General features: G+C 42.0%; 2 protein-coding genes, 3 long non-coding RNA genes and 1 other non-coding gene across 20 annotated transcripts; 5 read left to right on the top strand and 1 right to left on the bottom strand.

Annotated features, from left to right (window-relative positions):
- Window positions 1–15,545: 15,545 nt before the first annotated feature.
- LOC115489052 lies at window positions 15,546–15,686 on the top strand. Its single transcript, XR_003952944.1, has one exon. It is a non-coding gene; the product is annotated as a small nucleolar RNA SNORA48 (small nucleolar RNA).
- A 47,325-nt stretch (window positions 15,687–63,011) lies between these two features.
- Window positions 63,012–67,885, top strand: Ppp1r3c (protein phosphatase 1, regulatory subunit 3C). The gene is made up of 2 exons (NM_016854.2): window positions 63,012–63,063; window positions 65,262–67,885. Exons 1-2 carry the CDS (start codon window positions 63,050–63,052, stop codon window positions 66,199–66,201), a joined length of 954 nt encoding a protein of 317 aa, NP_058550.1. The 5' UTR covers window positions 63,012–63,049; the 3' UTR covers window positions 66,202–67,885.
- A 42,251-nt stretch (window positions 67,886–110,136) lies between these two features.
- Hectd2os (Hectd2, opposite strand) lies at window positions 110,137–180,198 on the top strand. The gene is made up of 5 exons (NR_033510.1): window positions 110,137–110,377; window positions 113,949–114,089; window positions 153,851–153,932; window positions 174,271–174,393; window positions 178,124–180,198. It is a non-coding gene; the product is annotated as a Hectd2, opposite strand (long non-coding RNA).
- Hectd2 (HECT domain E3 ubiquitin protein ligase 2) lies at window positions 178,481–245,490 on the bottom strand. 13 transcript variants are annotated; one of them, NM_001163471.1, is made up of 21 exons: window positions 244,701–244,977; window positions 230,114–230,243; window positions 215,542–215,680; window positions 214,618–214,720; window positions 214,083–214,172; window positions 212,186–212,250; window positions 204,362–204,407; window positions 202,430–202,539; window positions 200,581–200,729; window positions 199,897–200,020; window positions 198,088–198,187; window positions 195,259–195,366; window positions 194,316–194,448; window positions 193,142–193,230; window positions 190,193–190,351; window positions 188,178–188,252; window positions 187,385–187,472; window positions 187,193–187,299; window positions 185,153–185,268; window positions 183,973–184,116; window positions 178,481–180,892 (listed from the first exon to the last, which is right to left on the bottom strand). In NM_001163471.1, exons 1-21 carry the CDS (start codon window positions 244,830–244,832, stop codon window positions 180,772–180,774), a joined length of 2,328 nt encoding a protein of 775 aa, NP_001156943.1. In that variant the 5' UTR covers window positions 244,833–244,977; the 3' UTR covers window positions 178,481–180,771. The 13 variants fall into 13 exon arrangements, 6 of the variants coding, with proteins under 6 accessions (NP_001156943.1, NP_766225.2, XP_030106755.1 ...); NM_172637.3 differs by having other exon boundaries at window positions 198,088–198,184; XR_003952783.1 differs by having other exon boundaries at window positions 178,487–180,892; window positions 190,193–190,360; window positions 244,701–245,014.
- An 86-nt stretch (window positions 245,491–245,576) lies between these two features.
- Gm41838 lies at window positions 245,577–246,691 on the top strand. Its single transcript, XR_877830.3, has 2 exons — window positions 245,577–245,764; window positions 245,882–246,691. It is a non-coding gene; the product is annotated as a predicted gene, 41838 (long non-coding RNA).
- A 14,123-nt stretch (window positions 246,692–260,814) lies between these two features.
- On the top strand, window positions 260,815–265,693 carry Gm32143. 3 transcript variants are annotated; one of them, XR_386676.3, is made up of 3 exons: window positions 260,815–261,245; window positions 262,206–262,473; window positions 265,516–265,693. It is a non-coding gene; the product is annotated as a predicted gene, 32143 (long non-coding RNA). The 3 variants fall into 3 exon arrangements; XR_877832.2 differs by lacking the exon at window positions 260,815–261,245 and adding an exon at window positions 261,263–261,489; XR_877831.2 differs by lacking the exon at window positions 260,815–261,245 and having other exon boundaries at window positions 261,785–262,473.
- The last annotated feature ends 22,665 nt before the right edge of the window (window positions 265,694–288,358 follow it).

The raw sequence follows: 288,358 nt of genomic DNA, 5'->3' as shown, positions 1-288,358 counted from the left end.
CTGAATACAGGCGACTGTGGTCCACGGAGGGCCCAAAGTCCTCTAGGGAGGTTTCTAAAAGAGCCAAGTGACAGTGACCATGTGGGGATCCTTCATGAGGGGCAGCATTTATCAGTGAGGGGTGCTGAGTGTCACTACTGACACACCTTGTCACTGAGGTGGCTAAAATGATATCCTAGCATAGATGGTTTTTCTTTCTGTTCCCATATTTTTGTTTTCTATAAAGAACAATTGTCCCCAAGGGTAGCTAAATGGAACTGGAGAAAAAAAATATCTGTGAAGGACAAAGACACTACCAGTTTCACCTCTAGCCTATGTTGGATTATGACTTAAAACAGACCCCTGCCCCTCCTGTCACCCTGCGCCCCCGCGCCGCTCCCCCACCCCCGCTTTCATTCAGGGTGTCCCGTGCTCTGGCATCTGTCTTTGTTTGCTCAGCATCAGTGACAATTGTAGATCAGACAGATTTAGAATCCTTTTAACATTTCAAGTAGTTTGTCACAACTTCCGTAAGACATAGTTTAAAAAGGCACACTGTGAAGGAAGTGAAAATTTTGGCAAATTATATTAAGCATCAGGTAATAGAATTATTCAAAGGAAAATAGTTTGGAAAGTCACAGCTGTCAGTTTTAGATAATGTTAACTTAAATAATGGCATTTAAAAAATTCCTGAAAAGGGAGAGCATATGCCATATGTATATACATTTTCTTTAAAAATCTATACCCCCCCTTTTTAGCAGGAACAGAAAGGTCACAATCAAGTGGAAAGTCACTGTATATTTTTGGCTGGGAAAAGCAGGAAGGAAATTTTCATCCTCCCATTGCCAAAGACTACATTTGGGCTAATTGTCCCTCTCCTGGGTAATTTGATTGCCCAATCTGAAGAGCTTGTTAGAAAAATTGATACACAACAACCTCAGTCTTTGGTATGCTTGGGGAAGTAACACATGGTCTCAGCATGTATTTCTGGCTGTCTTGGAAATCACTCTGTAGACCAGGCTGTTTTCAAACTCAAAGACATGTCTGCATCTGCATCCCAAATATGAATATTAAAGGCACATATCTCTCTATCCAGGTTGTCCAGCTATTTTGAACTAATTTCAGTCAAAGAATTGCATGAAGATATCCAGTCAATACACTATTTCTAAAACCAAGTTGGGTTCTTGGTTTTGTTTTTTGTCCTACTCTTCTTTGTATCCCAGGTTAGCCTCAAATTCATTTTGTAGCCAAGATGAGTCTGAACTTCAGACCCTACTGCCTCCATCTCATGAATGCTGAATTAAAATCATGTTCCAACACAACCAGAAAAAAAAAAAAAAGAAAAATTGATACATAGTTTTTGTCATCTGGAAGCTGATGTCACAGAGCATAAAGCAAAACACGAACTTGAAGATAATGCATAAACTTTCTTCTTTTTAAGACATTGTCTCACAATCTGACTGAGACTGGCTTTGAATTCTTTATTTGGCTCTTTATTAACTCTTTATTCGGTTGATCACAAATTCTTCATAATCCTGAGTGCTGGCATTACAGGCATGTACCACAACACTTGGCAATTTATAAATGTTTAATATTTAAACATTCATATGATAAACACTATTTTTAATATTTTATTATGAAGGCTTTAAAAAAGTATATATAAAAGCTAAAAGAATTGGTTCGAGTCTCTTAGTACATTTCAACTGTGCTTCAAAAAAAAGCTAAAATAATTGTATAATGAACATTTATGTACTGACCACTTATTTACACCAGATGTTGGCAGACAGGGGCCAGATCTAATTGCTGGGTCTCTTTTGTAAATAACGTTCTATTGGAACACATCCCTGTCATGATGTATCTGTTCCTCTGGGCATGACAGAGAAGCTGTGGTGGCCTGCAGAAGACCCTCAGCCATAGTCATGGCAATGAGCTGAGAAGCACAATGATAAGCCAGGAGCTAGGTCCGGGACATTAGTGGCAATGAGATGGTTGGTGCGGTTTGCAGGATGCCAGAATGTGGAGGAGGGAGTTGGACTTCTTGGTGGTGCAGTTGCCCAGAAGTTGCCCAAAGGACTCCCCAGTGGTACAGCTGTCTGTGAGTGGCCTGCGCTCCTCTAAATACCACTAATAAATTCATCCGTCTGACTATTTATGTGATACAATAACAAATCCGAGTGGTTCAAACAGAAAATGTAAATCCTAAAGTCCATGCTATGTACATTTACATATCCAGTCATCAACCCACTATAGACTTGAGAGTGGATTTCAGGGTCATATTTACCCACATAACTCCCAAAAGCTCATACCAAGAGATAACATTGAAACAAGTAACCGCTTAGCTAATATCAAACTCTGTAGTGGCTCTTCTGGACACAGGGCATGTGACATTCCAGTAAGGGAGGGGGTGGGCCAAGATTTCCAGAGGGAGAGTGAGCAGAGCAGATGGAGAATCATTAATCCACAAATCCGCGATCAGCAAGCTGAAAGATTCTAAAGCATGTTTACCATGATCAAGTAGATAAAAGGGAGCCCTGTGACCACTCAGGCGGAACATCAAAGCAACCATCACAGCCTTGCGCCCAGGTGGGGTGCCTTCCTCTGAAGGTGAGTCTTACCCACGTGACTCTTCACACAAGTCGTGTATTCAAGCTGAGTGCTGATTCGCTAAAGGTGCAGCCCTTTGAGGATTCGGGAGAGAGACAGAAACAGAGAGAGAGAGAGAGAGAGAGAGAGAGAGAGAGAGGCTGTTCATTCTTTTTTTTCTGGCTGTCCTGGAACTCACTTTGTAGACCAGGCTGGCCTCGAACTCAGAAATCCGCCTGCCTCTGCCTCCCGAGTGCTGGGCTTAAAGGCGTGCGCCACCACGCCGTGGAGGCTGTTCATTCTTATAGACTCCTTCACAAGGGATCACTTGCCTTTTCAAAAGGCATTGAAGGGGGGCACGTGACTACAGTTTAAGCTCTCTGCAAAGGCCATCTTTATCTAATAGACAGCAATGCGGTCTAACCCTCAATTCTTCAGTGCTTTAGACTGGAACACTTGAAATGTTTAGGCAAATCCCCACATGCAGAATGCCATTCCCTAATGGAGCTTGACTTTGGAAGATTTTTATTTGTGGAGATAGGTGGGGTATTACCATAAGCAACCCTGTCCTCAGGGGCTGGGGTATAGTCCTGGAGACACTGCGTTCCTTTTGTCCAATGGTATCAGTTCCTTGCCCTTGGCGAGCCTCACACTTCTCCAAGTAAAACTTAAGGGGCTCTCTGAAGAATACAAAATATCTACTTGGAAAAACTTCAGGTCTAGTTAACAGGACAAGAGCTACCTAGGCATGAAATGTAACAAAATGACAAACTGGAAAAAAAGTGAGCTTATCAAAACCATTTGTCAGTCGTTAAAGCATTTTTCCCCCCTTGGTTACACTGGCGATTTGTTCATGGAGTCCATCAGCTGTGCCCTGGTGGTCCAGATTCCATGCCGATTGTACTGTGATTGGTCCAGATAGAAAAGATGTGATGTGAACAAGAAAAGCACCTAAGTACTAACAGGATGAAGAGGTATGGGGTGGAGACGAAGAAAGAAAGATGAGGCAGTTGCTGTTTTAAGTAGGAGAGTTGACAGGAAAGATCTGAAGAGAGGGAAGGAGGCAGTGAGTGCCTGAGCAAAGCATGTTCCAGACAGAGAACCTCAGAGGACAAGATCTGGGTACAGGAATCTCTGGTGGCTTAAAGAGCACCAGAGAATACAGAAGAACTCTCCCCTCCCCTCCTGCAGCCCGCTGCCGAGGCGACCGCCCTCTCTCCTCTCAGTCATCTCTGTGATCTCCCTCCGGTCTCTGATCCATAGGCTCACGCAGCTCCATCTTGACCACTCTGCTTTGCGTGGGACCCGTCAATCTCCTGTGTCAGATAAGGATTCGGCTTACACGTTGTGCCTCCTCTCCTTATCCCTCCCAGTGTCCGTTACACAGGAGTTTTAGTCACGGCCCCAGCTAGCAGTGTATATGCACCACGTGAGACTCTTGTTTCTAGGTCTATCAATTTTGTGAAGAAAGATTTGTTGGGGCAGTGCAGACAGATCACAAGGCCAGGCAAAGGGTAGAAGTCTGGATGTGGCACAAAGTCCAGAGGTTTTGAAAGGTGCAGAGTTTAAAGCTGATTTGTTTAGGCCAGCCTCCCTGGGCAGAGATGATGAAATGCCCATTCTAGTGCCAGAAGTGTAAATAGAGATTAAGATGTCAGTGCACATGGGTCTGGCCTGGTGTGGCAGAGCTGCTCTTGGGAAGACTAGAGAGTTTAAAGACATTACATTTGAACAGTTAGAGGGTCTGAGGTGCTAGGTTCTTTCTCATGGGCAGAGAAAGAATAGCTTCTCCTTCTTAGGCACAGTTCTACTCATTGCTGGGATACTGTGTCATATATTTGCCCGAGTGCTGTGAGACCCAATACCCATCCCCTCCTCTTCAGCTATCAAGGGGCTGCCTCAGACATCTTTCCAAGCTTCTTTGGCATCATCTGGCTTCTAGTCTCATTTCACCCCTGGGTGCCTGTAGAGGGTACATCTTGTGTATTGCCTGGATGTATCACCTGTCAATTAAAAAAACAAACAAACAAACTATGGCTTACAGGAAAGGGTAGAATCCATGAGGCAGAAAGGATTCTGGGATAGATCGAGGCATGGGAGATTTGCTCAGGAAGATGTGAAGAGACAGATGCATGGTCTCTGAGCACAGGTAACCAGCATGTGGCAAATGTAGATTAAAATAAATGAGTTATTTTAAATTATGATCGAGTCAGAGAAGAGCCAAGCTATATGGCCAAGGTATTTGTAAATATATTTAGACTCTGAGTCTTATTTCTGGGAGCACGGGGCTGGGAGGAAGACCAGACCTGACTTTTGCAGGTGCTCAGAAGGGAGGTTGATATTTTGTCTCCCATTTCTCTGCTATAGGAGGTCTCTTAAGTTTCCAGCCCCACTCTGATACCCTGGCTTTTGGGTTTTACTAAGGTGGTCGTAGCTAGCAACTTGTGACCATGTTCACCCTTGTATCCAGGACCTCAGTATCCAGTGTTTATTCTAAGTTCTCCAACACTAAGACTGGTTCCCTACATGAATTCATACGCATTTGACCATTGGATAGAGGCTATGTTTTCTCTAATGCACGTGATCAATGCATGTTTTCAAACTGAAGTCATAAACCAATCGGTTCCTAACCAGTGAATGAAAATAGTACTGGACTTGAGACAGCTTTCACATTATTGTTTGTATTTTTAAGTCCTAAAACTTGTTTTTGCTCCCTTTCAGTGCCAAAAGTTCTTTTCTGCATCTAGAATGTTCTCACAAATGTGACCGTATCATGTGAGAATGCTTCAAGGACGGCTGTTTCCTTGAGTACACAGTTATTACCTCTGCAGGCCACTCAAGTCCTTCCCCCTTTGCCATAGGCTCTTCTGCAAGCTTGTCTCCAAGTGCTGTCCCACCCAACCTGCCCTTGTGCCATACTGAGCTCTCATCGCCCCTCAGCTTCTTGCACTGTGTGTAAGCATGCACACCGCCCTTTGTGCATAAACTGCTTTCCCTTCTTTACCCTCTCAATTGGCCTGACTCAGTTTATTTTATTTTATGTGTTTTGGTGTTTTGATTGCATGTGTTTTCTGTGTACCATGTATATATGCCTGATGTCTTTGGAGGCCATGAGAGGCCATAGGAGCCCCTGGAACTGGAGTTACAGACAGTTGTGGACCACCATGGGCATGCTGGGAATTGAACTGAGGTCGTCTGGGAGAACAGCCAGTGCTCTTTACTGCTGAGCCATCTCTCCAGCCCTCCCACTCAGTTTTCAAGCCTGGCCCAACTTTAGATTACCTACCCCATGTTTCTCACACCCTCAGTCTCTTTGGGGTTAAGTACTGCTGGGTCTGTCTAGCTCTGTCATAAGAGATGAGGTCACACTCTTGGACAATGGGAAACTCTGTATTTTGTGTATACAAAAAGTAGCCTTTGAAAACAATGGTAGGAAGCAGGCGCCTGCCCTCTGAATTGGAATGGCTGAGATTGTTTATAAGAAATTTGGCCTAAAAATCAGGCCTTAAACATTTTTTTTCAAATAAAAAAAATTTGAGACATGGTCTCACTATGTTGCCCTGGCTGGTTTAGAACTTGCTATGTAGAGCAGGCTAGTCTCACACTCCCAGAGTGCTGTGATCAAAGGTGTGTCTACCTTGTCCAGATGGCTTTAAATGCTTAAAAAATCACATTTATTTATTTATGTATGTATTTATTTATTTATTTATTAATTATTCACGGGTGTACATGTGCCACATTATGTTTGCAAAGATCAGAGACTTGAGAGACTTGATCCAAGAGATTGAACTCATGCTATCTGGCTTGGTGGCAAACAGCTTTATATTCTAACCCATCTTGTTGACCCCTAACGTCAGGTCTTAAAGGATATCTTAGTGGGGTTTAGTGGCAAGCAAATGTAGTCCCAGGTCTCCAGGGAAGCCCCTCAAGATTGGGAAGTTGCTTGAGCTTAGGAGTTTGAAGTCAGCCGGGAAAGCTAGTGACATATTAGCAGGAGCAGGGGCAGGGGCAGGGGCAGGGGCAGGGGCAGGGGCAGGGGCAGGGGCAGGGGCAGGGGCAGGGGCAGGGGCAGGGGCAGGAGCAGCTGTAATAAAGAGTACAGGGTACATGAGTACCAGAACAGTGAAAGACAACGACCAGACGGAAAACAAGTTGGTTTTTGTCTTTAACAGTTTTTCAAAGTGCATCATACACTCTCTTAGGCATGGCTTGGTGCTTGGTTAATACTCTGCGCAGTAGCAGCAAAGGCTGAAATGACTCACCACCAGGAATGGAGGAACTTGGGGAAGAAGGTCCAGCACGTAGGCGTGGAGGGCGTGGTTTTTACTCTGAACCCAAGAGAAGGAGGTGGCTATTGCTCTGGTGCAGCTAGTGAGAGATGGAGTGCGAAGCTTTAGATGGGGGACCATGGGACCAGTATAACTTAGGAACTAGAGTTTAATTCTCTCACTTGTCGGAACAGTTTATGACACAGTGCAATTAACGCACAGCATTAGTTAAGTCTGGGTCTGTGTTTCCTGTATCACAGGAATGCTAGAATCTGTCTTGCTTACTTCTCAAAAGTCTATCAAAGGAGGAAAACCTTTATAAAAGAGCTTTGAAAACCATGAAGTCTGAGCACAAGGCATGTGTTGGTGAGGGGGGCCTGCCCTGGAAGGGCGGGCACTGGGAATGTGGCCTTCTTGGGCCTGTAGCGGCAGGCAGGGAAGGGTTGCTCCCGGACAGAGCGAGGAGGTGGGCAGATTCAGGTAAAGATAGCCTCAAAATGATCTAATGAGGCTGGAAGTGGTCCATGGGGAACCAAGCGATGAAGGGAGGGGGGCAGGCTCTGAGAACAGAGACACCAAAGAGGGACTATTTGCTCCCGAGTGAGCGGACAGCGGAGGCAGGTGAATGAATTCAGAGGATGTTGTTTAAACACAACAAGGCAGAATGAAGTAATAAGTAAAATAAGTGAAATTGAAGGATATGGTTACTCGTGGACTGGAATGTACATATTTGTCTGAGCAGGTCTTGGTGCCCATGTATGTGTACGCATGTGGATGCCAGAGGATACCAGTTTTTTTTGTTTTGTTTTGTTTTTGTTGTTTTTGTTTTGAGACAGTGTTTCTCAGTGTCTGGGAACACACCAAGTAGTCTAGGCTGGCAGGCCAGGGAGTCCAAGGGATCCTGTATTTACCTCTCTGGTATGAGGGTCACAATGTATCCACACCTGGCTTCTTCAAATGGGTTCTGGTGATACAAATTAGGTCCTTGTACTCCCAAACAAGTGATTTACCAATGTAGCCTTCTCTTCAGCCCTGAAATTAACTTATTTATTTATTTATTTAAGCAGCTTTGAGGACATTTGGAGTAAACCATCACCATGGAGTAAGCAGTGCAAAGAGTTTCTGAGTTCTTCCAAAATAAACCCACTCAGGAGAATGGGCTAGATAGTGCCTAAGAGAGAGAACTAAGTGGGGAAGCGGGAGAAACCTTTCTTTTCTCTATTGACAGGGCCGTTCTGTAATGTCCATCCAGCGTTATCTGTAGTCCATGCTATGGTGACTATAATCCCTGCTGTGTGGGAAGCTGTGTGAGAACAGAGATTAACTGGCTTCATTGATAGCTGGGCCCTAGTGCCTGGCATAGTTTCTGGGAGATACTAGCCTTGTGTTAATTGAATGTTGAACGATGTTTGTCAAAGAGTAGGTAATGGGTGGGGGTGGGGGTGGGGGCTCTTCTTGACCAATAGTCCTCACACAGAGGTAGAAAATAAGTCCTCTGGTGTTCTTTCTGGTGAGAACACGAATTTCACCATGGGGTGCCCACCTTCATGAAATCCTCCAGGGGTTCTCAGCCAAGGGTCATGACTCCTTGGTGGGAGTGTGTGTCCAGTGACTTTTTTTTTTTTACAGGGCTCCTATATCAGAATCCTGCATATAAGATTCATATCTGATTATGATTCATAACAGTAGCAAAATTACAGTTATGAAGTAGCAATGAAAATAAGTTAATGGTTGGGGGGGGTCATCACAACATGAGGAAGTGTATTAAAGGGTCACAGCACTAGGAGGGAGGTTGAGAAGCACTGCTTTAACCCTAATGGCCTCTCAAAGGCTCCATTTCTAAATATTACATTGAGGTTAAAGTTTCAATATAAGTTTGATGTTCAAGCCATGGCAACACAGTCCATAACGTGGGCGGCCTGCTTCCTTGGGACTCTCTTTTAGTCATTGTATGTCTCATGCTCGGTTAGATAGCATAAGCCCTAAGAACCAGGCATCAACCCCAGGATTGGAGGTCTTGTCTTCTCTTTGGCCTTGGGGAGCAAATGGGTTGGAGCCAGCTGGGCATTTTCTTTAGTATTTATGACCCCGGGGTATCTGAGTAGCAAGGCGGGGGGTGGGGGATGGGCGGGGGGTGGGGAGGAACAGAACTCAAATCAGTCCTGAATCCTTTGCCTAAGGAAAAGAGCTGTTTCAGAACGGCGCGGCAGCGAAGCTTCTGGAACTGACGTGTGTCCTGGGTCAGGCCGCTTGCCCTTGCAGCCCAGCTGCTACTTACAGCCCCCGTGAGAGCTAGAAATCACTGTGCACCTTCAGGCCACCACTGGCTTGAGGGTAGAATGTTTTAGCATCCTCCTCTACAGAGCCAGGAAGTTGGATATTGTTTCTCTCCTGTAGGGAACCTCACAGGGGTGAAAGCTATGAGGGACAGCCAGTCAATATGTCTTCCACATTGAGTGTAGCTGGGGTTGGTCTCAGCCTAGCCAAATCGCCGCGGGGTGCTTGAGTCTAACTCACAGCATATGGCTTGGTTCAAGCAAAACCATCCCCCTTTTAGTTCTGGGAGCACTTGACAGACCTTTCTGAGGTGGGCTGCTGTGTATCCCGCAGTCTCTGGGGGGAAACAAGGCTGGCAGCTGTTTTCTTCCGGTCTCTCACTCATGCGGAGCTTTCTGGCCCTAAGCAGCCTGCAGACTTGGCTTGGGGCCTAGTTACTCACATGGATTTATTTCTGAGACGTGAGGAAACTTTATGGCCTGAGGCTTCACTAAGTTTTATCTCCAAGGATGTGAGTGGGAGGAGACCCTTTCAGAGAACACAGAGAGCAGCCCAGCAGTGCCTTTGGCCTCTGTATCTGCCCACATGGTGACAGCCTGTGGAGGTTGAATAACCTCCAGAACTAGAAAGAGAACATTTAGCAAACACTTCCTTCTGCTATGCAGCAGGGTTTCTTATACTTAGCGTTCTACAGTAGGCAGTAGGATGCTCCATTTTAGAGGAGAGAAAACTGAGGCACAGAGTAGCCAAGTAACTGTTCAGGGGAACCAGGGCATCTCCTGGTCTTCACCACTGTGGCACACGTCCTGGTAGAGTTGCACTCTGGCTCTTTCTTCTCCCTCTTTATTGGGTCAATTGTCTTGGGCATAACCACTGTCTTTCTCAGTTGGGGTTTCATTGCTGTGAAGAGACACCATGACTATGGCAACTCTTAGAAAGGAAAACCTTTAACTGGTCTACAGTTCCAGAGGTTTAGCCCATTATCATCATGGTAGAAAACATGGCAGTGTGCAGGCAGTGATGTTCTGGAGGAGCCAAGAGTTCCATCTATATCTTGATTGGCAGGCAGAAGGAGACTGTGTCACTGGACGTAGCCTGAGCATCGAAGATCTCAAAGACCACACCCACTCCAAGAAGGCCACACCTACTCCAAGAAGGCCACTCCTCTAATAGTGACACTCACTCCCTATGAGCCAAGCATTCAGTCTGTGGAGTCCATCCCTATTCAAACCACCACAACCACTTTTACAAGAACTCAGAAAGGTCTTCATTTAAGCAGGACTGGACTGGGCTCCTGGTATATACCTTTTCCTTCAGAGGATGATGGACTGTCAGGCTGTGAGCTGGGCTGTAGCTGTTGGGACCCTTGACCATCCTACTTTAATGCTGAACTAGCTCAAGGCTGACAAGAATTCTTCACCTTATTGAGTGTGTGGCATCTGAGGTGTCAAAGGTGCCTGTTCACAGCCTGTTTGTGAACATTAGTCCAGGCTCAAATTTGCTTCCACCTGTAGAACGGCAGGATTTTAGACCTGTTTCAGGTGGTGATGGATGTCAAGTCCAGGGCCTCTTGCATGTTAGGGAAGTTCTCTACCCACTGAACTGTCCCCAGCCCTGGGTGTGAACATTTTTAACAAGTCTTGTTATATCTTGCCCGATTTCCTAGCAGAAGAGGTCTAGCTTCTTGCCAGTGGTATATGAGAGTAACCTCTCTTACTAAGTACTTTTCTAGGACACAATGTATGGGGATCTCTGCAGATGCCAGGGACAGTAAGTTGATAATCCTTAAAAGGCGAGAAGGAAAGCTACTCAACACTACTCAGTAGCTGGTGCTGGTTCAAACTTCTAGAGTCTGACCCTGGGGTAGTTTATTTTAAGACATATTTAAGTACAGCACAACTTTGGAAAAGACTTTCTTGGTGACAATGACCACAATCAAGCTTAAGACATAACTACATGAAAACTCTTTTGCAAAGTACATGTGCTTTCTTCCTTAAGCATGGGTTCTACAGCTTAAGTGCCTGGAGGATCTGGACACGTGACATCTCCCCTGAGGATGAATTTTATTGACTGTGAAACAGTGCTCATGATAAGGGTCTTGGGAGGAAGAGTCTGGGATAAGCATAGTAGTGTGGGGTGCTTGGGTCTGGCCTGGCCCTGCAGAGAGCACAGATTATCAGGCTGTAAACTACACCATTCCCAGATTTCTGGGCAGAAACAAGTTTACATCTCTTCCCTTGATGAGACAAGGCTGCGTGTTTATTGTTCCTGGTTTCCCTAGCGCTTATCTGAGAGCTCAAGGCTCCCATGTTTCTTACAACAATGATGTGGTTTTACTGTTAGCAAATATTTTGATTCACATCTCATAACTTGTATCTTCCTATATTGACTTTTTTTTTCCCGAGACAGGGTTTCTCTGTGTAGCCCTGGCTGCCTGGAACTCACTTTGTAGACCAGGCTGGCCTCGAACTCAGAAATCCACCTGCCTCTGCCTCCCAAGTGCTGGGATTAAAGGTGTGCGCCACCACCACCTGGCTTCTATTTATTGTTATAGCTATATAATTATATAAACCATCTTCCATTTAGCAATATAATAACATTTTATTCATATTAAGTTGCTTTTGGTGCTATTCTTTTTAAAAAATTTTATCTATCTATCTATCTATCTATCTATCTATCTATCTATCTATCTATCTATCTATTTTAAGTATTGAGTACACTGTCTCTGTCTTCAGACACACCAGAAGAGGGCATCAGATTCCATTACAGATGGTTGTGAGCCACTATGTGGTTGCTGGGAATTGAACTCAGGACCTCTGGAAGAGCAGACAGTGCTCTTAACTGCTGAGCCATCTCTCCAGCCCCTCCATGTTACTCTTAAACACATAATATATTATCTGTTCATGAACTAAGATTCTAAGTCAACTTTTACCCAAATAGTTTTTTGAATGTTATGGACTTATTAGTTATTTTTAGATTTAGCTTTGATTTAAATTATGTGTATCTGAGTGTGTCATGTGTGGGTCTGTGAACTTGTGAGTGTAGGAGCCTGTGAATCCCAGAAGAGAGTCTCTGATCGCCTGATATTGGGGTGATTATGAACCATTCACTATGGGTGCTTGGAACCAAACTCAGGTCCTTTGGAACAGCAGCAAATGTTTTTAACTGCTGATCCATCTTTCCAGCTCCCTGTTATGTACTGAAATAAAAACTTCTTCCTATTAGTTTGTCATAATTTCTTTTTTGTATATCAAACTAGACATTGGTGTATGTAACATATATAATGATGTATTTTGATGGTTTAATTGAGCTCTGATACCTCTCATGACTGGCATGTTAACATGATTATGTCAGCTTCATACTATGTTTGCATGACTAGGAAGGCAAGACCTCTTTGAATACTTCTATCTTAAAATGAAAAGTATTTAAAACAAAGTATTTATTTTTAAATGTATATATGTGTATGGGTGTTTTGTTTGCATGTATGCCTGTGTACTAGGTACATGCCTGGTGTCCACAGAGTCCAGAAGAGGGCATCGGATTCCCTGAGAGGGGAATTATAGACATTTGGAAGCCATCTTGTGGGCTCTGTGAAAAAAAAACCCAGGTCATTTAAATGAGCAGCTAGTGCTCTTAACTGTTGAGTCATCTCTGGTGCCCACTTTAAAAGTTTTGAAGCTTATTTTGCCTGTCTATAATTCTGTGTCTGCCTTAAATATATTTGTCAAGAATAAAATATGTTTTAATTGCAAATAGGAAAGGAACTTGGGTCTCTATAGTAACCAGGAATAGTGTACATTTCAAAACTCAGTTGTTTAACATGTCAGTTAATGGTTTATATTTACAAAGTTTGTGCACAAGAAGCAATGATTTGGCTTCCTGAATTTATAAATGGAGTTGGAGACAAATGTTTCATTGACTATAAGAAACTGCTTGGAGAACGAGATCCTATGATGCATCTCACTTTCTTTTTAAGAGAAGGCTAGGCGCTTCCTCTCCCACTGAGGCCACACAAGGCAGCCCAGCTAGAAGAACATAGCCCATTTACAGGCAACAGCTTTTGGAATAGCCCCTGCTCCAGTTGTTTGGGATCCATATGAAGACCAAGCTGCACATCTGCTTCATATGTGTGGGGAGGCCTAGGTCCAGCCCGTGTATGTTCTTTGGATGGTGGTTCAGTCTCTGAGACCCCTAATGGTCCAGGTTAGTTGACTCTGTTGCTCCTCCTGTAGAGTTTCTATTCCCTTTGGGGCCCATAATCCTTCCTCCTGTTCTTCCATAAGAGTCACCAAGTTCCATTCACTGTTTGGCTGTGGGTGTCTGCATCTGTTCTTAGTCAGCTGCTGGATCTCTGTCCTCTTCAGAGGACAGCCATGCTAGACTCCTGTCTGCAAGCGTAACAGAGAATCATTAATGGTGTCAGGAAATGGTGGTCCATGGGCTGGGTCTCAAGTTGGGCTCGTTATTGGCTGGCCATTCCATCAGTCTCTGCTCTATCCCCCAACCCCTATATTTCTTGTAGACAGGATACATTTTGGGTTGAAAGTTTTATGGGTGGGTTGGTGTCTCTATTGGTCTACTGGGGTTCCTGCCTAGCTACAGGAGGTGGCCTCTTAGGTTCCATATCCCCAGTGCTGTGAGTCACAGCTAAGGTTACCCCCATTGATTCTTGGGTACCTCCCTTATCTTCTGTCTCTTCCCGGAGATGTCTCCCACCTCATTACCCCCATCAGTTGCAGGTTTCCATTCATTCTCATGGCCGTCTAGCCATTCCTCCTGTCCCTCTCCATACCTGATCCTAACCTTCTCCCCCACCCCCAACTCCCCTTCCTATCTGCTCTCCCACCCATTTTCCTGCCTTCATCTGCCTTTTATGACTATTTTATTCTTCCTTCTAAGTGAGATTCAAGCAACATTTCTTGTGCCTTCTAAGAGGGTCTGTGGAATGTAGCCTGGGTATCCTGTATCTTTACCAACCCTACATCTGACAGAGGGCTAATATTCAAAATTTATAAAGAACTCAACAAATTAGACATCAACAACACAAATAATCTAATTAAAAAATGAGGTACAGAGATAAGCAGAGAATTCTCAACAGAGGAATCTCACATGGCTGAGAAGCACTTAAAGAAATGTTCAAAGTCCTTAGTCATCAGGGAAATGCAAATCAAAACAACCCTGAGATTCCATCTTACACAGTCAGAATGGCTAAGATCAAAATCCCGAGTGACAACACATTCTGGGGAGGATGTGGGAGCAAGGGGAACACTCCTCCATCGCTGGTGGGAGTGCAAACTTGTATAACTGCTTTGTAAATCAATCTTGAGGTATTTCAGAAAAATGGGGATTGTTCTACCTCAAGACTCAAGCTATACCACTCCTGGACATATACCCAAAAGATGCTCCAACATACCACAAGAACACATGCTCTACTATGTTCATAGCAGCTTTATTCGTGACAGCCAGAAACTGAAAACAACCTAGATGTCTCTCAACTGAAGAATGGATTAAGAAAATGTGGTACAACTACACAATGGAACACTATTCTATTAAAAACAAAGACACCATGAATTTTACAGGCAATTGGATGGATCTTGAGAATATCTTCCTGAGTAAGGATCTCACTTTCCTTATGCACTTACCTTTCCAGAATTTTTTCACTGGCCTGTAACTTGCTCTGTTTGCTTACGACTCCCGAGATTAGCATTCTGTAGCTCATTTCCTATCGTCTCAGACCCCAGTTCCCGAAATGTTCCTGGCTTTCCCAATCCCAGTGCAGAATACTCTCCCAATTGTGTTTGTAGCTCTCAAGTTTGATTATACATTCATGAACTATCTTGGGTAATGTTTTTTTTCAAGCTTAACCAGGTTTTGAAGTCATCCAGTACATTTTGTTATGTGGACACTCAGGCACTGTGCTCTGAACTCACACATATGCATGAATAGAGTCACCTGAACCGACACCAAGTGGGAGTTGTGATTCTGACCTTTTGGAATTGATGTCTCATTGTCGACTTTTCAATTTATCCCATTGCCTTGGCATCCAAAAGAGATAACAGGTATTCGCTATTCACAGCCTTTGTGGAATCCTAGATGTGTAACAGGTAGTTCACAAGTGTGAACATCTAATTATTTAACCAGCCGAACAATGCGTTATGAGGTGTGAGGATGCAGGGAGATGGATCTTGGCTAAGGCAGTGAGTTAGTCACTTTGCATCACTCCTGAAAGCACCTGAGACAGGTGCCTTAAGGGAGAAGAGATGTACTTGGGCCCATGACTTGGGGGGTTTTTGTTTATTGAAGGCTTTACTCCATTGTGGTGTAACTGGAGTGAGGCATAGCACCACGGTGATGGAAGGACCTGGTGCAGCCGAATTGCTTATGCCCTGGTAACCAGGAAGCAGAGAAAGCTGAAAAGTCTCAAAACAAGATACTTCCAGCATCCTGGCAATGGGTAAGAGACACCTTGTTGGTGGTGTTCTTATATAAGTCAGGGGCAGAGTGGATGGCAGTCTTTTGTTCATCCTAGCTTGATCTCTGGGATGGTGGCCAAAGCTGTTTTATGCCTAGCATATAAAAAAGAAAAAAAAATTAAGTCACTTCCAGGCAGCAGAGCATGGGAGGAGAAAGACAGACAGAGACCTGTTGACTGCCCATGTCACCCACAGACCTACACAGGAGAGCTGTAGACACCTGCTTGCCAGAGGATGTCACCCAGGGGCTCACCAACTTCATGCCTGCAGTAGGAGCCACCACAATGTGCAATAAGCGGGAGCCACCAAAATGTGCAATATATGGTAGACAAATGCAAGAGAAAGAGAAGTGGAGACTCGAGGGTGGAGAGGAGTAACCTGTTATGAGTGGCCAGACCCCGACCTGGGCCATGGTGAGGCCCCAGCCTGAGTTGCCACTGGGTGCCATGTCTCATATTACCACTAGAGAACATGGGGACATCCCTGGTTGGGGCAGCTGCCGTGGACCAGGTGGGTGTCCAGGGGCTGTGCAGAAGAGTTGAAGAGTTGGCTCCACCTCTCACAGGTGACACTGGGCTCTGCACCTCACCCAGACAGCACAGTGGTGGAGGTGTGGGTCAAGTGTCTCCCCTCCCCCCATGAGTGTGGGAGAGCTGGTCCTGGGGTCATGAGAGTGGGTGAGCTGGCCTTACACCTCGCCTGTGCAGCACAGTAGAGCTGCTTGCCCTAGTGGAGGGGGCGCAGGTGAGCTGGATGAGAGTGAAGGAGAGCTGGCCCTGCCACTCGTCTGCCGTGAGATGGCGTGGGTTGGTGGGTGATGTTACCTGTCCCTCACCCCTCACCCCCTGAGGCAGTTGGGAGAGCTAGCCCTGGGATCATGAGGGTGGGTGAGTTGGCTCTTTCCCTCACTGGCAGAAGCACTTGGGAGAGAGGTCCCCACACCTTGACTGGGCAGCACAGTGAAGCTGACTCTGGAGGCATGAGTTCAGGTGAGTTTGTCTGGAGGTTATGAGAACAGGAGAGCTAACCCTGCATGGGTAGAGTTGGGTGGCCTAGCTGGGCTAGAGCTGGAGATCTTGTCCTGCTGGTGCTGATAAGGGAGAGCTGGCGTTCTGACCCCTGAGCTACCACCCAGGCCCAGATCCAGAGCTCTGAGCTGACTCACCCCCAAATCTATTATCTGCGGATGGCTGGGATACATGAAAGGGTCAGAGCTGCTGATCCAAAGCTGCCAGATCTCCATGACAACAACAGGATAACTGGGAGGAGTCCCAGTGAGGATCCAATATGGATGGTGGCACAGGAGCCAGAGATCTCTAACCAGACCAATGACTCACTGAAATGTACAGAGGGATATACTCTGGGATGCTCTCCAGCTTCCACAACGAGATGTTTTCTATGCTTTGGGTTTTTTTCCTTGTTTGTTATTTATTTGTTTGTGCATTTCCAATTTTGGGGTGGGAAGGTTGCAAGGGTGAAGGGTGGATATGAAGAGATGGGGAGATGAGTGGGACTGGGGTGCATAATGTGAAACTCACAAAGAATCAATACAAAGTTTATAAAAAAAGAAGAGATAACTCCCAAATTGATGCTCCCAGCCACCTACAGGCCTCGCCTAAAAGCCAGATGAGGTTAACACACCCAAGATTCAATCATCTTCCAATAGCACCCTCAACTGTGAGCCAAGCCTTCTATAGGGGAGCCTTTTTTTTGTGTGTGTGTGTGGGTAATGCCCCACACATGGCCAATCATAAGAGCAGAAGAAAAGCCCTGTTAGACAGTAAGAGAGCCCAGTGATCTTGGATTACTTCCAAACAGGGTGATGCAGCAGTTACACGGAAGAGGTGACAGCAGTGTTGAGACTCATTGATGAGGATTCAGAAGAGCAGCAGGAACAGAGCCTGGTGTGATCTGGTTAGACCAACGGGAGGTGGGAAATAAACCTGGGAAGAGGGCAAGTTGATAGGCTGACGGGCAAAGTCTAAGTAAAAGCTCAGACTTGGCTTTAGTCTTTGCCTCAAACACCTGACAATGCAGAGATGTATTTGTTATGTCTGAAAGTCGTCAGAAGGTCAGGACAGGGGGCCATGTCTAAATCTTTCTTGAGCTGTTTCAAGGAGAGCCGGCTCTCTGCTTCTATGTCCACGAGTGGTGAATACTGGATATGTTATCTAAGCTACTTGCAAACAAAAAGCAAGGAGCTGTTGAAATCTTTGTCCAAACAAAGAAAACTGAAAATAATGCCAAAGGAAGTGGAAAAGCTGTGGTGATCTATGATTTGTCCTTAGATTGGGATAGCCCAATCGTATGTAATGGTTTGTCCTTTAGATTGGGATAGCCCAGTGGTATGTTACTTGAATGACCCGAGGATAGAGACCAGAGCCATTCACAAGCTATGGCTTTCTTAACCAAATACTATATTGAAAACAGTGGTTAATGGCAACTCACTAGGATGGCTTTGTACACACAGTTTTTATGTCATCATTTTATTCTGGAGAGTTACATGACATTTTTAAGCTCTCTGTTTTCAATTTAATCTTAAATTCTCTGGAATTGCTAGGAAGAGTGAGCAAAGATAATGAAAAAATTCTGAGAAATAAGGACATAATAGAAGTGGAGAAAATAAGTCAAACTTGGTGAGCAGGCTAGGCTGTTTGTCTAACCGTTGAGTCAAAGGATTGATTAGGTCAGATGAGAAATGCTAGAAAGACAGGGGAAAAAATTCCTGGAAGATTTGAAGGACTTTGGAGTTTCTGTGATTACCGTAATTATTTATGTTAAAACATGAGATAATCGTCCCTTATATTAAACACTGCAGTGCTCCAAGGGGTGGTGATGAATAGGCTTCATGCTTTGTCACTTAATGTTCATTTCTTCTTGGGAACTATAAAGGGGAGTTCATTTTTACAGTCTTGTCATTTGCTTTTTTCCCCTCTTGTAGCTAGATGAAAACATCACAGAAAACAACAATAGATCACTTGGCACATATATTTATTTATTCGTTAATTGCATGCATGATTATTGTGCACTGACATTAATGGTATGTCTGTTAGACTATAGTATGAGATGCAGGTTCACATGGCTGAAGAGACCTGGAGAGCACAGATCCTCCAGTAAAGGTAAGTAAGGAGATAAATCAATATATAACTCATGAATCCTTTTATGTCATGAAGAATGGGTTGCTTCATCTGAAGCAGGAGAGATCAGAAAACGAATGGACATCCGGGAAGGTCCATCGAGGCAGAACAGGCAACTTAGTCTATAGCTTGTGTCTGCTTTAATGTACACTCTGCTTTCTATAAGGATATAGGGTGATTTCTTGGTTGATTTCTAATTTCCTTGGGAAAGGAAATTCACTGGATAGAAGTGTTTTGTGTGCTAAGGTCTCAGAAAAACAGAAAAAGGACCCAATGACCTTTTAGAGGTCATTGTCCCATCCTAGGGAAGATCTATAGTGTGATGCAATCTTTAGCAACAGAACATGTGTGTGAGGGTATAGAAGGTGAGGTGGAGCTGGTGATTTTTTTTTTTTTTGCTTCCTCCCAGGAATCCCTGTGAGAGCCCCTCTTGGTTTAGACAAGGCTTTTTGTCAGCCTTTTAATCAGGCAAAGGCAAGCATTATTATAAATGGAAGGGCCGACTATTGAGAAATTTCACAACTCTGTACAGAAAATGAAGTTGTGTTCTCTAACAGCTGGAGCTTCTACTAATGAACGTGGTGACTCTGCAAAAAGATGATTTTAAAAAACACAGGGACTTAATCTAGCTCTTGGTTTATAGCCCAAGCACACAATAAACAAAAGCTCAAAGTTCTTAAGTCTGTACCGATGTACCCATCAGGAAACAGGACGCAACACTCTTTGCTTTAGATTGTGTCCCCAGCATTCCATAAACACATATTCTTGTTTTTAACAGGCATAAGCACTATGTTAAAGACTTCAATAAAAATCTTCTTGCCTTGGCTATGGAGAGATAGGCGAGGTCTTTGATTTTCTGCTTTTTCTCTGTCCTTGTGGATACTTGCAGCCAGATCTGATCACAGCTAATAAACCACAGATGAACTGGAATTACCTTTAAACCAAACACAGCTCTTTATGTTAGGCAATCTATTATGGAGGTGACTTTTTAAGTGCGTGAACAACTGTAGCATGGCTAAAGTTCGAGTGAGATTCCAAACTCATTAGTTGTATCTTAAACATGGTACAGATGAACATAATTCAATTTTTAAAACATTTGTCATGATAACAGTAGCAACTATTTTTCTAAGGAAGGCACTGGAAATGAGTAGAGTAAGACGTATTCTGCTTCTGAGCCAGAGGTCAGAGAAAATAGGGATTTTAGTCTCTACATATTTCTAAACCTTTCAAGACAAAACTAATCTACCCATTTTGTGGAAGTAGAGCCACGATCTGGGATTAATAAAAATTAGACTTATGTACTCTCTGGGATTCCAACATGTCATGAGAGCAGAATCAGCAGGTTTGAGCAAGGCACTCAATCTCTGAAGCGCTACATTTGGTCAGCCGGGTTAGTCCTGATTTCCTTCCCGTGTCCTGATTGGTTATGTTCTATCTCCAGTGCTCTGTCCTGTGGCCTTGTTGACATTGTGAGAGACGGTGAATTCCTGCTTCATTGTTGCTGGCTTTGCTGTGTGACTTGTCTTGAACAGTGACATGTTTTTGTAGAGACAGAAGATCAAAAATGAAAGCAAAATCTCCTTACTTTAACAACTAGGTCATGACTTATTGTATACCAGCATCTGGAGCATAGCTACTAAGGACCTGTGGTCTCAAGAAAGACATGCAGTGTGCTGTTGACTACTTAATGAGATAGTGAGATGCCTGCCTACCTATCCAGATATGAATCTTTGAGCAAATGGCCCAAAAGATAAAACCAAGTATCTTCTTGACTTTAATGGTCCTGCTTCTTCTCAGTGGTGTCATCCCTCCCTGGGGTTTGGCTTTTGCCTTTTACAATGAATTCCAACAAACTCTTTATCATCTCATGCCCATGTTGCCATCTATGTCTTTGTCCTTACATATGTTCAGGGACATAAGAATCTAGAAATCCCAGTGGGTGTCCTTCTTACTGCAATATACTTGTAGCTAATAGTCAAGTAGATATTAGGGTAGATGATAAATGGTACTGAAGAGGATTAAAGATACATCAAGGTAATACTGGCTCCAGATCTGCAGCATTCCAACTCTCCACGCTCAGGAAGTTCTATTAACCAACCAGTTTGAGTGTCTGTAGAATCTTAAAGTGTTTTTTCTTCTTTTTATTTTATGTGTCTGAACGTATGCTTGTGCATCACTTGCCAAGGCCAGAAGACGGTGTTGGAGCCCAAAGAATTAGAGTTATAGACGGTTGTGAGCTGCTGTGTAGGTGCTGAACACTGAGTCTGGGTCCTCTGCTCTTAACTAAGATAAGGCCATGTCAGTCTTATCTTAGAATCTGTGTCATAGATGTATTAGTTGCTTTTCTTGTAGCTATAACAAAATACTTGACAAAAACAACTTAAGGATAAGGGAGTTTATTTTCCATTCATGGCTGGCCATTGTTGGGTTAGTTGGACTGTAAGCCCCTCCATCTTCCATCTCTGTCTGTCTCTGTCTGTCTGTCTCTCTGTCTTTCTCATTCATTCCTTAAGCTCTGTAACTCTAGAGAACCCTGAAGTTGCTTTTCTTTGGAAAGCCAGTTGCATCAGATGGTGTTTTGCTGGGGCAAACACATGAAGGAGTGTTTTTCTGAAGCAGACACAGTTGAAAGGATGTTCTGCTAAAGCAAGCATGTGAAAGGACATGTGATGAAGGATTCCTTGCTAATGACATCCATGCATTAGTCTGTCTTACATGGCGTCGTTGAGCCTCTTTTGTTGGGATGCTATAGAGAGAAATGCACCAAAAAATCTTCTGGTGGTGTGCTGCAGTTCCTTGCTGCTTCCGCAGATTCAGGCCGACTGGCAGAGTGATGTCAACGGATACAGATTTACATGGAGTTCTGCTAAGACAGACTCACGTGCTGAGGCAAAACCCATGGAGGACATGTGATGTTTGGAAGAAGGATAAATAGGACTCAAGGGACTATGAGGGGCCTGCTGGTAAAGCTAGCTATGCAGTGCTTCTTCTTCTTCTTCTTCTTTTTTTTTTTTTTTCACCTGCCTCAGAGCTCACAGGCCAGACACAAGCTAACGCCTCCCTTTTATTTTGGTTTGTTATGAGCTCAGCTGAGGCTCAAAATTTCATGTTTAAGTAAAATTAGTCATAACAATATAACACACACACACACATATCCCAGAATGCCAGTCAACCTTAATTTTTTCCTAAATAAGGAATTTTTACAAATTATATGTATGTTCTATGCAACAACTGGACTGTTGGTTTGCTCTTATTTATACAGGAGTCACTCTTCCTTGGTAGCTTGTAATTTTCTCTGCTAGTTCTGGAACTACATGCAGACTGAGCCCCCAATTCTTTCCATCCACGTTCTGTCATATTACATAATCTCATTTTTTTCTTTAATATTTTTTATTACATATTTTCCTCAATTACATTTCCAATGCTATCCCAAAAGTCCCCCATATCCTCCCCCCCACTTCCCTACCCACCCATTCCCATTTTTTTGGCCCTGGCGTTCCCCTGTACTGGAGCATATACAGTTTGCATGTCCAATGGGCCTCTCTTTCCAGTGATGGCTGACTAGGCCATCTTTTGATACATATTATGCAGTGCTTCTTGGTCTTCATGGAGAGAGGCAAGGCAAAGAACTCGAGGCATCTCTGCCGGTCCTAATCCTCCTGCTGACTTGTGCCAACTCAGTTGAGGCCTGGCTGTTCCTGCTAGGTCGCGCCACCACTGCTGCTATCCTGACACTACTGAACTGGACTTCTGCTATATCCCTGAAGTGCTTTCCAGTGGATTGAGCTGCCGCTGCTGACCTGTGAACTGAACTGCTAACTTCCTGACAATCAATGCAGATGAGATTTGCTCCAAGGAATCATTTCTAGACAGTTCGATTTCCCCCATATTCTTTCTTTCCCACTGCCTCTGATGGATGATGGGCTAGATGGGAGGTTAAAGCATTTAAGAACCATCATTAAAAGTAGGCTTTGAAGCTGTAAGCAATAGGGTTCCTATGGATAATGCTGAATAGTGGTTGCGTTTGTTGAAGGAGTTGGCGTTTGTTGAAAGAAGGATGGCAGTGGATTGGCTGGCATCTGGGGCCTGCCTTGACTCCCGTGTTCCTGCAGCTGGCTTGTCCTTTGTCCAGCTCCCTTGGATTCACTAAGACAACATAACTGTCCTTATTGGCTGGCTGCAGATGGTAGCTCCTCAAACTCCCTGTGTAAAGTATAAGCTTGTCCTAAGGCTCCCACTGCATCAGTCCATGGTGTGGCCTGCTTTACCAGCCACACTGTACTGCTGGGTGGAACTGCAGGGTGCTTGTGGGTGTTGGCTGCTCCCATGCTGGGCTTTGATGTATCTGAGTCACCTCCTTTCCCACAGTTCCTGTCATGATGCCTTCCCCATGGAAGGTGGTTTTATATTTCTATTAGTATTAGTTGATCCCTTCAACATTTCCACTCACGTGTATGATCTATTTTGAGTGTATCCACCCTTCAGTTACCCTCTATTCTCTCCCTTCCCACCCTGTTTCTTTTTGGTCTCTTCTTCTACCCCAGAGAGTTTACTATCTTTTTTTTTCCATGACTTTAAAAAAACAAAAACAAAACCCCAACCAACTAGATTCTCCAAATGAAAGAATGCACGCAGCCGTGTGTTTCTGAGTCTGCTTGTTTTGCTTAACACGGTGATCTTCAGTTCCATCTATTTTCCTACAAATCCCACAGTTTCATTTCTCTGTACAGCTGAATTATGCTCCACAGTGTTACATATTATGCAGCCTTTGTCTGTTATTAGACACTTAAGCTGATTCCATGGCTGACCAATGAGAACAGAGCCACATATCACGTGGGTGTTGAATGCTGCTTTTAATTCTCATGGATATATATCCAGCTGGACCATATAGTAATTACAGTTTTAGATTTTTGAGGAACCTCCACATAGTGGCTAAACTAATGTATATTAATGTATAATATACCATAGTAGGTGTGTTTTGAGCAAAAAATTCTGTCCATATATCTAACGTCACTTGTACACAATGTTCCCCTCTGCCACACTTGGGATCCTATTTCTAATAGACTTTCCTATTTGATCGCCAGCTCTTAAGATTCTTCTTTTCATTTTATAGGTCAGTTAGTGCTGACATTGGGCAACATCTCCCAGTGCCTTGGCAGGTGCGGGTGCCTGGCACTGCCCCGTGCCACCTCTCCATTGGCAGGCCTTCCGGCCTCAGTTGTCAGGAAGCTCACTTGCTCCTTGAGAAACTTGAGATGTGGGCCAGACACGGTCAGTGAGACATGGTCAGTGTTTCTGCAGTCCAGAGTAGACTCGCTCACAGTGTCCCAAAATCCTCATCCCTAGACCAGCGGTTCTTATGAGAAAGAAAGGCAGAGTCTAGTTTCCCTCGGGGAATATTAAAGAAAGGCTTTGGGCTGGAGAGATGGTTCAGTGATTAAGAGCACTATCTATTCTTCCAGAGGATTCAGGTTTAATTCCCAGCACCCACATGGCAGTTCACTACTGTCTGTAATACTACTTCCAGGGGACCTGACATCACTGTGCAGACATACATGCAGGCAAAACACCAAGGCATGTAAAATACAAAAAAACAAGTCATTAGAAGAATAAAAAAGAAAGATTTTTGAAGATTTTGATCCTGTGTTAGTTTGTAAAATTGCAATTTTTTTTTTTTTTTTTTTTTGGTTTTTCGAGACAGGGTTTCTCTGTGTAGCCTTGGCTGTCCTGGAACTCACTCTGTAGACCAGGCTGGCCTCGAACTCAGAAATCCACCTGCTTCTGCCTCCCAAGTGCAGGGATTAAAGGCATGTGCCACCACGCCCGGCTCGTGTTTGGTTTTTTATTAATTTATTGTTTACAAAAACAATTACTGCATAGCATGTAGCTAAGTCTGTACCTAGACACTTGGGTTCAAATCCTGGTCCAGGCTTAGTCAGTTGCGTGATCTTTGATGGCTACACATGCTTCTGTGCTTCGGTTTCTAATCAATAAAATGGGCACCATGGTACTTCCTCATTGGATTTTGTGAAATTAAATATATCTCAAGAAAGAGCGTTGATTCTTAGAGCATTGTGATGGTTTGTATAAGCTTGGCCCAGAGAGTGGCACTATTAGAAGGTGTGGCCCTTTTGGAATAGGTGTGGTACTGTGGGTGTGGGCTTTAAGACCCTCACCTTCATCCTAGCTGCCTGGAAGCCAGCAATCTCTTAGCAGCTTTCAGATGAGGATGTAGAGCTCTCAGCTTTTCTTGTACCATGCCTGCCTGGATGCTGCCATGTTCCTGCCTTGAGTATAATGGACTGAACCTGTGACCTTGTAAGCCAGCCTCAATGAAATGTTGTCCTTTATAAGACTTGCCTTGGTCATGGTGTCTGTTCACAGCAGTAAAACCTTATGACAAGCATCGTTCACCATGCAAGAGTCACTACTCTCTCACCTCTGTGACTCTTTTCAGTGGGCTCCAAGTGCTCCTCTGCTGGTAGTGTGGGGCTTATTTAAGTTTTGATCTTGAATGTCACATGTCTTACCCGTGTCAGCTATATACGAGGCTTCTTCTGCAGATAACTAAACATTTCTAACTAAAAGGACCTGCCAACTCATGGCCAGACCAGATGGTGCCTTGGCAGTCTCTGTGAGACAGTATGTCTCCACTGAAAACCTTCTGCCCACAGGAGAGGCTCTTCCTAGCACCCAGTGTCCCACACTCAGCTTCAGGACTAGGTTGGTGCCTCAGCTTCCATGCTGATAACCGAGTGAGCTTCAGACACACAGGATGCTATCTATCTCTAATCAATGAGCCATTTGACTGACCAAGAGCCATTTGGCTGACCAAGGGCTTAGCTTTCCCTTTCTCTTTAAATTTCAGATTATGTTTCCCTATGTGACTGTGTTTTCAGCTGGCATGGCACACGTTGCCAATAGTTTCCTTCTCCCTGGCACAATGACATGAACCTATGTACCAGCACTCACCGTACCCATGGAGGGTTGTGCTAATCTCGCTCCTAAATATAGTTGTGAGTGTCACCACCCAATCTGTGGGTGATGTGCGCTTACCACCTGCATACCTTACCAACTTCACGTGTCATCTAATACTTCCCTGCTGCTGCCCTAGCAAGACCTTGGGGTTTAGGATGAATGGCCTAAAAGTGCCATGGGAGCTGGATATCTAGAAGCCAGGGTGCAGGCAGGTAGGATGTCCTGCTTTGAAGCCACAGGGAGCTTTGTGGGAGCCTTGCCTGTTACCCTGGGCCAGAATTCAGATAATGGTACCAAATGTCTTGATATTAGAAACTCATTTTGCATCCTACCCAATGTTGGCCTTATTTTAGGGCCACTAATTGTCTCTTGCCCAGCAATGGTGAGGTGGCAGACACAACATACAGGTGCGGGAACAGTCACTCGGTGCTTCTGGGCTTGTGCTGCTTTGTAGCATGACTGCAAAGTCTCTGCCTTGTCTGCACCTAGCAGCAGAGGAAGCAGCACCCAGCACCTTGTGTGGCTTCTAGGCATGATTCGCAAACGGGAGGAGGAGGCTTGTTTTCAGCAAAACATCAAGTCATTATGATGACTATGAGGAGATCTTTATCAAAGCATTCTGGGGGCACCGGTGTGCATCATTGAGTGCACACTATTTATATCTGGTGGGGTTGGGCATAGGATGCTCACTGACTGAGTTATTTCCAGGGCAATTGTTTTTCTAGTTTCTCTTCCTGCAAGAAGAAGTTACCCTTGCCAGTTGCTTGTTTAAGCACTCAATGTATCTAATTTTCTTGTGTGTGTGTGGGGGGGGGTGAGGAAATGGGGGTGCATGCATACATATGTGTCCATGTGAAGGACAAAGGACAACCTTGGCTATTGTATCTCAGCAGCCATTCACCTTGTTGTCTAGTTTGTTTAACTTTTTTTTTTTAATCACCAGTGAACCCTGGGAATTCACCTGTGCCTGCCTCTCAAGTGCTGGGATTACAAGGCTATGTCACTATGCCCGAGTTTTCACTTGGATTCTGGGGATCAGAATAAGGTCCTCTGCTTACTTGGCAAGCACCATACTAACTAAGTTACCCCTTGAATCAGTGTCTTGTCTTGTTTTAGTCTTTGACCTTCTAAGACAAGATTTCACAATGGAGGCCCTGCCTGACCTGGAATGCCTCTGTAGTTCAGGTTAGCCTCAGCTTGTGGTGACTTCAGAGTGCTCTCTCATCATGCCTGGATTTCTTGTGTCTTAGATTAGACAATGAACCTGACTTTCCATTGGATGGGAAAGAAAGGAAGGGATGAAAGTTATTCAACTCTGGGCACCCAGGCTGGTGGGCACAGGCTATTGGCTTTGAAATTCTCAAATTTTATCAGAGAGGGATAAAAATATTTAACAATTTTATTAAGAATTTTGGTAAAGACTTAAATTATTATTGCATCTATCTATCTATCTATCTATCTATCTATCTATCTATCTATCTAGTGTGTGTGTCTGTGTGTGTCTGTGTGTATTTGTATGCGTGAGTGAGCACACATGGCAAGGAACTATCAGAGGCCAGAGGAAAACTTTGTAGGTGTAAATTCTACCTTTCTTTATTGCGGGTCCTGGGGCTCTAGCTCAGGTTGGTGGCAGATGCCTTTACCAGATGAGCCTTCTTGCTCTTTGTAAAATTAAATTTTTGTATATAGTTGTTTTGTCAACCTGTGTGCACTATGTGTGTACCTGATGCCAACAGAGATCAGAAGCTGCTGTCAGATCCCCTGGACCTAGAATAATAAGTAGTTGTGAGCTACCATGTGGGTGTAGGGAACTTAACCCCAGTCTTCTAGAAGAACATCCAGTGCTCCTAAGCATTGAGCTATCTCTCTAGTCCCATAAATGACCTTTTAAGTAATTCTACTCTGTCAAGGTCCAGGGCTTGACACCCAGGTCCTGAGGTGGGGCACAGAGTCCAGGAAGGCAAGAAGCTGATGGCTTCTGGCTATTGGATTCTCTTTTGCTATTCTGAGGCCAAAAGCTGGTGGCTCATGGAACTTGACTCCTCTTGATAGCAGCAGGGATGAAGAAAAGAAACTTAGTTATGTGGGCTCTTTACTCTTTAACTCAGGGCTAGCAAGGTAAGTGGCTCATACAGGAGAGAAGCTCAGAGTTTGTTAACTGTGAGTCAGAGAGAAAAGAAAAGAAAGTCAGACACACACACACACACACACACACACACACACACACACACACACACACACTACACTGGCTGAAGCAGTGCCACTTTATTATTGTTTTCAGTGTTTATACCTTTGCAGATAAAGATTACGTCATAGCATTTATCAGGTAGAACTCTTACAGCAGGATCATTGGTTACATGGTTTTCTAAACACTTTTACATCCCGTAAGTTCATAGTAAGTTTAAAGCAATAGTTCACGTCATAGGCTGGTAAGGTTTAAGGAGTTACAGCAGAAATTGTTTACATGTCTTTTCATGAAGACCAGTACCAGTTTAAATATTCCTTATCTATTTCCTAGCTCCACAAGTTCATTATAAGTTTAAAGCAATAGTTTATGTCATAAGTTAGCAAGGTTTTGTCAAGAGACAATGATCGGCCTTACGTCTTATTTTGAAGTCTTGTAAAGATAAACTAGTGAATCACTTATTTTCTGTCTTTTCACCTACAATAAGGTGTCCATCCCCAGTTTATGACCCAGTTTATGAGATTGGTGGCCTTATTCCTAACCCAGAAGGAGTGTTTCCCTTGATTGTAAATTTTTCCAAACCTGTATTCTTTTCCTAGAGCAGACACAGAACTTGTTTTTGCAGTTTTTTATTCTACATGGGGCTTAAAATTACTTGAATAAATTCAGGAGTTCTATAAATCATTATCAGGAATTATAAAATCACTAATTCATCTAAACTGTATTATTACATGAAAGTATAACTTCATATTGATCCTCAGGAAATTTGCCCAATAGGGTGGGCAGATGCCCAGGAATCATTAGGCTGTAATAATGGCAGGAGAGGCAGAGCAACAGCAAGAAGCCATCTTGGCATGAAGTCTCTGGGATCCATCCCTCTCAGAGTGCACCCACTGAAGCCATGCAAAACTGTGGGTCATCTCTAGAAACATCACTTGCTTGTCATAGCCTTTCCTACATGGCTCTTGTCATGACTCCATACACAATTCTAAAAAAAAAATTGCAACCCCATAGGAAGAACAACAATGTCAATCAACCAGAACCCCCAGAGCTCCCAGGGACTAAACCATCAAGCAAAGAGTACACATGGTGGGATCCATGGCTTCAGCTGCATATGTAGCAGAGGATGGCCTTGTTGGGCATCAATGGGAGGTCTTGTGAAGGCTCTATGCCCCAGTGTAGGGGAATGCCAGGTCGAAAAGGTGGGAGTGGGTGGGTGGGTCGGGGAACACTCTTACAGAAGCAGGGGAAGGGGGAATAGAAGGTTTGGGTTGGGGGAACCGGGAAAGGGGATAACATTTGAAATGTAAATAAAGAAAATATCCAACAAAAAGGGGAAAAATATTGAAAACATGATTTCCAAACAATAGTTTTTAAACGAAGGAACTTTATCCCCCCCATAAGAAATCTTATACTAGACATCAGTTAGTAAGTCTGAAATGACAACACTTCTCAAGAGCATGAGTGAACCACTCTTCCCGACACGACCTTTGTTCAATGGACCACCTATTCCATTTAAGGTGGCCCTTAATGTTTCTAGAAGTATTTCCAAACCATGATAAATGACTAGGAAGCCAAGCAATCCGCCTTGGAGGAGTGATATGCTTGAACATCCACTTAAAACACTGCAACTTTTATGATATGGAAATTCATTTGTTCCTAGGAGTCTGTGCATTCTTATTTCTTACCCTGAGTAGGGTCCTCATCTAAAGCAAGAGTCCACAGAGTATGGCCTCTGGCTCTAGCATCCATGAGTGCTTTGTACAGATCTTCAGATCTAGGCACATGGAAGTGCACTGGGGGTTTTGATGGTTTCTAGAACAGACTGCTGTAAGTGAAAGTTTCAGAACTGTGAGTTTACACCATAATTTTCTTGCCAAGTAGATCTTCATTCCCATGAGGTGTTTTCAATAATTTCTTTCTTTTTAATAAAAAAAAAAAAGACCTTCCTGTTTAATGCTATATACCACAAAGGGAACGTATGAAAAAACTGTTACCTTTAGGTTGTAAGTGAGTCTGATACTACATTTCTTACTAGTTTTTAAAAGAAGATTGATGTGTATGTGTGTGTGTGCTTGATGTATGTATGTGTACCATGTGAATGCAGGCATCCAGGAGAACTCTTGAACTGGAGATTACAGGAGCTTGTGAGTTGTGCCCAATGTGGGTGCCGAACTGAAGCTCAAGAGCAGCTGCAAGAACAGCGTGCGTCCTTAACCTCCGTGCCATCTCTCCAGTCTTTTGCCAGCTTTCACGTGAGTAACAGTGAGAGAAGGAGAGTTTAGAAACAGTATTAAGATGCGAGGGGTTGGAGTCTGTTCTCTGGAGGATGGTGGTGATCAATAGGATCCTGTGTATCTGAACCTGACCTAGAACTCACTATGTAGTAAAGGATGCCCTTGAACGTGGGGTCCTTCTGCTGCATCTCCATAATGCCAGAATTACAGTCCGGTGTCTGGTTTATAGGAAACTGGGGATCGAACCCAGAGCTTCAGGCATGCTTGGCGAGCATCCGACCACCTGATCACGTTTTCATGGCTCATTGGCTGCTGAGGTCCATCTCTTGGCTTCCTGAAATCCTCTTGGAAGCAGCTCTGCTGGAATCAGCCAATCTGCCCACACTGCATTTGTTGACTCTGTGATTGCCTGGCCTTGCTGCTGGCTGCAGGCAGCTTTGGCTCCATGTCCTCTCCCCCTACACCCGAGTGGCATGCCTTACTGACCTAGACAGGTGTTCCCACTTCCCTAGTCTGAGTCTATGTGAGGACTCTCATGCTGTAAGTCCTCTCCATACCCCTAATCCTCTAAATGTGCACTCTACATTACAAACCCCCAACTCAATTCTTCTCTCCAGGCACAGACTCCACAGTCCCATGGCTGAGATCCATGCATGGTAACACAGTCAACCAACAGCAGTAGAGAAATGCTTGATTCTGTCCATCACTAAATGCGGGCTTAGAACCCTTGGAAGATTCTAGGCATGCCAACAGTGGGCTGTGTTCCTCTCTTGTGGGCCAACATTCCTCAACTCCATGCTGGGGACTGCAGAACTCTGAGTGACTTTGAGGTTCTTTTTTTTTCCCTTCTGGATAAAACAATAGAAATCAATTTTCTTGTAGTTCTGGGTTCTGGAAGTTCCTCGGTTCATCTGCCACTGGGTGCTGGATTCTGGAGAGTCCTTTCTTCCAGTCTTCCAGATAAGATTGCTGTCTTTTTGCCAAGTCCTGCACAGTCTCTGCTCTGTGTACACTTGTGGGGAAAACTGACATTCTAATATCTTTTCCTTATTATTTCTTTTTAACTGTTCATTTTAAATTGAGAAGTAAAAACTGCACAGTTATATATTTATCTCGGACAACATGATGTTTCGAAATATTTATATACTATGCGATGGCGACATTGACCTAGTTCAAGCATGTGTTAAGTCACACACTTAAATCTGCTGAGGTAAGAGTTCTCCTTCCTGAATCTGTCTTATCCTTCAGTCCAGTGTTGCAGCATTTCCCCTCAAGTTTCTTAACCGCTGACCGGAAAGCGATGGCTCCCATCCTCCTCTCCTGTCAACAGGCCCTTTCATCTTTTGGGGCAGGGATTAGGTATCGTGGGTGGGGTAGGGGTGATATATTAGTGGATCTGAAAACTGATGCCTGCCCCATCCATCTCTTGCATGATTTGGCACCGATGTGTACAGCATCATATATAGTTTATAAAACACCTTCAGATTTCATCCTTCAAAGCTCCCCAGCCAGTCTGAGAAAGGGGTTCTCATTACTGCTGTGTTACTAATAAAATAACAGATCTGCAAGCTGGACATCTTCCCATAGGTTGCTGAAAGAATGAAAGGCAAAGTGGGACCTATCCGGGCTTATGTTGGCTTTGCTTGTGCTTTACCAAGTCTCTTTTGCTACAGGAATGTAGTCTCATGACATCCAGCCTAAAGCTCAGTGGCTTTATTCAGTGAAGAGTCAGCTTCAAATCGGTATTGACTTTACAGGTAGCACTTCAACTCATTACGTTTGTGGAAACTTTTACTAGTCTTGTTCTACAAATGAGAAAACACAGTTTGGATAGAGTGAGTAACTTCGTCAAGGTAATATGGGTGGTGTAGCTGATTGCCCTTGGGTTCTGTGATGGAACCCGTTTCTTATGCGCAGCTCCTCTCCACTGTAAGAAAAGATACGAACCAAGTCAGGTGGGGGATTATCAAGCCTTTCCTACTGAGAACCACGGACACTTGGGATGTGGGCGAGGACTCTGGAGATTCGTCCACGTGGCTGACGCTTGGGAACTGCTGCATCGGGGCAAGATGTGTGAGGGTATTCAAAATTCTTTCTTTTAGGTTTTTAAAATTTTGAAATGTAAATAAAGAAAATATCTAATAAAATATGGTGCAATATTATTTGGGGCTCATTTCTTTTTAATGGGTGTTTTGGGTGCGCTTTTGAATAGGAGGTCAGCCAGTGCAAGAACCTTGACCACCAGGATTTTTATTTAATTAACCAGCTAATTTATTTTGATGTATGTGTGTGTGTGTTGTAAGGGATTGAGCCAAGGCACTTGAGTATTCCAGGCAATTACTTTACTATGCTTCTGGCCCTTTATTCTTTATGTACAATTTTCTATGGGAGTTCTGGCTTTCTGTATAACAACTCTTATTAAGTTTCACAGAGTGAAATAATGCTGACCTGATTAGGGAGAGCTTAGGTTCAAATTTCATCCTCTAAGGGCTAGCCATGTCTTCCCTCCTGCAAATACCACTTTTCCATGCCATAACCCTTCCAAAAATAGATATCAGTTATTAAATCACTCCTCAGATAGCCTCTGTCAAGAACTGTGGGTATCAGAGGACTTGAGGGCTTTCACTCAGGACCAGCTGCACCTGGGAGTTTCTTAGTGTTGTGGAGTGTCCTCCAGAGAACACTGCTTGAACATGGGCTTATATCAATAGGAAGCTGACCTGTGGCTACCCTGGGTGTTCAGGATCCCAGTGTAACCCTGAGCCATTTCTAGCTGCAACTAAAAGCTATGGAAGCACACCTCATAAAAAAGAGACAGGACAGGGTTTTCAAGCCTGACCAGATATTTAGTGCTTATTGGCCAATAGAGCTGAGGTTAAAAAAAAGGTAAGGTTCAGCTCTTGTCCTTTTGCTATCAAGTAAAGCCCTGAATTTTTTCTTTTCTATTTTTTATTAGATATTTTCTTTATTAATATTTCAAATGTTATCCCCTTTCCTGGTTTCCCCCCTGAAAAACCCCTCTACCCCCTCCCCTTCCCTCTGCTAACCAACCCACCTACTTCTGCTTCCTGGCCCTGGCATTCCCCTTCACTGCGGCATACAGCCTTCACAGGACCAAGGGCATTTCCTCCCATTGATGACCCACTAGGCCATCCTCTGCTACATGTACAGCTGGAGTCATGGGTCTGACCATGTGTACTTTTTGGTTGTTGGTTTAGTCTCAGGGAGCTCTGGGGTACTGGTTAGTTCATATTGTTGTTCCTCCTATGGGGCTGCAAACCCCTTCAGCTCCTTGGGTACTTTCTCTAGCTCCTCCATTGGGAGCCCTGTGCTCCGACCAATGGTTGGCTGCGAGCATCCATCTCTGTATTTGTCAGGCACTGATAGAGCCTCTCAGGGGATAGCTATAACAGGCTTCTGTCAGCAAGCACTTGTTGGCATCCACAATAGTGTCTGAATTTGGTGACTGTATATAGGATGGATCCCCAAGTAGGGCAGTCTCTGGATGGTCTGGATGGTCTCTGCTCCACATTTTGTCTCTGTAACTCCTTCCATGGGTATTTTGTTCCCCCTTCTAAGGCAGACCAAGATTCCATCTCACACTAGTCAGAATGGCTAAGATCAAAAACTCAGGTGACAGCAGATGCTGGTGAGGATGTGTAGAAAGAGGAACACTCCTCTATTGCTAGTGGGATTGCAGGCTGGTACAACCACCCTGGAAATCAGTTTGGCAGTTCCTCAGAAAATTGGACATAGTACTCCCTGAGGACCCAGCAATACCACTCCTGGGCATATACCCAGAAGATGCTCCAGTATGTAATAAGGACACATGCTCCACTATGTTCATAGCAGCCTTATTTATAGCAGCCAGAAGCTGGAAAGAACCCAGATGTCCCTCAACAGAGGAATGGATACAGAAAATGTGGTACATTTACACAATGGAGTACTACTCAGCTATTAAAAACAATGAATTCATGAAATTCGTAGGCAAATGGACGGATCTGGAGGATATCATCCTGAGTGAGGTAACCCAATCACAAAAGAACACACATGGTATGCACTCACTGATAAGTGGATATTAGCTTAGAAGCTCAGAATATCCAAGATACAAGTCACAAACCACATGAAACTCAAGATGAAGGAAGACCAAAGTGTGGATACTTCGGTCCCTTTTTTTTTTTTTTTTTTTGACAGGGTTTCTCTGTGTAGCCCTGGCTGTCCTGGAACTCACTCTGTAGACCAGGCTGGCCTTGAATTCAGAAATCTGCCTGCCGCTGCCTCCCAAGTGCTGGGATTAAAGACATGCACCACTACTGCTTGCAAGCCCCGAATTTTTAAGCACAAGAATGATGTCTTGGGTTGATATACTTTAGTTAAGAAGGACAGTTAGCAAGATGTGCTACAGAAGCCAAAAAAAAAAAAAAAAAGTCATAGCATATTTAGAGACTTTTCTAGAACTTTGGACTTTGATAGATTAGGCCTTTGTTTTAGTATTGGCAGGTAGTGCTATCAACATGCTGAGTTTTACAACCTGCATAGTACTTCTATCATGGAGTCAGTTGTGCTAATGTCTGGGACCCTGTCACAGTTAGAAAAACAGACTCAGGCAGCCTGACACAGAATATGCCTTTGATGAGATTCCAAGGTAATGCACATGTGTGTTAACATTTGGAAGCATGGACGGGGGACACAGTGTGTTTTACTAACTCTGATAGCCTTTTGTGTACAGATGTAGCCAGCCTCATGAAAATCCTTACTCTTCATCTATACCAAATGTTTTGAGACCATCCTTCTTGTTACTACTCCCTAAAGAAGGCAAAAAGCCCAACCACCTACGTAGCTTTTAGATTGCGTAAGCCCACATATTTCCTAGGCTTGCTCTTCACTGATTTCAGTGCTTTCTAAACATCACGTCCTTAGAGAGATCTTCACTAGCTCCTCATAAAACTGGCAAAGAGAAACTTTCTCCCAAGTCCTTACGGTTTGCTAAGCAGTCTTCACCCTCACCAGAATGTTCTAACAAACAAACAGTCATATTTATCATCCCTCTGGCCCCTGTCTTCTTTGAGGACCAAGACTCCATACTCTTAAGTCCCCATCCTATCTCCAGTACCCAGAAAGATAGCCAAAACATAACAGATAGTCTTTAGATATTGGTGAAATAATTGGATCAGGAAATACAACATCTTTATATCATTCAAACCAAGAATTCTATGATTTTTCATGTGTGAGGTGGCTTTAGACATCACCATTAAAGATGGTGGAATGTGTGGTTCAGATAATCTCTACCTGGGAGTCTCAACTATTAGCTGCCAGGCAGCCACTTCTAGCTTGCAACTAAAAGGTATTAAAACACACCTCATAAACAAGAGACAAGAGGGCAGCGTTTCCAGACCTGGCCAGATAATTAATGTTTATTGTCTAACAGATCTAAGGTTAAAAAAAAAAGGAGAGGTTCAGCTAACAACCTTTTGCTGTCAAGAAAAGTTTTCACAAGTTCTTTGCTATCTACAAGAGTAACAATGAGAAGAGGTAACAATGAGAGTAACAGCGAGAGAAAACAATGGCAGTTTTCTACTTGGGAAGCACCGGTCAGGCAAAGCTGAACTTTTATTGCTACCCAATTAAGTATTAAACAAACAAACAAACAGGACCCAGATGCAGCTGTCTCTTGTGAGACTATGCCGGGGGCCTAGCAAACACAGAAGTGGATGCTCACAGTCAGCTAGTGGATGGATCACAAGGCTCCCAATGGAGGAACTAGAGAAATTACCCAAGGAGCTAAAGGGATCTGCAACCCTATAGGTGGAACAACAATATGAACTAACCAGTACCCTGGAGCTCGTGTCTCTAGCTGCATATGTATCACAAGATGGTCTAGTTGGCCATCACTGCAAAGAGAGGCCCATTGGACTTGCAAACTTTATATGCCCCAGTACAGGGGAACACCAGGGCCAAATAGGGGGAGTGGGTGGATAGGGGACTGGGGGGGTGGGTATGGGGGACCTTTGGGATAGCATTGAAAATGTAAACGAGGAAAATACCTAATAAAAAAGAAACAAACAAACAAACAAACCCCAAAACATAAAATGGTAGGAGAGAAAAAAAATACTCCACAAGTCCCAAACCAAATGGCATTTCTAGATATAAAAAATTTGATACCTATGAAATTCCTAAGCAAATGGATGGACCTGGAGGGCATCATCCTGAGTGAGGTAACCCAATCACAAAGGAACTCACACAATATGTACTCACTGATAAGTGGATATTAGCCCAGAAACTTAGGATACCCAAGATATAAGATACAATTTGCTAAACGCATGAAACTCAAGAAGAATGAAGACCAAAGTGTGGACACTGTGCCCCTTCTTAGGATTGGGAACAAAACACCCATGGAAGGAGTTACAGAGACAAAGTTTGGAGCTGTGACGAAAGGATGGACCATCTAGAGACTGCCATATCCAGGAATCCATCCCATAATCAGCCTCCAAATGTGACACCATTGCATACACTAGCAAGATTTTGCTGAAAGGACCCAGATATAGCTGTCTCATGTGAGACTATGCCGGGGCCTAGCAAACACAGAAGTGGATGCTCACAGTCAGCTAGTGGATGGATCACAGGGCCCCCAATGGAGGAGCTAGAGAAAGTACCCAAGGAGCTAAAGGGATCTGCAACCCTATAGGTGGAACAACATTATGAACTAAGCAGTACCCCGGAGCTCTTGACTCTAGCTGCATATGTACCAAAAGATGGCCTAGTCGGCCATCACTGGAAAGAGAGGCCCACTGGACTTGCAAACTTTATATGCCCCAGTACAGGGGAATGCCAGGGACAAAAAAATGGGAATGGGTGGGTAGGGGATTGGTGGGGAGGGTATGGGGGACTTTTGGGATAGCATTGGAAATGTAATTGAGGAAAATATGTAATAAAAATATTTAAAAAAAATTTGATACCTGAAATGAGAAAAGTCACTAAGTGGAGTTCACTCACTAAATACCCAAGAAGGAAGGAGGACAGGCAGTGATTGATACATTGTAGACTTTATGACGTAGGCCGAAGTGAAAATGATCCGTATAGCAGACAATTATACTGTAAAGAATGGGAGAGAGGAGCAGAGATACAGTTTGAAGCATTCTTATGAGTGATGTGATGTTACTTAAAAATATATTATAGTCCGGGAAAGATGCATACTCCAAACCCCAGGGCAACTTCTAAAATGTGGAAAATTAGCCTGTGATGAAACTCCTTGTAGTGGCCATGGCAATGATGTCAACGTATTGTAGTCAATGAGTTTGCCTGAAATGGAAAAAATCACTAAATGGAGTTCACTCAAATTTAACCCTGAGTGACACAGTTTTTTTTCCCCAGCAAATTCACACCTCCTAATCCTCCCCAAACACCCATCAACAGGAAACCAAGTATTGGAATGTAAGTCTCTAGGAGGCCATTATTATTCAAGCCACCACAGTTTTGTTCCCACCAATGATCACAGCAGGTTTCAATAGATGACCCAGGCTACAATAGATATATTCCAAAACAAAACAAAATTAAATGGTTAAACATTGAAGAAGGAAAGAAGAAGAAAAGGCAAACAACAACATCAAAACAAGCTACAAAAAAACCCTTCAAAAACAGACAAATAGAAAATAAACGGCAAGACTTAAAGCCAACAATCTTGGTAACAGCATTAATGAAAAGATATAAGTACTTCAATTAGAGCATGAGGATGTCAGATGTGATGCAAACCAAGCCAAAAATAAAAACAAACATGCAAGTACACACTCTCTACATATAAGAAGGCAGGGAAATTAGGTCATGGGGAAACTGAACCAAAGAGCTTGCTGGGGGTGGCTTACTAGTGGAATATGTGCTTAGTTCTCATGAGGACCCAGTTTCAAACCCCAGCACTCCAAAACAATAGGTAAAAATAAAATAAGATAAAATAAAAATTCTTCAGTGGGTATATTAGTATCAGACAAAGCAGATGTCTGATAAGAACATGGAGTCTACAAAACTCAGCCAATGTGCCCAGTGATGTGTAGGGGTGACTATTCCTGCCTGCTTTTGTTTCTGTGCAGACAAATAAAGACCCGCTTTTTAGTTTTCTGTGCTTTTGCCTTTCCCTCTCTTTCTGGAAGATTCCATGTGCTCACATGTGGCTTCCATGTGCTCACAGTCAGTAGTCAACGTGATGGGTGAGCTGTGAGACCTTTAAATTCTGATTGGCCTAAGAAGGGAACATCAGGAATCAGGCCCTTTGTAAAGAGGCTTTGGGAAGCATTTTGTTGTCACGTGGAGATACACCATTTCTCCCCTCCAGGAGATGCGACAGGGAAGTGCTATTGTAGAGACCGGCAGCCTTACATAGACCTAGAACTGTGGGGAAGTAAACGTCCAACCAGTCTTAGGTATTGTGTTATAGAAATATAGACAAGGAAGGCAGAGAGTCCCGGGTATCTTATAGCATTTACAGGGACATCTCATTGGCTCACAGTACGTTGAGGCTCATAAACCCTACCTTCAGCTGTGGCTTGCACCTGATCTTACCTGCTCCTGGCCTGATCCCTGCCCTGCTGGATCCACGCTGTCTCTCTTGTCTGCTTCCTGCTACCTGGCTCTGGAAGCTTCAGGAGCTACACTCTTGGTACTCCGCTCTGCTCACTCTTTCCCTCTCTGCCCTCTGACTGAGGCGCTTGCCATTTCCCTCAAAGGCGACTGGGCTGGGAGAGAACTTGACTGGACTTAGGCTTTTCTCAAGGGTCTCTTGGAAAGGCAGCTTGGTGTCACAGCTCTTTCCTGGTTACACACTTCATCTAGGGCACAGCGCTGAGGAGGCATGGTTTCAAATGGCAGCTTCCTTGCTGCCGTTGAAACTGCTTCCTAGGGGCTGGAGACTTGGTTCAGTGGTGAAGAGCCCTGGCTGCTCAATTCCCAGCAACCACATGCTGGCTTACAACCATCTGTAATGGGATTTGATTCCTTCTTCTGGTGTGCATGAAGACCACACACACACACACACACACACACACACACACACACACGATAAATAATTTTTTTTTTTTTTTTTTTTTTTTTAGTTTTTCGAGACAGGGTTTCTCTGTGTACCCCTGGCTGTCCTGGAACTCACTTTGTAGACCAGGCTGGCCTCGAACTCAGAAATCCACCTGCCTCTGCCTCCCAAGTGCTGGGATTAAAGGCACGCGCCACCATGCCCGGCATAACTCTTTTTTAAAAAGGAAACTTTCTTCCACTCTTCCCTATTGCCAGTAGACCTTATGAAGTCAGACTTCTTTTCTTATGGTGGATTTTATCCACAATTCCTCACTCCCCCTTTGGCTGGTTATTGTGGGGCTATTCACCACCATACCCACAGTCTACGTGTTCCCCAGGGTTTTCCTTGTCCCCATTGTTGGATGCTATTTTTCTGCAGGTCCTGCTGACTTTCATTGAAGAAGAGACCGTGAGGAAGCATCCCACACTCCCAGTTTTCATCTAACATTTTAGAACCTTCTGACTTAGTCACTGAGCTAACCGAGCCAACGTCATGGATTGTGCCATGATATAGTCTACACATATGTTTTCAACAGCTTGGGAGAGTGGACCCTGTTTAGAATTTATGGAGATAAATCACAAAATAAGAAGTGTGAAAAATTAGTTAACATACTTCTTGTTGCTCATTTGAAACTAGAAACCTTCAAAAATGGAAAATCAGAGTGTGAAATGCCATCCAATAGCCTGGGTTTCTTTAAAGAGTGTGGTTGTGAAAACTAGTTATAACCAGTTCTGACTTCAAACTGCCTTTTGATCCACCTATTTCCTTAGGTAAGGAGGTCATTGGATGGTAATGCCCTTGATGCTCTCACTTAGCCAGCCTGGAATGAGGATGTGGGGATATTGGTTGATGTTGAAGAGAAATGACATCCCAAAGCTAGCCACCTAGAGGCTATGGCCTCTTTTTCATAAGTGCAAATCTTATTACTTATTGAGTAAAATAATATTCCTTCCACCTTCCTAGATCTCAAAGAAATGGCCAAGAAATTATTCTCTATAAAATAGCTTTAATGTTTACTTTGAGATTTGGCTTCTTGTCTTTGATGTTGTCACCATATCACTGCATCATCACAAGGTTCCTTGGCATGGGGATTAGGACCATGTGCTGTTTGCAGAACAGGGTTATGACAGTGTGTGCCCAGAGGGTTATGGGAAGGATGAAGTGAGCTAATGTATATGTCTAATGCTCCCTGTTCATGCCTTCAAAGGCTGCTGTTGTCTAAAGTAGAAACTTCAAATTTCATATATGACTTTTTTATTAGATATTTTCTTTATTGACATTTCAAATGTTATCTCCTTTCCTAGTATCACCTCTGAAAATCCCCAGTCCCCTCTCTCCTCCCACTGCTCACCAACCCATATACTCTCGATTCCTGGCCCTGGCATTCCCCTATACTGGGGCATAGAACCTTCACAGGGCTAAGGGCCTCTCCTCTCATTGATGGCCAACTAGATCATTCTCTGCTACATATGCAGCTAGAGCCATGAGTTCTATCATGTGTTTTCTTTGGTTGTTAGTTTAGTCCCAGGGAGCTCTGGAGATACTGCTTAGTTCATATTGCTGTTCCTCCTATGGGGCTGCAAACCCCTTCAGCTCCTTGGGTACTTTCTCTAGCTCCTTCTTTGGGCACCCTGTGCTCAGTCCAATGGATGTCTATGACCATTCACTTCTGTATTTGTAAGGCACTGGTAGAGCCTCTTAGGAGACAGCTATATCAGGCTCCTGTCAGCAAGCTCTTGTTGGCATCCACAATAGTGTCTGGTTTCATATATGACTTTTAAAGATCCTTGGCACTCTGGCTTCACCCCACTTTCCTCGCTTCTCATCTTAAGTGAGTGACTTAATGTGAGCGCTCTACATTGCTCCACTTTTGTTCCTTGACTCACTCTGGCCTCTGACTGAAGATTCTAGTTTCTCATCTTCCCAGTCCTATTCCTCCCTTGGTGCATACATTTGGAAGGGCTTTTCCACTGTCTGAAAGGAAAACAGCTCTTCTTTGTGTGTTTGGACCACTCTATCTGAACTTTATAGAAACACTACTTCTTAATTTTGTTTTACTAATTTACGTATCATCTCTGTATGTTCTAAAGGACAGGCCTGGGGCTGTTTCACTTTGAATATTCAGTCACACAGCATATTTTATGAATGAATGGATCAAAACTGAGAATTTTTATTTGGTAAAGTTTAGGGGCTTGTGGGGGTCACTTATCTACACTGTATAGAATTATATTCTTTTGTGTACTGACTAAGGAGTGTGAAATTGCTCTCCTAATTAAAGGTATTTGATTAGAACACCTCATGGCTCTCACTCAACTTTAGAAACTTGTGAGTTCATTATCTGGAGAGATGCCAAGATGGCAGCCCTGAATCCTCTATGTAGAGTTTCAGAGATGGGTGTCTACTGGAATGTAGGTAGAACTGAGTCACTGCAGCTGATAGATTAGTTTGCTCTCTAGAATTAATGACCTGGTGTTCAGACTCCTTGAATCCTTTGTTATCCAACTTTCCAATGTGTATTTGGGTTCTGGATAGAGTCTTATTCCTTGAGTGAGACTTTCTTGTCTTGGAGGCTGGCTCCTCACAAAGCCTTTTCATTTCTGTTACAGTTCACAGGTTTTGCCTGAGCAAGTCTGTATCCATCACTTCTGCATTACTCTGATTAAATTACCTGAATGAGATAAGAGAAAAGCTTTATTTTGATATCAGCATTTCAGAGAGTTTACATCCATTAAAATGGGGATGGCACAGCAGAGGGCTCTATCACTCTGTGTGTGTGTGTGTGTGTGTGTGTGTGTGTGTGTGTGTGTATGTGTGGGTGTGTTTGTGAAGGTAAAGGCTGTTCACAGTGTGAGAGTACAGAAAACAGACTAGAGACCAAGGGGTCTTCAAAGGTCCACCCCTGTTGATTTCTTCCAGCTAGGCCACATCTCTGGAAGTTTCCAGAGACAATGACACTAGCTGGGGACACTTCAGATTCATATTGTGACTAAATCTAACGAGCACATTCTCCCTGGCTTTCTAGTTTACTGCTGGACAGCCTAGGTGTTTAAAAGGCTTCTCTTGTATTGAATCAAAATTTGTGTCCTGGGCTGGTGAGAAAAGGCGCTTGCCATCAAGCCTCATAGCCTGAGTTCAATACCTGGAACCCACATGGTGGAAGGAGAGAAACTATTTGTACACCTCTGACCTTTACACACATGATGTGGCACGTGTGTGTATACACACACACATGTGCACATGTACACACACATGTATGTGCACTCACACACATTAAACAAACAAGCAAACAAACATAAATAAACATAAAAATTATCTTTATCACTTTTCTCACTGGTTCTATTTTATCTTTGGAGCCAAGGAGAAGTTTTCTCTCTCTTCCATACCTAAACTCTACATATCCGTAAACATATACACTGAGGTTTGATAGGCCAAGCTTCTGTGACGGAGTGTATAATAATCCTTTTGGCCTCTTTTTGGATTTTCTGTTTGTTAATGATTTTCCTAAGATCATTACCATGGTCACCTCTAGTTGCAACCGTGTTTACATCCAGGCATCTTTCTACCAATGCTTTTCAAATACCATCTCACTTTATGCTCTACACAACTGGATGTGGGTAGTTCTCACTACTTTTGTTTTCAAGATGAGAAATCAATAGCTTAAGGCATTGATGGACTCAAGGATTCACAGCAGTAGAGAATAAACAAGTGTGCACGGTGACTTTTTTAAAGCTGACTACTCTCCATCCCATGATTGCACACAATACTGAACAACTTAACTGTATTAAATCTAGTCCTTTAAATACAGTCCCTAGATTTGAATTGAATGCAGAAAGTGCATCGGCTGAGAGAGCACTCTGCCCTGGCTGGAGGGCCCAGCCTGAACAAATGCCAAATGACACTCTGTCATTCCTCATTGCTAAGAGACTTCCTTGATGGCAGGTTGTAGGCTCCTGGTGCTCATCCACTGAGACATTGCAAGTCATCACTTGCAGCAAATGACTGTATGGAATGGCTGGGCAGAAAGAGCAGGCAGGTGATTTGTCTGAATGGATTGTACATTAGAACAGGTTGGCCTCCTTGTCTGTTATAAAATGAAGATTCCGGCTACCGAGCCCTGGTGTGAAGTAGAGGGCAGTGATGTGGCTGGAAATGCCCTGCAATGTCCTTTAAGTGGAAGGAGGAATTCTTTTTAAAAAATGTGGGAAATCTAGTAAAGTTTTCATGCTTTTTTTTTATTCTTGTTCCTATCTCTAAAGATGGTATTTCAATTCACCCTCCTCATATAAAAGTTTTATGAAAATCAAATAAAGAAATTCAAGGGTGTTAAGTACAGCCTGCCATTCAGTGAGTCATTGCTGAGGTTAACTACTTATTATTGGAGAAGCAGCATTAGATCAGGGTCTGTTTCAGCATTCTGAAGTCATCCAGGCCTGGGTTTGAATCCAACCTGGTATAGTTATAATTATTTAATCTTTCTGCTCTTTAGATCATCAACTGTAGAATGGAGTGGTGTTGGTATAATGTTATCGTGCATTGCACAATATGTAATATAGCATTATTATCATATTATTCAAAAGCCGATTTTTGTGGCTCCATATCTGGTTGCAATCTGAATATGGCATTGTAATGCTTATTCTAAGAACCTCTGGTCTCAGTGTTGTGTAAACATTGCTCTCCAATTATCTCTGATTGTAAATAAAAAGTTAATCAGCCAATGACTGGGCAGAAGAGCTGGACTCCTGGTTTCAGCAGAGGGAGAGGTAGAGAGGAGAAGAAGAGATCATTCACCATGAAAAGAAGGACCAGGAGCCACCATGAGAACACATGGAGCAGAGAGAGCCAGATCAATACTGAAATGCAAGTATCTCAAGGAGTTTGGCTGGGAAGTAGCTAGATTAGCTTAGAGGATTAGCATAAGTGAACATCTGCTCAGTTATTGTGCCTTAAAGGTTGCGAAATAAATCTAATAGTCCCTGTCTCAATGGTTTGGGAGCTAGATGGGTTAAAGAAAAAATTGTCACTTTTAAATTTGCACCAACAGAGTAGATGATAACACTGTTTAAATAGGTAGATTATATGAGCTGATACGTAAATGGTATTGAAATAGGAGGTGTGGTGGATACAGGAACTGATTTAACTATCTTTTCACAAAAATCTTAGAACTTAGAATGGCCACTTTAAAAGGTTTATTCCCAGTGTCTAGAAATTGGAAAGTTATCTCAGATAAAACAAAGTGTGAGGTGGGTTAAATATGTGGGACGGAAGATCAAATGGGAAAGTTAAGGCCTTATGTGGCTGACATACCCATAAATATACAGGGAAAGGATCTTTTTACAATAGTGGGGTGCTCAGATTAGTATTCCTGAAATCCCAGACACAGACCATGATGAAATAATGGTGAAATGGTAGATGCTCCTGGAGAAGGTATTCATATATCTCATCAACAGCAACTCCAGGCTGTGCCAATGGTCTAAACCCCAGGGTATAACAGCAATTGAGTTTCCAAATTTATATGCAGGGCCACTGCTGAAGTACCAATAGTCCTACCCTTTAAATGGTTAACTGACAAGCCTACAGATAGAGAAGTGGCCTTACACTAAGGAAAAATTACAGGCACATGAGCAGCTGGTGTAAGAGCAGCTGAAGGATCACCATATAAGAGTCCACCAGCCCATGGGATTCCTCTGTATTTGCTATAAAAACAAAATCAGGAAAATGGAGGATGTTAACAGATTTGAGAATAATGAATAGGGTAATTCAACTAATGGCTCAGTTACAGCCTGGAATTCCTTTACAATCTTTATTACCTAAGTCATGGCCTATGATAGTAATTGATTTAAGAGATTGCCTTTTCTCAATCCCCTTGCATGAGCAGGATAGGAAAAGGTTAGCTTTCTTAGTCATTTTATAATGTTATTTCTCATTATAATGGTGGACCAGCCAAGAGATATCAGTGGAAGGTTCTTCCACAGGGAATATTAAATAGTTAAGTCAATATGTTATGCAACAACCACTAGAAATAATTCATAGGCAATTTCCTCAATTCATCATTTATTATTATATGAATGATATTTTGTTTGATTCTGACACAGATTCTTTAGAGAAAATGTTTAAGGAAACAGAAAGAATTCAGCCATGCTGAAGGATACAGATTGCTCTTGAAAAACTATAGAAAGGAAATTCTACTTACTATTTGGGTTATAAAATAAGTCAACAAAAATTCGACCACAAAAGGAACAGATCAGAAGAGATCAGTTGTAAACTCTTAATGATTTTCAAAAATTGGTGGGAGATAGTAATTGGCTATAGCCTACCACTGGATTAACTACTCAAGAGTTAAGTAATTTGTTTAAAATGTTACAAGGATATCAAGGATATTTGGACTTAAACAGTTCAAGATGGTTAACAGGAGAGAGAGAGAGAGAGAGAGAGAGAGAGAGAGAGAGAGAGAGAGAGAGAGAGAGAGAGAGAGAGAGAGAGAAACACTCTGACACTGTGGTAGAACAGAGACTACAAGATCCCAAACTTGATTGTTATTTTGGTTATTTTGTCTTCAATTCATTCTCCTATAGGACAATTGTACAATCCTATATAATGTCCAGCTCATTATACAAAGGCTGTATAATACAAAGTACCACAGAATGGATTTTCTTAGTACACAAAGTAAAAAATTAAAGGCCTACGTAGAAAGAATTTCTGATTTAATCATAAAAGGTAGAATAAGATTATGTCAATTATCTGGAATGGACCAAGCATACATCATAGTAGCTTATACTAATGCCGAGATTATGTCATTATAGCTAATCAATGAACATTGTCAAAGAACTTGTAGCAAATATTTGGGAGAAATTGATAACAAATATCCTAAAAGTAAGCATCTTTATTTTATAAAAAGAACTAATTGGATTATCCCATGTGTTATAAAAGGAAGGCCTATTCCTGAAGCACCTATACTGGTGCAAATAAATTAGGGATGGCTGGTTAAAAGTCAAACAAAAGAAGCAAAGTAATTCAAAGTCGTATGCAATTCTTATGGTATTATTAGATTTCCCTGAACCTCTTAATATAATTATTGTCTTTCAACATGCAGAAAGAGTTGTTTTGGATATCAACACTGCTGAATTTATTCCTGACAATTCAGAATTAACCTTGTTTTTATACAACTGCAGCAGGCAGTCAGAAATAGAAACTATCCATCATAAATTACCTATATTTGGTCTCATACAGGATTTCCAGGTCCATTAGCACAAGGAAATGAAGACACTGATCAGTTATTAGAAAATATTAATAGGAAATATGTTAGAAGTCCCGAATTTTCATGAAAAACACAGTGTTAAAAGTAAAGCTTAAAGAAAAAAATATCACCTGGAAACAAGTTGAGGAAATTATAAATAAATGTCCTATTTGTTCGAACTCCATTAACTACTGGAAATGACCCTGAGGTTATCGAAAGAAGTGAAATATAGCAGATGGATGCATTTCATTTTGTAGAAATTGGAAAACTAAAGTTTGTACATCATACCATTGATACACACTCTGGGTTTCAATGGGCAACTGCTTTGAGTTCTAAAAGGCTGATTCTGCAATTACACATTTATTGGAAGTAATGGCTACTATGGGGATACCTGCACAAATTAAGACTGACAATGCCCTTGCATATGTCTCCAGTAAGATGAAGCAATTCTTTGCATATTATAATGTAAAGCACATTACAGGTATAATCCTACAGGGCAAGCGGTTGTAGAAAGATCTAATTGCACCTTAAAAGAAATATTTATAAAACAAAAGGAAGAATAAGGACCCCCCCAGGGGTAGACTAAATGGTAGTTTGTTAACTTTAAATTTTCTGAATGTTAATGAGAAAGGAACAGCAGCAGCAGAGAGATCCTGGGTTATAGAAAAAAAAACCGTGGGATTAAATCAGCTTATATACCATAAGGATGTGTTAGCATAGAATGGGAGCCTGCAGAAATTTTATGTTGGGGATGTGGATTTGTTTAAGTTGTTACAGGGAATGAAAAGCTGTGGATACCATCAAAACTGATAAAGATTAGAATTGAGCAGGATAGGACTCCTGAACTCCTTGGCCACTGACTCAAAAAGTACTTATTTTTATAACTGTATACCCAGAACTCAGTGGACCACAGGAGAACATGCATTGAAGAACTAAATCAAATCAAGGGAAAAGCAGCATACATAGAACTAGAAATCCTTTATGGCACAGAGGTAATAAGAAGGACTGAAACACAGACCCTGGAGGTGGGTACCACAATAACAAAGAAACCCTCGCTGTGGAACTCAACAACACATTCAATTGGTCAAAAGTAATTCAGTTGAAGATATATTTGAAATTGACCAGGTTTCTTTTCTTTTCTCTTTAAAAAAAAAAGGATGGAAAAAATACAAAACAAAACAAAACAAAACAAAAGAAAAAAAAAACAAACAAACCAGCCAACCAACCAACCAACCCCATCTCTCTCCCAATAATGTACACACTATGCTACCCCAAGTATCTCACTGAACAGACACATGATAGAAGGAAAAAGCAAATTGCTTGTGTTTGCAGATGGCATGATCTTGTTGTTATAAAATAACTACACTTACTAACTAACTAACTAAAAATATTCGCTTAGAAATTTAAGTGTATTCAATAAGGATGCTGGGTATAAGATCTTAAGAAGATTAGTTGTATTTGGCCTATCTAAAAGAAGAAATTAAGATGCTTCATGTATTTTAATATTGTAAAGAATAAAATATTTTGGATTTTTTTTCAAGACAGGGTTTCTCTGTGTAGCCTTGGCTGTCCTGGAACTCTCTCTGTAGACCAGGCTGACCTTGAACTCAGAAATCTATCTGCCTCTGCCTCCCAAGTGCTGGGATTAAAGGCGTGTGTCACCACTGCCTGGCTGGAATATTTTTTTTAAAAAAGCACTTATTTTACTGTAAATGCATCTGTCTATAGTTTCCTGTTACACACAGCACAATTAATGGTTTAAAACAGAAAGGTAAATGTGATAATTTTGACATTTTGTTTTCTTTTAAAAATAAAGAAATATTATAAGTGTATGTTTTTGTTTTAATCCAGGTGTGGGATACGGGGATGTTTCAGACTGTCCACAGCGGCTGACTATGATTTGTCTTGTGCTCTAGCAGGGGCATGATTTTGCTAGCTGCAGATAGTTTCTGTGATAGTGTGATGTTTGGAATTCTGCAGGCTTTTCAGAGGGTATATAAATGCTGGGGCCCTGAGAAGCACGGTGGGTTGTTGGTTATTGCTGGTTGCTGTTTTTAAGTAGTGCACCAAGAAGAAGCAAGAAAAAGAAGAAATTAGATATCCTGACAGTGAAGATCAAACTTGCCCTAAGGAACTCAACACCCCTAATCGGCAGGAGTAGTCTAACAATAATGTCATCGCCTTTCCAACTGCTCACTTTCTTCAGGGATTTCTTTCCTCTCTATCCTTTTCTTTCTTAACTAGTGTTCAGTGGTTGAAAGGATGGAAGAAAGAGGAGCCCACAAAGCATTAAAGACCAGGTACAGAGCAGCTGTTGCAGAGACTGTGGGGCTGCTCCTTAGTAAAGATCCTCTGATGGAAGTCATGACCTTGAGTAGAAGGGAGAAGTCAGCCTGTCAACATGGAAGCTGGTGAATAGATCCTTCAATTTTACTCTCCTTCTCACCCTCTGCGCTTAGGCCATTGACCAAACTCAACCAGAAACCAAAGGTTAGAGACACCTATGGACAAAGTCTGTTTAAGTGAGGCTCCCTAGGCAGGAAGTACACTGTATAAATGGAGCATTTGGAGTACCACTTGGAAGTTTAGGTCAGACCTTGCATGGCTCTTCCAAGTCACCTTGCCTTTCAAGTGCAGTATTCCCTTTGGTCTTGCATCCTTGCCCCTTCCTGGCTGATGCTCTCTCTTCATCTAATTTCAGCCTGAGCATCAAGTACTCGTGCAAGGAGCCTTCTCTAATTTTCCTCTGTCTGTGTCATGTTCCTCAGGACACCCTGTAGTTGTCTTCTGATCCATGTATAGCAATTTTATATTAATTAACAGTATAACTATTTGCTTAACAATAGTCTTATATTAAGACTAAAAATAGTCTCTCTTTTAGAGAGAACAGTAAACAATAAGAATAAAGGATGCATATTTGCATATATACCCATTGTGTGCATGTTCATGTGGAAGCCAGAGGGAGACATTGGATATCATTCTCCAGGTGAACTGGCCAAGAAGGCTAGGCTGGTTTGCCAATGAGTGTCAGAGATGTACCTGACAGTGTCCCCCTAGTTATGGCATTCTCCAGGCATGCTACCAGGCCTGGGCTTTCCTAGTGATTAAACTCAGATATTCATGCTTATAAGGAAAACAGTTTACCAACTGAGATATTTCTTAGACCTTTTTATTCTCTCCTCCTACCACCTTCTACTTCTTTTCTTCTGAGACAGGGTCTTACTCTGTACTCCAGATTGGCCCAGAATTAATAGGGAAGACCTTAACCTTCCAAGTGCTGAGATTACAAGCATGGGCCACTGTGCTTTGGGTTAGAATACAAGATATCTAAGCAAGTCTCTTCTGAGTGTCTCCAATACTGTGGCATTGTGAAGTGTAAGGAATGTGGAAATGGGTGATATTTGGTACCTGTCCTCAAGAGTTCATAGTTTAATAGAGGAGACAGTTAAACAAATAAAAGAAAATCACTGAGTGCTACAAGAGCTGTTCTAGTTGTCTAAATAAATTCATCTCTAAAGTACAGAGAAGAGAACAGGGCATTCTGTCTCTGTTACTTGGAACTGGGGACAGTTAACAAGGGACATTTGAGCTGGACCTGGAAGGGTAGATAAGGTAAAGGGCTTCCCAAGAGAGGGAATAGTAGAAACAGAAAAGAGACCATAGCACATCAAGGCCAGTACTCATTTGACCTATGTACTTTCTACAATTAGAGCTGTGCATTGTGTGGGCTTGAAAGTTAATGGTGATCTTGCACAAACATTGAGATGAAGGTGCAAATGAAGATGCTGGAAGGAAGAAGAGGAAAGAGATTTGGAAGCCAATGAAGAAAAGGAGAAGTTGGACAACAGACAGAAGCAGCAAAAAACCATCAGAGGATGAGAAGGGCTGTTAAATATACTAGGAGGATTCCCAATAAGTTATTGCTTAGAGAAACCCAAGTCTCCACTGGTCCTGGTGCTGGGGACTGGCTTGTGACCTGAAAACAAATCTGCCATGTTCCAGGACAGCTTGTACTTTTGCTGGGGCTTCCAAGTCTGGTTCATTGGGTGGTTCCATTGGCACTGCTTTGTGGTACTTTTGAAATAACCTTTCCTCTTGCTTGCCAAACTAATGGTACACTATCTTTATTTAGGATTTTTTTTTGGGGGGGAGGGGAGAATGCTCCCCATTCCTCTCTAGACTTTCTCAAATCATCTTTGACAACTCATGTTCTTTCCTCCTGCCAATGTACAACATTGATCTCAGTTCAATATCATCTTCTCAGCTACCTAGGAAGGATCGGGAAGCCAGCACCCATAGAACAGTCAATGCATCCAGCTCACCCAGTGGGCTTGTATACTACATAGACATGGCGTCAGGTACTGGAGATGAATAAGGCATTGCCCGTGCTCTCAGGGAGCATACAGTCTAGCAGGGGAGACAAACACAGGCAGATTTTTTGTCAAAGTTGATGCTACATAACAGGATAAGAAATTCCGAAGGATCTTACGGAAAACACAGAAAATGTCACTGAGGTCAGGGAGGGCATAGAGGGCTTCCTGAAGAAATGACTTCTAAGGTGGACCTCAGAAAAGTGAATGGAGAGAGGACTCTCCAGGTGAGGGACAGTATCATGTGATTCCTTGTCTAGTTTTGGTAGGTTTAGTTTGGGGTCGTTACGATTGGATTTTTTTGGTCAGAGCTTTTTGTTGGTTGTGACTCTGTTTAAGAGAGATGGGGAAGAGCAAGGAAGTAAAAGCAGGCAGACTTACAGACAGAGTGAATATGAAAGACAAGTGGACAGCAGACTGTTCACACTCTGTCCTAGCACAATATCTGTGAACCACTCAGCTAATGAACATGTGAGGTTGGGTAGTGACTCCAAAAGTTGATTCTGTCCATGTAATTCCTGGAACTCTCTTCACAGTGATTCAGTTTGACTGAGATTCATTTTCCCCATCAACAGAATGGAATCAAGAGTGGATTCACAGGGTTTTAATGAAGACTAAGCAGAATAAAGGTGGTAAGGACACTTGTCACACTGATGGGGCCAATCACACATAAAATGTCATTGCTCAAGTGCTGACTCTGGCTCCTACTAATCGAACCTTGCTTTTCTGTTTGGATTTTGCAAAATGATAACCTCTTTCAATATCAATTATGGAGAATACTTGCTCAGTAAATAATACTCAAACTTCTAATTTGGGGATGGGGCATGGTGGAAGCAAGACAAGAAAAGGTGATAGTATGTCATCTTCATTTCTGCATTAAGCAACAGCCTCTTTTTCTTGTCAACTTAACGGTATTTTATTATTTTATTTTTTTCAGTCTGACTTATTTTTTAAACTATCTTTAGTTTTCATGCAAAATAATGGCTTTCATTATTGTCAGAAATAAAATCTGTTCGTTTGTTTTTCAAATGTACCTTGAGACAGCTTAGGCCCAGCTAGCAAATGAACAGAAGATACCAGACCCCTGCTAAATCCTGCTAGTGTAGCTGTCAGCCCAACCCAAAAGCCTACCCACAAACTTGAAATTGAGAGTAGCAGGATACTAATGCGCCTAACAGCCAAGCTTGCCTGCAAGGTCGTGTCTCTGACAGAGATGAATCCACCCATGGTTTTTGTTGAGAAAAAAGATAAAAAATGTAAGAGGGGAAGATACGATGAAGATGACATGTAAGATTATACTTTCCTAACTAGCAATGAGAAAAGAGGAAGAGACTTGCCTGTGTGGAGTTTAAAATCTGTCTTTGTACCCAGTCAGCTGTGCATGTCACACTGGGCTGATACCCTGTTTGCAAGATCATAAAATTAACTGCTTCAATTTCACTACTCTGAGTACTACTCTGATGCTTTTATACTGAAGTGAGGGTTGTTTGTTGAAATCATCTGGCACTCTTATTCTGAAGTGAGGGTTGTTTGTTGAAATCATCTGGCACTCTTATTCTGAAGTGAGGGTTGCTGTCTCTCACAATCATCACATCTTCATACACAAGCCAAGCCCTCTTCTCCCACATCCCCTAACCCCAGCCACTTTTTCTTTCTCCTGCTTTCTTGTTATATGAATCCCATTGTCCTCTCTTAATTCCCTCTCTTAAGATCTGGTCCCAACTTCAAAGGATCCCCCTTTTAGTCTCATGACCCACAAATGTACATGTATGTGGATAGAGATAAATACGTGCATATAGATACACATATATAATTTAAAATTCAGATTCCACATATGAGACGAAATAGACACTGTCTGTCTTTCTGAGTCTAGCTTATTTTAATTAATATAATGATCTCCAGTTCCATCCGTTTTCCTAGAGATGTCATGATTTCATTTTCTCTGTGGCTACATAAAGTTCTAGTGTGCATATGTACCGGCTTTTCTTCATACAATCATCTGCTTATGCCATCTAGCTAATTTCATTTCCTGGGTATACTGGCTGCTTTTGTGTTGTCAACTTGACAGAAGCTAGAGACATCAGAGAAGAAGTAGCCTCAGTTGAGGAAATGCCATCATGAGATCCAGCTGTAATGCATTTTCTCAATTAGTGATCAACCTGCTTATTGTAGGAGGTGCCATCCTTGGGCTGGTGATCCTGGGTTCTACAAGAAAGCAGGCTGAGTAACCCAGGAGAAGCAAGCCAGTAAGCAGTACCCTTCAGAGGCCCCTGCATCAGCTCCCACCTCCAGGTTCCTACCTTGCTAGAGTTCCTGTCCTGACTTCCTTTTGTGATGGATAGCAGTGTGGGAGTGTAAGCCGAATAAACAAACCCTTTCCTTCCCAACTTGCCTTTTGGCCCTAGTGTTTTATCACAGAGTTGAAGCGCTAAGACACAGGGTATTGTGAATAGTGCAATTACAAACATGAATGTGCAAATATCTCTGTGATACGATGACTGTTAGTAAGGGTTTCCATTGCTGGGAAGAGACACCATGACCAAAGCAACTCTTATAAAGGACAACATTTAATTGGAGCTGACTTCCAGGCTCAGAGGTTCAGTCCATTATCATCAAGGCAGGAACATGGCAGTGTCTAGGCAGATGTTCTACATCTTGATTCAAAGACAGACAGGAGAAAACTAAATCCTCAGGCCACTAAGAGGAGGGTATCAAAGCCTACTTCTTCCAACAAGGACACACCTACTCCAACAAGGCCAGTCTTCCTAATAATGTTACTCCCTGGGCTAAGCATATTCAAACCACTACACTGACTTAGAGGTTTTTGGGTAAATTCCCAAGAGTAATCCCGTTTAATTCGAAATTAGCATTACAGCCAGGCAGGGTGGCACATGCCTGTAAACCCAGCACTTGTGAGGAAGAGACAGGATCAGGAGTTCAAGGTCATCTTCAGCTGTATGGCAAATTCTCGGCCAATCTGGGATACTCGAGACCCTGCCTCAGAAGCTAAACAAATAAATAAGGCCAAATTAATTAAAAATGAACATTATATTATAATTATATTATAACTACCAGGGCTATCATTAGATGTGTAAAAGGATCTAGCATGCTGGATACATAATTTGTTCTTGGTAGAGTGAATGTTCTTCCTTTTGTTCTTTTTCATAACGAAAATCTTTTCAACTACCAATGGTCTGAGCTCGAAAAAGCTCAACCACACACCCAGGAAAGCCAGACCAAGTGCTCTGCTGTGCAACAGTGTCACTTGTCACTCCAGGAGGTGACTGACCTGTTTTGACTGGGGAAGTGTCAGCAACTGGTGGCTCTCAGATCACGCCTAACTTTACTAAGTGATTTAAAAGTTTAAGAGTTGCCGGGCGGTGGTGCCTTTAATCCCAGCACTTGGGAGGCAGAGGCAGGCGGATATCTGAGTTTGAGGTCAGCCTGGTCTACAAAGTGAGTTCCAGAACAGCCAGGACTATACAGAGAAACCCTGTCTTAAACAAACAAAGAAAGAAACAAACAAACCAAAACCAAAACAAAAAACAAAAGTGTAAGAGTTGCAGCAGGGTGTGGTGACATGGGCCTTTAATCCCAGCACTAGGGAGGCAGAGGCACGTGGATCTCTGTGAGTTTGAGGCCAACCTGGTCTACATAGTGAGATCAGGCCAGCCAAGGCTACACAGAGAAACCTTGTTTCAGAAAAAACAAACCATCAAACAAACACCACCTCAACAAACAAACAAAACAAAACAAAAAACAAAACAAAACAAGCCAATGCTTAGCTAATGGAGTACACTTGAAGAAAGTTGGCTTTGAGGAGTTTTTAAAGTTCAGGGTGACATTCTAGAAGAGTCACTGCACTTTAAACAAATATTAAAGCCCTACTGCAAATTGTTGACTCTTTTGGGAATCTGGAAAGATGCTTGCAAGTCCCAGGCTCCTGCGCTGGAACTTTCCATCACATCCTTGGTGTGGAGTAGCCAAGTAGAAATAGTTTTCTGACATGGCTCTGGCCCAGACTAGGTCCACTTTTTCTTCCCAAGGTTTATGGAGACAATGCCCAGCTCTAGTTACAAGGGGGGTAGGACAGTGTGTTGTTTCTGAGTATGAAGGGGCAGCTGGTTAGGTGAGTTTTGTCATATTTAGAGGACCTGTGGTACCTTATGAGTGGGTGGGCTTGCGTCTGCTGAAGGTGCTTTGAAACCCTTCCTGTAAGTTCAGAGCTGAGTCCAGATGTCAGGCTAGAAAACAGAAAGCCTGTGTACTGGACAATATGGGCCTGGTAAGTAAAGTGGCCTGGTAACAAAGACAGCTGCCACATCCCATGGACCATTCATATTTAAAGCAAAGCAGCAGAATTTGATGTCCTAGGACATAAAGACTTAGTGAAACATGTGACCAAACCAGAAGTGTGACCAGCTGCCTAGACACGGTAAAGGCAGTGTAGACAGCTTTGGCCGGCTAAGCACAATCAACCCTGAAGGCCTTTGTCTGGCTCAGAGGGGAGGAAATGGAGATTCACTGAGGCTCCTACTGTACCAAACAGAGCCAGTCTTGGTTCTAATACCTTTTTTAACCTTTAAAAAATATGATTATGGGTTTCATAAATATGTTTTTATTCAAACATATCATGTACTTTGATCATATTAACTCACACACACTCTTCTTTCTACCTATCCTCAGAGAGAACTTCTTTTTAATTAAAAAATTTAATTCATTATATTTTGATCATGTTTCAACCTCTCTCAACTCTTCTCAGGCCCTCCCTGCCCAACTTTATGCTCTTTCTCTCTCTCTTCCAAAAAAACCAAAACCAAAACCAAGCAACAAAAAGAAATACCACATGAAAACAGAATAAAAATCAAAACAAATGAAAAAACCCATAAGACAAAACAAACAAACAAAAAAACCAACCAACCAAACAAAACCCTATAAAATTGATTTCCTTTTGTGTTGCCCACCTACTCCGGGGCATGATATACCTATACCCAGTGAAACTCCATTGTAGAAAACTAATTTTCCTTTTGCTGGTGGGTATTGATTGCAAATAGCTTCTTGGTTACGGTATGTGTGGTGATTTGAGTGAGAATCGGAATAGGCTCGTATGTTTGAAAGTCTGGTTCCTAGCTGGTGGACAGTTTAGGAAGCATTAGTGGGTATGGCCTTTTGGCATGGGTATGTCACTAGGAGCAGACCTGGAAGTTTTAATAGGCTGTGTCATGCACTTTCTGCCTGTGACTTGCAGGTCAGATATGAACTCTCAGTTACTGCTCCAGCACCATGCCTGCCTGCCACCATGCTTCCTGCCATGACGTTCATGGACGAATCCTCTGGAACTATAAGCAATCCTCTAGTTAAATACTTTCTTTTATAAGTTGCCTTGGTCATGATGTCTCCTCACAGCAGTAGAGCAGTAACTAGGACATTTTGTGACCCTATGTTCATTTTCCTCTCTCAATGCTGGGGCTTCATCTGGCTTGAACCTGTGCAGGCCCTGTGCATGCCACCACAGTCTCTGTGAGTTCATACCTGTGTCAGTCCTGTTACATCTGGAAGAGACTATTTCCTTGGTGCCATACAACTCCTCTGGCTCTTAAAATCTTTCTGTGTCCTCTTCCACATAGATCCCTGAGCCCTTCTAGGAGAGGTTTGATGAAGACACCCCATTTAGGACTGAGTGTTCTAAAGTCTCTCACTCTCTGTCCACTGGCTGGTTTCAGGGCTCTGTGTTAACTCTCATTTGCTGCAGGAAGAAATGTCTCTGATGAGCACTGAGTGAGGCATTCACGTAGGATTTTTTTTCCTTCTTTTCTGCTTTTTTGAGACAATGTGTCACTATGTAGCCCTGGATGTCCTGGAACTCACTCTGTAGACCAGGCTGGCCTTGAACTCACAGAGATCTGCCTGCCTCTGCCTCCTGAGTGCTGGGATTAAAGGTGTGTGCCATTACACCTGGTTGGAACTTTTTTTTTTCTTTAAAAGAAAGAAATAAAAAATTTTAATTACAGATTTAAATAAAACCTAATTAAAAACAATTAGAATCCCTAGACAGATGTGTGTGTCAAACTCATATGGAAATGTGTCAGATCCTTTAAGAGCTTAATCCTCTGAAGAGACTGATGCTAAGCTGATCTCTAGAAGCAGGGTAGATTTTTTTAAAAAGAGTGGATTAGTTCTTGGCAGAGCTGGTTATATAAGAGAGAAGCTTATCTCTCCCATTCCCCTCTGTCTCTTGTCCTCCCTTGCTGTGTGATCTGTTGCTTCTGCATGCTCCTGCTGTTTGGCCTCAACTATGCTCCTTCATGGAACACCCTCTGCTGTGTTGTAACACAGTTGGCCTTTGCCAGAGTCCTGTACCATTCTATTTGAGTTTTCTGGCTACCAGAATTAAGAGCCAAGTAAATTTCTTTATATATTACACATTTATTTATTACAAATATATTATATATCTGGCAATTTGTTATAGTAACACAGAACAGACTTAAGACATTCCTACTGACATGTCTTATTTATACATGTTTCTATGCCATCAAACCATTTTGGCTCCTCTCCACAGAGAATGAAAGCCATTTATTGTATACATCTTTCTAATATCCATTCCAAGGCTAGTCAGATGCCCATTTTTTGAACAATCCCCTCTCTCCTTATTAGAAATGTCCTCTTGAAGCATATAGGAAATTCTAATATGTAAGTATGTACATTTATGTATTCTTTTCTCTCACTGCTAATTCTGTATTTGGGTACCAATATTCATTTTGTAAAACTCTATAGTACAATTTAAGCTGATAGAGCTAAAGTACCTTCTTTTTCAGAATATTATTTTGAATATTTTAGAAAATCACTTTGATTTTTCTTCTGATATTTCCTGTGAATCCAGGTATATTTTTTCTAATTTCTGTTCTTCTTTTTTTTTTTTTAAGATTTATTTATTTATTATATGTAAGTACGCTGTAGTAGTTGTCTTCAGACACACCAGAAGAGGGCATCAGATCTCATTACAGATGGTTGTGAGCCACCCTGTGGTTGCTGGGATTTGATCTGTTCTTTTTCTTGAAGAACTCTTTCCCTCTTCATCTCCCAGGTGGTCACATTAAAATCTTTAAAGGGCAGGCAAGATGGTTCAGTGGGTAAAGCACCTGCTTCCAGGCCCGAGGCCATGAGTTTGATTCTTACAACCTAAATAGCAGAGGACCAACTCCTGCATGTATCCTCTGACCTCTACTCAGGTGTCAGGTTGTACACACACACACACACACACACACACACACACAGAGTCACAATGCAGTCATACACACAGAGTCACACAGTTACACACACTCATATACACAGAGTCATACACAGTCACACACACACAGTCACATACTAACACAGACAGTCACATACATAGTCACACACACTCATATGCACATATACACACACTCACACACCCAGAGCCACACACACACACACACACACACACACACACCACACAGAGTCACACACACATACAAAGTCACACACAGTAACACACACAGTCACACAGGCAGTCACAGGGACAGTTACACACATTCACACACATATGCACACACACACACAGAGTCACACACCCAGAGTCACACCCACACCCACATGCACATACACACAGTCATAGACACAGAGTCATACACACAGTCACACACACACAGACAGTTACACACATAGTCACACACAGTCATACATAGTCACACTCATATGCACACGTGTACATGTATACTCATGCTCACATATGTGCACTCACATATACACACATGGACTCACTCACTTGTAGTGACATTTAAATGTTGTAGTGACATTTAAACGTCCTTCAGCATGATTCAGCTGTTACTTTTCAGGCCCCCTGTAACTCAACACTTTTATCCACCTTCAGCCTTCCGTGACTACAGAGACACCATCAAGAAGAGTAAATGACCCCTTTTGTAATGGTCATTCCTGGTTGTCAACTTGATTATATCTGGAATGAACTACAGTCCAGAATCGGAGGGCTCACCTGCGAGATCTCTGAGTCAACCTGGGACAAAGCAAGTCCCAGGTCAAGATGTGGTGGTACACGTCTGGGCCACATCTTCTGCTGGAGGCCTACATAAGGACATTGGAAGAAGGAAGACTCACTCTTATTCACCTGCTTGCTCTTACTTGCCAGGACATCTGTTGGAACCTACTTACTCAGGATTCCAGCCTCTACAGAAGACCAGCTGAAACAACTAGCCTCGTGGGACTGAGCAACTACTAGATTCTTGGACTTCCCGTCCACAGCTGCCCATTGTTGGGGAGTTGTCCTGCAGCACATCTGTTGGAACATCTGTGGGAAATGTTCGTGGGACATTTACATCTACATGTATACTCTTACACACGTGCACAAACGTGAACATGTACACACACATACATATCACACACATGTGTGAAAATGCTTATGTACACAGGAAGAAAGAAAGTAACAAAGAAAGAAAGAAAAAGAAAATGAGTTGGTAACTGGGGGACCCCAGGGTGAATTTCCCACAAAAGGAGTCCAGCCTCCAGGTGAGATACTGAGCAAATGCTTGGACAACCCCACTGTGTAAACCACACAGCCAGCAGCCCCTCATCTGTGGGGTACTTTTTGAGCCTAAAATAAAAGAAATATCTAGAATAGTCTCAAGGGTAAAGGGCTATGGCTTATGACTCCAGGTAACCTCAAGCATGATGCTGGACACCATGCACCAATTAACGAGCCCTGGTTGATAGATTTATTATGGGAAGACGAGTAAGACAAAGCAACGTTTGAGTGCTGCCAAGCCACACTTGGATAGAGCCCACAAACAATAAAATTCTTCATAACTTCTGGTTTAGTCCATCTTCATTGACGCAACACCCAAGGAAAAAACACTGATTCCTTTCCAGTACCTTCAATCCTGTAATGAAAGGCAGTAAAAACCAGCTAGGAGCCTGAAGGAGAGGCTTGGACTATTAAGCTTACAGGTTACCTTGACTTCTTGTAGGAAAGAATACTGTTTTCTGTTTAAAAAGTCCTCTTGAAGTTGAAATAGAAATCTGTTTTGGCAGCATTAATCAACACCAGGGGGCAGGAGCGTAAGCAGAGTCAATACAGCTTTTCTAGGACGGTGGTGGGGCTGGGATGGGGAGGGGTGGGGGCAGCCTGAGAACATTTAAAAAGCTTCCAACGTGGTTCTTGGCACCCAGCTAAGAGTCTCTCTGAATTACTTGAATCTGAAAGCTTGAAAACCTTTTCAAATTTATTTGTTAATTACAGAAGCCTTCTGTGTTCATTGTGTGTGTGTGTGTGTGTGTGGAACCCAAAAAACCAAACCAAAACGAACCAAAACAACAACAACAACAATCTCCAAAAACCACGAAGAAGCAAAACAAAAACATTTTACCACGAGTACTGTCACCATCCCCTAGTAAGCACTAACATTTTGGTGAAGAATATTCTAGAGCCTGTCCCTGCATATCTTTCCCTCCTAAGTAGAATCAAACTGCATTGTTCTTACAGTGTGCTGTTTCATAGCTTTAGCTGGTAATAGTCACCCTTTATCTCAGCATATACGGTTTGCGTAGAGAAAAGGCCTATCCAAGATTCTAGTTTTGGCTCTGACCTAACCAGCCCTTGGCTACCAGCTCTGCTTCCTCCTCGGGGTTTAGATTTATCAACTGTGAAACACAAAGTGTTTGAAGCCAACAATACACAAGGCGCCTCCTGTCTTTATCCTTGTAACTGACCATTAATGAAAGGAAGCCAGAATGGGGCAGACGGCAGTTATCCTGCATGCAGGTTCTGATCCCAGAGAGCCACAACTCTACTTGGAAGGTCCCGGCCAGGTTTCTTGATCTCCTAATGGTTTTCCTTTATCTAAGATGGTATTTATGACAGGCAGTTCCATGTAGGATGCTGTAAGTATTTAACAGATGACATGGTGCGCATGCTTGGCCCATGATAAGACTCAATGAGCCATGCATGGTGGTGACTGCTGCTTCTCTCAGGTACTAACTTTGCTGAGGTGAGAGTAGAAATGAGCACAGGAGGATCGAGTATTGAACTGAGCTCTAACGTGGGATGTTGCTGATACACACAAGTTTATTCCTCAAAGCAAATTTACCATCTCCATATTGCACAACAGGAATCTGAGGCTAGAACTTGCCTGGGTTCAGGTGAGGATTAAAACCCTAAACATTGGCCTTTCACGTGGTCTTGGCCATCTTGAGAGGGGCGTTAGTTCTGCTGTTGGTCAGGTGCTTTATTCAGAAGTAAAGCCCAAGAGAGAGAGAGGGAGAGAGAGGGATGGTCCAGCGGCTAAGAGCACTTGTTACCCTTGGTAGAGGACCAGGGTTTGGTTCCCAGCACCCACGTGGTGGCTTACAACCAATGACAGGGTATCCAGTGCCCACCTCTGACCTCTGAGGGCACTACATGTATGTGGTATGCATACATACAGAGGGGTAAAAAACACTCATATGTCTAATATAAAAATAAATCTTTAAAAAGTCCAATTATCAAGTTTCTTCCTCTGTGATGTTCAGTAGACGTTTCTTTAAAAAAATATTTATTTTAGTTTTACTTTGTGTTGGTTATGTGCACATGTGTGCAGGTCCTGCAAAAGCCAGAGGAGGGCGGTAGAGCCCCTGAAGCTGGAGTTCCAGGCTGTGTATGAGCGCCTGAGCTGGGTGGTACGACCTGCTCTCTGGTCTGTGGAAAGAAGAGCAAGGGACTCCTACCCTCTGAGCCGTTCTCCAGCCCCATAGCATGGTTCTTATTCTTTACTCCATTGTAACAATTCTTGAGTCTGACAGTTACATGACAGAGGAATTTTTTGCACATTCTAATTGGCTTCTAGATAGCCAAGCAGAGCTAGGTCATGGACTTTGTAAAAATAATCAGTATTCATACGCATAGAACAACAAGTAGGGGGAAAAAGGGCCATGAATTTGAAAGAGACCAAGGAACGTAGGAATGTTCGGAGGGAGGAAAGGAAAGGGGGAAGAACAAAAAACAAAAGAAGAAAACAATTTTATATTTGATTAACAGATATGCCTCCCCCCGCCCCTGCGCGTGCGCGCGCCTTGCTCTCTCTCCCCCCAACAGGGTTTCTCTGTGTAACTACTGAAACTCATCCTGTAGATCAGGCTGGCTTCGAACTCACAGAGATCCTCCAGACTCTTGCCTTCAGAGTGCTGGGATTAAAGGCATGCACCACCACACCCGGTCGAACTTTTTAGTTTTTAAAAGTCCAATTATCAAGTTTTTTCCTCTGTGATGTTCAGTAGACGTTTCTTTAAAAAATATTTATTTTAGTTTTGCTTTGTGTTGGTTATGTGCACAGAAGAAAAGAAAGAAATCTCAGCGAAAGCCGCTGGGTGGGTAGGGCATGAAATCAACTGTGATTTTGACCTCTGCCTAAGGATGTCATAACTCAGTCTAGGGATTTGGGCTGTCTGCTGCAATTGGTGACAATGAGCAAGGACAGTAACTTCATGTTGGCCTATAGTTCTCTCTCCCAAGCAGAGAACTGAATAGGTCAGCACATAGTCTCCATTTGCTTATTCAGAGGCAGAGTCTCGCTAGGCTGTACAGACTGGCCCTCTCTGCCTCTGTCTTCAGAGGGAAACACACACACACACACACACACACACACACACACACACGGCCACTTCGTTTCATGGGCTCACGTGTTTTCTTAACATTTGAGTGGCTGTGTGACTTTATTTGTGGAGGAAGAAGAGCCAGCCAACTTCTCTTTGCTTGGGCCAAGGTGCTTGGACACAAAGCAAGGAGCATCACAAGCATTTCAAATAACACAGACACCGGGCGGAGCCACAACTTTCTGAGCTCAGATTCAACTCTGCACAGACCTACGCGTTTCCATAGAAGACCCCGCCAGGCTCGCACAAGCTGCAGAAGGCCAGCTGCGAGCCGTGAGCTACGTGCTGCACGCCAGGCTCCGGGAACACGGCTGGATCCCGCTGGCCCAGGGCTCAGGGACTCTACGGCCGCCTTCCAGCACGCTCTGGTCACATCCAGCCCCGCGGTGATCACGTTCCAGGGGCAGGGGCTCGTGCCCCAGCTGCACAGTGGTTGGTCAGGGCGCACGGCCTTTGATTGGTCGGAGGGACCGGTTCACGTGATCTGGCTTTGATAAGCTGCCTCCCGGTTGCCTGCGGTCAGTCGGCCGGCTGGACCGCGGCGCTGCATCCTCTTAAGTACTGAGTGCGAAGTTGCTCAGGGTGCGGTTGTCGCGGTCGCCGCTGCCTCTCGGTCCAATGAGCTGCACCAGGTAGGTTCAGTGCAACTCTGCGCCCGAATGGAGGGGAGCCTGCAGCTGCGGGGACTTTGGGGGCTTTTGTGGTTTTGTCTTCTCTGCAGATGGGAGACTCCCAGGTTGATGGCTGAGTTGAATCGTCCCGGAGGCTTTGAAGGGATGGAATTTGAGTTGTATTTCTTAGCGCCTGTTTTGGGAATCTACATCTCACAGTAGAAACTGCCTTAGTGAGTCAGTTTTAGCTGGGATTCCTTTGCTGAAGTGACTCTGTTGCCTTTGAGCTCAAAGACCCAAACACTTGGGTGCAGCTTAGTTTTATTGATGAGGTAGTTTAGCCTGTGGCAAAAGGTAGAGGATTTTGCATTTCTTCTTTCCCCACTTCCCCTCTCCTGGTTTGTCATAGAAAATGCAGTCTTAGAGTTTGAGCAAGCTATTATTTTTAACTCTTGGCCAGGACTTAGAATTCCAGGGAAATAGCCCACTACTAAAACTTTCTATAAATGCAGGAGTAAAAAAGGAAAAAAACCAAAAAAACTAAAACAAAAAGAAAAACAAGAACAGCTCAACCAATAAAAAACGAACAACAGCTCCATCAACCAGGCAACCAAGACCATCTCACGAAATGTTGCATCTCCAGTTGTAACTTAGTCCAAGAATTCTCCCTCCCCAAATCCTGCCTCTTAATGGTTGTGAGACAAATAGACTTTGAGGTTTTGTTGCTGGAAGTTTGTAATCCTCTCAGAAAAACCCTAGAGCTATTAAAGTGAGTTCAGTATACATTCTTTACAGGCCACTTTGTGATGATGACCATATACAGGGTGCTGTGCTTAGCACTGGTATGAAGAGAATTCTTCAAGCCAGACTATATTTATGATCAAAATATGTTATATACATATATAAACTGTTAAAGAATAAATAATTAATAAAGCCCCAGACTCCAAAATGGCACCTACTGTATTTCATGTTTCTTTGATTTATAAGGCTGACATTGGAGAGGAAAAACCTAATTCTGTAAGTGTGGAATTATAGTGTGGTTCAAGGGAAAGAAAGGCCAGAAAAGTCTTGATGGATGGTTCTTTGTTTGATGCAAACTATTGTTATTGCCTTCCTACTTGTAAATAGGACCTGCTCAACAACAGGAAACATCATAGAAGCCCAAACCAGTAGATGCTATAATTCCATCAGTCAAAGATAATGAACATCTTAGTGTTTTCCTTTGTAGTTTTCAGTATTTATAAATTCATATATCTTCAGTGTATTTTAAAACAGCTCATTTTCTGGTTATCAGTTTTTAAAACTACTTTATGTTGTGTATATATAATGTACACTGCAGGCTACAAGACAGAGCTATAGTAAAGTGGTTATTACTGGTCAGAATGAACAAGTCTGTTATCCCTGCAGGTAGCTATTCCCTTTATAGTTGGACCTGTCATGGGCATCTTTCTATATGAACTGTAGATTGTTTAAAGTTTTTCCTTTAGTCTGTGAGATGTTGGCTGGTGTTGCAGTTGGTCATTTGTGAAAAAATGAGGATGACTGTGATAAAATGAAAAAGTCATTCTTTCTTTTAACAAGCGTCACCTACTGTCACTCTAAGGACAGCATGACATTTTAAGAATTGCTTCATTTATTGTTTCCCAAGTGGATTACTTCTCCTGAGAAGTAAAACCGGTTCGAGAGCCAAAATAGGAAACAGCAGCCAGAGGGAGCGAGAGGCTGGGACTGTGATAATGGAAGAAGCTGTCTGGCCAATGGACTCTTTTGGGGGAAGCTTTAAGAACATATTTACCTTTCTGGCTCCATGCCATGAAGCTCTACTGTAGTGGTTTTAAGTCCCCGGAATCTGAATTTTTTTTTTCTAAAGGAAAGAAACTTCTCAGGTCTTGTTGATCTGACAGGTTTAAGAACCACTGGCCCAGAACAGAGTACATAATTCCAAGAGCTGTGTCAGACTTGTTCAGATAGAGCCCTCTTGTTTCTCAGATGGAGAAACTGAATCCTCTCTGAGTGTTTCAGGCAGTTTACACATGGGCCCAGCAGCCTGCCAAGCACAGAGCTAGACTGTAGATCTCATCACCCCAGTGCTCTCCTTTTCTCCACGTGATAGCACCTCTCTGCACTGGAGTACTAGTGTGTGTGCATTTGGGACCAGGGGAAGACGACTCCAGACCTCGGTGATTACCACTGTTTTTTTTTTTTTTTTCTCATTCCAGAATGATCCATGTGCTAGATCCACGTCCTTTGACAAGTTCCGTCATGCCCGTGGACATGGCCATGAGGATTTGCTTGGCTCATTCACCACCTCTGAAGAGTTTCCTGGGTCCTTACAATGGTTTTCAACGAAGAAATTTTGTGAATAAATTGAAACCTTTGAAACCATGTCTCAGTGTCAAGCAGGAAGCCAAATCGCAGAGTGAGTGGAAGAGCCCACACAACCAAGCCAAGAAGCGGGTCGTGTTTGCGGACTCCAAGGGGCTGTCACTCACTGCTATCCATGTCTTCTCCGACCTTCCAGAAGAACCAGCGTGGGACCTGCAGTTTGATCTCTTGGACCTTAACGATATCTCCTCCAGCTTAAAACTTCACGAGGAGAAAAATTTGGTTTTTGATTTTCCCCAGCCCTCAACCGACTACTTAAGTTTCCGGGACCGCTTTCAGAAGAACTTTGTCTGCCTCGAGAACTGCTCTTTGCAAGATCGGACGGTGACCGGGACAGTGAAAGTGAAGAATGTGAGCTTTGAGAAGAAGGTTCAGGTCCGGATCACCTTTGACACCTGGAAAACCTACACAGATGTGGACTGTGTCTACATGAAGAATGTTTACAGCAGCTCAGACAGCGACACCTTCTCCTTTGCCATCGACTTGCCCCGTGTCATTCCAACTGAGGAGAAAATTGAGTTCTGCATTTCTTATCACGCTAATGGGAGGATCTTCTGGGACAACAATGAGGGTCAGAATTACAGAATTGTCCATGTGCAATGGAAACCTGACGGAGTGCAGACTCAGGTGGCACCCAAAGACTGTGCATTCCAACAGGGGCCCCCTAAGACTGAGATAGAGCCCACAGTCTTTGGCAGTCCAAGGCTTGCTAGCGGCCTCTTCCCAGAGTGGCAGAGCTGGGGGAGAGTGGAGAACTTGACCTCCTATCGATGAGTTAGGCAATCTACACACTGCCCTTGTCTGATCATAATCCTCATGCAATTCTAGATCTGTATTGCTCAATATTAGGAAGTCGTAGTTACTTTCTATCAGTAGATTTAGGTATGAGCTGTTGGGGCCTGGCTATAGAAGCTATAGCTACTTGAGAATTCATTGTTGGGGGTTTTTGAGGGTGATGCCACCAGCTTTGTTCTGAAGGATCAAGGACAGCCTGGGAACTAGTTTTATACAAGCGACACCTTTTTTTGGGAGGTGCATCATTTCCCTCTCAGTTCACCAGCTTTCACTTTGACCAAGGAAAGGTTTGAGGACTGTTGATGGTGATGGAACGCTGTGGTAAGGGTGTGAGGAATGTGAAATGTATATGCCGAGGGCTCGAGTCAGCGGAGGAGCCATGGTTAAGTGGATATTAAGCCATTGGTGGGAACACATAAAGTTATCTTGTGTTTCAGAATGGGTTCTGCAGGCTTCTCCTGAGGAAATAGCTCAAAGATGGGAAAGAAATCCATTCTATGCATCCTTGTATAGGAAAATAAAAGGATGTTGGATGGTACTGGGGGAGAAGATGAACTGAAGAATCAAGATCTTGAGGGCTAGAGATGTAGCTCAGTTGGTAGTGTGCTTGCCTCGCATGCATGAAGACCTGGGTTCCAGGTCTAGCATCATACAGCTGGGGGTGGCAGCACATGCCTCTAATCCCAGTATGTTATAGGGAAGGCAGAGGCAGGAGGATTAGAAATCCAAGGTCATCCTTGGCACACAGAAAGTTGGAGGCTAGCTTGGGCTAGTCAAGTCCCTGTCTCAAGGAAATGATGATATCAAAAGATCTCAAGTGAATCCTTTCAGTTTAAACATGGTCTACCAGGAACCATGTTTTAGAGAGTGTTGAAGCACATCTGGCTTTGCATTCTTAATTGGATAAGCGGCTTTGTGATGAAGGCATCACTCTTGGGTTCTTGCTACAGAATGCTGCCTGACATCAGGCATGTTGTCACCAGTGACTAGCAGCATGTAGGGACTCCACATCGTGTCAAAGAGAGCTCTTTCAGTGCCTCCATTAAACCACAACACTGTAGCTGTTTAAACCAGTTACCTGAATGCTCATCTAATAACTCATGAATGTTTAGGACCTTATTTGAAGGTCTATTCACTGGTGTCCTTCTGAAATCATCAGGAGGGCCATCAGTGTACACAACTCACGTCCTTCATATTGAAGGTGACTCATCTTTCTGCCACACTTTTTCAATGTGACATTTGAAGTGGGGACTGACACCAGAGTCTCAATGCAAGAATCCAGGACCTTGCACATGAAAGTATCGGTCTATCTCGTGCCTAATTTTGTCTTGCTGTTTTAATTTCTAGTCAAAATGCTTTTAAAAAGTGTAGATATGAATTATTTTGAATGTGAACTGTTTTTGCGTGCGCATAAATCCACTTTGTGGGATCTTGAGGACAGGTGTCCTGGGTTGATTGTCCGGTGTGCATGTACTTTGAGGTGAGTTGGGAAAGTGCAGTGGATTGTAATGTATGTGATCTGCCATGCTGGAAAAACACTATTGGGATACCTCCCCTGTGATGGTATTTGAGGTTTGGCTAGCATCCATAAGTTCTCTGCTGTAAATACCTACATTGTCCCTATGAGCCTCTCACTTTTAGAATAAATGTGCTTGGTAAAAGACCCGAGAATGTTTTCTTTCCCCCCAAACCATAACTGGTTAGATCAGAAATAGAGCAACTGAAGTTCTCCTGTTTTGCCTAGCAACAACCAAGCAAGCTGGTTTGGAGCAGGAGGTGGCTCAACCTGCACACATTCACCTGCCTCAGACTCGAACGTGACCGCGGCACGTGACCTCAGGTCTCGTGGCGGACGGTGGACAGCTGACAGCCGGGGCTTGGGTCCAGAGGCAGTAAGCTGAGCTGCTGTAACTGTGTCTGTCTATGGCTCCTCCTTCTCTCACATGCTTTCTGCCGGGCCAGGCTTAGCCTGGGTGCTACCTGTCACTCACACACTTGGGGGGTTGGGGGGAGATAATGCAGGAGGTGTGCAATAGCTCTTACGTTTTGAGCTCTAGTATCTTTCTGAGGGGCAAAGCTTGGAACTGCAGAGAAATCCCAGGAAGGGCCGATGGGTATTACTTTTGGGCTGAAGGGGAAGCACAACTTTTTAGGGTCAGTCAACAAACAGGTCCATGAACCTAAGCCGCTCTTCCAGTTTTGCCTAAAATTTCCATAAATGTCTTCACACTGCATCATCATCATTAAAATTTATTTATTTATTTACATCCCAAATGCTGCTCCACCTCTCCGTCCTTCCCTCACAGAGTCCCTCCCTCACCATGTCCTATCAAGTGTCTGTCAGGTTAGCACATCCTCTCTCATTGAGGCCAGACAGGGCAGCCCTGTTGGGGAATGGATACCACAGTGAAGACTACAGCTTTAGAGAGAGCCTCCATTCCAGTTGTTGGGGGACCCACATGGAGACTGAGCTGCACATCTGCTACATATGTTTCACACTGTATCTTAAAAACTTTTATTGAAAAAAATTTATATACTCTGATCATATTTTTCCCTCCATGAGTTTCTCCCAGATCCTCCCTACCTAGTCAATTAAATATATATATATTTAAGAATCTCTCTTTATAAAACAAACAAGAAAGAAAGAAATACCTATTGGACTGAGCATGGGGTCCCAGATAGAGGAGTTGGAGAAGGGACTGAAGGAGCTGAGGGGTTTTGCAGCCCTACAGAGGGAGCAACAGTGGCAACAGGCCAGACCCCCCTCCCCCAGAGCTCCTGGGGACTGGACCACCAATCAAAGAGTACACAGGGAGGGACCCATGGTGTTGGCCGCATATGTGGCAGAGGATGGCCTTGTTGGACATCAGTGGGAGGAGAGGCCCTTGGACCTGAGGGTGTTCAATGCCCCAGTGTAGGGGAATGCCAGGGCAGGAAGACAGGAGCGGGTGGGTGGGTGGGGGAGCACCCTCATAGAGGCAGGAGAGGGGGGGATGGGATAGGGGGTTTCCGAAGGGGAGACCTGGAAAAGGGAAAACATTTGAAATGTAACTAAAGAAAATATCCAATTTTAAAAAAAAGTCAGACCAAAAAAAGCAAGCAAGCAAGCAAGCAATACCTCTCCCACACAAAATGGAAATCAAAATAAACAAGTGAAAGACCCATAAGACAAAAAAAAAAAAAAAAAAAAAAAGCCCAAGCAAAGCAAGATGAAACAGAAAGTCTACAAAGAAGTACCATTGTGTTGTTATGAGTTGGTTCTATTCTTGGGCATGGGCCTGCCCTGGAGTGTGGTTAATACACACGTTGACACTTCATTGGGAAAAACTGACTTTTCTTTTAGCCAGAGGATATCAACTGCAGATAGCTTCTTGCTTAGGAGTGGGAGCCCGTGTCCACTTCCTTCTCAGTGCTAGGACCCATCTGCCTTGAACCTGTACAGGCCTTGTGTGTGCAGCCAGTCAGTTCTACGGTTTCATTCGCCGTTGTGTCAGGAAGATCTGGTTTCCCTGGTCTCCCCTCTGGCTCTTACAACCTTTCTTCCTCTTCTGAGGAGTTCCCTGAGCCCTGAGGGGAGGACTTTGATGGATCCATCCCATTTAGGGCTGAGCGCTCCAAAGTCTCTCAGTCTCTGCACTTTGTCCAGTTTACAAAATGTCTTATGTTGAAGAGGTAACCAATGACTAGTCTGTCTGAGATGCTGAATTATAAGAATAAACTTTTATAACAGCATCCTTCGTATCAGGGGGCTATAAACTCTAAGTCTGACAGATGTATTTTATTTGGTACACAGATTTTTTTTTTTTTGAGATAGGAATTGACTTTATAGCCATGGCTGGTTTGAAATTCTTTTCATAGACCAGGCTGGATTCAAACTTGAAGCCCTCTGCTTCTTAAGTGATGGTATTATAAGAGTTTGCCAGCACATCCAACATAAAATATTTTAAGAAAAATTTATTGTCAGGGCAAACAGAGCAGACATATATAAAACACACAGGTGCCATTTTTTTCTTTCTTTAAAAATTGTAAGTTCTGTCTTCCTGGCAACAGATGTGGGGAGCTGAGCAGAGCCTCCTTCTTTCCATAGGGCATGCTGGCCCGAATGGGGCAAGCATGGGCTACTTGCCAAACTCTACCCTCGGCTGTATTCCGGTACACTGTTGGCTGGTCTCTCAAGGTTGCAGTCGGCATTTTGTCCCTTCTGGATCTATTCATGGTAATGACTGTGTGAAGAACACTTTCTTCCAAGAGGTGCACAGAACTGTAATTGAGGTTTGAAAACCATGAGATCCACATGTAAACTTTATAAAAGAAGAAAATAAGATTGGGCGAGGTGGGGTGACCAGCTCAACCTGCCCCGGGTTGGTCAGTGGCTTTCTGCCTGGCGTGCCTTCCTGCTTTTGACATTTCTTGGAGTCTCCCATGAGACCCTGCTTCTCAATAGCTGGGGAGTTGAAAGAAAGAGCTGTTTTTCAGCAGGCATCACTCTGGCCAGCTCTTCTAAGCTGCCCGTGGCAGCTTCACTTGGTGTTGGCGTATCCAAGGGCTGTGCCCAAGTAAGGATCCGATCAGGGGGCTACTGAGGGATATAAGTGTACGCGTTTCACATTATGATTATCTGCCTGTTAAGAGAAGCAATGCAGTCTGTAAGATTATTTACACAAGGGGCCGGGTTAGGTGGCTCAGCAGTTAGGAGCTATTCTTGCAGGAGACCTGAGGTTGATCCTCAGTACCTCTGTTGGTTGGCTCAACTACTTGTAACACCAGCTCCAGGGGATCGGACATCCTTTCCAGCTCTATGGATACCTGCACACATGTGGCATGCATACACACACACACACACACACACACACACAAAACAAACAGAATAAAACAACAACACAGAGAAAAAGAAAACAACAAACAAAACAACTCAAAGACAAAATATGAAAAGCAGATACACACACCCAGACACAACCACCCACACACACACACACACACACACACACACACACACACACACACACACACACACTCACACAGAAAACCCACAAAATCAGAAACCATGATATACAAGCAAAAGACCAGTAAGGTTAAGAAAAAAAAATACCCAAGCAAAGCATACAAGACAAAAACTCTCCTACAATACCAGTGAGATCATTTTGTGTTGGGCATCTATAGCTGGGCATGGGGCCTGCCCTTTAGTGTGGCTTGTACACCAGTGAGATTTCATTAGAGAAAACTAGCTTTTCCTTTGCAAGTGGTTGTCAGTTGAAGAAAGCTTCTTGTTTAGGGATGGGAGATTATGTCCACTTCCTCCTCTCCTGGGACCCCATCTGGTTCAGGCCTGTGCGAGCCCAGTGCGTGCTCCAGGGTCTTGGTGAATTCATGTGTGCATCAGTCCTGCTGTGTCTGGAAGGCACTGTCTCCTTGGGGTCCTCCATCCCCACTGGCTCTTGCAATCTTTCTGCCTTTTCTTCCACAGAGTTCCCTGAGCTCTGAGGGGAGGAATCTGGAGTGCTGTTTAGGACCGAGTGTTCCAAGGTCCCTCACTCTCCGCACATTATCCAGTTGTGGGTTTCTGTGTTTGTTTCCATCTCTTTGGGAGGAAGATTCTCTGATGATGGCTGATCTCTTTTTTTTTTCCTTCTTAAATGTTTGAGTCTTACTTTATCTCTAAGCTAAAAGGCTGGGACTCATAAAATGGGAACAAATCATATCTTCCTCAGGAGTCCAAAACTACTATGGAAATTCAGTCCTTCATCTGGCAAAAGGAGATCAGCAATAATTTCCAGGTTCTTTCTAGAGTTTCTCAGAAGCTACTGGGAACTGTGGCCTCAACAAATCCTGTTGTTAGTAGGAAGGGACTGTTCCCAAAGTCAGGACAGTCCTTACATGCAATCCTGTTGTCTCCTGTCCTCCTGACTATGTCCCTTTCTGCCAGTGAGAGGATGTCCCTTACAGGGCTCCTGCCACCAGTGGTCCTCAACTTTGACTGCGTATCAGAGTCACTCTGCAAAGTCTGAAAGGTACTGATGCCTCTCAGGGCACCGCCTCAGGTTCCTACTTAGTTCTGAGCTGTAGGCTCAATGTTGCATACTTTTGAAGACTCCCTGTGTATTTCCATTACATATCTAGGTTGAACACTGGGTGAAATGTTTTTGACAGCCACGATTTTCAGAGAACAGACAGATACAATGGTCCAGAGAGGACCCCCTGCTATTAACCACGACCATCACTACCACCTCCACCACCAAACATCAAAACAAGTGAACAAGCAGAAAAGGATGACAAATTGGAGTCCCAGAGGCTAAAACTTGCCTGGAGTTACAGCAATAACAGTGCCTGACTTCCCAACTCCCTGTTTTCATTTCCCTCCACCATCCTCATAGCATTGGACTGTACTTATGTTAGTGTTTTTCCTAATTAGGAGATGGCTGCCACTGTTTTCTGACCTAAGGAGACACACACTCCATCAGAGGAAGGAGTCCATCTCCTTCCTATACTGCCTTTTTTTTTTAAATTAATGGGTAAATAACCCTTTCCCAGAAGCTCCCAGTCCACCCTTTCTGGACAGGAAAATGAGCCTTTGGAATTGATGCAGACAAGTCAGTATTCCCATATTAACTCTGCACCATCCAACCAGAGGGGAGGGGAGGGGTAGGCCTAGGTTTCTGAACATGAAGGCAAATGGAGGATGGAGGGACCCAGAGAGTCATTACATGTCTCTCTTGGGCAAAGGTTTTCTTGAATGTATGAGGCTACTCAAAAAACAGGCTTTCACAGGAACCGACCAGTCTACACTGAAAGAGAACTGAACCGCCGAGAGGATCTGGCAACCCTCTCGAAATTCACATGTAAATATATTTTGGGCCAGGCAGGATGGCTCATCAGGTAAAGGCTCCTACTGCCAAGTCCAATCACCTGAATTTTACCCCCACAATCTACGCAGTGGAAAGAGAGGCTCCCCACAAGGTGTCTTCTAATTTCCTGTGCATACAAATAAATAAATAAAAGTCAAAAAGGGTTTACTCTGGAGGTCAGTGTAATAGCACAGACCCTAGCTCTTAGAAGGCTGAGGCAGGGGGGTCATGGGATTGATGCCAGTGGAAACGAGAGAGGAAGGGGGGAAGAAGGAAGGAGAGACAGAGAAGAAATGATACACAGAGAGAACGAGACCTGGGGTTAAGCCGAACTAGATTTAATTTTCCTCTACTGCTGTGTGAACAAAACATTCATTAAGTGTCTGGATAGTTGCAAGCCTCAGTAGTCCCATCTTTAAATTGGGAATGTTAACTACTGCCACTCCATAGAGTAATTGCAAAGATACAATGAGCTACAGATAAAGTACCTAACAAATTATCTGTCCAATAGTAAGTGATATATAAATCAGTGCTAGAACTGAGCAATTCCTTCTAGCACCGAAATCTTTTGCAGATTTAATTCTGTTACATACACTTCTCTTTCCAAGAGAATGGAGGGAAAGAGAATTTTGTTAACGTACAGTCTTCAGAGTCATTTCAAAACACTGCAGTTTCTGAAAGCTACTCAGAGTCTCAAAGATCTCAATGTTAGATCTCAAACCCAGGACAAACAGCTAAGATGCCACCAGGTTCTCCCAGCATGCCTCAGTGTCTATCTGTTACAGGGTCCTCCTGGATGCCTCCCCCTCCTTTTTGAGACAGTGTCTGCCTATGTAGCTCAGGCTGGCTTTGAACTCACTGTCTTTCCCTCTTGAGTACCAGGATTACATGGGTATATCATTATGCCCCAACTCTCACCCTCTCTTCTGGTAAACGATGCAGGTCTAGTCAAGACTTGCCAAATCTCCCTGTCTTTACCCCACTCCTGAGCCTTTGGAACTGTTGCAGCCAATTCCACTTCTGAGTCTCTTTAGCTGAACATTCTGTGTTCACTCCTCCTGGGAGGTTCTGAACTCTGATCTGTGTTTCCTCAGTATGGGCGTCTTCTGAACTCCTGTATTTAGCATGCCCCTGGCCAGCTGTTAGCTCCCCTCTCTCTGGCAGCTTCCAATTCAGTAGAAAACAGGGCCAATGTTAGGTTTAGGTGTTTGTGTGCCGTTCATCGGGATATTGACAGCTTTGAATCCTTGTCGTTTCAGCTCCATGAAGCAAACCATAGCCCAGTTTGTGTGACTGTCCTCTCCCAAGCAGAGCCCAGGTTTTCAGTTTCTTGCCCTTCCCCCAAAGCAGCAAACATACCCAGCAGAAAAACAGCTGAGAGTCATCATAACCTAACCATAAGGTCCTGGTGGGGCCAGAGCTTCAACGTCTTCAGATACACTTATGACGCTTTCCTAGTGTCTTATGTTGGCATCGATCTTTCTCAAGCTGTCACCTCATATTTAGAAGTGTAGATTGAATAAAAAAAAAGAAAGAACTCCCTACGTGAGCACTCATATTGTGTATTTAACTCCTTGGTTCCCTTTTAATGTTTTATCATACAATGTGTTATTTCTACCTGCAAAAATCAATTACTTTTTTCTCTCTCTCAGTAGTTTTGGTCTCTTCTGAGGCACTCTTCACTCAGTGACTAACTTCACTGAGGTGAAGAGACATTTCAGAGGACTTTTAGGAGAACCCCACGATAACACAAAGGTGATTAAATAAGAAATAGAACTTGTAACGAAATTATGAAACCTCCAGTTAAAAAGTTTAAAAAAGCTAATTCAATTTACTATTCCTTAAAGACAGGCTTTAATGGCAGGCCACCAGTTACGTACACCACACTATAATACACCTTTTATGACTACGTAAGTAATATGACTACTGATGATAGCTAGCTAGCAATTGCTACCTTGCTGCGAAGGGACTGGATGGTGTACTTATGTGACTTCCTTCTCTCTGTTGTTGGGCAGAGTTTCTGGAAACATCAATTTTCAGGAGAGCAGTTGGTCAGAACAGCTGTATTGATAAAGAAAAGGGCTTTTCACTAATGAAGCCAATGTTTACAATATGTAACTTGATGATCCAAAAATTTAGCTCAGATATTACCCTAATAACCTTTGTGTCAGTAGTCAACAGACAACTGCTATTATGATTCAACAATTAAGTTATTGTTAAGGTAAATTTGAAATGAACTCTACTCATAAACCATGCTCATAAACAACTTCTAACATCTAAAAACTCTCAAAATATTCCCCCGTTTGCATTTCTGTAAACAGACTATATAGTCCTTGAGACACAATACTCATTTTCTTTTTTTTTCCTTTCTTTTTTTTTTAAATGGCTGATTCTTTATTTAACATGTCCCAGGTCAGTAGTCATGTCCACTCATTTTCTAAAAATATTCTATTTTAAGACATTGCAAGCCTTTAATCTTGTGCTTCTGCTAATTTTTTAAAACTTTATCCTAAAACACATTGGAAACAAAGAAACAAAAATCACATTCAGAAATTAACCAATATACAGACTATACAACTCAATGTACTTTTATGCACTTACAGTAAAGACGCTTTGGAGCCTCACATGTGATTTTCTGTTTTTACTATTGACTATATATATCTATCTATATATATATATTTTACAGAGTGTCATATTTTATTTAAAAAAAGTAAACACAAAATAACTAGGCAGAACTTCCCACCAATTTTTAGGAGAAAATACAATTCACAATCAGGACACAAATGTGGCCCCTCCTGAAAGGCCTGGGTGTGGCTTTCCCGGCCCACTGTGGCAGTCTTAAACCACTTCCAAATAAATGGAGGCAAGAAAACACATTAAACAGCTCAATAGACATTCTTAAGTTTTGACTTTCTTTTGATAGTTGATTTTAAAAAAAACTATCACATCTTTTTTTAAAACTATCACATTTTTTTTATTATGTATTTTCCTCAATTACATTTCCAATGCTATCCCCAAAGTCCCCCATACCATCCCCCCAACTTCCCTACCTACCCATCCCCATTTTTTTGGCCCTGGCGTTCCCCTGTACTGGGGCATATAAAGTTTGTGTGTCCAATGGACCTCTCTTTCCAGTGATGGCCGACTAGGCCATCTTTTGATACATATGCAGCTAGAGTCAAGAGCTCCGGGGTACTGGTTAGTTCATAATGTTGTTCCACCTATAGGGTTGCAGATCCCTTTAGCTCCTTGGGTACTTTCTCTAGCTCCTCCATTGGGAGCCCTGTGATCCATCCAATAGCTGACTGTGAGCATCCACTTCTGTGTTTGCTAGGCCCCGGCATAGTCTCACAAGAGACAGCTATATCTGGGTCCTTTCAGCGAAATCTTGCTAGTGTATGCAATGGTGTCAGTGTTTGGAAGCTGATTATGGGGTGGATCCCTGGATATGGCAGTCTCTAGATGGTCCATCCTTTCGTCACAGCTCCAAACTTTGTCTCTGTAACTCCTTCCATGGGTGTTTTCTTCCCAATTCTAAGAAGGGGCACAGTGTCCACACTTTGGTCTTCATTCTTCTTGAGTTTCATGTGTTTAGCAAATTGTATCTTATATCTTGGGTATCCTAAGTTTTGGGCTAATATCCACTTATCAGTGAGTACATATTGTGTGAGTTCCTTTGTGATTGGGTTACCTCACTCAGGATGATGCCCTCCAGGTCCATCCATTTGCCTAGGAATTTCATAAATTCATTCTTTTTAATAGCTGAGTAGTACTCCATTGTGTAAATGTACCACATTTTCTGTATCCATTCCTCTGTTGAGGGGCATCTGGGTTCTTTCCAGCTTCTGGCTATTATAAATAAGGCTGCTATGAACATAGTGGAGCATGTGTCCTTCTTACCGGTTGGGACATCTTCTGGATATATGCCCAGGAGAGGTATTGCTGGATACTCCGGTAGTACTATATCCAATTTTCTAAGGAACCGCCAGACTGATTTCCAGAGTGGTTGTACAAGCTTGCAATCCCACCAACAATGGAGGAGTGTTCCTCTTTCTCCACATCCTTGCCAGCATGTGCTGTCACCTGAATTTTTCATCTTAGCCATTCTGACTGGTGTGAGGTGGAATCTCAGGGTTGTTTTGATTTGCATTTCCCTGATGATTAAGGATGTTGAACATTTTTTCAGGTGCTTCTCTGCCATTCATTATTCCTCAGGTGCAACCACAATAATATTCTTTAAATTGCTTATGGAAGTGTCTGGGGACCCTTGGGGGTTTCCAACACATGTTTGGTGTCCTTAAAACTGAATTTATTTTTATGACACTAAGAGGTTATTTCCCTTTTACCAAGTTAGTTTTCCACAACTAACTATGCAGTAAAAATTTCCACACCCTTTTAAAATGTAAAAAAAACAAAACAAAACAAAACAATAAAACCTTTTATTTTTAAGATGAATAAACACTTATTTTATTACAAAAAGGAAATAAAATGGAGGTCATGGTTGCTCCTAGGTACGGTGGAGGATATGGTTTATTATAGATATGAGGGATAGCATAGCCAGAGGCAGGGACGTCTGGGAGAGTCCAGAGTGAGCAGAGCCAGACTTAGGAGGGCCAAGTGAGGAAAGGAGACAGGGAAGGAGGGCAAGACAGGAGCTGCAGACCAACATGGGTGGCCTAGGCCAAGAGTCTGGCTAAAAACTGGGTAGCAAAAATGGGGAGTTCTACAGGGGACAAAGGAGCTCGGGGAAAGTAAGGGCAGCACAGCCCCTGGGCTGGAGAGTTCAGGGTAGAGGACAGGAGGACCCTGTAACAGATAAGCACTGAGGCATGCTGGGAGAACCTGGTGGCCAGAGTCGGATTTGATAAGTTAATAGGTATCTTAGCTGTTTGTCTTGGGTTTGAGACCTAACACTGGGGTCTTAATCTGATATTTGAGGCTCTCTGAATAGTCTAAGAAATTACAATGTTTTGAAACGACTTGCGTGGGTATTTGTTGTGGCTTAACTATGAAACATACTCATGTAAAGTCTCTTGTGTTGGAGGCGTGGTCTTTGGCTGGTGTTACTGTCTGGGAGGCAGTAGAAGCTCTGGAAGAAGGCAATAAGTCCTTGGGGGCTTATATCTGAAAGAGATGTTTGATCTCCAGCCCCTTCCTCTGGGCGGTTCTGATGCTTAGTCACCGTGGTGGGTGAGGAGCATCTGCGCATGCGTCTGACATTATGATGCTTCTGACTTCCCTCAGGCACCAAACGGCAGACTGTGTTGACTGTGGGTTGAGAGTGTTGACACTGAACCAAAATAAACTCTTCCTCAAGGCTTTTTCCTCTAGTATTTGTCAGAGTAACAAATGAACTGACTAGCATAGCGTTTTCTAGACTGTTCTGGTTAGCCACACTCGGGAAATCAGTTCACTGCATGCTATAATTGCAATTGTAGCTCAGTAATAACCTTACTCATTACACCTTGAAATAATGCGTTTATTTAGTCCAGGTCTCCTTTGTGCTGCTTAGGATTTTTCCCCCAAGTTGACACAAGCTAGAGTCATCTGAGAAGAGGGAACCTCAACTGAGAAAATATCTCTGTTAGACTAGCCTGCCGGCAAGCCTATGGAACATTCTCTTAATTGATGATTGATGTGGGAAGGCTCAGCTCACACAGTGGGTGTCATGCCTGGGCAGGTGGTAGTCGCATATAAAGGCAGCAGGCTGAGCAAGCCAGTAAGCCTGGCTTCTGCTTCCGTTCCTGCCTTGGCTTTCCTTAGTGGACTACAAACTGGGATATGTAAATCAAATCCTTTCCTCTCCAAGTTACTTTTGGTCATAGTGTTTTATCACAGTGACAGAAAACAAACTAAGGCACTCCTCCCATCCAAATTGCTTCTAGAAATCTAAATGGTCATGAATATCACTGACCAGGGTAAACGTTGGAGGATGACGAAGACCCTAGCCAGGAAAATTGTCTTACCTTTTTTCTCTGGAAACATGTCACATATTATTCTAGTACTTAGATCAGTGGTTCTCAGCTTGTGGGTTGTGACCCCTTTGTGGGTCAAACTACCCTTTCATAGGGATTGCCTAAGAGCATTGTAAATCACAGATGTTTACATTATGATTCACTACAGAGGCAAAATTACAGTTATGAAGTAGCAATGAAATAATTTCATGGTTGGAGTCCCTACAACATAAGGAACTGTATTAAAGGACTGCAGCATTAAGAAGGTTGAAAATCACTGATCTATAGTGTATTTTATGTTATATCCAAAGTTATGTCCTGTGTAGGCTTTGGGCTGGTGGATCTTTGTGAGTATGAAGCTAGTCTGGTTTGCAGAGTGAGATCCAGAAGAGCCAGGACTACAAGAGAACCTGTCTTAAAAAAACAAACAAAAATATTACATTTATTTCTCTGTTTATCTATCATTTATAGAGTGTTGAGTGTGTGAGTATGTGTTTGAGTGTGCATGTGTGACTGTGTGTGTGTGTGCCTATGACTGTGTGTGTCTTGTGTGTGTCTGTGTGTGTGTGTGTGCCTATGACTGTGTGTGTCTTGTGTGTGTCTGTTTGTGTGTGTGTGTGTGCCTATGACTGTGTGTGTCTTGTGTGTGTGTGCCTATGACTGTGTGTGTCTTGGGGATGGAACTCAGGTTATCAGGCTTAAAGGCGAGTGCCTTCATCCACTGAGCTGTCTCACTGGCCCACCAACATGCTTTCAAACAGTCATTTCTACTCTAGAGTCAGAAGACAAAGGATTGGAGTCTATTAATGTGCTAAGAGAAGAACATCACCCTTTTAACATGAAATCGAACTAGAAAAGATGCCTGTCTCAACATTAGCTCTGCAAACATGGAAACAAAACAAAACTGAAAACCTCCTAATATTTACTACCATAATTGGACATCCCAGTAATTTGTGATGTAAATTCACATTTCTTTTTGTTTGTTTGAGGAAGCTCTTATGTAGCCTCTCCCCCACAAGCCTCCAGGCCTCTGACTTGGTGTGTAGCCAATGATTACCCTACATATCCCGATTGGTTTCTCTCTTTCTACCTAGTGCTAGGTTACAGGTATGCATCACAATATCCACATACCTAGTCCTTACGTTCTCAAACACCTCAAACCAAGAATTTTTTAAAAATCCTGTGTGACCACTTTATTCAGGATAGTTGTACCACCCTAGCATGTCTAGGTGGTTCCTTAAGTTTTGCTGTATTAGAGAAAAGGATAAATCACAAGAGAGAATGTCAACGCTTGCCATGAAGAAAGCCCAAGTCACAATGAACAGCAAGCCAGAGGACACTGAGAAATTTCTACCATGAATGTTTTCAGGTTTTCAAATGGTTTAACCGTAGAGGCCTGGAAAAATTTTGTTGTTGTTGTTGTTGTTGTTTTTTTTTTTTAATAAGGAACACTTCATTTCTTGATATTCTGGGCAACATGATTAATGCAGTCCTGGGCACACATAAATATAAAACTCTTGATTATAGGCAACAAAAAATAATAAATTCTTCAAGTTTCTTTATGGTAAATGTGATTTGATCATAGCAGAACTCCATGCTGTCTTGCGGCCCCCTCCCTCCCTCCCTCCCTCCTCCTCTTTCTTTCTTTCTTTCTTTCTTTCTTTCTTTCTTTCTTTCTTTCTTTCTTTCTTTCCTTCTTCCTAAGTTAGGATATAAAACAATGGTATCACGATGGCATGCCATACACATCAAGCCAAGGACTTATTAAGAGATGCTTCCTGGTTGCACTGACCACAGGTATTTCATAGACGCCACACATACAAGCTCTCACACTACAGGAACATTTTTCCTGTGCTTCAGGAAATTTTCACCAAACATGGGTTCACACACAAAGCAACAAAAGGATGCTCAAAGATTCAAATGAAAGGATGAAAATATGAAGGCAATAGAAGTTTACTAATTATAGCTAATACAGAAAAAGTAGATTATGAAAAATTTTTATTATCATGCACATGAAAACTTAAACAAGACAAATTTCTTCTTCTTCTTCTTCTTCTTCTTCTTCTTCTTCTTCTTCTTCTTCTTCTTCTTCTTCTTCTTCTTCTTTTTCTTCTTCTTCTTCTTCTCCTCCTCCTCCTCCTCCTCCTCCTCCTCCTCCTCCTCCTCCTCCTCCTCCTCCTCTTCCTCCTCCTCCTTCTCCTTCTGGTTTTTTGAGACAGGGTTTCTCTGTGTAGCCCTGGTTGTCCTCACTCAGTAGACCAGGCTGGCCTTGAACTCAGAAATCTGCCTGCCTCTGCCTCCCAAGTGCCAGGATTAAAGGTGTGCGCCACCACTGCCGGGCAGCAAGACAAATTTCTAAGAAAGTTGCATTAAAATCATCTCAGGAAGAAACAGAGCCATTAGATGATAACATAGACCAGTGGTTCTCAATCTGTGAGTGGCAGCCCTCTGGGAATCAAGTGACCCTTTCACAGGGATCACATATCAGATATCCTACAGATCTGATATTTACATTGTAATTCATAACATTAGCAAAATTACAGTTTAAAGTGACAACAAAAATAATATGACTGTGGTTCACCACATCATGAGGTGTGGTTCCATGAGGTACCTATTAAAGGGTATCGGCATTAGGAAGGTTGAAACCACTACATTGGATTGTTCAGCTTTGTAGTTTAAAACTGGGAGCTGAAACTCCATCCACAAGTGAAATACCTGGTTCAGATGTTTTCCTGAAGTTCCCCCCAAAATTCCAAGATCAACCTTTTATCTCAAATAAATTATCTCATATTATATTTTAAAAAACCCAAAGAATATTCTCCAGTTTTGTGTATAAGTTCACATAATCTTTTGTTGTTGTTGTTGTTGTTGTTGTTATTGTTTTTTTGTTGTTGTTTTTTCGAGATAGGGTTTCTCTGTATCAGAAATCTGCTTGCCTCTGCCTCCCAAGTGCTGGGATTAAAGGCGTGCGCCACCACGCTAGCAAGTTCACATAATCTTAACAGGGAAGACTTCCAGGGACAGTAGAGAAAGGAAAAATTATAAGTCAATTTCGTAGAGAGGGGACATCCATAGAAAGAGATAGATGCAAACATTTATACACAACAAAGTATTAAAGCAAATCTAGCACTATACTAAAGAGAATGCATTATGATCAAGTTGAATACATTCCAAGTGTTATGAAAGTTGGGAGTCACAACTTGTGCTCCAAGTCAGGCCTGTCCACCACTCTTTGATAAGTCAATTAAGAGAGCCAAACGAAAAATGGAAAGCAGAAAAAGATTTATTCATGTGGCCATATTGGGAGGAGGAGCAAAGAGAACCAGTAGTGCTCTCACATCTAGCTTCTAGCTCCCGGGCTGAGGTCAGAGTTTAAATAGAGGGCCGAGAATATGCAGAGCCAAGCATTCCTGGTCAAGATGTGCCCCACACTCCACCTACGATCGTTGTCTGGGATTCAGGCTTATTCCGTAAGCTGGTATGACAGGTTGTTAGAACTGTGTGAAATCTCTTTTTGAGACACAGGCTTCTCCTCGGACTGGTGGCCTTTTCTTCTCATAGCACGACAGTCTTGTGGAAAGTCCGATTCCTTTGGGCTCCACTGTTTCAACAGTTTGCTAGTCAGACTAAGACACAAGTATCTCTTTAGAGTGTCTTCATTTCTGCCACACCAGTTATGCAAGCGTTATGAATTAGTTTAACATTAGAACTCTGATCAATGTAAGTAACTTTGTTCTTACTTACAAGCAGACTGAAAGAATAAATGTAGTCAATACGGACCTCAAGGTAAGACGGTGGCCTAGACATTGTTTCTTTGTGACTCAGTGAAGAAGTTTCAGGATAAGAAGAAACCAGAATCTTCCAAAGAGAAAGAGAAAGGGTTTGGGAATCCTCAGAAGTGACAGAGAGGTTGAGTGCAGAGACACAGAGGGAACAGAAAGGAAGAGAAGAAAGGAAGAGCCAATGTGAGTGCAGCGCCGATCACGTGGCTCTCTGGAGTTAGGAAGACAAGCAGAATCCAAAAAGTAAGCCTTTAGCTCCTAGTAAAGAAGAGGCTGGTGGTCCTATCCCACATGTCCACAGCCCTCAAGAGTCTCAAACCCAGTCTCACTAAGAGACTCCTCTGGTGGAAAGGCTGCACAGTGAAGAGGGCTGTGGCTGGGGACCACCCTGTGGCAGGATGTTCCCTGTCCAATCTATTTAAATATGAGTGCAGCAGGAGGCCGGTGATTGGACAGGGAAAGAGAGGCGGAGCTAAGAGCTGCAGAGACTGAGAGCGTCTCAAGAGAAGGAGGCCAGACGGGCAGGAAGTAGATCCTGATGATCCGGGTGGTTTTAAATAGCCAAAGGTAGTTATGAATATCATATAAGGATAGAATGATTGGGATAACTTGTTTGATCTAGGTGAGCAGGTTGTATCATTATCAATTGGCCCTGAGATTATTGTGTGAGCATCTTGTGAATTGAGATTTATTTCTTGTTACATAAATCTGACTGGTTAATTAATCAAGAGTTTTGATTTTACCGGGTTACCGGGCATTGTGATATCTAACTGCGAGGTGGGTGCTTATTGCATGGGCCCGACATGGCAGTGACCTGGCCAAGGGAAATTAGTGAGTAGGGTGGAGACATTTGCGGGCGGGGGGGGTGGGGGGGGGAGCTGGGCCAGAGAGTTTGCCAAGATGAGAACACCCTGCTAGAAGGTTATTGGAATGTGGGAGGTGCGGGTGGCAGCAAACCGGAGCGGGGTAGACTATGATCAGTCCCTGCTGAGGCTAGTCTAGAGGCAGAGGAGGTGGGAACGCGTCGGAACAGAGAGTTGCTGGCAGTAGTTCTATCGGCTAAAATTGAACTAGCCCTAGAACAGGATAGCAGGGAATAACCGTAAGATAGAGAACATGGATTCAATCTGCCAAAGCCCCAGGATGAGAGGTAGTCTTGGGAGACATTTGTAGACATTGTGTAGACAGGAGCAGCCACTGACAAGCTGAGAGGCTTGGCCTAGGAGTTGAAGTGTATAGAGAAAGACGACCCTGCCCTGGACACCTGGGAACAGACTCATTATGGAGTGTGATATCCCTCATTGGATAGCTCAAGCTATCTAGTTGCCATAACATTCATAATGTTTTTAAAATGTCTGTTCATCCGACACAGACACTGCATGTACACATACATATATGGACACATAGACATCAAATATATACATAAATACCTTAAATATAAATGTCTTTCACTCACTAGTGAAAACATTCAGACTAGCTGATTGAATTAACCTGGCAAGATATATACAATGTAAAGGCTGGGACCTTAGAACCATCAGAGGAAAAAGGCAGAGAAACACTTCAAGATACAGGCTTTCTGAATAGAACTTCAGTTGTTCAGGAAATAATGGCAACCATTGGCAAACATAACAAAGGAAATTCTAATCAAGTGAAGAGAGAGCCTACACAATGTGGGGAAATCTCTCTGCATAGCTGATAGAGGTTTAATCTAGAATACACGAAACACATAACAAGCTGAACAAACCAAACAACCTAATCAATAAGTGGGATATGACATGAATAAGTGTTTCTCAAAAGATGAGACACAAATGATTAATAAGCACGAAAGAGTGTTCAGCCTCATTAGCCATCAGAGACATGCAAATTAAACCACACTGAGAGTCTTCTCTTACCCAATCACAATGGTGGTCATCAAGAAGGTAGATTACAGCAAATGCTGGTGAGGGTGTGCACAAAGGCTTACACACCAGGACACTAGTCCAGCCACTATGAAAAGCAGTGTGGTGGTCCCCATCTTGGCCTCTAAGCCCTCCACACAACACAGGAATATCACTTCTGGGTATTTGCCCAGGGAACGTCAGGTCAACATAGCACAAGATGATTAATGTTCACCACAGCACTGTTCCCAATGGCCAAGTTATGAAACTAATCTAGGTATTAAAAACAGAGGCATGGGTAAAGCATGTGGTTATATACACAGTGGGATTTTTCCAGCCAGAAGGAAGAACATGTTATGCTATTATAGGAAGATGGATGCAGATGGGGATAATTACATTAAATGAATTATGGTAGTCCCAGAATGACAAATATGCTTTCTCTGAAATGTGGTTCCCAGATTTTATATAGATATGTGGAATGGTGTCTGCATACATGACATCTAATAAGAGGCAAGCTGTCTGGAGGGACAAAGGAGACTGATGGGAGTAGGAGATATGAGAGATAAGAAGGTAGGATGTGTGAGGGAACTGCTCATGTGTGATATATACTGTATAAAAATGTCCTTATTGTAACAGTACCATGTATGGAGAATGTACAATGAGAACTTTAAAACCTCACATATAAGGTCCAGCTATACACTCATCCACTGGTAAAAAGACACCCACAGACTGAGATTTATCAATTTATCAAGCAAACAGAAGCCCAAAAGAAGCTGCCATAGCTATTCTGACATCTCAAACCACAATTCAGAGGAGATAAAGAAGGCCAGTACATAGCAATATAGGAAATAACTCATCAAGAATATATATATATCAACATCATAGACAAACACTAATGTTTATATTCAGCTAGATACTGATATTGCATAGCTGCCGTGTTCCACTCTCATCTTTAGGTAGGTCTCCCAAACTAAAAATCAACAAACAAACTGCAGAATTAAACTATGTCATAGACCAAATGAACTTACCAGATATATACATAATATTCCATCCAACAGATGCAGAATACATATTCTTCTTAAAAGACCACAGAATTATTTCTAAAATAGGTCACCTTTTACATGACTAAGCAACTTTTTAAAAAAGGTATATTTATTTTATTTTTATATGTATGAATGTTTTGTGTGCATGTATATATGTGTGACACATGTATGTCTGGTGCCATGGGTCCAAAGAGGGCATTGGATCTTTTAGGGCTGGCGTAATGGATGTTGTTAACCATGATGTGGGTGCTGGGAACTGAACCAGGTCCTCTGCAAGAGCAACAAGTGACCTGAACCACTGAGCCATCTCTCCAGTCTGACAAAACAAGTCTTAACAAATACAAAAGAATCAAATTAATTTTTGTATCTAACAAATTCTACTGAAGTGAAACTAGACAGCAACAGCAAGGGAAATTACAGAAGCAATACAAATGGAATAATTCACTTCTGAATGATTACATAGACTGCGGGAAGCGGGTGTGACTGCATGGGCCTAGATGGCGCCCTGGCCCATTGCCAGGTCCAAGAACCCCACATGTTTACTGCCTTGCCGGAGCATGAGTAGTGAGGCTGCATGCCTGGGCTGCCTGCCAGGCTGGACTGTCCCTCGTAATCCGGACCTGTCAGCTCATCGGTGACCGACCTGAGCTCGTGCCTGGAGCGTGTGTGATTTCTGATTGGATGAGGTGGGGGTGGGGCGGAGAGAGATGAGGTCAGTCGGCACGAGTATTGGAGGGTTGTTGTAGCCCTTGCCATAAGTGGAAGAGGTTGTAAGTAAAGCTGCAAGAAGGGGTAGGGGAAGAAGCTGCTGGGGAAGAGAGCAGTAAGAGAGAAAAGGCCACAAGTAAAGAAGCTGCTGCGTGAACCCGCCTTGGTGTCTGTGTCGTTCTTGTCTCTGCTGGTCGGAGACGGAGACAATAGACATTGAAGAAATGTATTCAGGAGATTAAAAAAAATCCTTCAATCAAGTGCAAATAGATGTAACCTTTGGGATACTGCTAAGGCAGTTTTTTGTTGTTTTTTTTTTTTTTTTTTTGGTTTTGGATTTGCTTCTTTTGAGACAGGGTTTCTCTGTGTAGCCCTGGCTGTCCTGGAACTCACTCTGTAGACCAGGCTGGCCTCGAACTCAGAAATCCGCCTGCCTCTGCCTCCCTAGTGCTGGGATTAAAGGCGTGCGCCACCACCGCCCGGCTGCTAAGGCAGTTTTAAGAAGGACATCTGTGGTGATGATGCTTATGTTAACAAATCATGTGGAAAAGAGCTGATAATGAAGTTCTAGGTCTTAGAAACATAAGAACAAGTCAAAGTCAGAGACAGAAGTTAAGAAATTGAGACAAAAAGAAAAAAGAAAAAAAAAAGAAAAAAGAAAAAAGATGGCTCAGTGTGTGGGATCCCTGGTTGCTCTTTTTCAGAGGATCTGGTTTCAGTTCCCAGCACCTCCATGACATGGAGGGAGGATCACAGTCACCTGTAGCTCCAGTCCCAGGAGAGCCAGTACCCTCTCCTTGCCTCCGGGGGCACATCTCTGTGGTATACAGAGATACATGCAGGCAAAACACTCATATACATAAAATAAATCAATAAAACTATAAAAATAATACATATACTCAATCAAAGAGCTGGTTCGTTGAAAATGTAAACAAAATTGACAACTCCCTAGGCAATCTAACATTCTATAACCATCTAACTGGAAAAAACAAACAAAACCAAAAGCAAAACCAAACACTAAGAAAGACAGAATAGCCTTAGATTAGTGATGGGATTGGACAAATGGCTCAGTGGTTAAGGACACTGGCTGCTCTTCTAGAGGATCCGGGTTCAATTCTCAGGACCAACATGGTAGCTCACGATCATCTGTAACTGCAGTTCCTAGGGATCTGACACCCTCGTCTGTCCTCATCAGTCAATGGACATACAAGGTACACACACACACACACACACACACACACACACACACACAGGCAAAACACCCATACACACAAATTACTGATGGAATGGAGGAGTTACATTTCCCAGAAAAACACAGAGGATTATTATAGGCTATTTTGAAAACTTAAGTTCCAAAAATAAAAATCTGGAAGAAATGGATAAATTCTTAGGCACATAACTTACCGAACTAAATCCAGGCTAGCAATGATCAAAGCTATAACAATCAATGTTATTGAAGCAGTGATTAAGAGTCCCTCAACAAAGAAAAACCTAGAGCTAAGTGGGCTTATTGCTGAACTCTACCAAATCTCTCTCTCTCTCTCTCTCTCTCTCTCTCTCTCTCTCTCTCTCTCTCTCTCTCTCTCTGTGGTAATATGTGTCTGGTGATGGTGGCATGTGAGTGTGTGGTATATGCTATGATGTATGTGTGTGCAATGTGGTAATGTGTGTGGAATGTAAGTGTGTGTGGTATTGTTCTGGGCGTTGGTGCATGTGTGTGCATTTGCAGTGTGTGCACCTGTGGGCATGTGGAAGTCAAGGAAGACAAGGCCTCTCACTCTATTACTCCCCACCTGTTTCCTTGAGACAGAGTTTCTCACAGAGCTGAGCTTGAAGCTTGCTAATTCTGTTAGGCTGTCTAGACAGCAAGCTCCTGGCAGCTACCTGTCCCTGCCTTCCAAAGCTGGGGATACAGGCACATGTATTCACCCCTCTCTTACATGGTTGCTAGGGGTTAAAATTCAGGTCCTTATGCTTGTGTTATAACACTTACCCACCGAGCCATTTCCCTACACCCTCTAGAAGAACTAACACCAATATCCCTTAAATTCTTCTATAAAGTAGAAAGGGAAGAAATAATACCAAATTCATGTTATGGAGACAGAATTATGATACTAAGACTTGATAGATTATAAAAATAAAGCTAGAGACACAGACACAAAAATTCTCATTAAAGTATCTGCAAGTTGAATTCAGGAGCAGATTAATAAGATCACAACACCATGTTCAAGTTAGTTTCATTTTAGAGATGCAAGGATGCTTCAATACATACAAGTTAGTAAGTATAAAACAGAGAATGTAAATAGGCTTAAAGACAAAAATCACACAATTGTCTCAAAAGTACAGAACATGCTTCCGATAAAGCCCAACACCCTTTCTTGATAAAATTCTGAAGAAACTAGAAATAGAAGGAACATATCGTCTCATGTTAAAAGATACAAAGAAAAAAACCCTATAGACAATACTTTTCTAAGCTGGAAAGTGTTCCTCTCCAGTCCAGAATGCATTGCGGGTGCCAATCATCTCTCTTACTCAATAGGTGCTCAACTGTGGGGCTAGAACAGTTATTCTTAACTTGTGTGTCAAGACCCTCTTTGTGGTTGAATGACCCTGTCACAGGAGTCTCCTAAGACCATCAGAAAATGCAGATATTTATATTATGATTTATAACAGTAGCAACACTATAGTTATGAAGTAGCAAGGAAAATTGTTATGGTTGGGGTCACTACAACATGAGGAACTGTATGGAAGGATCGCAGTGTTAGGAAGGGTGAGGACCATTGAGCTAGAACAATAAGACAAGAGGAAAAAACAAGAGAGATATAAACAGGAAAAGAAGAAGTCAAATTATCCCTATTTCAAAGGACACAATGTTAAACAGTCTACACTTGAATGAAATGACTCTAAAGACTCCAATGAAAACCTCTTAGATCTGCTACACACTGTGGGAAAATGGCGGGATACAAGTGTGATAAATAAAACTTGTATCACTTCTACATCCCAATAATGCACTTGCCAAAACACAAATGAGAAAAAGAAAACTGTTCATGCTAGCTTCAAAAATATGTAGGAATAAACATAATCAAGGAGGTGAAACACTCCCACAAAGGGGATTTAAAAACTCTGAAGAAATTGAAGACACCAAAATCAAAAGACTTCCCTTCATGCATTGGCACAGTTAACATTGTGAAAATGATTGTACAAGTGATGTATATGCAAATGAAATCCCCATCAAATTTCCAATGATATTTTCAAGGAACTAGAAAAAAACCACATAAAATTCATAAAGAAACACTACCCACATCAGTCAAAACAACCATAAGCCAAAAAAAAAAAAAAAAAAAGATGCTGAGGCTGTCACCATAATGCCTGATCTCAAACTATACTATAGAGCCATAGTGACAAAACAGCATGGCATGACACAAAGCAGACATGTAGGAGTGGAAGAGAACAGGAGGCCCAGAAACAAGTCCACATAGATACAACCACATAATTTTCAACAAAGGTGTTGAAAATATGAAAATATACTCTGGGAAGAAAATGCCAAATGATGCTGGTAAACCTAGTATCACTTACGAGAAATGAAGCCAGATACATACAAATCTGACATCATGCATTAAAAAAAAATCATGGGGCTGGCGAGATGGCTCAGTGGTTAAGAGCACCGACTGCTCTTATGAAGGTCCCGAGTTCAAATCCCAGCAACCACATGGTGGCTCACAACCATCCATAACGAAATCTGATGTCCTCTTCTGGAGTATCTGAGGACAGCTACAGTGTACTTACATATAATAAATAAATAAATAAATAAATAAATAAATAAATAAATAAATAAATACATCTTTAAAAAACAACTCTTGGGTTACACTCCATCACTGGAGGAACTCAGGGCAGGAGCTCAAGGCAGGCAGCTGGAAGCAAGAACTGGGATTGAATAGATGGAGGAATGCTGCTTACTGGCTTGCTCCTACTAGCTTGCGTGTACAACTGCTTTCGTAGACAACCCAGGACCATCTGCTCAGGGCAGGCACAACCCACAGTGGGCTGGTCCCTCCCACATCATTTGTTAATTAAGAAAATGCCCCACAGGTCAATCTGGTAGGGGCATTTTCTCAATTGAGGTTTTCTTTCAATATGACTTTAGCCCTTGTTAAGCTGACACAAAAACAACCTGGACAAACCTGCAACTGAAATTGCCAGAGGAAAGCAGGAGCAAACCATTGCAAGATATAGGAATAGGCATGGACGCCCTGGAAGGAATTCCAACAGCACAGGAAGTGTCTAACAGCACAGAAAACGATTAGACTAAAAATATTGCCTACGTAACGGAAAAGAACATCCTTGCCAGCTATACATCTGACAGGAGATCAATATCCAGAATCTATGTACACAACTCCAACATTTAAATACAATCTCCCCCAAGCTTACTCATCTAATCAATAGTGAATTGAATAGATGTTCCTCAGAGGAAATAGTACAGATCGCCAAGAGGCACCTGAAAAGTTTCAGCATTCCTGACCATCAGGAAACTGCTAATTAAAACGGCGTTGAGATCTGTGAGTATTGCTTCTACGCTTCAAGCCGTGTCCTCTTGGAACTTGCAGTGACTACTTGTTATCGTACCAGATGCAAGGTTGAGTTTTTGTTACTTTCTTTTGTTTTTACTTTTTTTATTTTTTTCTATTTTCTAACTCTGTGAAGTACGTACTACAACCCCCACCAATTTACAAGTAACAGTGCTGACAGAGCCGTTAAGTCACTTAACCAAGGTTACACAGATAGTAAGGGTCAGCTCTGGATTTAAACCCAAGAGATGGGATTCCTCAACGTGGGCATTTCCTAGGCTCCCAGGTGCTATGAAAAGCAGCAAGCATGCTGTGTTTCCGAGAACTGCCAGATGCTCTTCAATCGATGCGGCATACACTGAGCTAGCGTGAATACAACTGGCCAGCTTTGTATCTCAGAAAGTGAGTGGGATGAGCTGGAGGGGAGAGGGGTCCCCAAAGTCCTAAGTTTGAGGGCCAAGGTAAAGGCTCCCTTTCCATCCTTCAGGTCAAGGCAGAATGGAGAGTACCTTAGAGGAAACACTATTGTATTATTTCTTGGTGGAACCTCTGCCTGGGGCAATGGTCCTGATGTTGGCCCCATTCTAGGACAGAAGCAGCAGTCTGGACTAGAAGAAGGGCTGGTGATGGCTGGGTACCTTCTATGACTTTGTAGGCAGGATGCTCAAACCTTTCTATGCGCCAGCGGACATGGAGGAAAGTACTGGACTTGGGTCAGCTTGTTGGCTCCCACTTACAGTGCCACTCTCTGGCCAAGGGGCTATCCCACGACACGGCCTGTGAGGTGAACAACAGGAGCAAGAGCTGTGTGTGTGTGTGTGTGTGTGTGTGTGTGTGTGTGTGTGTGTGTATGTGTGTGTCTGTGTATGTGTGTGTGTGTGTGTGTGTGTGTGTGTGGTATGTGTGTGTGTGTGGTATGTGTGTGTGTGTGGTATGTGTGTGTTTGTGTGCATGTGTGTGTGTGTGTATGTGTGTGTCTGTGTATGTGTGTGTGTGTGTGTGTGTGGTATGTGTGTGTGTGTGGTATGTGTGTGTGTGTGGTATGTGTGTGTGTGTGGTATGTGTGTGTGTGTGGTATGTGTGTGTGTGGTGTATGTTTGTGTGTGGTATGTGTGTGTGTGGTGTATGTTTGTGTGTGTCTGTGGTGTGTTTGTGTGTGGTCTGTGTTTAAGAACTGTTTAAGCTCTGTGTCCTCTTTGGCCCCCTCTGACTGACCAGGAGAGCCTCAGAGAGGAGAGGAGAGAGGAGACGCTGCTGGAATCTATCCGCTTCATCCTCCTTCACAGCAAGACTCAGCTCTATGGGAAGTCTGAGGGCGTGAGCTAAAGCAAGATATCAGATGAAGCATCAGAACTGGTCTGAACCAAACTCGAGTAACTGACAGTAGACTCCGAACTATTTTAAAGTGGTATGGGGATAGGGAAATGATTTGATAGAACAGTTGAGGACAGTGGCAAAAAAGCGATATAGTTGTGGATCAAGTACTGCTGGCCCTGTAGCTAGGATTTAGGTCATTACGACACCACCAGATCTTCCATTTCCATATCCGCTGCTGACTGTCCTGACAGAATCAGCCTTTCTCCTGTATGATCTCACTCCCATTCCACAGGAATCCTGAGGGGTCAGCACAGTCAAGGTGTTGTGAGATCGTGAGTCTATTGATTAGCCTTATGTAATCATTCCACAGTGTAAATTGTATTCCATAAATATATACACTTATTGTGTGTTGCTTAAAAGTTTAAAAAGGTAATACACACACACACACACACACATATGTATGTATGTATATATATATATATATGTGTGTGTGTGTGTGTGTGTGTGTATATATATATATATATATATATATATATATATATATATATATATATATATATATGAATGACAGGGCTGGCCTTGATCTCATAGAGATCTACCTGCATCTACCTCCTGAGTGCTGAGGATTAAAGACACGTTTACCATGCTGGGCCATATGTGATCTGTTTTATTTATTTTTGAGTGGTAATTGAACCATCTAATTGTAAAACTAAGAACTGGTAGGGTGTGGCTATAGGGCCCCCAGTGCCCCTCTCTGAGGATGAGACTGACAGGGGCTCACAGGACTTTGTAAGTGTGAGATGCCAGAGTCAGAGGAGATTACACATGGCAAAGGACTGTGCAAGCCGTGAAGGAAAGACAGGCATCAGCATTCGCTGGGACACGGTAAGAGTGAACAGCGGGCTGCTGGCAGCCCTGGCCTCACTGTTTATTTACAGAAAGGCCTTGAGGAACAGAGAAGGGGAGGAAACACAAAGAATGTATTTCTGTGAAGGTGTGTGGGGGAGAAGGGGGTGTGGTGGTGGTGCGGTGGTGGTGGCGCTAAGGGGGTAAATAGGTTCAACTTTTTTTTTTTTTCCTGGCTTCCATTTAACACATACTTCTATTTTCCTTGTCCCTTATCTTCTTTTCCCTTCTCTCCTAGCGATCTTGGTGCCACCTCCTTCTGCCGGTTCTGTCCCAGATAATTTCTCTGACCTTGAGCCATTGCGCTGGTTCTTCCGGGTATAGCCTCATCCCAGACAGAGCCAAGTCCTGGCGGAGGCCTCAACTGAAGAAATCCACAGTGAAAGCTTGTTCTTTTCAGAGAGGGAAGCAGGCTAAGGAGAAAGGAAGTGGTGTGTGTGTGTGTGTGTGTGTGTGTGTGTGTGTGTGTGTGTGAGAGAGAGAGAGAGAGAGAGAGAGAGAGAGAGAGAGAGAGAGAGACTGAGAGAGAGACCAATCCCCCTCCCCCAGTCCAGTTCCACTCCTTCAAAAGATCTCTTTGGACCCTTTCCTGGATGACCTCCAACCTTAATGAAACGGGAAAGCAGAGTGTTGGACTTGCTTCCTTGCCAACGAAAGAAGAGCACGCTGCAGTGTGTTTTAGATGCCTTTGGCAGGCATGGGCGGGTGGGGAGGGCAGGAGGGGACTTTAGAACTTGGCCCACAAAGGCTTTCTCCATGAACCTTGAAGGGGAATGCGTCAACCAGGCACTCTCAGGGTCTTAATGGACTCATTTGTACTTACAAGAATGGGCGGGGACCACTAAAGAAGTCTCAAACAAGACTTCTGCTCTGCTCACTGCTTATGTCCGGGAAAGCAGTGAGTAGAAACAGACAGAGGGGAACCCCACGTCGCTGCACGGGAGGAGCTACCTTAAAGTGAGCTGGTTAAAATGGTTCCTTGAGTGGGGACTTAAAGGACAGTGGGGGTGGGACAGATGGAGAGAAAAAGAGATGGTGCACACGGATCGTGTTCGCAAGAGCATGAGGAACACAGGAAGTAACAGTGACTGGAAAATCAAAGATTGAGGTTCATGAAGACCGGGTGTAGGGGGGGTGGGGTGGGGCACAGACTGACGGGAAGGCAGAAGCTGGAGAAAGTAGTCTCTTGTTTTCTAGATAAAAGGGAAACAGACTAAGTTTGTCTTTTCCTGTAAGCGATGTAAGGAGGGCAGATGATTGGATAGGTTATGTGGGAAACAAGGCAGCCCCGGGCCCCTGACTGGGCTGGCTGGGGGACCCCTCTTGAGACTCTTGACTGGGCTGGCTTGGCTGTCATTGACTAGTTAATGAAAAAATGGCTTGCAGCACGTGTAAACGACCCGTAGGACAGACCTGCATGCAAGCGTTCTCCGTCTCTCCTAGCCAACAGCGTCTATGGCTGTTTGCTTTTCAGTTGTTTGCTTTGTAGTTGGCAATGATGGCCAAGAATTGAAGGTCAGTGGGCATGCTTTTGATTTAGCTCACTGACTGAGTTTTGAATCTTCATGGGGAAACCCTGTTCCCAGAATTCCAATGGCCAACTTTCATTAGAGAAGACTCATGTATTATTAACTTACCCTTTTTAGTGGAACAATGAGAATTTCTGGATTATCGAAATGATGAAGGAAAAGTTGCAGTTTTGTTCATCTATTGTAAACAGACACCTTCCTTATAGACTTCCCAGCTCAGGTCCTACTTCCTATGTAAGTGATAACTTTCCCCACAATTCTCAAATCACAGTAGAGGCTTAGAAGGGTTGGTATGTGTCTAAAGAGTCAATGTGTATGCATTTATCCCTCCCTCCTCCCCTTTCATCCAGATCTGCCTCCCTTCAGTCTCTTAGACAAGCTTCCAGGAGGTAACAGCAAAACATAACAAAATAAAATATAATAAAACCCTTTCGTATTGAAGTTGGGCAGGTCAAACCAACAGAAGGAAAAGAGCCCAAGAGAAGGCACAAGAATCGGAGATCCACCTGTTCCCAAAAAAATCCCATAAAAGCACAAATGAGCAGCCCTAGTGTATATGCAGAGGACCAGGTGCAAGCCCTGTGTGTGCTGCCTCAGTCTCTGTGAGTTCATATGAGCTTTGCTCGGTTGATTCAGAGGACCACGGTCTGCTGGGGTCCTCCTTCCTCTCTGGATCTTTCCACCTCCGTTTCCACTGGGTCCCTGAGCTCTGAAGGGAGGGATTTGATGGAGACTTTCCATTTAGGGATGAGTGTTCCAAGGTCTCTCACTCTCTGTGTAATGCCTGATTCTGGATCTCTGCATTTGTTCCTGTCTGCTGTAGGAGGAAACTTCTCTGAAGATGGCTGAATAAGGAATTGATATACGAGTGTAGCAGAATATCAATGGGAATCATATTATCAGTACATTTTTCTTCCTCTCTCTCTTTCTTTTCTTTTCTTTTCCTTTTTTTTTTTTTTTTTTAGAACAGTTGTATTTGTTTTTCCCTGGGTCTTTGGACTATCTAGTCTCTGGTGGTCACCTAACCAGTGTTGTAAATGGCTTCCATCTCATAGACTTTAAGTCAAATCAGACATTGCTTAGTCCCACAAGCTTTGTGCCCCCATTGCTCTAGCATTCCTTGCAGGCAGGACACCATTGTAGATCAAAGCGTTGTGGCTGGCTTAGTTTTTGTTTCTCTTTTGGTATCATGAAGAGTATTTTCATGTACCAAAGACGCTAGAGCATAGAATCCCAGTGCTCTTATGATAAGATGGGAGACAGAGACAGGATACTTCCCATGGCTTACATGGCTAGAGAGCATGTCACAGGCCCAGAAAAACAGTAAAGGAATCCTGTCTTGAGCAAGGTGGAAAGGTTAGGGTTAGGGTTAGGGTTAGGGTTAGGGTTAGGGTTAGGGTTAGGGTTAAGGTTAGGGTTCAGGTTAGGGTTGTTCTCTGACCATCACTTGCTTGCTGGGCCACTTTCATACCCACACTCATGACTACCCCCCCCCATGCCTATTTTACAACCACATACCCACCCAAGCCTTCTGACACACAAATATAAAAATAAAACAAATACAAGAAAAACCATCAGAAATCAGGCTGGAGAGAGAGCTCCATCAGTGATGTGCTCTCCTTGCAAGCGTGAAGACCTGAGTTCAGCCCCCAGAAACCGTGTAAAAAACACTTGGGCACTGTGGTCTGCACTTGTAGTCCCAGCATTGTGTCGATGGTGATAGGCAGTTCCCTGGGGCTCACTGGCCAGCAGGCCTAGCCTAATGGATCAAGGATAGGATGGCGAACATGAAGAATTTGGTACTTGAATTTGGTCTCGGCATGCATGAGCACCCTACCTCCAGCAAAACAACACAGAACAAAACAGAACCTCAAGAAGCCTAGTCATTTGTCACTATTGACTCTCCGAATAACACATGGGGCCATTCTGCTTGACAGAGTCACCTAGGAGCACAGTGCTAGTCTTAAATTTTGATGAGAAGCTGATGTTGAGTTTTAGATTTTTTTTTTTAAGGGAGATCAAGAAGGATATAGATTTTTTTCCCCAAAATAGTCCCCACCGAGGCAAAAGAGCAAAAATGCCTTCAAGAACCAGCACATATTGTTAGTTTGTGAGGTGGGCCATGCCTGTGTAGTAGCAGGGTGGTATATCTAAAGACAGGGAAATTCAATCTTTAAAAGGCCACCAGTGTCACTGTGCACACGAGTCTCTGGTGAATCCCGTAGCAGGCTGTCATCTTGAGGTCCTGATGGAAATGGTTGGATTTAGATTTCAGAGCCAGAAGACTATAGGAAAAACCCAGACTGGTGCCAAGTTCATTCCCTACAGGCAGATAACCTGAACCACACTAAATTCAGAGAAGATGCCAGCCTGTTACTGTCTTTAATTCGCAAGACCAGGAAGCAGAAATTTGAGTCAAGGAACAAACAAGTGATTTCTCTCAAGAGGCCTCTCAGACTTAGCAGGGATGCTGTCAATCATCATTGGAAGGGCTCTCTGATTTCCTAAAGTGGGCAAGCAGAACTCCGATATCTCAAAGGGCAACTGTAACTGTGGTTGTTCTTTGGCCAGAAATCCTGCTCCCTAGAGTCAAGCCCTCTTGACTTTGTGTCGGCCCACAGCCTACACTGGAATCCTTCAGCTTGCTCTTGTTTGGGGTTGATCTGAATTGAGTTGCTCTCAGAAGATCCTCTGCTGTATTTGGGAATTCGTGAAACCTCCGCCAGGAAGACACACAGCCACATTTGTGATTCTCCCAAAGCTCTGCTCCTGCTGGACTTCAAGTCTGTTTGTTTTCACAGAAGCCAATCTGGGTGTGCTAGGGTCTGATAACATCTTTCTGTAAGAGACAGCCACGTTCTGAAGTCTCACTTGTATTTAGAAATCCTTGGCAGTCGTGGAAGTATTTATATTTGGGGCTAAAAAGATCAGCCGAGACTTGGTAAACAAACAGATGGACATGAAACTGGAAGCTAAGAGAAGAATTGCAGCTTTGACAAATCACAGCCCGATTTGGAAAGGAGATGTCTTAATTTAAATACCTTGGAATAAAGGCTCTGCAGTGGGTCTCTGGGCAAACCACTGGAGGTAGCAGAGGTAGCACTGTGTGCTGCAGTGGATCCTGTCTCAGACCACTAAATTAATCTTTCATCAAAACAGCTCCCAGATTCTGAAAGAGGGTTTTCATTTTAAAAAGAGAACTTGCTTGCAGAACCTGGTTGCATCTCTTACATAATTCAGGAGCATTTTCCCCATTGGGCCAACATTCCTGGTGTTTCAGTTTACCACCCACAGCCTTAACCATCGTAGCTAGACTGATCTAGATTCCTGGAGAAGCCACAGGATTATTGGAAAGCGTCCATATTTTTCATTTACATCCACCATCTTTCTTATCCTTCTGACTTCTGCTTCAGGGAGTGCGACCCTGTAGGAGTCTGTCAGCAACATTAGGATTACAAATAGCTGTCTGTCTGTGCTGGTTTGGCTTCCAGTTAGAAATGAATTGAGATGAATAAATCCAGGATCTGCAGGCTTTTTTGTCTGTTTGTCCTTAGTTAATCAAGGAGAGGGGTGGTTTTCTGCTTCAAATGGTCTTCTGACTCTGGTGTGAGTGGAGCGGTAGGTGGTCATGCCTGAGACCGGTAGGTGGTCTCCTCTGTGCATATCCCTAACAGTCTCCGAGTGTGAGTGCTGGCTTTGTGCCAGACCCTGGGCTAGACCCTAAAGGTTCCCAAGTGCCTAGAGCCAGGCACAAATCCTGCCTTGGTGTGAGTGCAACTGGTTCATCATGCGCTAGCCTTGGGTATCATGAGGAAAACCCACTGGTACAGGGGAGTTCTGCAGGGAAGCCCACCATAGCTCAGGGGGATTGGCAGGCTGAGATCTGAAGATAATGTACACAAGGAAGAGTCAGGTAGCCAGGTGAAAAGGTGGGTAGGTTGAGTAGGTTCCGAGGAGAGTGAGGATCATGCTTGCGTGTGAAGTCCCATCTGCTCACCCTAGGAAAGTATTTCAGTTTTATAAGCCTACAAATTCCAACAGTCCTCCAGGGCCGTTTCCAAAGCTCCTTTCTGAAGTTTTCCTCCAGCCGGAACGTCCCCCTGTCCTGTGAGAACTTGTTTTATACAATAGATATAACATTATAAACTTTGTGCTTCAGAGAGACTGAATATGATTATACAGACAGGATGTCTTGAGTTTAAATCCTGACTCAACGATCTGTTGGCTGTGTGACCTTGTGAAAATTGCTCATCATCTCTGAACTTCAGCTTTGTCAGTTGTAGAATGAAGATAAGAAAAGCGTCTTCCTCGTGGATTTTATGGGAGGGGATTTCACGGGAGGGTCTGATAGTTAGCAGGTAGCCTGTCCATTCCAGTGCCTGCTACAGAGCAAGCCCTTACTACTGTTTTACCATGTACAACTATCGATGTAACCCTATCAGCTAGTTCTTTTTTTTTTTAAAGATCTATTTATTTATTTTATGTGTATGAGTACACACTGTAGCTGTACAGATAGTTGTGAACCTTCATCTGGTTGTTGAGAATTGAATTTAGGACCTCTGCTCACTCCAGCCCAAAGGTTTATTTGTTATTACAAGTAAGTACACTGTAGCTGTCTTCAGACCAAATGGTTGCTCTCTCCCACCCTGGTCTTAAGACACCCTGCGGTCTTAAGACACTCCAGAAGGGAGGGAGTCAGATCTTGTTAAGGATGGTTGTGAGCCACCATGTAGTTGCTGGGATTTCAACTCAGGACCTTCAGAAGAGCAGTCAGTGCTCTTACCCGCTGAGCCACCTCACCAGCCCCCTATGAGCTAGTTCTAAACACGTCTATCTTCTTATTGGTTTTGCCCATGTACTCAGTGTTGGCTAGGCTCCATTCAGGAAGCTAACCTAAATGATTTAGTTTAGCAATTGTTCTGGAAGATAGGGCAGCCTTCAGTGTCAGTGTTGCTGTATGTATTTAAGTGTCTAGGAATTCTATGAAGGCACAGTTCCAGCTCAGCTGATGGGAGGTGAGACTCAAACCTCTGTGTTAACATGGAGTACCAGGGTGATTTCCATGCAGTTGCTTCATCCTGAGGAGTGAGGGGCCACACCATCTCTTTGCTCTTTTGGGACTACTTAGACTCTGTTGAGCGAGCCTGTGTCTTAGGGTTTCATTGCTGTGAAGGGACACTACGACCATGGCAACTCTTATAGGACAACATTTAAGTGGGGCTAGCTTACAGGTTCAGAGGTTCAATCCATTATCATTAGGGCGGCAAGCATGGCAGTGTCCAGGCAGGCTTGGCTCTGGAGGAGCTGAGAGTTCCACCTCTTGTTCTGTAGGCAGGTCAGAGAATACTGGCTTCCAGGCAGCTAGAAGGAGAGTCTTAAAGCCCATGCCCACAGTGACACACTTCCTCCAACAAGGCCACACCTCCTAATAGTGCCATTCCCTGGGCCAAGCGTTTTCAAACCACCACAGCCAGGAACACTAAGAAGAAGGAGGGGGCTTGCTCCACACTCTGCTTTATGTATGGAACTTCATGGTCCATCCCCTTCTTGCCTGGCCCAGGGCCACTCAGTTGATGTGAGGGGTTTGTCATCAGTGTACCAAGAGTGATCCAGTCCTGGGGGACCACATCAGGCAGGGTTCTCTACAGAGAATGACATTGATATATTCTGAGGGACAGTAGGCATGTGGCATGCTGGCATGCAGTTGTTGGCAAATGACAAGAACCAATACCGAAGTTCCCAATCTGAATTTTACCTGGCAGACCAGTGAACCGGAAGCTTAGGCTAAACTTCTTAAGGCGGAAATCCTGTTCTAGGAAGTCCGGGAGCATAAGGACAATTATGCAGACCCTGGGCTGTTGTAACTGTTGACTTGTGTTTCCTTTGGCCTGAAACGTGTGTTGAGTCCTGGCCCATAGTGCCTCAGAACATGACGTGGCTTGGAAACAGGCCCTTATTGATGAACTTAAGCTAAGACAATGCGTTTAGAATAGTGGTGATGGTGTTGCTTGATCTAATATAAAGTGTCTTTATAGACGGCAGAAATTCAGATGGCAACAGGCACAGATAGAAGGGAGATGGTGGGAAGGGACAGAAAGGTTACAGAGTGAGTGATAGGCCACAAGCTCTGAAACTCCTGGGACCAGGAGAAGCTGGGAGAGGTAAGGGAACATTCCCTCTTGAGTAGGTTTTGGGTAAGATGCCTTGGTTTCAGGCTTCAGTGCTCCAAAATAGCGTGATGCCAACTTTCCATTGTCTTAAGGTGACAATTTGTGGCATGTTGTGATGGTATCTCTAGAAAGCCAAGACAGAGGCTCTGAACCCTAGTTGTTTCTTGTTTTGTTTCTTACTTTGGTTTGGTTTATTGAGACAGGCTCGCACAGTGAAGCTGGCCTTAGTGTCCTACCTCTGACTCCCGAGGGCTGGGATCAGAGCCATGAACCACCACACCCAGATAATAATTTTAGTCTTTTAGGTCATGCCTCTGAGTTGTTCTGCTGCATTTGGGTGTGAAATGAAGATTCCAGAGGCCTGGGTGTTGTCTTGGGGAGTGTCCTGTTGGCTGGGGTGGGGTGTTTAACTAACCTTCATTCCTCTGAGAGATGTAACACGTTCCCTGAACTCAGCAAGCAGCTAGAAACTTAATGAAGAAAGGGGCAGAACACTCCCCTTTAAGCCACCTTGTGAATCTGATCCAACACTTAAGTATCAAGTGTCTGTTAATGTCCAAAGTCTCTAAATTTGGAATTCGTGGGTGTAGGCAGAAATGGAGCACGTAAGTCCCATCTTAGGTAAATTCGGGGAACAATAGGAGGCTGAGAGCAGGACTCTGGACCTCAGCACTGCTCGCTTTGGGTCCTGCTTGCAGTGTGGTTGCAGGCTAGCTGCCGGCCTCCCATCCTTGCTTATACGTTGGGATTGCCTACAGGAAATGCTAATTGTTAAAGCAGTGGTTCTCAGCCTTCCTAATGCTGAGACCCTATAATTCAGTTCCTCAACCTGTTGTGACTCCCAAACATTCAATTATTCAGTTGCTACTCTATAACTGTCATTTTGCTACTGTTATGAATTATAGCATAAATATCTGATATGCAGGATATCTGATATGTGACCCCTGTAAAAGAGTGGTTCCACCCTCCAAAGGGGCCTAGACCCACAGGTTGAGGACTGCTGTGTTAAAGGCTGGATTACATTGATTGAGAGTTTCTGCTGCAGTAGGTCTGGCACGTGGCTGGAGGAATTTCATAGTGAGTTTCCAGGTGATGAAGATGTCATCAACCTCTGGACCAGCACTCTTAAAGCTGCCTGCCTTAGTCTCTCTAAGCCTCTGTTTTCCGGCCTGCACAATGGGGTTTGCGATGTTTCCCATTTGTATAGTTGTGGGTTTTAGTGAGGAAACCACACAAGCAAAGCGCTTATAGCACACTGCTGTTTGGAAGGCTCAGTCAGTGCCAGTGTGCAAAGCTTTGGCTGTGATTGATATAAACTTCAGTGTTGCTTTTGAGAAGTCTCTCCAGTGTGTCTCCAGGTCAGGAAGCATCTAAAGATGACCGTGTGGATGCTGTGCAGAGCTGATGACTCCTCTGGGGGCTTCCAGAGAAGCAGATTTTCCTCCTGTATCTGTGGGACACCTGCGGCTACAGTGGCTTCCCCTCCCATCTAAGCAAGTGTGTGGTTCTGGGATGAGTTCTGTGCTGGAAGGGACACATGAAGAATAGCAGGGAGATCGCCCTTTACCTCAGGGCTCATCACACAGAATGTCCTCTTGCCAGTGCTTTGTGAGTACTCCTGCCATGGGGACCTGCAGCTGGCCAGCCTTGGCTGCCCCACAACAGCACGGTCTATCTGTGCAGGAAGCATTCTCGGCCCGAGCCCTTTCCCACACTCCCAGCTAAGCGCAGAGATTGTCTCAAGTGTCAAGTGCCAAGGCCTTTCAGGAGCCACTGTATATGAATACTCTGAGTCTCCTATGGTGTGTGTGTGTCTGTGTGTGCACAGATATGCAGACCATGAATGGACTGGCCCGCCTAACCCAATGTGACATCTCGGCCCCAAAGCTCTTCATTAGCTCCATCTTTGGACTTCTAGCTATGGAAGGCAGACAGCCTGTGTCAGTAAATAGCTCCTTGTCTCCAGGATTCTGGCCCCATCAGAGGCCCAGGGCTCTGCTTGGGAGCTGTTGTCTTGTTGCTAAGATTCTTGGAGCTAATCCAAGCTCACATTTCCCAGAGTGGTGCCGAATAGTTAATGATCACAAACCTCTGAAAACTTAGAGGCCAGGCTCAGCCCAACATCATGTGAAACATAATCTTAATATCCGAGAGGATGATATCTCTGCTTTTGTTTGACTTTTATGTAGCTGAACTTTGAGGGAAAAAGTGAAAAAATTTTTTTCTATGTATGTTTGGGGAAAGCTTTCTTCTTCAAAGTAGTGAACTGTATTTGAGCCATTGCCATGTGCAATATAGCGAGGGGACGTCTTCCACTTTAGTCAGAGGGCAAGAAGTGGATGGTATGAATATCTTGTTTCTACTTTTGAAAATCTGTCTTTACCCTAACCACAAATTTCTCCCTTTAACATTCTTGTCTTACCCCATAGTAGGGCCACATCGAGAACAGTATTTTAAGAAAACGTTTAATAATATATTCTTACTAAGAAAACGTCTAATAATATATTGTTACAGCCAATGTAACCCTTATTGCCCAACCCTCAACCTCTTCCCCAATTCCTATTTAGCTCGACTTGTCGACTTATGGTATTAAGTTAACATTTATCCTCTTGCTTGCCTGGATGTCATCTCTCCCTATCTAGTGTGTCTATGTGATTTCAGGAACTACTTGTACATTTGCTTGCTCTCCCAGTGGAATACTGAAATCCTCTGGGTAGAGACCTTCTCAGACCACTCTGTCTTGGCAGTCAAATTTAAAAGAGCAGAATGAGCCGGGCAGTGGTGGTGCATACCTTTAATCCCAGCACTCAGGAGGTAGAAGCCGGTGGATCTTTAAGTTTGAGGCCAGCCTGATCCACAGAGCAAGTTCCAGGACAGCCAAAGCTATACAGAGAAAACCTGTCTCAAAAAAGCAAAACAAAATAAAACAAAACACAACAAAAAGGAAAAAGAAAAGAAGAAAGAAAAAATCAGAATGAAAATCAAGGAGACACCTACATAGCAGTATTAATCACTAAGTGAAAATACCTAAAAAAACAAACAAAACAAAACAAAAAAAACCCCAACCAACCAACCAAAAACAAAACAAAAAGCCCCAAGCAACAACAACAACAGCAGCAACAACAAAAAAAGAGAAAGAGAAAGAAAGTACCCAAGGATCCAGGGAATCTTTTAGAAGCTTGATCAGTGTGCTTAGTACAGATAAAAGTGGACCTGTCTTCTAGTTCTATGCCACAGGAAGTCAACTTATAACTTACTTCCCTCCCTTATTTAACAGTGTAATGTTGAGGGCTGGAGAGATGGCTCAGTGGTTAAGAACACTGACTGCTCTTCTGAAGGTCCCGAGTTCAAATCCCAGCAACCACATGGTGGCTCACAACCATCTGTAATGGGATCTGACACACTCTTCTGGTGTGTGTCTGAAGACAGCTACAGTGTACTCATATAAATAAAAATAAATAAATAAAAAATAAAAAACTGTAATGTTGGATAGGAACGTCTTAAAAACAACAGCAACAGTGTTTACAGAATTATTCACAATCTTCACCATAGAATCCAAAACCTGTATGGCGTCTTTATTCGTTAGAACCTTGAGCTAGAAAAACACCACAATACCCTTCAATAAATGGATGGATAAGTAAACCATGGACCTTCTAGAATGTTATTCCCCAGTGAGGAGGAGAGAGCCACCAAGCCCTGGGGAACGGTAAATGTGTACTGCCAAGTGAGAGAAGCCAGTGTTGCAAAGCCACACACTTTGTGCTTCCAACCACGTGATATTATAGAAAAGGTGAAGGGTCAGCTGTTGCCAGGAGTTAGGGGCTGGCTGTGCTCAGAGGGAAACTGAGCAGTTGAGAGCAGTGGACGCAAGTGTTCTGGCAAACACAGCAGCGCAGCACACAGGAGAACAGATTCATAGCGTAGACTGACTTCAATGAATACAAACTCATCTTTTGCAGTGATTGGCTGGTAACCAGTGTCCCATAGCGATGCAAGGCGCTACTGTCTCCTCAGTTTATCTTCCTAGTTTAGCTCGACGTGTGGACTTGCTGTATAAATTACGTTTTCTTGCTTGCCTGTAACCCTTTCTTCCTCTTTCTTTCTCTGTGTTTTAGATGCTGGCAGGAGCCTTTGTTTGCTTTCTCTGGTACTTGGGGCTTTTTCATTCTCTCCAAAGCTATTTCCCTTCTGTGATGTGGCTGTTGTTCACAGGCCTAACTCAAAGGGTTTGGATTTCTTTCTACATCTCCTTCCACTAGGTAGCTGCTGAAATGAACAGTTTTCCTGCTCTGCGATTTCCTCTTTAAATTCTAATAAAATTGTTCTTTGAGCTTCATATTAAGTCCATTCTTAAATTCTTTTACTAAAGAGATAAGAACCCTGAGAAGGAGCCTTCAATTTATCTGATAACATTTTGTATCCCGGGTGGGACTTCTCCAAATTTCTGATGACAATATCACAGTGACCACCCAGTGGCTGTCATCTCCAACAATCGTTTACAGAGAAGGAGAGGGCATCCCAAAACCGCTGATAGCTCATTGGAAGATTGAAGCAAGGCATGGCAAGTATTACCACGGCGCGCAGTGGAGTACAAGCTGTGCGGATCATGGTAAAGACTAGGAGTCCTTCCATGTTCTATATCCCAGAAAGTAATGTGTTGGAGCTCAGCAGCTTTTATACATAGACATGTAAGTGGATAAGTCTTCTGTTAGTGTTGGCCTTGTAAGAACGTCAGAGAGAGAAGGAGAGAGGGGGAGGGGGAGGGGGAGGGGAAGGGGGAGGGGGAGGGGAAGGGGGAGGGGGAGGGAAGAGGAGAGGGAAGGATGGAAGAGTGGGAGGGAAGGGAGAGGGAAGGACAGAGGGAGGGAGGGAGGGAGGGAAGGAGGGAGAGAGAGAGAGAGAGAGAGAGAGAGAGAGAGAGAGAGAGATCCTTGGTGACCTACTTTCTCCAGTGGGCTCAGCTAGGGTTTCTCTCACCTCCCAAAATAGTGCTGCCAGCTGAAGATCAAGCCTTCAATATAGGAGGTCATGGGGCCATTTATTCCGTATTTAGTTATAACACTAGCTTTTTGCTCACCATTTATTCTTTCCAGGATCTATTGTCCTCTCTTTTAAGAGTCTACCGTGGTCATAAGACATTCTAACCATTATCAAAAAGAAAACAATGCAGAAATTACTCAAAACACTAAAAACAGTGCTATAATTTGAGCTAGCAATCCTGATGTGGGGGCATATCATACATTCCAACGGGAAACAAAGTCGGGCTGCTAAAGAGGCTCCTGTACACTCGTGTTCACTACAGTGTCATTCACAATGGCCAAGAAATGAATGGGTGGAGGAAGTGTGGTAGACAGGAACAGTGGAATACTGCTTAGCCATCCAGGAACACTGTCCTGCCATTTGCAGCAATGTGGACGGAACTGGAAAGCATAGCAATGAAAAAGGAGAAGCAAAATAACAGCAACAACAACAAAACAACAACTACAACAATCCTGGACAAGCTCAGAAAAACAGGGTGTACATGATCTTATTTGTGGAACACAGAAAAGTGCTTTCATGGAAATTGAGAGTAGAAAGTGGCCGAGGCTAGGCAGACTAGGAGGGAGAGAGGGGCAGGGACATAGATGCTAAGCAACAGATAGAAGTAAGATGCTATTGCACAGTAGAGTGATGATGGACAAGAATGCTCTGTGTATTGTAAAGGGCTAGACAATGAACATTAAAAGTGATACATGTTTGAGGAGATGGACATGTTAACCCTGATTTAAACACACAATGTATACATGTATCAGACGTACACTGTAGCCCACATACATTTTTAATGTTTTTGTCTTTGGTATACAAAGGGCCCTAACTCTTCCTTGGAGCAAGAGAGCCTTGGATTTCTTGGAATGGGATAAAAGAGGAAGCAATTGGGGAAAAAAATGTGCTCACCCTTCCTTCCTTCCTTCCTTCCTTCCTTCCTTCCTTCCTTCCTTCCTTCCTTCCTTCCCTCCCTCCCTCCCTCCCTCCCTCCCTCCCTCCTTCCTTCCTTCCTTTCTTCCTTTCTCTTTCCTCCCTCCCTAACTCCCTCCCTCCCTACTTTTCTACCTTCCTTCTTCCCCTCCTTCCTCCTTTAGTTCCTCCATCCCTTCTTTCCTCTCTCCCTCCCTTCCTCTATCCTCCCCTCACCTCCCTTCCCTCCCCTTATTCCTTCTTCCCCTTCCTTTTTTTTCTCCTTGCTTCCCTCCCTCCATCCCTGCTTCCTTCTTTCCTTTCCTGAAAATCATCCTGAAACCCTGCAGCTGGGTCATCCTGCCACACTAATTGCTACTGTCAAGTAACGTAGCTATATTTATTTTAAAAATGGAACCACTTCTTATTTGTTTGTTTGTTTGTTTATTTATTTATTTATTTATTTATTTATTTATTTATTTATTTATGTCCCTTCACATTAGCTCTGGCCCCTGAGCTCTCAGCAGATGCTCCATAGCAGCAAGGGTTCCAGTCAGTGTCACTATATTGATTTAACAGCAAGTCCAAAGTCAGCATGGAAGATTGAAGCCACGTGCAGTCAGGTTTGCCCGTGACTCCATCAGGTGAGGAAACGTTTGCTGAGGTTCACTTGGGAGGCTCCTTTGGTCCATCACAGACGTCCACAGCAGTCCACTGTCTTGTTCTTTTATTGGGTGAGCACTACCACCAGATGAGTCACTGGCTTGCATTTCATGGTTACAGTGGGTGAAAAGTACTTACCTATAAGGATAACGACTACCTTTAGTGGCACCTGATGGATGGATAAGATGGATGTGAGGGGACTTGTTTCAGTGACAGCAGATTTCTTTTCTTGCTTCCACTCAGGAAAAAGAGCTATGGAACACAGCGCCATCATACCCCAAGGAGTTGAAGGCACTGTTTTTAATTTTCTCTTTTTTTTTTTTCTGACCCTCTCTGACTCCATCTCCACTCTCCCAAATGCACACAGTTGACTTGGAATATGAAGGACTCTTGCACATGTTGTAAATACCTACCTGTTCTGTGCCAGGGCTTGGGGAATTGAACCAGGCTTCCTACCAGTTGCCTCCCCGTCTTTCTGCTCACTCTGATGGCATTCTCTTGAGGCTTCCATCTCCGACTTCCCCTGTTGGTTCTAACTAGTATATTTGTTTTGTTTTTATAACATTTTTTTAAAATCCTAAACCAGATGACATAGCTTTTTAACTTATTTTAAACTGTATTGACTTGAGTCATGGCTTTGGGTAATTTGATCTTGGCCCAGGCTCCCCTGTGGGACTGAGCCTTGCTGCCTAGGGGTTGGTGGTGACAGCTGGAAGGGCCCTTGCTTTCCTGTGATGTAATGAATCATGAGACTTATGTGTCCCAGCCTTACAGGTATATTTTTGTCAACCTTCTTGGAAACTGAAATTTGTGCACATATTTCTTTTTTTCTTTTTTCTTGGATGTTTTCTTTATTTACATTTCAAATGTTATCCCCTTTCCCGGTTTCCCTACCTCAAAGAAACCCCCTATCCCATCCTCCCTCCCCCTGCTTCTATGGGGGCGTTCCTCTATCCACCTACTCACTCCTACCTCCCCACCCTTGATTCCCCTACACTGGGGCATCTATTGAGCCTTCATAGGACCAAGGACCTCTCCTCTCATTGATGCACGACAAGGCCATTCTTTGCTACATATGCAGCTGGAGCCATGCGTACTCCTTGGTTGATGGCTTCCTACCTCAGGACCAGCCCTTCTCTGCTGAGTACTGTCTGTGAGGTTCTTTCTTCATGATCCTCCCAGAACTATAGTGATCAACTGAATAGCTTCATGCCCATTGCTTCTTTTAAGGGTATAGGAGAGTTGGAGAAGGCTTTGCACAAACCCAGAAGAAGTTGAAACATTAATTCTGCCTCTATGGGACCCAGCATGGATTAATTACTCTCTCTGGGCATTTCTAAAGACCCCTCACTGCAAGGTGGACTTGAATCACCTCCCCGCGGGTTGTTATAGGGAATAGGATTGTAGGAAAATGCTTGGACCACATCGGTTACAACCGCCATGCCCAGTGGAAGCAAGGGATGTGTTAGGGAACTGAGGTCACCTCTCTCCTGGCAATCAGAAGTGGTTTCCCTTTACTGTGTGGCTCCTCCCATTTTTTTGTACAGCACAGTGGGGGGGATGGTTCCTATTCTGACCTGTGGCTAGACCTGGGTGAGCCCTTGGTCTCTCAGCCACAGTTTTCTTGATTATAAGGTGAAAGTAACAATATTTACTGCTTATGATCTTGGGAGAAAGTAAGATTCAGTAATCAGGGCAGTGCCTGGCTCAAAATAATTACCTGCTATTGAGTACACCCCCCTTCTTTTCTCAGACCATATGTTCTGTGTAGGCAGAAATGTTTCCAGATGACCCGTGGCCCAGGGATGGGCCTGAAGCTGGGCCACAGCAGCTAGCAAAAGGAAAAACAAGTCCCCCTTCTTCTCCTGGTTCTCAGTGGATCTCATTTGAAGAGTATAACATTAAGGTTCCATAACAATTTAGAAGATAAACAATCCCAGAATAGGTTCCTACAGCATTAAATAGGGCAGTTTAAAAATGGGTCACTGTGGGGGAAACGCAAACAAACAAAAGCCTCGCCTGTGTTATACAACAGAGGCCCCTGGGGCTTTGTTTGCATGAGAAAGCAGCTCTGGAAAGGTGTACTAAGGATTTCAAACCAAAGGCAGGTAAGTTTGTAGCAAAAATAGTACATAAATCTGCTTATTAAAAAAATAACGTTCCTATAAAAGTTACCGTGGGACTCAGTTTCCCCTTTTCCAGAGTTTGAGAGCTGGGATGCATGCATGGGCCTCACAGGGTTGGATAAAATGTTCCAGGATTTTCATAAACACTGAGATGACACTGGCATTTTAAGCCAGAATAGACCTGGATCTGACTTGATTTAAAGGCATGGTTGGGTTTTCCCAAGTTTTTGTTTTAGTGTTATTTTTCCATCATGTATCAATGGACTTTATTTTGATCAAATCCACACTTTTTCTTTCCCACTAACCCACTAACTCTTTCAGGGTCCCTCTCCTATCCCTTTCCAGGGTAGAATATATGGATATAGATTGTATTTTTTCTCATTTCCCCTGCTGCCCTAGGCTGTCCTCCATCCTTCTGTCTTGTTGCTAATTATCTTGTCCCTCCATTACATCTCTCTCTCCTCCCCCTCACAAGTCACTGCAGCCTACAGCTATGGTCTCTTCCTCTTTGTGCATAGCTTCTGCTGGAATCTTTGCACTCACTCTGCCGGTGACATCGAATGCTATTATTATCTTCTGCGTGCTAGTGAATGAATTAACTCAGCAAGCTCTTCCTGACAGCTGTGATAGCGTGCCAAGCACTGCATTAGGGACTAGGGGTGGGGATGATGAAGGCAGGGGCTGCTCCTGTAGCTGAGATCTGGGGTTGACCTTCGGAGTCAGTGTGAGGAGGTCAGAGGTAAGCATGGCAAAGGGGTTCATGGGTCTGTGACAACAGGTTTCTACTCAGTGGGAGGGGAGGAATGGGTGGGAGGGTTAGGTCGGTTTCTGTGTGGAAGAAGTTGGACTGTTTCTTCAAAGGTTGCCTAGGAAGGGTGAGAGGTTGGGGGCACCAAGGAGATGGTGAGAAAAGCAGTGGACAGGCTAGTGAGAAAAAGCTTGGAGTTTGCTTCCATGTGGCTGAGATATATGGGAGACTGGGCTAGACAGACAGGGCGGAGCACAACCCAACAGAATAACACAACACAACATAACACAGCACAACTGCCAGTATGCCTTTCTCTTTCTGGGAGAAATTCTCTATCTGAATTGGGAACAGGTCCCAGGGTGGCTCATAGGAGGCCAGAAAGGGTACTTACTGACTCTTTTACTGAGAGAGTGACTTGAGGATGCCACAGCAAGAGAGTCTCTGCTTTTGAGATGACTATGGAAGACTAACTATGGCCAGATTAGTAATACCATGTGACACAGACAAGGTGTTGTGGGGCCCTTGGGAAAGAGCACTGACCCTATCTCAGGACCAGGGAAGGTTTCTTCGAGGTGATATAGGCTGATCAGCCATCCTGACTCTTGGAGTTTATACAGTGGAGGAGGAGGCAGAGGAGGAGGGAGGGAAGAGATGAGGGGGAGGAGGAGGAAGTGGAGGAGGGAGGCTGGGGAACTTGGAAGAACAGGGAAGAGTGAAGCCTAGCCAATGTGCAGAAAGATCTCCTGTGCTCCACCTCTCTGAGCTTCAGCCTTCCAGGCCCAAGAAACAAAGCTACAGACTTTGGGGATCCAAGGGACTTTGAAGTAGGCCAGAGAGCAGCCTGAAGAGAGATCTGGCTGGCTGTGTATAGGCCTCTGGTCTCTCTTGGAACATGGGCCTGTTTTGCAAACATAGCAACATGGGCCAAGTACGTGGGTTTTGGCACTAGTTGGGCTGACCCAGCTCACTAAGCAAATAGTGGGGGAGTTTCTTCCTTTTTCCTTTGTAAACTTCAATCTTCTCTGGGCGCATAATTTATAGAATTCCAGAGAACTCCATTTTTGGCTTTCTTCCCAAGAAGGAAAAGCGCCTCACATTTTCCACACACTCGTCCCAGTCCGCTGGCCTAGAGCCAAGACTTCTTGTTGAGGCTGAGAAAAAGATGGTTGCTGTTCAGGGTTAAGGTAGTCAGCGGGGGTGGGGTGGGGGTGGGGGAGCTATACTACTACTCCAGGGATAGCTGCGGTCATGTGACAGGTAAGTATTCTTCACAATAGTCCTGGAGTGGAGAATAGATGTATCAAGGTTCAGGGCAAGAGACTATGCAGACAGCGGAGATCTGCTAAGGACTGTGCAAGGAGTCTCCCTGACTCCCAACTCTCCATAGCTGCTTAATGTTCACCAAGCACTTTCTTGTCTCATTGGATGAGGTGAGAAACAATCTCTACCTCCTCCCGAGTGTACCAAAAGGGAAGAACACATAGGACCAAGATTCCGATTTAGCTGCTCAACTCCAGCTGAGTTGCTAGGTACACGGAACAACAACTTGAAATCAGCTGCCTTGAGATGGAAAGCTTCTAGGCCTTAGGTGGTGGCTTGATGGGGGTGCTTTCCCTGAGGGTTCCAGGGATGCTTTGGGTGAGCAGTGCCCACCATGCTTAGCCCTCCCTTGGCAGGATTGTGCCTGAAGAGTTATCAGAGTCTTGAGTCCCAGAGACTTGGCTGGGATTGTCACCTAGGTATTTTGACTGCCGCCTCAGCCTTTTAGGTTGTCCCCGTTACTCTAATGTGCCTGTCAGGCTAGTCCACCCTGTGCAGATGCTGCCAGGTATGTGAAGCTGCCCATGTATGCTGGGCTTTGAGATCTAGGCTGGCTGACAAATGGGTTGCCTGGAAGTCCAGTAGGGCAATCTTTAAATCCAGATCCCTGCCCGCTCCGTGTGAGCGAACAGCGTCTAGAAACTGCACAGTTGGTGAAACCTAAGCTTTCGAACATGAGACGTTCTCAGACGTCTGTTTCCTCTTATAGTCAGGGGAGAGCATCCAAATCCCACTCTATTTGTCATTGTCATTGCTGCCCTGAAGGGTCAGGATACACTGCTCTTGGCCTCCAGACACTTGGCTCTGAGCACCGATTAGCCTTAGGAGTGCTGAGCTCGGATGCATGCAGTAGGCACTCAATAATGTTTGTAGAGAAGGAGTCAAATTGTGTCCCATGACAGACAGGCCTAGGAAAGGCTCTATGTCATCACAGTACAAAACAGCACGTCCCCTCCTTGTGGGCCACTCAATGCCCCCACGTTACAGCCCTGACTATTTCCTCAACGAAAATTCTACACCCTTGTAACAAATTTCTTCTGCTATCTTCCTGGAGAATGGCGGCTGGCTCTTTCTCTTTGTCAGTTCTCAAACTGATGGCTACCTCTCAAAGGCCATTCTTGTCAAAAGTGGTTCCTCTTCACCCACGAAGGTCCTGTCTCATTCTCCACGCTCATCTTCATCACCAAAGTTACTCTCTGTTTTCTCCATGACTCCAGCATAAGCTCAATGGGTAGAGACCTTTCTCATCCCCTGTCACTGTGGATCCCAGTGACCGGCATATAAACACTAGGAGTTCAAGAGTTATTTGTTTATGGATGAAGGAAAAAAGATAATGGGATCTGATATCTCCTACTCACAGAAGATGAAGTGAAGCTCAGGGTTTAGAAGTCTGATGTAGATTTGCTTGGACCAGATCTCAAAGCTGTGAGCTCCCCCCCCCCCCCCACTAGCTTATTCTTCAACTTGGATGGGTCTCTGGAACGAACACAGAATCATGGCTTTCCTTACTAGTTTGGAACGAGGACCATATTGTCTCTGGAGAGTAACAGCTTGAAGGAACCCTTAGAAGCTAAAAGACCACTCACACACTTAGGCTGACAGTGGAAACACGCCAATGTATGTACACTGAATGATGATGAGTTGGGATGAACGAATGTACGGCAGTACAGAAGCATATGAAGTGACGTCAGACCACCAGGGACACGGGCGGACCGCTCATCACTGTTGGTGTGAGGGGAGGCTTCTCTTGAGATTCTGACGGGAGAACGAGGAGGCTCTTGAGGATTGCTGTGAAGCTCAGGGGCCTTCTCCAGTACCCGATCAGTAAGGGCTGGTTCTGTCACTCCCAGAAACTGGATCACTCTGGCTGAAGACTAATCTGCTTCCATGGCTCACTGACTCTCACTGCTTTTCTTATATTTATTCCACAGAAGATGACGGGCAATGAATCATACCAAGCCACAGATGAACCAGTGTGCTAGCTCCGGTAGAAGGTTACTCAGGGCAGTAAGAAGCTATTAATAATTATTAGCAGTCGGTGCTTCATCTAGTCCACACTACCTATGTTCCAATGTATGAAAGGTTTAGATGTATTACTTCAATTAGATAAGGCTGGAACTGTCTTTTTAAAAAACGGTATTTAATAAAGTTAACAAAGCAGACCTTCAATCGTATGCAAAGGAAACTATTTTTACTTCCATTTACAAATGAAAAATGCTAATGAAATTTTCTTCCTGTTTAGAATGACCGATTTGGGTTTTAGCCTACTAACTGATCACTGAGAGCAACCCCATGAACATGCTAAGCAGGATTAAATTTATCAGTGTTGGGACAGCTCTGTGGAGTAGCTGGAGCCATCCCTGCGTTTGCCGCCGGGGTTAGGGTAAGTGATGGTGTACTTGGTATTATTGATTGGCAATTTGATTGTGCTTTTGTAGAAAATTTGTGGAAGTTCCCACAGGAAGATCTCACGGGGAAAGCCTGAGATTTGGCCTTGAGCTTTGTGGTTGTAGGATAAGAGTTATTTCGTGAGACAGAAAATGCAAAATAAGAATCCTCGTTTATAAGATTTTATTTTTATCAGAGTATGAGTTGTAGCTGTTTAGTGTACTCATCAGGAACAGACGCCTTCCACAAGTCTGACCCATATTTCCTGTGTGCAGCTTCCCTCCTAAGTCCAAGATGGCTGCTGGAGCTCCAGCATTGCATGCAGGTCCCAGACAGCTGAAATAGGATTTTGTTGGTTTTTGAACTCTCCTCCTCATCCCCTGTTCCCTTTCTTTCTCTCTTATCCTCATATACCAACCCAGGGCTTCACAGTAGATGTTAGAGCCCATTATATTTCACATCTGTTTTTCTAATGTATAACTGCTCAATAAGTGCTTATTTCTGATGGTGAAGAGAACACCAGACCCTTCTTTGTGATCTAGCGTCTAGCACAGGTTTTTACAGAACCAAGCAGGAGGCAATTAGATGGATAAGGTGGTTTGGTACATGAGCAATAAGAAGGGATGGTGACTGTCCTAAACTGGGGAGCAGAACCTGCTTGAAAGTCATTATCTCTGTGCCTTTAGTTGCCAAGTGGGAATATAAGATATGCTTTCCTATTAATTAACAAATAGATTAATATTAATAAAGTAATAACTATTTATTAGTTAACAGATTAATTGTGTGGGGTACACAATCAATTAACTAATTAATAGACTGATTGATTGATTAATGTGTTTGTATGTGTGTGTGTATGTGTGTATGTGTGTGTATGTCTGTGTGTGTGTGTGTATGTATGTGTGTGTATGTGTGTGTCTTTGTGTGTATTTGTGTGTGTGTATTTGTGTGTTTGTGTGTGTATTTGTGTGTTTGTGTGTGTATGTGTGTGTGTATGTCTGTGTGTGTGTGTATGTATGTGTGTGTATGTGTGATGTATGTGTGTGTCTTTGTGTGTGTGTATTTGTGTGTTTGTGTGTGTGTGTATGTGTGTGTTTGTGTGTGTGTATGTGTGTGTGTGTGTGTGTGTGTGTGTGTGTACATGACACATGCATGAAGGTCAGAGTGTTACTTGTAAGAGTTGGTTCTCTTCTTCCCATCATGTAGATTCTAGGGATCAAACCCAGGTTGTCAGTCTTGGTGACAAGTGCATTTGTCCACTGAGACATTTCACCAGCCTGTTTTGATTTTAGAGATACAATCATACTACGCCACCCCGGCAGGCCCAGAACTCCTGATTCTCCTTCTGCTGTAGCTTCTGGAATGCAAGCATGATAGGCGTATATTCCACATTGAATTAGCTGATGATTAATTCAGTAGAATATGGAATGCGATAGAGATTGATGGTTGAGTAGATAAGTTCGTTTTGCTAGTCACTTTGCTCCTCCCAGAAGACTAGATACAACATCTGAAATAACTGATGAAATGGAGACTTTTCTGTCTGCAGCACGTACTTGTCATGATACTGACTCTCATCTTGCTTTAGTTCTCTTGGGCTGGAGTCTATGCTACTTAGAGGCAGAGGTTGTCTTATTTATTACATCAGCCAGCCAAGCTCTTAAGAGTTCTCTCCATGTCCCTTCTTCTACCCTCACTGGGTAGAACACAGTCTTGTTCGCAGCCTGGGGAATTTATTGCCACTGAGAGGCAATTGTTCTGCTACGAACTAGAGTTCTTTGGCTAATGAAGAAGGAAGGATGACTATTGAGAAGTCCATAGGAACCTCTCTCACTTGATCCTGAAAATGATGGGGCCGTGTGGCAGGTTGTCATGGAATCCACACCATAGTAAGTAACATGAGTTACAGTACACCTATTCACTTATGGGTAGGACAATTCAGGACCAGAGTAGAAAGGAACTTCCTAGGAGCACAAGGTAGGAGAAGCAGCTCTTCTGTCCTATACTGACTCTTACATGTCCAAAGAGCAATAGTCAGCCATTGCTGGGTCCTCCCTGTGATGGTGGGTCCTCCAACAAGCTCCAAACTGGCACCATCTTACCCCCTTCCCTAATCAAGACTCTATTTAATGTCTTTCTCAGTTGTCCTTCAGCCCAACTATGGCTCGCAGTTTTCATCATAGGGAACAACTCCTATTGATTGATAGAGACTTCTAGGGATGGTCTTCCATGGATAATTTTGGGACATAGGGTTGGGGGGGGGTAGTGGAATAAGTACTGGGATTGATTAATGAGGTCTGTTGTGGTTATTGCTGAAGAAATGATGAGCCTTGAGTCTGGATTAATCTGAGTCCTGTTGACTTTTCCTTCAGGGGTGAGGGGGATACTCCACACAGATGTAACCTACAAGGTATCTGGAATTCATATAAGACATCCTGTTCCTACAAGCGAGGTGAACTCCTAGCTGTACTGAAGCCATCTGGAAGGGATGGGGGCTGAGGGTGTGATTGCTCGAATAACAGGCACTCCTGGCCATCTATTACCCAGGCAGCCCCACCTGATCCTGTCTTACATCAGAAAGATAACCCTTATCACCCCCTCCTTGAGCTGAAGCTATGAAACCAGATAGGAGTGGATTGTGATGAGTCCCCCAGAGTGACTGATAGGCCTCACATTCAGGCTCCAGTGACAGCTCTCTCTCTCAGGCCAGACACTAAATATATCTTCTTATGGTGACAAGGACAGGGTTAGGGAGCACATGATCTTTTCCAGTCACAAGGGGGAGAGACCCTGAGCGCTCTGACCTCAGAATCTATTCCTGAACTGGAGGCACAGTCCAAGAATAGAATTTCTGTATCCTGGTCAACTGTTCTACTTGGGGTCTTTATGTGGGGCACACTGCATCCCGTGGTGACAAGTGTGCAGGCAGCTGTGGAGAAAGGGGTGGGACCCTGAGGCATGCCTTGAGAGAACCCCTTGGTTAGGGGAGTGTTTCCTTCCAGCTGAGTGAGGGGCTATGAGGAAAGGAAGAAGCCAGGGTTAGTGGGGCTGGAGGAGAGAAGAGATTTCGAACACCCCCATCTGCTTCTGCAAGTCACAGAAGACACCAATCCAAGTCACTGTGTGATACAGAAGTAGAAAAAGAAAAGAAGTTTTCCCTTCTCTATTCTGTGTTCACATTCAGAAGTAACTGTACTAATCAGTTTAATGTTCTTTTCATAGTTTTTGCATATAGCACATCCCAGTCTCTTTCTCATACACATAAATAGTAGAGTAGTGTAGTATATTACAAAAGGCTATAAATAATTATAGATAGCTATACATCCTTGGGTCCTTTCTATAGGCTTTGGATTCCATCTCTGTAAAATGAACATGATAATATTTACCCGACACAGTCATTTAAAATATTAGATGGATGTCAAACAGTGACTAACAGAGTAAGGTTTTTATTTATTTATTTATTTATTTATTTATTTTGGCTTTTCAAGACAGGGTTTCTCTGTATAGCTCTGGCTGTCCTGGAACTCACTTTGTAGACCAGGCTGGCCTCGAACTTAGAAATCTGCCTGCCTCTGCCTCCCGAGTGCTGGTATTAAAGGCGTGCGCCACCACGCCCGGCCAGGGTAAGGTATTATTATTATTATCATCATCATCACATTTAAATATGAGCATATGACTTATGGCCATTCTAGTTACTCATTACTGCAAATAAATCGCACCAAAAATTGTGGCTTTAAAGATGTGATTACAATGAACAAATATTATCTCACAGGGTCTGTGCCTCAGGAACTTGGGAGTTGGGGGTACTAACCCCATAGGCTCTTAGATGCTGGCAGGGGCTGCAGTTCTCTTCTCTGAAGATCTAGCTAGGAATGTTTGGAAGCTTCTTCGAAGGTGGCCCACTTGTATCTGTTAGCAGGAGGCTTTTAGTCCTTGTCACAGAGATACTCTTGTTGATTGCCCCCACACACCCCCAAATAGGCAATATGGGAAAGAGAGAGCAAGAAGAGAGACATGTCATACTTTATGACAGTCTATCAAGTCCCATACCACTACCTCGTTCTGTTCCTTAAAAAGGAATTGCTAAATCCAGTTCACATTCAAGGGAGAGGGACTGAAGGGAACTGGTTGCAGAATGTGAACATCTTCTATGACCGCTTCAGAGCTTATCCTAGGCACACATGGTAACTGTGCTCCGTGCGCTGCATTGTCTTATTACAAATTGCTTTTTTCATTTACTAGAAAACCTTGGCAGCTTTCCATGTCTACATATATAGAATAGTATCACCCTCTGTCTCACTCTACGGTTGGCTTCACCCAGTTAGATTTAGAGACTTAAGTTTTCCTGTATTTCTGGCTGACACAGATGTTTAAAACAAGAACCTTCCTGGATGAAGGGAGGATGGAAGAACCATGGACCCCTTTAGTTTGTGACTAGAGAGTTCTGTTTTGTAGCCTTTCTCAGTTTGGGGTTTGTTATCTGAAAATGCCTGGTTCCTGGAAAGAGGGATGGGATTGGCTCTTATAGAATTGTGAAAGAAGAAAGAAAGACTATGGAAGGGTGTGGACTGGTCTGTGAGCCCCTTCATGGCAGCTGGAGGGTTTGTGTGCTAGCACCAGTGATACCCTCGTGCCAGGGCCTGTGCCTGGAACTCAGGAGGCATCTGGCCATTGAATATCCATACTTCCTTTGCAGCCCAGAGCACCAGCCTTTTGGAGAGTCCTGTCTTCATATGCATATATAACCTGAGTGGGAGGGTTCTCTGGACACGTAGACAGGTTCATCATCTCCAGACAGAAATACCTTTGATCTCTCTCTCTCTCTCTCTTTCTCTCTCTCTCTCTCTCTCTCTCTCTCCTTTCTGTGTGTGTCTCTCCCACCCCCACCCATCACTGGGGCACATGACACAGCAAAGCACTCTACAAAAGCTCAAGTGCAAATTTTATTGTCATCCTTTTCTAGCTAGACACTCTTGTGTAGGGTCAGGGTAGACATTCTTACATGGTATTCTTGCAGAGGATGACAGTAAAAACCTCCCACACGGTAAGAGCTGGATCCGGGCACATCATCCAGGCAGATGAAAAATAGCTCCTAGAAAGTGAAGTGGTTCTTTAGTGAAGTGGAGAGAAAATATGTTAAGAATCTCATGCTGATGTGGGAAGATCTTGAGGTTTTTTTTTTTTTTTTTTTTTTTGTTATTGTTTTTTTGTAGGAGGAGTGCAGAGCATACTGAGTTTATTAAATGTATTGGAAGGAGTGTTGTAGATATCTCTAGAACCAACTTAAGGCCACGTGTGGAAGAAAACCAAGGGCTGAATCAGCCCATTAAAAAAAATCAGAATTTTTGGATAAATATCACCAGGGCTGAGAGTAATTGTGTCAGTGGATGTACAGGTCTGGCATTTCCCTGTGTGAACTTACTTAATCTTCATAAAAACCCAGAAAAGTCTTATTTTTTTATTTAATTTTTTTTCCTGAGTCAGGGTTGCTCTGATTATCTTTGGTTGTCCTGAAACTTACTCTGTAGATCAGGCTGGTCTGGAAGTCAGAGATCCATCTGCCTCTGCCTCCTGAGTGTTGGGATTAAAGGTGTGTGCCTGAATTTTTTTTTTTTTTTTAGTAGAAAAATGTTTTCCTGGAGTTGGGTTTCAGTTTTTGGTCTTTACCAAGGAAGCAACTCTCTGGCCTTTCTTTCATCTCTTGCTTTACAATGCTATTTACTTTTCTGGGTTCTTATGAAGATTAAATAAGTTCACACAGGGAAATGCCAGACCCCTACATCCACTGACACAATTACTCTCTCAGGACTGCCACCACCACTGGCCTGTTGTCCTTCTGACCACGCCCACTCACTCTCCCCCTCCCCCCCACTGCTGTCCCCAGAATCAACAAACCAAGGTTCCCATGGCTGTTGGTTTTCTCTGTCATAGATGTTCCCTTTCAGTGAGCAGGAGGGAGGGATCACAGCTTTCCATTGCTCTCTTCTCTTGAAAATAGATTGCCTTCCTTTGGGTCTCAAAAGGAACATCTGGCAGGAAAATTGGTCTGGCTGTTTAGGCCCCAGGAGACAGGGGAAAGGTTGTCTGCATCCCTCTGCCTGGTTCTGCAATCATGTTTGGGGTTTCAGGGTTTTGCAGAGGTTGTGGCACCTATCTATGCTGCCCTACAGTTTGCAGGGCTGTGTGCTTTCTGTCTGCTAGGAAGAAATTAGATCCCGTCTCTATTTGTTCTTCTCTGAGTCTCTGAATGAAAAGGTTGCTGCCGTTCCTCCCCACCCCCAAGCCCCTAGGCTACTGGTGTCTGTTCAAGTCAACTCAGGTAGTGGCACACAGCCAGTGTGGAGTCCTGTCCTTTGGGTCTTCATGTCCCCAGCCAGAGTGGCTGTCTCACTAATGAGCTCAGTGATCCTGAAAGCAGCGCCTGCAATCACAAGGGATGCTGCTGTACCTTTCTTTCTAAAACAGAATTCCAGCTTTTGAATATTGCCATGACTTACACTGCAGAGACTAATAAATCAAATAAGGAATATAAGCCATCCACAGTCGGCTCCCAGTGCTGATATCGTCAGTGTTATTTCTTTTTCTATGCCTGTTTATGTATTCCATTTTCAAGGAGATATGCAATCACCTTCCATAATGTAGTCTTTGGTGTGTTTGCATGAATCGATGATTCAGCAGCTTTCTGGGGTGGGAGTGGGGTTTCAGGCCTTCACCGAGGCATGATTTTTTTAGTAGCTCTTAAACTCTGTAGGGTGGCATCTGCATTTACCAGTTTATTGAACCAGTTTGCTGTTGGTGACCAGTGAGGTTGCTCACCGTTTTCCATGGTTACTAACAGTGTTGTGACTCACACACAGGCCTGCCTATTTTTCTTCATTGCTCCTCCCGAGGGCCAACACATGACAAAGGGTTTTCTGGAAAGGCTGTACCCATTTGAGCGACTGAAAAGAATTCACATTGCTTAGCTGGCCTTCACAGAGAGGCTCTGTCATATGAAGGGCCTGGGGCTGTCTTATGACTTTCAAGGTATGGCCAGGGGGGCCTCTTGACACAGTTCTGCATGACATGACAGGGCACCCAGGCATGGTTATTCATATTTTGGAAGCTAAAGGACTCCATTGTGAAGTCCCAGGTAGCCAAACAAAGTGAGGTCCCATAGAGAGATTGCATGTGACAACGTGATTAACTGTTGAGTGGTGTCATCAACGAGAGAAAATGACCACGGGAGCTGCTTGAAGCTCCTCCTCTCTTTCCCAACTGCATTTTGTTTCTGACTGATACATGGTTATTGTATATTCATTGGATAGTAATTAGCTACTGACTACTGATTGTACATCAGGACAATGGTCTGCTTGGCAATAAAAGCAAGCTCTCAGCATACTGAGAAACAACCCCCTTTCTGCTTTCTGTCCTGAGAGCTAGTCCCCGAGGACTAGGAGTCCAGATTGCCCCAAATTCTCAAATGACCTAGCCAAGGCCACTTAGAGTATCGGTGGCCAAGTCAGAAATAGAAGCCAGGGCTTCCTGTGACAAAGGATGTGCTGCTATGAGGCAGCTGGGCTCTTGCTACTGGCCACATCGCTCAAGTGTCCCTAGTTTTCCCATGAAAGCAGTGGTCTGGGGATCTGATTCAAATACAGGAACATAAGGAAGATATGCCACCCACAGTTGGCTCCCAGGGCTGACAGTTAATAGTCTGGGCTTGGTTCCTGAGTTTCTGCAGTCCTTACAAGTTCCCAAATGATTTTTTTGTCTGGGATTGCTCTTGGAGCAGTGAGCAGCTAGAGAATCGCTCAGTAAACAGCTGAGTAAATGACCTAGATAAAGACAGGACTCACTGGCAAGTAGAGCGACGACATTTTAAATGCCGATGACTGAAAAGGGTGTTCCCGATAGTTGTGAGTCTTAAAGGTCACATCCTGCTTCTGCTAGAAACACCCGGACATGGGCTCACCCAACTGGCCAGAGGAAGGCTCTTGAGACACACTCTTTTAACAGTACAATTGGCTCCTTTATTGTATGGAAGAAGCCTAAGCAAGGCAGCCAGAATAGAGGCTTTAATATTCCAAAGGCGCTTCCAGTGTCCCCCAGGATCCTAATTAATCACCTGGAGAAAGACCAAGGAGTCTGGGATGTGAGGAGAGGCTCACGCCACTGTGGCGTCAGCCCTCAGCACTTAACGGGGAAAGGAGTGAAACAGAACCTGGACACTGGCGCACAACGCCTCGTCCTGCAAAGTGTCGGCGTTAACCGCATGGCTTGCTGGCTCCCAAGTACAGGCAGAAGAAGTCAGCATTATTCAGGGACTGGGCTTGCAGCCTCAGTAGTTGCTATTAACAGTTTTCAGGGCAAGGGGGTGGGGTTGAGGGGTGGTAGGTTGACTGGCACCATGGAGAGATGAACACAGCAGGCTCAGCAGAGCCAGTCCTGTGGCCGGAGTTGGAGGGTTGAGCCGGCTTATTATGTCTTCAGATTTAGAACCCTGAAATGCCGTCATTAAAGCTGGAATCTGAATCATAGGCAAGGATGGAGAGGTTGGGGAACCTGGTGTTTTTGAAACTACGCTCCCTGGATCTCCAAAGAGTTTATGGGAAGACGTGTCCGGGGCCACCGCCAGTGTCATGTGTAGAGGAATGTGGTCCTTCATCAAGAGTTTTACATGTTTGCATTCTGAATATGATGTCTTTCTGTAGCAGGGCTTATACTTAAAAATCTTTTTATTTGACAGCTCAGAGGAGGAATGCAACTTCTCAGAGATTTATAGCCAGCTTGTGACATAGCATGGAGGTACGTGCTCTGAGGGTGTGGATGACCACAGCACTATAGGTTAAACAGGACTTTAAATGCCCTCAACACCGGCATCTTTTCCTTTAGGGCAGCCTATCCATTTCCCTCCATTTCACCCAAACCCCAAATCAGTGCCATTTATACCACGATCTGGGAAGAGAACCAGTTTATACCACCTCAGAAAAGTTATCTGTGTGGTGTGATATGTGTGACCCTCAGTCAACCCCTAATAGTTGCCCATTTAACTGGAATTCCCACGGTGGGTGGGACAAGTTTTCAGGTGAATTTGTGTCAGTGCACCTGGGAAATGGTGGACTGATGTCTGATTGTCCATTACTAAGGAGGGGCAAGTCATCAACACTGACTCTGGTTGTGTTGTAAGCATGCTGTACAATGTAGACCACACATGACTTCCTGGGACTGGTCACTCAGTTTCTGGTGGTTTTCCTTGATAAGACCAAGTACAAAGGACTTCGAGGAGACACTTTCTGAATCAGTTTAGGAGTCTCTTTGCTTCCTTCCTTGTTCTTGTATTTGTGGCAGTCTCCACCAGACAGGGTTTATGCTCACCCAGTCCTGGGTCTGAGCCACTGCAACATGAAAGACTATCTACATCTTACCATTTTACTGTGGAGAAAACAACTGCTTAAAGGAAAAGGTACCATACCTTCCGCCTGCCCACTTCAAGGCTGTACGGGACACTGTTTAAGACAGCAATATTCTACAATTTTATTATTGTATCATGCATGTAGCCTATCCTAACTGATATAGGTACTTTTATGAAGAATAAAACAAGAAGAGGTTACATTGGGCATTGCTGACTTAACTTTTCTGTTCGTTTCATGATTCATCTCCAAGTTGGTGGTCTGCTATTACAGAACCATGGGATTAAAAGTTTCATATTGGAAGGTATGTGTAAACTTATATCAAATAGATAATGGTTATAGATGAATTGACAAACATTAGTGAATTCTATTTCATTAAATCGCAAAGAAAGAAAGTTCAATAAAACAATGACCAAAAATAAATGCCACCTGGTGCATGTGACATCCATGATCAGTGGGGTCTGGAACATTCCTAGCCATCACCCCTCACTCAGAAGACCCTCATAAGCACTATTTTCCTTAACAGGTTAAGGCACTTTTTCTTAAACCTGAGTCCAGTCCTGTATTTCAGGACGGTGTCTTTCTGACTTAATGACAAAAATGTGGTTGATATTCATCTCCCTTACATTTCCTCTGGCACCAGAAAACTAAAATAATTAGGAGTTCTAAAGCAGAAATAGTTTTGTAAAAAAATCATATTTAATTTTCCTTTCAAGCTGTTTTGTAAGCATAAAATCCCAACTCTGGTCATGTCACACTTGGCTTCCATGTGAATTTTAAATAACTTACTACCAATTTGAGTTCCAATTTTGTAAAACAAGATGGTTCGAATGATTGACTCAGCTTCTAAGTCTTTGAAATATTTTTTCTTGCCCCATCCCTCTTGAGGTCAGAGGTCAACTTGAAGGCATTGGCTCTCTCCTATCATGTGGGCCCCAGGGATCAAAATCAGGTCAACAGGTTTTGTGCTTAGTACCCTCTGACTCTTTGCTGACCTGGCTCTAAAGTCTGTATTCTTCACTGAATCCACTGTAGTCGGCGGAGATCACATGACACAGAGACGGACTTTTCCCAGCTAAAAGGACCTTGTGGCTGACAACCTTATAGAAGCAAACTACATATTCTAGAATTCAAGAGAGATTTGGTGACAGTTTTGTTTCATTTCTTGTTTGTTTACTTCTTTGTAAGCTAGTAATCATGAGTGGAGATGAATAGCAGATGCCAAAACAGAAAACTTTGCTAAATAACTTAAAATTAAGTAAAATCATATCTGCTGCATCCATACGTGTAATGTCCAGTTAGTCAGATGTCAAAAGCAGAAGTCATCTTCATGTGTCCCATGGCACAAAGAGGACATGGATAAAGCTGAGATTCTGGTTCCTTCTGTTCACTGGTACCCTCCCCCCTTCCGTCTGAGGATTCCATGAGCAGTCTCTCCCTCTCCCTCTCCCTCTCCCTCTCCCTCTCCCTCTCCCTCTCCCTCTCCCTCTCCCTCTCCCTCTCCCTCTCCCTGTCCCTGTCCCTGTCCCTGTCCCTGTCCCTGTCCCTGTCCCTGTCCCTCTCCCTCTCCCTCTCCCTGTCCCTGTCCCTGTCCCTGTCCCTGTCCCTGTCCCTGTCCCTGTCCCTCTCCCTCTCCCTCTCCCTCTCCCTCTCCCTCTCCCTCTCCCTCTCTCTTTCCCTCTCCCTCTCCTCCCTCTCTGTTCGAGACAGGGTTTCCCTGTGTAGCCCTGGCTGTCCTGGAACTCACTCTGTAGACCAGAAGTCTGCCTCTCTTTAGCTACCTTGGATGTCATCCATAACATGTGGGCTTTGTAGAGGCTTCCAATATGAAGATAGCTTGGGGTAGGGTAGGAACAGCTTGGCTGCAGGAGGGGTTAATATGTGTGAGTGGTGCCTCTCCAGTTTGCCCATCGCCGATGAGTGCTGTGCAGGCTGGGCACCAGCTCTAAGAAATGACTGAGCCATGGACCATCAGTTTGCCCTCATAGGATGCTCATAAGGTCATGGTGGTGTGTCCTGGGAGCACATAAAAGATTTGTGACCTGTTACACTACCTGGAGCAGTGATTTGGCCAAGGGTAGGACTCTCTCTTCTATGGTTCAGATACTGTGTTAGAAACAAATGTGAGAAAGAGTCTTGGATCATTCATTATGTCTGTGCACATGGTCTTCTCTCAGTGTCTAAGCTATTTTACAGAACCCAAGGATGTCTTTGGGTAGGTGAGGACAGAGGGAAGGTTGGGACATCCACAGCCCAATGGCTCTGCTGATTTACTGCAATATTTAAATACTGGAATTCTGTGGGCAGATATTTAAAACTTTTTAATTCATTTACATGTGTGTTTATGTGTGTATTTGTATGCAAACACATCCACACACATGTACATGTGTGGAGGCTAGAGGACAACTTTAGGGACTCTGTTCTCTTCTTCCACTATGTGGGTCCTGGGGTTTGAACTCAGGTCATCAGGATTGGTGGCAAGAGTCTATCTGCTGAACCATCATGCCTACATTGGAAAGGTATTGTAACCATGGTTTCCATGACTAGAACTGTTTGATGTCTCTTGACCTACTGCAAACTTCAGTTACTTTTCTTAGTGCTATGAGAGAATAACACCTTTCAAGAAATTAAAGGAAGGAAAGGTTTATTACAGCTTAAAGTTGAGCAGATTTATCCCAGCATTGCAGGGAAGTTAGGGTGGAAGGAACCAGAAGCTAACTGGTCACCCTGCATCCCCAGTCAGGACACAGAGGACAAATGGGAAGTGGAGATGGGCTACAAAATCTGAAAGCCTGCTCCCAGTGACTCAGTTTCTTCAGCAAGGTTCCACCTACTAAAAGATGCATAGCCTTTCAAACAAGTGTGACAGCTGGGGACCAAGTATTGAAACCCGTGAGCCTATGGGGGGAGATTTCACACTCAAAACACAACAATGTCCCCTACGACTAATGTCAATCAGTGTTATCATTTTTAACTTCATTAAATGTGATCTCAAAGCCTTCCTAAGAAATCTGCGTTTAGAAAAAAAATGTGCTTTATATAAGACTGGAATTCCTGTGTGTGTGTGTGTGTGTGTGTGTGTGTGTGTGTGTGTGTGTGTGTGTGTGTGTGTGCACGTGCAGTTTAAGTGTGTTCTGAAAATCTTCAAACTCTTAAGTAGATCAAGGGAGTAGTTGATGGTAAGGCCAGCCCTGAGTGAAGACTTTTCCATGTTACCAGCTGCCCTACTACCACCCCTGTGCTTCAGCTGCTGCTCCTCATCCTGGGCCCTGCCTGGACACCCTTTGAAGTCAAGGTCCTTTCCTTCACTACTGAAGAACAGTGTTGGGAGATGACATTCCTCATCTTTGAATAGCCGAAGTGCATTATTAGGAAGGAATATAAATGCAGATACATCTTCATCTATTTTTTAAAAATAAGACTTTTACTCAGGGTACCACTCCACAGTCCCCTATCTCATGTAGCAAGTTCCTGCTTGAACCATTGAAACATCTTCCTAATAGTTGGACCACTGGACTATTTACTTTTATTCTTCCACCTTGGGAGTAAGGGCAGATTTGTGGTCCCTTACCTCCGAGAAGGATGCTTTTGCAAATTGTTTCTTTCCCTCTTCTGGCTGCCTTTTTCTAGAACTCTGCATGTAAAGTGGGAGGGATGAAGGGAGCTTTGGCAGGACCTGGAGAGAAGCTCCCAGACCTTCCAGCTTTCTGGAGGAGCCACTCATTGATTTTAAGTCTGCTGCCAGGTGATTTTCTCTGCTAATGTTCTATCGCTATGACAAAACACTTGAGGAACTTACAGGAAGAAAGATTTATTTGGGTTCCTATTGCAGAGGTTGCGGTCCACGGTCATGTGGTTTATTGTTCTGAGGAAGGGTGTCGTGGTGGGAGGGTGTGGTGGAGCAAAGCCATCCACCCCTTCACAGTGGTCAGGAAAGGAGGGCAGCTACAAACCAAGTGTAGCCTTCAAGGACATACCTGAGTGACTTCCTTCCTTCAGCTGGCGTCACCTCCTACAGCTCCCAGTACCTCTCTATTTCCCACAAATCTCTGAACCCTTCATGGCATCAATCCATTAATGAGATTAGAGCCCCTGTGATTGAATTACCTGCCGAAAGTCCCCTCTGAACATGATTGCTCTGGGGTCCAAGCTTTCAGTGTTGGGGATAATGTCAGATCCAAACCACAACGCTTGCTATCTCCAAACTTCTGGGCATGATAGAGGCTGGCATCTATCTATTGTACAACTCCACTTCTCCACCTACTCCCCGACAAAACAGATCCAAACAGGTGTTAACAGCCAGCGGTGACTCACTGTGTCGGAGCTTGGGCACTCTCGCCTTTCTGCCATTCCTCCTGCTTAGAACTTCCCTGTTTTCAGACCTGGACTCCAAGCCTTTCTCTCCCAGAAATGCTTTCCCCTCCACCCATGCTTCCAAGTTCTCCAAGCCGTCAGAGGTGGCTCAGAAACCTTCCCTTCCACCCTGCCCTTCTTTCACACTTAAGTTGAAAGTCACTAAGCAAGGTCCTCTTCCTCACCTTCCAGCCCTATTCTTTGCCTGGGTTGGGTGCTTTGCACTTCCTTGGCTGACCTGGCTTGTTGGCTGCTTGGTGAGTTACTTCTGTACCCTGGAGAGTCAGTTTGGGGCTTTGTGTCTGGACTCTCCTCAGTAAGAAGGAAGATGATATTAGGTCTTGGCCTTCTGTTTATTGTGAAGCCTACATGGGCTAACTCTTCCCTGGCATATACAAAGTCAGATGTTCATTCTATACATACTTATTGTGGGCCAGACCCTGAAGTACTTATGCCACACAGACCAAGTCATTGCCTTTCTATTTTAGTGAGGAAGAAACACAATAAGCTACAAATGAATCCTAAAACCATCACACACAGTGTCTGTCCATCACTGTTCGAAGTATTTCAATGGGTTTCTAGATCTTTTCCTTCACAGAAGCCCTCTGAGTTATGCACAGCCATTGTCTGCTTACTGATTACGGAATGAAACAATGTTTCACACCAAATCCACCAGCTAGGAAGTGGTGCTGTAAGAATGGCCCTGATGTGTCAAGCTGCACAAAGCCCGGAGGGAGGAAAGGAAGCCAGGGATCTAGCACAGGGGAAAGGGAGGTTGAAGGGCCCTGAGAAGGTCACTGTAGTTGAGGGAGGTCATGCAAGGCAGAGGAGGAGCGAATGTAGACGCAGAGGCAGGAATGGGATAGATAGTAGGAAGCAGCACAAACAATAGCCTAGTCAGGACTACGGACCATGAAAGGCCGCCAGATGAATCTGAATAGCTGTGAACGTTGATTATTATGAATGCTGTCTGTTCTGGACATTAAAAACACAGAGCTTGTTTTTCCCACCAGCCGGTGAGGCCAGAATTGTGTTTCTTGTTTAGACTTGAATGCATCTCTAGGACTTGCTAGGACTTTTTAAGATACTGGTTGGTCTCAAGAGACCAGATCTTGCAGCCTGAAAAGATCAAGCCATGCATGCAGTTCTTTCTGGGTCAGAGTTAACACACAGCTTGTAACTTATGCTGCCTGGCTCTTCCATGCTCTTTGATATGTGTGCTTGTTTTACACACACGCACGCACACACACACACACACACACACACACACACACACACACACATCCAGTGATGAGAAATTTCCTGCTAGCTTAGTCCCCAACTTCTAAAGATCTGATATTTTCTTTGTTCTTGGGACTACTCATGGGCTTGCTCCCAGGGATTTTTTTCTACAGAGTCTCTTCTGCCTGCACCCTTCTCTCTTTGACAACTCTGTATACCATGCAGGCCTTGAACTTACAGAGATCAGCTTGCCTTTGCCTCTGGAGTGCTGGAATTAAAGACATGCCTCCTTTTAAAGCACTCGTCATGTTTGACTGTCAAGTATGTTCTATAACTTTCTGTCTGGGGCTCTCCCGCCTACCTTGAGGCCTGCTAATGGCCTGGGGGCCCTTTCTTCTAATTACCCTTCTTTCCTGGAGGGGAATTGTGTTACAAGTTTTTCTTCCCTGGGCCAACCACTGCTGCTCATTTCTAGTGTTATTATATTTAATATGACTCCATTCTATGACTTTGTTAGTAGATATTTAATCTTCTTGTTGCTTTGGAGTTAGAATTTCAATTTAATTGGGCAAACCTTGGGCTGGAAAGAACCCGCTTTTCAGCCTGCCTCTGCCACTTATTAGCATCTGTGGGTAGCTGGCTTTTGTTCTTTGAGTCTGTTCCCACATTTGTCAACTGCAAAGAGGAACATTCCCTTCACAGAAGGTTGTCAGCATTGTGAGAAATAAAGCATATAAAGTAGCATAGCAGACATTGCCGTGTGTGTGTGTGTGTGTGTGTGTGTGTGTGTACTTTGTCTTTGTAATCTTTCTAACACTCCGATTTCTTGCCCTTAAGACTGCATAAACTGACAACATGACCACTCCACGATATGATTAAGGGGGAAGATTTTTATTGTAGATATGAGAGACAGAACAGCCAGAGGCATTGGCAGTGTCCAGAGCAGAGGGAGAAAGGAGTAGACTGAACTCCACCAGTGGACTGGACCTGGCCATGAGAGAATCTGGAGCAGAGAGAGGGCAGGGAGAGAGAGAGTGTGAGACAGACAGGGAATGTACGGAAACTGCAGGATGATAAGGAGAATGAGTAGCTGGTGTGTGTGTGTGTGTGTGTGTGTGTGTGAGCTGGAGGGAGTTTAAAGTAGGGGAGGAGATAGGAAGGGCTAGCATGTTAGCATAGACTGTGAAATGTCTACCAGCCACTTGTGATACTGAGGGAGCCTAGAGGCTAGCCTGGGCTTAGGTATGCTATTAGGCACCACAGTTAGCCATTTGTCCCTTCTGCCTTTTGGAATTTGGGAATAACAGAGTTTCCTTTGGGCCCCACATAGACCTATCCACCAATAACTTCCCAGAAAATTTTATTTCCATTTCCCAATTCTTTAGGTGGTGTCTGCAGGCAAAATGCCCTCAAACTATGTCTGGGCCCCATGAAAGCTTAGATCAGCAGGCCCGTGACCTGTCAACACTTTCAGATTCCTTTGCAGGAAATAACCTTGTTAATGAGCCATGGTTACAGTACATTGGCACTCAGGGGAGATGTCACTCTCAGCTCATGGGTACAATCCTTTCAGGCTGTGTGTGTGTTATCCCCCCCCCCCAACCTCCACCCTACTAGATTTTTCTGACAACTTAACACACTCTAGACTCACATGGGCAGAAAGAACCTCATTTGAAGAATTATCTCCCCAAATTAGCCCCTGGGGAATATCTATGAGAGGCTGTCTTGAATGACCACTGATATGGGAAAGCCTAGCTCACCATCCCTAGGCAGGTGGTCCTGGGCTGTATAAGAAAGCTGAGAGCAAGCCAGTAATATGCAGCATTTCTTCATAGTTTCTGCCTGAGTTTAGTTCCTGTCGTGACAATTTCTTTAATTTTTTGAGATTATAATATAGTCACATCATTTCTCCTCTTTCCTTTTCTCCCCCCCAATCCCACCCATATACCATTCCTTGCTCTCTTTCAAATTTATGACCCCTTTTAATAAATTAATTATTATTACATATGTACATATTTAATAAATTAATTATTATTACATATGTACACACAATACTAAATACAGAAGTACAACCTGCTCAGCCTGTATCATGCTCCTTGTATTGTATGTTTTCATGGCTGATCATTTGCTACTGGATAAGCAATTGGTGTGGGTTTCCTTGGGGAGATTAATTTTTTCCACTCTCAGCAATTTCTAGTTGCCTGTGGTTCCCTGTGTAGGATTGAGGCCTCCTGGGCTTCCCACAATAGCATGTCTGTTGTTTTTGTTAACTCATGTGTAGCGGTCATGTTGATGAGGCTTTATGGGTGTGGCTTCTCACATTCCTAGGAAATATAACCTCACTACAGACTCCATCTTACTCTGGCTCTTAGAAGCTTTCTGCCCTCATTTTTCTGAAATGACCCCACTAGGTGTAGGTATTGCATTATAGATGTATCCATTGAGACTAGGCTCCACACATGTACATTTTGACTGGTTGTGGCTTTCTGTAATGACCTCCATCTGTTGCAAAGACACATTTTCTTGCTGTCTAGGGAGGACTATTCTTATCTGTAGTTGTAAGGACAAATGTTTAGAATGTACTTAGGGGTTATGCTGGCTTAGTAAAGTGGCAGTTGTAGGTTCTCCTCCAAGATCAATGACTTCACTAGGCCTGGCTAGTTGGCTAAGTTTCCAGTACCAGGAATGGTTACCTTCTTGTTGACCAGGTATTACGTCCAATAAGAGGGATGTTGGTTGCTGCCAAGGTATGTGTTCCACACATCATGCCATGTTGGTGGTCCATAGATATCATAGTGGGGTAGGATTGCTGGTTGCCCCACCGCTTTGGAAGCTTACCTAGTGCCTTCTGGTACCATCAGAGCTAGTCCTCAGGCCAGTTCCAGCTCTGAGGCCTCTGGGCCCTGGTTCTGAAGTGCATGGTATCTTCAGCAATAGGGACTTACCTTCCTCCTCTGGGGACGGGGCACCCAAGGGCAATAGCGAAAGTTTGTACTGTTTTGGGAGCCTTCTCAACAACCTAGTCAGACTGTTTTATAATAGCAACTGAAACCAAATTAGAACACTGGCCAACTCGAGACCACAGGCAAATCAGTAGAACCCACCAATCAAAGGAGAGCTGGGCTACAGCTTTTCCTATGCTCAGAGGGAGCCCACTGAACCATGCAGCGTGATCTGACCTGCTCCCGCCAAGAGATCTTAGGATCCCTCTAGTAGATGAATGATTGTTTTAATCCTTGGTTAGCTCTTCAGTGATGGCCTTACTGGGATACTCTCTAAGGGGAGGCTCCCTAAATCTTTCACACTGGTCAGTAGTATTGTTTGGATGTGGAATTTTCTCTAACATCCCACATGTTAAAGGTTTGGTCTGTATGGTGACATTATTAGGAGCTGGCAGAATGTTGAAGATGTGGGGCTTAGCGGAAGGTCTTTGAGTCGTTGGGCGAATGTCCTTGAAAGGGAGAAGACGACTCTGGTCACATTCACTTCTTTAGCCACGAGGGGACTGGTTTTGCTTTGTCAAAGTTCTTGCCATGGTAGGCTACTTTGGCTGGCACCCAAAAGCAATGAGACCAGTTGGTCATGGACTGAAACCTCCAAATCTTTAGTCCATAAACTGGTTATCTCTGGTATTTGTTATGGTGATATGAAGTTAACCAATGATCCTACTTCTAGCCTCCAAAGGAACTTGGACATTTTTTTTAGCTAGTGACCTAAATCCTAAGACTCTTTCCTTGCCTGTTCTTTCTTAACTCTGGTGGTGAATGTTCGGAGCGGATGACACCCCTCCCACTCTCTTGTCCCCCAGCTAAGCTTTGCTACCCTGTGAGGAATTCCAGCGTGCATGTGAAATGCAGAAATGCAATTGGCAGGGATGCTCCAGGTCTCAGAGCCCAGGTTGGCCAGGGTACAAGCATTCCATTCATTTCCAAGCCTGGCCAGTAAGTTTGCCTAGCACCAGCACTGGAGAGAAACTGAGGTCAAGTCTGCTGCAGCCACTGAGTTTCACCGACTCTTTCTGGATCCACACTTGGAAGCATGTGGGACTCAGAGCCAGGGACATTGGTGCGCAGGCTTTCTCTCATTTGCCTGCAAAGACATGTCTTTCCTTTGGACCGTTCTTTGACATCTCTTTCCCATTTAAAAAAAATAGTGTTCCAGTCTTTACAAAAATAGGGAAAGCCCACAATATTAATTGATTGTGAGTGCTCAGCTGGCCGCAGAGAAGTTGCCCTGTAAACATCTGTAGGACTGAAGTTTTGTTGAACCCACTGAGCCATTTACTTCTCAGAAGTGCAGCCCAGGCTTCCTTAAGTATAACTACCTCACGGAAGACACATTCAGCCTTACTAGTAATTCTGTGGAGAGGTAGGGGACTGCTCTCTATCATCCTTCCAAAGGAGATAAAAGCTGGACTCTGATTTGACAAAGCTGTGACCAAATCTATGGCCAGATCTGTCACCTGTGAGATTAATTGTGACAGGAGGAGTGGGCTTTGACAGTGTCCCATACCAACTGGCCCTTCTGCCGTTATAATTGTGGGCCCTGGGATACTGGCAACTGTGACATTTACCAAGCAGACCAGGATAGAATGCTCTGGTTTGGAGGCTGCTGGGGGCTTATGACTCACTTAAATTTACATCCCCTGTGCCCGAAGGATAGGCAGTGTTCAGTAAACACTTGCTCAATCAGTGAGTCAATCAAAGTTAGGAAAACATGTGCAGACACCCTAGGGATTTTAGAGAGAAACATTATCAGACTTTGTCTCTCTTGGAAGGATGGACATGAGAGGACCGTGTAGTAAGTTTAGAAAACTTAAACCATCACAGCTCGAGGAGGCCAGTGAGGGGACGGACTCAGCTGGCTGCCTTGGGTCATGAAGAGTCAGTCTTACATAAGCAAATATAAGCCTGGGAGTCAACGATCATTGAGAATTCTTTTATTTCAGGGCTTAGTTGCTTCTTCCCCGGATATGCAGAACCTTGAAGTATCATAGTCCTTACTGGGTCCCAGTTGCCCCAGATCCTGTACGACACAGAGGTAACGAGCAGCATTTCTTACTTGCCAGGCTAGTTATCAGAATTTACTCTGAAGATGCATCTTGCAATTAGCCCGGAGGAAGATGGGCCTTATGGGGCACTTCCCTACCATGTATCACCATGGAGCCCCTGGGAGGGAGACTCCATGGGGCTGCTTTTCCACAAGATGCCACCCCAGCAATGGCAGACTCAGGATATCTCGGAACGGGTAGATGATAGCATCATGTGCTCAGAAAAATCCAGCCCTTTCTCTCCTACCACACTAAGAACGAGTAAGGATTTTGTGGCCATAAAACCTAAGGGAATTTGGAAGAAGCTCCTCCGAGAAAGGTTGCAAGCCCCAATTTATTGATTTCTTAGCTTCCTATCAACCCTCAAGTTCTGTGATGCTTGTATAAATGAATGGATTCACCTCTGTGTGTTGAACACAACTCCTTCACCCTGCCCCCTCCTTTTCAGTCACTTGATAACATATTTAAATAAAACACACACACACACACACACACACACACACACACACACACACACACCTCTAGTCAGTTCTAGAGTGAATTATTTAAAATAACTGACTGACTGAATCTCTGCTCAGTGGGTCCAGCATTTAAGTCTCACTTAGGCCCTGGCTATACTTCTTTTATTTCAGTTTTAAAAGACATCTCCAACAGAGAAACGGCTTGAGGCTGCAAAGGGCAGCGTCAGAATTCTTTTCTTTCTCTGCAGTCAGTGACAGGGCAGACGAATAGACCATCACAGAAGCATATACCCACTCCAGATGGGGAAAATGTTCCTGTTGCTTTTCCTGACTTGAGGCTAAATTTGGCTTTCACACCCAAACCACTTCAGCCTCAAAAAGAAAAAAAAATAGTGACAGCTCTCCACTTAAGTGAGGAAACTGATAATTACCTCCCAGGATGGTGTGACAGTTATGTGGACCTAAGGACTTAGCAGACAGTGGAGTTCTGTGCGAGGGAATGGATCTCAGCAGGTTTTTGCCCTCATGTTGCAAGTTGTTAAAATTACCATCAATGTGAGGGTGTCCGTGATTGGCAGTGTCTCGTTCTAAACTTGGGGTGGTGGAAATTCTCGGTCCGTGGCATCTCTCTTTGTTGGAAAACACTCTCCATCTCTGCTCCAAAGCCCAAGCTTCATGTCTCTCTGCACCAACTCTTCCTCTTTCATTAAGAGTATTATTATGCTGTTCGGTGTAGATGCTCAACTCAGAAACTCCCTAAGTGTCTAAGATGGCAGCAGCCAACCCAGAATGTGTTGAGAAGCCCATCCAGGGCCAGGATGGCCAGCCAGATCAGTGGACTTTCAATGTAGGGCAAGGGCTGTTGTGTATGTCTTGTTATAGGACAAAGAGGAAGTCTGATCAATCAAAGTGAAATTAAAAATTAACATGCTTCTGTTTGCTCACTTATAATCTTTGAAGAGGTCAATACCCAGGGACCCGAGCCAGCAACCTGGTTTGAGGCTGGCCACAGAATATGCTTGAAGACCAGTTTGGGTAAACAGGATCGAGAGCAGCTGGGCAGGATTGGGGTTAATTACAGTGAGGATATGGGCACTCACAAAGAGCTTAAACATCCCTTTCTGAGGGCTGGCGTTTGTGCTGCTGGCATGGAGAGTTGGAGAGGACCTGGAGTCTTTGGATGGCATGTGCTCCAGTGGTTCGCTCCAAGGAAGACCAAAGATACCAAATGCTCTCTCTCTCTCTCTCTCTCTCTCTCTCTCTCTCTCTCTCTCTCTCTCTCTCTCTCTCTCTCTCTCCCTCTCTCTCTCTCTCTCTCTCTCTCTCTCTCCTTTCTCTCTCCCCAGGGCAATATGTCAGTTAGAGGTGTAATGAAGCCAGCTAGAGATGAGACTGGTGTGTTATAGGAGACATATGTAACCAGACAAAATCTAGGAGTGGCTTGTTCCCATTATCCCTTTCCTTTTTTAGTGTGTGTGTGTGTGTGTGTGTGTGTGTGTGTGTGCCTATACCTGGGAAGTAGATATTCCATTATAATTACTGACTTAAATATACCTATTAATGTTGTCTTAGGGTTTCTATTGCTGTGATAAAACACTATGATCAAAAATAACTTGGTGAGGAAAGGGTTTACTTCAGGTTATAGTTGCCATCCATCATCCAGGAAGGAAGGGCAGGGATGTGGAAGCAGGAACTCAATTAGTAGACATGGAAGAATAATGCTAACTGACTTGCTCCGCATGTCTTGCTTAGTCTGTTTTCTTATATCATCCAAGATCACCTTCCCAGAGCTGGCACAACCCACTGTGATCTGTGCCCCCACTCCCCATCAATCATCAATCAAGAAAACGCCCACAAGTTTGATCACAGGCCACTCTGGTGAGGACCATTTTCTCAGTAGAGGTTTCCTCTTCCTAGATGACTGTAGATGGAGTCAAGTTGACATAAAACTAGCCAGCATAGCTGTAAACTGTACTTCCCAGAAAAAAGAAAATTGCTCTGGTATTGAAAACTCTACAGGCCCAAGTGACTGAATTATCCTGGAGACAATTTATCCTGGGCTATTTTTAGTCCCTTTTGAAAGCAACTCATCACTATCCTGTACCAAACCCAACACCCTTGTAGCTATCAAAGCTTTAAAAGTATTTTTAGCAGACCTCTAGCCTCCACCAATCCAAAAGCTAAGAACTCATCAGACCTATAGCAGAATTTTCTCCATTCTGCGATTACACATTAATCTGTGGCACTAACAATGTATTTAGTAAATTATTGATCCATGACTTTCTTTGTTATATAACCAATAGGCTCTCTTATAAGCACTTCCTCACGGGAGCAAGTTTTCCACAGCAACCTGAACCCAGGTTCCAGGGCCAGGACCTTAACATCTGCATTTGGCTCTAGCATCTGTTTTTACTCCCTTTGAGGTGAAAGTTGTGGAAGTTTTTGTTTGCTTGTTTTGCATTGACAGCACAGTTACTAGTCTATAGTTACTTAATAAACACTTGATGGCTGAAGTTAAAAAAAAAAAAAAACAAAAACAAATGACTGGACAAAGCTCATGTAAGACTAGGAACCGAAGAATGTGAATTTTAATTTATAGTCAATCAGTCTCATGTAGTCATTGATCCTTGTCTCTCACCTACAGGCACACATGATATTTGAATCCTAGAGATAATTGACAATATTTCAAGCTACTTGGGGTATGCTACTGGTTTTTAGTGAATAGAGACCAGATATACAGCCAACCATCCTACAACACTGAAATATCTTGGCCAAAGTGTCCATAGTAAAAGACTAAGAAATATTTGTATAAATGCTGTATAAGAGAACACTGCCAAATTGTTCATAGTGATAACTTATTCAGAGGAAGATGGAATAGAGTTTTGGAACACTATCTACTTACTGAATTTAATAATTTATTTATTGTTAGGATTCTTTTTTTGGAGAGAGTCTGTATATGGTCTACAACTTAGCATCTGCTTGCTTCAACTTCCAGAGGGTTGGAATTGCAGGAACACATCATTATGCCCAGCTTCTGGAATGTATTAGCTTTTATTTTATGTGCATGTGTAGTTTAAACAAGAATGGCCAACCATAGGCTCATATATTTGAAAGTTTACTATTTATGTAGAACTATTTATTAGGATTAGAGGGATTAGGAGGTGTGGCCTTGTTGGAGAAAGTTTGTCACTAGGGGTGGGCTTTGAGGTTTCTAAAGCCCATGTCAGACTCAGACTCTGTTTGCTGTCTTCAGATAAGGACATAGCTCTCAGCTAATGCTCCGACACATGCCTGCCTGTGTGCTGCCATGCTTGCACACCGCAATGATGATAATGGACTAAACCTCTGAAACTGCAAGTATGTGGCCAATTAAATACACTCTTTTATAAGAGATGCCTTGGTCATGGCGTCTCTTCACTGCAACAGAACAGACCCTAAGCCACTGTATGAGTGTTTGTCTACATATATGTATCTGCAATATGTGCATGTAGTGTCTGTGGAGGCCAGAAGAGGGTGTCATAGCCCCTGGAGTTAGAGATGGTTGTAAGACACTATGTGGACCCATTGGAAGAACAACTCTAACATTCAGGTTCTAGAATTAAAAACAAACAAACAAAAATAACAAAAAGCACCAGTGAAATTACATTCATAGTCAGAAACAACTAGAAAGATGTCAAATACTTAAGCTGGACACTTAGAAAATAGGTATTATCTAGATCCTAGCATAGAGTAATGAAGAATCAGTGGATGTGGCCCACAACTACAGAGATTAGCAGACAAGTTCTTATTCAGCAGGGTGGAAAGCTGTCAGAGTTTCCTGAGTATTGCTTCTCTTTTTTTAATTGAAAAGAACAAGCACTTGGGTTTCCCCAGATACAAATTACTATTTACATTGGTTCCAAAGCAATGTTGATAGCACTTTCTGTCTTGAAAGAAGGAAGCTCAAACAGTTCTCAACCTGTGGGTCACAACCCCTTTATGTGTGTATGTGTGTGTATGTATGTGTGTGAAACTACCCTTTCACAGGAGTTGCCTAAGACCATCTGCACATCAAACATTACATTACAATCCATAACAGTAGCAGAATTACAGTTATGTAGCAGCAATAAAAGTAATTTTTATGGTTGGGGATCTCTAAATCATGAGGAATTATATTAAAGGGTTGTGGCATTAGGAATGCTGAAAACCACTGCTTTAGACAAAAGAAACTCTAGTTTATGTCTGGCCTCTCAGGTAGCTTCTCTCTCTACCTCGACTAATCTGGGCCAGCCTCTGCCCTCGGGAAGTGAGTTTCAGAGGAGAAAGTGGTGTCAGGGAACAGGCACCAATGGAACCCCGTGCTTGTGCTGAAATTGCTCTAGAAACATCTATGTTCACCTTTCACCTTATAGAAGAGGATGTGAGGCCCGGAAGGTTAGGTTTGCATGAGACTATGCAAAGGGCAAATATCAGAGTGGTGCTGGAGCCCAGGCTTCTGCTCCTGATGCTCTGGGATAGGGTGTAGCTCCAGGACACTCCTTGCTTCTCCTTTGCCACCAGAACAGCTATCAGATTGACAGGCCCTGAACTTGATCCACATTCTCACCCTGGAGATCCAAATGGGGACCCACGACACCCCAGCAGCAGGCTGCACAGCCTGGGCGGAGCAGGCTACATTTGGCCACATTTGGCAAGCCAGTGAGATCTGAAGGTGGCTGTGAGGGGGAAACCCTACAGAAGCAAACTCATGTTTGGCAGGCTGAATTCATGAATGGGCACAGCATCAGTATGAATTGCCTTCTGAATAAAATGATGCGGGATGGATAAAGTATCCGTGTGTATGCATACATGTCTGTGCTGTGTACACAGATGAAGGTTACATGTGTTGTGTGACTTTGCCTCGGGAGATGAGAAGCATCATCTATTCCCATAGGGCACCTGCAGACCTAGGGGACGATTCCATTCAATCCAGCAGGGTGGACCAATGAGTTTATTGGACTTATTTATAGGGGCATGAATAAGGATTACTAATAGGGAGTACTGGGGATGCATGTGGATAGAAGGTACTAAAGGAAAACTTCATCTCTCTGAAGCATCTACAAGGCTGAATGACTGACTAAGACTTTGTGGTTGTGGGGTGTTAGAATGTTGATGACCCAGCTGGAGTATTTCTATCTTTGGTGCCTTTGAAAGCCATTCATACTCCACCTTTGTGTCTGGCGTAAGATCCTATGACCATCACAACCTTTAACTGGGTTGAAGGGATCTTGGGATGCATGCTGGTGCTCATCTTACTTTTTCCTTCTTATTCAGTCTGTAACCCCAGCCTAGGGGATGGTGCCGCTCATATCCAAGGTGGCTTGTCTCTCCTCAGTTAAACATTTCTCCAAAACACACCAAGCTATGTGTTTCCACCCACATCAAGTTGACAATGAAGATGTCACTGGGCTACTGTCTGTTTGCCTGTATCTTTCCTATTCTCTTTCCCTTCCCCACCATTGCCTCTTGACAAACCAGTTATTCTGCATCCTTAGTCAAGCTTAGCTAAAGTAAAGACGTTCAAGACTTAGTTGTAAGATTTGAAACTTTAGAGAAACTCATTATGTAAGGAACTGATCTTAGGCCTGATAAAAATGCAGATATTAAAATGAAAGTGATAATTTGTTTATCTTGTGAAGATTTATGTTGATTTTTATTCGTGTGTGTGTGTGTGTGTATGTTGTATGTGTGTGTATGTGTGTGCATATGTGTGTGCATGGATGTGTGATTACCTGCCACATTTGTGTGGGTACCAGAGGAGGCCAGCAAAGGGCATTTGATATCTTAGAGCTGGAGTTACAGGCAGTTGTGAACTGCCTGATGTTGGTGCTGGAAAACCAACTTGGGTCCTCTGGAAGAACAGCGAGAAGGGACGATTTAGTAAAAGTGTTTGTTGTTCTTACACAGGGTCTAGGTTTGCGTCCCAAGAACCCCCATGGTGGCTCACAACCATCTGCAACTCCAGTGGCAGGGAATCTGATGCTCTCTGTTTCCTTAGGCACCAGGCATGCACACAGTACACATATACAGATGTACCAAAGCCACCAGGCATGCACACAATACACATATACACATGTACCAAACACCTTTACACATAAGATAAAAATAAAAATTTTTTAAAAGAGAGAAAAAAAAAACCCTTTTCACTGAGCTGTGTCTTCAGGTCTAAAACATTCACTTTGAGCTTTCTAGTGGAGTGATTGTAGTGTAAATTCTATTGGCAAACTGTCGTGTGCTGTTTGTGCTTATTGAGAGATGACTGCAAAGAACAGATGAGCTTTCTTGGCTCAGATATAAGCATGTTTGTCTCAGTGTCATGTGTTTCATGAGGCAGACTTGCCCCTTGCCTCTGTGACAGGGAGAAAGAACTGCAAAGAGAGGTTCCTATAAACCTTGCATTCCTGAGAGTGGCTGCATGTAAGCCCTTCCCAGCAGAGGTTGCTGACTATCCCAAGGACTATTCTAGTGCAGTGTGAGTGGAAGAAAGACCTTCATTCTGGAGGATGCTCTGCTTGGCCTGGATGCTGCCCATCAGAAGCCCCAGCAAGACTGTTTTCAGCAGGAATTCCCCAGGTTTGATGACATCATTCTGCTCGCTGTCCCAGGTGGGTGACTCAGTTGGGTTTTTGCTGGATGTTGTAAGTGCTTGATTCGATTACACTTGTTCTCCATCTGCCCAGTTTTATCAGCGTAGAGAATGTTCTGCCTGCTTATATCTAATAATCTCACATGAGTGGGCATGGCTGTTGTGGATCATATTTCATGTATGGCAATAGTTTATATTTGGTATTTTAAATATTATTTTTTGAAACTATAGAAAAAAAAACCAACCCCAGAAAACAAACAAACAACAACAACAACAACAAAACCAAACTCCCCACTCCAGGTTTATAAGACAAATAACTAACTTCTTACATTTAAAAGGAAACTAAATTGTTAAGATATAATCTTGTTAAATGCTCATAAAATGTCTAAACTGATTTTTGCTGGGAAGAAAAAAAAATCAGCTTTAAGAGTCAAGAGAAGTTGGATATGGTGGTGCATGCCTTTAATTCCAGGACTCAGGAGGCAAGGGTAGGCAGATTTCTGAGTTCGAGGCCAGTCTGGTCTACAAAGTGAGTTCAGGTCAGCCAGGGATATACAGAGAAACCCTGTCTCAAAAAACCAAAAAAAAAAAAAAAAAAAAAAAAAAAAAAGTCAAGAGAACAGGCTAAGGCAACACCAGTTAGAAGAATGGATGAGTGACCCACTTGCTAACACAACTGCCCTGATCCCTAGGTTTGGTTCCCAAAGACCCATTTTACTGCCCCCACTACCACTAGTCCCATTAGTAGGACCCTCCACCAAAGGCCAAGCTAGTTGCCAGAAGTCCAGCCCCCAACCTGGTTAGATACTCCCTATTAGATCAGAGGTCACTGTGGCTATCAGAAATCTAGGCCTCAAAGATCAGAAGACCAAGTGGGAAACAGAAACCAAGGAACACCCATTCAACAAAGATGAAGTCAGAAATCAGCACCGAGACCTATAATGATTTCAAACCTAGATGCCCAAAGGGCAGTGTAAAACACTATCAACAATAGCCAGGGCAATATGGTACCACCACAACCCAGCTATTCTATGACAGCAATATCCAAATAGTCCAGTACAGCTGAAGCACAATAAAATGACCTTAAAATCAACTTTATGAAGATCATAGAGGTCCTTCAAGAGAAAATGAAAATGTCCCATATAGAAATAGAGGAAAGGACAAAAATATTGGAGGAAATCAATCCCTTAAAGAAAGGCAAGAAAAAATATTTGAAAGAAATGAGTAGAACTGTTCAAGACCTGACAATGGAAATAGAAATAATAAAGAAAACACAATCTGAAGAAATTCTGGAAATGGAAAATCTGTGTAAGTAAACAGAAACTACAAACACAAGCATCATCAACCAGAATACAAGACATGGAAGAGAGAATCTCAAGCATTGAAGATATGATAGAAGAAATGGATTCATTTGTTAAAAAAATGTTAAACCTTTAAAAACTCCTCACACAAAACATCCAGGAAAATTTGGGACACTATGAAAAGACCAAACCTAAAAATAATAGGGATAGAAGAAGGAGAAGAATTCCAGCTGGAAAGCCCAGAAAATATATTTAACAAATTCATAGAAAGAAAATTTCCTAACCTAAAGAAGGATGTGCGTATAAGGCTACAAGAAACACTAAATACACTGGACCAGAAAGTTTCCATGCCACATAACAATCAAAACACTAAGCATCTAGAATGAAGAAAGAATGAAGCAACAAGGAAAAAAGGCCAAGTAACATACAAAGGCAGACCTATTAGAATTGTACCTGACTTCTTAATGGAGACTCTAAAAGCCAGAAGAACCTGGGCAGATGTCTTTCAGACTAAGAGGGCAGAGATGCCAGCCTGAACTCTACCTAGCAAATCTTTAAATAGTCATAGAAGGAGAAAAAAAGATATTTCATAACAAAGTTAAATTTGAACAATAACTATCCACAAATCTATCTCTACAGAAAGTACTAGAAGGAAAACTCCAACCCAAGGAGGTTAACTACACTCAAGAAAACACAGGCAATAAATAATCTCACACCAGCAAGACACAGGCTAACAGAATGGATATAGAAACAGGATCCATCCTTCTGCTGCATACAAGAAACACACTTCAACATCCAAGATAGACATTACCTCAGAGTAAAGGATTGGAAAAAGATTTCCAAGCACATGGGCCAAAGAAGCAATCTTTGAATTGAATCTAGCTATTCTAATATCTAACAAGATAGACTTTCACCTAAATTAATCAAAAGAGATGTAGAAAAATATTTTATACTTACCAAAGGAAAAATCCACCAAGATGATGTTTCTATTCTTAACTTATATGCTCTAAATGCAAGGGCACCCACATTTGTAAAAGAAACTTTAGGAAAGCTTAAATCACACATCAAACCTTACAAATTAAGAGCAGGAGAGTTGAATACCTCACTCTTATCAGTGAACATGTCATATAGACAAAAACCAAACAGAGACATAATGGAGCTAACAGACATTCTGAAACAAATGGACCTAAGAGATAGCTACAGAACATTTCACCCAAACACAAAAGAATATATCTTTTTCTCAGCACCTTCGGGAACATCCTCAAAAATTGACCAGAGACTTGGTCAAGATACTTAAGCAAGTCTTAACAGACACAAGAAAACTGAAATAACCCCTATATCCTATCCACAGATTAAAGTTGGATATCAACAACAACAGAAACAATAGAAAGCTTACAGAGTTATGGGAACTCAACAACTCCCTACTAAATGACTTCAGGGTCAAGGCAGAAACAAAGAAAGAAATTAAAGACTTTCTAGAATTCAATGAAAATAAATGCGCAACACACCCAAACTTATGGCACACAATGAAAGCAGCAAGGAAAGTTGATAAATAGCACTAAGTGTCTTTATAAAGAGTTTGGAGAGATCTCACACTAGCAACTTAACGGCACACCTGAAAGCTCTAGAACAGAAAGATGCAAACACACCCAAGAGGAGTTGATGGCAGAATATAATCAAACTGAGGATCAAAATCAATAAAATAGAAACAAAGAAAAAAATGCAAAGAATCAATGAAACAAAGAGTTGGTTCTTTGAGAAAATCTACAAAATAGACAAACCCTTATCCTATCTAGTTAAAAGACAGAGAGATTATCCAAATTAACAAAATAAGAAACAAAAGGGGGGATATAACAACAGATTTTAAGGAAATTCAAAGAATAACTAGGTCTTACTTAAAAATTCTGTACTTTTCAAAATTTGAAAATTTAAAAGAAATAGATAATTTTCTCAGTGAATAGCACTTACCAGAGTTAAATCAAGGCCAGATAAACAATTTAAATTGACCTTTAACCCATGAGAAAATAGAAGCAGTTACTCAAAGTCTCCCAAACAAAAAAAGCCAGGGCCATGCTTTTAGTCTAGAATTCTATCAGACTTTTACAGAAGACTTAATACCAATACTCCTCAAACTATTCTGCAAGATAGAAACAAAAGGAACATTGCCAAACTCATTTTATGAGTCCACATTCGCCCTGATATCTAAACCACACAAAAACTCAACAAAGAAAGAGAATTTCAGACCACTTTCCCCTCATGAACAAAAATATTCAATAAATTCCTTGCAAACTGAATTAAAGAACACATCAAAAAGATCATTCACCATGATCAAGTGGGCTTCATCTCAGAGATTCAGAGATGGTTTCAACATATGAAAATCTGTCAAGGTAATCCATCATATATCAAACTGAAAGAAAAAAACCATGATTATCTCATTAGATGCCAAAAAAAAAACCTTTGATAAAATCCAACATCACTTTATGATAAAAGTCTTGGAGAGATCACATATACAAGAGACATATCTAAACATAACAAAGGCAATTTACAGCAAGCTGATCACCAACATCAAATTAAATGGATAGAAACTCAAATCAATTCCACCAAAATCAGGAATGAGACAAGGCTGTCCATTCTCTTGGTATCTATTCTATATAGTACTTGAAGTTTGAGGTAGAGCAATTAGACAACTAAAAGAGATGTAGGGAATACAAATTGGAAAGAAAGAAGCCAACGAATTGCTATTTGCAGATGATATGATAGTATACAGGTGACCCCCAACATTCTACCAGGGAACTCCTACAGCTGATAAACACCTTCTTTGAAGTGGATGGATAGAAGATTAACTAGGAAAAAAAAATAGTAGCTCCTTCTGTATACAAATGGTAAACAAGCTGAGATAGAAATCAGGGAAATAACCACCGCAATAGCCACAAATAATATAAAGTACCTTGGGATAACTCTAATAAACCAAGTGCAAGAGCTGTATGATAAAAACTTCAAGTCTTTGAAGAAGGAAATTGAAGAAGATATCAGAAGATGGAAAGATCTTCCATTCTCATGGTTCAGTAGGATTAATATAGTGAAAATGGCCATCCTACCAAAAGCAGCCTACAGATTCAATGTAATCCCCATTATATTCCAACACAATTCAACACAAAAGAACAATATTCCATTTCATATGGAAAAACAAACAAACAAACAAACAAAAAACCAAGATAGCTAAAACAATCCTGTACAATAAAAGAACTTCCAAAGATACCACCATTCCTGATTTCAAGCTGTACTATAGTGCTATTATAAAAACTGATGGTTATTGGTATAAAAACAGACACATTGAACAATGGAATTGAATCAAAGACCCAAATGTAAACCCACACACCTATGGACACCTATGGATACCTATGGACTTTTGATAAAGAAGCTGGAAATATACAGTGGTAAAAAAGACAGCATCTTTTTGGGTTTTTTTGTTTTGTTTTGTTTTTTGATTTTTGTTTGTCTTTTCAAGACAGGGCTTCTCTGTGTAGCCCTGGTGGTCCTGGAACTCACTCTGTAGACCAGGTTGGCCCTCAAACTCAGAAATCCGCCTGCCTCTGCCTCCCAAGTGCTGGGATTAAAGGTGTGCACCACCACCACCCGGCTAAAAGACAGCATCTTTAACAAACTGTGTTGATCTAACTGGATGTTGCCATGTAGAAGAATGCAAATAGATCCATATCTATCATTCTGCACAAAAACTCAAGTCCAAATGGGTCAAAGACTTCAACATAAAAACCAGATACACTGAATCTGATAGAAAAGAATGTGGGGAATAGTCTTGAATGCATTGGCACAGGAGACAACTTCCTGAACAGAACATCAATAACTCAGGACTTATATATCAACAATTAGTACATGGGACCTCATCAAACTGAAAAGCTTCTGTAAGGCAGAGGACATTGTCAATAGGACAAAATAGCAGCCCACAGAATGGGAAAAGATTTTCACCAACTCCATATTTGATAGAGGGTTGATATAAAAAATATATAAAGAACTCAAGAAACTTGATATGAACAAACTAAGTAATCCAATTTAAAAATAGGGTACAGATCTAACCAGAAAATTCTTAACAGAGAAATCTCAAATGACTGAGAAACACTTGAAGAAATAGTCGGAGCAGACCTTGGGCACAAACTCCACAGCCAGCCCCACAACACCCAGAGGCAGCTTCACTCCCAGGATCAGAGGATCACAGAATCCCAGCAGCTTGGCCACACCAGGATCTCAAGGTCCCAAAGGCAGCTTGACTTCCAAGAGCTCAGACACACCCAGGATCTCAGGATCTTAGGATCCCAGGACCCCAGAATCACAGGATCACAGAAACAGCTTGACTTGGAGGAGTTCTGACACAACCAGGATCACAGGAAGGACAGGCTCCATTCAGACATAGTCAGGACAGATAGCACTAGAGATAACCAGATGGCGGGAGGGAAGTGTAAGAACATAAGCAACAGAAACCAAGGTTACTTGGCATCATCAGAACCCAATTCTCCCACCATAGCAAGTCCTGGATACTCCAACACATCGTAAAAACAAGATTAAAATTACTTCTCATGATGCTGATAGAAGACATTAAGAAGGACATAAATAACTCCCTTAAAGAAATACAGGAGAACACAGGTAAACAGATAGAAGCCCTTAAAATGGAAACACAAAAAATCCCTTAAAGAGTTACAGGAAAACACAATCAAACAGGTGAAGGAAATGAACAAAACCATCCAGGATCTAAAAATCGAACTAGAAACAATAAAGAAATCCCAAAGGGAGACAACCCTGGAGTTAAAAAACCTAGGAAAGAGATCAGGGGTCATAGATGCATGCATCACCAACAGAATACAAGAAATAGAAGAAAGAATCTCAGGTGCAGAAGATAACATAGAAAACATTGACACAACAGTCAAAGAAAATGCAAAAAGCAAAATCTCCTAACTCAAAACATCCAGGAAATCCAGGACACAATGAGAAGATCAAACCTAAGGATAATAGGTATAGAAGAGAGTGAAGATTCCCAACTTAAAGGGCCAGTAAATATCTTCAACAAAATTATAGAAGAAAACATCCCTAACCTAAAGAAAGAGATGCCCATGAACATACAAGAAGCATACAGAACTCCAAATAGACTTGACCAGAAAAGAAATTCCTCTTGTCACATAATAATCAAAACACCAAATGCACTAAACAAAGAAAGAATATTAAAAGCAGTAAGGGAAAAAGGTCAAGTAACATATAAAGGCAGACCTGTCAGAATTACACCAGACTTCTTAACAGAGATTATGAAAGCTAGAAGACCCTGGGCAGATATCATACAGACCCTAAGAGAACACAAATGCCAGCCCAGGCTACTATACCCAGCAAAACTCTCAATCACCATAGACAGAGAAAACAAGATATTCCATGAAAAAACTAAATTCACACAATATCTTTCCACAAATCCAGCCCTACAAGGGATAATGTATGGAAAACACCAACACAATGAGTGAAACTACACCCTAGAAGAAGCAAGAAAGTAATATTTCAACAAACCCACACAAACATAATTCCACCTCTAACAAGAAAATTAACAGGGAGTAACAATCACTTTTCCTTAATATCTCTTAATATTAAAATTAATATTACCAACATATCCTAATCGACTGAAATTCAGAAATAGGAGGAATTAGAAATTCGTTGGCTGTCATTCCTGGGGCTCTCTAATTTGGTAATGGGAGAAATAGGTCCAATATTGTACAATCCATATACACTTTCTGCTTGTTTGTACATGACAGGGTCTTTCTGTGTGCCACATAATGGTCTTGAAATCATGTTTCTCCTATCTCAGCCTCTCTATTAGTAGGATTGTTTATTTAATGTTTTTACACTATACAATGGTTTTCAGAATAGCTTAAATATTTCAAAATTATTTATACAGCCAAAAGAAAGAAACTGTCTACATTAAATGTAGACAATTAATTTGGGAGGTGGCTTGTAAGAGAACAGCAAAGAGTAAGACTGAAGGCTTTGCTTGATATTTATAATTATTGTAACAATTTTGAAGGAAAGGGTTTATTTGGCTTAAACTTCCATACTGCTGTTCATTACCAAAGGAAGTCAGGACTGGAACTCAAGCAGGTCAGGAAGCAGGAGCTGTTGCAGAGGCCATGGAGGGATGTTCCTCACTGGCTTGCCTCCCCTGGCTTGCTCAGCCTGCTATCTTATAGAACCAAGACTACCAGCCCAGAGATGGTCCCACCCACAAGGGGCCTTTCCCCTTGATCACTAATTGAGAAAATGCCTGACAGTTGTATCTCATGGAGGCATTTCCTCAACTGAAGCTCCTTTCTCTGTGATAACTCCAGCTGTGTCAAGTTGACACAAAACTAGCCAACACAATTGACCCCTTGTCAACTTGACACACAAACACATCACTAGTAGCCTCCACCCTTACATTCTTATTCATCCCCAAGGTCTAAATAACTTTAAACGTCTCACAGTCTTTACATATTCTTAATATTTCAATCTCTTTAAAATATCCATCTCTTTTAAAAATCCAAAGTCTTTTTACAATTAAAAGTCTCTTAACTGTGGGCTCCACTAAAACAGTTTCTTCCTTCAAGAGGGAAAATATCAGGGCACAGTCACAATCAAAAGCAAAAATCAGTCTCCAACCATCCAATGTCTGGGATCCAACTCACGATCTTCTGGGCTCCTCCAAGGGCTTGGGTCACTTCTCCAGCCATGCCCTTTGCAGCACATGCATCATCCTCTAGGCTCCAGATGCCTGTACTCCACTGCTGCTGCTGCTCTTGGTGGTCATCTCATGGTACTGGCATCTCCAAAACACTGCATGACCCCTTCAGTCCCGGGCCTTCAATTGCAACTGAGGCTGCACCTTCACCAATGGCCTTCCATGGCCTCTCACAGTGCCGAGCCTCAGCTGCTCTGCGTGACCCCTCCATGCAGAAGAGGACTTTATAAGTTACTCTTATTCTGAGATGAATGATTTTATTCAAAATCATCACAGCCAATGAACCAGAATCTTACCCTCACCTACCATCTGTGCCACCCTCCAAGCAGAACCATTGTTCATTAAAACAGTTGATGAATGACTTCATGGATAGACCATCTTAATACACACACCATTTTTTAAATGAATGTAACCTGTTCCCTGCAGGCTGAGAATGACGACAATCACTCAAGTCAAATAGCTTTGACCATAGCAGGAAATCTGTATCCAAAAATCGTGCCTACAATTCATTCCTTGGCACAGCAGAACTGTCAACTCTTAGCTTATCTACTTTGGAGGTAACATCCTTTGGTGATGTGAGGGACATTCAAGTACAGCCTTATTATAATGAACTCCAATGTCCAAAAGCTGTTCTTATTTTGTGTTTGTACCACAGTAAGAGCCAAGATTTTAAGCTCTACTAAAAACAAAATAAACAAATAAACAAAAGACTTTATCTATTTATGTTCATTAAAAACCTAATAATGATATATTATTTTAAAATATACAGTTAATATATTTGGAGTTATTTAAAAGTTATATTGAGAAAAGTGTATGTATTTTCAGTATTGCTGTATACAACCATCTACATAAGACTGTTCAATTGATTGTTGTTTTATATCAAACAACTTTTATAATACTCATTTTTATATTACAATATTTTATAAATTTTAAAGAATATGATAAAAAAATGAAAGGTATTGTAGGTTTTGAAGGGGGGCTCTCCAGGAGGAGTTGGGGTACAAAAGGGAAAGAAAACTGTGATGTAAGTCTACTTACTCAAAGTATGTTTTTAAATGTTAACAAATTCAGATAAATTGAAATTATGAATCTTTTATCATCATAATGCAATAAAACTTAAATCAAAGGAAAAAAGATATAATTAACATCCTTAGCCATTAAGGAAATGCAAATCAAAATAACTCTGAGATTCCATCTTACACCTGTTGGAATGGCTAAGATCAAAAACACACCTCCACTGTTGGTGGGAGTGCAAACTTGATTGCAGCACTTGGAAGGCAGAGTCAGGCAACAGTCAGAGATAGCCTCTGCTCCAATTGTTACGGGACCCACATGAAGAGCAAGTTGCACATGTTTTACAAATGTGTATGTAGGGGGCCTATGTGCAGCTCCTGCATGCTCTGTGGTTGGTGGTTCAGTCTCTGTGATTCCCCATGGGCCAAGGTTAGTTGATTCTGTGGTGTTTTTGACCCCTCAGAGTCCCTCAGTCCTTCCCCAACTCTTCCACAAGTCTCTCCAAGCTCCACCTGATGTTTGGCTCTGGGTCTCTGCATCTGTTTCCATCAGCTGCTGGATGAAGCTTCTCAGGAGACAGTTCTGCTAGGCTCCTGTCTGCAAGCATAGCAGGCTATTGTTAGCAGTGTCAGGGGTTAGCTCTTTTACATGGGATGGGTCTCAAGTTGGGCCAGTCATTGGTTGGCCGTTGCCTCAATCTCTGCTCCATCTTTATCCCTGTTTATCTTCTAATTTGGGGGTCACAGGCTTTGTGGGTGGATTGATGTCCCCCTCTTTCCACGGGCTACAGGAGGTGGCCACTTCAGTCTCCATAACCCCCACTGGTAGGGGTCTCAGCTAGGGGCACCCCCATGGACTCCCTGGAACCTCCTTATCCCAGGTCTCCAGGTAATCTCAGAGATGCCCGTCTGGACTGCTCTTCTCACTCCCAGCTCTCTCCCACACCTCCTCATGATAAAAAGGATACTTTTATTTAGATTTTCAAGGATATTAAGAGCAGGATTGAAGTCTGTCACTTTCATTTTCTTTACTTTTTGAGTCAGCTGTTTATGGTTTTAGTGAGGACATCAGTCGTTTAGCAAGTATTTTACCAAAATGATTTTTATCCTGCTTTAGACCAGAGGATGCAGAGACAAGTCACTATCCCCATACACTGCAAAATACAAATGATATGAATAACATAGTAGAGCACACTAGGATCATCTTAGATGACTTCATCTGCTTTTAAGTTGGTTAAATACGTTTTAAAATGACCATCTGTGTTAATTTAAAAATTTTAGAGTTGGAATCTTGGAATTGGCTAAGATAATAACCTCGAAAAATTTTTTTCTAAAGAATAAATAGCAATAAAAATGTTCCCTAATGTTTACACACACACACACACACACACACACACACACACACACACACACACACACATACACACACATATATATAGTGGTCACAGTTTTTTTTTTTTTTTTAGTTAGTTATTTTTAGGAACTTTAGGGGCAGATTGTCCATAAAAACAAACTCACAAAGTAGAAGCATGGAGTGTGCTTCTTGGGATATCTAAGTAGAAACTTTATATGTTTATATTTTAAGCCCCAGGAAGGCTTGCTGGAAGGACGGAAGGTTAAGCTTGCTGTGTAGAGTGAGACTGTTCCATCTAGAGACATACTCAACAGAGACGCAATGTACTCTTGGGGAAAAATGGGAATTTATATATATAATGCAGGGTCTCTCTTTCCCCTCTGGATTTTATCCTGAAACAGCCCATAGCAGTCTTTTTCTTCGATACAGTTTTGTTCTTTCTAAAAGGAGATGGAGGGGTGGGGGATAGAAGTGGGGTTGAGAGCCCTTAGCGCTCAGAATGTATCTTTAGTTTATACACAACCGATAACATTGTTAAGTAGTTTCCTATCCAGTATTTCCTTTTAACTTAGATTTAGTTTCTAGAGTTTTTATTAATACATTACTAATTTGTTTCCTTTCTTTGCACATTTCTTGACTTTTTTTGGTTTGTTTGTTTTCTGTTTTTCTAATACAGTGTATCTCTGCCTAGTCCTGGCTGTCCTCAAACTCACAGAAACCCTCCTGCCTCTGGCTCTCAAGTGCTAGGATTAAAGGCATACACCAGCACACCTGGAATGTTTTTTTTTAATTCTTTATCCTAGTCTGATGTGATGGTGCCTAATCTCGAGTCTTGGGAGGCAGGAGCAGGGGGATCGGGAGTTCACTTTCATCTTTAGCTATATAATGCTCACCCTGTAGGTTTTAAATTGCCCTGGCTCCACTCAAGGTGCTGTAGTCTCTCGCCTCATAGCATTGGGGGAGGGATTTGAATAACATTCCCAGGAAGGACCATTATGACTTATATTTCTGTTTTGTGATAAAAACTATCATCCTTGGAATGAGTTGGAAGTCTATGGTTGTAAGAAACAAAAGCCCTACCCACGTCCACAGGTATCTTGTTCTGATGAACATACCTGATTGAAGAATTAGTGTGTCTGGTGTATGCTGGTATCCTGACTCAAAACCTTTCTAATTGTCTCCATCAACAGCACTCCACGTGACTCTGGGTAGGGGGGGTCCTCTGACTTCCACATCCTGTGTGCGACATGGGTGGCTTTTCCCTTTAGGTTTCCATTGACCACGGGTCCTCTTGGTCCTCTTAGATGAAACCAGGATAAGAAGGAACCCGGCCAATGTCACTTCATTTCCTCTGAGGCAGATTTAATAGTTGAACTGTTCCCAAGCCATAAAGCAGAGCCAGTGGTGATTTCTGGAATGTAGCCAGTGGTGACTGCTGGGATGTAGCCAGTGGTGATTGCATGGATGTAGTCAGTGGAGTCTTGGAGCACATAGCTGCTCAGTATCCAGCCTGGTTTAAACAAGGTGGGATTTAGGAAGCCGATCTGCTGAGGGCGAAACTAGTAAGAACTCATCACTCTCTGATCACAGATTCATCTGTTTGCTTATTTGTTTATGGAAGGCTTGCATAATGGTTCAGATAGGCCCTGTGAACATTCCTGCAGGCTGCACTGTGTGTACAGCACACAAGATGCTATGTACAAGCACCATATATGGTGCTCTAGGAAAGGCACGGCTTAGATTCCAGTTTGTCCTTACCATTTTCAGTTGTGTGATCTTGGGGAAGAGCTTTCATGTCTTTGTTACTCAGTAGTCAAATGGGTAAGGGTAATCCTTGCCTTAGAAGCTTGCTGGTGAACACCCTGGGGCACTTAATGATTGTAATAGTTGTTCTGTTAAATGAAACGGTTGGTAGAACACTCCTGGGAAGCTATTGGGTGGAGGATGTGTGCATGCACGTGTTCTTGTTTGTGTGTATTTGTGCACACACTCGCATGCATGGGTGTTTGTGTGCATTTCTTGAGCATTTTAAAGTCAAAGCCCAGATAGCATATTTTTTTGCACCCATAAATGCTTTTCAGTTTTTACATGAAGCTGAAAGGAACTTAAACATTAAAATGAGAACTAAAAACCCACCTCTAGGCAATGCTATTATCAAATATACATACTTAATAATTCATAAGTGTTACTATATCCTAGTCACATTCTAACTTCCCCTTTCTTTTTACTTTGTAATTCTGGATGCTTCAGTACTGAGTGTCCTCCAAGCCTCACTTTTCCCCCTGCGGTCCGGCAGAGAATGGTGGCGTCACCCTAGAGCGAGGATTTGCAGGTGAGTGAAGACAGTATTGATTGCACAGCACCCTGATGTTGCCACCAGTGAGGAGGGACTGGGGCTTTGGCCCCCTGCTCCCTGTGTCCCCTGGCTTCTACAGAGAAGGGAAGCATCCTTTGACACACATACTCTTGCCAAGAGTTTATCAGCACCAGGACGCTCAATTACTCTTTACAGCTGCTTTTCAGATCAGAATCCAAAGTTCACCAAGTGTTTACTTTATATTTTACGTAATTTGCTTTTAATCTATGTTTGTTTCCTTAATCTCTGATCTAGTCTATGAATCATTTATCCTAGACTTTTCTCTGCCTCCTCAACTTTCATAATTGTTCTTCACAGGGTTCACTTTTCCTCTATCCACTTTATTTCCTGGAAAATGGTCCATTAGATCCAGGATCTTGATACTTTTAAAAGAATACTTCAAAAGTAGTGGTGAGCTACATCAGGAGGCACCTAGTGTCTCCTTGTTCTGTTTTTTTTTTTGTTTTTTTTTTGTTTTTTTGTGATGAATCAGTGGGTTCAGACATTGCCAACTTGAAAGCACCATTTCTAAAGTTTCTCCAAAACCGCTCAGCCACCGAAGATTGTTCCTGGATCAATCCCTATTAGTTAAATGGGGATTTTGTGTGTTTCCGTACATTTATAATAGCTTACATTGTACATATTATTTAACGTTGTTACTGTAGCTTAGCTTAATGTGCTCGATCTAGTGTCAGGTGAGTAAAATGTCAGGTAACTGAGGAAAACCGCCGCTGTGTCTCTTGCTTGCCGGGCTGCCCTTCTGACGTTGAGCATCCTCGAAGCCTCGGTTGGGCCGTTCTTGCTACATCTGAAACTCTAACATGAGGACATTCTCTCCCATGTGTGCACTAAGGAAAGGTCTGCATCCCACAAAAGACCTGGTGTCAATATAATAACACTCGCACTGTGGCTCTACATCACTTCCTTTTGCAGGGATCGTGTGAAGGAAAAATTTAAAAAGATGAGCTAACCTACTGCGATTTGGGAATTTGAGAGAAAAAAAAAAGCAACCTTAGTCCATGATTTTGTCATCTGTGTCACAAATACTCATAAAATCTTGAAGATCCATGATGCAGAATCTAGTAGGGCGCCTATCATGAGTCAGTGCACCCGAAGCTCTCTTTGGAGTGTTTGCTCTGCTTAAGTTGGTTACATGCCATTTGACTAACTTCTTTTTGTTGAGAAGAAACCTCTAACAGACTTCCTATTTGTTTATAGAGTATCTTTTAATTTCCTTACATAAATAACAGTAAAACCAATGTCTTCTTTTTCTTTTGTAAGTTCCCTATTTCCTTTCCCCAGATAATTTTAGCTAATATCATTCTCCCTACTTTTCAACCTTGTTTCTTAATATTGGTTTTATGTGTGTTACTATATTGTCATCTGGTATTAAAATTACCTTGCTTGAGCCTAGTTTTTTTCCCCCCTTGTATAAGTGACTTGATCTTTCCCCCTAATGGGTTTCCCAAAGAGTCTTTGCTATATCTTTGAAATCTAGTAGATTTACCAGGTTGAACTCAATTCTAGTTTTCTGGGTCAGGTTTTCCTGGATTACAGTGTGCCCTCTTAAGTAATATATTTAGTTTTATTTATGCAGTATAATATTTTATACTGCATCTTCCCAGCCAGAGGAGGCAGGTAATTGATGCCTTCTCACCCTACCACATATTTCTCTAATTCTAAGAATTCCTTCTTCTGCCCTGATAGCAACTGCTTTCTACAAGTCTGGCTTTTCTGTGTGATGTGTAATTTAGTCATATTCTGCTACAACTAAAAAGAAAATCAGTGTCTTTTTGTTTAATTGCAGCATTTCTCTGCTTGCTTTTCAGTGTCTCTTTGTTTAATTGCAGCATTACTCTGCTTGCTTTTCAGTGTCTCTTTGTTTAATCGCAGGATTCCTCTGCTTGCTCTTCACAGTCCCTGAAGGATTTTGTTAGTTCTCCATTACTTTTGTTACCTGAGACCCATCTTTTCATCCTGTTCCTCCTCTTCCTTGACGACCTGGGATGTTTCCACACTGAGACAAAGAGGAAGAGACACATCTAAGCAATTCTCTACAGATAGTCTCACTCATCTCTGTCCTGAGTTCTCCTTGTGACAAGTCCAAAAGCTTGGCCACAGTCCTGAGGCAAAAAGTTTCATGGAAACTGGTCTCTTGGAGTCTTTGGCATCCCATAACATGGATGTGGTCCAGATATGTCCTTGCAATAGTCGTGAAGGGTTTAGTGTGCTTTCTTTCAATATTGTTTTTATTATAAGTGCCTCCAAGGAATGATTTGACAAATAGCTAAGTTAGATTGAACATTGCTTCCTGGCCTCTACCAGTGTTCCAATATCCTAGGAAATTGTTGAGCTGACCTTGGGCTTTGAATTTCGTAAGAATGTTACTTATTCAGACAAAATGCCTCCAGTGTTGAAAGAGAGATAGTGAAAGAAATCAGGCATTGCAGTTTACTGGTTAAGAGTAGAAATCTCAGAACAAGTTCTACAAAATAAACTTGGAATTCTCACTACAGTCAGGTATGGCAGACTACATTACATATTAAAAGAAAGTTGGTGGGCTCCTCTGTTAAATGGAGGTTCCCTATGGATACTTAGAATAACAACCAAGTCACACCCATATGCAGGAATTTACAATGGTCTAGGAAAAAGGAGGGTTGTGGTTTAAGAAGGAACTAGAGTAAATACTTAGAATAACAGCCAAGTCACTTCCATATACAGAAATTTACAATGGCCTAGGGAGAAGGTGGATTATACGATAGACTAGAATTGGAACTATAGCTAGGGCGTGAAACCCTTGCCCCTGGCTTCTAAGAATAAGCTGACCTTAGGTAGGTATGATTTTTATCTCAGTTGTAAACACTGCCTGGTTCTTGCTAGCTTTTATGTATACATTCCTCTGTTTTGTGTCATTATGCATCAGATGACTTCAATGTATCTTGGCTGATGTGTCACCTGACTTCCTTGTTTTCTTCTGTAATATAAGTCTAATGCTTGCTTTGAGACATTACATTCAGATTCAACACTCTCTTGTGTTCGTGTCTGTTTGTCACTTGCTGACTCCTTGCCCACCTGAGTACTGGGACCCTGATTTCTCCCTTGGGTTGAAGAACCGACTGAGTCCAGCCCGTGGCACCAACCATAAAATTATTTCATTGATACTTCATAACCATAGTTTTGCTACTGCAATGAGTCATAATGTAAGTATCTGATAGTTACCCTTGTGGGGGTCTTGACCCTAGGGTTGAGAACCACTGATGCAGAGTGCCTTCTCTGTCTCAGCAACATGCCCTGGGACATCCTGTGGCCATGAGAAGACTTGCTAAAACGTTTTGCTGAACAAAAGTCAACCTTACCACCTCTATCACCTCTGCCACTGCACTAGACCAGATCAGCGTGAGAGTTGCTTGGACTCTGGTGTTTGTCTGTATCCAAGATGGCATTCTTGAACTTTTCCCAGTTCACATTTACCCTGTACCCAGAGTGTTATTTACAAATTATAGTGTGAGTACATGGCTTCTCTTCTTAAAATGCACCTGTGGCACCCCACTGCCTCTCAGAGGACACCCCAGATCTCCAGATCCTTTCTGTGTTAGATGCACCTGTGGCACCCCACTGCTTTTCAGAGAACACCTCAGCTCCCTCCTGTGTTTGATGGCTGTACAGGTCCAGCCTGGCTGCTCCTCATCACATGCTGTCCTCTCTCCTCCTCTTAACAGTCACTCTGGTCTTCTGACATTTCCTCATCCCTTTCTCTCTAGTGATTGGGTGTGGTCATTTCCTTCCCTAATATGTCTTTACTCCCTTCTCCCATGCCCATCTGCTTAGAAAAGACACCAGAGGCCTCCCCCTGTCTCCCTTTTATGCCTATCACAGTAAACAACTTTTGTCTAGCATCCACTTTTCTTTAACTTCTAGCTGGAGTATGGGCTAAGAGCAGGAGGAACGTTACTGTATCATTCATTGTTCTCTCCAACACTGTCTGGCAGAACTCCTTAATAAATGATCATAAGTTGAACTGGACAGCCTCAAGAACACTAGGAATGATTGCTAGTGGCATGGGGACCATGGTAAATAAAAAGCTCAGTAACTAAAAAACATGGTATCCTCGCACTTTTGAGAAAAATCAGTTATGCTGTACGACATTCGTATGCAGGCATTGAGACTCACCCTCTAAAGCAGAAGGGAGGGATACTGTATTCAGAGGTGCCCAGCTTTGTTTTCAGAATTATTCAGTTACATATGAAACTCCTCATCTCCTGCTGACAAAGTGATATCTGCAGAAAACTGGCTGCCTTCCAAGAGGAAGGAAGGACTCCTCAGATACTTCCCAAAGAGATGAAAGAATTTCCGAAATAGCAGCTTAATGTTGTGCCACATATGGGCTTTTCAAATTCACAGCTGGTCAGACAAACATTTCTGGCTTCAACCCATTTGAGTTACTGTCTCTGTGGCTTCAAACACCCCAAATGTTAACTCCTAGTTGTCATGGATTTTCTGCCTTGGCCCAGTTCAATACAGTATTTCTAGTGCATGAAACCAGCCTTAGACCAAGTAGCCACATAGGATGTAGGCTCCATGGGTGGAGGGATGTAGCTCAGTCAGCAGAATGCTTACCTAGCATACATGAAGTCTCTAGGTTTGGTCTCCAATATGGGAACACATGCCCATAATCTAAGCAGTGATATAAAGGGTTCAAGGCCATTTCCTCCACACACAAAAAAGTTCAAGGACAGCCTAGCTTACCTGACCTGGGTTCCATGGAGGTGGTGCCCTACCTGTCCTTTGTCTTTTCAGTTTTTCAACTAGTTAGACTTTTCCTACATGGTGTTGAATGCTTGAGTCACCTGTCAACCATCAATTAATATAAAGAGACATTGACACTAACTTGGACACTCCCTTTAAACGTGCTCATCCCTGCTCATATGACCTACCCTCTCCCTCTTTGGTTACTATCACCATGTAACAGTCATCCCAAGGTATACTGGCTTAAAGCAACCTTTCCTATTAAATTTAAAGATAGAAATTTAAACAGAGAAGAATATGGCATATGCCTCATCTCTTCATATGACACAGTTGTGTGGGCGCTAAGGTGAGGGAGGTTTTGGCAGGTGGTATAGTCACACTGAGGCTCCTCCATCCACATTGCTCACATTAGGCTGCTTTGACTTGACCTGGGTGAAGTCTCTCCATATGGTTTGAACTTCTGCACAGCGTGGCAGCATCAGGCTAATCAGGTTTCCTACATGACTGGAAGGTTAATGCCTCACGTAAGGCAAGGCACATTATGTGGAGAACACAGCCAGAAGCCGTGTAACTCGGAATGGCACAGTTCCAGAAGCCACGGAGTCATTCTGCTGTCCTTCATTAGCAAAAGACACAGGATACTGAGACTTAGGGGAGGGAGAAGTCACCTCCCCGTTCTGACGGGACCATGAGCTGCACTGTAGAGAGGAATATGGGCTGGGAGAGATCTCTGCACTCATCTCTGGAAAACACTATCTGGTGTACTCTATATCTTTACCTACTGATAAGGAGTAATCGACTTTCATCAGTGAAGGCTGAAAGATGATTTTCAGTCAAGGTGACGCTTTGATCATCATGGGCCTTTCAGGTTTTACTGTTTCAATAATCTGTCTGTCTATCTGTCTGTCTGTCTGTCTGTCTACCCATCCATCTATTTCTTTCTTTCTTTTTTTTTTTTTTGGTTTTTTGAGACAGGGTTTCTCAGTAGCCCTGGCTGTCCTGGAACTCACTTTGTAGACCAGGCTGGCCTCGAACTCAGAATTCCGCCTGCCTCTGCCTCCCAAGTGCTGGAATTAAAGGCATGCGCCACCACGCCCGGTTTTTAAAAATTACATTTATTTACTTTGTATGCATGCATGTGCATGTATGTATTTATATAGTATGTATGTATGTATGTACGTACGTATGTATGTACGTATGTATATGGAGGTCAGAGGACAACTTGACAGGAACTGGTTAACCTTCCACCGCATAGGTACTTGGGATTTAATAAACTCAGCTCATCAGACGTGGCAGTATGTGCCACCTGACAAGCCCCTGGGTTTGTTATCATTTAATCATGATAATTTTTGGCTTAGAAGATTATGTTTTTGGTGTAAATGTATAGGCAAGATGAAAGACTCTTTTTGTTTAGTTTTTAAAAAATCAAGATATTAATAAATACGCCTTGGGGGAAATAAGAACTGAAGAGCTTGGGAAAGCTTGTAGGAATAATTTTCTCCTTAGAAATTAATGTGAGTTATTAGCATGAAGCCCAAGAAGTCTTACATCAAAGAAATCTTCTGCAGGGTTCATGAGAGGGGAACGGAAGCTCTGAGGTACGGCAGTGGGGAGATAATAGGGCGTGCGAGAGCTGAAAACAGACACAGGGAATTCAGGGCAGGGGTGTGTCTAGAAAGGCTTACGAGGGGTGTGGGGCACAGTGGTATAGAAGAGGGGGAGTTGCCAGGGGAGTGAATGGGGTGGCGGGATGGGGGGAGCATCAAACTAAAATTGCAGGGTAACCTGCTACAGCGACGGGGAGCAGCCTAAGGCCAGCATAGTTGAGTTAGAGTAGATGAGCATTTGTAAGGTAATTAAAATAGAATTTAAACAGAGGGGCTTAGCCAATAAAGAACTTCTGCACAGATAGGAGGATGTGACTTGGGGTCCCCAGCGCCCACATAAAAGCTGGGCAGGGCAGTGCACAACTGCAACTCCAGTGCGGGAGGTTGGGGAAGCAGACAGGAGGATTCCTAGAACCCATCGACCGGCCAACCTTGTCAAACCATTGAGTCCTAGGTTCAGTGAGAATGGAGGTACTCTGCAAATATGTGTGTAGGTAAAGCTGCTCCTAGACGCCATAATTAAATGAAAATCCCAGTGCCACGGGTGGGCTACTTTTCTATGAGTTTCTGGCTAGGCACCAGAGACCCCCTAAACAATACAGGCTATTACAGTGTGCCATGTAGGCTGCTGTGGGGACGGGGAGGGGAGGGTCATTTAAAAAAAATCTTACTCAGTTGTGAGCTTATTTTCTATACTACCAATCTAATAGGCAAGGGGTGGCCACTGGTGTGTGTGTGTGGGGGGGCAAGAAGACTGTTTGGAGGAGTTATGAATTTGAAGTCTGTCCCCCAGAAGGGAATTCACATCTGGTTCTGCAAGCCTGCTCAAAGGCCTCTGGTTGGGGAAAAGCTTGGAAGTTGTATTGCTAAACGGACATGATATGCTTGTCAAGTTGTCTTCTGAGCATTTATATTGATGCCCAGAGATTAGCGCTGCTGTCTGGTTTGATTAGTGTAGTGGTTATTCCTGGTTGTCAACTTGACTAATACAATTAGCAAATGTTAATACAGACTCACAACTCACCTAAGTCCTGAGAATAAGAGGCTGGTCAGTGCTCAGCCCTAGCAGAGGCATCTATGTCACCCCTCTGAGGCTCAGGGAACAGCAAAGAAGAAGGCACAGAAAGAATATAAAGTCCAAAGGAGACAGAATGCAGTGAAAGTCAGACACGTGGTTGCACTCTTGACCTTTCAACACACCATGACTAACTACGCAGGATTGACTCTGTCTGTGTGGGTGTGGCGTCCCATGCCCTTGCCCTTAGCACCTCAGAGGCATGTGCAGGCAGATCTCTGAGTTTGAGGCTACCCTGGTCTCGATAATGAATTTCAGGTCATCCATGACTGCATATCGAGATCCTGTCTCAACCAATCAATTCAGTGGGTCAATGATTAAACCTATCGGCATTCTGACTTGAATGGGGGAAGGGCTTGTAGGCCCCACTCCTCCTGAGGAGCTGTAGGTATTTAATAATTGCTGGTATCCGGGAGGGTGCGGCCATTTTCTTCAGTGGTCTGGGAAAGTCGCCCCATGCTCCAGCAGATAGTCTCTCCCCCATGTTTCTGTAACAAACCTTGATTAAGTTTACCAGGACACCAGAACCAAACCAAAGCAAGACACGAAAGTCTGTAGAAGTGGAGTAGTTAGGAAGGCGATCAGAGGGAGTCAGAGGGGACAAGAGAGGGTAATAGAGCATGAATTTGATCAAAATACATTATATACATGGATGAACACGCTATGGTGAAACCCATGCTTAACAATAAAAGGGTAAAATTTTCAAATAGAGAAGGAAAAAGAAATCAGGTCTTGAGGTTCTGGGGGTGGAGGTGGAGAAGAAACCGACAAGAAAAGAATTCTCCCTTTCGTTGAGTTTGGGCATCTGTTCATGACTATATTTCCAGCCCTGCTGTGATCTCTTAAAAGTTACATTTATTTATTTTGGTGTATGTGTGGAAGTCAGGACAATCTGTCAGAGTCTGTGGGTTTTGAGTATTGAACTCAGGTTGGTCAGGCTTGTTGGCAAATCCTCTCCTGTGGAGCCATCTTGTCCCCCACCCCTGCTGTGAATGTTAATAAATCAGCACTTATCAGGCCTTGGTTTCTTCACCTGTGAGGTGGTGATTTGAACGTGAACTTCACAATAATGTCAGCCCATAAATGGCACCAGACAGAGAGCAACTGCTATTAGCATCATTAAGCTCTTCCTGCCTCACCCTGTTCTCTCTCTCTCTCTCTCATTCTTCCCGAGAGCTCTACAAGGGACGGAACCACCACACAGTTCACTTCAGTCTGTTCTTCCCCACCCTCCTCACCTCAGGGACTACACCAAATGGAATGCCCCTCTCACATAGCTGGACCTGTTTTCACAAAGACAGGTGCCTTGCTGAAAGGAAGTTGGAGGAGAAAGCTGTAAATTCCCTCTGCTTCACCTTCTCCAGCCCTGCTGCCTCAGGAGCTGTGGGGCACTTTATTCTATCAATCACCCTTAGAGGACACAGCATTCACAAACACTCATGGTCTTATATCAACCATGTTGACTTAATTCTTGTACCAAAAGATTGTCACAGAATCCAGGGGGATTGGGAGGAGGCTAGTCAGGGCACAAGTAAAGCAGAGCTTTGAGGCTCAGGCTAGGAAACAGGCTCTGTCTTTAGGCAGGAATGGAACTAGAGAGAGTGCAAAAATCTGGCATTGAAGGACCAAGGTGCCTGTCCAGCTTTGCCTTACCAACCTGTAAGGCCTGGGAAAGTCACTTGCCTTCACAACTTTGGGTTTCCTTGCCTGAAAACAGAGCTTGGGTAGAGTTCTATATGCAGATGGGGTGAATTTGGTCTGAGCTCCTAGTGGTCAAAATATGCATACTTTATGACTGCCAAGGACACAAACAAGAGTGTTCATAGCATTTTTAAAAAAATAGCCCAGACTGGGAATTACCTGAATATCGATTCACAGTCAAATGGATAAATATATCGTATGAGATTCATAGTGAAATCAATGAGGAAGGCAAGATGTACATACTATAGTACATGTAAAGGATGGATTAATCTCTCAGATATGAGGTGAAGCCCTAAAAAGCACAAATATGGATCCTGGTGATGCCATTTATATGAACATGGAAAATCTCCGTTTAAGATTTTAGAAATGACAGCAGTGATGTCTAGTCCAAGTGTCTCAAGGGACTGCCCTGCACAGGGACACTCTAGAGTCATGTTCTGCCTCTAGACCAGGATGTTGGTGTCTTAAACCTTATTAAAAATAGACCAGACAGGGGGAGTGGAGAGATATCACAGCAGTTAACAGCACTGGCTGCTGCTTTAGAGGACTTGGAGTCAACTTCTAACACCCACGTGGCAGCTCTCAAACATATAAGTCTAGTTCCAGGGGGGTCTGTGCCCTCTCCTTCCTCATGGGCACCAGGCACACACGTGGTAAAACACTAATACACATACATTTTAAGCTAAAATAATATATAGCAAATAAAACATTCTGAGAAGTTGGTGGAAGTGGGAGAATCTAATGGCGCTTACAGACCAGAGTTCCACTCCCAACTCTGTCCATCTGTGGTGGTTTGAATGACAATAGCCCCCATAGGCATGTATGTTTGAAGCTTGGTCCCCAGTTAGTAAAACTGGGAAAGATCAGGCATGTGGCCTTGTTGGAGGAGGAGGCATGTCACTAGCAATGTGCTTTGAGGGCCAGTCCCAGTTTCTGCTCTCTGCCTGCCGATCAGGATGTAAAGCTCCCAGCTACTGCTCTAGCACCATGCCTGTCTGCTTCCCACCATGATGGCTATGGAGTCGCTCTCTAAAACTGTGAACAAGCCCCCAATTAAATGCTGTCCTTTATAAGAGTTGTCACGGTCATGGTGTGTCTTCACAGCAATAGAACAGTAACTAAGACATCATCCCGTCCCCTTGATCTGTCAGGCCCCCGCTGTGGTTCACATCTTCTACTGCTCACTGAGCAAATCCCTGAATGGGATGAGAGGAAGTCTGCTATTCTCTCGCACAGCCCTTACCCTCCAGCTGCTGCAAAACCCTTCCCATGCACACTGCACATCAAGACAGCCCCTTCTCCATCACTGACCCTAAACAACACCAGGTCAGAAGGCCCCAGGTAGACACCCAAAATCTGTTGGTGTTTACCACACCGGGACAATCTCTGAAATCCAGCCTCACAGGGAAGCCTGGAGGATCAAGATGCTGTGCAAATCTGGCAGAGATTACTTACACTGTCATCATGACAGCTCAAAGGCGAGAGGCTGTCGTCCAACTGGCAGCGCGACTGAACTGAAGTGTGTGGACTATTGATGAGGCCATTGATTACTCAAAGCTGAGTGTTGAAACTGGTTATGCAAGTGAATAGCCACAAAGTCTTGGCAAAACTGGGCAGAGGCACCTCATGACGAAAGACCTCTTCAGTTGTTCTGTCTGCAGTTCCTGTAAAAGCTCTTATGCTGTGCCCTAACATAGGTCTCCCATCTAAGTCTGGACCAGAAAAGCCCAGGCTACTCGAGCTACTGAGCTGGGATTGTTCCCCCATCGTGCCCAGTGTTAATCATGCTGTAAGCTTATTCTGGTCAGTCCTCCCAATAGCCTTGTTGGTTGGTTCCTGTTAACATTCTGGTGGCATGGGCAAGGAGAGGTGACAGGAGAGGTGACAGGGTTCTGACAATGTCTGAGCTCTTACTATAGTCACTGGTCTCAGAGTTTATACTGTTGCTATCCCCATTGGAATGATGATAGTGTTGACTGAGCATCCACAAGAAGGTCATCACTAAACGCACAGTCCTCAGGTGTCCCACTGCCCTTAACTGGCCGTCATCATTGTTACTTTATAGGTGGGTTGATGTCTGCAGGTGTTCACATAATTCTGTCATCCAGCATGAAGAAGGTTTAAACTTGGTTGAACCAATCCAAGAGCCTTTATTCTTCTCTGTTCTCTGATCCCTTTGAGCCTTTGATCATAAAAATGACCACTCCCAACTCTCTACATGATGCTCACACACTTGGCCATGAGCTTTAGGTGAACTAGTACATGGTCCCCAGCTCTGAAAGGCTAGGACTCTGGTCATATCTCATCTCTGTTTTCTGCATCACTAGGCCAAAGGAACAGAGAGGTCACCCAGAGCTGCATGGGACTCCTAGCTAAACTGGGGGAGCTGAGATTATCTGAGAATGATCCTGGGAGTTTGTTGGCTGGGGGTGTGAACTGGAAGAAACATCTTAGTTGGAGAGGGTGGTACATATTCTAATGCTTTGGAAATTAACTATCTGAGTAAGGACTTAGGAAGGAATAGGGGAGGGAAGGAACAAAGTTAGAGGCTCTGACTGCTTGCTGCTAACCAATAGTCATGATTTTAGCTGCTTTATAGATGATCCTACATAAACACACACACACACACACACACACACTACAGCACACACATACCAAACACACATACACACCACCACACACACCTCACACACACATACCACACACACACTATACATACATACCCCACATACCACAAACCACACACACGTAGTACACACACACAGCACATATATCATATACCACATATATATACACATTATACACACAGACCACAAACACACTATATACCACACTCACCACACCTCACCATACCACACACCCACAGATAGCATATACCACATGCACACAGCAAACACACACACACACACACACACACACACACACACACACACACACACACACCTGTTAGGTTGCTCTTTTATAAATGTCATAAAGATCATGGCCTCACACCACTACCACCCATCTGGCCATATGGAGACTTGAACAGAGGCATCAAGCCAGTGAGCAGACGAAGAAGCAGAAACAGAAGGAGAACCACAGGGAAGGGCAGGGCAGTTTCCATCCTGATCACCTGAGGCATTGCCAGGTCACCCTGTCTGGGGTGCCAGGATGCCCAGCCCTTGTACAAACTCTCTGGGTGACAACTGCAGGCTTTGCTGAGAGTTGACTCCAGGAAATCTTGACAAGAGGAAGAGCAGTTTGGTAAAGGCCAATGTACCTGGAGAACCAGCATGGAGCCGTTGTCGGCCTGGCCAGCTGTGTGATGGGCAGGCCAGTCTCCTCCCCTTCCCATGCCTGGATTCCTGGAAAGCTGCACATTGACCAGGCCAATTTGAGCAGTGATTTTCTTTTCTATTTCATAGAGATTTGGAGGCTCCATGAGCCTATATAGGGACCCAAGGCAAACCTGCAAGTCAGAGGGCAGGTGACTCTGAGCCTCTCACCCCCACTCCAAAGGTAGCATTCTGAGTTCACTGAGTTTTCTGTGCTGTGTGTACCACTGAAAAATGGGACAAGTGGCCTGCCTTTCTGTTCCGTCCTTCCACAGGATGGGAACCAGACCCCTTTCCAGTGTGTCCACCCTGTATACACTATCTGCTTGTTGTTACACAGTGGTCGGTCCCCTGCTGTTGTTACACCCAGTGTATTTTACTTAAGAATGAGCCCAAGTTGCACACACATTGCTGCTGACAACTTGGTTACACCAAAGAGAAGCTCTTAATTTTTATTTTAAAAGTTTTATAAATGTTTTCTACAAGCAAAAAGCTGAAAGTCCTTGTTTTGTTAAAGAAAAAAAAATATAAAGTTGGGCACTTCATCTGAAGTTTTAGACATCCATCAGAACAGGGCTTCTTAATTTTTCCACTCATAACTCTTTTTGGCCTAAGAAAGGTTTATACATTCCCAAGCATATGGGGACATAGAATAGGTATGAAAATTAAACATTTACTGATAATAAATCATGTGCATATTAATGGGATGAATGTCATTATTTATTTTATATAAAAATGAAGTCCTGTCTGTACTTGGTGCTGTAGGATGTACAACAGCAGCTTCAATAGTTTTCAGTCAATATATTTTATTTGTAATTGTCAATGCTGAGAAGTCTAATTTATGCAATGTAGCCATAAACCTGGGAGAAGGATGTTTAGCACCATTTCAGAAAGTGTTGACCATTGTATCTTAAGATAAAATTTATTTAATGAGCTGGGCGTGGTGGCGCACGCCTTTAATCCCAGCACTCAGGAGGCAGAGGCAGGTGGATTTCTGAGTTCGAGGCCAGCCCGGTCTCCAAAGTGAGTTCCAGGACAGCCAGAGCTATACAGGGAAATCCTGTCTCGAAAAACAAAAAGAACAAAAAACAAACAAACAAAAAACCCCCAAAAAAAACAAAAAACAAAAAAACCCCAAAACCCCCAAAAAGAAAACATTACTAAAACAATTTGGTGTGTGTGTGAACGCGTGTGTGTTTGTGGGGGGTTCATAAACTATGAAACAAGTGTGGGGGTCAGTTCTCTCCTTCCACCAAGTGGGTTCTGGGGGTCCACTGAAGGTCACCAGGCTTGGTGGCAAATGCCTTCACCCAGTGAGCCATCTTGCTGGTCCAATAAAAAGTTGTGCCACAATGTGATCCAAAGAGATGCTAACTTGATACACATCAAGGAATGATGGCAGAAAACATAAAAAAAAAAATCTTTGTTTTCTGTAATTACACCATTCTGTTTCTGCAGGAGCAGAAAACTTCCCACGTGCACTAAAAACGCAGCAGCTTCTGACATGCTATAATCTTGCAACAGGTGCTCCCGGCATCTGTTGGCACCCTGTGGTCTGTTGGTACTCTGTGATTTGACGCATGTGCGGTTGCAGAGTGTGTGCTCAGAGGCAAGCCTGCCGTGGAGTCACGGGACATACACCTCAGACTCAGCACACCTTTGATTTTGAAGTTTTGGTCATTATGCCCTCAGAAAACTTTTAATAATGTAAAATCCACCCCCCACCCCCACCCCCCGCCAATCAGTGACATGGTCCCATATGGAGTGGTGGCCCACAGTTTCAGAAACTGGGCATTAGATCCCTTGCATATTTCCCATGGATTCATTCAGACTGCAGACATTAAAACCCCAGACTTCAAAAGGGAACCGAAGTGCCAGACTCTCAGCGGTTCACCTCGACGCCCTTTGGGAGCAGCTCCATTGGCTTGCGCTCTCTGTCCAGCCCACTGGGATGCCCCAAGTGAACTAGCTGTGCCAGTTTCTCTGGGTCCTTCTTCTCCCTCACATACGTACCCTCAGGTCTTCTTACCTAGAATCTTGAACTAGTTTAGCTCCCGCCAAGCTCCATGAAGAGGTCCTCAAGCAGGTGCGAGGAAGACAGCGATATACACAAAGTATGATGACTTGAGTTTGAATCCCTGGCCCCAACTCATGTGTTGGAGGCTCGATTGCTAACACAGCTTGATTCAAAGTAGGGATTCAAAGGAAGTGACTGGATCCTGAGGGCTCTGACTTCATCATGGATTAGTTTCTTGATGGATTCATAACTTGGCGCACCACTGAGAGATGGTACGAGCTTGGGGGTGTGCCCTGACATACTTTGTTCCGGGTACCTCCCTGTCCCTTTGCTTCCTGGAGGCCACAAGGGAGAGCAGCTTTCCTCTACTGTGCATTTCTGATGTGAAGTTTCTGCCTTAGCACGGGCTTAAAAATCAATGGAGCCAGATGGCCGTGGACTGAGACTCCAAAACCACCAGCCCAAATAACCGCTTCCTCCCTGAAGTAGGACTGTTCAGGCATTTTGTCACAGCACTGAGAAGTGACTGACACGGGAGATGATGGCCTGATGCCTCGTGGCTGGTGACATTGAAAATCTGATGCTGCAAATGCAGTCATCCCCCTAAGAAGCCATCCAGAGAGCCTTGGACCTTTGTGGCTATGAGATCACCTTTATCCTTTGTGAACTTCCGCATGAAGTCCTCAATGCTCACAGGAACTCATTAGTGACAGCTTAATGACTTCTGGGCTCAGGCTTTGCTGCTAAGTCTGGGCTTGACACATGGGCCCTCGGGGTGTCACACAGCAGCATGCTGGACTCCTCACTAGAGCTGGGCTACCCACCCTTCTCTGCTGGATGTCTGTCCTAGTTGGGTAAGAGTATGAAGACCGTAGTAACTCCAGAGGGGTCTAAGCAGAAGAGGCCGTTAGTATCTACAGTCCCAGCACTGGCTGAGCCACCTTTCTGGGCGTGCCTCTGCTCTCGGTGAGTATTGGGGCAGTGCCCGAATCTTCCTGTCCTGAGCTGTATGGACCTCAGCCTTCTCTGCATGTGTGTCCCTGCATGGTGGGTGAGACTACTCCTGGTGATTTTGGAAGACGTTCACACTTGTCTGCACCGATAGTCTTTCCTGGGGTTCATAAGTCATATCACCTTCTGTTGAAAGAAGAGTCTGATTACACGAGGCTGCACTGGAGGCTGTCTAACAAATTTCCCAGGAGACTGCTAACACAGATGGTACAGGGCTTCATAATAGGAGAGCCCCAGTGGTCATCAATGTCCCAGGCCAAAGTAAAATGGGGCATGGGTGTGGCTGTTACTGCTCATCTGGGCTCCGATGCTCTCTCGGGAGCTCAGGTCAGGATCTTAGGAATGACAACCACGCTCCTCCCTTGGCCATGTGCAGCCCGGTAGAAGAACACGGCTTTAGGAGTCCCACCTTGGCTTTAATGGCAATCCTGTTGTTTACAGTTCAGTGACCCAGCTCTGGGCCTGAGGAATCTCCAGTCGGGGAGGGGTTGATTTGCCTTTCTCTTTTGAAAGCTCTGAATTCAACCCTGAGAAATAGGAACTGTCCTATTTTCTTTGGTTAAATGTACTGAGGGTTTCCTAAAGTAAACAAACACTGGTTACTGAATAATTGACCTACATTTCTCTAGACTGCTGTGGCAGGTGCTCTGCAGAGATGGTGCGAGGAAGCAGTGATGGAGGAGAATCCAAATCCTTCAGCAAAAACCAAGTTTAGATGAGTCTCCCAGTCTCAAACAACAAGCGCCATCCGCACAGAGAGACATCTTCCCTTCCCAGTATCATTTCTGCTATATCTGGGAATAGAGGAACCTCAGAAATTAGTTTTCAAGAACTTTCAGATACCATTTAATTAAAAGGCCACCGCATGAATAATAAATAATACTCTAGGAAGGCTGTGGATAATTGGAAAGATTCGGGATGGTACTATGGGCACTCCTTATTACAATGTCCACTGTATCTTCAGTGGGACTGTGGGAATGACAATACTTTTGGGGATAGGCACAGCAATAAATCCTGAATATGACCAGGTATTATTCTGTAGATTCTGTGAACACTGCTTACATGGAAAGTGTAACTTTCTGAATGTAATTGAGTTTAGGATTTTGATTGAGTAACCATCCTGGATTATCTGGGTGTTGCCAGTGGTAGCCGAGAGGTTCTTATAAACAAGAGCGGAAGCAGAAGAGTTCATGCTACGTGGCTGCTTTTGAAGGTGAAGGATGGGGTCACGAACCAAGCAATGTAGGCAACTTTTATGACCTAAACAAGGAGAGGAATTAGAGTCTCTGTACAGCTTCCATTAGTCCCTTTCAAGACTCTGATTTTAGCTCCATAAGACAAATTTTGCATTTATGATCTCCAGAGCTCTATGCCAGGAAATAGGTGTTGTTTTAAGCCCTGTCATAATTTATTAGAGTAGCAATAGGGAACTGATATGCCTTCATTCATTTGTCTCGTGTAGAGGAATTTTAATCAAGCAGCACGGCTGCTCTGGCAAGGAATCATATCCAAAGACTTATATGATAGCTTATATCCAAAAGTATATATGATCCTGGAGAATGCAGACATGCTCTAGATTACAGTATGATCTGTTTGGAATACTGACATGCCCTTAGTACACAACTTTAATCCCAAACAATGGAAGTAAAGTTAGTTTGTAGAAGGAAGCTGCCATGTTTGAAAGTGATGTTTAATTGAGGGTCAAAGTGATGAATCAGAGAAAGATTTGACAGAACAAGTCAGAGATAGGATATACCCAGCTCTCATGAGAACAGTACAGGAAAGAGAGGCTACTTTGGAGAGCAGCAGGGGAGGAGAGAAAGAGAGAGAGAGAGAGAGAGAGAGAGAGAGAGAGAGAGAGAGAGAGAGACAGAGAGAGAGAGAGAGACAGAGAGAGACAGAGAGAGACAGAGACAGAGAGAGACAGAGAGAGACAGAGACAGAGAGACAGAGAGAGAGAGACAGACAGACAGACAGACAGAGACAGAGAGAGACAGAGACAGGGGAAGCAAGCAGTTTTACTAGGACAGGTTTACAGAGACAGGTTGTAGGTGAAAACAGAATGAGCCAGTGCAAAGGCAGTTGAAACCAGAGAATAAGAAGGAGGCAGAAGATTAGAGCAGATTGCCAGGGTTAGTTTGAGGCCAAGCAGAGCAATTCAGACAGAAGCCAACAGATGTTGGATTGAATCAGTTAGGTTGGAAGGTTAAATTGTATGGATGCTAGAAATTTCCAGGCTTAGGCCTAGGGATAGTTAGACCAGAGAAAGAAACACTCTGGGCTCAGCCCACACTGTGTAATAGCACAGCTTGGGTACAGCTCTCATCTTTCCCCATCATCTGGGGAAATAAAATGGTGATCATCATCTTGGATGTGGAGATGTCCTTTGATTGCCCTTCCCCAAACCCAGATCTAAATTCAAATGGTCTGCCTGGAGCCATGACACCTTTTCAGTTCTTGATGGCCGGGAACTAAACCAACACTCTTGGTAAACAACACTCTTGGTATTGCCTTCTGGGTGACCTGCCACCCTGTGGGACTCTTCTTAGGTCCTTTGAATCAAGAGGAAAAATGACAGGCACATCTTCCTGACCTCCAGAATGTGTTCAAGGACCTCAGAGCTCATAGACTCCAGGCTTTTAGCATTTGCCAGGGAGGTAGGTAAAGATGATGCTCTTGTCCCTCACGAGGCCCTGGAAGTCACCTGCCTAAGTCATAGAGTAGGCTAGGACCTGAGCATGACTGGGATGGCCATTATTCCTAGTTCTTAGCCAGCTTGTAAGGGGGAATGGTCTGGAACCTTCCACAGGGTCATCATTACATTCGGTGGAGAATCTCCCTAACCAGGACTTGACTCTGGGCCCCACTGCAGGTGGTGGTGGCAGAAGCCAGGATGGGGTCATTCTCTTCAACATGTATGTCCTGGACCAATACAGGCTGCGATGTGCCATGTTCCTTGCTGAGGGTCATCAGCAGGCAGGGGGAACACCCTCACCCTGGTCTTCTGGGTGGTCAGGACTTGTGTGTTTTTAGGATTTCCCAATGTTTTTGTAGGAGGACCAACAGGGGGTGGAGTTGGGAACACTGGCAGCTGTATCCTAAGGTTTGCCACGCAAAGAACTTCCCAAGTGATCCTTTGACCGCCAGGCCAGCGTTTCAGAGGTGAAAGTCAAAGCAGAAAGGTAGGTCACTTGGTACAAAGTAGGGCATTAAAGTTTCCAGATTTTTTTCTTGACTCAAGAAAGATCATAGTCTCTGAGAACCTTGGAGGTCTCTTCCCCTTCTCAGATTTAACTCCCAGATGAGCACTAAGAAGCTGGGCTTTGGCTGGAGCTGTTCATACACTCAAAAAAAAAAAAAAAAAAAAACCAAAAAAACAACAACAACAAAAAAAAACCAACAACAAAACTGAAGATGGAAACAGCATTGATTAGGCAGGCCTCATTGAATGAATGGGCAGGTCACAGATGTTACTGCTAGGTTTAAGTTGCTGATCCCCATCTGTACTGATCTGTACTGAGCATCCTCACGGAGGAGAGGCAGTAAACGCAGGTGTCTACATGGGGACCCAAGTAACTTCTAGATCAGTGGTTCTCACCCTTGTTGCAATTGCTACAGTTCCTCATGTTGTGGTGACCACCAACAATAAGATTATTTTGTTGCTGTTTTATAACTGTAATTTTGCTACTGTCTTACATCATAATATAAATATCTGATAACTAAGATATTTGATATGTGACCCCAAAAAGGTTTTCACTCATAGGTTTAGAACTGTTATAAGATCATTGGAATTCCAAGTACAGGATCTTTGTAAAAATCAGTTTTGGGGACATGGCTGAGATTCTGATATCTAGTTGTCATCAAACTCTACTTCTTCAAGTTACATGTACAGCTAGACAACATTTTGACTCCTTCACATCCATGTATGCTATGCATGGGAGATGTGCACAGGTGCATCCAAGGCTCCCTTCAAGGAAGTCTTGCTTAGAGCTGGCCCCACCCTTTGCTGGCTGCAACTCTTGGGAGAACAGGCCCTGCACTTTGTCTGGGCAGCACATCAGAACTGTGGCATGGGTGAGGAAAAGCCAGCCCCAGATGGCATGAGAAAGGGAGAGCTGGCCCTGCCCCTTGTTGGGGCAGTGCTGGAGAGCTGGGGCAGTGCCGGAGAGCTGGCTCTGGTGTCAATGGCACAGGAGAGCTGGTGAGCTGACCAACTTAGCTTCCATCCAGGTACAGATCCAGGGCTTTGAGTTGGCCCACCTCAACATCTACCCCATCTATAATTTGTAGGAGTGCACGAAGGGACCAGTCCTGCAGGATCTCCATGACACAGGGCAACGATAGTCCTGTGAGTCCTGGTGAGGATCCAGTATTGATAGTGTAGCAGAAGCCAGAGGCCTTGAACCAGATCAGACTCATTGTAATGGGCATTTGCAAGTAAGGCTGTTTGGGCAAAGGTATAATGTGTGACACACTGTGACAGAGCACTTCCTAGGGGGAGATTTTGTTGCTGTTGCTGTTGTTTTGGTTTGTTTGCTTTGTTGTCTGTTTTTTTGTTATTGTTGTTTTCTTTCAGGGATGGGGGAGTCTGCAAGGGCAGAGGGTGGATATAAAGAATGGGGAGATGAGTGGGACTGGGGTGCATGATGTGAAGTTCACAAAGAATCGATATAAAGTTATTTTTAAAAGGGCTCTCATAGGTGTGTGGTATCAGGCAGCCTTGTCATGGTCTTCAGCTGTGGAGTCTCAGCTCCTAACCATGTCAGCCTTGCAGGGGCTGCCTTATTCTTTTATCGCCGTCTTTTCACAGACCTTGATGTCTAATACCTTTGTGTCTCCCCAGACCAACTGGAGTGTCTCCTTCCTGAGCATTCAGCCTACAATCCCAAGGGACTGAGTTGGCTCCAGTGCAGTATACATGGAAGTGGTACTTGCTCTTTGGGGCTTGGCCTCAGAACTATCCTGGGTAGGTAGATTATGCCTTCTCCTTTCGTTTCCTAGATATGGACTTCAATGATGCTCCACAGCATGGTAGGCCCATAGGATGGAGGTAGCTGGAGACCAAGGACAGCCCGCTAACCTGAGCATCCTTCCAGAATTCTTTCTGAGTTAGAAATGAGCATGCATTGTACACAGCCACTGAGTTTCAGCCATGTGTTTGCTAGTTCAGCTGATCTGTCCTGACTACTCCTCCCTTCTCATCTATCTCTTTAGGTACAAATGGAGGAGTTAGAGAAATATGTATCTCTAAATATGAGTGACCATTGGCAGGTATGAGTGGACACTCAAGTGCTGACTATGGCTAGACTTAGGCTTAATTAGAGAGCCTTGGATCAGATGGTTAGGCAGAAGAACAAGTCCTGGGACAGCTTTCTTGTGCAGAGATCTAAACTCCCTTAAAATGTAGTCCAATGCTACTATGTTGTTATCAATAAAAAGCACCAGCCCTGATATGGGCAGCGATCATAAAGGAGGAAATTAAGTTCTCATTCTAACAAAGAGGAGACTAAAATCGTCCCTCCTCCTTTTAATAATAGACCAGGTTTGGGCTGTAACATAGTCAATACCCTTGACTATGGAATTATCCATGCCTTTCAGTAATGCACAGTGATGGATGGCAGACACATGGTATATCGTTGTATATAGGTAGGTGAGGAGTGGTAGATAAGTGGAGATAGAGAAGGCAGTGTCGTCTGGGTGGCTGGCTGCTGGTGGGTACAGAAGCCACGGAGGCTAGAGACACTGAGATGTGTTCTTGTAGTTATGTAACTAGGATCTGGGGTGGGGGTGGGTATTTGGCTCTGGTGAGACATGGAACTCAAAACCTATCTTCACACCCTGGCCCAATAGTGGACAACTACCAGAAGAAGAACATTCCATTGGTCCCAGACAAGGTTTTCTTTGCCTTTCAATGGTTTTACTTTTCTTTATTATGCTTAGAATTCATATACTCAAAATTTTGTCATGTAGTGGGATGGAGGAAGAGGGCACATTTAATGCTTTATTCTCAAGGTTCTGGCATGATCAAACATAGGCTTTTATTATTATTATTAACACTTTCATTGTAACACAAGTTGAGGCAGAGCAGTTTTTAAATATTCTTTTTTTTGTAATTCTTTAATTTTTAAAATTTGTGTATATCCCATATGTCATGGGATATATGTCCCTGAAGACCAGAGGGTGTCTAATCCCTTGGGAGTTCAAGTGACAGGAACTTGTGAACTGCCTGACATGGGTGCTAGAAATGGAGCTTGGATCCTTTGAAGGGGCAGCAAACTGTCTTAACCACTGAGCCATCTCCCCATCTTGCCTTTTTGAGCTCTTAGTATGGCTTTATGGATTTAGCATTGTTTGGGAGGACTGTAGCATATCATAGGAGCCAAAGTTGGACAAGTTAGACTGAACAATGGAAAGCCTTTAATGCAATGCAGTGGTAGGGTCTACAAACAGACTTGAGATGGCTTTCACAGAGATCAGATTAGAACCAGCACAGGGGTCAAGGCCTAGACTGGGACAGTGACAGTGTAAATAGATCCACAATGGATGCCCAATTGCTGGGCCCTGGTAAGGTTATGAAAGGGATAGGATGAAGGAGAAGGAACCATTAAATAGAATGCTTTAGATTAAGCTACTGGGGAGATAGTACCACTATACAGACAAAGGAAGAAGGAAAGGAGGGGCAGGGGGAGGAAACGGGGGAAGGAGATGGTGGTGATGTTGAGAGTGTGGAATCAGTAGGAAATTCGGATGTTGAAGCCTAGGAGTGGAGTTTAGAGAAAGCAGCATGCAGGGCAGAGCAGAAGTGGGGGTTCCTAAGAGTGATCAAGATGCCCACCCTGAGCTTCTTTCCAAACATAAATCTTTACTTGCTCCTGGAAGACATGAAAATAGCCCTCCAACCTCTGTATTCTGTGTGCTGGGTGTGGTGGCTCAAGCCTTTAATCCCAGCACTTGGGAGGCAGAGCCATTTCTGAGTTCAAGGCCAGCCTGGTCTATAGAGTGACAGAAAAACCCTGTCTAGAACACCCCCCCCCCCAAAAAAAAAAAAAGAGTATTCTGTGCATCAAGGTGGATGGGTTCTATCTCAGTGAATCATTAGGGGAATATCTAGAAAAGATAGTATTGAGTTAAAAAAAATGTAGGAAGACCCAGAGTATCAGCTGACTATGACTACCATACAGTGCACAGACACACATGTACACATTACACACATAAAGGTGATGTAGGATGATTCGCAGAAACTATAGGTCAAAAGGGGAACAAAGATGAAGACTATTAGGAACAGACTAGGGCATAAAAAGGCTTCATGAGCTGGCAAGACTGTGGCCTGAGCTTGTCACCTGAAACCCAGAAAGGTGGAAGGAGAGCATCTACTTATAACATTGTTCTCTGACCGCCACATGTGTTCTGTGTGCATGCATACCCATATACACATGTGCATGTGAGCACACACACACACACACACACACACACACACACACACACACACTATAATAATAAACAAGTATTAAAGGGAGGTGCAGTTTCACCTGTACATTTTTTTAAAGATTTTATTTATTTATTGTATAGGAGTACAGTGTAGCTGTCTTCAGACACATCAGAAGAGGGCATCGGGTCCCATTACAGATAGTTGTGAGCCACCGTGTGGTTGCTGGGACTTGAACTCAGGACCTCTGGAAGAGCACTCGGTGCTCTTAACCGCTGAGCCATGTCTCCAGCCCTAAATTTTTTTATTTTAAAAGTACATGGTAAAACATAAGAGCAGCTAAACAGAAGTATAGAGATGTGTTGTTTTAGTGTAGAGATGTGTTTGGTAAAATTGTTAAATCTCTATAGATTTTTTTCTGTATTTTAAAATTTTCATTAACTGCTTAGTTTTAAATTTTTAAAATACCTTGTTGCACTTGCTTAAGATCCTGTAAAACGTTTGTGTAGTATGATATCAATATATATTCTTAAGCTTTGTTTCTAGAGTAAGAGTCTCCTTTTGTATGTTTCAATAGTTGCTTGTGTTCTTTAAGCTCTGGGTGAACCCAGCATGTGAGAGAGATGGTTGAGAAGCCATGGGTTAGGACAGTACATGCCACACCATCTTATCCCCTTTCCAGTTGGCCACCAGATGCCGGGCACTATGTGTCTCACACGTTAACCCACTTAATCCTCCCAAAAAAACCTCAGGTAGATTGAATATTGCCATCTTACAAATGATTTCTCTTTTTTGCAATTGAGGCATAGGGAAGTTAAACTGTCTGCCTCTGATTCAGAGCACTGTAGCCCTGAGGATGGATGACCAAGGTCACACAGTCACTGTCAGATCTAGGTTCAAACTGTAGCAACAAGGTAACTTAACCCAAGGGTAGAAAATCCCCAGTAGGGCTGGGGAGAAGGCTCAGTGGGTAAAATGCTTGCTGTGCAAACATGAAGACTTACGTTTGGTTCACAGTAAAAACATCAGAGTGGAGGGCCAACTGTAATCCCAGTATTGGGAGTCAAGGGGGATTCCGGGGACTCACTAGCCAACCAGCCTACCAGAAGCCGTGAATTCTAGGTTCAGTCTCTCTGTGCCTCACTCTTCCCTCACCCATAATAAATAACTCCTAAAGGTTATTTACAAGGAATCAAACCCCTTAATGTTACAAGTAGATTTATTTGCATACTGATCATAACATTCTTCATTATCTCTTCTCTATCTTAAGCTCAGGCAATGTGGGCAGGAGAGAAAAGGCCAGAGGGATGGTTCTCAGGAGAACACAGTATGAAGTTGCTTACCTGCAGTCAACAAAATGTCCTCAGACATCCACTTCGGGGTGTATTCCACTGCTACTGTGTATGCATTCAGCGAGGCATCTTATCTATGTGACCATTCAGATACTATACACAGGTTCATACCAAGAATATGCTAAGGCAACTGACTATATATACTGTGTCAACTACATAGCTCTTGAAAGTGTATGATTTAGTAACTTCCTAATCACGATATCTTATAAAGAGCAGTGTGATTTTAAATTTACTGTTTTAATTAATTGTCCAGTGTTTAAAAAAATGAACTGAAGCCTGACTGATTGTATAATTTTAATATTTGAAAATGTACACAAATAAACTCAACACAATACAGATTTATACAAAAGAAGGACTTCTAAAAACTTATACAGAAAAAATAAATAATAGGTTTTTAAAAAAAGGACAAGACATTTTATAAATACTAATAAATACTGTGCAATGCTTTAATTTACTATGGCAGATAGAAAAACTCAAGAAATCATTAATAGGTTGTATATTTAAAAAGCTACATGAATTTTCTAGCTGATTAAAATAAAATGTAACAGTAGTAGTTTTTACTTTTAAAATGAGGTATTATTACATTGTAAACCAAAACAGAGCATAAATATATGGTTTAGCAATTAATGGTTATCAACTTCAACTTAATAAAAGACAACAAAAATTCCCATTATTTATGGACTTTTGTCACCTAAAATTTGGCTTGCCTGTGTACTTGCAAAAGTGACATAGCTACCAATACACACACATCGTTAGACATGCAGACCAAACCAATACTATTTCCATGAGTCATCCCTAACAAATAAAAACTTTGTTTACATTTTACTGAAAACACTTAAATCTGGTTTCCTATACATAATTCTTTGTGCTTGTTAGTAGGAACCTACATTAAACATTTCTACGCAGTGCAAGAGAGAAGCAGTTTTATTTGCATATGGATTAAAGACAATATACACACCAAACCAACTGTACCTTTAGCTGTCTTAGGCTTCCCACGATTTAAAGAACAACTACCCTTCTGGTAAACTCACATGGGAAAGTAGTCATTTGCAGTCTCAAGCGTTACAGGAAGGAAGCTGGGTTTTCTAACACGGGTGGGTGGGCTTCGGAACTATAGGACGCTGATGAGTTACTGCACCCTTGAATTCTGCTGGTTGGGTGCAGAAAGCACAGCGACAAGGAAATGCCTAGCTCAGGGGAGCCTCGGGCCAAGTATGATTTGCACATGGGCCATAAGCTGGTACTAAATGCTGGTTTCATTCTTATTGCAAATGTCACTTCAGAGTTTTCTGAAGAAAAACTATCAAAGAATAATTCTTGAGATGAAAATATTTGTGACATGCTAATAAAACTGCTTCACTATAAATTAAAACAAAACAAAACAAAACAAAACAAAAATCCCTGGGGCTTAAAAATACAGTTTTTACATGCTATTTTATTATAAATAGAAAACAAGGATACTTTTGGATTTACTATATTTAGAATCCAGTGAAAAACACACATTTTAGCCAAAATGTCAAACTTCTTTTTTATATCAAGCTACATCATTTTGACATAAATGTTTTTAATTGTATTTCACTTTTGTCAAATATCCTACATTTTCCAAAAATTAGTGTTTTCATATAACTGGTGATCAAAAATTGTAGATATAAGCAGTACATCAAAATATATAAAATAGCAGGGCTTCTTTTGTGCTTGTAATTATTTTAAGTAATCAATGACTAGTTTGGTCTAGTTTGCTCTACTATATTGATTTTTAAGAAGAAATAACCATTATACAAACATTACAGAATACTCAAGTAACCAATTTACTGTCAGTGGGCATGCAGACTAACAATACTTAAAAGAATATAACCTTGAATCCAATTGGTCTGAAAATACTCTTGTACAATCATCTTTGTTGATTTGTAAAAGCTGTACACACATCTAAAACCCTAAATTTACTTTGTAAAAATAAATCTTTAGCAATAAATGGCACTATCAAAATCCCATGATTCTTCGGCTGCTGTGTAGTGTTATTTACATGCTTTTCAGCAACGGGTGGAAAGATCTTATAGGACCCCAAAACCAATATATCAAAAGACCCTGTACACTGCATTGGCAGTGATACTGTTGTTACCTCTGTATGAAAATATGGCTACATGCTTTATGGTAAAGATAATGTAGCTCTCTGCTTTGCTACAGTGTGCTGCCAGCACACATCTGCCACTGGGCTCCATCATGTCAGAGATGCATTCTTACTGTACTTGTCTTTCCCAGTGGACACCTGTGACAAACTACATATGGAAAAACAACAAAACACTATAAAAAAGACTGCCGGACTCAGACCTGTTTCTGCCATAGGCTCTCATTCAATAAATTTCTGATATATATATATATTTATATATTTTTAAATCATGCCTTCACTATACATATTTTGTATCGGAGTAAATAAAAAAAGACCCTCATTGTTTTAAAAGTGGTGAGCTTTGAGAAAGTGTTTTGAAACAGAAGCATGAAAGTGTTAAAGGCACAGTAAGAGGGAGCTGAGTGCTACATATAGATACTGTATTTCAAGTCTTCTAGGTTATTCAAGTCCAAAACCTTCTGAATTTGAAATTCCAATAATCAGTTTCTGTTTCAGATCTTTTTTGCTCTTGTATGGGGGAAGGCAGAGTTGATTGAAACAAGTGTGTGCCACAGGTAACCTAGGGGGAAAAATAACTTTTTAAGGGTTACTAGGTCTTAAAAACAGACATGAAATGACTAAGAAACTTAAAAAACTCTGCATACATTGAGATCTACTTTCCTGTTCTATGATGACTCTTCTTTATTGAGAACTTAGGATCAAGTGCCATTCTAGATAACAGCAGGAACATGTTTACAGACAAGACAACCAACACACCTGTCTTCATTAAACTCTAAGTTGAAAAGCATTTTGTTTGGAGTCAGACAGATCTGAATTTAAATACTGCTTCCCTCACTTCTATAGGATTTCGAATTGCTCAATGTTTCCAATCTCCATTTCCTCACTGGTATGTTAAACTGTGTAAGACTGTGATCTATGCAAAATACCTAGTAGATAGAATATTGTTATAGTTCAGTCTCGACTGTCAGAAAGTTGTACCAAGTCATTTTGGGCCTGTTTTCAAAGCTGTTGTCCTCTATGCACACTGAACATCCAGTCCTTGAATCCTTCTGACCAGCTCCCTCCAGATCATTCTACCAGATAACACTGTTGTCTGAGCCTTCTCTTCAGTTTTTATGAATTCCCCAGCATCATAATAGCTTTCAGCAAAGCCAGTGTGTAAGAGTGGAGAATAAGCCAGAGAACAGGGAAAAAGAATTCTGTACGATCAGAGTTTATACTGCAAGACCATACAAAAAGATTTACAAATACTAGGTCAGTTACCACTTATGGAGTCTCTGGATTATGATAAGAACTGTAGCATATGCTCTGATATGCATTGCTTCATTTAAGCACCAAGGCAACCTAAAAGTGGTTATTATTTCCACTGTATGGATGAGGAAAATTAGACATGGGAATAAACAGATCAAGCATCCAAAGCTGGAAAGGAGTAAACTTCACATCCAGTCAGGTCTGACCCTAAAGCCGGTGCATTTGCTAGGATGTAAGAAAGCATTGCCACTCACATTCAACAAAACCTATCAATCTTCAACAGTGTGCCTTACAGAAGGGACGACAGTTCTTAGTTCAGATGGAATACTGTCCTTGTCTTTTGAGGAACACTGTCACTGTACTGGAATGTCATGTGCCTTTGACAGTTATATTTAATCTTATACTTAATCAATGTGAGGTCCCTGCTGGGAATCTAGAGTCATTCCAGATTCAGAAGTAAGCTAAATTAGCTCCTGAAATCATCTCTGAAGTAAAAATAATTGGAGACATTTATATGTCACTTTTGTATTAAAATTACTTATATTACCTTTTAATTCAATCATATTTTTATTGCTATAAATATTCCAAAAAATTCTGTTAAGCAAATAACCCTGCAAATGCAAACCTTCTCTTGACATTTTCTCATTCTTTTAATTGTGACTCATGTAGAAATTTCTTAATTACATAAAAATATTCATTTATGTTTTAAAATATAATTTTTATTTGTTGTGTGGTATATGCTCATGTGCATATATGTGTGGTGGTACACACACTTATGTGTACACATGGAAACCAGAGGAAGATACTGGGTGTCTATCCTATCACTCCCTGCCTTTACTTCATTGCAACAGGGTCTCTGACTGAACTGAAAACTTGCCTTTTCTTTGAACTTGGCTGGCAAGCAGTGATCCTCATGTGTTTCCGCATCCTTACTCCAGTTCAGGGGTCACAGGCTAATACAGCTATACCTGGCTTCTTATATGAATGTTAGGGATCTGGCTTCAGGTATTTGTGCTTAACCAAAGAACAACAATATTCTGATCCCTAAAGTATAATTTTGACATCAGTTTACATAGTCATTCAGGAAACAGTTACTCCATGTGTGCCTACATGGAGTATAAGATGCATAAGGCCTACCCTCTCTGTCCTGAAGAGAGTGCAATAACTGCAATATAAGGTGGAACGAAATTTATTGAAAAAAAGGATGGCTTTTTGGTGTCACAGGAAAAGTCAACATTAAAAAAGATCTTCATGAGAGTTAGCAAGCACAAATATGAAAAATGAACAAATCAAAAGAATGGAGGAAGGCAGGCAAAGTGTTTTAGGGATGAACCAAAATCATATGTGGCTGTAAAATGAAATGCTGGACTCTAGGAACGGAACTGATGAGACACAAGAAAGCTACTAATGCCCAATGCGTCAGGGCCAGGTCAGCGACATGGAGAAGGAGCTGTATAGGAGCCTGGACAGGAAAGTGGCCTTAACTCAGCGAGGCGTGAGGTGAAAAGTTACAGCACCAGGGTGGGAGCAACTGGGAAAGCACAGAACCAACTCAATTTTGGAAATGAAAGGCCTGGAACAGGATGTGAGAAACGTTCAGTGTGTGAGCCGTAGGGCAAGGGTGATCATAATGAAAGCTGTGCCTTCTCAAAGTACTTTTTTGAAGCCACAGAATAGTGGAATAGGAGTAATGAAGACAAGAATTAATTACCCTAACACTACTCGAAAACTGTTTAACATCATGGTCTTTACCACCTCAAATGTGAGGAGCACGAGACTTGAACTTGAAGTATTAATACAGTAGTTACCTCTGCTCCTTTCAAAAGCCCCAAGCTCATATATTTCCTAATTATAAAAATCATTTACTGAGGGCTAGACAACACACTACTACAAGACAGGCTAGGCTCTAAAGAACACCACAGATCAAATACTTGACACACGGGCATTTAAAAGGAGACAGAAGGGTGTCACCTTTAGTACTGAGATGTGTCAACACTCTGGGAACTCTCAGCCACAGCCTTCTCTGTTACAGGGTCACATTGACCCTGAAAATGACTTCAGACTGAAAGACTCTTTTGATTCCAAAATCACCAATAAGCTACATTAAAAATAAAGTTAGTCGGGCAGTGGTGGTACAACGCCTTTAATCTCACTACTTGGGATAGAGAGGGAGGCAGATCTCTGAGTTTGAAGCCAGCTGCCAGCCTGGTCTACAGAGCGAGTTCCAGGACAGCCAGGATTGCACAGAGAAACCCCATCTCAAAAAATCAAACCAACCATCAGACTGATTGACCAACTGACCGACCGACCAACCAACCAACCAACCAACCAACCAACCAACCAACCAACCAACCAACCAAATTAAATAAGTTATAACCCAGACTTTACCAGTTAGTAGAAGTTTCATTCTTTGAAATTTTAAAATTCAAATCAGCCATCCCTCCAACAGGTACTCTGTCGCTTCCTGTAGTAAAGTGTAACAGCTTTTTCTGAAGTTCAAGTGGAAATCCAAGCACAACATCCCAAAAGTATCTATAGAAGGAAATTCACACATGATGCAATCCTTAGAGACTCTAATAAACTAAGCTCTGACAAAAATTTCTCTAATACAAATGTGTTTGATAGTAGAATAAAATAACATTTTATAACATTTTAAACATTATTTAACTAGTCTAACAATGGATAACATAGAACTCATTTTTTTTTGTTTTTTATAAAATGTAAAAGTCTTTTTTTTTAAACACAGTGCCAGTAAAATGGTATTTATGAATTTAGCATCTTTGAAAAAAATCTCTATACTTTGATAGAAAGAAACTGATATAGCTTTTTCCCAGTGGGATTCTAAATTCATTCCTATTTTAGTACTCTTTTATTTTTAGAAATAAATGAAGACAGAGTGGGGCTGCAGTATATTTAACTTAAGTGATTAAAGAATTCTAAGTCGAGTTACAGAGACAAAGTTTGGAGCTGAGACGAAAGGATGGACCATCCAGAGACTGCCCCACCTGGGGATCCATCCCATAATCAGTCACCAAAAGCAGACACTATTGCATATGCCAGAAAGATTTTGCTGAAGGGACCCTGTTATAGCTGTCTTGTATGAAGCTATGCCAGTGCCTGGCAAATACAGAAGTGGATGCTCATAGTTATCTATAAGATGGAACACAGGGTCCCCAATGTAGGAACTAGAGAAAGCACCCAAGGAGCTGAAGGAGTCTGCAACCTTATAGGTGTAACAACAATATGAACTAACCAGTACCCCTGGAGCTCGTGTCTCTAGCTGCATATGTAGCAGAAGATGGCCTAGTCGGCCATCATTGGGAAGAGAGGCCCCTTGGTCTTGCAAACTTTATATGCCTCAGTACAGGGGAACACCAGGGCCAAGAAGTGGGAGTGGGCGAGTAGGAGAGCAGGGTGGGGGGAGGGTATAGGGGACTTTCAGGATAGCATTTGAAATGTAAAGGAAGAAAATAACTAATAAAAAATTGGAAAAAAAAGAATTCTAAGTCCTATGAACAAGCAAGCCACATTCTCTTCTGTTCTGCTACAGATGGAGGTCAGAGCTTACCGTATGGTCAGGTCTGTCTTCGCATAGCCGTCGTACTGTGTGCTCCTCTGCAGTGCATGCATATCCAGTTCAGGACTGCCACAAACCAGGATTTCTACTTCTTCTGGACGAAGCAGCTATCAATAATCACAAAAACCATAATTCAAAATGATAGTCTTGCCGGGCAGTGGCGGTGCCCTCCTTTAATCCCAGCACTCGGGAGGCAGAGGCAGGCGGATTTCTGAGTTCGAGGCCAGCCTGGTCTACAAAGTGAGTTCCAGGACAGCCAGGGCTGCACAGAGAAACCCTGTCTTGAAAATCCAAATTTAAAAAAATGATAGTCTTAAATGAAATTTGAAGTGTTTTTATTGCAGAATCAAATCATAGAAATTATGACACTGTCTCAGTAAATAAAATTACTTTTTTGTTGAAGAAAATGCTTTCCATTTATGTTTTTCTGCTACAATATGTATTGTTTCAAAAGGTTTGTATCTTACAACAGTAATCAGTAGTTTGCTAGAAAACCAAGTAAACAACTCAGCATGAAGCAAACTCATTCTTCTCCAATCAGCAGGAAGCACTGATGTGTCCTGAGCTGTCCTGCCACCTCTGCTGTGCTCTGTGCACTGCGGCCTGGGTAGTCTGCTAGTCTAGACATAGTCTGGGTCACTCACTAGCTTTCTACCTTTTAGCTCAGTGAGTTAGTTCTCATTTAAGATTAGATCTGAAAAATAGGCAGTACTATGCCATGTATTTTTATTTTCCCTTTCTCCATCCTCCCACTACCAGAGTCATAAAACGTAGATACAGCTCAACAGTACATCTTTTTCAGTAAACATATTACAAAGGGCACTCTAAAAGAGTGGTTATCAACCTTTCTAATGCCACGACTCTTTAATACAGTTTCTCATGTTGTGGTGACCCTCAAACACAAAATTATATTTGTTACTACTTCATAACTGTTTGCTACTGTTATGAATCATAATCTGACATATAAAACATCTGATATGTTATTCCTGTGAAAGGGTTGTTAGACCCAATAGGGTCATGACCTACAGGTTGAGAACCACTGCTCTGTAACAAGCCAGAAAGAAAGCTACTTGCTCCTGCCACCAATGGAACTTTGATAGTCCATTTCTTTCTTCTTTAAAAACAATTCAAAAGAAAGGCTACTCCAGACTCTCATGATAAAACAGAAGGAACATATGACAGGCATGATGGCATGTGCCTGGTTATTTAAGGTGAAAGAATCAGGGCTGGAGAGATGGCTCAGTGGTGAAGAGCACTGACTGCTCTACCAGAGGTCCTGAGTTCAATTCCCAGCAACCACATGGTGGCTCACAAACATCTGTAATGGGATCTGACACCCTCTTCTGGTGTGTCTGAAGACAGCGACAGTGTACTCAATACATAAAATAGATTAAAAAAAAGAAAGAATCATACAATATTTACAAAATGGTATTCTAACTTCAAGTTATATGGCCAACACAAGTCAAAGCACCATAAAAGTCTACCAGGCTTTTGGAGATGAACTCTAGACTCCAGGTTGCTGGTAGACCCTTGAGTAGGCAGGGGCAATTACACAGCATGCTCCCATGTCCCCCAACCCCTGGAGCTAGGCATTAACTCTCCTGCTATGCTGTGCTCCTAAGTCGCAATATCCTCAGAGAGCTTTTAATGCCCTAACTAAAGGCATAGCAGAAGAGAGAAAGCGCTAAAGTCACATTTCTCTCTCTCTCTCTATATAGTAGAAAGGCTGAAAGAAGAGCACTACTGTTATTTATATTTTTGAAACTTTGTATTGATTCTTTGTGAGGTTCCCATCATGCACCCCAGTCCCACTCATCTCCCCGTCCTCTCGTGTCTGCCCAATGCTCCTTGAAACCTCCTCCCAAAAGAAAATAAAAAAACACATAAGCAACCAAAATAAACAAACAAGGCATTTATTTTTAAAAGTAGAAAACATTTTCTACTTTTAAAAGCTTATCTACTATGATACTTAAGGAATTATCTTCTATACCATTTTAAAACCTAATTGAAAGCTTAAAAATTCAAACTCACCATTAGGGCATTTGAAGCACACACACTATGAAATCCACAGTAAAATGCAGCAAATTGCTTATAGATAGATTTGTTCAACAGGAAGTCAGTATAAAGCTGTACATACTCTGGAAAGCAATTTCACATCTGTTACAGAGTCATAGTAATAAAATGGTACTAACTCACTGCAGTTTACAATGGCATCTAACTTACCTCTTCTATTCTGATTGGTAACTGGAATCTTATCACCCCCTGGTTTTAAGTTATAGGATTTAATTACTCCAAATTCTTCTTGAAAAACCTGGTGGGCGATACCATATGTTAATTGGTATTGTTGACATACACAGTGGCTACATCTGTAGACCAGTTCTGTCTCTCCCTTAACACACAACTGCCCAAAGCTTCAACTTTCCAGTGACAATTATATTAAGAAGAGGTGTCATTCTGAAGTAAAATAGGAGGTCTTTAATCCTTCCTGTTAAATATAGTTAATACTTTAATAAAGCCCACAAAACTTGTATGGCAAGTGAGCAAGGTGGAAATGAGTGTTTCTTTTTTTTTGTTTTTAATCTGACTCATCACCTTCTCCTAAACTTCCCGTGTTGGGGTAATGTACGAGGCTAGCTAGCTTTTGGTAAAAGGCAAATCAGTTATGGGAAGATGCAACTACCTGGAGAGTACCGTGCCCTTGATGAACTCATGTTCCCATTCATTTTCAGTGCCGCAGGAGTCTGCGGCACCGTCTCTATTACACCACTTGCTTTGATACTTTAAACATTAGTTAAGTGAGAAAGGGTCTTACTGCGCAGCTCAAATCACAATTCTTGTGTCTGAGACTCCCCAGTGCCAGGACCCCTGATACACTGCTACACTCAGACTTAAGATCCTTTACTTAAGACCTTACATGTTGATTACTTCTTGCTCATCTAACAAGTACTTAGGAACAAATGACATCTTCATATTTAAGATGTGCAGCTCATTCACAGTGGTATGCTTTCATCAGTACCTGAAATGTTGAATAGAAATCTTCTTCAACGTTGCCTTCATATGATAAAAGTTCCTTTAGTCCATGGGCCAATTCCTGTAAAAATAAATCTGTGATCTGTCTTTTACAATCAACTAGCATTACTTCAGACTGTAAGGATACAGACTGTGGGTCCCTTACCTATGAGAATAAAAAGTAAACTCATATTTTAAAACAAATATTTGAGATGTACTTTCTAAGACCCATGATACCCGTTAATGATTTCTACCATTCTTGGCTTGGAAAAATTGAAGTCCATGCAGGAGGGAATTATCCAGTTTATTCTACAGAGATTTAACTCTACAGCCCACTCTTAAGCAAACAGGTGTTATAGCTCTACTGTGATTTCCAGTTTAATTCCTGTTCTCGGTCATATTACTGCTATGGATTTATAGTGCTTCTCATTTTCAAATCACATATATATTTTAAATATGCTACTATTTTATGATGCAGTGTTTAAACATCAGACATACAGTTCACATGTTAAGAGGCTTATACATTTTAGTTATCATGTTTTCCTCTTCCAAGAAAAAAGCCTGAGAGTACTGGGAGAAATATTTTCTTACAACTTCAGTTATGTATGAACCAAAACTTAACAGTAGAACTGGCTCAATATTTCATTTTTTAAATCAAGCTTCATGAAAAAATACTCTTAATTTATATTAAATTGTAAAAGTAATGTCATGGGTTGGAATAATCTTACTTTACATAATAAATTTTACTTTCATTAAAAGCACAGGGACCAGAGCCTCATATCTGGCAGGGTGGTGGTAATTTTATCATGATTACTGTGGTTCCCCACGACCACCATCTGTAAGAAAGTCACACTTCAGTGTAGGAACCACATAGAGAATGTGAAAGTCTGTCATCCGAACTGAGGCTCTGAGCCTCACTGATAAACAACAGCTGCATTTCAACATGGGATGATACCTCTAGCTCCATTCTTTGCTACTTCTCCTGAAGGGGCCTATCTCTTCTCCACAGTCTCCTGGGTCCTCCTCATCTGGTATGATGTCCAAACCACATATGGGAGGCCCTCCCATGATGCCCTTCTCCTAGGATGATGTTTGTGGAACTTGCTCTTAGAATGAGGCCTCTCATATGAGGCCATATGTCCAAGATGCCTGAACTTCCCATGATTAGACCTTCTGCTTGCCCTATGATGGTCGATGGTACCCACTGATCCTAGTATGACTCAGCTGAAGAGATAAGCAAATTTGTATTACTTGGTCTGTTTTATCAGATCATGGTGCTGTGCCTGCGTGTTTTCTGTTGGTACAATAAAAGAAGTCTCCCTGTTTCTAGCAAAGAGAATAGTCTCGGATGGGAGAAGTGGGATAAAAAAGTACCATTGTCACTTATACTGTGAAATGTGAAAATAAAATTGGCAGCTGGGTTTTCTTTTTTAAAGCACCTATTTTATACAAATCTAGGCTGGTAGAGATTTGATATGGCTATTACCATAAACATTTATTTTAAGTTATGTTCATTTGTGTCTGTGTATAAGTATGTATATAAGATTGTAGAGGCCAGAAGTGTTGGATTCCCTGGAGCTGGAGTTAGAAGTAGATGCCAGCACTCTAACATGGGCACCATAACTGAACTCGAGCGTTCTACCAAAGCAGTAAGAGCTCTTAACTGCTGAGCCATCTTTCCAGCCCATTATTTGCTTTTCATTATTATTTTTAAAATAACCTAGTATTGCCATAAGGACATTTGGGCTCAGAGAGGTTAAATAACTCACTCAAGTTTACAAAGCCCATAAATGGCATGGTCGGCATTCAAATCAATGGCCATCAGACCTAAAATCTGTACTGTTCTGTAAGAGTTCAGGCACATTGCAGAATAGGTCTCTGCAAGGAAGGGACTTTTAAAAAGTAAGACAGAGAAGAGTTCTAAAAGGAAAGCCTGATTTTAAAGAAAGAATAGCATTAGAAGACTACAAATAAGGTGGCAGTTAGCACAACACAACCACAAGGTGGCAATAACATACTTACAGGCATAACCTGGCACAAGTCGTCAATGGTAACACTGCAGATGCCTACTGGTGTACTCTGATCACTTGGTACGACAGGAGGGCTCAGTAATTTTTTGTAACAGCAGGGAGGAAAACGAATATCCAAGGTGATGCTGTTATAAACAGCTAGTCCCATGAGCTATGAATACTAAATGTTAAGTATTAACATAAAATCCATGACAACAAATGAGTTCTGAATTATGCACCAGTCTCCTTTTAGATCTAACACCAGCTTTCAACATACCTTTTAGTCCAACATACCTTTCTTTTAAAATTTCATTTTATTTACATACTATAAATATTTTGATTAACAAAAGCCATGGGAAGAGGTATTCATTTGATAGGATTTAATGATTTCAGGCATTCCTATAAATTATTTAATATATAAAAATTACTAAGTTTAACCAAGTATGTTGGTGGTTTTGTTAGAAGTATTTGGGTGCAGAATACAGCACTGATTTAGAAATTGCCATTTTTAGTTATTTAAAGCTTAAGTAAGACTGTGTTAAAGGAGTTGGTATGAATAAGTATATGTATGTACAAATACTGCTAATGAGAGAATATTGTAAGCAGACTCATATATTAAAACTTGAGGGGCTAGAGTTCAGATATCTCACTTACTTGTAAAATTTGTCTACTTAAATAGCAGAATGTAACTTATCAATTTGCCAAAAGAGGACGTTCAGATCAAATTTCCTAGTATTTAAAGGTCAGTTATTAAGGTTACTTAAAGAGTAATCTATTTTATAGATCCAAAAGGAAACCTAAACATATAGGCCTAGCAAATTGGCATACTGTCAATTTAATTTGCAAAGGCTAAATGAGGGCTGAAGACATAAGAAAGAGCTATACTGTTTTCTAAGTAACTGCACAGGCTGACCAGTATGTGTAAGAAGATAGATACCACAAATACACTCAAATATATAATCTGGATAGTAGCAAGATGGTAATCATAATATTACAGTGTTATAACTCATAATTCTCCACAATGGTGATAGCCTCTCAACATTTTTCATTTAAAAACTGTTAATGCTAAAACCTAAAAGCAGGATGCCTATAGTAAGGAAGTAGGTTATGTTATAGGCTGATGCTACAGAGCCTCTCACACAGAAATACTTTACTTCACACTAAATTAACCTGGTCTAGTTGAAACAGGGATGGAGTAATTTTTCTGCCAGTGTCACTGAATGCTTTGTGCTGTGGACAGTCTGAAAACTTGTACTGTACTATATTGTCTCTATACAGTTTCAATATCATTTTTGGTATAGGTATTTCGACTTTTAAAATATCAGTTATTAATACTCCATAACATTTTAACTTTATTATTTTGTTTTATGGATCTACTTCTTGAAAACACTAAAATCTTACCATATTTAAAAATAACTGTAGCCAAACACTAATTGTGTGAGTTTAATTTTAGACATACTTGTTTAACATGAAATATACACATAAGAACATGCTTAGTAAGATCTTTTAGGTACTGACTGAGTAAAACTGCCAATATTATGGAAGACAATGACTGGCAAGTCACAATTTTATGAAAAGCATTATTTCAAAAGTTCAATAGCTAACTTCATTAGTGATACCAGGAAGTCAAAATATCACAACGCTAAGCTGTGACATAGTATTGTAAAGCAAGATAATACATGCATGAAGAAGTTCAAATAGGTCAAAGTTAGTAAAAAGGTACCCAGAAGTTGGACACACTCAAGTGAGACCTGTAAATGACAGGAAAACAGGACTCCATGACTTGCTCATCCTTCTTGGAGAGTGTGGAATTAGTCACTCTGGCCCCTAGATAGGACAATCTATAAGCATTTCAAATTAACTTGGCTATTTCAATGTGCAGTTTTTATTTCCTGCTTTTTCTTTCATTTACTCTTTCAAGTTCCATCTACACCCTCAGGATTTAACCATAGTAACTGTGACATGGCCTTATATAGATGGATGCTCAGCACTTCCCACAGTGCCAGGGTGATCACTGCTTTGTAGCAAGTCAGTAACAGCTCAGCTTTCATTCGAACCCAATCATCCTCTCAGTTTAAATTCCTACCTTCTCTGGGAAGAACACATATCCCATCTCCTCCACCTCACCACACTTATGTTATGCTAATCTTGGTTTTAATGAAGTCCCAAGCCCTCTAGTACTGATTATTAACGCATGTTACCTGGTCATCTGACTGAGGATAAACTCCCTGCATGGATGCTCATGAACTGGTTTCAATGCTGAACTTGTCAACGCTGCAACTTCCCTCTCTTCCACACAGCTTCAGTTCTTGTTCATCTTTTTACTCTACTTTTATTTCCCACAATTATATTTCTTGTAATTTAAAAAGCTAATATACAAGGCATCTTTGTCTAAAATCTAACCTCTCTTTGCTCCACCAGTGTAGGAATAAATTACATAACATACCTGAGATAGGGATGAGAAACAGGAAGTTGAATTTATGAAATTAAAAAAGCTCTAAAATAATTATGTACATTTTACATATTCCCCACTGCATTACCTTTAAAATTTTTAGGGTTACCTCCTTCATGTCTCAGTATTTCAGGGTACACTAAAAAAGCTAAATCTAATTCTTAAGATTTCAACTTAGTAAATTGAGTAAATTAGCAGAGTGCAAGGACAGAAAGTATTCTATTACAAATGGAAAATACTCTAGATTTTAAAAACTTTTATTAAATTTTTGATAAATCTGATATATAAACAATCATTTTGAGATAAGAAAGACTTAAAAGTCAGACATTTTCTCTAAATGTATTGAGACTATGGAGGCTTGATATTGCATCTATATGAATTAGAGAAAATCTAATAAATCTGATGTTTAATTTTCTAAAACAAAATTTTTCTAAACTATAGATTGGGGGAAAAAAACTTAAAAAAATCCCTAGTCTAGTAGCACCTCCTAGTGGAAAGTTTAAAGGATACAATTCCAACCAATCGGAATTCAGAATAGTTATCACATTTAAAGCTGCTAAACCAATGGCAGTGTGAATCCTTGTGGTATGTAAACATGCCTGCAGAGGAAATACAAGGTGTCCACAGATGAAAAGGGCTAGTAAATACATATGAAATCTACCAAAGGCAAATTACTAACAACAATTCTGTTACAAATCACCTTTCATGTTAAAAATTTCACAGAATACATTTATAAATCTTAGTAAAATATTTATAGAAGGCATATTTATATCTGACTTTTTATAAGGATGTACAAGATTTTACACATCCATCTATTTTATCCATAATATGTATGATACATATAATCTATAAACATAGAAATTCTCCTTTGAAGGAAACATTTAATAGATGCTAATAATTATGTAAGCATTTTCTTTAAAGAGGAGCCTGAGGAAAAGAAAGTTCAGAGACAGGTCCAAAGTGGGATCCAGCTCCAGGGGAGGTCCCATGGCCTGACACTATTACTGAAGCTATGGAGCGCTCACAGTGATCTATCACGACTGCCCTCCAAAAGACCCAACAAGCAGCTGAAAGATTTTTGTCCTTAAAAAATAACTTATGAATTTCTATTTTCCTTTGTCTGTGGTTTATGCATGTATACATGTTTGTATGTTCACATGTTCATTTGTGTGTGAATCCACAGGTTAATGTCAGGTGTCTTCCTCAGTCATGGTCCATTGTATTTTTGAAAGAGTCTCCCACTGAATCTAGAACTGACCAATTAAGCTAGACTAGTCGGCCAACAAGCTCTAGGGATCTACCTGTCTCTGTCTCCGTGGCACTGTTAAAGGAGTGCTGGCAGTACCTGGCTTTACACATGGATACTTGGAACCTAACTTGACACTCAGGTTTACACAGCCAGCTGTTTACTGACTAAACCATCTCCCAAGACCACAGACTTCTATTTTGTAAAATGACTATTTAATGAAAGGAGCTTCACATATTAGTACAGGAAAACCCTACAGGCTTGCTTCCAAATTCTCAGTGTCCTTTGTTTCAGTGGGACACTTCCATTCATTTCATTGACTCAAGAGAAATCTGGCTATTTCTGTACAAATTTTACATTTACAGCTGATAAAAATGTCAGGGCTACTACTGAGGGCCTACAAGTCTAGAGTGTCAATGATCACAAACAAACACTCACCATAATCTGGATGGAAAATCTGGCGAATTAGAAGAAGGAACCATTCTTTAGTCAAGCCGCCCATATCCAAACCAGCTTCACCTACAAATGTAACTTTCAACTTCTTCTTCAAGTCAGCTCTCTTCCGGGTTAACTATTTGAAGAAGTTATGTAGTATGACAGAATGAAGAGCAATGAGAAGGGAATTTATTTATTTTTTAAGGAACAATATTAGACAGACTTTATTTTTACTTCCATAAACATCTATCCATTCATACATCTATCCATCTAATTTGCCAGACAATATAAGCTAGGTGTTATTATTCACTTTATAGGTTAGAAAAAAGAATTAAGGGGTCAGATGCCTTGACAAAGAGTATTGCCCCTAAGAATCATACTGTGTCCAAAATTTTAATTCAGTAGACTATAATATAAAATAACTTTTTACGGCCCTTTCTCTTTCAACACTAAATAAAAACCCCACATAGATAAAATAGCCATTATCTCTTAACTACATGATGGTCTGACTGCAGCAGTGTACATGCAAGAAACTTTGCAATATACATCCCCGAGTCAATGTTTGTGTGAATACGAATATGTCCTATATACCCTATACCCTATAGGTCCTATATACCCTATACCCTACCGGTCAGACTGGGAAGTTTAGACATGAGCAACCTGAGGTGTGGAGAACTAAACTGACTTGTTCTACACCTAATCACAAGATGGCAGGTCTAGAGTCCAGGTAGCACACTAAGAAACATGAATTACATATGTGAGTATTGTACATCAACTCCTCTGAGGAATTAACCAACTACTAATAAACTTAGAATGTTATAAAGCTTATTTATATGAAATTTATGTTAACTATATCAGAATTTATGCAAGTATACATATTTGCACATAGAAATAATAGTTTAAAAATGTTAGAAATAAGGCTAAACCATTTTGGAATAAATTATACCTCATCAAGTGAGTCGCTAACCAGATGTGTCCTCCTTACTTTCATATTTAGAAATAACATATTCATATCAGGTCTTTGTCTTCGAGATACTTTATCCACCAGACTTTGCTAATAAAATAAGAAAGCAGATATTTTTTATTTTTATTTAAAGTATAATTACACTTAAAACACTTAAGACAGTCAAAATAGCTTAATTCTTTTTATGCTATTTCTCACATAAATAATTTCATAAATCAATTACATATATTTTAACCTGTGAAACATCTTATTTTTACTTTATTTTGGAACCCTAGTAGCCAGTAGGTACCAAAATCTTGCTCAATTTTTATAGTGAGAAGGCTGAACTGCAATTTCCACAGGCCTCAGACCTTCAATAGCAAAGTTTCCTGTGTAAAAAAGGGGGACATTTAATCCAATGCATGCATTCCTAATGCTAAGCTCAGGCTTAAACTATTGTGGATACTTAATTTGTTCTAAAAGAATAGTCTACTTATAGAAAGTAAAAAATTAATGTGTTTATAGGTTCAAAGACATTGTCAATGTTCAGATCTTTAAATCTAATAGTTCTACTTTGGAAAAATTTAAAGATTAGAAATAAATTTATTCCACAAGATATTTATAGAAATATTATCAATAAACTCAAAGCTTAAACTATCCTAAGTATATCTAGTAAATGGGCTATAATTCAGCTACTAAAAATGAGTAGGAAAACTATGCAAACAGTTCAAGCAGGGACTAAATTATGTGTACAACACTGCATTACCTCTGTTGATTAAAGAGTACCAAAAGAAAATTTACCAAAATGTTAACATATATGCTGGACAATACATATATAAAAGATTTGAGAAATGCAGTTTTCATGTTCCTCCAAAAATAAGCACTGAGTATATAAAAACCAACATATTAGAATTGTAAGAAATATGTAACTGCCATTTATTATTCAAAACCAATATGCTTATGCATTTCCTTATCTAGACAATGATTATTAGAGTACTTCATTGTCTTTGGAGGCAATGAAAATGAATTCTGTGCAATTAAGGATCAGTATTTCAGACAGCTGAAGTACACTAATATGCTATGACATAATATCTCATGCCCCAAATTGAGTTTGAGACTTAAGATTTTGTAGATTACTGGAATAGATGCCAATTCATAGCCTCTCCCAGGCCTCCAATCTCCAGTGTGAAGAGTCTTAGCAGAGTTTTGCTTCTCTGGGTCCTTGGGTCCTATCTTCCCAAGGACGTCTGTATTTCTGGACAGTGTCTTGTGTGACAGATCTTTTTGTCTTATCCTTTCTTTCTCATTTTCTGACCCTGTTCTTGACCCTAGGTGGCTGTCACATGGCGACGTATATTTATTTACCCCTGGATGCTAATGGAGACAAGCTCTGAGGTCCTTTTCTCTGGAAATGTGTTTGCTACAAGAATGCTTCAAATGAAAGAGGCTATCAAAAGCAGAATTTTAGGCAGTCTTATGGAACTTATTTACTTAATTTTGCGATTTCAGACTATAGCATAAGCTGTGTCACAGAGTCACCAATCATGAATTCAAGTGTCACGGCAGCTGGGAAGCAGAACCAGCGAGAACTAACTATGCTGCAGTCTTTAGTCTGCTCCCGTCACGGTCTGTGAAAGGACAGCCGGGGCTCTCCTTTCCCATAGGAAAATTGCTGCATCTGACACATTACGCATGAGTGGCAGCACACTGCTAGGGAAATCTAGATAAATAGCGCTGTCTACTTTATTTAAATGGTAACAAACCACATAGCCAAAGTGAAAAAAAATTACTTTAAAGAAAAGACACATGGCACAGAAATGCAACTTAGTCAAAATGTCAAGATGACTGGCTATTACAGATTAACTTTTAAGCCAGTATCTGGTGTCAAATATGCCAGTTTAATGTCATTCTTTAAGGGCAGCATGGCTTTGGAATTCTTTTTGGAGCCATAGGCAATAAAATTTCTTCTAATATTCCCATATTGAATGCAAGATGATTTGGGGAACATTTCAGGCACCCAAACCTTTGTCTTTTTCTTTAACAGGAAAAAAATATACTCAGGAACTGAACTGCTGAGAAATAAAGTATTCTTATTTTTATAGTTTGAAATATCATCATTTATATTGTGTTGTACTCTTGAACAAGACATGGGAATAATTTCTGTCTACTCTGTTTTTCTTTCTCTTTTAAGAAGCTAAGCAGCTCTCTCATCTTTAACACCGGAATACTCTCCTAAGCAGTAGGCACCGGATATGCGCAAGCGTGTAGAGGAACCGTGTGAGCGCTCACTCCTGTGCTATGCTGTTCTCAACACTGGTAGGCAGAGCAGAGGCCCAGGGAGAAACTCCACCTTGCGCTACATTTTCCTAGTCTACTACTGTCTGTGCATTTTCCATGTACTGAGAAACAATTATAAAAACTTTCCCTTTCCTTGAGCATATTTCTTAGTTCTATAGACATATATTAGTGTCAATCACCTAACGTCTTGGTTATTTTTGATTTTCATGAACTCCAGAAAGTGCTCTAGTGTGAATGATCTGTGTTAACACACTCCTGCTCTCATCATGGTTACACAATGAAGTCCCAACAAGCTCCTCAAATTTGGGTTTATCAGAAACATTTCTGTTGCATTTATAATATACTGGGAGGCTAACTAGATGAGGAGTGTTCTATCTTCCATACTGTGAACAGGGTTACCTTGTGGGGGTAATAACATGAATGATATTTTTAACACTTCCTGATTACACTAAAACAATTCACAAGACATTTAACTTATTTATTATTTACTATATTGATTACAGTCAGCATAAACATGTTTCGTAGCTGGCTTACCCTTGCGATGCTTATCATCTGTTGTTCTGAGTCTCTTTGAATAATGATTTTTTTTGCAGCTATAGAAATAACGAATGGGTACTGACAGAAGGAAAACCTGCTTTATAAGCAAACAGAAAAAGCAAAATGGTGCATTTTTAGCAAAAGTACACTAAGGGATTCTAAGGTACCCTCCTTGCAATATAAAACATTACTTTTGTATGGTGTTTTACTATTCACAAAAGATTTTATGTGCATAAGTTCATTTCTACAAACCTATGAAAAATGTATCATCCCTTTAAGTACAGTATTTTAATTTTCTATAGGAAGCCACAACTATTTTTCTAAATATGTGCTAGTCACTTACATTGTTCACACAAGTCATTTCCATTTTCACAGTCACCTATATTATCACCTGTGATAGCATGGCCAGCAGCAAGACCAGGAAGCAAGTGTTGATGGCCCAGAAATAGGTCAGAATATTTACATGTTCAAATGAATATGCAATTTATTAATCAAGGACTATTTCTGATGTGTGAGCTTCAGAAATGAATAAACACAGTGGTAATTATAGCATAAAAAAGCAGTCATAAATTTAAGAGCAATATGATAAAAATGAGAAACTGTAAAATATGAAATATCCTTACTTACAAAGATATAACAGTATTATCAAAGGGCATGGAAATAACTTGTCTCCCAGATCAGAGCTAAGTCGTACACTATGTATGAAAACCACACACTACTCAGACATAAATGCCTATGGAAAGAATGAACACAGCAGCAGTAACACTGAGAGGTCAGACTCCCATCACAAGTAGCTGCAGTGTAGGTGGGACATAGCTCAATGGAAGTAATTGCAACAAATCCATCAATCTAAGCTGTATTCCACCTGAACCTAGTAGGTGGTATATTTGTGGCCACTAGTTGCAAAGAAGACATGAGAAAGAAGAGGTAGCCCTATATACCAAACATTAGACAGCCTTTATTCTGATTCAAAACTGGTAATAAGTACAACTTGCTCAGTACTAGTCACAAATACTGAGTTACTAAAGCCAACTAAAGGTGTGAAAATAAAAGAAATGCAGCAAACCTAAAAGGACATATGTTGGTTTCATTATATACTTTAAAACAGTGCTTCTCAATCTTTGCCATTTTGGTTTCATAAAAAATAAAATACATAAAAATTAGTATGTGCATGAAGTACCCAGGTAAACACTCCACAGTCAGTGGTGACTTCCCCTGAGTTCCAGATGCCATTCCGATTCCAGCTGACCTCCCATGGCAGATGGGACCAAATGGAAGACCCATGAAGTGAGCTGTTGGTGTGTTGCATTGTGACTGGATGGAGCTCGTTAAAAGTTAACAATGAAATGGTCAAACTATTTACTGACTTATGGCTACACTTACACTAAAACAGGAATGAGAGCATATCTGTAAAAGAAACACTACCAAGAAAATATTCCTCAGACTGACTAGAGTCCTTAGAGGAAACCGTTTTTCAGTTTTGACTGTTCATATGCACACTGAGATTTGAACAGAGGGCCATTATACATTTTTGGTCAATTCTGGTAGAATTACTGGAAAATTTAAGTAGAAGAGATGCTATTAATTAAAGCAAAACTATATTAGCGTGTATAAACTGAAAATGTAGCAAAAGTGAAACCTCTTGATAGGCACAGTGACATTTTAAAGCTACACATCTAAATGACATGTTTATATAGAGAAATTATATACATTTATATAATATAATTTATTTATATAAACCTCAAATCCAGTTATTGCGTTAATTGCATCTGTTAGGTAAACAATTAGATGAGCTATTGGTCATACCTGTGAGAGTTCCCAAAGCTCTGCCACGTGTGATACTCTTCCATGAGATCAATGTGATCCAGGGTAGAATTATAGAAATCAGTGTAAGGAACGAGGGGAGGGTGAACCAAATTGTTGGCAGTGTCTGTGAAGAGAAGGTCTCATATAGTGCTCTTTTCCACCATGCACGTGATTTATTCTAATAATAAACGTATTATTTAATATTTCCTGGCTAGCCTTAACTTAAACTTCTAGTTTAAATAACTACAGTTCCAATGAAAAGGCAATTTTAAACTCTGTGGTAAAAAAATATTTCTTGCTTTACAAAAAAGTGATGAGGATCATAACAATATTTAGAGAAAGGAGGCAATGGTTATCTACTCGCCATTTCTCCACTGGTGTCATCTCTTGTAGGAGTGCCCAGTAATTAGTGGGGACTCATGTTTTCTCAGGAATGAATACGTAGTGAGTCATGTGCACTTAAGACTACAATACAAACAGAAACAAAGCTCGTCCCAGCTTTGTAAAACATTTATAAATAAAAATTTATAGTTTGTAAAATACATAAAATGGTAAGTTACTTTGTTTTCTTCAAAATAATGGTTTAAAAGTTAAAGCTATCTCTCCAGTATTCCACGACCCTGAAAATATGTCCCTACTCCTTCTCAAGAGAAACGGAAGAGTGCGAGAATGATCAAAACCTACTAAGCAAAGCCAGAACTTTAGCGGCTGATGGGATCCACCAGGTACACTTCGTTAGAGGCGGGAATTCTTCAGGTTTTGCTGGAAACAGCCGTAAAGAAACAAATTGCAGCAATCTCTCTACCAGTTGCTTGAATTTCTTCTGGGATAATCTGGTAAGTATTTTGAAAGAATTCCAATCAAAACTTTCATTTCTTATTTTGTCAATATATTTGTTAGAGATCAAACTACATCCTATACATCAGAAGATAGACTATTCATTCTCACAAATTATATTAAGTTGAAAACATTTCAAAAGATGTAAGATCCTACCAATACTATTTCTCAAATAAAAAATAAACACCAAAATTACTGCAGTGTCATTAATATAGTTGATAAGGCTTTCAGGATTTAGTCAGTTTCATTATTTACAGATTCTGTCTTGAAGACTAAGATTTCTTCCTTACTCCCCAGTCAGCACTTGTGCTTTCATGGCCCCTTGTGGACAGAGAACAGTGGAGAGAACCCCCGAGGCCTCAGCATGCATGAGGGAGATTCGGTAGGGCTGTGCTTTAACCCTGGTTTCAGTGTTCATGCCGTGCTCCTTTCCAACATGTATGTGATGTATTCTAATAATAAACACATTATTTTAATATCTACTGGCTAGCCTTAACTTAAACTTCTGTTTTAAACAACCACAGTTCCAATGAAATGTCTCTATAGTCTTCTCATAATCTCATATCATATTTTTAATATTTTATGCTTTTTTTATGATTCTGTTATTTTAAAATGGCCCTCCAGCCACACATGGCAGTGTCCACCTGTAATCCCTATAACTGGGAGACTGAGAGAGGAGGATTGTGAGTTAGAAATCCCCTGGGATACATGGTAAGTTCCAGGCTAGCCTGAGGTACAGACTCACCTGCCTCAAAATCCAAAGATCTTACACTGTAATAATTAAGTGCTGGCTAGTTCCAATGAAGAACAAAGTTGTGATGTTATACAGTGAACAAGAAGGACGTGGTGTGTTGTACTCACAAAGTGTGTGTGTGTGTGTTATGGTTATATTGGCATTGCATATAGTGCAACCATTATGATTTCGATTTAACTAATCAATTTCCATGGAATAAGGCATCAAGGATGAGCACTCATAGAGTGGAAGCCTGGTGAGCAGATAGGACTGCAATCAGAGGCTCCTAGTAACCCACCCCAGCAAAGCTCAGTGATGTTAGTAGTTCAGCATTGACGGTGACTTCACAGATAGTTAGTATTTGAATTCTACTATCAGTAATAGGAATTATTACTACTATAATTAATAGTAATAGTAACTACTACTATAGTCATCATGAGAACTGACAGTTTTAAATTTTTATTTTGAAAATATTTTGCCCTTTTAATTTTTTCCCACCTTGGAGAAATGTCTATTAATGGAAATATAGTCCTGAGGGGAGGAAGTAATGTGCTTTCATACTCTGGTATTTTTAATAAGCAGAAAGTATCACATACGCAGTAAGATATGTTAACAGAGAGACATAAAAAATAAATAAAAAGACACATAATAAAACAATAGCTGAGCAACTCCATTTGAAATGTATAAAAAAACAGAAATGTGCTATATAAAAACTGCAAGTGGTCGATATTTTCAATAATTTTCACAAGAACATGCTTAATTACTTAGATTAAAAATAGATGTTTATTTTTTTATGTATTACTAATGTATGCATTTTATAACTGGCTTTTGAAGCATTTCAAAGTATAAACATCATTCCTAAAAATCTTAAAAACATTTAAGTATTATAAAGGTTTACAACAATTTATCATAAAAATAATAATATCACAGTTAAAATGAGAGACTATGAAAGTTCTTGTTTACTTTTTAAGCCAGTGAACTAGGAAGTGATGGTCAGCTTCCACTAAGGTAGCTATCTGTCGTAGCAAATGAGCATAGATGACATATGTAGATGTGATATTAAATTGAGGATTCTGAAAAAGATATTAAAGATAACTGTGTTAAAATTGTGTTAACAAGGAAAAACACAAAGCATGAATTCTAAGTGGCAAATTCAGGAAACTACATTTGAGTATGTGTAGTTCTTTAAAAACAACTTGTTATTTAAGCAAAACTGGTTTCTGTCACAGGCGATGGAGTCAGGACAGATGTGGGTATGAGGGTGATCCTACCACCTATATTAGCTGTGCACCATTAGGCATGGCTTTAAAGTTGAATTCTCAATTTTCTCAGTGTAACATACAAATAATATCAATCTCAGGGGTCATTTTGAGTTTAAAAAAGAAAACATATAGAACACCTTGTTCCATTTTTCATAAATGCTGGCAATCATTATTATCCAATTAAATAGCAAGACAATAATGTGGGTTTTCTTGATTTTAAAAAAAACAAAAGGAAAACCAGGTAAATGTAAATTGTAAAAACTCCTGCACTGGGAAATAAGTTGGCTTCATTTGTCACAGAGAACAACAAGCATGAACTCTGACAATTTTTAAATGTTAAAGAACTGAAAGAACGCTCAGCTAAGCAAACCCCATATTTATCTTTCAAAAGCTGAAGCTCTTTTACAGTATACATTTCATACGTTTCCATAAAAGTCATATTATTAAAAATCAGGTGCCAGGTGGAGAGATGGCCCAGTGGTTCAGAGCGCCTGCTGCCCTTCCAGAGTTCGTAAGTTGGTTCTAGCACTGAGAACTGTGTGCAATGTCAGTCCCAGGGCGTCTGACTTTGACTTTCCTGGGTAGTCCACACAAGTAGCTCACACATAGACACACAAATACAAAGTAGAAATAATATTTTAGAAATTAACCCAATTGTGATAAAAAAGAGAACACTGTTTTCCAAACCTGACCAAGTACTTCATCCAGGGACAGCTCTGGGAGAGGGTGATGCGTGAGCAGGACTTACAGCTGACTAACACATGCCTTAAGACATCTGAGCTTTATGGGGGCATTTTATAGCTTTTCTTTATCTACATGTTTTCTACACTATAGCTTAATATTTTTACCTTCAAATGAGTTAATACACCTGAACAACTTTGGTAAACTATAAAGAATGATGTAAATGTAGTGTTAGCTAAGATAATATAATTTTTTTAAATAAAAATTTGCTTTTACTTAATACCTTAATATATTTTCTTTTTTTTCTTTTTTTTTAACACATCTTTTCTTTTTTTTTAAAAAGATTTATTTATTTATTTACTTATTTATTATATGTAAGTACACTGTAGCTGTCTTCAGACACTCCAGAAGAGGGAGTCAGATCTTGTGATCGGATGGTTGTGAGCCACCATGTGGTTGCTGGGATTTGAACTCCTGACCTTCGGAAGAGTAGTCCGGTGCTCTTACCCACTGAGCCATCTCACCAGCCCACCTTAATATATTTTCATATTTTTGAATCCATGTCTCTCTCACGAGAAAGCTAGTATTAGTTTGCTTTGTAACAAACAGTAACAACTTTTATGCTTCTATCAGAATTCTAATGAACATTAGTAAAAACATAAGCCTACTATGTGAGGAAATTCTGTAGCCTATGACAATTAGCTCAAAGGAAGGGTCTGAGTGGAAAGGGAAGAGCCCATCTGTTCCAAACACTGGAAGCGAGGTAAGAACTCACTTGAAATTTAATCCCTCAGATAATTTAGCTTCTAAATGTTTGTTACAATGCTAGTCTCTGTGTTCCAAGTAAATATTATTCTAAAGGGTATTAATACTATTGCCATGTAGTAGTTATCTGATATAATTTTATTTGCACATGCAGATTGACATATGAATTCAATAACTCTTAACTTACCTGTAACAGTATAAAATATGCTCTAAGATCATCTTTTGTTCGTGGACTGAAAAAGGAACATGCATGATTGATTACAGATGAGTGTTTAACTTCACAGAATCTAACAAAGCAGACCATTATGTGTTTGTAAGAACTGAGAAGCCAGAGTGAATTTGGGGCTACATGCATCACTTTTACTGAGATATAAACATGTCTCCAGTGTGCTTGGAAAATAGCAGGCTGGTTTTGAGTGTCACTTAAATGGTAAGTTACTGAGGAAAGCTGTAGCATTTTAAGGTAACAGGCAGACTATGGGAATGGTTAAAAGTCTAATAAATCATCAGTAATTTAAAAACATTTTCTTTTAACAAGGATTATTTTACTTAATATTTATTTATACATTAAAGAAAGAAACTACACTTCAGCTTATAGCCCACTCCTGAAGTGACAGAAATATCTGTAAACTGGCAACAAGCAGGTTGACAGCGGCCCCTCCTCACTCCTGCTTTTTCAGATCCAACACCTCCAGTCTTATCTCCAGCTTGGAAGCTGAAAACCTGCTCTGGTCTCTTTTCTTTTCTGGTCCAACCTCCAAACTGACACAATCTTCTCCTCCAACTCAACCCATTATCTAAGCCTCTAAAACCAGCAGGCACACCCTGGGCAAACATCAGCTGAACAGGCCATGGAAGCAGGTCCACAGAAAATTTCCTATCAGGCAGCATACAGCAATCACACTCTGAAAAGCCAAAGAATAAACAGAAACCAAGAAACAAAACCCCCATTCAACAAAGAAAAACCCAGTACAGCACCTAGACCAGTAGTGCTTGTTCTTAATCTGTGACAGGTCATGACCCCCACACAGGGGTTACATATCAGATATCTTGAATATCAGATATTTACGTTGTGATTCATAACAGTAGCCAAATCATAAAAATAATTTATGGTTGGGGTCACCAAAATATGAGGAACTGTATTAAAGGGTCATAGCATTAGGAAGGCCAAGAATCACTAAACTAGACCTACAATCATCCCAACTCCAGATACCTAGATGCTAACATAAAAACACCATTAATAACACTGGGGCATTTTGTCTCCATTGGAGGCCTGCTATCCTACCACAGCAGGCCCTTTTAACATAGCTGAAATATAAGAAAAAGACTTTAAAGCCACCTGAATGAAGATAACAGAGATCCTTAAAGAGGAGATTAATAAATTGCTTAAGGAAATCTATAAAAACACAGGGGGTGGAAGGAAATGAATAAAACTGTTCAATACTTGAAAATGGAAACAGAATCAATAAAGAAAACCCAAACTGAGGGAATTCTGAAAATGAAAAGAATTTAGAAATTGAAACAGTAACTACAGAGGCAAGCTTCACCTATAGAATATAAAAGATGGGAAAAAGAATCTCAGATATTGTAGATACAATAGAAGAAATAAATACACCTCAAAGAAAATGTTAAATCTAAAAAGCTGACACAAAACAACCAGGAAATTTGAAGCCCCATGAAAAGACCAAATCTAAGAAAAATAGGAAGAGGGGAAGGAGAGGAAGGAGAATTCCAGCTCAAAAGCCCAGAAACTATTTTCAAAATAATGATAGGAGGAAAATTTCCTAACCTAAAGGATGAGATGCCTATAAAGGTACAAGAAGCATATAGAACACTAAGTAGATTGAACCAGAAAAGAAAGCCCCCTCAGCACTTAATAATCAAAATATTAAATGTACAGAACAAAGGGAGAATATTAAAAGCTACAAGGGGAAAAGAACAAGTAACATACAAAGACAGACCTATGAGAATTACACCTGACTTCTCAATGGACTCTAAAAGCAAGAAGATCCTGGACAGATGTGCTGCAGACTATAAGAAACCACAGATGTCAGCCCACACTACTATACCCAGCAAGACTCTCAGTCACTACAGATGGAGGAAATAAGATATTCCATTAAAAACATTTTAAGCAATATTGATCTATCTACAAATCCAGTCCTGCAGAGGGTGCTGGAAGGAAAACTCCAACCTAAGGAGGAAAACTATAACCACAAAAACATAGGAAATAAACAATCTAAACAACCAAAATCCAAGGAAGCGAAACACAAGCATGAAGGCACACATGCACACATGAATGAACATGTGTGTACACACAATCATCACCACCACCAATAATAACAACAAAACAACAGGAATCAACATTTATTGGGCACTGATCTCTCTCAATGTCAATGGTCATAAATCCCCAATAAAAAGACACAGTCTAATAGAAAGGATGCCAAAACAGGACTCATCCTTTTGCTGCATCCAAGAAATATACTTCAACATCAAAGATAGAAATTACCTAAGGGTAAAGGGTTACAAAAAAAAAGATATTCTAAACAAATGGACCTAAGAAAAAGGTCCATAAGTTAGTGTAGCTATTTTGATATCAAATAAAACAGACTTCAGACCAAAACTAATTAGAAGAGACAGGGAAGGACACAACATACTCATCAAAGGAAAAATCCACCAAGATGATATTTCTATTATTAACATCTATGCCACCCACCTTTGTAAAATAAACACTACTTACCCTCACACACTGACGGTGGGAGACTTCAATTCACCACTATTACCAATAGACAAGTCATCTAGATAAAAACTAAATATAGAAGTGCTAGAGCTAATGGATGCTATAAACCAAGTGGACCTAATATATATTTACAGAACATCTCACCCAAACACAAAAGAATATACACATTCTTCTCTATACCTTATGAGGCTTTCTCTAAAATTGATCATACACTCAGAACAAAGCAAGTCTCAACAGATCAAGAACATTGAACTAACTCACTTTATTCTCTCAGGCCACCACGGATTAAAGATGGATATCAACAACAAAAGAAATAATAGAAAGCTTACAAAATCATTGAAAACTAAACAACTCTCTACTGAAAAAAATGTGTCAAAACAGAAATAAAGAAATTAAAGACTTTCTAAAACTGAATGGTAATGAATACACATCATACCCCAACTTAAGGAATACATGAAAGTTGTTCTGAGAGGCAACTGAAGTAAGATCCAGACATAAACCCGCACACCCATGGACACCTGATATTTGATAAAGAGGCCAGAAATATATACTGTAAAAAGACAGCATCTCCACCAAATGGTGCTGACCAAACTGAAAAGTTGAACGTAGAATAATGCAAATTGATACAGACTTAACACCCTGCACAACACCCAATTCCAAATGGATCAAAGACCTCAACATAAAATAGGATAAACTGAACCTGATAAAAGAGAAAGTGGAGGATAGCCTTGAACTCACTAGCATGAGAGAAGACTTGCTGATCAAAACACTGATAGTGCAGAAACTAATACCAACAATTAATAAATAGGACCTCATGAAACTCAAACGTTTCTGCAAGGCAAAGGGTATCATTATTCAGATAAAGTGTCAGCCTACAGAATGGAAAAAAAGGCTTTTACCAACTCTACATCTGACAGAGGGCTAATTTATAAAATATATAAAGAGTTAAAAAAAGTTGATATAAAAAGCTAAATAACCCAATTAAAATTGGGATACAGATTTAAACAGACTTTTCAAACAGGGGAAACTCGAGTGGCTAAGAAATAGTTAAAGAAATTTCAACATCCTTAGCCATTAGGGAGACAAATCAAAATGGCTTTGAGATTCCATCCTACTCCTTTGAATGGCTAAGATCAATAATACAAATGACAGCTCATGCTGATGAGAATATGGAGCAAGGAGAGCACTCCTCCATTGCTAGCAGGAGCGCAAACTTGTACAGCGACTATGGAAACAAATACTGCAGTTCCTCAGAAAGATGGGGATCAATCTATCTCAAGAGCCAGTGTAGTGCAGTTCCTCAGAAAGATGGGGATCAATCTATCTCAAGAGCCAGTGTAGTGGTTATTTTGGTTTCTTTAAAAACATGGAAATATTGTGGGAAAGTGTTCTTGTTCTAATTCCAGGTGTGAGATATGGAACTGCTTCCGACTGTCCACAACAGCAGACTTTGATTTACCTTATGCCCTGGCAAGGGTGTGATTTTGCCAGTTGCAGATAGTTTCTGCAGGTGTATGATGTTTGGAATTCTGTGACCTCTTTTTTTTTTCTTTTATTGGATATTTTATTTATTTACATTTCAAATGTTATCCCCTTTCCTGGTTTCCCCTCCAGAAACCCTTGAAAGGGCATTAAAATGCAGCCACTCCTCTCCCTTCTCTTCCTGCTGCTGCTGAAGATCAAACTTGCTCTAAGGAATTCAATGCCTCTAGTCAGCAGAAAGTAGCATAATGATATTGATGCTCCCTTCCTCTCCTAACCTTCTTTCTCTCCTACCTAGTGTTGGGGGCTGGGGGTAGGAAGGGTGAAGAGTGTGGTAGAAAAAAGAATTCAAAGAAGTAGCCAAAGGACTGGTTACAATCCAGCTCTAACACTCTTGGGCATATACACAAAGGACACTTTATCCTATCCTAGGAACACTTACTCAACCATGTTAACTGCTGCTCTATTCATTATAGCCAGAAATTGGAAACAGCCTAGTGTCCCTCAACAGAAGAATGGATAAAGAAAATATGGTATGTTTACATAATCAGGTATTTTAAAAAATGACATCATGAAATTTGCAGGCAAATAAATGGAACTAGAAAGAAAGAAAAAAAACACACCCTCATCCTCAGGCGGTAACTCAGACCCCTGAAAGATAAGTGTGCTATGTTTTCCCTTATATCTGGATATTAACCACTGAGTAAATGGTGACCAAGATACACTCTATAGAGAAAGGAACTGGGGAGGAGGAGGAGGTGCATGTTCTCCCTGGGAAGGGAAACAGATGATGGACTGGAGTGGGGCAGGGAACAGGAATGGGAGGGTCAGGGGAGAACTGGGAGGGGAGATGAGGCTGAGGAAGGGAATAGACAGCTGGAACTGAAGGGCATTTGAGGGGCACCAAGGAAACCTGGTGTAAGATAGGAAGGTGATCCTAACAAAGTCTCCAAATAATGAAGAAGCCGAAACCCCCACTGGCCCAGTGCTGGGGATGGGTTTCCTCTAACTGAGCTGCTGGCTGAAAGGGTTCCACAGACATTCCCCAAACCCCAAACTGCTGCCTAGACAATAAGTTGTTCTCCACAAACTGACATCACTGAACATGGCAAGGTTGAGCTGGTGCCTGCAAAGAACCTTCACCACTATGTTCTAGTGTCTATGACACAGAAAGGTACTCTGCAGGCTACCAAAAGAGAATGGTAAACACCAACTCAATCACAAAGCCTTTGAACTACAATCTGTCTTTCCTGAAAAATATGCTAGGGCAACGGTGGCATAAAGCTTGGGAGTAACCAACCAATGTCTGGTTTGACTTAAGGCCCACTCCATGAGATGGAAGCCACACCTGACACTGCTTGGGTGGCCAAGAACCAGAGACTAGATAGTCCAGAGACCTAGGGTAAAACCAAATGCTATTTGTCTTTAAAAAAGTAACAATAAAGTGAATCCTAATGATATTCTGCTATATTCATAGCCTTATTCAGCCCTCACCACAGAGGCTTCCTCCTGCAGAAGATGGGAGCAAATACAGAGACTCACAGGCAGACATTATGCAGAGAGTGAGAGACCTTAGAATACACAGCTCTAAATGAGATATCTCCATCAAATCCCTCCCACAGAGCTCAGGGAACTCTGTGGAAGAGGAGGCAGATGGAATGGGGAACAAAGAATGGACAAAGGGCCCCAGGAGAACAAAGCCCTCTAAAGCAACTGAGCAAAGCTCATATGAACTTACAGAGACTGAAGCAGCAATCACAGGGCCTCCTACATGGGTCCTCTGGACACCAGTCCCCTGCATACACGCATGCACGTACACACACTACAGCTTTCAGTTTATGGGACTCCTGAATGTGTAAACCTGTGGGTCTCCAATTCTTGTGCTTTCTCTTAGGGATCCTTCATTTTCAATTGTCCAACTTCAACTTTCTTCAAATATTTTACTCTGTTATTATCTCCTAGAAGTCTATTCTTTGCTAATGAGAGATAGAAAGGGAATGGATCTGGATAGAAGAGGCGGTAGAAAGGATCTGGGAGGAGCTGAGGGAGGGGAAACTGTATTCAGAGTATATTGTATGAGAAAGGAATCTATGTTTAATAAAAGGGGAAGAATGTCTATAAGCCAACTCACATCCAACTGCTAATTAAAAGAATTTTACTTTGGACATCCTGAAATATCTTAATTTTAACATTATCAGTTTTGTCCAGGGGAGTTTTAGTCCCAAGTCTGACCACCGTTTCTCACTTGTTCCAAGTTTATAGTACACAGATACACAGATGTTACTTTCTAATTTAAAAACGATTCATGAACATGAAATCATGAAGTCCAGGATCTTTCACTGGATGCCAGATTAAAGGCAAAGCTCAGACACTGAAGCCCCTGAGGACACTAAACCCCGATGAGTTTTCTCTCTGCTCAAGACTTAGGTGTCCACCCATCACTCTGTGAAGTCTGTTTCCACTCCATCTGAGACGTCACCACACTGGCTGTGCCATTCATGTTCACATGAGCTTTTAGGCATAAGCAACAGAGAGTGTGCTTGGGCTTGACGTCTCAGTGTTGCTGACGAGGTGTTTGTTGTCATGCTCAGGAAGTAGTCAAGGCCCAGTTTGGCTTCAACTCTTCTGGCCTGAGGTGTTTGCTTGAGGTAGCAAAAGTTTTCTTTAAAGCCAGCAACTTATTTTTTGAAATAAAATATACTGGCTACAAAGAAGCCCAAGATTATGGACCAGTTCTCATCCTATATCTGCATAGTGAATACAAATATACACATAATTTTAAGCACACAAAAATACACATAATGTTAAAAGACTGATTGATTTCCTTTCGAATATTTACAGATCTCAAGAAATCCAAATCTCAGTACACTAAATAGCTTTGCTTCAAGTATTCTATAATTAATCCCTTAGAAGGGGGAACAATATAATCAAAGGAAGCAGAGAGTGGGAGGGAATTGGGTGGAATGGAAAAGGGGGGAGAGAGGAAGAATCAAGTATGGGAGGAGATGGAGGAGATGCACAGAGGGGCAGGAAATTGAACAGAGGTATGTAGCAATGTGAGATGGGGAACTGGGGGGTAGCAACCAGAAAGACCAGGCTGTCAGAAAAGCAAGAGCCTCCCAGGACCCCACGGGGATGACATTAGCTGAAATACTCCACAAAGGAGAAGGAGAACCTTTCAGAGACCATATCCAGAGGCATGGTCCCCCGTTGAGGGATGGGGCCACCCACCCATCTCCAAAATTTAACCCAGGATTATTCCTGTCTAAAGGAAATACAGGAACCTGGGGATCCATCCCACATGCGGACACCAAACCCTATTGTGGATGCCAAGAAGTGCTTGCTGACAGGAGCTGACATCTGTCCTGAGAGGCTCTGCCAGATCCTGACCAATACAGATGTGGATGCTCACAGCCAACCATCTGACTGAGCACAGGGACCCCAATGGAGGAGTTAGGGGAAGGACTGAAGGGGCTGAAGGGGCCTTATCTGGCATCAATGGGAGGGGAGGCCCTTGGTCCTGTGAAGGTTTGATGCCCCAGTGTAGAGAAATGCTAGGGCAGAGAGGCGGGAGTGGGTAGGTGGGTGGGGGAGCACCCTCATAGAATCAGGCAAGGGGGGATGGGATAGGGAGTTTGCAGAGGGGAAACCGGGAAAGGGGATCACATTTGAAATGTAAATAAATAAAATATCCAATTAAAAAAAGATATTTCCTAAGAGTAAAACACACATAAAGAACCCTGAGCTACACATCTAAGTCACCTATACAGATTAAATTCCAGTTACAATTACCCTTTCCATTCTTGTAACAAGCTGTTAATGATTCCCTTCAATACTGACTTCTGGATATCTTGAGGCTAGAGGTAAAAGAAAATAATTAAGATAAAATAATTATTAGGATATTTTGTGATTTTTTTTACATTAATTTTACTTGCATAGCTGTTTGAATAATGACAAGTAGACTTAGTGACTAGAGAGCGACACTAAGAGCAGTATCCAATTCACTCCTGAGACCTCAGGGAGCACCAGCGATGTAGACTGCCATGAGGATGCTCTCTGGAATGTGCAGTATACAGTTTGCAGAAATACACAAGGTGATCTTTTGATGACCAGCAACAATTTTTGTAACTGAAAAAATTCATTTTTTCCTTGAGGGGACAAAATTGTAAGTCTAACAGTATTGTATTTATTAATTTAAAATGTTTGGCATATATTTTAGATATGTACACACTGATTCAAGTTATACTTTTTTGTGCCAAGGGTTTCAGTATGTAAACCAGGCTGGCCAAGATCTTTTGATCTTCCTCAGCTTCTTAATTGCTGGGATTACAAATTGTACAATTGTATCTGGCCATTAGGGATGCATTTAATTCCAATAAGTTAGTCTTGGTAACTCAGCAAGTGCTACCAAGCTATGTTCTATTAAAATTACATTTTTCTTTTATTTTAAGATGATAACGTAATTATGTCACCCCCCCTTTCCCTTTCTTTCCTCCAAAACCTCCCAAATAGCCCTGTTTTCTCTCTTTCAAATTCATGGTGTCATCTTCATTAATTACTATGTGTGTATAGGTAATATGGTACACACACACACACACACACACACACACACACACACACACACAGTCGGTATAATGTTATTATGTCTATACATGTTCTCAGGGAAGACCTTTGGTATTGATAACCAAATAAAGAAAAACTGTTTTATCCTAGTGCCCCAAAGTCATAAGAAAGGAAAGTATAGGCCAGTAGTTCTCAACCAATGGGTCACAACTCCTTCGGCAAACCTCTATCTGCAAAAGTATTTACATTATGATTCATAACAGTAGCAAAATTAGTTATGAAGTAGCGATGGAAATAATTTTACGGTTGGGGGTCACCACAACATGAGGAACTGTATTTAAGAGTCAGCTTTAGGAAGGTTGACAACCACTAGGTTAGACCAGTATCTCTCTTAAGCACATATGTAAAACAGTCAACAAAATACTAGCAAATTGAGCCAAAAATATTTTTAAAAATTATGCACTATGGCCATGTAAGATTTAGTTCAACTTCACAAGGAAGATTTGACCTTTGGAAATACATGAATATAACTAATCACATTAGAACTGAATTCTTGATCTCTACTTAAAACCTACTGTCTCTGAGCCTGTGTCACTTCCTGTGACTGATTCAGAACTGAACTTTGAGAATCACTCAGGTCACCTAAGTAAAGCAGGTTTTAGAAAGTCTTTCTAAATACATATTAGATACAGAGGTATTTTCTGTTTAATTCTCAGATAATTAGAAAAAGGATGACCTAATTTTCTGAAAATTCTATTTACCATAAAATTATATCTGATTGTTTCATGTAATTATATTACAAAGTGGCTGCATCTGAAAAAGAGGAGCTGTAGAGATGGATCTGAAGTCAAGAACATCCGCTAATCTTCCAGAAGACCTAAAATCAGTTCTTAGCTCCCTGTATTCACCTGTATACCACACACTGCCTATCACCACCTGTAATTCCAGCCCCAGGGCATCAGGTGCCCTCTGCTGGCCTCTGTGGGCTCCCTTATACATATGTACACATTCATTCACACAAATACACATAAATTAAAAAAATTAATCTTTTTAAAAAACAAGAGTTGTACAATAAAGAAGAGACATAGAATTATACTACTCAAGTATGTCCATAAACAATACTTACAGTATTAAGTAAGGCATCAAACACAGCATTCACCAAATTGGCATTAAGCCCAGAGTCCTCAATAGTATTAAATGAGGCCGTGGCATCTTTCTGCAAATTCAATTAAGGAATTAACGATGTTTAACATTTCATGGATTATTCTTAATAATATCTGAATTATACTTTTTTATAATCTCAACTAATCTTATTGTCTGATGACCAAAAAAGAATTAAGGCAATTACTGAAAATAAAATTAATGTATAAGAATGATTTTTAGTAATTTTTAAAAATTGAAAGAAATCAAACATTAATAATAGCAAAATAAAATATCTAGTAAATATCTAGTATTTTGGTACTTATAATTTAAAAATATATGCACTTTTTAAGTCAATACTGACTATAAAATGGATATCTAGTAAATCACAAATAGTATTTTGATACTTATAACTTAAAAATATATACACTGTTTAAGTCACTACTGACTATAAAATGGAGTCTCTTTTTTTAAATTTAAAATAAGGGAAGGAAAAGTATCTTTTGTATACCATTTATTACCTTAAATGCAGTGTTTAGTTCTGTGAAAGAATCAAATGCTGTTATATAAAAAGCATGTACTGTCTTCCAATTCCCTGTGGCCTCAGCTTTTTCTAAATCTTCCCTAAAAAATAAACAAAATCATATATTAATCATAAGTGGAGAGAAACATTATTCAGACAAACAGCATTTCTTTAAAAAATGAATATCATACTAAATACATAATTTTAATACTGAAGACAATAAAAATCAGTTATAGTTGATACAAACAGTATATAAATGTGTAGGTCTTAATTATATTAAAATAGTAATTCACTGTTTCTATTGACTTTTTTCCTATAAGAGTCTTGTTCTGTAGCACATGTTGGCCTCAAACTTGGGGTGTTTGTCCTGCCTCAGACTCCTGAGCACTAGAATCACTGGAGAGTAATACCACGTCCAGCTAAGAATCATCACCTCACCCTGACACGTGCCCTTCCTTTCTCAGGCTGTCCTCTTCCTCCACAGTCCTCCTTCTGGAGCTTTTATACTTTATGGCCTGAGTCTCTCCTTTCCCATTCCCATGTAAGTGCTTCAAATTATGCACTTTGATTTTCTGAATGGTGACACAGCTTTTAGAGAATGGTTACATAGCAGATGAATGTGTGTGTGTGTGTGTGTGTGTGTTTTAATGGTAAACTTAATTTCTGCCAATGTTTTGGGACAATTCTGACTCATTCTCTTGGTGTTTGCTGTCTTTTGCTATAACATATCTACTATTCATTATTCACACATTTATTTATACCTTCAACTTGAGATATCTTGTCTTTTGTGTCTTCACTTTTGTCTAATATGTTATAAAAATCTACAAGTTCAGCTAATTCTTCAGGGAAAGATGTTAACGGATGCATAGCCCTGACATGCAGATGACTGTCAATCTACACAGAAGAGTGAGTTACAACTTACTCAAAGTCTTTTACAGTTTTGGGCTGGCTAGGAAGAGAAGGTTCTGGAAGGGGCGGGACCTTCACTTCAGATGGTAACGCTTCCACAGACATGCGCTGTTTTTGTCTAACATCAAGACAAATTGGTGGTAGGTCTCTCACTGTCAAGTGTAAGAGAACATTCCATGTAATGAATCAACGCCTTTTCAAGTTAGCAAATAACAGAATAATTCAACGTGAACAGAAAATAAGCATTTTATAATGCATTCACTTTGGATTAGGCACTTTCCAGGCACTTCATTCCTAACAGCTCTTAGACGGTGCTTTCCATAAACTCAGAACCTTTAACAGCTATTTGACTATACCTTGCATAAAGTTAGAGCTGACCACCATTCATCTCCATTGCTCCCCAAAGCCCTTCATAGATGAAATGTATAGTTCCTTCTCTCCTTCTCTTTTAAAGGTGCCTTTCAAGGAATAGTTCAGTGAAACTTAACATTATTAACACTTAACTTTTCAGAAATATGCAAATCCCTTATATATGCTTTCTTATCAGAGTCCACAGTAAATAAGACTTTATTTGCCTTTGTCCTCTTATTTTTGAGTTTTGTACTGGCCTACATTTATTCTCCCATTTTCTTGAAGTAGTTGCATGTATTTAAGATCTTACTTTCTTATTCTGGCCATGCATTTCTCCTGTGTTTTCATGGTCTTCCTGGCTGTTCCTTAGTTCCTCATTATAATAAAAATTTGTAATTGATCCTTTTTGCTGCTAATGTTTACTTGAACATGTTATTTTTGAGCTCTCAGAACCAAGTACAGCTCTGTCCTTGGCTATTTCTGTGTAGAACCCAAACAAAGAGACCTCTATGACCCATGTGCCCCCCACCCCCCTTCTACTTGCACTCAGGTGTTATTTTCTTTAGTGCTATGCTGCTCAGTTTGACTGTAAACTCAGTATGGGGTGCCCTGGGATAAGAAGGGCTGTCAGTTATCTCTGAGAATTCTCAGGTATCTCATTGCTTCCCTTTGCTGGACCTCTTTGTTTACCCTTCAGCTTCAGCAGGTTCTGTTCTAGAACCTGCCTTCTGAGCTTAACAATGAATATCTATTACTTATTTTGAAACTCTCTTATTCCACGGCTCACCAAACAGCTTCACTTAGTCTCCTGATACCTCCTGCCCAGCAGCTCACACCTGGGAGAACTTACATTTTTGGTTATTTATTCTGTTTATTTTTAGAGGTTTAAGTGGCTACTTTAATCAGTTTACTTTATTGTAAATTATGTTCATGATTTTAAACATTGATACATAGTTAACCTATGTTTTACATAATGATTTAAGGAGACTGAAAAACTTTTGTTTGATTCACAGAATCTAGCACTTGCCCTTTTTTAATCTTAGAAAAATAGGAAAATTCTCTCACAACTCCATTAGCAAATTTTACCTAACTTTCCCTGTAGTACTTTGTATTTTTATAATCGGGGAACTTGCAATTTAAATCTCTTTTATTGTGTTTTTCTTCACGGAAACATACGTAGACACTAAGAACAATGTTCAGTGAGTAGTAAATGAGCTTCAGAGTACTCACGCCATCAACAGATTAATTGACTGGTAAGAGTTGAATGGGATATTACAAGGTGGGGCCTAACTAGATCAAGGTTACTGTTTAGTCAGCATTCTATTGGTGTTATGAAACACCATGGCCACAGCAACTTTTATAAGGAAAACATTTAACTGGGGTTTGCTTCAAGTTTCAGAGGCCTTGTTATCCATTTTCATGGTGGGAAGCATGGCTACATGCAAGCATACATGGTGCTGGACAAGCTTCTGTGAGTTCTATATTCAGGTTTGCAGGCAGCAGGAAGAGAGAGTCACTGGCCCTGGCTTGAACTTTTGAAAACCTCAAAGCTCACCTGCATTGACATACTTCATCCAACAATGCCACTCCTCCTAATCCTTTCCAATAGTGCTACTCCCTGGTGACCAGGCATTCAAATCTATGAGCCTAGGAAGGCCATTCTCATTCAAACCACCAGTTACTTACTGAAGTGTGCCTTTGAAGGGTTTATCTTATCACCAGACCATTGTCTCTCTCACCTTCCAGCAGCCTTGAGGTGAGCAACCCTACTTGTCTGTATTTGTCCCGTGTATAATGGACTAAGACAGTAACTCAAATTGAATCTTCCTTTCCTTTAAGTTGATTTTCTCAGGTATTTTGTTCCGGTCATAAGAAAACTAGCTAACACAGTCTATTTTAAAATAAACTTTTCCTGTTAGAAGACAGTAGAATTTTCAAATTTTCATATGCCATAGAGTATGGATTTCACGTTTTACTAAGCAAGCTTGAAACACTGATGGCTGAGCCCTCCTTAGGGTCTGGGTGAAGCCGGTGGGGGCAGGACATAAATTCATTTCTAACATGCTCCTAGGTGATGCTGATGTTGCTTGTCTAGAGATGTACTATGTGATGTTCTATTCAGTGATGTGAGGTGAGAAGGTAGTGATGCTGAAAATGCAGACTATAGATTATTACATTTCTGAGTTTCTATAATTATTTTATACCTCTCATTATGCAAATATTAAAGATCTAGCAGTTTGTACTATAAACAAAGATTTGATTAAGACTTAATTTATTATCAAGTAAAATTAAATATTTCCAAAAATAATTTCTTATGTTTAAACATTTTTATTAATAGCGAGGGACATTTTTTACAATGATCTTTTGTGACTCTTCCATCTTTCCTTGTTCTTCACTAGAATTACCCTTTTCTATCACTTCCCACACACTTTCCCCAATCTGGCTATAAACACCCTCTATTAAACACAAACAGATTCATTCAAATATAAATCAGCTTATTCACAAATTAAGCCTATATGCATGCACATTTTTATACCCACTCACTTTTATTAATACCATGCTGAGGTAGAACAGTGAAATACAAGTTAGTAAGAGAACTTGGTTTTGGCAGAGCCTAAGAGTAGGAGAGTCTTATATAAGAGAGACAGTAACGCTGAGGCTGGGAGGATGTCCAGTGAGGTAGCACCAGAGGCCAACAGTAGGTTCTATTTTTAGTTCCAAAGGTAACGTGACTGATGAAAACTACAGAATGTTAACATGCATGTTAATGAAGTCGCAGAATCCTTTGCTCATATCAGTGAATGGAAGCCAAATTACAGGATGTGACATTCAGCTATTAAGGGAAGAAAAATAACAGCTCACAGCTGCTCTTATGTCCCTAAATATCAAAGCATTGTTTCTAGAGAGTGGTTTTCTGCCTTTTCTCACAGATGGCTTTTATTAAAGTTCAACTCAAATGAGAGAACCAATAAGTATAGTGATTAATTAAACCTCCTATCAATATCATAAATAAAAGAGGAAAATCTTCGTTCTGACATATGCAACTGCAATATATGAGGATATTGTAATACAGTATAAAAAAGCAAAAATACATTTGTGAAAACATGCCACTTAGGTTTCATTCAGTCAATACTTGGAACACGCCATGCTAAATTGATAAGCAGTAATAATTTTCCTTCCTTTTAATAAACTGCTGCCTATTTTAGCTTGTTGCTTAGAAACATTAAGTAAAACACTTGAAGCCAATGTAAAAAGAATACAAGCATGACGAGGGCTGGTAGGTAGTATATTAAAATTTGTGTAGACTGTAATATAGTTATGTATAAAGGAGTGAGATTATTAGCAAAATTTTGCCATCTCACTATTTATGGGCTGACTCTGGTTGAAAATGACATATGTAGCTTTCTACAACTGCAAAATAATCAAAATGAAAACTGACACTTCGGTTGGTTATATAAAGGCTGTTCCTGCATAGCTATTGGATATAGTAACAGTAGCTCAGAGATAATCAAAAGTATCTATGTAGATTGCTCAAGAGAAGCAACCTGGGTCTCTGTGCTGCTGACACGGAAGTCCTGGCAGACAGAGTGGTTGCTTTAATGCACAACTGCAAAACATCATCCCCTACGTGTCATAAATAATGGGAAAGCCCCAGCTTGAAAAATCAGGAACTTAATCTACTGCTTGTTGAGTTACTCTGTTAACCTTAGTCACTGAGGCTCCTAGAACATTAGCTTTGATATAAAATTATTGAAATGGTCAGTCATTCCTAAGGCTGCAGAGAACTTGAAAGGCCAACCTGGGGGTTTAAGGGCTGCTTGACCACAAGTACTTACCTTCCTTTGCTCACACTATCAGCCCTTTGGAATTTTTCACATTGTAAATATCTGTTACTGCTCTAGTTAGTGGTGGGAACCTGGGAAAATGTGGCCTAAAATGAGGGGGTCTACAGTTTCATGAACAGGCAACTCTATAGAGAACATCAGACAATTATACTCTGAGGGTTAAGAAGAGTCACCCAAGTAAAGCACACAACCACAAAGACAGGCCAAAATGTTCTTTTTCATAGAGGTTCTGGTGGTTCAAATGAAAATGGCCCTCATAGGGAATGGCACTATTAGGAGGTGTGGCCTTGATGGAGGAAGTGTATCACTGGGAGTAGGCAATGAGGCTCAAGATGCTCAAGCCACACCTAGTGTCTCACCCTCTTCCTGTTGCCTGCTGATCCAGATGTAGAACTACTAGCTACTTCTCTAGAGCCATGACTGCCTGTGTGGCCACCACACTTTCTGCCATAATGAAAATGGACTAAACCTCTGAGCTGTAAGCCAACTCCAATGAAATGTTTTCCTTTGTAAGAGTTTCCATGTCATGGGTCCCTCCCTTCACAGCAATAGAAACCCTAACCAAGACAGGCATATGAGTAACAACAGCTGAAGTAGACTCACTCTTATCTGCTACACCTAGAAGGAGCATGAAAACACATTTCAACAACAGGTCTGTGTTTTGAAGAAACTGAGGTCACAAGACTCTTGTCTTATTTTCTGTTCCAACAACAATTCAAAAACAAAGTAGACAGGACTTAGAAAACAATCAAATATAAAAAAAATCTCTCATCAGAGTAATTACTCTACCTGCTGTAGAGTAGCAAAGAAAAGTAAAATGTGCATGTTATCTAAAAGGCTCCCTTCAGGTCTGGGGTCCTGCTCTACAACATGCTCTGCGGACAGTTCTGGAAGAATCAAAAGCCCTATCTTCTTTTCCTGGATCTACATATTATATTCACATATATGGTGGTTTTTTAATATGCCCATAAGTTCTTTTATATTTCTTCAATCAAAAGAAGGAGTCTAGTTGCAATCCTTTTGAATATGGGCCAGCCTTAATGAATCCCTGATAATAAAACTTGGTACAAGTCATGACTTGATTATAAAAAGCCATGCAAGTCTTGTTTGGCTTCCTCCTCGGGGATATTCAGTTTGTAATTCAGTCATTATGCTGTGCAGCAGTTAGGAAGCCACATAAAAAGGCCACAGGTAGGTAGGTGCCTAGTCCCAGCCCCATCTACAGTCTAAGACTGCAGACACATAAATGTTCAGCAAGCCCTCAGAGGTCACTCTAGGTCCCCATTTTTCAAGCCACCTCAGATGATGTTCAGGAGAAAAAAAGATTCCCTTCCAATAACTACTAAATTTTGAGGTGGTTGTTATAATACAAATAAATAATGGAAAATGTAATATTGGGAAAATCAAGTCATCTCTCAGAATTTCATGCCTCATCTCTTAAACAAATAAAGGGGCTGAAGGGACGGCTCAGCAGTTAAGGAAAACTTGCTGCCCTTGCAGAAGACCTGGGTGTGGTTCCCAACAACCACATCTGCAATCACAACTTCGTGGGATGGTTCAAGGGATATGATGAGGCTCTGGGAGCTTGCATGTATGTGATAGGTTTATATGTATATACAATATTTACATGCATTTAGATATATACACAATAAATTAAAAACAAAACAAAAGAACAAACGGACGTTTTTGAAGATAAATGGCCAGTTGAGAAGACTTCTAATTCCTCTCAAAATTCCATTAAAGCTACAACAAAAAGTTATCTTATTTTCATGACATAACCTGCAGATTCAAAAGGCTATATAGCCTCAAAGTTAAAAAGAATGTGTAAACACTGACTTAGATTCATGACAGCTAAACACGAAGGCGCAATGAAGTAAGATGAAATGGAACTTCATTTACACTACTGAATTCCTGAAGGAGATGAAATCTGGACATGGCTATTTAAATAGTGAAGCCATAGAAACTAAAGTGAAAACTGAAGACAACCTTAGATCCCTAGTTGGTCTCTCTTTGTCACAGGGTCACAATGCCTCTCCATTCCTACTCCAGTGGAAATCCAGAAATTTACATTCTTTGGAGAGAATACAATTGGCACTTTGGCCTGGGAGAAACGTTATCTGAAGTGATAAGAGCATCAAAAATACGGGAAGAAAATGCTAATTGCTAAATTCTAAAAATGATCAAGAGGCCACTTTCATCTCCACCTTCCTAATAAATCACTCAATTCAGCTTCACTTCATAAGGCCTCCCACCCCACACCACGAGAGAAGATGACAGCTTTCTTGGAGAATCTAGCATCATTATTAAAAGAAATAATGATGTTAATTAATCAGACGTCCCTAAACAGAAGCCTACCCACATCATCTTATGATAAAGCTTAAGGCTAATAACCTTACCCATGCCTCAGATTTCAATTATTTTGTTCCCTAGTGCAAATGATAGATAGAAAACTAAATATAAATTTCTGATCGAAAGTCTCCAATGTGGAAAAGACAAAAACAAAGACAAATAAAACTTGACTTTAAAATCCATGAAAGGAGGCAGGGTGGAAACCTATCTTAGAAAGCTATCGGTTTTTCTTCTGATGGATTAAAAAAAATCATGACATAAGAAAGTTCTGTAAAAGAAATATGCAGGGTGTGTCAAAGAAGTCTTAATAACTAAAGACACGGGTACAAAAATTACATGCCTATAATCCCAGCTAGTCAGGAAGTTGAAGGAGAAAAATCATAAATTTGGGGTTAGTCTAGACAACTTTGCTAGATTCTGTACAGTGCATGCCTATTATACTCAAAACCCTACATTCAATCCTTGGTGGTGGGAGGGAGAAAAAGGGAGACAGGGTCAGGGGAGAAAAGAAAGAATTTAAGGATATTCCCCCAAAGACAAAACAATGTAAAAGGTCTTCAGTTCTATTCCACTGATCTTCCTGCCTGTCTCTGTACCAGTACCATGCACTTTTCATCACCATTGCTCTGTAATACAGCTTGAGGTCAGGGATGGTGATTCCCCAGAAGTTCTTTTATTGTTGAGAAGAGTCTTCACTACCCTGGCTTTGTTGTTATTCCAAATGAATGTGCAAATTGCTCTTTCTACCTCGGTGAAGAACTGAGTTGGAATGTTGGTGGGGATTGCACTGAATCTGTAGATTGCTTTCGGCAAGATGTCCATTTTCACTATATTAACCTTTCCAATCCATGAACATGGGAGATCTTTCCATCTTCTGAGAGTTTTTTTCAATTTCTTTCTTCAGAGACTTGAAGTTCTTGTCGTACAGATCTTTCTCTTGCTTGGTTCGAGTCACACTAAGGTATGTAATATTATTTGTGACTATTGTAAAGGATGTGGTTTCCCTAATTTCTTTCTCAGCCTGTTTATCCTTTGAGTAGAGGAAGGCTACTGATTTGAGTTAATTTCATGTCCAGCCACTTTGCTGAGTTGTTTATCAGCTTTAGGAGTTCTCTGGTAGAATTTTTAGGGTCACTTAAGTATACAATCATTTCATCTGCAAATATTGATATTTTGACTTCTTTCTTTCCAGTTTGCATCCCTTTGACCTCCCTTTTGTTGTCTAATTGCTCTAGCTAGAACTTTGAATACTATAATGAATAGATAGGGAGAGAGTGGGCAGCCTTGTCTAGTCCCTGATTTTAGTGGGATTGATTCAAGTTTCTCTCCATTTAGTTTGATGTTGGCTACTGGTTTGCTGTATATTGTTTTTACTATGTTTAGTATGGGCCTTGAATTCCTGATCTTTCTAAGACTTTTAACATGAAAGGGTGCTGAGTTTTGTCAAATGCTTTCTCAGCATTTAATGAAATAATCATGTGGGGTTTTGGGTTTTTTTTTTTTGAGTTTGTTTATATAGTGGATTACATTGATAGATTTCTGTATATTGAACCACCCACCCCTGCATCCCTGGGATGAAGCCTACTTGATCACGATAGATGATCATTTTGATGTGTTCTTGGATTCGGTTTGCGAGAATTTTATTGAGTATTTTTCCAATATTGAACAATGGCCAATCTTCGACCATGAATGAAGTCAAGTAGCAGAAGGCAAACCTATCAGAAACAGGAGCTAATAAAATGTAAATGTATCCAAAATATCACCCTAGCAAAAACAAAAACATCCTTCAAAGATCAATCAAAATCATTATACTGACAAATTCCATCTTAGCTATTACTTATAAAACTTAGGTACAGAAGACGTTTATAGTTCATTAGTCATAACTGCCCCATTTTGTGACCATTAAACAGAGCCCTATGAGGGTTAGATGGTTAAGAGCACACAGAGGTGTAGGCAGTCAGCTGACAGCGTGAGCACCACGCAAGGCATAATGGAACAATGTAAAGGTTCCCTCTCTCAGTGCAGCTCTTGTGCTGTTTTGACTACTTCAGTTGTAGCATGAAGCAGAAGCCGGGAAAGACCAGAGAAGATTAGTTGTGACAGGTGGTGTTTACATCACTGCCTGTAAGAGGACTTCTCTGAACATTTAGCAAAAAGAAAGCTGAAGGAGGGAGAAAGGAAGAAGAGGAGGGAACCCTGTGACTCACAGAACGTTAGCCATCAGAGCCAAAAAAAAGTAACACATTCCCTGGGTTGGGGAGATGGACGTTTTACCAAGTACAGCGAAGTGTACGTAACACTCTTAAGCATGACTGATACAAGTGATTTCTGTAGACGCTCATCTTTAATGAACTAGATGTTTCATACTAGATTGTCTTACAGAATTAAAGACTAGAGAAGGAGTTGGTATCTTACTAGGGCAAACAAGCCAGCACAGAAGATTTATCTCCTACTCTTTTCTTTACTCAGTAAATCACTTAACAATTACAGACTACATAAAACACAGATGCTAGGCCCTAGAGATGCCTGGATTGGAAACTCAAGAAACCTAGAAATATATGCATGCCCAGATCTGACAGTTACACTTCCAGGAATATCTTACAAAGACTTTGCAGATGAACAAAATGGAATATATATATATATATATATATATATATATATATATATATATATATATATATATAAAGTCACTTGTTGTGGTACTGTTTCTGCTCTTTAAAAAATGATGGACACAACTCATTCTTTTTAATGAGGTCTGAATAGACATGTATGTCTAATATAATGGAATATAATTATAAAGAACAAGAAAGATACCTCAAATAAGACAGCTGAAAATAACAATCCAAGGTGCTGGATGATGTACATGTAGGAAAGATATGTATGTATGAGAATATATATATATATTAATTTTTTAAAAGAATTACTTATTTAATGTATGTGAGTGCACTAAAGCTGTCCTCAGACACACCAGAAGAGGGCATCAGATCCCATTACAGATGGTTGTGAGCCCCCATGTGGTTGCTGGGAATTGAATCAGGACCTCTGGAAGAGCAGTCAGTGCTCTTAACCGCTGTGCCATCTCTGCAGCCTGAGAAAATACCTATGTTCCTATTTACACAGTAGAATACAGGAGATGGAAAACAATGTGACAGTGACACACAGGAGCTACTAATTCTTACCTGTGTTTTCTAAACTCTGGAACAATTCTATTAGTGTTTAACAGAAAAGCCCCAGACAGACACACTGTAAACCTCAGCAGCTGCCCAGAGGCAGAGAATGGAGAGGAAAAGGAAAACAGCTGAGCTCTTTGAGTTCGGGTGGCAGGAAGGTCGGCTGCATGGTGGCTGCATGGTGGCTGCATGGTGGCAGGCAGCCATGTGGCTGGGAGGCGAAGGAGTAGAGGAGTGAAGCCAAAGTGCTGGGGAAGCCCAATGAGTCAGGAGAGCAGGCTCAGAAAAGAGAAGGAATAAAAGAGAAAACTATGTTTTCCAAGTAGTTCAGAAAAGCAGACAGACAGACCTCTGAAGATGCATGTCTGTGGCTCTGGTAAGACACTGCCTGCTCTGGGGGAGGAATTCTAGGATAGAGAAGTACACTAACTCATTAAATGGATAATTATTTTACCATCTCTTGAGGGTGGCTTAAAGTGAGCCCACTTTTGAATCATATAAATGTGCTATTCAGAAAGTTACTCTGATCTAAAGCAATAGCTTGTCCCCTCTCCAAAATAAACATTTTAGGAGCAGACAGTAGTAAAAAAGATAAGTGAACTAATGCAGCAAAATATTTTTTTCAGATGCACTTTTCTCTAGGAATAGTTAAGAAAATAATGAAGGCACTGACTGGCTTAGAAGATCTTAGAGATTTAGTCCAGGAAACCTGAAGACCAGGGTTGAGGCCTTAGAGATATTTCCAAAGTAAAAATCTTCAAGTGGCAAGTCCTTTACTCACCCCAGACAGCAACCCCTGCCCCAGGTTTCCTGTGAGCACCTATTTCTGTCTGCCGTTCACAGTGCTCTTAAATGGAAACTGCACTGCTTTACCTGCAAATACATCACAGGCCTTTCACACAGACCTAACCATCGAGTTCAGACAACCTTTCTTCCCTTTGGCTATTTCAGAGTGACAAAGATGTATTCCTCAAGTAAGAACTGCAGAGTTCATGCCACACCAAGGCTCTGCTAAGAATAAACTCATGATATCAGCTGAGCTTGGAATCAAATACTGGCTTCTAGGGAAAATGGGAGTTCATATCCACTCTTTCCTGAATTACCAACAAAACAGAGACATTTCAAAAGGCTACGGAAGAACTGCTTTGCTTCTTTTAAAGGTATTTTGTGAAGTTTTTAAAAAAATGTTTTAGGCAAGTCTAAAAGGGGGAAAGAAAAATAATACAAAAAGAGAAAGAGAAAGAAAGAAGGAAGGAAGGAAGGAAGGGAGGGAGGGAGGAAGGAAGGAAGGAAGGAAGGAAGAAAGGGAGGGAGGGAGGGAGGGAGGAAGGAAGGAAGGAAGGAAGGAAGGAAAGTTAAGTTGTTTTACCCACACAATTCTACTCCTACTTTACTTACCTTCTAGGCCTTTTTCTTTTCTTTTCTTTTCTTTTGAAGATGCTGCATCATCCCTAGCAGCTGCTATAGTAGGTAAAACGCCTACACTTTTCAGCTTTTTCAAAAGACAGCCAACTTGACAGGCTTACCTAGCCATGTGATCTCCAGGGAGGAATGGATCCCTCAGCTGTTAGGGAACCCACACTGGGGTAACCCACACTGGGGTAACCCACACTGGGGTAACCCACACTAGGCTGCCATAGCTTCTCTAACACCACTTGGAGATCAGATGGGAGATAAGCTGTTAAGAGAATGCCTGGCCATAAGAAGAAAATTATAACAATTGCTAAGAATTATAAACTTCTGAAGAAATAATCTTAATTGACAAGTGAGAAAGGCTTCTCAAAAAAACCCAAGGAATTATATGCACGCCTACATAAAGACTCAGTCTAATTCCCATTCAATAAAAGAGTTCTTTCTGTAGCACCCGTGACATGTGAGCATACCAGAACTAAGGTGGTATCCAGACAGAACAGCCAGACGTCTAGACTGGAGTTCTATTAAGGTAAAGAAGTCTGCTGAACTGTTCAAGTAGAGTGATGTATGCAAAAACTCCAAGTTGAGTGAGTTTGGTGCTAAGTCCAGATTCCACAAGACTGGCTCTTATGAGGAAAAAAAAAAAAAAAAAAACAGGCAAGAGGTGGAAATTTAGCTAGTTGGAACACATTTAGAGTAAAAAATGTATTTGAAAACCTATAGGCACATGAGCTGACAAGCCAAGTTCACAAATCAAAGTATCTGTACCGATAAGAAAGCAAGGGACAAGCTGGGCGTGGTGGCGCACGCCTTTAATCCCAGCACTCGGGAGGCAGAGGCAGGCGGATTTCTGAGTTCGGGGCCAGCCTCGTCTCCAAAGTGAGTTCCAGGACAGCCAGGGCTACACAGAGAAACCCTGTCTCAAAAAACCACCCCCCCCCAAAAAGAGAGAGAGAGAGAGAGAGAGAGAGAGAGAGAGAGAGAGAGAGAGAGAGAGAAAGCAAGGGACAGGCATGCACAAAAAACTGAAACAAAGGTTACTGCTATCCACCACACTCTGACTTTGTCATACTCCATAAGTTTACAGCTCTCTGTTGTGCTTGGTCTCTGTATCTCCTTAAATGTTAACACTCCTAAACCAGGAACCTGTAGATGTAACCTTAAAACAAATGACAATCCAGGTAGGCAAAACCCAATTACACAAATCTCTTACAAGTGGATCTTACACTGGCTGCAAAAGGCAAAGCTGAAGAGACTGGAGTCAACCAAGAACTCAAGAAGGTTAACATGCCTTCTGGGAGGGAGAGAAGACAGGGAGGGGAAGGGGGAACATGATCAGCTATTGGGGGAGGGGGACTGAAGCCCTGAGGGCCAGCAGAAAAATGGAAACAGGCAACCATGGGAGGCAGGAGGTGGAGGGACCCTTTAGAATGTACCAGAGACCTGGGAGGTGAGAGACGCTCAGGACTCAAAGGGAGGGACCTTAGATGAAAGGCCCTACAGTGGGGAGAGGGAACTTGTAGAGTCTACCTCCAGCAGAAAGATAGGTATCAAGTGGAGGGTTGAGGTTGCCATCCAACAGTCAAAAACTCTGACCCAGAATTGTTCCTGTCTAAAAGAACTGCAGGGACAAAAATGGAGTCCAAAACTGGGGTCCAGCTCAAGGGGAGGCTCCAAGGCCTGACGCTATTACTAACGCTATAATGCCTACCACCCCACCTGCCACCCCCTGTTCCAGAGCTCCAATAAGCAGCTGAAAGAGCCATATGCAGATATTTATTCCTAACCAATGGACAGAAGCCAAGAGACCCCTGTGGTTGAATTAGGGAAAGGCTGGAAGAAGCTGAAGAAGGGGGCAGGCCCCACAGGAAGACCAGCAGTCTCATCTAACCTGGATCCCCCCACCCCCCACCACACACACACACACAAGATCTCTCAACCAGGCAGGCCCCTGACACATATACAGCTGAGGACTGCCTGGTATGGCCTCAATGAGGGAAAAGGCAGCTAATGCTTGAGAGACTTGAGGCCCCAGGGAGTGGGGAGGTCTGGTGGGGCAGGGTAGAGGTTGGGGGTGGGGACACCCTCTTGGAGATGGGGAGTGGGGAGGAGGGACGAAAAATGGGATGAGAAAATGTCGGAGGGCAGACAAAGAAGGGGATAATGACTGGACTGTAAAAAAAAGATTAAAGAATAATAATTTTACAAAAGAGAAAGAAAGGGCTGGAGAGATGGCTCAGTGGTTAAGAGCACTGACTGCTCTTCCGAAGGTCCTAAGTTCAAATCCCAGCAACCACATGGTGACTTACAACCTTCTGTAATGAGATATGACACCTTCTTCTGGTGTGTCTGAAGTCAGCTACAGTGTACTTAGATATAAGAATAAATAAATCTTTAGACTGGAACAAGCAGAGGACCTGCATTCAAATTTCCAGCAACCACATGATGTCTCACAACCATCAGTACAGCTACAGTGTACTCATTTACATTAAATAAATAAATAAATAAATAAATCTTAAAAAAAAGAGAGAGAGAGAAAGAAGCAAAAAGAAAAAAAAATCAAGAAAAGAACCCTGCTGCTGGCCTTGAAAGAATAGCGTTGATATTATTAAGAACCAGTAAGAAGACATGTGCGAAGGAACTGTATATGTCTATATGACAGTCAGGAAAGGTGTTGGCACATCAACAAAAATCAATTTTGCCAGGAGGAGGAGGAAAAGGAGGTTGGAAAAGAATATTTGTGATTTGTGCAGAGTCCAGCCCAACCAACATCTTGATTCCAACCTTGCAGGGGCTCTAAGTAGAGAACCTAGCAACATCCACCCCGACTTCTGACCTAAAGAACTGTGAGTTAATACCTGAGTGCTCTTTTAAAGCCACGGCATTGTGACAATTCATTGTGCAGCAACGGAAGATAAATACGATGAGATTTTGACTACTGTGAGGGTGCAATGAAATAGTCTTCTAAACTATATAAATAAGTGTCATTATCCAGTCTTCTAAACTATATAAGTTTCGTTATCCAGTTGACATGTCCAAGTAGAAATCAATATATATGTTGGAACAAATATGTGTGGGTGTAGGTATAAATAAATCAAAGGAAGAAAGACGTTATTGAAGATAGAGGTTCAGAAATAAAGTTCTATGGATCTAACCTCTAAAACTGTACAGTAGGTCTAATGTTAGTATGCATTTCTATAAAGAAAAATTTTGTAAGACTAATTCATCACATACGTTGTTTGGCTAGAGTATGAGGGCATTCCAAACTTCAAAGATTTGTGTTTTCACAGGAAAAGCTATCCTGAAGAAACGTAAGTAATCTATATTTTCTATGATAAAATAAGCTATACAAAGAAACACTAAATATTTACATAGTTTATTGCTCTTTTATAATAAACTTACTCAAAAAATGCTAAATAATTAAAGTACATTTTAAGTAGTTTAATCAGACTATTACCATTCCTGATGTTAGGGAGAGCAAGGTGGGTAGGCGAGCTTCTGTTCTCAGCAGCTTCCTTCTTCTGGGTGACAGTCGAGACAAAGCTGCTGAAGGTGGAAATCTGGCCCTTGGATCCTCTGTCCAAGCCCTAAAGACAAAGTGTTTTAAAGATTTAGATTTTATGTCAGAAAGACGATGAAACTGTCGTACATGCAACTGACCAAATCAGCATAAGCATAGAGAGCCGCAGCAATCATCTGACTACTTATATGCTGGTGAGGTTTGCAAAGGTGATGGCAACAATACTTCACAGTTATTATGAGTTTAACAAGGTCTACTCATAAAATAATTAACACCATTTCTTGTACAAAGTATATAGTCCACCAATATTAACCACTTTAATTAAGTATTTAAATAATACTGCTTTAATGATCACTAAAACTATAAATTTTAATAATTTATGAGTTATAAGTTGATTTACTAAAGTCTTTACAGTGATTTGATTTAAAAATTCATATAAAATGATAAATCATTGAGTGTTGATTTTTCCAAAGCATTATAATTAAATTGTAGGTACACCAGGATTTCTAACCATATAGAGATCCTTAGGTATAGACCATAGAACATGCTTAAGAAGCTATCCACTAACATATTTTCCATCTCAACAACTCTAAAAATTCCTAAAACATTTAATTAATCTGTATTTTGTAAAAATAAAACATGAATTATAAAAAACAAAGTAAGAAGTAAGCTCAGTGCTGACTTCAGGCCTTTTCTTAGTTCTTGGATTCTTTTGACCCGTTGTCCCAAATCTTGAGACAAGGCCTCTATATATCCCTGGTGGCCTAAACTTGCTCTATAGCTTAGTGTGGCCTTGACCTGTCTCAGCCTCTCCAATGCTAAGATCACCGATCTATACCACATGCCCCACTTTTCAGTTCCCAGAATCTTGAGAAAAGTAGTTAACTTACTTCTTAACTCACACTGTGTGCCCATGTAAACGTGTGCCGTGCTGCACAAGTGGAGGTCAGAGGGCAACCTCAGAGAAGCTGCCCTCTCCTTCTACCATGTAGATCCTAGTGACTGAACTCAGGTCATCAATCTCAGTGGCAAGCACCTTTACCCAGTGAGGCATCTTTCCAGCCCAACATCTCTTTTTAATCTAATGATAGTTTACTTTCATAGTAAATGAAGAGGTTCTTTTTTCACTTCTTTATTTAGTCGCCAGATTGATTCCATTTACTCTTTTAGAAACAACTCATACATAATATAGCAGATATATTTTTGCTCACCAAATATTCGTGTGTTCTCTCCATATTTGCTTCCCTTTTACAGAGTCATCTGATTAACTCTGATAGGCTAGAAGTAGAAATCACATCTCTAAGTTCTGGAAAGGAGTGATGACACATTTAAGACTGGTGGGGAAAATCCCAGCTCCTGCTGTTCTCTGCACTAACAATGACAGATGCTAAGAGCTCAGGTTCTGGACTGTTCATGAGCTTGGGTCTAGAGTGATAGATTATATAAAGCAGACCCTCTCCTGACCCACAGGCTATATACACTAACAACAGCAAAACCTTTTAGATCTTTTAAACACTGGAATTGGGCTGTGTAACTGAAACAACAACTCATAACAACTCTGTTCCATGTTTTATTTTTCTGTAAAGCCAATCACTTTTGTTAAATCTTACAATGTATTTAAACTACTCCAGAGAAAGTAACTGTCCTTATATTGTCCATTATGCTGCACTAGAGTCCTTACACATTACAGGGCTTGACATAACTTGTGCACAGGCCCTAAATCTACTTGTGTTTTTCTTTTTAAAAGGTTATTCGTATTGGAGGCTGAAGAGATGGCTCAGAAGTTTAAAGAGCACTGACTGCTCTTCCAGAGGTCCTGAGTTCAATTCCCAGCAACCACATAGTGGCTCACAACCATCTGTAATGGGGTCCAATGCCCTCTTCTGGTGTCTGAAGACAGCTACAGTGTACTCATAAGTATAAAACAAATAAATCTTTTTTTTTAAAAAAGGTTATTAGTATTAAAAGGGCCTAAAGAAAATGAATTCCAGATACTATACACATAGTATTTAAGTGTCTGGATTTAAGTGACTTTTGGAAATCAGTTAATTCCTATTTCACAGGTAAGGACAGTGGAGTCACTTGAGAGTCATAAAAGTCGGCAGCTGACAAGTAACAGAAGGGTGATGGCTGGGCTGAGGAAATGGCTCAGCCATACAGTAGACTTAAATTTGATTCTCATGTTAGTACATGCTTTTAATCCTAGCATTGAGGAGGTGGACACAGGCAGGTCTCTGGAATTTGCTGGCCAAACTCCAGATCAGTTGAGAGAGACCCTGCCTTGAAAACACAAAGGTGGGAAGTGTAGAAAATGCCTCAAAAGTTGTCCACTGACTTCCACTGCATGTGTATACATGTGCACACATGTACACACTTGAACTTGCACACACATGTGTACCCAAACACACAAAAAATGTGCACACATGCACACAGGCTTTGCCCAAAATGAAATCAGACATGAGAATCTGCAGAATATACCTCCACAAGTACACTGATGCAATTTTCTTATATGCAATATCTTTGGCTGCTCATTGACTTTGCTAATGTTATTTGGTTTTGCTGCTTAGTGAATCCCAAGTTAATATTTCTGTGTTAGATTTAGTGAAGAGAACACTATTTATAAAAAGGTCAACATATCTGGACTGAGAAGATGCCTCAGTTGGTAAAGTGTTTGATGCATAAGCAGGAGAACTGGGGTTTGTATCCAGACACCCAGGTAATTGACCAGTCTAGCTAAGTGGTGAGGGGAGACCTTTTCTTACAAACTAACATGGAGAACAAATGAGGACGTGTAGCAGGAATGGCAGGGCTGCTTCAACACCCAAGAACACAGACATCAAAAATCTGCACTTCATTATGTAACTGAAAATATAGGCTTTAATAGATATGGGAAAGGAATCAGCAGTCTCAGAATCATAGGCATACACATTAAAGGTTAGAACTACAAAGAATAATTACTCAAATTACTTGTTGTAAAAACATACTAGAACAAATCATTTGTTGAGTGGTTGTATACCCTCTTCTACTATATTTGATACTTTACTACATTAAAACGTTCTTATGATATAGGTACTTGTGGTGGCTTCTCTTGGTTGCCAACTTGACACATGTAGAAAAGAACTTCAGCTGAAGTACTGCCTCCATCAGATTGGTCTGTGAGCACATCTATGATGCATTTCCTTGATTGCTAATTAATGCAGAGGGCTCAGCCTACTGTGAGGAGTGCTATCCCTAGGCAGGTGGGAGTGAGCTGTTCAAGGGAAAGAGCTGAACATGCTCCTGGGAACGCCAGTAAGGCGGTTCCTCCATAGTTTCTGTTCCAGGTTCCTTCCTGTCTGTGTTCCTAACTGGTTTGCACTGATGATGGGCTATAAGACATAACAAACCTTTTCCTCTCCCAACTTGTTTATGGAGTTTATCATAGCAACAGCAAAGCAGACTAGAACAATACCTACACTTCACTGTACAGATGAGGAACCTGAAATGCCATTCATTCTCAAGTTCACAGACCATGAGAATCAGTTAAAAATTCCACTCTAATGAGTATCAAGTCTATACCTGTAAATCACTACATCACAGACTCTCTAGCTACAGTAGCCTTCACAGAGGGAGACTTCCAATATCCTAACAATTTGGGGAAGACTTCCGGGTGTTTCTCTTCTCCCTTCCTTTACCCTGTCTTCATAAAAACAAAGCCTCTAGGAACACTGTTTAGTTCACTTGTGAGATTTTGAAATAATACTAAAATAATTAATTTAGTTAAATTGCTATGCAACTGCTAAAGAGAGAAACATAGTGTTGGAAGCTAAATTAATCCAATTCCAAGAAATGAAACCTGAGCTGATCTAGTTGAAACAGCCTGGCTAGCCAAGGACAAAATGGAAAGCAGTACTTCCAGCCTAAGTCTGATGCACAGTGAGGATGAAGAAACTGTCCAGTAAGTTATGCGAGAAATAGACAATGTAAAATGTTTCAAATTTCAAAAACCATCTTGGCACCTCACTCTAAGTCAGAGGGCTTATTGGAAGAACATCTTAGGGTGATTTAGACAGATATACAGTTTGTGAGTAACTAGACAAGGAGCAAAGGCTCACTAACAAACATGTTTTATATGATAAATTAATTGGTGTTTTCTAATGGGGCTTTGTATACAGCAACAAACAATACAAGGGTAAAACTGTATGTGAGATACTATAGGAAGTAAAGAATAAGTGATGAAAGTAGGAAAATCCAGAAGAAAGCAGTGTATTAAAAACTGGGTGGGCTAGAGACATGATTCAGTAGTTAAGAGCACTGATTGCTCTTCCAAAGAACCAGTATTGATTCCCAATACCCACGTGGCAGCTTACAACCATCTGTATGTAACCCCAGTTCCAAGGGATCTGACACTCTCTTCTGGCCTCCATGAATACCAGGCAAACACATGGTGCACAGACATTCATGCATGCATAAAACCTATACACATAAGCTAATTTAAAAGAAAAAGAAAACTGAGGAAGTTATAAAGATTCAAGAATATGAAACAATTGAGAGTGTGTCTATCTCAATGATTACAAAATCTTCAAACAGATTCAATGGAATGGAATGGCAGAAATCATGTGAATGAACTGACAAATGAATGGGAAGCTAGAGAATGAAGGCAGTGACAAGAACTCCCAATACACTTGGCTAAAGTTAGGGGCTAGGGTGGGCGTGGGGGGATGGAGACAGAAAAGTTAAAGAATATTACACCTTCTTAAACTTAAGACTACAACTGACTTGCAGGGTTTTCAGTCTTCTTAACTGGAGTTCTACAGTTGAATACTAGAGATGAAGTCTTGGAATACGGCCAGCCTGCAAACAGTGGGCTGTATGTGTTGAAGAATAGACAGTAGGAGGATACTCAACCAGCTGTTACAGATTGAAGCACAAAGAACTGGGGGTTGGAGGGGGCAGGGAATTGAACTTTAACAGCTCATTGAGAGAAAAATACACTCAAAACACTTCAACCTAGCACACTAAGTAATAGAATTCATTCCCTGGGCAGAGATTGCCCAGAAATTTATTAGAAAGTTCAATATTTCAAGCAGCAGCAAAGTTTTATGTAGTAATTACACTAAAATTTATTTTGCTAATACATTAGGGCCTCCATAGTTTTCTGATCATATAAATATGTATGTAATATGTAAGATTATAGTATTAAATAATCTTAAAAAGTTAAATACAAAAATATTTAGAATACCTGTTCCACTTGTAATAACATGTAATCATATATTTTCAAGCTTATTTTCTTTGAATATTTGAATTACCACTTTCAAAATTTACTGAGGAACAGTATCTGAGTCAAATTTCTAATTTCTTAAATCATATTTTTCTTTTATACACCAGAGAAGGGGTATTCAGTTTTCATTAAGTGCCAATTTCTGTTGTATACAAAATTTTAGTACAATTTACTTTGATTATCCTCCATCCTCCAAAACTGCTTTAGAAGATAGACATTTCTGTTTACACTCTAACGCAATACCTGATAAAGGTATAATTGCCTCTGTTCCATCACACAATGCTATAAGATGGTAACATCTCCCCCCATCTTACAGTCTCTGAAATAAAATATTTTAAATTGAATTTCTAGTGTCTACAAAATCCAACCTTCAGCCTCAAGGAATCAGGGTGGACTACCTATACCTATGATGAGTATAAAAACTACTTTTACAAAAGAATAAATGATTTCCTGAGGTATTCAGTAAAGGCTATTATGTCAAATGAGTAGTGTCTTTATGTTTTAAATTAAAATAAGCAATCCTTAAGATCTCTTGCTTTGTCAATTTCTAAAATAAACTCTCCTAGTTACCAGTCAGGATCATATGAGACATAAGACCTCAAGTGCATTTAGAGTCTGTTGAAGAATTATTTCAGATCTTGAAACCAGGCAAAAATATGCTCTTTTCCCACAGCTAAGATGCTAGATCCAAAGTACTAATTTTACAATCTTCCTTTAAAATATGGAGTCAGCTACTCTTAAGTTGTAAACGTTCTTCTTAAGCTAAATAGCATCAGCACAAAGTAAAATTTTAGTATGAACCATATCTTTTAAAGGATACTAAGAAATAAAGATAACATTCTTTGAAATAATTTTTATTATTACCTAATTGGCACAAGGTAGTTTACTTTCATCTTAACAAGACTCTAAGCCCAAAATAACATTATTTTCCACTATAAAGGTCAATTAATGCAATTAATCTAGAGACACCTGATAACTGACCATCAGTACTGAAGCACTGAGCTCCAGTGTTCACTGACCATCAGAAAGTAAGGCTCTCTGAGATATATTCATTCACTTCAGAACACACACACACACACACACACACACACACACACACACACACAAGCACTGAAGCTTCAGCAAGATACTTTTTTTAGGCTTTAGGTTTGTGTGTACCTCTGTGCATAGGTGTGTACACATTTGTGCAAGTATACCAAGACAAGAAGAGAGCATCAGATCCTCTGGAGCTGGAGTCATAGGAAACTGTGAGCCATCTGACTTGGATGCTGGGAAATGAATTCCAGTCCTCTGGAAGAGCAATAAGTGCTCTTAACCACTGAGCCATCTCTCCAGACCCAAACACTCCTTTTAGAATAAGGTCATAATTCTACATCTAATTATTAAGAATCATGTTGTTCTTTAATAAAAGCATATGAATTAACTTCAAATTAACTACTGTACCTCTTATAACAACTTCAAGAATGATTTTTCAATTCAGCCTAATTAGTAAAATTTCTATTAATTTTATATTTAAATCATACATTCAAATGTATTCATTCCAGTCTGTGATCTGCACACCTGCCCTCCTGGTACTGGGGATGGAACATCATTTTGTGCATGCTAGCAAAGTGCTCTACCATTGGGCTACATGCCCCCCAGCACAACTCTACTCATCCTAAACAATATTTTAACTGTGCCACACTGATCTCTCTTAATGTTGGGATAACAACTTAAAACAACTAGTTATTTATACAAGGCTCACCATAAAACATTTTATCCAGTGCTGGAGAGTTGGCTCAATGGTCAAAGGGCACTTGTTGTTCTTGTTGAAGACCCAGGTCCGATTCCTACCACCACATTGAGGCTTACCACCTCCTTAGGAGAGCACATAAATGGTGTACAAATGCAGACACATAAAATAATAGAATAAAAGACACAAAAATATTTTTAATTCAATTATTCTTTAATTAAAAAATTTTATTAGATATTTTCTTTATTTACATTTCAAATGTTATCCCCTTTCCTGGTTTCCCCTCTGAAAACCCCCTATCCCCTATGTGCTCTCCCCTTCCCCTGCTCACCAACCCACCCACTCCTGCTTCCCTGGCCTGGCATTCCCCTACACAGGAGCATTGAGCCTTCACAGGACCAAGGGCCTCTCCTCCCACTGATGATCAACAAGGCCATCCTCTGCTACATATGCAGCTAGAGCCATGTGTACTCTTTGCTTGGTGGTTTAGTTCCTGGGACCTCTGGGGGTACTGGTTGGTTCATACTGTTGTTTCTCCTATGGGGTTGCAAACCCTTTCAACTCCTTCAGTCCTTTCTCTAGCTTCTCCATTGGGGACCCCGTGCTTAGTCCAATGTTTGGCTCCAAGCATCCACTTCTGTATATGTCAGGCTCTGGCAGAGCCTCTCAGGAGACAGCTATAATCAGGCTCCTGTCAGCAAGCACTTGTTGGCATCCACAATAGTGTCTGGGTTTGGTAACTATATATGGGATGGATCCCCAGGTGGGGCAGTCTCTGGATGGCCTATCCTTCACTCTCTGCTCCACACTTTGTCTCTGTAACTCCTCCCATGGGTATTTTGTTCCCCCTTCTAAGAAGGACTTTGTATCCACACTTTGGTCTTCCTTCTTCTTGAGCTTCACATGGTCTGTGAATTGTATCTTGGGTACTCCGAGCTTTTGGGCTAATATCCACTTATCAGTGAGTGCATACCATGTGCATTTTTGACAGAAAAATATTTTAAAACAAAAATTTAATCCATACATACGACTGTAATGCTAGAGATAAGTAGGTGAAAAACAGAAACCAAAGCTTCCCAGAGTCTTCTCAGCTCCACCCACTTCCTCATTCATCCACTGTTGATCTTTTTCTTCTCAACTCTAAAAATAAGCAAGTTAATTTTAAAATGCAACAGAGAAGTTGCTAATTTTGATAACACTAGGCTATATTCCCCTATGGGGCTATTTTTCTTCTTCAAGAAGAAATTCATCTAAATTCTTACACTGAGGAGTTCAGAGTGCAAGGCACCCTTAATTCTGTGTGGACTGGAACGAGACTGGAACGAGCTCGATCGGAAAAGGCGACAGGTACAGGTCTTGAGGCTTGATACAGAGGGCTGGTGAGAAAAAAGCCCAAATAATAGGAATAGCAAGGGCTGACTTATAATTTCTCACTACAGATGTAGCTTTTTCATGTGCATTATTCTAGATTCCATATCTATTATGTGAGGTAGGTATTAGTATTGTTTTCCTCATTTTATAGACAAAGAATTAAAAATAGCAAAGTGGTCTCACAGTTGACATTTTGGGGGCATTCTCTGGTTCACAATTTATAAGCATGTTTTTCTCCAATTGCTAAATATAGTCAAATTATTTGTGTTCTAAATCCTGAATTAAACATGAATGGGAGAATAAACAGATGTGCATTCTGGCCTTGCAGCCGAAAAAAAAAGAAAAGAAAAGAGTTGAGAGACTTTATGATCCACTCAAAATTAGACACCCAGAATATGTATTTATATAGCTACCAGCCTTCTTTTCTTAACTGAAAACTCTTTAAGTACTATTTTAATCTCTCTTTAAGAGGTTATTTTTACTTTATCAGATTGCTTTGCTTTATATAGAACTTAAAACTACATATTCATAACATTAAAACCAAATGATCATATATCTAGAATATATTTATTTGACATAATATTCCTACATTTGGAAAAAATTGAATTAATATATTGCTGGACCACATCCTCTTTTTCAAATTGGGATTATTGCTTTAGGTGGAGGCTCTTTGTGCCACATCTTGCCACCAGAGAGCGCTCAGAATTGGGGAGAGAATTTTGAAACAACCTTTGCAGCTCAGTATCATTTTACCCTTTGGCAATATACAAGAAATCTGATTCCCACATCTGTCCCAGAAGATGGGATAACACTCTATCCACGAGGTTGTTGTGTGGTTTTCTATTGTATTAACTGACTAAATGACACATGAAAAATGTATAGTACACAATATGCACTCAACAGTTATATTATTTACCTATGCTTTTTTGAAAAAGAGGAGAGACAGACAGACTGACTGATTGACTGACAGACTGACTCACTATGTAGTCTTGACTGTCCTACAGCTCAAGAGTCTGGTCTACCTTTATCTCCCAAAAGTGCTAGGCTGGAAGCATGGACCACTAGATCAGGTCATATGTATTTAAAAAATCTTAGTTTATTAAATTATGTAAGATACATTCACTATTATTTTTTCATTCTCTCCCTACATCACCTCATTTAGAATATGATAGACAAAATGCACAAAAGGTTACATATATAAGACTGTTCAAAATGCTAAGCTGTGCAGAGTTTAGGTAAACACACACACACACAACATTTTTTTAAAATGTTACTGGCTGGATTGTTTTATTTTAATATGCTTCCTCTTCCTCTTCTTCCTCCTCTTCCTCCTCTTCCTCCTTTTTCTGCCTTCTTTTTCCTTCCATCCTCTTCCTTCTCTTCTTCCTCTTCTTCTTCCTCCTGAGAAACTCTTTCTGGAACTGTCTTTTTTCCCCTGTATTAATCCTTCTATCTTTCATTACTGTCGCCGAGGTTCCACACTGTGTGGGTTCTTCTACTCTGTACAGTTAATCCTGTGGTCAACACTCCAGTGGGTGTGCTCACCATCTCAAGCATGAACCACAACCCTCCTTCCTTCACTTTCTTCCTCCTACTTCCTCCAGTTTAACTACACACTACCAACAACTTCATTATGTTGTTCCTCTATTCGAGGAATTCCAAAGGCTTCCCATTAACCACAGTGGAAATGTCCAACCTTCTCCAGCCCTCGAGCATCCTTACATAACTCCCACAAGTCCTCGGCAAGTTTCCATTGGGCTTGTTTTATTGTTACTTAATTTATTTTTCTCTTTAAGGCCTCTCAAGTTATTTTCCCCACTGTTTACATATTCCTTTCGCTCGTTCAGATTCTATCATTCCTTCAATGGCCAGCCAGCTTAAATAATTACCTTTACTTCAAGGCCTTTCTTCATGGCTCTGCACACACTGATCATCTCCATATTGCAAACTGTTTCTGTAGCTTATTGTGGCTTTTTCTGGGGAGGGGGGGAGTTCCAGTGGGCTTTTATTGAGATCAATTAACAAAAAGAGATAAGATTTTACCAACCATCTTTTCTGAACCATGTATAAACTCTGTAAGGACTCTGGTCCATAGACATGTACATACAACGTAACACATCCCAACAAAAACATACTACACACCCCCCTGAACATTTGCCAATTAAACAGAAAGCCAATTTTCCCTTTCCCCTAATTGTTTTCAAAATTTTAAGTTCCCACTGTTTAAAGTAGAACTAACTGGTCCTGTATAACTAGGAACATTAGAATTACTGTGGCTTTTACATACTGATTTGCTTGTTATCCATTAGCCCCAGATCACCGGAGGTGCGACATTCTGGCTAAGCCTTGTCTGTGTTTCTACCCCAGTTAGTGCAAAGCTAAGCATAACATATGTTCAGTGACTGGTAGCTCCATCATGGTCCAGAGGTTCCAGCAAGCCCATTCATACACAACACAAACTTGTCACTCTTGTCCTCTGCACACACCTTGTGTTTTCTCTTAAACGCTTCTACTGCCTACTTGGCACAGTTCCTCATCTTCTATTTGGGGGCAAGCTTCCCTTTGAATTCCAAACTAGGGATGGAAATGTAGCTCAGTGATAGAATGCATGTGCACAAAGCCCTGAGTTTGATCCTCAGCAAAATACACATGTACACACACATACATGCACACTCACGCATGTACACACACACAGTTTAAACTGATTTCACCTCCCTAGTTATATAAAATTTATCTTTTTTGAATCTATTTAATTCCTTGGTATAGTCAATTCCAGTGAGAACCTCTCTTTCCCATTCAGCCCATTAAATACTGAAGGAAGCAATAAAACTCGTCCCTACTTGCCACAGTTAATTCTGTCTCTCCTTTGTGTATTTTCTCCTTTATTTACCATGTTTTTCTAATATTTGTATTAAATCACTAATTTACATATTTGTCTCCATTTCAATCTGCCAGCCTTAGTGAATTCAGTATGTCTAATTTCCATCACCTGGGGCCTCTTGAGCATCTCTCACTGAGACACTTAAACAGCCATCCCTTTCACTAACCCCTGCACCCCATCTTTCATAGAACCACTTTGACAGCTATTGCTAAGCAGATTTGGGATGAGGGTGTAGTTTTAAAACACAGATTGCTGAGCTGTGCTCATAGCTTTTAATTCAGTACATTACAGCATCAGTGTTCACTCTTAGTTTTACCAAGAAGTTAAAAGAAAAATATGTCTCCAGTCTCAGAAATTCTGATTTAAAAAGCTTGCATTTGGGCCGGGCATGGTGGCGCACGCCTTTAATCCCAGCACTTGGGAGGCAGAGGCAGGTGGATTTCTGAGTTCGAGGCCAGCCTGGTCTACAGAGTGAGTTCCAGGAAGCCAGGGCTATACAGAGAAACCCTGTCCCGAAAAACCAAAAACCAAACAAACAAAAAAGCTTGCATTTAGGCCGTCATAGTGCTTCCCAGTTGATTTTTACTGTGCATCAGATTGAAAACTGGTATCTTAGGGTGGGATGTGAGTCAGGACCAACATCCTACCAAAGTAACTCTACAGTCAGTCTCGTTTGAGACCTGTGTCAGGAATCTTCTGAATGGAATTTGGCATAGAGGTAGTATCAGAATTTACAGTTTCTACCATTCTCTCTCCCATCATGGCACCCCTCTTTAAACATTCAGAATATAGCTTATATTTTTTGGCCTTATTAGGATCAGCATAATCTGACCTCTTCTTTATTTTCGTGAGCTGTCACTCTTACTTGTTTCTACACCGTCATAACCATGACACACTAATTTTCTGAGGGAAAAAACCCCACATGATTACAGGGCCACTTGAATTGAAATATAAACTCAAGTTGGAAGGGTGGAGCTATTAATTTGGGCAAAAAGGAAGAATCACTAAAAGGGTCCCCAAAGTTCCTGATGTCAATTAGGATACTAAACAAACCTTGAGTTCTGCTTAAGCCCTACAGAGTTCAGAAATAAACTAGGAGGCAATAAACTGTCTTTCTCTTTCCACCACATTCCATCAAGTCTTCCCCACTCTACTGGAGAATCCGGTCATCCCAGATGCCCTGGCTTTCCTCATCTTCAGATGTCAGCATTTTTTTTCCTTAGGCTTTTTATCATGATGCCTCAAAATTTCAGCTCTGAAAATCCTCTTGAAAAATATGCAATACATACTTGCATTTTCCTCTTAAAATTTCCATTGAAAAATCCAACAGCAGTATCAAGGTCAAAAGAAATTTTAAGGCACCACCAGAAACTGCCTCAGAATCCCAAGTTTTCTATTCCAAACTGTTTTTATCCTCCATGTTCAAAGATTTTTTAAAAATTCTTAAACTATAGGCTCTTTGACTAGTCTACATCCTGAAAAAGAGTGTCTTTGCAATTCACTTGGTAGCACAAATGTGGATGTGCCTTGAAATGCCATAAGGCAAGTAAGAGTTTTTAACCTTATTCCACTGAACAGAACAAACAATACATTGGCTACAGTTTTAGATACTACTGATGCCAGGAAATTGGCCAGGACTTCACTGTAGTTATTACATGTGGTAATACTTAAAAGGATTACTTTCTTAAAATCTGAAAAACTTGAAATTACTAAGACCTATGTGCTTCAGATAACAAATGTTAGACTTCCAGCCACACTGTATCAGCTTCTGTTAAGTTCCAAACCTTTCTTTCAGTTCCACTGAAATTATATGTAAATAATATTGATAAATAATAGACATTATTTGCTATATATAATATATTCTTCACTATATATAAATAATTTGGGGAAAGGTACTTGCTGTTAGACACTAAACTCATAACATTGCTTCTAAAAGCAGATGTTACATTTTCCCTCTTAATAACCACCTTAGGAAAAAACTGCCAAAGCATGGGGTGACAACCAACACCAGGTCACATGTATATGTGACCTCCATACACATATACCCATACTCACACGTATACACACACTAGACACATACCCAGACTTGAAACAAACAAACTACATTGGCATTAAGAAGTCCTACATAAAAAGCTGTGAAAACCCTGTGCACCAACAGACTACAATATGAATGACAAATTGCTTCAAAGCATCTCCCAAGGTAATTCCTAACTACAGCTGCAATTTACCAATCAGTTGTAGTTATCCTTTTAAAATGTGTGTCATTGCTGTCCAAATCTGCTGTGCTGACTTATGATAAAAGAGTTGTCTTTAACAATTTCCAGTTATTACAGGCTTCAGACATTTTTGAAAAACCTACCAAATCATAACATTATTCTGATACTAATACTTTATAAAGAAGAGTGAGCTATTTTAGTAAGTTCCTAGTCATTTAGGAGGGCGGCTTCTAGAAACTAATTGCAAGTAGAAATTTTTTTAAATGTATAATATTCCCCAAACTTTTACTATTTTGTCACGTACAGATGCGTTGACAAGTCATAATCTTTAAATACTTGAAAGCAAACTTGCCCAAAGTATTTAAATACTATGTCAAATAAAAATGTCAAAACCAGAAGTTAATCATAAAGCAACCAGACTCCCAACCACTAAGTACAAACAGGGGGAAGGGAGAGAGGGGATGATGTCCCATGACATCATTTGGCAGTATGGAGTTTGAAGGCTGAGAGCGCCTTCCAAATTAACCCTTGCAAAATCCAGCTGGGAAATTACCACGCTTATTAAGCTTGGATAGCCGAGTTTTAAAAGAAGAAAAAGCCTCGCTCCTTCAAATCACACGTCAGTACCGTATGAAAAAAATAAAAGCATCCAGGGAGGCAACTGCCTCCCACTACCCGGATAGCAACGGAAAGGTCAGAATTAGGAGGAAACTCCTCTCTGAGACTGTTCAACCCGAGGGGAGAAAGGACCGCAAAAGCGAAGGGAAGCGCTGCCTTGGCGCCCACAGGCAGGTTCTCCCACTCAGGGAAAACCTCCCTGACGCCCAACTGGCACCCATGCTCATCCAACAGAGGATGCCGACCCTCAGCAGAAAGTCGGGAGCCAGACCCCCCGAAAACAAGCAAACACCCAGCATCAGGCAGCGGACCCCACTCCCCGAGCGTGGAAGGCGCGGTTCCCAAGTGATGGCCGTTGCCCTCGAGGCGCAACTTCCCTGTTGTCCCCTCTCCAGGCCGCCTTCAACCCACCGCCCAGGGCGCCCCCCGGCCCCCGCCGCACCTACCGCGGCTGCGCCGGCCGTCACGATGGGCGGCAGCTTCTCGCGCTCCGGTTCTTTCCCCTTCCTCTCCTCCGGGGCGGCCGCGGCTACCGCCGGCGGCGCTCCGGGCGAGAGATCCCGAGCCGCCTCACTCATGTCTGGCCGGGCGGCTGAGGCGCGAGGCGGTGGCGGCGGCGGCAGCGGCGGCCGGACTGCAGCCGGGGCGGGCGCTGCTGCTGCTGCCGCGGCCGCGAGAGGGCTCCTTCCAACCGCCGCCGCCGCGCCGCCCCCGCCCCCGCGCGCGCCCGCGGCCCGTCGCGCGCCCGCGCGTGTGCGCGCGCCCCCGGGCTGGCCGCCAGGCTCCGCCGCCCACCCCCTGCGTGCGCCCGGCTCGCGCCCTCGGCCGCGCTCCGCTCCCGCGGGTCCGCCGGCCGGGGCTCAGACCGCGGCCCCGCGTCACGCGCGGGGACCGCTGAGGAGACGGCGCGGGGCGGGAGCTGGGGGGCGCCTGGTCGCCATGTTGGTCGCGGGCTGTGGTGGGAGGGCGACAGGCCTTGTAAAGGCTGTGACACGGATTCTAACCCTGGCTTTCCCTTCACCTGGAGTGGCAGGTGAGCCGGGGACCTTTGACCCAGCTGGTGGCCTTTGACCTTTAAACTCGCGCTCAGGAAGCGGACTCGGGGTCATGTCTGCCCCCTGATCTTTCCTCCAGTGCCTCCAGCGCCGGGGAGACTGGGAGACCGCTCACCTGAGCATCCTTATGACTAACTCTTTCCCCGTGTCCTCTCCTGGCCTCATCCTACGGGAGAAGCGCTTAGGGTCGGGAGAGGACAATGCGACACCGTGCTCCCCTCCCACACACACTCCAGGGCAGGACGGCCAGGCCACACTTTCCATTTCTGAGCCGCGGTCCCTCATGACTGCCAAGTCCGCCTCTCCCTTCCGTGCCCACGCGCCTACATTTTGCTCTCCCCGCCCCCCGCCGTCCTTCGTTCCCTCTAATCCCTTGTCCCCTTCCGTTTATAAGTTACAGATGGACAGATCCAAACTGCTGAGTAATCCATAATAAACCTCGTAATAAATTCTGGGTAAGAACGTTTAAAAAATTACTTTAAATCGTCATGTTAAAATATCCCCACCTCCACCACCCGACGACGACTTAGACAATTTCCTTTCTCCTCGCCCCCTCCTTTTCCTTTTATCAGTCTGCTGGAATGGCAGAGACACCTGCTGATGGAGGAGAAGGGAGAGAGGAAGTATTCACTGTACCACTTACTAAAAATAGAGAATTTCTCGACATTGAGGTCTTGGGATTTTTAGTTGAGACTTCGTTATTTTATTCATGGTGAAGTGAATTTTCTAATCCAAGAATACTCAGCTCCAAATACAAGAAGCAAGAATATCTCTGAAACAAATTCAGAGGGGATTTGGTGACTGTCATTTTATATAATTCAGAGTCCGCAGAACTAAATAAATAGTTACAGTTCTTCCTGGCATGAGGTTGTTTTTCAAGCCCAGAATTTGTAGCAAGCAATAAAGTGAATCGGATAGTGCCTACTGTATTACTTTGGAAATTATAAAGTTTGCTTCTATTTCTAGGAAGTATTTGTAGTTTTAATATAATTGCTGTCACCATCGTTTCTCTATTAATAACAAAAGGTGTACAATAAGTAGAATAAAGTAGCCAGGTATTTCATAATCTTTAGAGCCAAATGACACAGGCACTACTTTGCAACACCCTTTTCTGTCTCCTTTTTCTTGAATTTTTGTTTTTAGACCTCTCTTCTTAAATCTCCGGACTATCTCATAGACATCTGTTTTCTTTTAGCAGGCCAGCATGCTGAAAACTGGTAACAAACATTGTAAAACCAACCTTTCATTTTAAATACGATTCAAGATGTACCATGCTACTGTGTCTAGACTGGTAGAATAAATTCTGAAATGATGGTGGGTTATCTCTCCTATTGTCTACAACCAAATTTAGTAATTTGCTATTAAAATACTTGGATCAGAAACGAGTTGGATCGCATGCCTTATGCTTTCACTTTTCATGTGTGAGACAAAATAAAAGTGTGTCTGTACATCTAGTCACATTCAATAGAACAAAAATATTTAGATATTGGCAAAAAAACTGGCAAGTCAGAAGTGTTCATTTCTACTGCTCCAGACGAGATAAGGCAATGGAAACAAGCCCATTGGTTTATTCTGCTGGGAGCTCTATATAGGAAAGATAAGCATCATGATGAATTTGTTTCCACTTCCTACTAAATACATGATTCATAATGTACCACTTAAAGTCTCTTTCATACAAGCCCCGGGTAAGGACTGGGAGGTAGATGGGGGTGCTCTTGGTAAGCTAGAATGATAACTCTGGCAGAACTTGTAAGGCAACTGTCACGAAAAACTTTTTGTGTGTACCTACTGGATCTGGGGGTTGAGGGGAGTCAGACAGAGCTCTGGCTGCTATGCATAAAGATGTGCTGAAGACGCTTTTCAGTGACACCAAATGTAATGGTCAAGTGTGGGGACCTTTCTAAGTCCAGATGCAACTGGACTTGATCAATCAGGTTTTTCATCTGATTTAGGAAGGCAAAAGACCTAAAGGGGAACGGGGTGGCATGGGGCAATGAAATGGGATTTAGAGAGATTATATCCAAAGAGGAATGAATGGCAAAGATAAGAGTTGGAAGGCAATGGAAAGTCTAGCTGACAGAGCACCCCTTTAATTACACACAGTAATAATAGTGTACTGAACAACAGCAAAATTGGTTCTGAAAGAGCATTTAAGAATGGTTCCTAACCAATCATTATGATCATGTGGTCTATTTTAAATGTGTGCTTCAGACTTACTTTTAAGGTTCTATCACATTAATTTATCGCTTGATGTGCCATGTTGCACATGTGGAGGTCAGAAGGCAGCATGAGGCAGTTCTCTCATTCTGTTGTCTGAGTCCCTGAGGATGGAGCTCAGATGTGAAGCTGGGCAGCCAGCTCCTTAATCTAGTGAGCTATCTCATCAGCCTTGCGACACACTTTTTAAGGAAAGCGTCTTTTTCATATTCCAATTGAGTATTGGTCCTGAAGTAGTGAAGTCAATAAATATACTTCTTTTAACCGTGTTTGGCATACTTCCTTGGGTACAATGATTGTAACTTTTTGGAGAAAAATGCATCCAATCTGTTGCATTACAGAAGAAAGTGGAACACACTGGCCGTCAAAATGAAGCAAACACGCAGTTGTAGACAATAGGTTCTATTCAACTAGAGATGTTCTCTAAGACCCTGTTCACGACTTCTGTTTTTCACATACACAAAGATAGAGCATTTCTTACTTATTTTTATTAAAAACAAAAGCCAAAACTGTACCCAGATACTGTTTACACCTATACAACTCTTTCTTTAGAAGCTTCTAATGGTGGGATTATCATGAAAGAAAAATAAAAGAATGTGACATTTGGGGTGAAGGGTAAGAAGATGGAGAGGACCTGGGAGGAGTAGAAGCAGGGGAAAGAATATGACTAAAATATGTTATATAAAAAACGTATAATACAAATGTACGAAACAGACATCTATGGTAATAGAGAGTGGAACAGTGATGACTTAGGGGTAGAGGTCAGAGGATGCAGGGATGGAAAGGACAGAGTTGGAAGAGTGACAAAGCCATGTTCATAGTAGAAGACGGATTGACTTGCAACGGCCATATTCACTTCTGTGTGTGTGGGACCTTTATGTGAGCTGTATGATATGGAAATACGTTTCAAATGTATAAAACTGTTTAGAAAGACTGTAGTGCAGCAAATCAGAACAAAGAGAGGATGGAGTTTTGAAAAAAAAAGTATGCACTGTTGCATAGATCTAAGACTGAGGAATGTGGCGGTGATCGTCAAAATGCTGCAGTGATCGTCAAGTTTGGCACCTTAAAGCTGGATGCTCCTTGTCATGGACTCCTCAATGGTCCTTGTCATGGACTCCTCAATGCCCTTAATATCTTAAAGATTATGCTTTGTCTGCCTTAGGTCTTACCTTCAGTTTCTTACCTACTCTAATTGCCACCAGAATGACCTCTTAAAAAATATATAATTCTTTGCTGGTCCTTTGTTTAAAAATACTTCAATAGCCTTTCAGAGCCTTTACAATAAAAATCCAAACCCCCTGCTCTGGCATTCACCTGAATTCTTTGAAAAAAAAAAAGGGGATTTTCAGAATGCCCTAATTAGAGTCACTTTTTTTTTCTTCCTGCTTCCAGAACATATTGTACATATTTACTTGGCATTCACAGACCACATTGCGTCTTTGTTATTTGTTCCACAATAAATCCATGGAGAAGAGGGAAAGCGCCATGTCTAATTGCTCCTTGAATCCCCACCTGCAGGGAGCATACTATCTGGAGTGTGCTGTTGAAGTAACTCAATAAGCTCATATTAACGAAGCAAGATGTTTTTGTAACGAGGCTTGTAAAGGCACTCTGATACTATTCCCAAAGAAGAATTAGAAAAATACTCTGCATGATAGGTTACACTCATGTAGAGGATTTGACCCTAGTATTGCTACTATTTAATTTTAAATTGTATCAATTCATTTTGGAAACAAGTCTTGCTTCATAACCCAAGCTGCTCCAGAACTCACTCTGAAGATCAACCTGGTTATCAAACTTATGTTAATTTCCCTGTCTCTTGTTTCCCAAACACTGTAATAATAGGTATACACCACCCTGGTCTTGCTTCTTAAGCATCCCAATGGTAAGAACAAGGCTATCAAAAGAACTTTCCATAATGCTGGAAATGGCCCATATCTATACTGCTCCATGGAGCAACTACTAAGTTGGTTTCATATCTGAATAATTATGTGTGACTGGTGGTTCTAGGATGAGATCTCAATTACGAAAGAGTTCCTCCAAGTTAGTGGGCCTTGTCTAAACGGCTCCATGTTTAACCATATTCTTCCAAGTGTAGGCAAGCCAACCTTCATCAAAGGAGTGGAGACAGATCTAAAGGCTCTGACAAGTCCCAAGAAGCTAAATTACTCCTCCACTTTTGGGATGTCTTTTAAGATGTGTACTGTTTTCACAGGAGTGTGCATTTATGGCTAAAGCAAATTACATTTGACCATGTCTTACATTTGCTAATTCTTTGGAGAAATGATCTAAACTAAAAATATTAACAGCGGAAAATGTTGAGATGGTTGTGCCTGTTCTCAAGTTGATTTTGGTTACTTTCCTCATGCATGTGTATGTATGTGTACACGTGTGTACATGTGTGTACACATATTACAAATACTTAGTAGAGGGTTCTCCTTGAATACAGCATGTATTATTCTAATTGTCTTACCAGTATTTATCTGTATATATTGATCACTTCTAAATCTTAAACCTAATTTTACACTTGTTTTTTTTTTTTTTACTTGCAAGGGATAAAAACAACTATAAAATAATAAACGACAAATCAGAAGCACCCTGTACAGAGTGTGCCTATTTATAATTCTTTTGAGTTTAAAGAAATAAATACTCTAATGAAGGGTTAAATGGGGGGGGGGGGTCTGCTTCTGCTCTGCCATAGGGCTTGGGCCACCTCAAGCGGCACAATGCAGGAGTTTTGACTACGCTTACCCCATGCACTTACCCCACACTGGCACTGGTCCAGGCTATAGGAAGCTGTGGGACACTGCTGAGGGCTGGGAGAGCGAAGTCTGCAGTCTCAGGGACAGCTGGATCTGTCACAGCGGCCTCTCGACCTGCAGGGAAGCCAGGGTCATCTGGTTCTCAGGCTCTTGGGCACCCAGGCACTGCTGGGTGGCACTGAAGAGCTGAGAATGGAGTGGGGCCCATGGGCTGGATCTAGCTCAGGGCTGAAGGGAGAGCTCTGGCTGAGTATCTCAGGGATTGAGTCCTTGACTTGTTCAATGAGTGGCTTGGCTTGGTGGAGGCCCTGGCTGGGAGAACTGAGAGGCCTTCTGCAGGGAATTAGGCAGCCTGCTCTTTAGGCAAAGGCCTGTCCCATTACTCCCCATGGCAGATCCCCATGAAAAGAAGCAGTCCATGGTTTTTGACATTTATTGTCATGAATAAAAACTGTACCCCACTTCTCAGGGTGGGCCTGAGGTTAAATACCTTTTGCAGGAGGTATGTCTGGGAAGGAAAGCCTAATTGGCTAAGCCCTTCAGGTCTTTAGGTACCTCACTAAAATGGAGATCTGTCTTGAGGCTACGTAACCACAGGTCACGTCCTCTATCTGTGGAGGAGCTTGGGGCGTTGCCCCTATGTGACTGATGGTCACAAATCTATGGAGGGCAGCCTAGTGTCAGGAGCATGGCAAAATGCCTGCCATTCCTCAGGGTCACTGGGGTTTCCAGCCTGTACTTGGAACCAGGCTGCCTTTCACAGTCCTACATTCTAAGGTAGCAAAGACATCAAAATGGCAGCCATTGCTATTCCTTCTTCCTCTTGCCTTGTTAAGATGCTCATTTAAAACTGGTTTCTTCTCTGGACTTCCTTTTAGCTAGGGATGAGCATGTGATTTAATTCTGATCAATGAAATGTGTTTTAGTCTTTAGCGGGAGTCTGGAACATTGTTGAAACTGAAACTGCTATACCAGCTTTGACTGTTTGTATTTTCATTTCCTGTTATGCTATTCAATTAAGTCCTTACCTTGTTGAATGCCCTTCTCATCATTTGCCATTAAATATATTCCTATTGTTTTTAACATGTGTATGCATGTACATGAACACACACATACTTCACAAACACGTATACATGACCACACACACTCCACAAGTACATATATATACCACATAACACATATATAAGACACACCGATTTACACGCTCTGTATACATACAGATACATACACACTCCATGTATATACAAATGAACACACTCACAAACACAAGTTTTTCAATTTCATCTTGATTTAACCCAAACCGTTCAGTTTGTTAAATTTTGACTGATAAAACCTGTTTCAAGTCATGACTTTAGTTAAGTAAATCATCTTAATTGTATCCATGTTATAGCTCAGGAAAATCTAACAACCTTTATAAATCACTGAACTTCCATGTACAGAGTTAGAAAAGATGCCTATGAATTTTAACTCCATGCACTGGAAATAGCAAGCTGTGAAAAACTGACTTTAGTTCTATCTTTTGCAATTTTTAACTAGTTTATAGGGCTTTGGCAAAATTACTCTCCGAGTTAATTTCCTTACACTTGAATGGGTGTTGTGAAGAAAAATGAGAAACATACAAAAGGACTTAGAGAGGTAGGGTGCATTTTAATAACTGCACCTTAATGGGCACTGCTGGGTACCAGAGCCTGTGCTAAGCACCCTTAGCTGATTGGCAGTTTTATTCTCTTCAGAGTTCCATTTTAACAGGTATTGTTGTAGAAAATTCTTGTTTCCATTTTATAGATGAGAGAAATAAGAGGTCACATCTGGTATACCGTTTGTCCAGAGTCATCTTTTCACTCTCCAGTTCTATTGAAAAATAATTTATTGAGGCAAGGCTGATAGATAATCAGGCATTTAAATAAATATAATATGTTGTTTTGATATACATATGCATACATACACCTTGTGAAACAATTACCAGAAAATCCCCAAATTAGGGTAAGAGATGCCCAGGTACAGGAAGCATTTAGATTACTAAACAGGCAAGACCAAAAAAATAATCTCTTCATATTATAGTTTCATGTTAAAATATGAAATAGACAGGCAGAGAAAGCATACAGAACACTGTAAGAGAAACAGCAAGTCTCATGGAAAGGCAGACCCATTGGAATAACAATTGGCTTCTCACCAAAACAACTAACCAGTCGGGAGGACTCAGAGTGATGCAGTTTAAGCTCTAAAAGCCCAGGAAAGTGATGGCATAATTAAGGATGAAGAAAGTCTTTCCATGATAAGAGCAGGCTAATGGAAAGTGATCACCACTAGCAGCCACTACTGAAGGCACTTGAAGGAATCCTTCGGACTGAAGAGAAATATAAACATGCCTATGCTGTTACAGAAGAGAATAGACCATGCAAGGACAGCAATTAAGCAATTGAGGCCAAGGAAAACACAAAGCACCACAAAAAAAAAAAAAAAATCAACAAAATGACAGTAGTTAGTATAGGCCTTTCAATAATGATTCCAAATTAATGATCTCTTCTCTTCACCTAAAAGACACAGGCTGGTACCTTAGATTTAAAGCAGACTCTTATGACAGACTTCCTTGTGTCCTGTTAAGTAACTGAGTTCTAAGGGATGTTGAGAAGAATGGGTCCTGAAGTGTTTGGATCGACTTGTTATGCCAAGAAGCACACCTCATCACCTCATCATCAAAACTTGGAGCGATCTTGGCCTCAGAGGATGGGAAGAAGAGTATTCGAGGCAAAGAATAAGGGAACAAGGTTTCACTGTGAATAAGAGAACAAGATTTCACTGTTCTAATATCTACAAAAATGGATGTTAAACCACTTTTAGTCAAAAGATGTAAAGAAAGTCACTTCATGTTAATTAAGAGAGCAATCTACCACGGGGACATTATAATTTTAAACATATACACACCAAATACAGCTATCACAGAGTTAACCCAATGCAATAATTGTGGGTGACTTCCGTATATTCTCCAAAAGCTAAGTCATTCTGACAAATATTGAAGAAGAAATATGAATTCAATGATACTGTCATTCATATGGATCCAATAGACATCTAGGAAGAGTCCATCCAAACACTGAAGGATGCATATTCTTTTAGGCAGCTCACAAAATTTTTTAAAATACATAATAATAGTAATAATAATAATACATAAAGTATGTATCAACAAATCCATGAAAATTGAAGCAATTTTTATATTCTTTCTGATAGGATGGAATAAAACTAGAAATCAGCAGCAGGCTGGGCAGTGATGGCACACGCCTTTGATCCCAGCACTTGGGAGGCAGAGGCAGGCGGATTTCTGAGTTCGAGGCCAGCCTGGTCTACAGAGTGAGTTCCAGGACAGCCAGGGCTACACAGAGAAACCCTGTCTCAAAAAATCAAAACCAAACCAAAAAAAAAAAAAAAAAAAGAAAAAGAAAGAAAAAAAAGAAAAGAAGAGAAGAGAAAAGAAGAGAAAAGAAAGCAGCAGCAGGAGAAACTACAGGAGACACAGAAACGCATGATTACAAGACACGTTGCTAAATGGTGATTGGGCCATCAAATGAAACAGGAAGGACATTTTAAATTTTTCTTAGAATCAAATGATAACAAAAACACAGCAACCCAAATCTATGGATTCCTTGACAGCAGTCTTAAGAGACTTACATTTGAAAAATTTGATCTTAAATAAATAGCAGTGCGTCTTAAGCTCTTCAAAAAGCAATAACAAATCAAACCCCAAGCCAGTAGATGGAAAGAAGTCATTAAAGTCAAGAAAAATTTTAATGAAATGGAAATTTATAATGCAAAAAAAATCTATCTAAAAAAATCAAAGAGTTTGTTTATTGAACAGATACATAAGAAGCAAACCACTTACCCAAACTAAGCAAAAGGAGAGAGGAAAAAACCCTCAGATTAATGAAATTAACAGATGCCAATGAAATTCAGAAAACCATGGGACATACTTTTAAAACATATTCCACTAAATTTAGAAATGGATGATTTTTCTGCCAAAATTAAATGAAAGTAAGATAAATTAATTAAACAAACATATAGCAAGCAATGTGATTGAAGTGACAATCAAAGCATCTCCCAACCAAAAAAAGTCCAAGCTCAGATGGAGTCACCGCTGAAGTCTACCAGACATTTAAAGAACTATGGGTTGGTGAGCAGGGCACTTACAACTCTTATAGAGGTCTTGGGGTTAGTCCCCAGTGCCTATGGCAGTTTTACAATTGCCTGTAACTCCAGCTCCAGGGGATCTGAACTTAAGGACCTGCATGCATATGCATGCACACACACCCATACACATACACACACACCTACACATATCCACACAAACATGCACACACACGCACGATACACACCTACACATATCCACAGGAACATGCACACACACACACACACACACACACACACACATATCTACACATATCCACACGAACATACACACACATACACACACACACATGCATACACACCTACACATATCCACACGAACATGCACACACATACACAACCACACACACATGCACACAGAGAAGGCATTTAAAAAATGAAGAACAGCAATGCTTCTCAATTTATGTCTATGAAACAGAAAACCACAAAACCTTTTTTTTATATAAAGCTAGAATTACCAAGATACCTAAACCAGGCAAAGACACAACTACAAAAAATACCATGCATCAATCTCCCTGATGAACATAGATATAAAAGTTCTCATTAAAATGCAAACCAAATTCAAGAGCACATTAATCACCATGATCAAGTTGTCATCATTTTAGAAGCCCAGTGGTTTAACACATGCAAATCAAGAAACACAGTAAGTACATTGCACACAAACTACTGAGATCACATGGCTATCTCAATAGGAACACTAAAGTCTTTTTGACAAAATTTAACATATATTTCTTCAGGATAAGAGTCCGAGGAATCCAGGAATAGAGGAATATGTATCAACATAATAAAGGCTATATATGACAAACATAACCAACATTATACCGACAGAGGGGCACTCAGCATTTCCATTACAACCAGGAACAAGACAAGGTTTTCTGCTCTATCCACTTTTACTCAACACAGTTTTCAAAGCCTTAACTAGAGCAATAAGACTAGGAAACAAAAGAGATAAACAGGAAAAAAACCAAAGTATCCTTACTTACAGATAATATGATTCCATAGATAAGACACCCTAAAATTCCTCAAGAGAATGACACACATTTTAAGCAAAGTGACAGGATGCAAAATCCACGTCTAAAAAAAAGCAGTAATCTTTCAAATACTAATAACAAGCATGCTAAGGAATAACCAGGAAAATAGTCCCATCACAACTATAGAAAAAGGAAGGAAGGGAGGGAGGGAGGGAGGGAGGGAGGGAGGGAGGGAGGGAGGGAAGGAGGGAGGGAGGGAGGGAGGGAGGGAGGGAAGGAGGATAGGAAGGAGGGAATAGAGAAGAAAGAGAGGAAGGAAAAAAAATGAAGATCCTAGAATTAACAAAACCAAGGAAGTAAAAGACCTCTATAATGAAAACGTCATCATGCTGAAGAAAGAAGTTGAAGAAGATAGTGGAAGACTGAAGAACCTTGCATGCTCATGGATGTTTTCACTTAACAGGATCATTTTCAGTCCCATCCATTTTCCTGCAAGTGACAAGATTTCATTCTTCATAGTTAAACAAAATACTATCCTGTATGCATACCATAATGTTTTATTCATTCATCTTTTAAAGGACATCTAAGCTGAATCCGTGATTGCCTCACATCGTGATCTTTGAGAGTGTGAGTGTACTACCTGAGTGGCTAAAGAGTCAGAAGAGTGTAGTGGGTGCTGTGGTGTCTTCTCATTGGCTGTTTCTCCTTATCTTCCACACCCTCCTGCCGGGTTCTCCTCTGATGCAGAGAAAAGATGTTTTAGGAAAAGAAGTCTCCATGTTAAACGTGAGTGTGCTACTTATAGCCAATCAATGAAAGTCCATCTTTTATCCACAATGATTAATTTAAAGCTGGGGGTTTAACCCAACTCAAGTTAGCAAAGGCAAGGGAAGTATTTTCAGAACTTTTAAGGGAGAATGCTTCTTCGCATAGCGAACTTGGGAGAGAGAGGACAAGCTCTTCTCTCTCTCCCTCTCCTCCTCCCTCTTTCACCCAACCCTAGCCCCTGCGTGGAGGTTCCGGGGAATAAGCTCTGTGGAATAAAGTTGATGCCATTGATGGCAGCAAGAGAGAAAATAAAGAAGACTGGGTTTTCTTGTGTGATTCATGATCCACAGAACTTGACTGACTACATCACCTTCCTCATAAGAAATGGCCTTTATTGCTGTTATTATTATATATAGCCAAAAAAAGTCCTATTTTGGTTATCAACTTTGGGGGTTGGCCCAGGAATCCTTGTGTGACGTAAGCCCTAACAAGTGATTCTAGATGAGTTGGTAGTGAGCCCAGGGCCACGTATTTAGAGAAATCACATTTTCAGAGAGCAAAGGTACTTGTTTCATTAACTCAGTACTCTGAACTATTAAGTAAAATATGTAGGTTAACAAGAGTTTAACTAATCACATTTAATGAATTGTATTTTGACAGCTTAAGTCATTTGTCTATTATATATCTGCCAAAGATAAATGCTCTTGAAACCTAAAAATCATACATTTTCTGCCTTTCCATCATAAATGACTTCATCGCAGCAACAATGACACCAATTTTATGCCTTTTATGTGGCAAAGTAGAGAAAATGGGTCTTAAATAGTCATTACCCAGTAAAAGTGGAGCTGTCACCCCAAATAGTCAACAGTCAGAGCAGAGAGTTTAAACAAACCCAGCAGCTCCTATATTCTTCCCTACACATGAGCTAAGGGACTTAGCAGGGACATCAGCCTTGCAACTGTAAAGAGTTGTATTCTGTCAACAGAGCTCAGGCAGCTGATCCTTGACCTCAGCCTTGTGGACCCCTCAGTAGAGAATCTAACCAGATGTGTCTCAGCTTCTAACCAACAGAATCATGAACTCATACATGACTGCTGTTTTAAGCTGTTAAATCTGCCCTGTTTTTATATCTGTGGGGTGTGTGTGTATGTATGTGTGAGTGTGTTTGTGCACGTGCATGCCATGAGAGCACATGGGGGGGGCTGTTGCATACACTCCTGAACATGCAGAAGTCAGAAGAGGATGTTGGGTATCCTGCTCTACTGTTCTCCATCTTAATTTCTTGATATAGAGTCTGTCATTGAACCTGGAGCTAGCCGGGCAGGCAACAAGCATCAGTGATCCTTGAGCCCCGGCAACCCACATCACCAGGGTTGCAGGCATGTGTAGCTGTGCCTAGATTTGTATGTGGGCATTAGGGATTTGAATTTATGCCTGTACAGCAAGTATTACATATGGAGTCATCTCCTTAGTCTTGTGCTAAATTCGATACCACGGTAAAAAAAAAAATTAATAGAGTCAAGAGCAGAGTTCAGAGTAGAGAGAGAACCTCCATCCACAGTATCCCTAACAAAGTGATGGGGGAGAGGATACTGGAAATTGTGTTAAACACAAACCATTAAAAAAATCTCTCTCTCTCTCTCTCTCTCTCTCTCTCTCTGTCTCTCTCTCTCTCTCTCCCTCTCCCTCTCCCTCCCTCCCTCTCTCTCTCCCTCTCTCTCTCTCTCTCTCTCTCTCTCTCTCGTGTGTGTGTGTGTGTGTGTGTGTGTGTGTGTGTGTGTGTGTGTGTGTGTGTGTGTGTGGTGTGATGTTTTGCATGAATGTGTACCTGTCTGTATACCACTTCCATGCCTGGTGCCTCTGGAGGACAAAAGAGGGTGTCAGATCCTATGGAACTGGGGTCCCCAATAGCTGTGAGCTGTTGTGTGGGTGCTGGGAATCAAAGTTGGTCCTCTGGAAGAACATCCAGTGTTCTTAACCACTGAGCCATCTCTCCAGCCTTTATTTTTAAAACTTCTAAAATCCTTCATTAAGTCGCACACGTATTGTCAAGTGATACTGCGCAGGCTTACCGACTCCTGACACACTGTGTGTCTCTCTGTTCTCACCTTGGCTAGAATGTCAACACCACTGGGCAGCAACCAACAGTCCTTTTTCACCCTATCCCAATGCCAAGAGCGGAGCATGATTCCCAGTAGGCACTTAATGAACATTTACAGAATAAACAAATACATTATTAGGAGTAGAATTATATCAGCCAGCATTACAACAACACTCAGCTGCTGGCAATTATTTATGCTTGAATTCGTTAGAAAGATTATAATAAGCTTCTTTGACTGTGCAAATACAGTTAAGTTGGCCAAATCATTCAGAACATAAATCCAGGACGTCAGGGCATATGCTTTTCGTCCTAGCACTGGGGAGGTAGAGGCACGTGGGTCTCGGGGAGTTCCAGGACATCGTGTTCTGCATAACAAGTTCCAGGGCAGCCAGAGCTGCCTAGAGAAACCATGATAAAAAAAAAGGGGGGGGGAATGAAAAATAAATAAACAAAAATGGCTTTATGAGCAATATAAAAGAATAAAAGGGACACTGCTGCTTTCTTCGGAAAGTCATTTGTATCAGATGGTGTCTTTCTGAGGCAAACACGTGAAGGAGTGTTTTCCTGAAGCAGACACAGGTGAAAGGATGGTCGGCTAAAGCCAGGACGTGAAAGGACGCGTGATGAAGGATTCTTTGCTAATGACACACACGTCTTGGTTCACCTTACATGCATTGTTGAGCTCCACTTGTCAGGACTCCATAGAAAGAAACACACTAAAAACCTCTAACGGTATGCTGGCGGCTTTTTGCTGCTTCTGTGGACCCAGGTCAGTGGGCAGTGATGTCAGCTGATACTACTGACTCACATGGAAGTTTGCTAAGAAAGACTAATGTGCTGAGGCAAGACACATGTGAGGCAAGACCTGTGGAGCACACATGAAGTTTGGAGGGAATATAAATAGGACTCTGGACTGTGGGAGGGGATTGCTTGTAGAGCAATCTATGCAACACTTCTTGGTCTCACGTCTTTGCTAAGAGAGGCACAGCAAAGAACTTCTCCTGGCATCCCTGTTGGCCCTGGTCCCACCGGCTGACTCCTGCCGACTTGACTAAGGTCTGACTGTTTCTGCTAGGTCATGCCACCACTGCTGCTATCACGACATTACTGAACCGGACTGCTGGTATGTGCGTGAAGTGTTTGCAAGTGGATCAAGCTGCCACAGCTGACCGGTGAACGGAACTGCTGACTTCCTGACAATGCAGAAGGGATTTGCTCCAAAGAACCATTTCTAAACAGGTCCACTTCCCCTGTATCCTAATAACCTATCTTTCCCACAACCTCTGGTGGGTGGTGGGCGAGAAGGGAGGTTAAAGCGTTTAAGGACCATTATTAAAAATAGGGTGAGGAAAGAATTAAAGCCAGCAAATAAGTATGTGACTGTGAATTAAATTAGATGTTAGTTCTAAATGCTTATCAAGTCCTTCAGTCATATACAAATCCACTTTTAGAAGTGGTGAGTACAGCTGCTAAGTCAGATGGAGTCAAAACAGACTAAAAAACCAGACAGACAGACACCAAACAAGGTTCAAATTTATAGTTGCTGGAAAATAAATACAATCCCAACCTTTTCCATAAGGAAAGAGACTGTTAGGTTCTACCAAAATTGTATTATATGTGAGATTCTGGGTTATACATATGAGCAAACATGCCTGGCCTTCTAGCGGTTCCAACCATGGCGGGGCCCTAAGGCAGATTAAATACAGTACAAGGCTGTGTGTTAGGTCTTATCAGAAAGATCAAAGCAATGAACCATGGGAGTAAAACTGACAGAGTAATGCTTGTGGCTTTCTGTTTTGTTTTTGTTTTTGTTTTCTTGGAAGGTTGAACAAAGGTCTCTGGGTGAAGGCTTTGTATAGAAGTTTCATCTGACATCATGACAATGGGGGGTAGAAGGTGACCCACCAGAAACCTACCCTTTGTCCTTTGTCTCATTAGTGGCTCTGAATCCATGCCTCAGAAGCAAACTCTGTGTGTGTGTGTGTGTGTGTGTGTGTGTGTGTGTGTTGATGTCTGTGTGGTCGTAGGGACTAAACTCATGTCCTATGCATATGCTAAGCATATGGCAAGTATTCTTCAAACTAGCTATACCTCAAGACCCACCTCAGCGAGAAATACATAGAATCTTCCTAGACTGAAAGTTGTAATTTATTCCATCCTCCTAGGACTCACGGGTACTTAGTCTTGTGTATGTGAGTTTTTCATATACACAGTGGAGAAACATGTGGGACCTTGGACAGTTTAAAAGTGTTAAAGAAATTCTACTGATGTTATCAGAGAGGGCAATACAGAAGAGCCCCCAATCCACTGGCAATTTCTTCTCTCCAGGCCAAGGAATTAATCTACAGGCTTTTTGATTCTCTGGCAAGCCTCTATTGAAAGTGTTCTTTTTATGTAGTGAAATGTCTTTTTGAACTTAAATATAGAACCTATATTTTAAAAGTATGGTGAAATACACAAAGAATGAGAAATAAGATTTTTTTTTCTTTTAAAAAGCTGCTTTTGTGACCCCCCGGGACCCCTTTAGTGGTGTATAGTGGTATAGCGTGTATAGTGGTGAATAGTGACTACATTGCCCTCTAGTGGCAGCCTGAGGTTATTAGGCATAAAACTCGGTTCCCTTTAGGTAGGAAGGTCAATTGATTGTTTCCCAGCGAGGGTGTGCTGAAGATGCTCAGAGGATAAAGACTCTTGTTGATTTCATGGGCTAACAAATCTTCCTTTTGTCACAGCACAGTGTGATAAAGAAACTAGAGCAGCAGGTTGAAAGATGGAGGAGCACTTTGAGGAAGCACTCAGTTCTCCCGGTCTTGGGGCGACTTTTAAAAACATCTTACATTTTTAAAATGTACTATTTTTTTTATGTACCTCATTAGCTTATGTGGAGCAGAGCCCTAAGATGAAGCATTCACCAATGCTTCCCAAAGCCCAAGCACAGGTAGGAAGAGGCAGCTGGCAGTGCCAGTTACAGCTCAAATAACTAGTGTTATTTGACCCAGGCGAGGGGAGGGCATTAAGTGGGCAGGGTAGGCGGGTGGGGAAGATGAAGGGAGGGCACTTTTCCCACAAGAGGAAAAGGAGTTAGCGATGTGAAAAGACTAGGTGTGTACATTTAGATCAAATGGGTCTCCAAGGTCACCAAATCGCCCCCAGCATTCTTTCCTTTGGACACTCAGGAAGAGGTAAAAGTGTTCTGTAGCTCACCCAGGCAACTGGAGTGTCTTTAAGATGTTGCCTCTCTCTAAAGTAACTTAGCCATGTACCAGCTGAGGACAAAGCAAAATCATTAGTTAAATTAGCAGCGTGATTTTAGGAGATGAGTCGTTGCTGGCGGGGACGATCTAGCCACAGGTTTCACTTGGACCAGTGTTTCCTGTCCTGTGGGTTTCCTTAAAGAAAATGAAAAGAAATGAGTGTGTTTTCTAGATCACAAACCCCTTTAAAAATTGTTTGTTTGTCTGTCTGTTTGTTTGTTTGTTTAAATTGCCACCTCACGCATGTGGAGGTGAGAGGACGGACGACTTTACGGAGTTGATTCTCTCCTTACACCTTACTTGGGTTCTGGGGTTGCACAGCAAATGCTTTATCAGCTGGGCCATTTCACTGGCCCAGGACCTGATCTATCTATCTGTCTATCTGTCTGTCTGCCTGCCTGCCTGCCTATCTATTTCGAGGCAATCTTACTGTGTATCCCTGAATGGCCTGGAACTTGCAATGTATTCCAGGTTGGCCTCAAAGTCACAGAGGTCCACTTGCCGCTGCCTTGCTGGGTTTAAAGGAATAAATCCAGGCCCAGTCAAATCCCCACTTTTTAAAGTGGGAAACTTAACATCTTGTTTGTTGGTTGCTAAACAACTTTAGGGTACACTGTGATGTATAACACGTTCTCTCCTCCCAGGTTTCCCCTCTGGGCAAGCCAGCTCTGCAGCAGATGAGGAGGTCTCCCTTTTTCTTAGCTGAAAAGGACACTCCATATACCAGTACGCAGCAGTGCGGGAGAGGACACACATCGTGTCCGATGTGGTTTCCAGGCAGAGCGGCTATGGAGACAGACGTGTTGAGAGGTGCATACAGATTTCTGCTCCCTAATTGAGCAGAGATGAATTATCCAGCCCTGACTACCAGCACGGATGATGAAACAATGCATTTTTAGACTCTTCTCCGGGGTATGTATGAATATGTGGTGTGTAGGACTTTTCCTCCAAGGATAATTTTAGCCCTGAAAACTCATCAAATTATTTCAAATCCTGGCAAGTTTCAAAACATGAGTGGGTGACTTAGGAAAGGTCTATTCTCAAGAAGTAACAATGGTGTCAGCACCATCCAAGGGACTTGAGAAAGAACGCGCGCACACACACACACACACACACACACACACACACACGCTCTCTCTCTCTCTCTCTCTCTTACACATACACACTGAATCACTTTTTCTCTCCCTCTCCCTCCTCCACTCTCCTCCTTCCCTCCCTCTGTTCTTTTGCTTCCCAGAAATTAAGATGGATTGACCACATTGAGAGTTATTTGTATATTTCTTTTCAAAGCCAAGGAATACATTTATATTGGCGTTAGAGACAAACAGTTCTATCCCACAGAAACTCGGACAGAGTTTAGGCTTAAATCAACCAGCACCACCGGAGCTGGAGGGATCACTCAGTGTTAAGAGCACTGACTGCTCTTCCAGAGGTCCTAAATTCAATTCCTGACAACCACATGGTGGCTCACAACCATCTGTAATGGGATCTGATGCCCTCTTCTGGTGTGTCTGAAGACAGCTACACTGTACTCCTATACAATAAATAAATCTTAAACAAACAAACAAACAAACCAACAAACCCAGCACCACAACCATGATTATTGCTGACCAGACACCACCGTTTCTACTTGCCACTTCTCTCTTTCCTTTCTCCCGAGTCTTCCTCTCACAGAACAACACAGTCAACGGGGGTGGTAATATATATCTGTCAGTCATCCCGGGTGGTTTCAGACCCTGCCTTTGCAGGGATGAAAAAGAAACGCTCTAAAGGAATAAGTAACTACACACCGTGTGAGTAGGTCTTCCTACTTCCCTTGGCCTCGTTTTAATTCTCCCTCCTGCCTCCTACCAAACACATCTTTCCAGGTGGACTGCCATTCGCTTGATGGGATTGCTTTCCTTCTGCTTAGCAACTGGCTAGAGAAACATCATCAAAAGACCCCCACCCCTCTCTGCCATAACCAAAGCGTCACTCTCCCTGCCCACTCATCTGTGCTAGAGAGGATTAGACTGAACCTCGGGTGGCAAAGAGCAAATGCTTTGACACCCCCCCCCCCCCAGAGAATTGATAGCCCTCTGAGAACAGCACAATGTGCTCATGAGACAATCAGAAAGCTTCACACAGAAGTATAATAGGCTCTAACATGAATATAATTAATGATCAGGCCGGAGGAAATGAGCCAGCCAGTTAAATAAATATTTATTTAAGCAACTGTGGCAGACCCACCTGCACTCAATGGATTTTTTTTTTTAGCTTCATTAAAAACCTAAATTATATACATCCAAGAGACCAAACGGGTTAATATACATCAGACCTATGTGCAGGTTATAGGTACACAAGCTAAGAGAGTCCCAGCATTAAATTACCTTAAATGCACTCGGCTTTTGTCTACGGAGCATCCGCACCTGTGAATTCAATTGACTTCATGCCTAAATTATTCAGAAAATATTGTGTTAGCAATGATTATTTTCAGACTTTTTTTTTCTTTCTTTTCTCTCTTCCCAAAACCCTAACAGTACAAGGCTGGTGAAGGAAATGAGAGGATAAAGGTTGGAGCTATGCAGATGGTCTTGGGACACTGGCCTGAGGAGGGCCTGAGTAGAGATGGAGTCTTAGATGATGTTGGTTAGGCTATAGGAATCTATGAGATTGCTCTAGTAGAGGTGAGGGGAGACTTGAAACAGAAATCAGACCCTGCCAGGAGCTGGGATGTGAGAGATAATGAAGGCAAGAACAATGAAGGAGGCAGCAGAAATTGGCAGGACGTAATGGTGGTGGGAATAAAAGAGAAACTTAAGTGCTGAGTTACTAAAGAAAAGAAGCTGTTTGCGGCTGCCCCTAATCTAATGAGGTAAATAGCTCAAAGGGCAACTGCCAGTCATGGCTGCTGTTAAGAGCTCCATTGCTCCAGGAGGAAGATTGGTCTAATCTAGTTTAGCTTTTCTTCTGTACTTTTCCTTGAATGCTGTGAATGGAGTTCAGGCGATTCACAGGGGTATCGCCCTGGAAAACCAGTTGGCTGCCAAGACACCGCACAGAGTGACATTCACTGCCGGTGACTCGAACAGAGAAGGATCTGGCATTAGTCCCGTTGGCAGGATGAGGCTTTTTATCCCTCTCTCTTTCCTTTCCCTGGGGCATGGCACACACCCAAGTCCACTCTCGGATCAGGCACGCAGTAAGTAAGGACTAGAAAGGGGTCTTTTGTCAAACCAGACCTTCATCCACCAGCAGGGACTGGAAACTCTTGGAAATTCTTCTATTCCAGGCTAGGAAAGAAATAAAGAAAAGCAGATGGAATGGAGTGATTGACAACCTAGACCGGAAACTAAGGAGGAGAAGGGCTGAGATCAGAGATCTAGGCACAGAGCAATTTAAAATACTAAGAGGTGGAAGGGAACAAAAAACCCCTTCCGTACAAGGGAGGGGCTCCCAGGACCCTGGGAAAGAGGTGACAGTGTGGGTGGCCTTGGGAGTTAAGAACAAAGGGCAGGCGGGGGTGGAGCCCTGGGAAGCAGAGCTGCGGTTAGGACTAGAGCAGATGGTTTGAGCAGGAAGTCGCTGTTCTGAACGTTCTTCTGGACCTGTCATTGCATGAGATTGATCAGCTCGGCTCTGTCTGCATCCAGAGAGAAACTCTGCCTTTCCGCGGAGGCACACGGTAGCCAAAGCCACCGAAATGAGAGGATGAGCCAAGTTACGGATCGCATCTCATAATGAGAAACGCAGGGGTCCACTGCAGAGTTCAGAGTCACCACCTTGCTGGCCAGCCAGGAGAGAAGTCAAATGATGGCCCAAGGGTGCAGATGAGCCCACAACCGGAACACAGGTGGCCTGCCGCATAACTCATAGCATAGAGGCAACCTACGCAAAGACACTTCCCCTACATACAGTGTTTAAATGACTCCAGCAGCCTTTGCAGCTTAAACTTTCCTCCTTTTATTTGTCTAGGCCACTGAAACTACCTGCATCCACATTCACTGGGGGAATCTGAAGTGTCCATATACCATCAAGGTGCTATCCAGGCTTGCCAGAATCAATGTCTTAAGAGATTTCCTGGAATCGGCAGTTTTTAAGAAGTCTGCACGGAATTTATGGACCCTAAATACAGTTGCATGATAATCACTCAGTTTCTTTGCAGTCATTGAGCGGAGCACATTTATTTAACTAGGTTTGTCTGATTGTATTTATGATCCGAGGTCTGAAAAGCAAATCATTTGTCTCTTTCCCAGTTTGGGAACTTGTGCCTATTAAATTGTCAGTGTAAGAGGGGAAGTGGGAAGCTAAGTGTTGGCTTTGTTTAATGCTCTCTGGTCAGTCTTTTGACGGATAATAGGACTTCCCAGCTTTCCATTAGAGCTCAGACCTAGACCTGGCAGCTGGAGGATGTGAGGAAGGCCCTGCCCATTGGGGTTTCTGCATGGAGATAGAGGTAGAGTTAGGGGCCAATGAACCAGTCCAGAGGAAGAGAGAGATAAGAGCTTGGGTAATTCTTCAACAAGTTCTGTCAGTTACTTTTCTGTTACTATGAAGAAACACTAGGACAGAACCAACTTAAAGAAAAGTAGTTTATTTTGGCGTATAGTTCTGAGGAATAAGTGTCCATCAGGCCAGGCACGGCAGCAGGGTCAGGAAGCAGGGAGGTCACATAATTCTACACATTCCAGAGGCAGGACTGCAGGTGGAGTGAGACTTTTCAAGTCTTAAAGCCCACCCTTAGCAATGTATTTCTCCATCAGGGCTGTAGCCTCTCCCACAACAGCGCCACCAACTGGGGACCAACTGTTCAAACACCTGAGCCTGTCAGAGACATTGCTCACTCAAATGACCATACATTGTAACCCTGCCTGGCAGACAGCATGACCTCCTGAGCCTCTCTTTGTTCCCCGTCTCCAAAAGGGTACAAGTTGCTTAGTTTCCCTCTAGGATCACACTGAAGCTCTGCTTCTGCGACCTACTTGAAACAGGCTTCTAGCAGACTTCTCCAGGAAGTTGTGAACTCCCCGGCCTGGCCTTATTTTTGACTTAGCTTTTTCTTCAGCACTGTTTCTGCCATTGCTCGCCCCCCCCCCCCCCCAACTCCTGACAAGAACTTCTGCTTCTTTCTCCCCACAGAGCAACCAGCCTAGGTTTCAGAAAGACCACCAGTTATGGCATAGGGAGAGCCAGGCACAGGCTGGACCTGCCTCTCAATCACTTTCTCCTATGCCTCATGCTGAAGTCTCCCCCTCACTGCAGAGAGCTACAGAAAGATCTTCAGTCAAAGGAAGAGGCTCAGCTGTGCTCGCTTACCAGACTCTCCTCAAAGAGCTGGTTTGGGTGGTTTTAATACTGCCCTTCAGTCCTTAGACATGGCTGGGGTCAGTCTGAGAAAATCAGTGTGGCCACACAGAGGAGAGATTTCTTTTAGGAGATGTAGGGGTAGATGTAGGTATAGGACATGTGGCAGTCTGTTGCATAAGAGATGAAACAGAGGAGCAGGAAGAACAGCTGAGCCAGGGGACAAGTGACACGAGATGTGGCTGGAGTGTGGACAGAGGCCATCCTGATGGGTCCTCCCCTATGCCGTGCTAAATCCCAGAGCTTTATCCTGTTGACAACAGTTACCAAAGTGGATTCTGTATATTTCCCATTGGGGGCAAGCCAGCTAAGCTGCTGCTAGTGCATTTTAAAAGATTATAAATTATAGTCACTAGTAAACATAATTATTGATGTACTTATATATTTTTTAGTCTTAAAAATGGAAATAATGAGCTGGGCATGGTGGTGCACGCCTTTAATCCCAGCACTCAGGAGGCAGAGGCAGGTGAATTTCTGAGTTTGAGGCCAGCCTGGTCTACAAAGTGAGTTCCAGGACAGCCAGGGCTATACAGAGAAACCCTGTCTCGAAAAATCAAAAAAAAAAAAAAAAAAAAAAAAAGGAAATAATGAACCTACCAATTTGTGGTAGCTGGGTGTTTGAAATATGCTCCCCAGGCTGATATGTTTGGACACCCGATCTGCAACCTGTGTCATTCAGGTTGTGGGGCCCATGTGGTTTGCTAGGTCAGTAGGACAGAAACAGTTCATGATGCTCTTGCCTCGCTAGGCTAAGAAGTTCCCCTCAGCTTTTAAGGACCTCAATAAAGGCTGAAATGAACTGGGAACTTCAGGACTTGCTGGTATAGTGAAGCAAAGTTGGACATTTTATTAAAGATATTTAGATACAGGCTTAAGCATGAGAGTTAAAAGGCACTCAGAAGAAAATAAGATATACCCAAGTGGCAGGATGTGTTTCCCAAGGTAGAAACGACGCATCCAAGTGGTGGCTGGGTACAGGCTCTTCAAGATAGAGTATGCAATTAATTCTTAGCCTTAACCATATATACCATTTTGATGGCTCTCAACTTGTATTTCCAATGTTTGCTAAGAAATCATCCCCCCTCCCAATTTTCTTTTCTATTTCTTTTGATAAATAAGGTGGCTCTGAAGATGCCTTGGATGAAATTACAGTCTCATAAGGTAAAGTCAAGAGTCAGTAGGGTTGCTCAAAGGATTTACTGTGTGTCTTTTTCCTGTAAATGGGGTCTCTGGTAAGATTCCTACAAAACTGCTGGTTTGTAGCTTAGAAGAGAGAAAAAAGAGAAGCCACAAGCAGTATTAAAGCTGCTGCCACCATGTCTTCTATGCCACAGTGGACTGTGTCTTAGTGTCACTGTTGCTATGACAACACACCATGACAAAAGCAACTTGGGGAGGAAAGGGTTTATTTGGCTTACACTTCCACGTTGTAGTCTGTCACTGAAGGAAGCCAGGACAGGATTCAAACAGGGCAGCTATCTGGAGGTAAGAGCTGATACAGAGACTGTGGAGTGGTGCTGCTTACTGGCTTGCTCCCCATGGGTTGCTCAGTCTGCTTTCTTATAGAACCCAGGACCACCAGCCCAGGGATGGCCCCAGCCACAATGGGCTGAGCCCTTCCCCATCAATCACTAATTAAGAAAGTACCTTACAGCTACATCTTATGGAGGCCTTTTCTTTTTCTTTTTCTTTTTTTTTTAAATTTAATTAGGTATTTTCTTCATTTACATTTCCAATGCTACCCCAAAAGTCCCCCATGCCCCCCCCACTCCCCTACCCACCCACTACCACTTCTTGGTCCTGGCGTTCCCCTGTACTGAGGCATATAAAGTTTGCAAGACCAATGGGCCTCTCTTTCCACTGATGGCTCACTAGGCCATCTTCTGATACATATGCAGCTAGAGACACGAGCTCTGGGGGGTACTGGTTAGTTCATATTGTTGTTCCACCTATAGGGTTGCAGACCCCTTTAGCTCCTTGGGTACTTTCTCTAGCTCCTCTATTAGGGGCCCTGTGATTCATCCAATAGCTAGTTGTGAGCATCAACTTCTGTGTTTGCTAGTCCCCGGCATAGCCTCACAAGAGACAGCTATATCAGGGTCCTTTCAGCAAAATCTTGCTAGTGTGTGCAGTGGTGTCAGTGTTTGGAGGCTGATTATGGGATGAATCCCTGGATATGGCAGTCTCTAGATGCACCCCTGGATGTTTGTCTCAGCTCCAAACTTTGTCTCTGTAACTCCTTCCATGGGTCTTTTGTTCCCAATTCTAAGAAGGGGCAAAGTGTCCACACTTTGGTCTTCGTTCTTCTTGAGTCTCATGTGTTTTGCAAATTGTATCTTGTAATCTTGGGTATAGTAAGTTTCTGGGCTAATATCCACTTATCAGTGAGTACATATCATGTGAGTTCTTTTGTGATTGGGTTACCTCACTCAGGATGATGCCCTCCAGGTTCATCCATTTGTCTAGGAATTTCATAAATTCATTCTTTTTAATAGCTGAGTAGTACTCCATTGTGTAAATGTACCACATTTTCTGTATCCATTCCTCTGTTGAGGGGCATCTGGGTCTTTCCAGCTTCTGGCTATTACAAATAAGGCTGCTATGAACATAGTGGAGCATATGTCCTTCTTACTGGTTGGAACATCTTCTGGGTATATGCCCAGGAGAGATATTGCAGGATCCTTCGGTAGTACTGTGTCCAATTTTCTGAGGAACCGCTAGACTGATTTCCAGAGTGGTTGTATAAGCTTACAATCCCACCAACAATGGAGGAGTGTTCCTCTTTCTCCACATCCTTGCCAGTATCTGCTGTCACCTGAATTTTTGATCTTAGCCATTCTGGCTGGTGTGAGGTGGAATCTCAGGGTTGTTTTGATTTGCATTTCCCTGATGTCTAAGGATACTGAACATTTTTTCAGGTGCTTCTCAGCCATTCGGTATTCCTCAGGTGAGAATTCTTTGTTTAGCTCTGAGCCCCATTTTTTAATGGGGTTATTTGATTTTCTGGAGTCTACTTTCTTGAGTTCTTTATATATATTGGATATTAGTCCCTTATCTGATTTAGGATAGGTAAAGATCCTTTCCCAATCTGTTGGTGGCCTTTTTGTCTTATTGACGTTGTCTTTTGCCTTACAGAAGCTTTGCAGTTTTATGAGGTCCCATTTGTCGATTCTTGATGGTACAGCACAAGCCATTGCTGATATGTTCAGGAATTTTCCCCCTGTACTCATATCTTCGAGGCTTTTCCCCAATTTCTCCTCTATAAGTTTCACTGTCTCTGGTTTTATGTGGAGTTCCTTGATCCACTTCGATTTGACCTTAGTACAAGGAGATAGGAATGGATCAATTCGCATTCTTCTACATGATAATCGCCAATTGTGCCAGCACCATTTGTTGAAATGCTGTCTTTTTTCCCACTGGATGGTTTTAGCTCCCTTGTCAAAGAACAAGTGACCATAGGTGTGTGGGTTCATTTCTGGGTCTTCAATTCTATTCCATTGGTCTACTTGTCTGTCGATGGAGGCCTTTTCTTAGTTGACAACTTTCCCAGAACTCTAGCTGTGTCAACTTGACATAATACCAGCCAGCACAGACTATCTTCTGAAACCCTGAGCCCAAACAAACTTCTCCTCCCTTCGGTTGCATCTGCTGAGTATTTTGTCACAGTGACAACAAACATAACTAATATAGATTTGTTTTTAAACCATGATGTCCAGGTTGACCTTGACTTTCCCATTTATCGTATGTGTCTGGTGTGTGTTACATATAGAGGGCTAGGCATCCTGAGAGTTAGTGAGATGGGAACTCTGTAACTCTCAGAAGCTATGGGTGGTGTCTTTAGCCTCTATTTGCTTTTACCATGTGACATGTGGCCTGGATTAATTTATATTGCCTGGATAAATGGACTTTCAAACTACTTTGTGTCTTGATTAACTTTGCAAAGTGGGCATATGGCTTAGGATAGTCTTCCAAGGAAATTACAGTCTGCTTAAGAACCTTTTGCAAAGTGGTCTGGGGTACAGACTGCTCACAGCGAATGACTTTTAACCATATGTATAAATGTTCAGTTTAACAGTGATAAGTTCAAATTAACACTACAAAGCTATGATTTCTCATACCTATCAGATCTGTGAAAACCCAGAAACTTGACTCAATATTCTGCCCTATTTTCTATTGCTATGATAATAACACCATGACCAAAAGCAACTTGGAGAATAAAGGCTTTATTTGACTTATATGTCCTGATCATAGTTCATTGTTGAAGAAAGCCAAGACAGGAATCCAAGTGGGGTAGGAACCTAGAGGCAACACTGAGACAGGATATGGAGAACTGCTACTTACTGGCTTGCTCAATATGGCCTGCTCAGTTTGCTTTCTAATATTACTTAGGTCCATCTACCCCAGTGGACTGGGTCCTCTCACTTCAATAACTGAGAAAATGCACTTCAGACTTATTCACGGGTAACCTGATGGAGGTAATGAGAGTCGTTTTACCAGATGACTCTAGCTTATGTATGTCCAGAGGGAATGAAAAATGGTACCACCCCTACAGAGAAGACTTAATCATATCTAGTATAGTCACATAAGCCTTATTTTATCAAAGCAGATAATAAAGTCAACCAGGGTCATGTCATACGAATGCAGAAGAAAACATGAATAGGTTACCACTGGCCAGGTAGAAGACATTTTGAGTATCAGTAAGAATCACAAATTCAGAAACTGAAGCATATCAAACAAGTCTATGAGTTTATAATCACACACACACACACACACACACACACACACACACACACACACACCAAACCAAACCAAACCAAACCAAACCAAACCAAACCAAACCAAACCAAGCCAACAACAAAACTTTGATGCCGAGAGCTTTGCCCCAGGTTTGATCCTCTCTGGAAGGAAGCAGAGGGGGTAAAGCGTTGGCAGGGGCAAGACTTGGTCTTGTGAGAGAGTAGGGTTGCCTTTTATAATAACATTTACCTTGACTCTAAGTTATTCTGAAGCCAGAAGCTGCAGGCCTCTGGGCAAATTACCTCCTGTTGCTTAGCATGGGGATGGGGGGTTAACTAAAGGATTAAATGCTAGGGCTCCTTTCTCTCCTGCCCAGAAGACTCGCCTCTTGCTGGCCAGGGAGGAGGGAGGTTTAGAGCAATTGACCTTTATTGAACCAGGAGAAGAGATTCACACCGGAAAAGGAAAGACTTTTACATAAGCAAATATGCATAAGTAAACACCCATATATTCATACATACATTTATCTTTTGTTGGGCCCAACAATCTGTCTCATCAACTTATATACTTACACACACACACACACACACACAGACACACACACTCTAATATATATGTGTGTGTGTGTGTGTGTGTGTGTGTGTGTGTGTGTATCTATATATCTATATATATAGTGGAGCAAATGCCCAACCAAGCACCAGCACAGAAAGCATTTACTCATTATGGATGAAAAAATAAGCTTTGCTTTTTGCATACTCCTTTATTGCATAGAGAAAGAAAAAGCTTCTACTTTTCTATTGCGTATGAAAGAGCCCTGTCCTTGTCAGTGAGAAGAAGCCTGCTGTTAAGAGAAAACCCTATCCCATGGTGAGAAGCCTTCCTGCTTTCTGTGCTCTCCTGCAGCTCCTCCTGCTCTCTTCTCTGAGTCCTGTCTCACCTCTCTCCTCAGCTCTATCACATTCTGCTGTCTCTTCTGCATCGATTTCTCTTCTACTCTGCTTCTCTTCTCCGTCTGCATCCTTAACTCCGCTCTCTTCATTGCCTCCCCTCATCTGCTCAGCTTCTTATCTCTGAAATGCCTCCAGTCTTAATCTCTTGTCTCCTTAATGTCATCATGCCAGAGAATAGATCACACAGTATTCCAAAATTCACAACAATGTCAAACATAAATTCAAATCTTAAATTGAATAAGAAGTCACAACAGAGATGTTTGCATGTGTTTCCATTAAGACTAGTTATCTAACAGGACATTTATTACCTGTCTCTAGCTCCACAGGTTCATTGGGAGCCTAAAACTATATATTTTTTTATGTCTAAGCTAACCCAGGATGTCAAAGGGCAAATTAGTATTGATATTTTTTTAAATATATAAACTCAAGCAATAGTTTATCTTCTATCCTTGCACCTACAATATATCCTTTGTTCCTTTTACAACCTTTAGTTAATGGTTTTATAACCTAAATGAATGTATTCTTAAGTACTAAATTTGTATCAATGCCTGTTTTTCATCTAGTGCAATTAGCCTGTGACATGTGAAGATTGGCAGAGTTCTAATTGCAGTTTTCAAATCAGAGAGGGCCTTAATTGCAGCCCTTATTATAAAGGGCTCAATAATTATCAATATATATTTAGAAATTCTTATAGAATCATCATTAGGAATTAAAAAATCATCTATTTTGTGTATATAGCATCACTATAAGACAGTACATCTTCATTAACTTGCAGAAAATCTGCCCAGTGGGGTGGGCTAATGCCCAGGAATTGTTATATTAACTTAATAATGACAGGAAAAACATATCAGCCATAAGAATCAATCCTGAGATGAGGCTTCTAAGAGCCTTGCAATTCAGAATTATCCATTACAGCTATGTGAAACAATCTTGCCATCACCAGGAAAGTCACCTGAATGCCTTTAGCATTTTCTAGATGGCTCTTGATACTTTGGTTAATAAATAGAGAAATTTGCAAAGAAAGGAAAACAGCAAACTGACCTGTGGACTCTTGTATTAGTCAGGGTTCTACTGCTGTGAACAGACACCATGACCAAGGCAAGTCTTATAAAAAACAACATTTAATTGGGGCTGGCTTACAGGTTCAGAGGTTCGGTCCATTATCATCAAGGTGGGTGCATGGCAGCATCTAGGCAGGCATGGCACAGGCAGAGCTGAGAGTTCTACGTCTTCATCCAAAGACTGCTAGTGGAAGACTGACTTCCAGGCAACTAGGGTGAGAGTTTTAAGCCCACACCCACAGTGACACACCTACTCCAACCAGGTCACACCTCTTCCAACAAGGCCCCACCTCCAAATGGTGCCACTCCCTGGTCCAAGAAGATATAAACCATGACAACTCTATTAGAAGTTTTTCTTTTTCCAGTCATTTACCAAAATGAAAACAATGATAATGATTAGTGATAAAATAGTTCAGGAAAATATGTAATATAAACATACATACATATATATGTATATATGTACACACACACACAGACAGACAGACAGACAGACACACACACACACACATATATATATATACATATATATATATATATATATATATATATATATATATATATATAGAGAGAGAGAGAGAGAGAGAGAGATGTTAATGATTAAAAACATACTTACAATGATAAAACTAGTTGTCCAGAAATTTCTGGTCATGATGGAGTAACATTGATTGATCAAATGGACTTTAACTCTTGGGTTGAACTGATTAAAAGCCACACAAATACATTGGTTAATGATCCTTAGACATTTGACAGGAAGGAGTACAGGATAGTGAGCCTTTAAATGATGGAAATGAATAGAATGGGTTCTATTGTTACCAAGCAAGCTTCTTGTTCAAGGTTTCTGGGCTGCTGGATATGGAAGAAATCCCAAAGAGTAACAGAATTAAGAATTTGTAGGGACCACAGTGGCTTGAATTCACAGGGTAACTTAGCATGAATTTCACCTTCAGTTCTTTCTTTAAATGTTTCTGGTTTTATGTTCATTTTATTGATATCAGTTTCTTGGTTCAATTGCAAATGCATATTGCTTATAAGCAGAAAAATACAGACAATTTCACTATTTTTTTCTGGCAAGGATGAATAAGTAGAATCTTGGAGATGGTCATTTTGGCTGATAGAGACTAATTAGAATGTTTTGAATAGAGAAAGATTTTCGTTTTTGATTTGGCTCTTAGACAATTACTTGAAGCAGTGGGGAACCTGGGATGAGATATTGAATATGAGCTCTCGAAATTTGTTGTGATTCAAGATCCTGCCTATTTACATATTGTATAATCTGGAGACTAGATTCAAATAAGAAGCATGTGTCACATCTGGTAGTTGTCTTTAAACTTTTGAACTAGCCATAGTTGCTAAGAGCTTATCAGTGAGTACATCTTATGGCTTTGGAAACGGAAGCCCACAGAATTTGTTATTTGTCTGAAAGAAATCATGAGGCCAGTTAGATTGTAGTTGTCAGGCAATGAAGATACTAAGATGCATTTCTAGTAGCTAGATTACTCTTAATTGTGACATTCTCAAGGCTTCCCGTCCACTGTGCAGAATCTTTGTCACTCTATGACAACATATGCCATATATGACATAGCATCTGTCTCTATATGTTATAGCAGCCCCAGCTAATCCTGTGGCCTCTCCAGTTTGGAATACACTTAAAGCAAGCTAATGCTGTTCTTCATTTTCATGGATAAGGAAATTTATTTAGCCTTAAAGAATTAGATAAACATGATATTTGAATAGGAGAGATAAAACTCTGACAAACCCTTCTGGAAAGCATTGTTGCTTGGTCTATGACCTTGGCATCTCACCCCAAATAAACATTTAAAATCCCCATATACTCAGATGGAGAGACATGGAGCCTTCCAACTTCTCCGTGAGTACGACTTAGCTGACCTTCTACTAAAAGGACTCTTCAGGCCTCCTATGTCATGAACTTGACTAGCCTGTTTCTTCCCCAAAGTAGCCGTGAATGCTTCCTGGTCCCAGTCTTGGTGCCCGTGCCATGTGTTCCTTATCCTACCTTGAACTTATTTTCTACAGAGTAGCATTTTTTTTTCCCTTGGGCTTAAAATAGGAATTTCTGAGTCACTCATCACTAGGAAAACACAAAAGGTGATTCTGAAATATTTATTAGCTGTTGTCATTTCGAATGAAACCTTGAGACAGAACCACAGGGCTGTCCTCCAATATCACATTCAATTCCAAGATTGACATTAAGGGCTTATGGGGATGTGCGTAGTAGTAGGGTAGGAGTGGGGGTGAGGACGGGAGGTGAGGAAGGAGAGAACGAAAGGGAATGAAGGAAGGAGGGGGGAGGGAGGAGGAAGAGAAACAGAGAGTAAGAAAGACAGAGAGACAGAGTAAGAGAGAGAACCCTATAGTATATGTATTTTTAGCCATTCTCGGGGGTACCCACTCTTATCCGCAGTTTCTGACAGCATAAGGAGTTGGCTGGGAGCGCCTGTATTTGGCATATGAACTTGGTTGTTTCAAGGGATTGAATCTGAAAGGATGACTTCTGAAAGAATAGATATATAGAGAGTTTCAAAGAACTCTGGGATAAACTCCAGTCCTCGTGGGAACACAATCAGGCAAACGACACCAGAAGATGCTTGAAGGCCAAGAATTTATACCAAATAAAGGGTTTAGAAAACATCAACGTGGGAAAGTGGACTGCATAGAAAGAGAGAAAGAAAGACAGTAAGAGAGAGAGTGCGCTAAGATGAGAAGATAGAACACCAAGGCGCTCTCAGCCCTCACCAGGGAAGCTGCTTTTCTCAGAGGCTCATGGTTAATATGAAGCCACAACTGTTCAAAGTGCAGAGAATGAGGGACTGCAGAGCTCTCTCAGCCCCAGATGGGGATCTCTGTCACTCTGTCCCTCCACCATCTCCATGCCCCAAGCTCAGGGAACATTAAGGAAGAGGTGATGAGCAGTTGACTCAGAGTAGGGGCAGACTGCTGAGAGTCTGGGGCTTCTGGACACGACAGAGCAGATGCACTCAGGAAGTCGTGGCAGCTGTGGTTTCCCGTGCAAGAGTTAAGTCACCTTTATTTTATTAATAGCAATTCCCCCCCCCCTCTCTCTCTCTCTCTCTCTCTCTCACACACACACACACACACACACACACACACACACACACACACACAAGGGTGGTAATGTTAGCAATTCAGAGTCACAAAGTGCTACTTTCAGGTATCAGTCACATCCTCACATCAGTGGTGTGAGCAGTGAAGGAAGAGAGACATCAGAGCCACACAACAATTGTAGTGTAGTACAGTGAGTAGACTTCTGATGTCTTTATGAGTTGCTGGTGTTAATCTTTCTGCATTGTTACTCTTTGAATATGGATGGAAGACATATATGCAATAAGTTGCAGGGCCACAGGGACAGGACTGTAGAGGCCACTGAGACTTATATAATGGCCCCATGTGCTCCAGAGGCTGGACATAGCCCCCAATAGTCTCCTGGTTTGAGCACTTGGCCTCCAGCTTGTTGCTCCACTTGGAAGGCTTTGGAGCCCTTAGAATGTGCAGTGGCTTTACACGGGTGACATAACTTGATGTCCTCCATGGTGTTGGCTTGGAAACCTGAAGAATTCAAGTCGTGGGGTCAAGAGGATTTATACCAGGTTGTGGAGAAAAGCCTGTGCGGTTAGTCAATGTCTAACAAAGTGTGATTCTCTGCAGGGAGCCTTTGTGCAGGTGATGTATGAAACTCTGATGCTCATGATTAAGTTGCAAAGGAGACCCCAGAGTACTAGAGATGTCAGGAGAAGTGTCTCAGGTTCTAAACAGAGCCATCAGTAGAGGGAAGTCATGTATACGACAAATGGCAGGGCCACAGGCATGGGACTGTAAAGGCCCCTGGAGCTTATATAATGCCACCGTGAGCTCCAGAGGCTGGACATAGAAGCACAGAATTCTGATACTACTTTGCCTAAACCCATCCTTGCTATCTTCTTGCTGCTCCCTCCCCTTTTGGATTGCAGTAAATGCTTTGTACACACACACACACACACACACACACACACACACACACACACACGGGTATGCTTGTACTGCATGCACATGGCTATCCTCATCTGGGACACTGCCATCCAGACTTCCAGCCATTGTACATTAGTTGTACAATCATTTCTTTTCTGCCTTACAGAGTTTGCCTGAGTCTAAAAGAGACTTTGGACTTTTGAGCAGTGTTGGGACAGTTAGGACTACAAAGACATTCCAAGTGGTTTAAATGCAATCTGCGATGTGAGATAACCAAGAGCCTATGGAGAGAATGTGTTGAGGTTGAAATGTTCTGGATTGAATCTGTGCTATCCATGGGCTCCTGTTTTGTGTGCACAGCAATCAACTCATGGCACTATCTGAAGCTTTGTGGAGCTTTGTAGAGCTAGGGTCTGACTTATAAAAGTAGATTACAAGAGGTGTGCCAGCTGGGGTAATACCTGGTTCATACAAGCATTCTGCTTCCTGGCACCTGACTTGTGAGAAGCCTGAACCCTAAGCTCCCATCGCCATTGAGTTAAGCGACCACGACTTCCCCACACAAAGGGAGACAACTCTATGAATGAAGTTGGTAGACTTTATTTATTTTTAACATGAAAGGAGACTCAGGTCTTTCTCTTTAGAAAATAGGCCTACAGTAGTTGCTACTTTTCTGAAGGACAAAGGAGGAGACAAATAGAGGAGAGAAAAAAGAACTCCCCCATGAAAACCTCCTCTGCCAGCCCTGAGCATTCAAAGTCCAAATCCACTTTGCTATCTTCAGGCTGGCACAGAGTTGTGGTTAACTGTACACAGCTGTGTGCCATCACTTGGGCTAAAGAGGAATATGCAATAGAGTGATGCCACTGAGCCTGGTACAATCTGGTGGCCAGGTAAACACTTCTGCATTGTACAAAGGCTCACCTGTAACTAGGTAAGGTTTTTAGGGTTGAAGTCCTCACGGTGGGCATCTCCTTATGCGCATCAAGTCTGTAGATCGTGAACTGCCTCAGCCAGGATGACAGACAGTGATAAGCTACCTCATTACCACTGACTAGTAGAGACCCATAAGAGAATAGTGTGAATAACCAACAGATCCGTGGTCACCCACTTCCCAGGAAGAGAATCCTTACCCCGTCCCAGCTGAGGGACTGTCGGAAGGACAAGGCTGAGGACAAGGGAGTGTAATGAGCAGTTAGGGACCATGCTGGGTGACGCTTTGTCACAAAACACAGTAAGTGAAGTTCCAGCCTGGACTGAGGGAGGTGAGGAGAGACTGATTTTTCTCAACACCCTAGTATGGAGTGTGAGACGCAAGACCAAAGCGAGACACTGTGAGGACTGTTCCGCTCAGCGGACAACACTTATTTGTGTAATAAGGCAGTTCCATGTTTATACCCTCAATGAGTCAATATGCCTCAATCAAAATTCTTTAGAAAAGAAAGGGCCCCTTGTCAGATCGGCACGCCGTTCAAATGAAAACGCAATCCCAGGCAAAGAGTGAATCTGTTTTATTTTGATCAAATGTAATTTCCTCAATGAAGAGGTCCTCATGAGCTTCAGGCACCAAAATGACATGCAGTGAAGATTTGCAAGGAAGATATGTTGAAGGATGACAGGAAGAAAACGTATAACACTGTAAATGTAAGAGCCTTTAGTTACATGCTCAAGCAATTGAAGCTTGATAATGAATTTGCTTACTCACAGATGTGCAGCAGAGCCTAACCTAGCATGTAGCCCTGCTGACCACTAGTAATGAAACAGGTTCACTTTATACTGGTGACCCACCTGAATCCCTGAACAACAAGAACGTACAAACTCTAAGTTAGACAAGGTGAGTTTCTTAAGCTGCCATGATGTCCCTACTATAAGGGACTCAAATATCCAAAATCATGAGGCAAAGCAAACCCCTCCTCCATTACACTGTTTCTGTCGGGTAGCATATGAAAGCATTAACACGTGGACGTGTAACTGCAAAACCCATACACATGAGCTCAGTTCTATCCATTAGTGGATGGTACAAAAGGGCAAAAGGATCGACTGTGAGCCAAGCCTAAGGTCAAGAGAGCTGCCTTGAAGAGGCTGTTCCCATTGAGATCCTCTATTGGCTATTCCATGCAGCTCCTCCCTCACTCGGGCTGCTACATAGCCTAAGAGGAATGGGATCCTGACTCAGAGAGTTCAAAGCAGTTCCTCTCTCAGCACATTGCATTACCAGCACACTCTAACCATTCTTGAGATGTGCAAACCCTTAGGGCGTCTGTATTCCTTGTATTCTAGAATCTGCTTTGCCCGTGCGTGCCCTGGAGTGGATGAAACACCTGTATTCTCCAGTCCAAGACTCAGGGGACATCTCAGAAGAGAAGGTAGAAAGGATGGAGGAGTGGGAGGCTGGGGAGGAGGGACATGAAATGCTCTCTGTCCTATACTCAGGTCATGGCTGCCACACTCTTGAACTCACAACAGCTGTGACTACCTGCACAAGACCAAGCCAGGAAGGAATTATCACACAAAGTGAGCAGGGCTCCTGAGGCCCGTGTCTAGCAGAGGAGTTAGTGGTACTTGATGAGTGTTGGAGGGTGATGTCTCTTTAGGGCTGTTCATGCCCCAGTGGCCGTGGCAAACAGAAATTGGACTCGGTGGGTTATTACGAGAGGAGGTTATTAAGAGAGAGTGAACATGAGCTGGGAGGGAGGAGAAGTGTGGGAGATGCAGGGGAGCTAGAGGGGGTGAGAGTGCTTATGATTAAGATGTGATATTATAGACAAGTATGAAATTTTCAAAGAATAAACAAACAAAAATTTCAAGGAGCCGATTTTCCTCTTTGGCCTGTGCACAAGCTGAAAAAAATGAAACACATCCCTGTAACCAAAGTCAGATGCTTCAGGGTTATTTTTTGTTGATTACAAGACATGACAAAGAATGCTCTGTGATTAGGCATAGAAGATACTGTCACCCCCCCCCCACCCCCCCACCCCACCCCCCCCCACACACACACACAAAGAAGACAAAGTATCTTTGAGAGGCAGATTAATTCTTGGATTTCAGAAATAATTCTCTCTCTCCTTAAAACAAAAGCAAAGAAATAGCTACGTAGCCATTGAAGGTGGCATCACCTCCCTGAGTGTGACAGTGTCCTAAGTACTTGAGTTGCACACCAACTCTCTCCCTTCCATCAGCTGCACCCTGTTTCTTTCCCTTCTCTTCCCTTCCTCCTCTTTCTTTTAGACAGTTGGAGAGAGAAAAAAACCAAACAGGGGAAAATGTTTTCCTCTGGTCCCCAGAGCCTTGTAATACCATAGTAGTCTGGCAATCAGTCACAGACCAGATGCTGATAAGCACACTGTCTCTTCAGCTGTTTTTAGAATGTACCAAAAGAACAAACTGCTCTCCGGGTAACAACAAAAGAACTGGTCTGAGGAAAGCATTCTCTTTGTACAGTCTTTCCATTTATAAAGTCAGCACTTGGCAGTCATGCAAATTACGGTAAAGGAAGGAAGAAATAAATCTAATCATTTAGTACATAAAGCATTGGGAACATATCAGAAGCAACCATCGAAAACTTCTAAGTGGCATGAAATGAAGTAAGAAGCAGGCAATCCAATTGTATTAATACTGTGAACTGCATTTGAATTTGTGGATCGTTGGCATTTCTGGGGAGAACAGAAGGGGAGGACGTGGTAACACTTGTGCTTTAACAGAAAGTGAAAAAGTTCTGGACCTATGTTCTACTTGCTATCTGTTATTCATTCATATAACTGTGAGCCCAGCCTTCCCATTAGTCACTGGGATGGGTCTTCTGTCAGGGTCTGGGTTTGCCTAGAGTATAAGGTCTTAGTGTTCTATCTATGAAAAATGACAACACTTGGTCCCTGCAGGTGTTTGTGTTAAGGCTTACTGGGGTTAATAACATCACAGGCCAGTAGGATATATTTTGTGCTCTTGTTCTGAAAACTTCCTATCTGTAGATGTGGTTACACCCAGTACTTTGACTGCTTCCCCTGAATAGCCCGATTTTCCTGAGACAACACTACCATGTCTTAGTCTGATTTCTTGTGCTGTAATGTTGTTATTATAGATAGGGTATTTTGTAATGATGTAACTCATTCTCATAGTCCTCGATCAAGGCACTTGTTGCTGCATCAGCTCATGGCAAGGTAGAAGTGGAGGAGAGGGCAGACAGGCATTGTAAAGGTCTAGTCAAGATGGCCTAACCACCCAAACACCATCCCAAAGGCCCCACTCTCAATCTAGTTGCATTTGGGATTAAGATTTTGGACAAAAATATTCAAACATACTTCATACATTGTGTATATCAAGTATCAAGTAATTAGATTGCTTAATTTCTATCACGCAGTCTCATTGCTGGATAATGGACTGTTTCTTAGGTAGCCTCTGGAGGAATACTGAACACGTGAAAATATATAACATTCACTCTCTTTTAAACACAGATAGAAACCAAATCAAGTGCTTCCATAACCGAATAAAAATATCAAAACATAGAAATTAGATCAGTTTGTCTGTTCATCTGTCTGTCTGTCTGTGTCTGTCTGTCTGTCTCTAGCAAAGACCTCAATAGATTTATGATGTATCTAGAAAACTTTAATAAAAAGCTTCAGAGTTGAGTTTCCACCTCTGTGGATTAAAGTTTAGGGACTACATTTTACGTTATCATTAAAGGAGAAGTTTTGTCCGGAGATGAGATCTGGTGGTTTGAGTACCATCAAGGAGGCTAACTTCCAGTGGCAGCTTGTTCTTAAAATACCCTGCACTTTACTTCTATAAATCTGGCTCTGTTATCTTTTAGGGAGCAGAGGGGGTGGGGTGGAGGGGGGTGACTCAGGCGTGCAGGAATAGGAAAGAACAGTGATTTCTTAGAAATGAAAAGTTGAAATCAATTTTTTTGAGCCAACAGGGAAGTTGCTACAATTGTGGGCATGTGCACACATGCAGCTCTATGTTTAGAGCTGTGATTCATAGCCAGGAAGAATCAAGATTTTATAATCATACCTGTGAGATAGCTCCTCTCCTGGCTTTCCGTGGATCAGGATAAGGGAACAGGTTTTTTTTTTTTTTTTTTTTTTTTTTGTTTCTTGTGTAGCATGCGCATCATATTTTGTTCACACCTTCCTCACAGTCCTCAGTAACTAACAGAATGCTAAGAATTTGTTCAAAGCGTGCTCCCAAAGTAACTCCAGACGTGTTCAGCTGTCTCTTCTCAATGGCAATGATGCCATTTTATAGTAACATTCTTGTCTACACTGTAAAGTCTTACTGATCTTGGTTTTTTTTCCTCTAAAATAATTTATCTTCCTCTTAAAAGTGATAACTTCACAATAGCCTTTTCAGCTTGCTCTACTCCCAGGCCAGACAAAATCTATAAGGAGTGAATTCAATCTGAGAAAAGCTAAAGAGAAGTCAGACTCAAGAGGTTGGAATCCCATAGGCTACAACCAGAAAGTAGAGTGGATTTAGGGTCAGTGAAGGAGTTCAGCTCGCATTGCAGGGCTGACTAAGGCAAAACACTAGATTGAATCCAAGCCTGAGGCTAGAAATGCTCTAGATTCGATATTTTAGCCCTGTCATTACACTGGTTTCTAGGTTCTTTCAGCTGTGAACCAAACCACCCATGACCTGCTTGGGCATCCATGTAATCTCTCAGAGACGTTCCCCCCAAGCTCCCGTCCCCAAGCCTATTTATATTTGCTCTGTCACTGAGAAAAGTTATGCAGAGTAGAATGAATCCACATCCAGGCGCAGCAGCCCAGGGACCCAGAGACCTCTCACCTACTTAAAAGTGTAGGATAGGGTTAGTTCATCTGGGAAATGGGACCTTCCCAGCCTCCTTATTGTAGACTGAGATCCCCAGGAATCGGACTCTGAGATGAAAGTTGGCAAGCAGGAAAAATTTTAAGGAATTACCTGGAGAAAAATCTGTGAGAGGGAGGAAAAGAAAGGAGGATTGGGTCAAGGGAGAGAATGAGCCACAGGCAGTGTTAGCAGGCATAGAGCCAGCCTCACGAGGGATTTTAGAGGTGGAACAAAAGAGGAAAAGTATCCCAAGATGGGACTCCTCCTACTGGGTGAACCAGTCATTAGAAACAAGGACACATGCTCCACCATGTTCATAGCAGCCTTATTTATAATAGCAAGAAGCTGGAAACAACCCAGATGTCCCTCGACAGAGGAATGGATACAGAAACTGTGGTATATTTACATAATGGAGTACTACTCAGCTATTAAAAACAATGACTTCATGAAATTTGCAGGCAAATGGATGGAACTTGAAAATATCATCCTGAGTGAGGTAATCTAATCGCAAAAGAACACACATGGTATGCACTCACTGATAAGTAGATATTAGCCCAAAAGCTTGGAATACCCAAGATACAATTCACAGACCATATAAAGCTCAAGAAGAAGGAAGACCAAATTGTGGGTGCTTCAGTGCTTCTTATAAGGGGGAACAAAATACTCACAGGAGGAAATATGGTGACAACATGTAGAGCAGAGACTGAAGGAAAGTCAATCCAGAGACTGCCCCACCTGGGGATCCATCCCATATACAGTCACCAAACCCTGACGATATTGAGAATGTTGGGAAGTGCTTGCTGAAGGGAGCCTTAGATGACTATCTCCTGAGAGGTTCTGCCAGAGCCTGACAAATACAGAGGCAGATGCTCACAGCCAACCCTTGAACTGAGCTCAGGGTCCCCAATGGACGAGTTAGAGAAGGAACTGAAGGAGCTGAGGGGTTTTGTAGCCCTGTGCGGGGAGCAACAATATCAACTGGCCAGACTGCTCATCCCCATCTAGCCCTGGGGACCGGACCACCAACCAGAGAGTACACGTGGAGAGACCCACAGCTGTGGCTGCAATGTGGCAGAGGATGGTCTTGTTGAACATCAGTGGGAAGAGCAGCCCTTGGTCCTGTGGGGGTTTGATGCTCCAGTATAGGGGAATGCCAGGGAGGGAAGGTGGGAGTGAGTGGGTGGGTGGAGAACACTCTTATTAGAGGCAGGGGAAGGGAGATGGGATAGGGGGTTTCTGGAGGGGAGACCTGGAGAGGGGATAACATTTGAAATGTAAATAAAGAAAATATCCAAACAAAACAAAACAAAACCTCAAGAAAGAAACACAAATCCTTCCGGGAAGCAGATGTGACCTTGGCAAAGGCGGTTTCTTTAAGCTGGGTGACTTACAAAGTGGGGGATGATGGGTGAGTGTTGGGTGTTTGGGCCATCTCAGGTGCTGGGGGAGACTGGTCTCATTCTTGAAGAGTGATCTTGCCAGTTCATCCAGGGATCTCCCAGACTCACTTTCCCCTCGGACTCTAGTTCCCTTGCTGACATACAACAGAAGATAGCAGATAAATACTTGGGCTCTGGCTAATCAAAGAGCCTTGGAGTGGGAACTGCTGTACCCAGCCATTCAGGCTAAAGCTTCAAAACTGAGTGGCTTCTACCCTGGACTGAGCAAAACTCCATCTCTCGTCACATTTGTGGGGTTTGTAGAAGTTATTCTGAGTAGAGAACTGGAGGTGCTAGATCTTGTTAAAATGATGATGGTGAAGGGAGTTTTTATAGAAAGGACCATTGTCAGCTGCACCGTCTGTGTCCTCGTGTGAATCCCATCTGTCAATCTACTTTCCAGTAGCGAGAGCTATTGAGACTCTAAAGACTCTGAGTAAAAAGTCTCCAAATATTTTCTTTATGTATCATAACTTTTTTATTGTTCAAGGCCAAGGCAGTATTCTTTAAGGTCTTATTATTGCAAACATGCTATCAAATAGGCTTTTATTGTTTCATCTATCTATCCTGTCTTATTGTCTGTGATAACCTCACTCTTCTATTGATAGTGTGTAATTTATACCACCAAATAAGTTTTTGCAAGGTGTTTTGGAATATCTCATTATGTCTATTTTATGTACCGGTGAGTTGTGTTGTAGATACATAACACAATGCGATAAATAAGTGAGCCATTGAAGTAGACTTGGACAGAACCGAAAACAAATTTTGATTCCAGTTCAGTTCTGCTTCACACACACCTCTTTCTTCCCACTCTGTGTGTTCTGTATCTGAAGTGATTATCTCCTTACATCATCGCACTAAATGAAAGTTCTATAAAGGTGAGGACTTTGCTTGGTTCGTAGACATACCTCTGCACCAAGAATAATGTTTGGAACATAGTTAGTAAATAAGTAAATATTTTCAGAGTAAAATTTCTTTCTACTACATCCTAGAAGATTAAAAATCTTATCAATTAGTCCTCAGCACTAGTAATAATACCTAATAACTGCCTGCCTTTGTCCCAACCTTTTTCTTACTGACAATGACCTAACTAGTGGCCCTTTGGCTTAGTATATTGTAAAGCATTTGACTAGGAAACCTGAGTCCTGAGACTGATTAAGAGTCAATAATAATGAGGTGGGGAACCTTCAACAAGTCATGAAAATTTTCTGGACTTTTATTTGTTCATCGACTCAAAGGGGAACTTAACAATGCCTTTATTTTGTAGGATTTGGGATTGGACCAAATGGCAAAGCAAACACATGCTGGTTAAAGTGAGAATTCTGGATCAACTCCACAGCCTAATTATACCACTTTATACAAGCTATTAACAATGATGTATCTTTACTTCTTCATATGCAAAACGTAAATAAAGCACCTTTCCCATAGAATTTTTATGTGGATACATATAGTATTTACCAAACACTTAAATAATGCTTTCCACATAGAAAAGTATTCAAAGTAAATGTTAGGTGTCATTACTAAGTCCAAATTGAAAATTTGGAAAATGCGATAGAAATGTAAAGTAATTAGATTTCCATTTCAATAGAAATGATGATTGATGATTCGATTTTAACACTGGAATTAAGGCCTTATAACAAAGTAGCAAATGAATAATTTGGCTCCTATCAGGTTGCATCCCGTAGTTGATTACATATCCTATCAATGCCTAAAACTAGCTGAGTGTATGCTGACTGCAGCTGAGGAGTGTATGCTGAGTGTAGCTGAGGTGTGTATGCTGAGTGTAGCTGAGTGTATGCTGACTGTAGCTGAGGAGTGTATGCTGAGTGTAGCTGAATGTATGCTGACTGTAGCTGAGGAGTGTGTGCTGACTGTAGCTGGTGGGTTGATTCAGTTGCTTTGCCTTTCTGTGTCCATCATCACCCACAAGCCAACTAATGTATTTGATTCTTACTCTTCTTATTTGCCAATGAGAATAATAACAGCTTACTGACCTTCTTCTAGAATGTCTCAGAGAGGCCTAGTTAAACTACTCAGTATTCAAATAGGAGGTTGTTACCATCCACTGCTTTATTCTCTGTCATTTTGTTATAAAACGTTTATTTAAAAAGTAGGCTATTTGTCTTAGTTGGGGTTTCTTTTCCTGCACAAACATCATGACCAAGAAGCAAGTTGGGGAGGAAAGGGCTTATTCAGCTTACACTTCCACACTGCTGTTAATCACCAAGGAAGTCAGGACTGGAACTCAAGCAGGTCAGGAAGCAGGAGCTGATGCAGAGGCCATGGAGGGATGTTCTTTACTGGCTTGCCTCACCTGGCTTGCTCAGCCTGCTCTCTTACAGAACCCAAGACTACCAGCCCAGAGATGGTCCCACCCACGATGGGCCCTCCCCCCTTGATCACTAATTGAGAAAATGCCTTACAGTTGGATCTCATGGAGGTATTTCCTCAACTGAAGCTCCTTTCTCTGTGATAACTCCAGCTGTATCAAATTGACACAAAACTAGCCAGTACAAAATATTTAAATATTTTTTTCATTTTCATTGAATCTTCACAATGAAAAGCTGAAAAAGAACTCAGTAAGTTATAAACTAAGGCTTAGATTCAAGTGACTGATGTGAGCTGTGGAAACAGAGAAGGACATTGTTGTTAATCATTCAGACTTAATGGACAATTCAGAAGAGTATGGTGTTTTTGAAAGGCCAAATCAGTCTAATTGGCTTAGTTTTGAGGTTTAATGTATTACCACCTCGATGAATCAAACATTTGTATTTGTGTACTTTTCAATAAATATAAATATCATGAAGTTGAATGTTGGAGAATAATGAATAAGACTATAATTTTTTCCATTTTGTTCTTCAGTTGCAAACATGACTTGATTCTGCTTGCATTTAAAATGGAATGGTTGCTGTTAGACTATGACTCGGCTGATAAGCAATCATGACACTGGGCAGAATAAATAACTATCGTGCAACACTGGGAAACAGGCAGTATAAACCACGATGGTTTGTAACACGTAAGCTTTACTTTGTGGTAGGTTTCTTACTGGGGGACACTTCAGCAATGCAGGCATACAAGCTGAGCACTGTGATACCGTTCTTCTGAGCTGAGGAAACACAAGTCATTGGCATTGGAAGTGGCTAGGACCTGTGAAGCAGAGTGCCAGAGAGAAAGAGACACAGAGTTGGGGTGAGACCTTGGAAAGTCAGCCAGAGTTCTTGTCTGAGGCAGGGAGAGACTACATGGGCTTATCAGAGAGCAACTAGTGCATGACTGTGAACTTGAGATAATAAAGATCTAGCACTGGAGATTTCCCCCACCTAGAAGAGAAAGTCAAGGTCTTGTTAACTTGTGATAAGGATCAATCCTTAAAGACAGTCTCACAACTTGCTCTGGGAAAACCTAATACAAATATTTCATAAGAAGTCAAATAGAGGGTTTTCCATGCTATGAAGTTTGAGGCTGAAGATAC

The sequence above is a fragment of the Mus musculus genome, chromosome 19 (assembly GCF_000001635.26).
Source record: "Mus musculus strain C57BL/6J chromosome 19, GRCm38.p6 C57BL/6J".
NCBI classification, from domain to species: domain Eukaryota; kingdom Metazoa; phylum Chordata; class Mammalia; order Rodentia; family Muridae; genus Mus; species Mus musculus.
The sequence above is the reverse complement of the archived record's forward strand: the minus strand, read 5'-3'. Positions and strand labels throughout refer to the sequence as shown.

What these genes read in the sequence shown, in the direction of transcription:
- Hectd2 (NM_001163471.1), bottom strand. Translation starts at nt 244,832, where the DNA reads ATGAGTGAGGCGGCTCGGGATCTCTCGCCCGGAGCGCCGCCGGCGGTA. An exon ending in CATATTTTATACTGTTACAG is followed by an intron (nt 202,540 to 204,361) that starts GTAAGTTAAGAG and finishes TATCTTTTTCAG; the next exon opens with AATCCTCAATTTAATATCAC. An exon ending in TACCAATCAGAATAGAAGAG is followed by an intron (nt 187,300 to 187,384) that starts GTAAGTTAGATG and finishes ATTGCTTTCCAG; the next exon opens with AGTATGTACAGCTTTATACT.